Here is a 288,358-nt window from a genome sequence, read left to right on the forward strand (position 1 = left end):
CGAGGACTATGAGGTGGTTACTCCTACCAAGATTGTCTTGGAAAGATGCATCTGTGACAGGTAGATTGGTGAAGACGAGGTTTTTCCCTCTTGGCTCCCTCACCACCTGCCCAGCTCCAGTGTAGCAGCTCTGTCCTTTAGGACTTGGCCAGCTCGGTCAGTAGTGATGCTCCGATACCACTCTTGGTGATGGACATTGAAGTCCCCCATCCTGAGTACATTCTGAGCTCTAGCTACCCTCAGTGCTTCCTCCAAGTGATGTTCAACATGGAGGATACAGCTCCATCAGCTGACCTGGGTGGGGGGGGGGGGGGGCAGCGGGGGAAGGGCAGTAGGTGGTAATCAGCAGGAGGTTTTTTTGCCCATGTTTCACCTGATGACATCAGACTCCCAGAGTCAATGTTGAGGGCTCCCAGGGCAACTTCCTTTTGACTGTATACCACTGTGCCGCCACCTCTGCTGGGTCTGTCCTGTCATTGAGACAGGACATACACAGGGATGGTGCTGTTGGTTTCTGGGACATTATCTGTAAGGTATGATTTCATGAAAATGTCAGGTTGTTTCTTGACCAGTCTGTGAGACAGCTCTCCCAATTTTGGCACAAGCCCCCAGATGTTAGTAAGGAGGAGTTTGCAGGATCGACAGGACTGGATGCGCTATTGTCGTTTCAGGTGCCTAGTTCGATGCTGAGTGATCTGCCCAGTTTCATCCCTTTCTGTAGTCTTCGTAGTGGTTAGACACAACTGAATAGCTTGCTAGGCCAGAGGACTAGGATCTGGAGTCACATGCAGGCCAGACTAGGAGAGGACGGCAGATTTCCTTCCCTAAAGGACATTAATGAACCAGATGGATTTTTACAACAATTGACAATGGTTTCATGGTCACTATTACCGAGACTAGCCTTTTTAATTCCAGTGTTATTAACTGAATTGAAATTCCAGCAGCTGCCATGTTGAGATTTGAACCCATGTCCCCAGAGCATAAAGCTTGGGCCTCTGGATTACTAGTCCAATGGTATTGCCACTACACCCACATAGTCCCTCTCCCTCCAGGAAAACTGAGTGGAATTATCTTCAAACAAAAGTTTGTGTCCAATGATCAATGAAGAAGGTCATTGATATAGAGAATGTACAGAACTTAGTGAACACCCTCAACAGTCTGATGTGTGTCTTTTATATCCACCACCATCTAATTATTCATTGGGAATGGTTAGACTCACATTGAGTAATCGAACAATTAAAGGTTGTTTTTCAGTCACCATCTTGGCTCAAAGGTAGTGCTTTTATGTCTGAATCAGTAGGTTGTAAGTTTATGTCTTACTTTAGGATATGAGTATACAATCTAGGCTGATATTTGAGTGCCATACTACATGGGCGCACATGTTGCCTTTTGCATGAGCTATTAAACCAAGATCTTGCCTAGACATTTGGTGGAAATGTGGTATTATTTGAAGAGCAGATGAAACTTCCTGGTATTCTAGTCAATGATTATCCCTCAACCAATGTTACTGAAATGTAGTACCTTGTCATTCATCTTATTGCTATTTGTGTGAGCTTGCCACGTGCAAATCGATGGCCCCATCTACATATAAAACAATAATGACTAAAATTTAAAAATTTCAATTCATTGAAAATATGATAATGAAAGGTAATGGGACTGTTAAACAGTAAGTTCTGCTAATCCAGTATTCCTACATCTAAAATGCCCAAGGGCCACACATGAGTTTTACAGTATAAAGTTGACATTTGGGTGCAGTGCAAAGTGAGTTTTTCATTTGTAATGGTTTTATACTTTGGATGAAATGTTAAATAGAGAGACAACCTGGCTGTTCCAGTAGTTCAGATCGATATTAAAGGTCCAGTGGGTACTGTTTGAAGAAGGGAAGGAAATCCTCCCTTTATCTTTCCCAGCATTGTTTTCTCAGCCAATACTCACGACAAAAAATGATTGGTTTATTTTTCTGCACAATTACTTTGTTATTTTGCTTGGCCTGTCAGCAAATGCATTTCATTGTAGTTTCTTGTACATGAGGCATTTGGAGACCTTTCTATAAGTTGAAATGAAACAGTGTACAAATACAATCTTTCCACTATGAAGATATCTCTGCTAATACTTTTTCCAAATGTGATTTTAACCATTTTATGACCTCTAATCCTTTTATCCCATTTTATATGAAAGTAAAGTCAGGATTTTCTCTCGCCATTTATTGTTTTACAAACTTTAAGGAGATTTTCCTTTATCCTCATCTCTCTCTAGGTTGTAGACTGATATTTTAACCTTTTCTCTCCATTCATCCCTAATTCTTATTGGTCTTTTCTGTATACCTCTCAATAAGGACCAATGTCCTCTGTCTGCTGCATGACTTGAATATCGTGCCTTCCTCAAGATTTTGTGACCAACGTGGGACACAGTACTCGAGTAGGTGTCTTATCGAATCACTCTTCAGTTTCTGCAGGGCATATACCCTGAATTGTCCAGTAATAAAATTCAGCATTCCATTTTCAGCAGATTCACTTTCAACATTTATTACAATTAAAATAAATGATATGAAGTTTATCTGGGAATGTTTGATTCAATAAAAAAACTGAACAGGATCCACGCAGGGAAAGCAGATAACCCAGTGGATTTTCTCCGTAGAATAAAACCTGCAGAACCAAAGATCTGCTGGGAATAAGATTGCTAAACAATAAGCTTATTTTCTTCATAGGAGCATCCTGAATTCTGAAGGGGAAAGAAAAAAATCCCTTTAATTCTCCGGGGTGGGTACTGGATTTGCCTGTCCCCACACTCCCAGCCTGGCTCTTAATTATCGCTGGGTTGTAGCAGTAGTCTGTCCCTGGATGCTCAATGGGGTAGACAGGCTATTCTGCCCCTGGTCTCAAAGTACACACACACACAGACTGACTCCCCTCCAGCTTTCTCTCCTCAAGGATCTCCCTGTGGGCGTGGCGGGGTGAGGGTCTTTCAGGGCGAGACAAAGGCTGGGCAGCCGATTGGTCGGGCGGCTGCTCCAATCGCGGGGAGCAGAAGGGGAAGGGGGAGTTAAAGCTGGGGGATTTTGCATTGTACTGGATGAGAGGCAGTGTCTGCGCGAGGAGCAGGGAGGAGAAAGAGAGAGAGAGAGGGGGGGGGCGGGTTTGGAACGTTGGACCAGGAGCCGCGCGATACACGGCGTTCCATCGGGGCGGGTTTGGAACGTTGGACCAGGAGCCACGCGATACACGGCGTTCCATCGGGGCGGGTTTCGAACGTTGGACCAGGAGCAGCGCGATAACACAGCGTTCCATCGGCCGGGCTTCTCGAACGCGCTGTTGCGCTCTCTCGTCCGCTGCATCCATCCACACAATGGCTCACTTCAACAGAGGTCCCGCGTACGGGCTCACCGCCGAAGTGCGAAACAAGGTAAAAAGAAACCGATGCAACCATGCCGGTGGGTCAGTTCAAGATGTGTCCCCTTCCCCGTGCGAACGGCTGTCCTCGAACTTTTTGTTCGTGACGTAGGAAGAATAGTTTCATTCAAAAAAAAATCCCCCTGCTCGCAAAAGATAACGGTCACTTGAAGTAAAATTGGCGTTTTTTTTTCATTATTTAACGAAAATGCAGAACGCTCACCATGGTTTTTTTTGGTATTGTTGCATGTATTAAAGTCAGAACCCAGTGTTTGGTCAGGTTACAATGCCTGCGCATTGTTGGGGAGAAAGCGCTTCTCAGGGTCTCTTCCATTTCCAGTTCCATTGTCTGAAGGCGCCAGGGCCCTTTGATGTTTTCTTTTGCTGCAAATTCCTTGGGGAGTGGAGACCAAATTCGTCGACGTGACTTTTGTCCGTTTTTTTAAACCCCCCCCCCCCCCCCACCCCTTTTTTATTCAGCAAAACCAGAGGAAAGAGTTGGGAGGGAGAGAGAATCCGAGCTGTGGGAGCGTGTGAATAGTGTTGGTGAAGAATGGGGTTGTGTGATTTGAATGAGGAGTTTTGATTTAGTGCTGCTTGCGGGGGAGGGGGGGGGTGTGGGTGGGTGTTGGTGGGAGTGAGGGGTGCATTTGCTGTCGTGTTAATTGAGGGATTCTGCGACTAATTCAGCTTGAAGCCATCGCATGTCAGCATTTTGCTAAAGTTTGGTTTATACAGATTATTTTTAATCATGATCCAGACTTAAATGAGAATTCGATGCAGCAATCCCTGATCTTGAAAATTTAGTCTGCTGCTAGTCTGCAGTCATCTGCTGTTTTTGACATAACTGAGTTAAAATGGATCACAGATAAAAGCTCAGCTTATAAAGCCCAATCCGCATTAGTGGCTGTAATATACAACCACATTGTGCAGTATATTGGTTTTGCAAGTGGTCTATTGATCTTAAGCATTTTGCTTGCAAGCAGTTTTTTTTTTAGGAACAATGAGACAATGAATAGGTAAGTATTTCAGAATTAAAATACTGACACCCCCCCCCCGCTTTTGTTCTACCTTTTTTTATCTTTTTAGATAAATTCCAATTTTTGAAAGTCACGGCATCCTGCAGAACATCTTGGAACTAGTTCATGGCTCCCTGCAAGCGAATCACTCAGCCATGATCGAGGCTGGTCCATAGTGGCTGTTCCATTGGTCCCATTGCTCATTTTATTAACAAGAGCACTGTGATTAGACTTTCTGCTTTCTGTAATGCTGCTTGTTGTGTAAGGGACACTGGGTAATCCATATTTTCTTTAAAGGAAGCACGTGATTCTGAAGTGCCTTTTAACATCTCGAAGCACATCACACCAGAGCAAATTTACCATATAAGGACATCAGAGAAGAGTTTACCACTCCAGCATTTCAACTTGCTCAGATCTAGCAGGATGTTTCAAACCTGGTAGATCATTCCATGTGCTTACTATGCATTTTCCCAAAGATCTGTAATAAATTTACTATTTTCACTGATTTTAATGTCCTCCTAACCAAGTGACCTAACACACGTACACATGCATACTCTTCTGGGTTCTCTTTCTCTGTACCATGAAATACTTTCATATGGATGTGAGTTCCTCAGTTGACTAGACGTCTGTGATGCAGTAGTAATGCCAATGGTGCGGGGTTCAGTTCCCATGTCAGTTGAGGTCTTCCATGAAGGCCCTGCATTCTCAACCTCGCCCCTCACCTGAGGAGTGGTGACCCTCGGGTTAAACTCCGCACCAGCTGTGTCTCTCTGATGAGAGAGCAGCCTGTGGCCCTCTAGGACTACGATGACTTTCGCAGAGACCACTGTCCTGGTACGTGAATTGTATTGGTTCTGCTCGACAGAACTTTTTCTTAGATTTTTATTCCCCCACCCCAAATATTACAGTCTTTATTATGCTATCCTTCCAAAGTCAGGGAAGACTGCGTGAGGCATTAAAAAGAATACTTGGATCTGTGGAAAGTAATTGCACTCCAGTGCATAGCGAGAAAGGGGATACACGTGGGATTGATCACTGACTGTTCTGAATCCTAAGAAATGAGTAAGAATCCCATAAAATGTGCTGGTGATGTCTGATGAATGGTTTAGGAGTAAATTGTCCTTGACTGTTCCAGCCTCTGCTGGAATGGATGGCTCTCATTGAATACTTTTTCAGATGACACTGATAATGTAGGTCACTGAACAAATTGATCCACTTTTTCAATTTTAATCTGGGGAGATGGTGGCGTAGTGTTAAAGCCACTGGACTGGTAATCCATAGGCCCAAGCTCATGCTCTGTGGACATGGGTTCAAATCCCACCATGGAGCGGGTGGAATTTAAATTCAGTAAATAAATCTGGAATATAAAGATCGTCTCTGATGGTGACCATGACAGCTATCATCGATCGTTCCCTAATGTCCTTTAGGGAAGGAAATCTGCCATCCTTAACCTGGTCTGGCTGACATGTGACTCCAGACTCTCAACAATGTGCTTGACCCTTAACTGCCCTCTGAAATGGCCGAGCGAGCCACTCAGTTCAAGGACTTGGCAACATGTTGGGGATAGGCAACAAAACTTGGCCCATGTCCCATGAAAGAATGATGAAAAATGGAGTTGCACTTTTGTAGATTTATATATTAATGAAGGGCAAAATAATTGAGTCAAAGATCCATTACAATAGAATGAGCCCCTGCTTTCAGTCTCGAGTTTGGAAACTGAATAGGCCCCTTCTTTCCTTTTTGAAATGCAGAAAAGTACAAGAGCTCTTGGCTGCAAATGTGCAAGTTCTTAAACCCCTCTTCCTTGTCTCCTCTACCCTCACCTCGAACACCAAGTTTGAGGACCTCACGCACTTCTTCACTATGATTTAAGACCATCTGACCAGCTGCCTCTACCATTTCTGTTCCTTCCCCTAGCCCACCTGGTCAAACCTTCTCCAGGGCACCCCCCAACCCTCTCCCAGCCCTGAACTTGTATTTTTCTGTAGTTTCTCTCCCATCATACCCTCTGCAAGCTCATCCTCCCCATGAGACCCACCTCCTGGGCCGTTGACCAAATTTCAGCTAAACTGCTGACCATCCAACTTCCCTCCCTTGATCTTACATTAGCTGATTGTTGACAGTTCTCCCTCCTTCAGACCTGCTACAAAAAAAAATCTCCCCAAAGAGAATAACTGTTGACCCCTCCATACTTGCAAACTACTGCTCTATCTCCATCCTCTTTTTTTTCCCTCCACAGAAATTTTACATGTGTTATCTCTTCCCAAATCCATGCCTGTCTTTCCCAATTCCATATTTAAATCCTCCAATCAGATTTCCACATCGTTACAGTGCCAAAACGGCTCATGTCAAAATTGCAAATGGCATTCTGTGTGACTGACACAGGTAAGCTATTCCTCCTTAACCCATCTGCAGCCTTTGATTTGCTTGAGTACACAAGAGAATCACCTGCAATGGCTTCTGTTCCCAAATGATCTCTGCCCTTTCCTAATTCCCATCCGCATGTGCCCTTCGACAACATCACCCGAAAGTACAGTTTCTAGATCTATGCTGACAACATCCAGCACTGTTAGCTCCACCTCTCTGGACCTGTCCACTGTCTATGAATTGTTAGGCAGCTTGTCCAACATCCACTACTGGATGGCCAAAATTTCCTGCAACTAAGTAAGGGTACAACAAAGCCATTGTCTTCAGTCTCCATCATAGATTCTGTTCTCTAGCATCCAACTCTATCTCTCTCCCTGGTAACTTTCTGTAGTTGAACCAGCCTGTTTCTAACCTTGGTGTCATCTTTGATTCCAAGATAAAGTTTTGACCACATATCTGTTTTATCACTAAGACTGTCTATTTCCTACTCCATCTGCATCCTGCCTCAGCTCATCTGCTGAAACCCTCTTCCCTGCGTTTGCTACCCCTAGACCTGGCTATTCTCAATGTACTCCTGGTCGGTCTCCCACATTCTACCCTCTGTAAACTTGAGGTCACCCCAAATGAAGATCATGTCTTAACTTGCATTAAGCATGTTTGTGCTCACTGACCTATGTCAACTCCTGATTAAGCAACACCTCATTTGTTTTATTTTTGAAATCTCATTTTTGTTTTGATGTTCCTCTGTGCCCTCGCCCTTCTCTCTATCTTCTGCAACCCTACAACCCTCCTAAAATTCTGTCCTTCTCCAGTTGTGATCTCTTGCACGTGCCCAATTTTAATAGCTGCACCGTTGGTGACCGTGCCTCCAGTTGCCTGGCCCCCTAAGCTCTGGAATTCCCTCCCTAAACCTTTCCAGCTTGCTATCTCTTCTTCCTCTGAGATGCTCCTTAAAACCAAGCTTTTTTGTCATCTGCCCTGACATCTCTATGAGGCTCTGTAGCGCATTGTGTTTGATAACATTGCTGTGAAGCACTCTTTGCTATAAAGGTCTTATGTAAGTGTTGCAAGATGTGACATAACATGAGATCAGGGTGCTGCAGGTAGCTGCCATCTTCTGATCAAGATTTGAATGCTTCGTGTCAATCATTGTATGAAGACCCTTTTTTAAAAAAGGTACTTAATATATTAATCTGTTAACTGTTCTGTTGAAGAGTCATACGGACTCGAAACGTTAACTGTGTTCCTCTCCGCAGATGCTGTCAGCCCTGCTGAGTTTTTCCACTTATTTTTGTTTTTGTTTTGGATTTCCAGCATCTGCAGTTTTTTGATTTTTACTTAATATATTACCATTTTGAGACCAAAGTCTGAAGCAACATTGGTGAGATAAGAGATTGAAAGCTTAATACATTTGTGTGAATTTTAAAGCCCTGTTTTAATACGTGCGTGAAAGCCAGCAGTAGGGAAAGATAACATTGTCGATGCTATATTCCAAAATTAAGCTAGTGGTGTAACAAGAACCAAATATTTCTTTAAAAGTAGTATTCCGAATGATGGTTTTCAGATCAGCTTAGTTTTTTTGGTGGGGGATGGGGCTGGTGGGTTGTGGGGAAGAAGCAGCCCCTCCAAAATGGTTCCTAAACTCCTGCTGTTGCCACTAAATGTTCTCTTCAGGTCTATTAGCAGTAAAGCTAGAACGAAAACAAAAATACCTGGAAAAACTCAGCAGGTCTGACAGCATCTGCGGAGAGGGATACAGTTGACGTTTGGAGTCCGTATGACTCTTCATCAGAACTAAGAAATATAGAAATGAGGTGAAGTATAAGCTGGCAGAAGTGGGTGGGAGAGGTAGAGCTCGATAGAGGGCCAGTGATAGGTGGAGGCCAAGAAGAGACTGTCAAAGATGTCGTAGACAAAAGGACAAAGGGGTGTTGACGGTAGTAGTAAAGCTATACTGTGCAAGGACTTAGACGGTGCAGTAAGGTGACTGTTTCCCTCCCAACTTGTGCCTAGGCTCAGTTCTACTTTAGCACACTGTTTGGGTGTGTGCTCACTATTTTTACACCTCTGCTAAAAATAGATAAAAGTGGCAGACCTGTCTAGAGGTACCGGAGGTATAAAAGGGGGAGAGTGTACCACCCAGCCTCAAGTCTCTAAGTGGTGACTTATTTGGTTAGGCAAGCGGGAAGCTTATTTCATCCGGCTTCGCAAAATGCATTCCGCTACTACACTCCTCCCATGGTCATAAAAAGAACTGAAATCTGTTGATTGAAGCTTGTACAAAATCTCCAGGATTTTCTTTGTTTATACAGCCTGGCTTCCACTAATTAGAACTTGGTTGGGCTCACGTACTTTCAGCTCCGTCGTTGCTGCATGGAGTTTTTGCATTCCTTCTTGTTATGTATTTGTGATTTCAAAAATGTTAGATTCCCAGGGTTTAACCCACTGGGGCAAAGTGCAGCTCTAGTTTTGAAAGATTAGAATTTAAGAGGCTGTGTTGCCTTGCTAGACTCTCTCCATTATGTTGTCAAATGTTACTGATGTTATGGCAATATTTGTCTTGAGTTTATGCAGCTGCCATCTTCAGCCAGTTGAGAAATCCCATCCCACTTATCCAGCAATGTGGAAAGATCAATTGTGAAGCGTGGGTGTCAAATTCGCTTGTAGGCCTTTTTGTCACTTGTGATTCTTGAGTTGCGTTGCGTACAGAGTGCAAAGAAAGTAAGTTGGTTGTGTTATGCCAAAAATACAGTGAACTGCAAACATCTATCAAGAACTCACGCACCGATTTTAAGGATGTACTTGGCTGTTTACAGCTGCTTTTCCAAAATGTTTTTTGGGTCGTATTCCTGTGTACCTAAACTGTTCGAAGGGTTGTAATAGTTATGCTGATAAATAACTCAAAAAGACAATGCTTTCGTTTATTTGTAATCTCCCTGGGTGGAATGGAGGAGGTGGGACTTTGAAGGGTGCTCTCTTTACTTATCAAGCTACTGATTATCACCTAGTAAAACCTTTAGTAATTACTAAATTACACTGAACAATGGCCTCATTCATAATGACAGCAGATATCAGCAAATAAACTTGCATCCATTTCTGAAGACCAGAGGAGACTAAAGTCACTGAACTTTACAGCACATGATAAAAATGTACACTCTGTTTGAGCTGTGAACACTGTGTTACTTCTTCAGGGTGTAATGAAGAATGCAGAGTAGCACTGAGCTACTGAAAAACAGATTAAGCTTGCATCTGCTTTGGTTTTACTAATTATTAATTTAAAATGGCTGATGTACAATATTTATAGTTTGCCTTTCAAAGTATGAGCTTTGTACTAAAAATTGCTGCTTCTGCCCCCACACTTTTTTTTATATATACACATGTACTTCAGGGGGATGGAAGCATTGTGATAATTTTACTGGGCTAGTAATCCAGAGTTCCAGACTCTGGAGACATGAGTTCAACACCTACAGCAGCTGGGGGAATTCATATTTAATTAATAAATCTGAAATGAAATGCTGGTCTCATTAATGGTGATCATGGAGATACTGGATTGTTATATAAGCCCATCTGGTTCACTAATGTCCTCCGGGGGAGGAAAACTGGTCTACCCTGGTCTGGCTACATGTGGCTCCAAACCCTCAGTAACCTGGTTGACTCTTAACTGCCTTTAGTAAGCTACTCAGTTGTTTCAAATTGCCACAACAAAGCTGAATAAGAATAAAATTGGATGGACCGTGGCATCAACCTAGGCAGAACTCTCTCCTTAACAGCATTGTGGGTGTATCTACACTACATGGACTGCAGTCCAAGAAGGTGGCTCGCTATTACCACTTTGAGGGCAATTAAGGATGGGCAACGAATGTTGGCCTAGCCAGAAATGCTCCCATCCCAAGAACACATTTTTAAAAAAAAATTGACATGTTAGATTGCCAGAATTACACTGTACTTTGATGAAAAATATATCTTGAGTTGCAATCGTCAGTGTGCATAAAGTTGCTTGTTTTCAGCATTGTATTAACTTCAGTTTGAAATGCAAGCCTATTGTATATTAAAATTGGCGAGTAGGTCATAAAATTTCACTTCGCAAGGCATTGCAATGATTCGTCCTATCCCAGTAAGAACCTTTTGTTATAATCGGATCATTCTTTAGCAACAAAAGGCATAACAGGCAGGATAATTTTTTTAAAAATGTCATGTGACAATCATTATAACAGCAACTATTCATTTAAGAGGTAACTTCCATAAAACACGTCAAGTCTGCACGTCAGTTGTAAGCACTGGCTGCCAGGTGTTAGTGAAGCATCCAGTGTATGGTTCGGTGAGCAGCCTTGCTGGTGCTGATTAATCTACTAGTTAAATGTTAACATTTCTATCTAAGGCACAAGTCTGGCACCCTAGCTTGATCTGCAAGTTTATTTTTTTTTTGATTCTACTCACACATGGGAGCCACAAAACCCAGAAAATGGCTTTGAGGTGCTATAGTCCTTTGGCCAGTTGGGTGTGTTTCATTATAAACTGATCTCTGTTCCAGCCCTAACAGTTTGTTGTGGAGAACAGAAGAAATCCATCCAATATTTCAATGACCAATTATTTCAATTTTCAATTTCATTACCAGTCCCTTTTGTCTTGGGTCCATGACGTCTTTGTCAAATTTCTTTGAGCCCCCACATATCCCTGACCTTCTATTTTGCTCCACCACCCCTCTTCAACAGTATAAAGCCCCTCACATTTCTGAAGAGGGGTCAGACAGATTTGAAACGTTAACTCTGTTTCTCTCTCCACAGATGCTGCCAAATCTGTTAAGTATTTCCAGCATTTTCTGTTTTTATTTCAACTTGGGAGCCCAAAAAGTGGGTTTCATGTAAATTGGCATTTTAGAATTCGGGAATACAGTGGCAATTGGGTGTAGAATGGTGTATGTTTCAATTTTTTTTTCTCAATGGAATATTTGTAACTTCTCCCTGGATTACAGCATCAAGACTCAATTGGTTAATTTTGTTGATTTATAACTCTTTAACCATAATATTTATTTGTCAAAATGGTGCTGAGGTTAGTCCTCTGAATGTTCGGATGTTCTAAAAGTAGATCCATTTCAGCAAGCTGGATGACTTGAGGCTATTCATGCATTCATGGTTTTGGAATGGACAATGTACATGGTTGGCTGACCTAAGAGGCAAACAAAACAAATGACAGTGGGGTAAAGATGGTTGATTAAGTGTCACTTCTGAAGCCAGATGCCATAAAAAAGAATATGTCCTTGTGGGCAAATTTAAACTTTGATATATTTGTACTTCTGGTACACAACAGAACTATGGCATCACCTTTTTAATGCTTTGTATTGTCAGGTTATGCAATTAAGTTCTTATTTAACATAAGCTCCTTTTTTAAAAAATGAGTTTTGAGACAACAGAGAGCAGCTTTTATTGCAGTTGCCCTCCAGTTCATTTGGTGTGTATACTTCATTGATTCAGCTCTGAGTAGAGAACAAACAATGGTGACACTTGAACGTACATGATATGTGTTGCACATTATTATATAGTCCATCCACATAGATCATTAATGTCTAGGGAACCTTTTGCAGTTAGAATGCTAGCTATTTGTCATTTTTTCCCCCTTGCCCCCAATACACAAACACACAACTAGCTTTCTGCTGTGGATAAAATGTTTTTTGGATGTGTGAAGTTTAGTCAGTGAAGTGTTGAGGGGGGAAAAAACATTTTAGGACAAAGTGACCCGAGTAGGAAGTGCTTGAATGGCTTTTTTAAAAAAAAGATATAATTTTGTCTTCCTTGTCTCCTTTTATCATAAGGGTGTCTCCGTCATATTCATTTCAAGTATGTGCTGCCTGAAGGTGGGTCATAGGCTCTTTTTTGGCAGCCTTTGGTATTGGTGGTTTGTCACTGTCTTCCACTCTCTGGAACAGGGGAAAGAAGCAGCTCCCAGGTCTACCTCAGTCGGAATGGGAAGTGAATCCAAGTGTGTGTGTGCGCACATGCATGTCTGTCCTGTATTTAAGCTCTGCTATTAAATTTCCAAGCAACTTTCACGTCTTTTCCTACGGTCATGTCATGATGAACCACTTTAAGAGTAAAGAAAAGACTTTGCTAAAATAATCCAAATGCCAGATGATGGGAATGTATTTGACGTTAGTAAAGGTATTGAACTAAATCTGTATGGCACCATGGGGAGAACTGTGAAATTTCCAGAGGGTTCTGCCATCAGCAGACTGGAAGAATATCGTATTGCAGATGTTGCTAAGAGACACTCCATTCTCTCGACATTCTGCACCATGATATTGGCTGCGGAAGTCGGGAATGGTCCAATTAAAGGGAGGAAAAAAACAAAACTTGGAAATCCTTGAATGAGTAATTAAGTGTGCAATAGAAACAAGAAGTTCAGAAACTCACTGGTTTAAACAAAACCTGAAAATATTACTCCAATTAGCCGAGGGGAAAGTCACTGTTTTGACTCTTGTGAAATTTAAATCACCTGGGCAAAGGAGTGATCTTTTAAACTTTGACATTTTCCCCCACTAAATAGTGAATAGATGGTAACAGTATTAGAAGCAGGAGTTTCATTTCTAGTATTCTAGAATATTCCATTACTCTAATGTAAAATAGGTGGTGCCTATATTTTGTAGCGGGAGTGTCAGGCCTGTTTTTTTTCGTATTGTTTGAGGTAGCAGCCTAACTTGAATTTTCTGACCACCTTTTTACAGTTAATTTAACAAAAAGAACTTGAACTGAAACTCAAAAAGAACACTTATTATTGAAGTATGCAGTGTTTGACACAGTATGACTGCCTGGCATCGAAGGTAAGTTGAGAGATGAGAACCAGATGCCTCACTGAATTTCGTTCATCCAAGTCTGTAACTTGTGCTTTTCATAAAACATCCTGAGTTGAATTGGGCTAGAAAGCTAATTGGAGGAAAAAAAAAGTCAGTGAACTGCACTTGTGGTTCTAGTGCTTTTAGAATATCTGTGGTAATTATAAAATCAAGTCAGGATTTGCAAGCCCCTTGGTATTCAGCGCCTCAACCCTGCTCCGTCATTCAATAAGATCACGTCTGATCTGATTATAGCCTTAAACCCACTTTCCTGCTGGGTCCCCATAACCTTTGCCTGTGCTAGAATTGCTATGTACTCAAATAATGGGGATTAAAATTTTATAAACTGGATCCTCTCTCGGGCTTATGTGCTGCCAGAGACGCTGCTTGTTAGGATGTTGCCATTATTCCTCAAGGGATTATACTGCTACACTTGTTTACTTTTTTTGGTGTGTTCCAGGAAATGGGATAAAACTCTACAGGTGCACAATGTCACCTGTAGAACTTGCATACCATTAAAAAATACCAACCTAGTCCTTCATCTCTATATAGAGACATAGCATGCAGAAGTTAGGGAATACGGTGGAACTTGTTTAAGAGTTTTAAGTTGGGTTGCAGTTTGAGTACTGCCTCTTAGTCCCGCAGGATTGAGGATGACTTGCTTCCACTCTGGTTCGATGGCTTAGAACCATAGAAAAGTTATGGTGTAGAAACCATTCAACCCATTGTATCTGTGCTGGCTAAAAGAGAATTTTAAAAAAAACTAGCTGCCCATTCTAATCCCACCTTCTAGCACCCAGCCCGTAGCCTTGCAGGTTACAGCACTTCAGGTGCAGATCCTGTTGAAGATTTCTGCCTCCACCACCAAACCAGGCTGCAAATTCTAAACACCCACCACCCTCTGGGTGAAGTTTTTCCTCATGTCCCCTCTAATCCCTCTACCAATCACCTTAAATCTGTGCCCCCTGCTAATTGACATCTCCAGTAGGGGAAATGGGTCATCCCTGACTACTCTATCTAGGCCCCTCATCTTGTACACCTCAATCAGGTCACTCCTCTACCTCCTCAGTTCCAAGGAAAACAACCCCAGCCTATCCAATCTTATAGCTGCAGTTTTCAAGCTCGGGCAACATGCTTGTAAATTTCCTCTGTGCTCTCTACAGAAAGGACATAATTACTCTGGAATGTGGTGACCGGAACTGTGTACACAATTCCAGCTGTGGCCTGACCTAAGCAGTGTTTTATACAGTTCCAGCACTAAGCCCCTGCTTTTGTATTCTGTATCTCGCCCGATAAAGGAAAGTATTTGAGATGGTGTAGTACAATATGTGAGCTGCATACAGCTATATGTGGGCAGGTGGTGAGTGAAGAGTCGGGTAGGTGGGGTGTTTGGAGGTTTATGCACTCCCTTTGGCAGCTTGACTTAATCCCTGCACGTACTTGACTAAGTCTCTGTGTGCTTGGTGCCTTCCCAAATGTACCTTCCATTTTGGCCAGTGACAAGCCAGGGTCTCCCACAAACCAGCAGGGATGTTTGACCTCTTTATTGATGCTTTGTGGACGTCCCTAAAGTGTTTCTGATGTCCTCCTGGGAGTCTCCTGCTCTGACCGAGTTCCGAGTAGGGCAGTTACTTCAGGAGTCTGGTGTCAGACATACAAATGATATGTCCTGTCCAGTGGAGCTGTTTTAGAGTAACTAGCTTCTTTTGGCTGGGCTGGTTGGTTTGGGGGAGGGTGCTGCTGCTGTTGAACTGCCTTTTTAGCACTGGATTTGAGGGAATCTGGTGCCTGGTGCAGGCACCTCTGGTTGTACTACTTCAGTGCATGGAGGTACCTCCTGTAGGTTGTCAAGTCTGAAGCATATGGGATCGTGGGGTCACTGCTGCCGGGTAAACCATGATCTTCGTCTCCAATTTGAGATCCGGGACTTGGGGTACTCTTCTTCAGTTGACCGAAGGCTGGACTGGCACACTGGAAGCATTTCATCATCTCTGTCTGAATTCATTGAGAGGAGGCTCCCGAGATATGGAAAATGATCCACATTTTCAAGGACCTTGCCATTGATCCTTAATCTGCAGTGTGGGGTGAGGTGTTTTGCTGTGGGAGCTGATTGGAAGAGTACCTTAATTTTCTGGTGCTTAGTGAAAGGCTGATTTTTCTCATATGCTTTGGAGGAGTCGACATCAATGACCTGGAGCCCAGTTTGAGTGAGTGCAAATCTGCACACTGAAGCTCTATGAATGAGGTTGGAACAATTTTTGGTTTTGGATTGAATGTTGAATATTTTCCTGTCTGTTCTGTAGATTATCTCTGTCTGTTGGGAATTTGCTGGAGATGTGGTGCAGTATTGTGGTGAGGAAAGTGGAGAAAAGTGTTGGTGCAATGATGAGAGCTTGGGTTAGGCTGCAGTTTGAATACTGTGTATGGTTTTAAGGCAGCCTGTCATGAATATAAAAGTAATGGAAAAATAAATTCACCCAATATTTTCAGAGATGAGGGATTAGTTATGAAGACACTTGAAGATGGGACTTATTCACTTGTTCAGTCTCTGTAAGATCCCGGAACATTTCGTCACCTTTGAAAACTGCTGTGCATCTTTCTCAAAACTGCATGCTCCAATCCCTCCAGTCCAGCTCTGCCCAGCTCACACTGGTTATGAAAATGTCATTCTGTGACTATGGTGTTTTATTTTTCCTCATCCTCTCTGTAGAAAGCTGTATCATTTATTACGAGAACCTGTTCCACCAGCTTCCCTCCCCCTCCTTTGGTCCATTTTGTGAAACTGCAATGTCTGGATTCCATCCCATCATATCTGAGAACAGCTAGTACTTTGGCAACAATCATCCATCTTTCGTCACAGCATGGAAGTCTGAGCAGCTCTAAGGATTTATTCTCTTCCCATTCCTCTCTATGCATGGTGGCAGTTATTTGGAGGCTTGAGACCAGTTTTCACAGATGGTATGTGCTGCTGCCATCCAGCTCTAGCCCTCTGGAACAAGCTGGTTAGCATCATGTCGTGGATAAGTCACCAACCCAAAATGGCGAAGACAATGGCGAAGTAATTGTCTTCAGCCCCTGTCACAAGCTCTGACGTCTTGCTACTGTTGAGTAGGCAGATTGACAATGAATGAGAGGAGGTGGAAATTATTTTCAAGATGGCATGAGCTCCATGTTTTTTGAGCAGTAAAGTTAAAATACACCGGATGTAGTTTTACAAGAGAAGGTGGCAAATCAAAGCCTATATTAATGAATCTGAAAATATTTCAAGGGCTGGGAATCTTCTTTTAAATGGGGCTTGAAATTGATTGGGCAGCTTCTGGGCTAGAATTTTATTTGCATGAGTAGAAATACAACATATGAAATGCATAGAAGTACCTCATACAACTCTTTTGTTGTCTTCTGCAATTCCTTAGATAAGTTGTAAAGGAGAATTGAATTTAAAAGAAAAACACAGCCAGAATACAGAGGTTTAAATGAGAGTTAAATAAACCAGAGCAACATGAGATGTCAAACTTCAGAAAAGAGTAGCTGTATAGTTCGGAAATATGTATCAGAGTCCATTAAGTTTTCCCAGGGTCAGAATGGGGTGGTTACTGTAAAATGCATATTATGTAGCCTGTCTTGCTTCAGTAATGAGGCTGTAACCGTATATCACTATTTCATCCCCCCCCTCCCCCCCCCAAAAAAAAAACGCCAAGCAGTAGGATAGGCAAAAATTTCATCTAGATTTCAGGCTGTAATTCAAATAAACTTTGAAACAGGCACTTCCTCCTATATCTCCAGGTAGGGTTCTGTATTTTACATAACACTTGTCAGAGATCGATAACAGAAACATTGCTACCACATCAATAACCTGTTGGCCACTTGTTTGTATGCTGATCATCTTGGCCTTCTAAGATCTAAAATGGCACGCTGAGTATAGTTCAGTTACATACTGGTTTAAAAAATTCTTAATAATTTGATACATTTTGCTAACTTGTAAAAATGATTTCATTTGTATTTCCCTTAAGAGTTTAAGGAGGAAAAAATGCCAAGCTATTTTTTTATTAAAAAAAAAACCTGATCTAAACGTGTTAACCAAGATTTCGCTTTCGGCCCCCTCTCTTAATCTCTCCTTTCTGAGCCCAATGTTTTCTTCTAAGATGAAAGCAAAATCCTGTGGATGCTGGAAATCTGAAATAAAGACGAAAAGAAATGCTGGAAAACTCAGCAGCTCTGGCAGCATTGGTGGAGAGAGAAACAGTTAACGTTTCGAGACCGTATGACTCTCTCTTCCTGAAGAAGAGTCGTATGGACTCTAAACATTAACTCAGTTTCGCTCTCAGCGGATGTTTGCAGTGCTGCTGAGTTTTACCAGCATTTTTTTTTTGTTTTTACTCCAATATTTTCTTCCATAGGCTACTCTGAAATACTTTTTCCAATAAAAATATTGTATAAATGGAAACTCTTATATTTTCACTTCTGCATTTATGTAGAATAATGCAGAAAATGCATGATCTAGGAGCACTCTAATCTGTTGCAAGAAATATGAAGAAAAATGTGCATCTGTATGGTAGCACTTTCTCACTAATTCAGGATCCCAAAGCATTTCACAGCTAATTAATTACTTTTGAAGTGTGATCTTGTTAGGTAGCCAAATGTGAGTGCCAACATACACATAGCGAAGTCTCTCGGACAGCAAATTAAACAAACATGGAAGTTAATCTGCTGTGGTGGCTGAGGGATGAACGTTGGTTTGGACATTACCAAGAACATGTTGCTATGTTTTTTTTTGTTGAAAAATTTCCATGTGATCTTTAACATTCATTGAACAGGGTTAAAAAGCCTCTGGCATAAACGCATGCGAAGGATGGCACCTCCTTAGAATGCAGCATTTTCTCCCTGTGCTGCATTGTAGTGCCAGTATAGATTGTGCTCAAGCCCTTGGAACACAAGCCTTCTGACTCAAAGCGCCACTAACTAAATCAAACCCTCTAAGGCGAGGATTGAGAATTGTGATGCTTTTGCATAACCATTTCAATGACCGGGATGTGCTTAGAAGTTTTTGAAGTAATTTGAAACCTTTTATTAAATTTAATATATTAATGCAAAAGATCTGGTCTTTTGTTAGTTTTAGGCTCTTTGCTGCATCACATCATAGGAATTGAGAAATTTTAACAGCCTATTGAGAATACCCTGACTTGCTGCTCGCTTTAAATTTGGTTTCCAAAGTGAGTTCTAGCTCCAAATTAAAAGAGTGAAGTAAATAACCAAACAGTTTGTGGTTGTTTCTATTTCTACCATACAAGATGCACTTTGGGAGTGACTGTACGGATTTAGTTTAAATGGAGCTTTTGTCATTTTTAGTGTTGAATTCATAGTTCAGTTCTTTAGCTGCACAGAGAAAAGGCGTGGGCCGTTCTATGCATTATGTAAACAAAATGACTATATCTCACTTTTCACAAGCCATTGCATGTATTTTGCATTCAACTACGTATTATTATGTCGGGTTTCTTGTGCGGCTGTCATGTTTTGTATACGGGAGAAATGTGAGTGTCTGAATTTAACTGTTCCCATGATCAGGACTTTTGTGGTAGCACATGTTTAACATATCCACATTCTAACTTCAGGAGCGTGCTTGTATTTGTCTATGTTTCCCTGAGTTGCTATTCAATAGCTTCTTCTGTAATGCAGTTTAGTACTAAGATAGGTCAGTTACTATGGAGCACTTTTTTTAGGGATGGTTGTTAGCTCATAGCGTTCCTGCTTCTGAGGGTAAGAACAGCACGTGTACACCTTTTGTAATTTGTGATTCACGTTTCCGGGTATGGATTATTGAGATAACGTTAATAGACATGCAAGGACAAATGGAGTTCAGATTGATGGACTGCCTTTGGGGAGAGTTTCTCATATTTGCTATTTGAGTGATTCAACTTCAAATGGACTAAAGCAGCCTTTAACCTATCAAGTTAGCGGAAGCTCTGGACCATTCACTCCCAATTATTCTGTAATGACTAATGACTTCTCCATCTCAGCACAAACAAAAACAATTCTACGTTATCCCAATGCTAATCAAGACATCTGGTGGCAGGCTCTTTGCCTTGGACATACGCCAGACACTCTGCAAGAAACCATTCTAATAACATGTCTGAAGAACTATTTGAGAGAGAGTGGAAAAATTTACTTCAGCTGTCAGCGTGACCTACAAAGGTAACACTGTCTGGAGATTCAACCTTTCTATGTAGTATTTTAAACCCATGCCGTCAGTCTTTTGGCAACACTGGAAAGTAGGTACTTTGTTCTGTAGCACTTCAATGGAAGGCTTATGGCCATTTAGAAAGCTGCTGGAGATGTATTAAATTTCCAATGTTAAATTGCATTTGTTCTGTTTTTGTAATCTTATGGGGTATGTGTGTTTTTCTTTAAGCACCCTGCCTCTGTACTACAAAATGCTGTGCAATATTGTTAAGGCAGCTTTTTACATCAAATTCCAATAAACAATGTGAACTGTGCATTTTTTTTAAACTTAATTATCTCAACTAACTTATTCTCTCCTCTCCTAAAGATGCCAGCTTCTAGTGTCCAGCAATGTGCCCCATTCCCAGGTGGCCATCATTTACCTATGAGCCTTCATAGTGAGTCCCAGAGGACTGTTGGAAGTGCAACTATCATACCTGATCTGGTTCCATGTTCTCAAGTGTACAGTTCCAGCAGTGTCTTGAGTGCCGACATAATCTGCTCTTTTATTCTGGATTTTAAGGTTTTAATTTGATTGTGCTGTTCTGCAGCATCAGTTAGCATATTCTGGGAAGGAAATCTGCCACCCTAGCCTGGTCTGGTTTACATGGGAGTCCAAGCTCACAGCAGTGTGGTTGACTCTTAACTGCCCTCTGAAATGGCCTAGCAAGCCATTCAGTTCAAGGGCAATTAAGGATGGGCAGCAGATGCTGGCCTTGCCAGTGATGCCCACATCCCATGAAAGAATAAAGGAAAAATGTGGCATACATAAAATCAGAATGACTGGAGGTTCCTGTCCTGTCCGTCACTATCTACTCTGCTTGACTTTTCACTTGGAAATCTTCACGCTGGATTTCACTCCCACTTTGATTCTTTAATGGGGATCTTAATCTTGGCCCTAAGCAGGATGCAACCTCCTAAGTAGTCTGTGGAAAAAATGTGCGACATGTATTGGTTTATCCGTAGAATGCATGGAAAGAAACTTGATGAGACAAGACAGGTATGAATAGAAATGCTGGTGCATTCTCTATTTTAGCATGCTGGCTTTGCATGTTTGAAATTATATTTATGGAGGCATGGTCTTAACATGCAGGTACGCCTGCAAGATTTAAGGCTGGAAATACAACATTTGCTCCTGAAAGGACACCATTGCATCTTTTAGGGAACTCTAGATTAGATTAACTATTTAAAGCAGAGATACAGGGATAAAGGGTGAAAGACAGGCAGTGGAGTGCTTTCTAAATTGTTGTACTAGAGTTGGCACAGGCACAGTTGAGCCAAATTGCTGCCCTCTATACTGTAGAATTGTGTGGGTTATGTGATGGCTTGTTCATCATGCTTCGTATTTTTTTTTTTGTCTGTCCAGAACAGTCCACAACCATGTATTGCATGAAGCCTGCAGAAACCTGCAAAACATTTTGTGGTGAAATTAGCATCTGTATTGCAACAATACTTCTTTAAGTCCCCATCCAATACCGTTTCATCCATCTCATGCCATACCCAGCCCATTCCTTTTCATATACCCCCATCCTGCACCCCCAAACCACACTCCTTATGCCATCCCTCATTCTGTCCCTTCCATGCCAGTGCATCACCATCCCTATCTCCCATTACTGTATCTTCTGTGCTTTTTTTTTCCACCCACCCTAATCCCTCTAGCCCAAAGGTAACTGTTGTTGGGCTTTCCCTTGTCTCCCAACCAGCAAAACTATGATGAGATTTAATATCTGTTACTTGGGCCTGAATCTCCTGGTCGGCCTGCGGGGGCAGGCCCTGCTTGCTGATGTGTGAAATGATGCGTGGTGATGTTGGGCATGCGTCCCAAAGTCATCGCGCATCAATCAGGTCTTCAGTTCGGAGGGCACGCACCGGAGTCGGCTGCGTGCCTGCCGAACTATCAAAGGCCTGTTAAGGCCATTTAACAACTAATTAAACTAATTGTCTGGGCCGCCCGTCCAACCTTGAGGTTCTCCCCTTGCAGAAATGACATTAGTTACAATAAAGAGGAGTGTACAGGTCCAGGAATGGTCAGCTTTCCTGTTAACTGTATTTCTCTCCACTTTATACCTATGCCCCACTCCATTTTGAGGTACCACAGGATACTCTGCTACTTTGGAGGCACACATAATCATCTCCATGGGTGGTTCAGTAAAACTTGGCTTTTTCCAACATTTTCAATTTCTATTCATTCATGGGATGTGGGCTTCACTGGCTGGGCCAGTATTTATTGCCCATCCCTAGTTGTCCTTCTAGATGGTAGTGACCATGGGTTTGAAAGGTGCTGTTGAAGGAGCCTTAGTGAATTCTTGCAGTGCATCTTGTAGATGGGTACACACTGCTGCTACTGTGTGTTGGTGGTATAGGGAGTGAATGTTTGTGGATGTGGTGCCAATCAAGTGGGCTGCTTTGTCCTGGATGGTGTTGAGCTGCTTGTTTTGTGGGAGCTGCACTCATCCAGGCAAGGGGAGAGTATTCTATCACACTCCTGACTTGTGACTTGTAGGTGGACAGGCTTTGGGGAGTCAGGTCAGGAGGTGGGTTACTCATTGCACTATTCCTATCCTCTGAGCTGCTCTTGTAGCCACAATATTTATATGGCTAGTCCAGTTCAGTTTCTGGATGCCCCAGGATACTGATATTGGGAAATTAGGCGATGGTAATGCCATTGAACATTAAGGGGCAATGGTTGGATTCTCTCTTGTTGGAGATGGTCATTGCCTGGCACTTGTGTGATGCGAATGTTACTTGCCACATGTCAGCCCAAGCCTGGATAATGTCCAGGTCTTGCTGCATTTGGACATAGACTGCTTCAGTATCTGAGGAGTTGCGAGTGGTGCTGAACATTGTGCAGTCATCAGTGAACATGCTCACTTCTGACCACCTGATGGAAGGAAGGTCATTAATGAAGCAGCTGAAGATGGTTGGGCCTAGGACATCACCCTGAGGAATTTCTGCAGTGATGTCCTGGAGCTGAGATGACTGACCTCCAACAATCACAACCGTCTTCCTTTTGTGCTAGGTATGACTCCAATCAGTGGAGAGTTCCCCTCCCTGATTCCCATTGACTCCAGTTTTGCTAGGGTTCCTTGATGCCACACTCTGTCAAATGTGGCCTTGATGTCAAAGGCATTCACTCTCACCTCGCCTCTAGAAGTTCAGCTATTTTGTCCATGTTTGAACCAAGGATGTAATGAGGTCCAGAACTGAGTGGCCCTGGCAGAACCCAAACTGGGCATCAGTGAACCGGTTATTGCTAAGCAAATGCAGCTTGACAGAACTGTTGATGGCCCCTTCCATTACTTTACTGATGATGGAGAGTTGACTGATGGGGAGGTAATTGGCCAGGTTGGATTTGTCCTGCTTCTTGTGTGCAGGGCATACCTGGCAATTTCTACATAGCTGGGTAGATGCCAGTATTGGAACTGTACTGGAACAGCTTGGCTAGGGGCACGGCAAATTCTGGAGCATAAGTCTTCAGTGCTATTGCCGGAATATTGTTAATGTTGAATATTGTCAGGGCCGATAGTCTTGCCATGTCCAGTGCCTTCAGCCTAAGACTGCAATAAAATTTAAAGTTGGTTAGAAAAATAAACTTTGTTGAGGATCGTTGCAGGTCCTAGAATTAATTGATGGTACGACATACCATCTGGCTTTTTCAGAACTGTGTAGCGCAGGCAATGTGTCAGTAGCTTCAGTAAAAGAGCTTGGAGCAAAAATTCTTCCTCTTGCCATTTTCTGCCTGTGTAAAAATGCTCTCTGGTTATGTGCATTAACCATTATTAATGTGTATTATAAATATTTAAATATGACATGGAGCCTCAAGGAATCGTGGAAGACTTGCTCATTCCTGTGTAGACTTTTCCAAAGTTTTTCCCAAGATCAGGAAAACCGAACTATTTTCAGTTCGAGAGAGTCCAAGTGAAACAATCAGTTTAGGAAACTTAATCACCACCACCACCCCCCCACCCCAACTGATAGTTATGGTACACTGGATGAAATTATTGATATTTATAAATAGTGTTTTTTTACATGATTTGCCACTTCTCTGTAATAATTAAAGTGCTGGAATTGCACAAGTCTTATTTTCTGTTTTTACTTCTCCCTGTGGCTTCTTTCACATTCTTATTGTGAAGGCCACTTTTCACAAGCTCAGACGGCTGAAAGGGGAAGGAAGGGACAGAATAAAATGGGCTCATATCCAGGACTCCAGAGTAAATCGGACTAAATTTTTCCATTGTGAGCTCATGAGAAAAATCCCTTTTCACTCAATTTGTGCAATTTTTAATATTAACTTTTTTCACATGTCGTATTCCCAGCACCATTCTATCCTGCAGCCATTGTCAGAAAAGAAGAGAAGCTACTTTGTGAAAAATCACATATGGAAAATATAGTCTTGGAAAGATTCACGTTAATATTCCAGAGGCATTAGTCATCGAGATGCGAATACAAACGTTTATTACCCAAAAATCTGGCAAGCGTAAATTGCACATTCTTTACAAAGCTGCTTGAAACTTCCATTATACAACTCACAATGGTTTCAAGTATCGCTGACTTTAATTAAAGGTCATTTTGAACTTTAATTATACATGTGCCATTTTGAAAATGCGGTTCATACAAAATATGGCGACTTGAAACCTTTTATTTAAAAAAAAAATCCATTCCCTGAATTTCCACCATGAGTCCAAATTTAGGTCATGAGTCAATTGATCAGATTGCAAAGAAATGCTAAATCTCGAGAGAATGTGGTGACAGATTCAAGGGCTTTTCGCCTTCATTGAGTTTTTAATCAAAACAGAAAAATGTGGGTCAAGCAGCATCTGTATACAGATTGAATATTTCAAGTTGGTGACCTTTCATCAGACCTGAAACATTCACTCACTCTTGTTTCTCTATCCACAGATGCTGCCTGACCTGAGGTCAGACCCGAAGCCGCGTTTTCTGCTTTTATTTCCGGTTTCTGCAGTGTTTTGCATTTTTAATGTTCTGCATTTGGTGGTCCCGATTCTGACCATTTCAAAACGGGAGTTCTGGCCAGCCAGAAATAGAAAAGTACGGAGCATAATTTTTGCCTTGTGGACAGATGTCACTTCATTTATTGACACCTAACATCACATTTGTTGATGAAAATAATAACTCTGCACTGAGTCATATGAATTTTATTGAATATTATAACATACAATTCATGTCATTGCTCATGCATTAAATAACCTATTTTTGATTGTGTCCTCCTTGCACCCTAATTCTTTCTACCTGCTACTGCGTGCTCATGTTTGTCTTCCACTTCTTCTCCTCCTCCTTGACCCCTCTTCTGTAGTTTCTTCTCTTTCCCTGACTGCATTCTTTCTCCCTCTTTTTTTTTATATGTCTCCTTTTCGTCTGTTTCGTCTCTCATACAGCACGAATGCCCCACCTCTCAAATAACACTTGGCCGGTTTTATTAACTTAAAAGCCACATGTGGAAAATTATCACCTTTAGAAAGATACATTAACATTCCAGAGATGTTTGTAATGGAGACATAAACTGCTATGAATGAATCTGGGAAATGCCAGAGCATGCACAGATGAAAGAAGGTGGGCCAGAGGGAAAAGCACACAGTGGAAAGAGTGGGAGGCTTGGGCAGAGGTAGGGAGTACATGGGTCCTGAGGAGAAGGCTGAGTGACCACAAGCAGTGTTGATGTGTTGGGCTAGTGGGGCTGATCAAGAAAGCAGCAGCGCTATGGGTTTAAGCCTGGAAGGAGTAGGGTTACGTTTGGAGGCAGTGAAGATCCAATGCAAATGGAGACTGAGGTGGTTGCAGTGTGTGTAGGAAGGCGAGTCTGCACAGAGATTGTTGGCATTTGTGAATAACATAAATGAGATGGGCTGGAGGTACTTGTCCATTTTGTATATTACTACAGTGACCTCACTTCGAAAGTGCTTCATTGGCTATAAAGTGCTTTGAGACACCTGGTGGTTGTGAAAAGCTTTGTGTAACTGCAAGCTTATCTGCCTTTTCTTCCTTTCATATACAAAAATGCAATGAATTGTCATTTTAACATTTGGGTGCTGGGAAATGGTTTTAAAACTGCATTTGTTGTAGTCATGTCTGTGATACTTCAGGCTGAGCAACAAACACATTGCCAGCCAATCTGGTACCTCTAATTGAACAATACTAAGAGGATTGACAGATTGAAGCTAGTCCTGTACAGTACATTATTGGAATGGACATTGTAACCTCTCTGGTAGCAACCACGTGAAAGAACTTGATATCAACTTCTATGTGTGCTCTAATCCATTGTAAGGTAAAGGACCAAAGCTCACAGTGCAGGATATCACCAGTGTTCAAAAGAATAAAAACTGGATGTCAATTGCTGCACTTCCAAAGTGATTCATTGTGTAAAATGTTTTTGAGACTATGACTTAGGTAGCTAGAATATAATTACAAGTACTGGAGATGGAACACTAATTAGATGACCCCATATTTCAGTTCATACATCCAAACTCTTATAAATTATAGAATTTTTATAGTGACTACTATAATGGGGAAAATTCGAGGAACTTGTACAGCTGATTAATTTATGCACAGTATGTCCAGCCTGATGTATGACTTTGGATGCTGTTCTAGTAATTTTTTTTGTGTAAACCTTCTCCTGTTTTCCAACACTAACCTACTTGCACAACTGGTCAGAAGTATGTTACAACATGCACCTCTTCAAGATGCAATAAAACAGTATATCATTTTTTAAAAGAAATCATCCAGTGAAAAATCTTAATTTTTTTTTGGAGGGATAAGAAGGTTAAAGCAATGTTTTAGTTAAATTTGAATTTCCTAATTGTCAGATGAGGCTTAGTTTAAAAGGTGTGTATCCTAGGCATGAAAAAACAGATGCTGTAGGGATTGCTAGACAGTGTAAATCGGTGTATTGTATAAAGTGGAATGAACTCCAGCTGCTCAGATTCTCAGCTATTTCCTCTGGGTATTGACTTACCAAGGGCACATCCTGGTTATTTTATTTTAATGTCTGTTGCAGGATGCTTATGAAGGAAGGTTTGCATCATTTGTACTGGCAAGTGATGTAATTCACGTTGGAATTGGGCTGTTAAATGCCATTCCTTTTTTTACAATGGCTAAATACTTTGGTATCGGAAATGAAATTGTATATTTTGAAAAATGCATTACCCTTGGTAACTGAGTGCTGTTATGAAAATGTAATTTAAATCATTTGAGGTTCTTCCTGAGCAGGAAATCCAATCAAAAACCCACACATAGCCTGGTGCATAATCAGATTTTTAATGCTATTTAAATATTAAGTTCTTCTGGCAACAATATGTATTGCTACTGAGTGTTTCCATTTGCAAACTCCTAAGTAATCTGAAAATGCATAATAGGGAAAGATGATGTGACTAAAACAGTATTCTGGATCATTCACTTGTGTCTGAGTAATGTGAAGCCTAGTTATGAACTAATGTCAGAAATATGTACTGAACTGAGATCTGATTTGATGTCAGTAGTAGTTTGGATCAAAATGAGAACAATGCTTCCATTTTGGATATATAGTGTCATTAGTTATAGGAGGAAAAAGATGCTGAGGTGGGAAAGTAAGTTGCAATTAAGAAACTTACAAATGGATATGGACAAGTTAGGTGAATGGGCCAAAATTTGGCAGATGGAGTTTAACGTGGATAAGTGTGAGGTTATCCATGTTGGTCGGAAGAATAAAAAGGCAACTTATTATTTAAATGGAGAGAAACTTCAGAATGCTTCAATGCAGAGGGATCTGGATGTCCTTGTGCATGAATCGCTGAAAGCTAGTACACAGGTACAGCAGGTAATAAGGAAGGCAAGTGGAATTTTGTCATTTATTGCTAAAGGAATAGAGTATAAAAATAGGGAAGTGTTGTTGCAACTGTACAAGGCATTGGTGAGACCGCACCTGGAGTACTGTGCACAGTTTTGGCCCCCTTACTTTTGAGGAAGGATGTAGTTGCATTGGAGGCAGTTCAGAGGAGGTTCACTAGATTGATTCCAGAGATGCGGGGCTTGTCTTATGAGGAGAGATTGAGTAATTTAGAAGGGTGAGAGGAGATCTAATTAAGGTATATAAGATAACAAAGGGGATAGACAAAGTGAACGTGGAGTGGATGTTTCCCCTTGTGGGGCATTTGAGAACAAGAGGCCATAGTTTTAGGCTAAGGGGTGGTAGATTTAAATCAGAGATGAGGAGGAATTACTTTTCTCAGGGCAGTGAATCTGTGGAATTCACTACCTCAGTGCAGTGGATGCCAGGACACTGAATAAATTTAAGGAGATAGGCAGATTTTTAATTAGTAACGGGTTGAAAGGTTATGGGGAGAGGGCAGGAAATTGGTGTTGAGGCTGAACTGAGATCAACCATGATCGTATTGAATGGCGGGGCAGGCTCGAGGGGTTGAATTGCTTACTCCTGCTCCTAGCCCTTATGTTCTGATGTTCTTTTGGAAAAAGATTACCAAATTGCATTTTCTCTTGTCCCATTTAACCTGTAATTTTAGATTACTTCAATACATGATGACTCAAGAGCTTGAGTTTCTTCATTGGCCCTGAATCTGTCCACACATGTTCTATAGTTTGCCCGAAATATCAAAAGCCGTTTTAAAATTTCATTTTGGCTTCCGGATGCATCATGTGCTGCATAAACACTTTTTTTTTGGTCAGATTTCAGATTTTAGTTCTCAAGCTGTTTTTTTTTGAAGTATAGATGGACAAGTAAATAAATAGCAATAATATCTAATGGATATAGGACTATCATACTATCTTGAAAAGAAAAATTGTCTGACATCTTTTTGCTAAACCTCCCTTCCTTCCTTCCTTTCTTTCTTACAGCCTTTTTAACCAGCTTGGAATATCTTCCCTGAAATTCCTGAACCCAAATTTGAACAGGCCAGCTTAATTAAATACTTCTCAAACAGTTGCTGTTGATTTTAAATAATTCTTGCCTAATCCCTGTAGTAATTGCCAGTCATGCAAATATCTGAGTGAATCTCACAGTGCATTAGTTTGTAGGCATCTTGGCTCCATCCTTTTAAATTCTGCTTGGAATTCAAACACAGCAAAGCTTTGCAGCATTTGCTTTGAGTTAGGCTGGGGTCATAATTTCTTTGGTTGCAGCTTGTTTTGAAAGTATCTTTAATACACATACTTAATTAAAGGGACCATTACTAAACTAAAAGTAAAAATGCTTCATTTTTGACATATTCAAAATTAATTAGTCAAGAATTGGGATTATAAAATATGTTGCACTCCTCCATTGTTCCGGTTGGAAAATACCCTGAATCAATCACTATTGTATTCCGCCCCCCCACCCCCCCCCCCCCTCCTTTCTCCCCTGCTTTTTTGCTAGTCCTAACTCTTTTGGGGAAGAGTTCAATAGGCGCCACTATTTTGCCCAATAGACCACTCTTTGTGTGAGCTGAGGCATTTGATTGTTGACAGGCCATTCATCTGCAGCTGACACTGATCCTGCCTTGGCTCAATGCTGTGAAGTGAGCCCATACAGACAGAAATCATTTGCTGGTGATGAGGATTGAAGCGTGTGTCTGTACTACTCAGCAGACTTATACTGTATTAGAAAATGCACTTTCTCACCAGAGTTAAAATTAATTTATTAGTTTGCAGGATCTGTGGAGAGGAAAGAAAAACAGTTAACGTTTCTAGTCCATACAACTCTTCTTCAGAGCTCATACGGACTCAAAACATTAACTTTTTTTTCTCTCCACAGATGCTGTCAGACCTGCTGAGTTTTTCCAGCATTTTCTGTTTCTGTTTCAGATTTCCAGCATCCGTAGTATTTTGCTTTTACTAGTTTGCACTTGTTTTTATACTGCATTTCACCACTGAGGCATCAGTGTTTAGTCAGTTCACATGCTTTTTAGTAAAACTAATTTTGATAATAAGTTCACCTTTTCAAATTTCAGTTTTAAAAATCTCTTCCACATACAAATGCCTTTTCAGCTAAAAGCTGATCTTGCTTTTAGAACAGTAAACCTTTTATTAGCTTACGTGCAGAATCCTCACATCCACCCTTGAAATGAACTATTTCGCTTTAATTGAATACCTTGTGGAGCTGCCAGGAGCCTTTACTAAGACTCTTGTGGGTCAAAGGTTCAGTATTTTCAAAGACTGCAAAGAATAGTGTTCTTCTCTAGGCAAAGGAGAGCTGCTGGTAGGGGTGGGAGAATCTAAAGGGAGCTCTTCCCCTTTGAATCCATTAAGCTAAAGGGTTGGAGTTGCACATCAGGACATTAACGATTTATAATTGGTCTTGAGAAGTGGGAGAAGACGCAATATGGGATAGCCAGATGGCATTGATTCCAGCTATGAAGGCACGCTGTTGATTTAATGCAGCGTGGTCCTGATCCACTGCTGTTTTTTTTCAATTTGAAAGCTGCAGCTTTCATTGTGTCAGTGCCAAGGCAAAGTTGCAGCATTGCAGGGAGTAATGTTGCTGATCTGACAGTACACAAAATCCTGGTGGCTAGTGTGAGACTCCAGAGGAGGCAACGCCCACAGCTCAACTTCATACACACATTGGGGAGGTGGAGGGCATAGTGGTATTGTCACTGTACTAGTATTCCAGAGGCCCAGGGCCATACTCTGGGGACCTGGGTTTGAATCCCACAGCTGATGGTGAAATTTGAATCCAACAAAAATCTGAAATTTAAAAGTCCAATGATGACCATGAGCCCATTGCTGATTGTGGTCAAAAACCCATCTGGTTCACTGAAGTCCTTTTTTAGGGAAGGAAATTTGCTGTCCTTATCTGGTCTGGCCTAGTGTGACTCCAGACACACAGCAATGTGGTTGACTCTTAAATGCCCCCTGAACAAGGGCAATTAGGGATGGATAATAAATGCTGGCCTAGCCAGCAACGCCCACAACCCATGAACGAATTAAAAAAAAAAACACTTGGTTGCAGTGGAATATTTTAACATTCTGTCTGAATTTCTGTCCTGTCAGCCCTTTACTGGTGGAAGAGCAGCACACCAGTGAGTGAAGCCAGCATTATAACTGTCAATCAAGTGTCAGTCTCAAATGATTCCTGTGGTATATCAAGGCAATTGGATAATGGCTTTCAATTTTGAACCAGAGAATTATTTGTAATTCCCTTAGTGGGAATATTCTGATTTTTTTTTTTTAAAAGGTGTAAAAATTTCACATTAAGTGCATATTTGTGAGGTGATTCCATAAAAACAATGTTTCTAACATCTTTGTGGACTGATGTTACTGTGGTGAAAGCCCCCTTTCGCACCACTTGCTGCTGGAGGTGGGGATGGTTGGTGGTGATGGGATTTGGGGTGAATTTAGTGATCAAACAAGCCTCTCACTTTACTTCATCTAACAGTATCAGCATATCCTACTGTTCCTTTCACCTCCTGTAGTTTCCCCTTAAATGCATCTATGCAATTTGTTCCAACTGCTTCACAAGGTAGCAAGTTAATGCATTCTAACTGCTGTCAGTAAAAAAAAAAATTCCTCCTGAATCCTTTTATTGGCACACTATTTGTAATATTTACTTGTCATCTCCAATTTCACAAAAGATGAAAGCAAATGAGGGAAATCATTTGACTCCCCTGGCTAGCTCATCCTTGCACAGGAACACATAATTTACACTGTTGTTTTATTATCTCCCCCCCCCCCCCCCCCCCCCGCACCGCCCCAGAATTATATGGCAACATATAATTACTGCTTGAATAACTTTTTGTTCTGATTTTTTTTCAAAATGGTTCCTGGATAGATCATGCATTCCTTGTCTGAAGTGTTTCTTGAAATCACTCAAACTGGCTTTTCTTGTGTTTTATCTTGTACTGTAGGGATATTCTATCTTAAGATATTGTTTTTTTTAAAAAGTTCATTTAATGTGTTCTGATGAACATTCATTGACCTGAAGCATTAACTCTGTTCCCCTCTCCACAGGTGCTGCCAGGCCTGAGTATTTTCAGCACTTTGTGTTTATAAGCACAGACTTCCAATTAAGTTAATGTTGGTGACTTAATAAAGCCACTTACTATGTTGGGGCTTCTGTCAGAGTTGTGTACGATGGGAAATCAGCCAGGGTTCCTTTGACTGATGGTTATCACTTATGTCCTTTAGAGAAGGAAATCTGGTGACCCTACCTGGTCTGGCCTAACGTGACTGCAGACCCTCGGCAATGTGGTAGACTCTCTAAATACCCTCTGAAGGAGCCTAGCAAGCCACTCAGTTGTACCAAACTATGACAGAAAAGCCAAAGTAATAAAATCAGATGGACCACTTGGCATCGACTTAAGCACCAGAAACAGCAATGGCATGCCCAGCCTCTTGACCCTGCAAAATCCTCCTTACTTGTACCTGGAGGCTTGTGCCAAAATTGGGAGAGCTGTCCCACAGACCAGTCAAGCAAAAGCCTGCCATCTTCATACTCACCGAATCATACTTTACAGACAATGTTCCAGACATCACTGTCGCCACCCCTGATGTCTTATCCCACCGGCAGGACAGACCCAGCGGAGGCAGCAGCACAGTGGTATACTCTAGGGAGGACGTTGCTCTGTGAGTTTTGACAATTGACTCCGGACCCCATGAAGTCTCATGGTATTGGGTCAAACATGGACAAGGAAACCCCCTGCTGATTACCACCTACCATCCCTCTTCAGCTGATGAATCAGTGGTACTCCATGTTGAACACCACTTGAAAGCACTGAGGGTAGCAAGGGCACTCTGTGTGTACTCTGGGTGGGGGACTTCAGTATCTATCACCAAAGTGGTGCTCAATAGCACTGCTACTGACCTGAGCCCTGAAGGACATATCTGCCAGACTGGGTCTGCAGCAGGTGGTGAGGGGAAAACCTACTTTACCTTGTCGTCACCAGTCTACCTTTCGCAGATGTATCTGTCCTTGACAGTCTCGGTAGGAGTGATCACTGCACAGTCCTTGTGGAGATGAAGTCCCATCTTTACGTTGAGGATACCCTCCATGTGTGGAATTACCACTGAGCTAAATGGGATGGATTTAGAAAGATCTAGCAACTCAAAACTGTGCATCATGAAGTGCTATGGATCATCAGCAGTTAGCAGGATTGTATTTGATCACAATCTGTAATCTCCTGGCCCAGCTTTTTACCTCAGCTTGATGGTAATGGTAGAGTGGGGCATCAACCCTGGTTCAATGAAGAGTGTAGGAGGGCATGCCCGGAGCAGCACCAGGCATACCTAAAAATGAGGCCAATCTGGTGAAGCTACAACACAAGACTACTTGCATGCCGGACAAGGAACATGCGATAGAGCTAATGGATTCCGCAGCCAAAAGATCAGATTAAAGCTCTGCAGTCCTGCCACATCCATGGTGCTGGACGATTAAACTAACAGGAGGAGGCTCCACAAATATCCCCATCTGCCACTATGGGGGAGCCCAGCACATCAGTGCAAAAGATGAGGCTGAATCACTTGCAATCATCTTCAGCCAGAAGTGCTGGTGGATGATCCATCTTGACTAAAACAAAAATAAAAATACCTGGAAAAACTCAGCAGGTCTGACAGCATCTGTGGAGAGGAGCACAGTTAACGTTTCGAGTCCATGTGACTCTTCAATAGAACTAAGTAAAAATAGAAAAGAGGTGAAACATAAACTGGTTTAAGAGGGTGTGGGACAGGTGGAGCTGGATAGAGGGCTAGTGATAGGTGGAGATGGACAAAGAGGTGTTGAAGGTGATGATATTATCTAAGGAATGTGCTAATAGGTGACATTTAAGGGTAGAAAGCAGGACGAGCAAGGTACAGATAGCCCTAGTGGGGTTGGGCTTGGGGGGAAGGGATTGAAATAGGCTAAAAGGTAGAGATAAAACAATGGATTGAAATACATCTTAAAAATAATGGAAATAGGTGGGAAAAGAAAAATCTATATAAATTATTGGAAAAAAGGGGGATTGGAAAGGGGTAGGGATGGAGGAGAGAGTTCATGATCTAAAATTGTTGAACTCAATATTCAGTCCGGAAGGCTGTAGAGTGCCTAGTTGGAAGATGAGGTGCTGTTCCTCCAGTTTGCGTTGAGCTTCACTGGACCAATGCAGCAGGCCAAGGACTGACATGTGGGCATGAGAGCAGGGTGGAGTGTTGAAATATCCACCTTGACTCCCTGGCAACTGTAATGGTCTCCACCAGAACAGTTAGTAGCCTTCAGCTAATTCTAATCACTCCATGTGATAGCAAGAAACGCTGATGGCACTGGATATTGTAAAGACTATGGGCCGGACAATATTCTAGCAATATTATTGAAGACTTGTGCTCCAGAATTAGCAGCGCCCCTAGCCAAGTTGTTCCAGCACAGCTGCAACACTGGCATTTACCCTGCAATGTGGAAAATTGTCCAGGCATGTTCTGTCCACAAAAAGCAGGACACATTCAACCTGGCCAATCATGGCCCCATCAGTCTACTTTCAATCATCAGTAAAGAAATCGAACACGTCATCAACAGTGATCAAGTGGCACTTACTCAGCAATAACCTGCTTACTGATGCACAGTTTCGGTTTTGCCAGGGCCACTCAGCTCTTGACCTCGTTACAGCCTTGAACCAAACATGGACAAGCATTACCACTGCTGAATCTCTCTACCAACATCCTGGAGTTACCATGGACCAGAAACTGAACTGGACCAACCATATAAATATTGTGGCTACAAGAGCAAGTCAGACTGGGAACTCCAAGGTGAGTAACTGTCCTCACCTGACTCCCCAAAGTCTGTCCGCCATCGACAAGGCACAGGTCAGGAGCGTGATGGAATACTTCCCACTTGCCTGGATGAGTGCAGCTCCTACAACCCTCACAGCTTGACACCATCCAGGACAAAGCAGCCCACTTAATTGGCACCCTAACCACAAACATTCACTCCCTCCACCACCGACGCACAGTAGCAGCAGGGCATACCATCTACAAGATACACTGCAGGAACTCGGCAAGGCTCCTTAGACAGTATCTTCCAAACCCATGACCTCTACCACCTAAGACGAGGAAAGCAGATGAATGCGAATATTACCACCTGCAAGTTCCCCTCCAAGCTGCACAGCATCCTGACTTGGAACTATATCACCAATTCTTCACTGTCATGGGATCTGAATCGTGGAACTCCCTGCCTAGCAGCACTGTGGGCATACCAAAAGCAGAGAGACTAGCATTTCAAGAAGGTGGAATTACACCACTTTCTCAAGGGCAGTTAGGGATTAGCAACAAAACACCCACATCTCATGAAAGAACAGAAAAAAAATCTAGTAATCAGTGCGTAGTGTTCTCTGAAGGACTGAGTTGGGTCTGCTCTGATAGTTGATTTACATAGATTTCTAATTCTCACTGTCTGCATGAAGAAGTCACTTGGGCAATGTTCTAGGAGCTGTAGTTATTGTAGCAAGGGTCAGTGCCTTTGGGAAGGGAGAAAAATGAGGGAATAATTTACTGTCTGAACTAGACAAAAGTATTTTTGTAATTGAAGCCAGACTAGTGGAGGTAATGTAGTGTTGGTTTAAGTTTTATAAACATCAAACATTGTTTTGCAATTGTTATGGCTACATTTCAGGCATTGTTGGGGGTTAGTTCCTAATCTATTTATTGGTAGCTTGGGATGGCTAAATAAGCATTTCCTGAATAATATGGGAATAGTGAACAAACAATTCTGGTAAAGTGCTCTATGTTCAAAGATATTCTGAATGAAGGACACCAACCTGCATTGGGAGGCAGTGATGTAGTGGTTTGTCACTAGATTCATAATCCAGAGACCCAGATTAATGCTCTGGTGACCTGAATCCGAATCCCACCATGCAGACAGTGGAATTTGAATTCGATCAATAAAAACCAGGAATTAAAAATCTAATGATGACCATGAAACTAATCTTTAGATTGTTGTAAAATCCAGCCTGGTTCACTAATGCCCTTTAGGGAAGGAAATCTGCCCTTGCCTGGTCTGGCCTACATGTGACTCCAGACCCACAATAATGTGGTTGACTCTTAACTGCCCTCTGAAATAGTCTAGCAAGCCATTCAGTTGTATCAAACCACTAGAACGTCTATAAGGAATGAAACCAGATGGATCACCTGGTATCAACTTGGGCACTGGAAACGACAATGGCAAACTCGGCACTGTCAACCCTGCAAAGTCCTCCTTAATATCTGGGAGCTTGTGCCAAAATTGGGAGAGCTGTCCCACAGACTAGTCGAGCAACAGCATGACATTGTCTGTAAGGCATGATTCTGAGTGGATGACACTGTCCTAGACACACCCAGGGATGGAGATATCCTGTCCCATTGGCAGGACACACCAAGCAGAGGTGGCACCATAGTGCTATACAGTCAGGAGGGAGTTGTCCTGGGAGCCCTCAACATCAATTCCAGACCCTGTGAAATCACATTGCATCAGTTCACACGTGGGCAAGGAAAGCTCCTGCTGATTATCACCTACTGCCCCACACTCCCAACTGATGAATCAGTACTTCTCTGTTTTGAACGCCACCTGGAGGAAGCACTGAGGGTGGCAAGGGTGCTGAATATACTCTGGATTGGGGACTTCAGTGTCCATTACCAAGAGTAGCTCGGTAGCAGCACTACAGACTGAGCTGGTCGAGCCCTAAAGGACATAGCAGCTAGATTAGGTATGCGGCAGGTGGTATGGGAACCAACAAAGAGGAAAAAGCATACTTGACCTCACCAATCTGCCTGCTGCAGATGTATCTGCCTATGATAGAATCAGTAGGAGTGACCACTGCACAGTCCTTTTGGAGATGAAGCCCCCATCACACTGAGGACACCCTCCTTTGTGTTGTGTGGTACTACCATTATGTTAAATGGGATAGATTTAGAACCAGTCGAGCCACTCAAGACTGAGTATCCACAAGGCAATGTGGGCCATCAGCAGCAGCAGAATTGTACTCAACCACAATCTGTAACCTCGGCCTAGCATATCTCCCACTTTACTATCAAGCCTGGGGATCAACCCTGGTTCAATGAAGAATGCAGGAGGGCATGGCAGGGCCAGCACCAGGCATACCTAAAAAATGAGGTGTCAATCTGATGAACCTGCAACACAGGACTAGCATGCCAAACAGCATAAGCAACATGCGATAGGCAGTGCTAAGCCACCCCACAACCAGTGGATCAAATCTAAGCTCTGCAGTCCTGCCATAGCCAGTTTTGAATGGTGGTGGACAATTCAACAACTCTCACTTGCAAGAATCTTCAGCCAGTAAGTGTTGAGTGGATGATCCATCTCTGCCTCTTCTGGAGGTCTCCAGCATCACAGATGCCAGTCTTCAGCCAATTTGATTCACTCCACATGATATCAAGAAATGGCTGAAGGCTCTGGATATTGCAAAGGCTATGGGCCTTGACAATGTCCTGGCAATAATGCAGAAGTCTTGTGCTCCAGAACTTGCTGCGCCCATAGCCAAGCTGTTCCAGTACAGCTACAACACTGACATCCACCCAGTCGTGCGGAAAATTGCCCAGCTATGTCCTGTACACAAAGCAGGACAAATCCACTTGGAGAGTAGTCAGATGGTGTAGTAATTGGCCCATCAGTTAAGTGTTGGAAGGGGTCATCAGTATTGCTATCAAGCAGCACTTGCTGAGCAATAACCTGCTCACTGGCACTTAGTTTGGGTTCTGCCAGGATCATTCAGATCCTGAAATCATTACAGCTTTGTTTCAAGCATGAACGAAAGAGCTGAACTCCAGAAGTGAGGTGAGAGTGACTGCCCTTGACAACGACAGCATTTGACCGAGTGTGGCATCAAGAAGCCCTAGCAAAACTGGAGCCGATGGGAATTGGGGGTGGGGTGCTGGGGTGCAATGTCTCTGCTGGTTGGAGTCCTACCTAGCACAAGGGAAGATGGTTGTTGGAGGTCAATCACCCCAGTTCCAGGACATTACTGGAGGAGTTCCTCAGGGTAGTGTCCTAGGCCCAACCACCTTCCGCTGCTTATCTTTAACCTTCCATCATGAGGTCAGAAGTGGAGATGTGCAATCATTAGTGAATCATGTTCAGCACCATTCATGACTGTTCAGATACTGAAGCAGTCTGTGCCCAAATGCAGCAAGACCTGGACAATATCCAAGCTTGGGCTGACAAGTGGCAAGTAACATTCACGCCACACAAGTTTCAGGCAATGACCATCTCCAACAAGAGAGAATCCAACCATTGCCCTTGATGTTCAATGGCATTACCAACACCGAATTTCGCACTATCAACATACCATTGACCAGAAACTGAACTGGACTAACTGTATAAATACTGTGGCTACAAGAGCAGGTCAGAGGCTAGGAATCCTGTGACAAGTAACTCACCACTTGACTCCCCAAGCCTGTCCACCATCTACAAAGCACAAGTCAGGAGTGTGATGGAATACTCGCCTCTTTCCTGGATGAGTGCAGCTCCAACAGCACTCGGGAAGCTCAACACCATCCAGGACAAAGCAGCCCACTTCATTTGCACCCACCAAACGCCTTTAAACATGATTCCCTTCTCCACAGGATGCACAGTGGCAGCATGTGTACCATATAGAAGATGTACTGCAGCAACACACCCAAGGCTCCTTCGACAGTCCCAAGGCTCCTTTGACAATATGTTCCATACCTGCAACCTCTACCACCTAGAAAGGTGAGGGCAGCAGATACATGGAAACGTCACCCCCACCAAGCCACACACTATCTTAACTTGGGACTATAATCGCTGTTCCTTCACTGTCGCTGGGTCAGAATCTTGGAACTCCCTTCCTAACAGCACTGTGGATGTGCCTACACCGCACAGACTGCAGCAGTTCAGGAAGGCAGTTCACCCCACCATCTCGAGGGCAATTAGGAATGGGCAATAAATAATATCCAAATCAGTGATGCTCATGTCCTGTGAAAGAGTAAAAAAAATTTGCTCCTGAGTCGGGTCATGAGTTCCTGTTCCACTTCAGTGCTGGAATGCACAACTTAGCCTGCACTTCAGTTTACTATTAAGTAAGTGCCAATGTTAAAGTGAAGGAAATAGCTGATTATAATTTTCTTTTGGGATATGTTTTATTTTGGTTAGAGTTTTCCATAGAAACAACTGATATTGTTGTATTTCTTGTCCTCTGTAGTTGCAATTGGCTGCCTTACTTTGATTACAAGTTTCAAACTTTTTAAACAGGCAACAATCCGATTTAGTTTTTAGTTTTGATTTGTCAATATTGGGAATCATAACATTCTTGAGTTTGTTTCAATTTTTGGAAAGAGAATTGGTTTGAAATGGATACTTTGTATTATATATCCTATATTCTACTAGAAGTTACAGCTAAGGTTTAAGAAATGAAAAAAATGAATCATGAGCACTTGGAATCCATAACACTTGGCTTCTCTGGTTCACTGGGCATGGAGAATTGACATACAGGATGATGTAGATTTGATGAAGCAGTAAAGTGGCATCTGAAATGGAGCCTCTCTTTTGCCTGCAGCAGTGGGAAGAATCATTCTGGACTACTGTTGAGATTATTTTGCAAACACTGAACAATGTATCAAAATATTTCTATAAACCTTGTGGCGATTTCTCTCTTCTTCCCCCCCCCCCCCCACCCCTCCAATTTTTACGTTCTAAGGTGGGTGAGCTGTATAAAGGGATATTCACTGGTTGAAGTCCACAGTTGAATCCTGCTGTCTGCTGTAGGATAGCAGCCATGGAATCACAGATTTATAGTTTCCAAGGACCTTGGTTGATTTGTTGAAATGGAATGCACACAAGGATGCAGCCCATCAGTTGAGTTTGTTTTGGTTTATCCCAGTAGAAGGGCACCTGGCCTCCCCTTGATGTTCTTGACATTTGTCTTAAAAACATATCAAAGATCAGGAGCTTGCCCTTGAGAATTCTGAATATAAGGCTGCTTCATAATGCAGCCTGGAGTGATAAATATCCTTCCAATCGTTGAATGGAAAATTATGGAATAGGTAAAAGGAGCTTTTACTTGTTCGGCGAGTTGAGTGGACTTTTTTTTTGCTGCCAGCCTTGGCCTGTTGCTATCCTTTTAATTTCTTCAAAGTGGCAGCCTATCTAATTAATTTGCGCTAGATTCATCTTTAGAATTCATCTGCATTGTTCTGTGTTTGATTCCTGTTGAACTCTGTTCCGAAAGAATCGGGATCCTATTTTCGGCAATGGTTTGCAGGGTTCTTTACCCCAAATGACGATTTAATCAATTGTCCATATTATTTCAAACCTTGCATATTTTTATAAAAGCAAAAAACTGCGTACGCTGGAAATCCAAAACAAAAATACCTGGAAAAACTCAGCAGTTCTGACAGCATCTGAAGAGAGGAACACCAGTTAATGCTTCGAGTCCGTATGACTCTTCAACAGAACTAAGGAAATTATAGAAAAGAGGTGAAATATAAGCTGGTTTAAGGGTGGTGGGGTGGGACAGGTAGAGCTGGATAGAGGGTCAGTGATAGGTGGAGATAGCCAAAAGATGTCATAGACAAAAGGACAAAGAGGTGTTGAAGGTGGTGATATTATCTAAGGAATGTGATAATAGCCCTAGTGGGGGTGGGGGGAAGGGATTGAAATGGGCTAAAAGGCAGAGATAAAACAATGGATTGAAATACATTTAAAAATAATGGAAATAGGTGGGAAAAGAAAAATCTATATAAATTATTGGAAAAAAGGGGGGATCGGAAAGGGGCTGTGGATGGAGGAGAGAGTTCATGATCTAAAATTGTTGAACTCAATATTCAGCCCGGAAGGCTGTAAAGTGCCTAGTCGGAAGATGAGGTGCTGTTCCTCCAGTTTGCGTTGAGCTTCACTGGACCAATGCAGCAGGCCAAGGATGGACATGTAGGCACGAGAGCAGGGTGGAGTGTTGAAATGGCAAGCGACAGGGAGGTCTGGGTCATGCTTGCGGACAGACCGAAGGTGTTCCGCAAAGTGGTCACCCAGTCTGCGTTTGGTCTCTCCAATGTAGAGAAAACTGCATTGGGAGCAGCGAATGCAGTAGACTAAATTGAGGGAAGTGCAAGTGAAATGCTGTTTCACTTGAAAGGAGTGTTTGGGCCCTTGGACAGTGAGGAGAGGGGAAGTAAAGAGGCAGGTGTTGCGCCTTCTGCGGTTGCATGGGAAGGTGCTGTGGGAGGGGTTTGAGGTGTTGCATATTTTTCTTCTGGTACTTCATTTTACTGAACACCATCTATATATTGATGCCCTTTTTAAGGATGGAGACCAGAACTTGCATACACTATTGCAGCTGGTTCAAATACAGGTACTTTCAATCTTTTTAAAACTGCAAAAATTTTTTGTGAGCTCTGTTTCTCATAATCATCTTTTCTCTTGTAAACTGTAACAGTTTGCATGGTAAACTACTCTTGACTGACTTTCCATTGCTTAAAAACTTCAATCTCCCATGATGTTAGCATTTGTTCGAGATTTTAAAAAAAAATGCATGAAAGCAAGCCCCCAGTTTCTTTGGGATATTTAAAATAATTTGAGCTGTGATTGTTTCTTTTTTCTTGATAATTAGTTCTCCGTTTTGAACAAATGTTTGCTTTTTTTAAGTTGCTTCAAATATGATGAACTTCAATGGAAAGCGTAATTCGCTCCTTTTGAGTTTTTTTTTCTTTTAATGTCACAGGCTTCTTGAAGTTTCTTTGGAATGCAATGAGTCCTTTAGTGTCTTTACCAGGTGGCACAGATGCATAGTTTGATTATCATTCCAATTAATTTACGAAAGGCTTGAGGCCCTTGGTTTATGACAAGAAATGTTCAAAAAATTGAATCGAAGTGATTAGGTGGCATGGTATAGCCTCAAAGTAAGGTGAGATTATGCAAGGAAGGCAAGAAATTCTCAGTTTTGGAATGCTGATTTAAAAATGAGTAGAAGATGGCAGATTGCAACTCAGTATTGATATGATTTTGGGGAGCAGGAAGGGCACATTTTGAAGCTCCGATCCATAGCAGAAACAAAATAATGGGAAGTTGTAAGAGGAAAGTCTCTTGGGTGATGAGGTTTTCTTGCTTCCCACTCTAGTTCTTGGATGAGAAAGCTGGTGGAAGCACATTCCCACAAGGAGACATTCAGTGATACAATAGTTGAGCTTTCATTTGAAGAGTTATTTTGGGAGGGGAAAAGAAGTATTTGGTACACAGCCAAGTTTTTAAATTATTTCAGAAAGTTAGACAAATTTCGGACCAATTTGATTAGAAAAGATTATGGCCTGGCTTTTGCAATAAGTAGGCCAGCGGTAGAGTTTCATTGCTGACCTCCAAGCTGCCCACAAGGGTCGAGTGATCTCTCTGGTGTGGATTTCACCTTTTTCCAATGTTAATTTGAATCTGGTGCCAAATTTAAGGGGATCTTCAGGCATCCATCAGCAATGATGTCATCAAGCAGGGTAAATAGCCAATCGCATTGAAGAATTCTCGCAAATAGTAAAATGTGCTGAATATCCTTCACTTTTTGTATAAAGTAAAGTCTGGGATATGTGCATTAGAAACTGAAATATCATGAATAAGTTTTCTAAATAAATATTATTATATTGAAACTATGGAGCTTTTAGAATTTGACATTGCCGAAATATAAAATTAGTTTTCCAGGGCCAGAGTAACTATGACTTGGCATGCTGTTTTAAAAACCTTTAACAAGGTGTAACCTTTTCAGCATTTTTAATTTTTGCAGCGATATGACAGCATAAAGCGGAAGTTTTCATCACTTCAGTGATTTCTAAAGATTTGCAGTAGCCAGCCAGTGAGGGAACAAAGAGCGCCAGTCTTTACTTGGTATAGATTTATTCAGAGTGAAACATTTAAGGTATATACTTCCTAGCTTGACCACTGGCCCCACTGTCAGTAAGTGTTTTTTTATATGCACTCAAGTAACCATCCAGTCAATGCCCTTCACATGTGTGCGTGTGCGAGAGCAGGCACTTCATTAATACACCAAGTGGATGCGTTCTGCATTGTCCGATTCTAACTGTGCATGCACAGACTCCAGATGCTGCAGTCAGCGTCCACAGTGTACGAGCAGCGAATACTGAAAGTTTCACCGTCATTACAGGCCGGAAATTCGGGCCATCGAAGGCTAAAATGTTCAATGTAAAACCGACCAGGCATTAAAGGTGAGAGGTGGCTGAGTTTTCTTCACACATCTACCAAAGGATAACCAAGAAGTGCAAGGAGATCGTCATTGCACCCCTGAATCACATAACAGGCAATCGAGGAGTAGTTAGTTATTTGTGACACTACTGGACGACTGCAGATCATTTTGAATTAAGGTTTATTAATATGCTGAGGAACATTCAACAATGTTGCAGGATCATGAGTGGGTGTGGTGATTGATGAGAAAGAACCGAGTACAAGTGGAAAAATCCCTCAGACTGCTGATTAAAATGTTGGAAAAAATAAGCCCAAGGATGAGCCATCAACTGCAAGAACAATTTCAAAGGAAACCAGATCCGTTCAGCCTATATCTCCTTTTATAGATAGACTTGGCATCATACCCTGCCACAAACTTTGAAAATGCCCAAAGCATTGGACTGAGGTTTCACCAAATTGTTGCAAGACCAAAGCTTTAACATGTTAAACCAAACTTTTATAGCCTGTACAACAAGACCATCAGAAAACTGCAAGGCAATTGTGAGTTTAAGAATGATCCTATCAACTAAAAACTGCACATTTGCTCCTGATGTGTTCAACTTTGCTTAACTTCTGTGATGTAACTTGATTCTGGCCAGTGATCAGAGGAATGTTCAAGCATTCATTGTTAATGTACTTTTTCATTTTTTTTAAGAGGCTGATCCATGTTAAAATATTGAGATATACAAAAGTGTATAAATGTCTGTGCTTGGTGTGTAAGGATATACTGTCTCCGAACTTCCTTGAAAATGCTAACGTTGGCACATTTTTCTGTACCATGAAGCTCATGGGATCAATTTTTTCCTCTTCCAAAACAGCTCTGTCTGGTATGCAAGTCAGCTGTTTAATCTTTTTCAACACTCAACCTTTTGTCAAAAAGCAGTATTTTACTGACCGGTGTATATATATCTGTAGTGACGGCTTGTTAAGAATGTTGGAGAATGTACTGCCTGCTAGCGGCTAAATTTTCCTTTTGCCTAGCCAAGTGCAGGTTTTCATCCTTTCAACAAGTATGTAAAACACAAACTGTAGAATGTTCTACAAAGGCTAATTTAGGAAGCAAATGTTGTGTTTCCCAGATGCTTGGTATAAAACAGTGCATCATTTTCGTATTACTGTCGACCAGTTAGCAGCTGGAATCTGATCCATTTCGGCTGTGACCCCTCCAGTCCTGAAATCCAGAAACACCAGTTGTCCAAACTTTTTTTTGAATGGGCCCACCCAACTCTCAGACTCGCCACTTGTGTTGCCACAAAAAAAAATGCGAAATATTGAATATTTGATGGTGTTTGTAGTTTTTCTAATGGTCCTGCTTCTACTGAAGATGAGAGTAAAAGCCTTTTGGCTGATTCAGTGGGGAAAAATGCAGGGGAGAGAGAGATGGGTGATGGAAGGAAAAAAAGTAGGCTAATTAGTGTAGAAATTAAAACTAAAGCTCTAAGTCTTTTCACACTAGCACTACCTTGCCCATCTTTCTGGGAAGGAAATTGTTCTTTTTTTTTTAAATATATTGGATGTTTGGTAAATAATCCATATCCTACTTTCCCCAACCTGGGGCTGTTGGTCATGCTAACTCTGGATCGCCTAGGCGCACCTGTCACCTCACATTTTAGTACAGTACTTTGGAAGCGTGCAAGGTGTGGTATTTGGGTAAATAAAACCATTTTTATTAGTGCTTTATAATATTTTGTCACTGTGCATATTTTATATCCGGTCACACACCTTGCGGTTAGGTGTTCTAACGTTATAGCTTTATCATAGTATACATAATGGAGTGCACAGATCAATGTTGGCCTTGTGCCATCACCTTTTATGAGCAGGAACAAACTAACCAAAATTCCAAAGAGCAATGTGGTTGTGTTTTGAATAGCTCCTCAGACTAAGTTTTAAAAATGACTATAGTGACAGCTACTACCTATTCTTGTTCGACTCAAAAACAAATGGCCACACCACCTCCCTCTGAAGACACCTCTAAATTCTCAAAAGGATTGCAGTCTCCAACGTAGAAATATTTATTTTTAATTAGTTTAATCATCAGTGGTCTTTTGACAGGTAGTTTGTATCACTTTGCTCTCAACCAGTTTTCAGCATTTCTTTTTGCATTCTGTTTGAGCTAACTATGTTTCATTTGTGCGAACAAAATTTAATTGTGGAAAAGCCTTGTGGGATCATTTATCCAAACAAAATTTAGTCTCTCTAGAAGAAAAGCATTTAAAAAAAAAAGTCCGAGATGAACGTGCTAGTTTGTGTGTTAACTCGTGCCTTCCCTCTAATTCCCTCACTTACTCTTTTAAAAACTAACATTTATGGTTCTCTGTTTTAAAATGTTGCACCTTTTTGTTTTTGTTGTAGCTTACTGAACTTTTGGTTTTTCTCTCTTGCCATCTCCTTGTGTTCTCAAGTTTTTGGAAATAATCTGGCAGGCAGATGGAGGTCGCATGAAGGACACTGATCGACAGCAGGATTAAGCTTTGTACATGCCGCAGCCCTTTTCAAAGAATGGAAGAGGGCAGCAAAATGGTTTCCCCCTCCACTGAAGTTCCCCGGCCTGAATATTTCCAGGATTCTGTTGTATTCCAGCAAAAACAGTTGTTGAGTGAAGGTCCAGAACTGATGGGAGAAAACTTAGCTCTGGGTAAAAATTGCTCCTTCAGGTTTTGTACGTAAGGAATATGAAACTTCCAAAAAAAAAAGTTCAATCTTGATTCATGTGTCAGAGTGACAAATTCAGGAAGAGCTGTTAGTGAGGTTGAAATCCAGGCATTCTGTCTTTCTTTGTGAATTGTGAACAAATGAGATTGCCAAAGTAGAGCCAGTCATGAAACAGTTAACTTGGTGCAATATATTCCACAAACCTGCTCCACCTGTTTCTCTCAAAATCCCGAAGCATTGACTAATAGTTGGTGTCTCAAAGGAAATGAGCAACTGTCATTCGTTATGTCAATTAATTGCCAAGATTTTTCGTGCAAGATCTAATCTGGCCCTATAGAACTTTGGATTCCTCTTGGAGAGCTTCTCGAACCTTGACCAAGTATGTTGTATTAAAAGGCTTTATGAAAGAAAAGCTGCCAGAAATTTCTAATGGGTTTATTGAAATGTTCTTATTTTGAGGGTAGGTCTATCATTTTGTTTTCAGCCTGTGCAAATTAGCCATGATGTTCTCCTTTTCCATCAGTAAAGCAATTCCAACAATAAACATGATACAGTTCTCTACAGGAAACCTGATTAGGCATGCTGTACAAATTTCAGGGCACAGGATGACAAAATTTATTGTTTCAATGTGTAGATGTACACTCAATTATGTGGTAATGTGCATATCATATATTCTGGTTTCTTCTAGATTCTTCAGAAATATGACCCTCAGAAAGAGGAAGAGTTGCGTGTCTGGATTGAAGAAGTTACAGGCAGACGTTTGGGTGAGAACTTCCAGCTCAGTCTTAAGGATGGTGTCATTCTTTGCATGTAAGTAACTGACTGCTTTGCTAATTCTTGTTCCCACTATGCCAATGCTAATGTTGCATTTTAAAAACTGGGACTGTGCTGAGGTTTCCCTTGTGCTACTCTCGAAAGTGCTTAATGTTTCTAGATCTGGCCTCATTTAGTAAAACTGTTCCAGAAACAAGTCTTATTTTCTTGTGGAAAAGCAAAATTGTGCTGATGCTGGAAATCTGAGTTCTGATGAAAAGTTATCGACCTGAAACATTAATTCTCTTTTTCTCGCCGCAGATGCTGCCTGAACCTGCTGAGTACTTCCAGCATTTTCTGTTTCTGTTTATCACTTTTGCAGCTTAAGTAGAAAAATATGAAAGAACTTAAAAAGAATATTAGGAAAGCTAAGAGTGCATGAGGAAGCATTGGTGGGTAGAATACATGAAAACCCAAAGGAGTTTTTTAAATATATAAAGAGCAAGAGAATAACTAGGGGAACGAGTAGGGCCAATTAAGGACCATAGAGGTATTGTGTGTGTGGACCTGGAAGATGTGGCTGCAGCCCTCAATGAATACTTTGAATCGGTCCTCACTAAGGAAAAGGATGATGCAGATATAGACATCAGGGTGGAGGACTGTGAAATATTAGAGGAAATTAACAGAGAGAGAGGAGGTACTAGCAGGCTTAGCGGCCTTAAAAGTGGATAAATCTGCAGGCCCAGATGCGATGTATCCCAGGCTGTTGAGGGAGGCAAAGGAAGAGATATCATGGACCCTGGCAGTAATTTTCAAATCCTCTCTGGCCACCGGTGAGGTGCCAGAGGACTGGAGGACTGCTAACATTGTCCCATTATTTAAAGGGAGGAAGGGATAGACCAGGAAATTACAGGCCAGTCAGTCTAACCCCGGTGGTGGGGAAGTTAGTAGAAAGAATTTTGAGGGACAGAATATACCTGCGCTTGGAGAGACACAGATTAATCAAGGATAGTCAGCATGGATTTGTTAAGGGAAGATCGTGTTTGACAAATTTGATTGAATTTTTTCAGGAGGCAACCAGCAGTGTTGATGAAGGTAATACATTTGATGTGGTCTACATGGACTTTAGCACGGCTTTTGATACGGTCCCTCATGGCAGACTGGTCAAGGAAATTAAGAGTCCATGGGATCCCAGACAAAGTGGCACATTGGATCCAAAATTAGCAGAGAGGCAGGAAGCAGAGGGTGATGGTAGAGGGATGTTTCTGTGACTGGAAGTCTGTTTCCAGTGGGGTTCTGCAAGTGTGGGGGCCCTTGCTGTTTGTGGTGTACTTAAATGATTTGGGCTTAAATGTAAGGGGCGTGATCAAGAAGTTTGTAGATTACATGAAACTTTATAGGGTGGTGAGGAGGATAGCTGTAAATTGAAGAAGGATATCAATGGACTAGTCAGGTGGGCAGAGCAATGGCAAATGGAATTTGCAGAGAAGTGTGAGGTAATGCACTTGGGGAGAGCTAACGAGACAAGGGATTACACTATGAATGGTAGGATCCTGGAAAGTACCGAAGATCAGAGGGATCTTGGTGTGCATATCCACAGATCCCTGAAGGTAGCAGGGCGGGTAGATAAGTTGGTTAAGAAGGTATATGGGATACTTGCCTTTATTAGCCAAGGCATTGAATACAAGAGCAGGGAGGTTATGCTGGAACTGTATAACATGCTGGTTAGACCACAACTGGAGCACTGCATTTAGTTCTGGTCACCACATTATAGGAAGGATGTGATTGCACTGGAGAGTGGAGAGGAGATATACCAGGATGCTGCCTGGGCTGGAGGGTCTGAGCTATGAGGAAAGATTGGATAGGCTGGGGTTGTTTTCCTTGGAGCAGCAAAGATTGAGAAGGGACCTGATCGAGGTGTATAAGATTGAGGGGCATAGATAGGCACTTTTTCCATTAGTAGAGGGGTGAATAATCAGGGGGCATAAATTTTAAGGTATGAGGTAGAAGGCTAAAAGGAGTTGAGAAATTTTTTCACCCAAGAGGGTGCTGGGAGTCTGGAATTCACTGCCTGAAAGGTGGTTGAGTCAGAAGCTCTTGTAACATTTAAGATGTATTTAGATATTCACTTGCATGGCCATAGCTTCCAGGGCTGTGGCCAAGTGCTGGAAAACGCGATTAGTGTAGTCAGATCTTTGTTGACTGGCACAGCCAAACTGGGCCGAATGGCCTCCTTGAAACATCTCAGAACTTGTGTTGTAGCACCTTGCACATCCTCTGGGTACCCCAGAGCACTTTACAACCAATTAAGTATATTTTGTAATCATTGTTGTAAGAAATACAGCCCTCGTTTACACAATGATTTCCTCCTATTTACATTTCCGTTTGCTATATTCAACCACCCTTGTTTACCATTCTTTGATTTGTGATGAACTGGTTGTCTGTGCTGTTCTAATTTATATAATGGAGCACTTGTACAGTAAACCAGTAATTTGCATTCTGCATTATCACTACCGCAATATCACTGCCTGTTTTAACTAAGTTCAACTAAGTGCCCTTTGTTCTGCCATGGATTCTGCATACACTTGTGTACAAACAACATCAATTATGCTCCAGAAGTAAGCCATTGTGAAGCACTTGGGACACCCCTGAGGACACAGCCAGTGTACTTGAGTCTGTGACCCTGAGACCCTGTGGAACTGGGAACTATGATGGGGGAGGGCAAGCGGTTGAAGATCTGAACAAGGGTCCCATGGCAGAACAAAGGGCACTTAGTTGAACTAGTTAACATAGGTGGTGATATTGTGGTAGTGCGGATGACCAGAGGTGGTGAAATTTGGAATGTGCCTTGAGATTTTCATAGGAGTGGATAGTGTGACTGCATTTAGGCAGAGTCATTGTGGATGGTGAGGGAGAGGGGAAGATGATCCAAGCTGATTCGGCCAATAATTAACATCGAGCTAGTGATCGATATGACAACGAAGTTGATTGCACAGCCTTGGTTGAGGGATGATAAAGTTGAGTGATGACGAGCAAACTGGGAAGTCCTGAGGAAAGAACCAGGGGAATTTAGATAAAGGCTGAAAATCGCTTCATAGTGAAAAGTTTATTGGTACAAAGGCTATGGGAGGAGACCTTGGTGAAAATATCACTTGGGGCTTTGGAGGGTAACAGACAGACAGAACTTTAAAAGAAAGATAGGTCTGTGTGGGTGCAAATGAGGTACTCAAATCTGAAGTTAGTGTTTTTTTTTAAATCACTGAAATTCACATTTGACATGGGGATCTAAACAAAGGAATAAAAAATTACTAGAAATATGTAGGGGAGACTCAAAATAGAAAACTCCAGTTATAAGACATAGGAGCAGAAATTAGGCCATTTGGCCCATCGAGTCTGCTCCACCATTCAATCATAGCTGATAAGTTTCTCAACCCCATTCTCCCGCTTTCTCCCCATAACCTTCGATCCCCATACCAATCAAGAACCTATCTATCTCGGTCTTAAATACACTCAATGACCTGGCCTCCACAGCCTTCTGTGGCAATGAATTCCATAGATTCACCACTCTCTGGCTAAAGAAGTTTCTCATCATCTCTGTTCTAAAAGGTCTTCCCTTTACTCTGAGGCTGTGTGATCGGGTCTTAGTCTCTCCTACTAATGAAAACATCTTCCCCACGTACACTCTATCCAGGCCTTTCAGTATTCTGTAAGTTTCAATCAGATCCTCCCTTATCCTTTTAAACTCCATCGAGTATAGACCCAGAGTCCTCAAATGTTCCTCATGTGTTAAGCCTTTCATTCCTGGGGTCATTCTTGTGAACCTCCTCTGGACCCTCTCCAGGGCCAGCACATCCTTCCTGAGATACGGGGCCCAAAATTGCTCACAGTATTCTAAATGTGGTCTGACAAGAGCCTTATAAAGCCTCAGCAGCACATCCCTGCTTTTATATTCTAGTCCTCTTGAAATGAATGCCAACATTGCATTTGCCTTCCTAACTACCGACTCAACCTGCAAGTTAACCTTAAGAGAATCCTGGACTAGGACTCCCAAGTCCCTTTGCGCTCCAGATTTCTGAATTCTCTCCCCATTTAGAAAATAGTCTATGCCTCTATTCTTCCTACCAAAGTGCATGACCTCAAACTTCCCCATGTTGTATTCCATCTGCCACTTCTTTGCCCATTCTCCTAATCTGTCCAAATCCTTCTGCAGCTTCCCTGTCTCCTCAATACTACCTGTCCTTTCGCCTGTCTTTGTATCATCTGCAAACTTAGCCAGGATGCCATCAGTTCCTTCATCTAGATCATTAATGTATAAAGTGAAAGGTTGTGGTCCCAACACTGATTCCTGCGGAACTCCTCTAGTCACCGGCTGCTATCCTGAGAAGGACCCCCTTATCTCCACTCTCTGCCTCCTGCCAGATAGCCAATCTTCTATCCACGCTAGTACCTTGCCTCTAACACCATGGGCTCTTATCTTACTGAGCAGCCTCCTGTGCGGCACCTGGTCAAAGGCCTTCTGGAAGTCCAAGTAGATAACATCCATTGACTCTCCTTTGTCTAACCTCATTACCTCTTCAAAGAATTCTAACAGATTTGTCAGGCATGACCTCCCCTTGATGAAACCATGCTGACTTTGCCCGATTTTACCATGCACTTCCAAGTATTCTGAAATCTCATCCTTTAATAATGGACTCTAAAATCTTAACAACGACTGAGGTCAGGCTAATCAGCCTGTAATTTCCCATCTTTTGCCTCACTCCCTTCTTAAACGGGGCTTACATTAGCGATTTTCCAGTCCTCTGGGACCCTCCCTGACTCCAGTGGTTCCTGAAGGATCACCACTAACGCCTCCACTATCTCTTCAGCTATCTCCTTCAGAACTCTGGGGTGTAATCCATCTGGTCCAAGTGATTTATCCACCTTCAGACCTTTCAGTTTTCCTAGCACCTTCTCCTTGGTAATGGCCACCATACTCACCTCTGCCCCCCGACTCTCTTGAACTTTGGGGATGTCACTCGTGTCTTCCACCGTGAAGTACCTATTCAGTTCCTCCGCTATTTCTTTGTTCCCCCACTACTACTTCTCCAGCGTAATTTTCCAGCGGCCCAATGTCCACTTTTGCCTCTCTCTTACCCTTTATATATCTAAAAAATACTCTTGCAATCTTCTTTTATATTACTGGCTAGTTTACCCTCATATTTAATCTTCTCCCTCCTTATTTCTTTTTTAGATGTCCTCTGTTGGTCTTTGTAGGCTTCCCAATCCCCTGGTTTCCCACTGTTCTTCGCCGCATTGTATACTTTCTCTTTAGCTCTTATGCTGTCCTTGACTTTCCTTGTCAGCCATGGTTGCCTCGTCCTCCCTTTAGTATGCTTCTTCTTCCTAGGGATGAATTTTTGCTGTGTCTCCCAAATTACTCCCAGAAACTCCTGCCATTGCTGTTCCACTGTCTTTCCTGCTAGGCTCATCTCCCAGTCAATTCTGGCCAGCTCCTCCCTCATGCCTCTGTAGTTGCCTTTATTCAACTGTAATACAGTTACATGTGATTCCAGCTTTCTCCTCTCAAATTGCAGGGTAATTTCTATCATATTATGGTCACTTCCTCCTTCACCTTAAGCTCTCTCATCAAATCTGCCTCTTACACATCACTGAATCTAGAATTGCCTGTTCCCTAGTGGGCTCCACCACAAGCTGCTGCAAAAAGCCATCTCGTAGACATTCCACAAATTCCTTTTCTTGGGATCAACTACCAACCTGATTTTCCCAGTCTACCTGCATATTGAAATCCCCCATGATCACCGTAACCTTCCCTTTCTTACTCGCCTTTTCTATCTCCTGGTGTATATTGTGACATCCTGACTACTGTTCGGAGGCCTGTATATAACACCCATTATGGCTTTTTTACCTTTGTGATTCCTCAACTCTACCCACACAGATTCTACCTCATCTGACCCTACATCATTTCTAGCTATCAATTTAATTTCATTTCTTACTAACAAAGCAACCCCACCCCCTCTGCCAACCTGCCTATCTTTTCGATAGAATATTTAGCTCCCAGTCTTGATCCCCTTGCAGCCATGTCTCCGTGATGCCCACCAGTTCATACCTGCCAATTTCAATCTGCGCCACAAGCTCATTTACCTGATTTCGTATACTGTGTGCATTCAGATACAACACCTTCAGTCCTGTATTTCCTGTCCCCTTTCTCATTGTCGTCCTTTTATCTGATGTGCTTGAAGTTAGATTCCTGGATCTTTCCAAACACTCTGTCCTATTTTGTGTTCTGGAGCCTTTAATAGCCTCTCCTGGGCTCTCCTTTCTTTTCAGTTTTTTCATAATTTTCCATGAAGTTGAATCCACCACCCCCCCCCCCCCCCCACACTCTAACCTGCTGCTTTGTTTCCCATTAGTCATACTTCTTGGAGTTTTACCCTTCCCCGCCCCTCCCCACTTTCTAGTTTAAAGTCCTGTTGACCACCCTATTTACCCTTTTTCGCTAGAACATTGGTCCCAGATCGGTTCAGGTGGAGACTGTCCCAATGGTACAGATCCCTCCTGTTCCAATACTGGTGCCAGTGCCCCATGAAATGGAACCCCTCTTTCCCGCACCACTGCATTAGCCACGTGTTTACTTCCCTTATTCTCGCGTCCCTATGCCAATTGGCATATTTTCTCGGGCAGTAATCTGGAGATTATAACCTTTGAGGACCGGTTCTTTAATTTAGTTCCTAATTCCTGATAATCCCCAAACAGGTCCTCTTTCATAGTCTTACCTATGTTATTTGTCCCGACATGGACCACAACAACTGGATCTTCCCTCTCCCTCTCCAATATCCTTTCAAGCCGGTCAGAGATGTCCCTCACCCTGGCACCAGGCAGGCAACATACCATTCGGGACTCTTGATCCTTCTTACAAAGGAAGCTATCAATTCCCCTAATTATAGAATCCCCTACAACTACCACTTGTCTTTTTGCTCCCCCCTCTTGAATGGCCTCCGGTGCCATGGTCAGCTGGCTCATCCTCCCTACAGCCCTGTTCCTCATCCACACAGGGAGCAAGTACCTCATAACTGTTGGACAAGGTCAAGAGCTGAGGCTCCTCTGTTCCTGAACACAGGATCCCTCTACCTGCCTCACTTGCAGTCACACCTTGCTGACCCTGACCACTGACCGGAATTGAGGTACTTAATCTACTGGGTCTGACCGCCTCCTGATACAAAGCGTCCAGGTATCTCTCCCCCTCCCAGATGTGCCGCAGCGTCTGGAGCTTGGACTCCAGCTCGTCAGTTCTGAGCCGGAGTTCCTCCAGCAACCCAATATGCTGCAGATATGGTCACTGCGGCTCGCAATGGGATCTGCCAGCTCCCACGTCGTGCAGCTACAGCACATCACCTGCCCAGCCATCTCTACTTAGATAATTAATTTATTAATTAGCTTTGCAGTGTTTTTGTTTTTAAATTTGGTGCAGATTTCCTACCAACCAATCAGGTCACAGCTTTCCTGTGATGTCACTTTTTCAGTTTTGGCTTCAGTTACTCTGTGCCCCGAGGTCACCGCTCCGGTGCTCCTCCCTCCAAGTCTGCTCCCTAGAGACGAGGCCGTGAATCCCCGAGGTAAGCTAGATTTATACTCACCGCTCCGGTGCTACTCCCCCCGAGTCTGCTCCCTGGAGACAAGGCCGCGAATCCCTGAGGTAAGCTAGATTTATACTCACCGCTCCAGTGCTCCTCCCTCCGAGTCTGCTCCCAGGACTTACTCACCAATCAACTGCTTTTTCTTTAAAATCCACAGAAGAGTGTCCCTCGTAGGTCTGGTGCACTCCCGAAGGCATTGCCTCTTCCTCTCTCTTTCAGGTTTGAGGAGGAAGGAGGGATGGAAACACTACATCAATGTAATGTTTGGGGCTATTCTATTCTTTGACACTGGGTCCTCCTCGATTCCCACCTGAGTCGCAGTGGCTGTGATGACTTCTCCCAGAATGCTTCAGTCACTTCTCACCACTGCCCTCTGTTGGATTTGGGCCTGTTTTGCAACAGGGGAAGTTGCTGGGTTACCTGTCAAAGATATAGTGATGCCTCATTCTTTAAATACAGCACATTGCCACTAGGAGAAACCAACATCATGGGGAAAGTTGCATTCTTTGAACCTACCTAGAGCCAGCCTATTTTTCTTTTAGATGTTTACAAGTGCTTTGGTGTGGCTATATCCATAAATATTTTAACCAAATTGGACAAACAATGAAGAGAGAGAGACTTATTATGTATAGTGCCTCTCCCCATCCCAGGATGTCCCAAAGCACTTTGACAATCAAGCAAATACCTTAAAGTGTAGTCGCCATTATAATATAGAAAACATGGCAGCAATTTTACACACAGCAGGGTAAGATTGTTTTTTCCTTTGGTGTTGGTTGAAGGAATATCATAATAAATATTGGGCAGGATACTAGAAGGACTCCCATTCTCTTTGGATAGTGCCATGGAATCTTTTGCATTGACCTGAGGGGACAGATTTAAGCTCCATTTTAATGTTTTATCCAAAAAATAGCACCTTCCCAGCGCAATAGTGTGCTGGAGTGGCAGCTGACATTATGTGCTTGAGTCCGGGCTTGGACTTGTACCCAAAAATCCCTGACTCAAGGTGATACCTAATAAAATGCATATATGCCAGCTTGTCCAAGTAGCTTCCCAACTAAGCCAAGTCAAAGAGGGATGGGTTGGGTGTAATTTTGTACGTGGAGAATGAATAGCATTCAGAACACAAGGAAAACGGGACCTAAAGGAAGCAACCCAGTATTTTTAAAAATAAAAGGGGAAAACTGAAAATGCTGGAATTCTGAAATAAGAGCAGAGCAGCAGCATCTGTTTCTACAAGCTTGCTGAAATTCCTGTTTGTCAGGAATTTAAACTGCTGAGATAAAAGATACACAGGGTACACCTGTAACATTGTTACTTGTCTTCACTGTTGCTAACTGACTGAGTGCAGCAATAAGTGGGGTCAAGATTGTAGAAGCAACTCTTGAGAATGTGATTTTGTAGGTCAGCTCAGGATAACTTGAATGGAAGCAAAGGTGTCCAGTGACCATGCCTAGTGAAATATACGTTAATTTTGCAAAGTGGTTTCTAATGTTGAGATTATTAATATGGAGACGAGGAAACCAGTAATTGACTATCCATTTGAACATTGATAAGATGGTATCCGTTAATGGACTCTAATCCTAATGGTCTTTAATTTCACCTCTCTAAACTTGCCCGGATTTCATGAAGCCCCGCCCCACTTCCTGGTTTTCCTCAAACCTGCATCTGATTGAACTTGAAGCCACTTTCCATCTTGACAGTCTCCATCTCCTCTCTGGGACTTCTGGTGTAGGTTGTAGCGACACGTCACTAAGGTGACATAGCTGGAGGATTTGAACAAGAAGGTTTTTTTTATGGCATGCCTTGTCATGTTGGATGGTTTGATTTGATGTAACCTACTATGCTTATTTCCTTTTGTTAGACATGCTTTAAAATAGGCAGTGTCTCCTGTGCTGGGCCTGAATATCATGCTGTGCTGTTTATATTGGTGCAATGGGCACAGTGTTTATTACACACGGTCTGGGAATCCGGCGTGCTGTTAAAAATTGGTTTTGAGCTGCTCACAACAGCTTCCTCACAACAGCTTCCTCAGAACTTCAGATGGAAAACTTTAAACCCTTAAACTTTTTTTTCTCCCAAACAGGATTTCATGTCGATTAACGCCCTGTGCTGCTACCTCAAATGGCTTTTGATTTCTCCCAAAGAAACCAATCGGTGCTCAACATTATCATCGATAAATTTTATTCATCCTTCTTGATTTGAAGCATCTGGAGTGTTTCCTACCAGCATGTGAAAATCCAAAATTTACATTTTTAATATGGCAGAAAAATGCCTCTTTCAAGGGAATTGTCTAAACGCAATAATGGAGGATGGGACAGTTGCAGGCACATGTTTCTTGTGGGATTTCTTTCCAAAATTCATCTCCCTTTCCCTCTATTTTGTTAATCCAACCTAAATTGCAAAATAGGCCAGTTGCACAAATAGGAGACAGTACCTTGGAATGGTGAGTCCCCGACCCTGCTCCAAACTCTATAGTTTTGAGGTGATGCACTCTTGGGTTGGCTAATTTTGAACTCCCTGCGGTTCTTAATGAAAAGCTGCAACCACAGGAGTTGGGTAAGCAGTTTGGTTTAACCTGCCTGGTCTGGTATCCGTTTTGATTCTGGATGTTGATCTGGGGCTGTTAGTTTGTAAACAGATGGCTGCTAATTTCTGAAGTTGGGTGACCATTGTTTTGTAGCCCTACACTGGCTCATTGTTTGCTTTTCTCCTGGTTAGCTCCATTACTTGCTTGCAGGACAGTAAACTATTTTGGAATGCACTGTGTGAGCAGAGGAATGCCATCAATTGACAATGTAGCAAACTGCAGATTGTAGAGCCTAAAATGGGTTAGCAAGTCTTTATTTAATTAAAATTTTTGGCATCAGTGCAGAATTGTTTCATTCGCATGGTCAGAAACTGCACTAAATCCTCCTTAATCAATTTTTCAGGCTCATGAACAAGCTACAACCCAATTCAATCAAGAAAATAAATGAATCCAAATTAAACTGGCACCAGGTAAGAAATTATTTCTTCAAATTATTTTTAGCCGGTTCACCCTGACTTACGTTGGGTGTCTGATTTTGCAGGTGTTTTCAGTGTCTTGGTCTGTAAAACTGAGCAATGTGCAAATGATTTGGGCTTTGAGCTACCCAGTGCTGACCCTGGCACATGTTCTCATCCAATGTTCTCACATGATTTGGATTGGCTGGGATATTTTCTGGGATATGGTTGAATAACTTGCAGACACTTTGCGGTGAACAGCCAGTTGGACAGGGTACTGGGAAGGTGCCCAGTGAGCAGTGTATGAGTGTTGAGCTCTCTTAGTTGGTTCCCTTTCAACTCCTTTCCCTGACATTCCGATTGGAAGATTGCCAAACAGTTGCTGGGCTCATGTCAACCACAGGCTCGGGAAGCAGTGCTGTTTTAATTGGGCTGGTTCAGCATCCTGTTTGATTCTGGATGCCAGTCCAGAACTCTGTTTTATAAAAATATAGTTGCTAATTTCTAAGTGCCGTTCACTTGTAGTCTTACTAGGACAAAGTTTTTGAATTGGTAAATGCCTTTTCTATAAAGCTCTGTGTGGCAGTACAATTTACTGTCCTCCAGGAAGGTATTTTGAAAATGAAGTATGTGAACAAAGGAATATTAGGGTACTTTACGGCACAGAAGGACTCTATTCAGCTCATATGCCAGCTCTCTGTGGAACCGTCTGGCCATGCCTGCTACCCCCTGCTCTACCCCTGTAGCCCTGCAAGTTTATTTCCTTCAAGTGCCCATCCAATTTCCTTTTGAAATCATTGTCTTTGCTGCCACAGTGGGTTTCAGGTCATTACCATTCACTGCATTTTTAAAAAGAATTCTTTGCATTCCCCCCAGATCTCTTGCCCAAAATGTTAAATCTATGACCCCCCTCAGTCCTTGTACCAGCAGCTTTTTCCTTGTTGTCTACCTTTACCCAAACCAGTTGTCATCATCGTGTACACGTCCTGTTGAATCTCCCCTCAATTTTCTTTGCTCCAAGGAGAACAGACCCACCTTCTCCAACCCTGTGGTAGATTTCCTCTGTGCCTTCACAAGGATCCTTGTGTCCTCCCGAAAGCCTGGTGACCAGAACTGGACTTGATGTTCTCATGTGACTGGGTTTTCTGTGGTGCCCTTCATTGTTGAATAACCTCTTGATACTTGTGAAGAATCACCAGCTGGTGAAGCATGTCCCAGCAAACCTACAGTGCATTGAGAAGGGTGGGGATGGTAGAGAATTTGATGTATGAGTCAAACTATAGGTCTTTCAGAAATGGGCTCTATATTGTACATTGTTTAACAGATTGGTTTATTTTTCTTCAGCTGGAGAATATTGGTAACTTTATTAAAGCTATCCAGTCCTATGGGATGAAGCCACATGACATTTTTGAAGCAAATGATCTTTTTGAGAATGGGAACCTGACTCAAGTACAGACAACGCTTTTGGCGCTTGCAAGTCTGGTAAGTGCTGTCCAACCTGGGAGGTTAATCATGGATGCTTGTTGTGCAGCCCAGATCGCAAGGTTCAATCAGATGTTTATCGTTGCTTGACTTGGTGTTGGCACTCTTGCCTTTGAGTCAGAAGCTCATGGGTTCAAGTTTTACCCCACACTTCTCTGGATTGATTTGGTGGGCAGAGGCTGGTTCACAGTGGGACGTGTGGAAGACTTGAAGCAAGTATTGTATTAATTTGGTGGTGGTGGTGGGGGGCCCCACAGAGGACAGCTAAATTAGAACATCGTGAAACAGTTCCATCATTATATTTTTATTTGCTTTAAATAATTTTATTGGCTCTCCCTCTGGCTAGGTGAGCACTCTGCAGCCAACGCACTGGGCAGGCCTCAAACCTGGCCCCCCAACTACTAGCAAACCTGTGACCAGGAAAGGCCAGAGTCTGCCTACCTGATGTGACTCCCCATCTTTCCTGCTCCCTTAACTCCTCCACTCACCTCTGCCCCCAGCCCTGCAGATGGGAAACAGATGTGTATATGGAGAGTTCAGTGTGAGGAGCAGGGCTGGAACCTGTCTGTCCATGTGCTCTTTAAGGGGGTGGGGAAGAGGGGTTTAAAGGGCCTTACTTGCCTATGAGTTTGAGTAAGTGGTTGCTGCTTTGAGGTGTAACTATCTGAAGTGATGTTGACTGGAGCACTTGTAGCTGCCAGTGTTTGCTGGTGGCTGGGTGGGCGGAGGAAAAATGGAAGGTAAAGGAAGCCCAACAATAAAGCTGAAAGAATTGATGAGAGAGGTGGGGGATGGCAAGGGAGGTCTGGAATGGGTGATGGGATGAGTTGGGGATGGCATAGGAAGATAGGGCAGGAGATACTCTGAAAATGTGTTTTTCCTGTACCTGTGGCCAGTAATCCTTTCTTTGACTCTTTGGCACTGTCGAAACTCCTGTTATGCATCACTAACTTACAAAGTGAGCTCCAAATCAATGGAGGCTCCATCTATGAAAGCTGTTAAATTTGACCAAGCATGCTAAGTTTAAAACACAACTTTCACCATCATACATCAATCTGCATGCCCTAGATGAATCTTGAATTATTTTGGAATGCCCATTCCTTACATATGGATGAGTGTTCACTCTGGTCCACCTGGTTTTTGTTCTGCTGCTGATCTCTCTTTTTCTCTTTTCCTCCCCTTCCTTGCCTGTTTCATATTTTCCCAAATTCTTTTTCTGCACTGGTAATTCTTGAATATTCAACAGCAAAATCAAAATTGCTTATCTTCAGATAGATCAAAATCTGGAATGTTTTCCATTACCCTCTGTCTTCTACACACTTTCCTCCCCCGCCATCCCCTTCCAGTCTTCCCTGCTAAATGGCAGTGGTTTTGCTTTGCATTTATTTGGGTTTAATTTTCCCACCTCACTCTTTGCATTGCAATATTTTAAAGAGCCAGGCTGCTATAGGTTTTAAATCATTTAATCTTTTAGTCATTTTGCTCAACTTTGGCATTGATTATTGAAGGAAAAGAGTACCACAAACACTTGAATGAAGTTACAATTAGAATGAACATGAAAAGAATGGCTATTGGAAAGCATTGGATCAGATGTGGACAGTCGGTAGCTGCACTGAGGAAATGCTGAACTTTTGTATAGATCTGTTGTAGTTAGTCAACAGTAAGTGAGACCAAAATATGCTCGGTTGCTTAAAAGACTTAAACTAAGACGGATTGAAAATGTCTGAATTTAAAAATGCTTCAGGAAATGTTGATTAGACTGATAGAACATGAGAAGTGGTCGTTCTAAAGAGGTTTACGTGAGGACCACTGCTGTTCACCATTCACAATGATTTGGATTCAGGAATTGGAAATACAATTTCAAATTTTGCACATGACACCAAGTTCGGTTGTACAGTTACTTTGGACTGAATTCAAATACAAGATGACAACTTTCAGAATGGGTGTGTGAAAGGCAAATTAGTGAAATTTTAGTAGGAGCTTTCATAGTCCTTGGAACACAGGAGTCTAAGTGGTGTGGTTGAGCAAAATGCGGTCTAGGTTACACATCACAATTCATTAAAAGTAGCAGTGCAAATTAACAATACCATAAAATTATAAATAGCACTATGGTTCATTTCTAGAGGAATAGAATTAACTTCTCTGCATTTCATGTTAAACTTGTGTAGAATCTTGGGTAGACCATACCTAAGCACCGTTGTCAGCATTGGTTGTCCCTCGTTTCATTTCTTTGTATACTGCAAATGTGAGCAGAGCTGGTTCCTGTCTCAAGAAATCAGCGAACTGCGCATGTGTGGCTAGTTCCTGGCTGGTGCGTGCACAGAAAGCCCAAGGCCCACTGAACTGTTGTGTGTGCGTGTGCGTGCGTGAGCTGCAGGAGGCTTACGAGGACGCTAGCGTTTGTTGTCCACTTGGTCTACTCATCACATCCAGAGGATGCGAGCTGCCATACAGGAGTGTGCTGACATTAACTGCTTTGTACACTAGGACTTTTGATGACTTGCAGAAGGTCTTCATTGTCAAATACTCAATGCTATAGAAGACTGAGCTGATGCAGCTGGCCTGGTGTTGGACCTCCTCATTAATAGTCACTTTTTGAGAGAGGTGGCTGCCAAAGTATGGGCAGTGCTCAAAATGTTTCGCAGTTTCCCCTTCCAACTTATGGGAGCTGGAATATTTCACTGATCAGGTCAGGGTTGATATGAGCATTTGAATCTGGCAACATTCAAAGGCTGGCTGAGTCACTTGTATGCAGAACTGAAGAGATTTGAGAGTGGTTTTCAAATCTGGCGCAGAGTGGACAATGTCACTGCAGTCATCCGCAAACTGTACATCATGCATGTCTATGGTCGTCAGTTAGTTTTGGCACTGAGGTGATTGAGGCTAGAGTTTCCATCTAGGTGGTGTTTAATACTGATGCCAGAGGGCAATTGATTGTTGAGATGAATAGCCATTGTCAGGTAGATTGTAAATAGTATGGGAGTTATATCTCAGCCTTGCTTGACACCAGTCTGGATTTTGGAGGTGCCTGTTTCAGATCTCCTATGCAAGTTGATTGCAGTCCTATCATGAAGCATTTGCAGGTTTGTGATTACATTTCTTTGGACATTCAAATCTCTGGATCACAATCCAGAGCCTCATGCTTTACTGAGTCAGATGCTTTGCTCGGACCAGTGAATGTAATGAAGAGTTCATGGTGGTGTTCTCGACGACGTATTTTTCTTGGATTTGTCTGGTTACAAAGCCCATGTCAGAGGTTCCTCCGGAAGGTCGAAGACCACACACTATCCTTCTCTTAGAGGATCTCCTCAGCCACAGGAAGTTGGCAATTCAGGCGGAACAGTGTCAGGATTTTGCCTGCTACGGACAAGTAGGGAAATAGCTTGATAGTTTCCATGGCATGATTTCCCATTGAAGGTGGCTCACCCATGGATTCTACCACAGGGTGCTGGAGGATAGGGGCATAGCCTGGAGAGTATCAGCTGTCACTGTGGATTCTTGGTTGAGTTGCTGGAAATATTCTTTCTAGCATTGATGGATGGCATTGTTATATTTAAGAAGAGAGATACCCTTGCGAGAAGGGGAATTTGTTCATTTGACCTTGGTCTGCAGTTGGCCCTGGTTGTTTTTTTAAAAAAAATGTTCATGACAGTCAGTGTATCTTTTGATTTTTTTTTTTTTCTCTTCCTAGCATATGCCCTTTATCTTCCAGATTTGTCTTTGGGTGTCAGCCTTGAGCTGTTGGCATGCTACTTTCTTGACTTGGGATTGTTTTGCCAGGTGATGAAGGCTGCTTGTTTTCCTTCCAGGCAGTCACATGTTTCTGCATCATTTTTGTGGAACAGTCCTGATGATGAAGATGCTTGAACCTAATAGTCTGGACACGAGCCTAATACAGCTGACTTTATTTGATCCCACTTCTGAAATTGAGTTGGATGTGTGAAGATTTTCCAAATTGGCCGTCAGCTGCGCTTGGAGCTCCTCCCTTTTGATCAAGCAGCCTGACCGTCTTCCTCTTGGACTTTTAGTTCTTGATGTCTTGGTGCTAGGTGGGGGTTTAACACCTACTGAACAAGTTGATCTGTCTGCAGGTATCAGTCCCCTACATGGATCATGAGACACAGATATTGATTTGATCAAGTAATGACGTTTTTATTCTTTCACAGGATGTGGACATCGCTGGCTAGTCCATCCATAATTGCCCTTGAAGGTAGTGGTGAGCCGACTTCTTGAACTGCTGCAGTTCTTGTGGTGTAGGAACACCCACCGTGCTGTTAGAAAGTTCCAGGATTTTGACCCAGTGACAGGGCAGAAACAGCAATTGTAATTCCAATTCAGGATGGTGTGTGGTTTGGAGGGCGACTTGTAGGTGGTGATGTTCCCGTGCATCTGCAGCCCTTGTTATTTTAGGTGTTGAGGTCGTGGGTTTGGCAGGTGCTGTCGAAGTATCCCTGGTGAGTTGCAGAGGGTGCCACGCTTTGATCCAGGATGCCTCTGGTTTTGTATTTTTCCTTCTGGTGAAAGAGTGTGTTTGTTACACTGAGACCATGCTTAATACACACTTTGTCAGCAGGAAGGCACCATTTGCATTGGGGGAAAAGCAGCATGGGAAAATCCAATGGCTCCTCTCCATCAGAGTCACAGCCAATGCTGGCATTAAAGTCTCCCAGCTGCATGGTTTTACCTTTTGGGATGGCAGTGAGGACATCAAGGTCAGAATAGAACTTTTCCTTAACAGCATCATTGGAGCCGAGGGTCAGGGCAGAGACGCTGATGATGGTGGCGTATTGGTTAAAGCTGAGCTGTAGGTGAAGTGTCATGAGTCTCTGGTTTATAAAGTTGCGAAATTTTGGCAGTGCATCCAGGATCCTTTTCCAGATGGCAAAAATCAACCCTATAGGCATGAAGGTCACTGTCAGTGTTTCTTTTCCAGTAGAAAGTATATTCCCCTGCTTGTTTCGTTAGTTGCCCCCAGGAAGGCGGATCTCACTGAGGGCAGTGATGTCAATTTGCTAGTTCACGTGATATGATCACAGTTCTTTCCAGATGGTCACTCTTGAAATTGTCCACTTGTTCTAACATTCCAAGTTACAAAATTCAAAGCTTTCCTTCTTTGACCACAAAGTTGGTGATCCTGCAGGGTGTGGTTCCCCAGCCAGGAGAAGGTGGGACAGCATATTTTTAGGGTACTTTTTCTAGCCCCTCCCCCATTTGGGGTGAGCAGAAGGTATCCTGAAGAGGATTGCTCAGTCACAGATACCTCTGTCCCAACACAGGTGTCCAACCACCTTCATGCATCTGTCGCCTGTGTGTGGGATCTTGATCAGGGACTCCCAGGTTTAGACCCCTGCCTTGCCAGTTCTCCATCGCCACAGGCCTTGGCAAATGGACCCTGGTGTGACTTTGTTTAACATGGGCAACTTGGGGCGGGTCGCCATCATCCACATGATCTTGACAGGTTGTTGGTCAGACATGCCAAATCACGATGACTGGGACAACCACCTCTCAGGAGCTGCCTACTGCCTTCACAGCCGGTGAGATGCACAGTCTTCCTTCGCCTGTTTTGCCTTTTGAGGGCTTTTTGGACTGCACTTTGCATGGCACTACCCCAACCTTGCCTCCATGGATGGCCCTGTCAAGAGCAAGGAGCTCCCGATGGCATTGCTCAAGGGACTGTCAGAGCACAGGCCTCTCCACCATGCCAAGGTGGCAATCCGTGCAAGCACTGTGTACGCAGTTCAGGTCTTCATATTACAAAAAAGATGGAGGCACTGCAGAAGGAGCCAACCAGGTTTACAGGGATGATCCCAGAAGTGAGGTTATAATATTCAGAAAAACTTAGGTTGGGACTGTTGTTTCCAGAAAAGATGTCTGAGGAGTGACCTAGTAAAGGTGTCTCAAATTATGATGCTGTTCAATAGGGTGTATATAGTGAAGAAATTTTCTAGTGGGAGAAGAGTTCAAAACTCAAGGTTATAAATATGAGAGAGTCATTGATAAATCCAATATGAAATTCAGGAGAAATTTCTTTACCAGGGTGGTTAAAATGTGGCATTTGCTACCACGTGGAGTAGCTAAGGCAAATAGTATTTAGTCTTTAAGGGAAAGCTAGCTGAGTACATAATGCAGAAAGGAAAAGAAGACAGGTAGATAGAGTAAATGAATTAGGGTGAGAGGGAGGCTTGAATGGAACATTAAACTGCATAGATCAGGTGGGCAGATTGGCCTGTTTGTGCTGTAAATTCCATGTAAGATGAGGGAGGCAGCAAGTAAAAACAAAAGGAAAAACCCAACAGGTCTGACAGCATCTGTGACGAGAGAACAGTTAACATTTTGAGTCTGTATGACTCTTCAGAGCTAAAGAGAAGTAGAAATGTGGATGTTATACTGTTTTGGGGAGGGGGTGGAGCAGGTAAAGCAAGACAGAACATCAGTGATAGGTGGGGGCTAAGGAGAGATTGACAAAGATGTCATGAACACAAGACAAAGGGGGAGTGTTCATGTTAGTGGTAAGGGAAAAAGGATGTGCTGATAGTGGTATAAAGGTAAGAAAGAATGGTGAATAACAGAACAAGGGTTAACATTCTGAAAGAACAACATGAAACAAGTAACAGATAGTCCTTTTAGGGGGTAGGGTGAGGGGAGGGGGTGGTGGTTTGGGGAAAAAAGATAGAAAGGTGAATAAAACATTTAATAAAAAATAAACACTTATTTGCTTTTTTATTTTATTCATTTTTTATCTCCTTATCCTCCTTTTAACCCCTTTTTCCCCCAACCACCCCACCCCCAAAAGCAGCCATGGTTTTGTTCCATGTTGTTCATTTGAGTGCTGACCCTTGTTCTGCTACTCTCTCACAGTTTGCTTTCTTTATGCCACCATCAGCACCTACCTTAACCCTTACCACTACCATTTATACTCCCATTGTCTTGTGTCCATAACATCTTTATAATCCCTCCTTAGCCCCGCCTATCACTGACCTTCTGTCCTGCTATACCCCCCTTTAAACAGTATAAATTTAAGCACATTTTTCCTTCTCTTTAGCTCTGAAGAAGTCATACGGACTCGAAACGTTAACTATGTTTCTTCACAGATGCTGTAAGACCTGAGATTTTTCAGCATTTTCTGTTTTTATTTCTGATTTCCAATATCCACAGTATTTTGTTTTTAGCAAATGAATGCGAATGTTTAAAGTAAGTTTTTTTTTATGCCATGTAATTCTCACCTTCATGGTTTAAATGAAAAAGCTGGATTTGGTTTTCTTTTTTCTAAGAAAAATTAGCAAAGACAACAATATTGCTGCCTTAAGTGCTGAAAATTGAAGATGGAATGTGGTAAGGTGGTAGATAGCACCAGGGGTGGGTGGAGGGAGTGGGAGGATTCAAAAGACTGATTTTGATTGTACCAAGACATGTAAATTTTGATTTTATATACTAGAAATATTTCTGATTGCTGGAATTAACTTGCAGATTCCAAAGCAGTTCCTTGGCAACTACTTTTGCAGAATTGCATTTTGTCTCCACTCCTGCTTTTACTTAGTCTCTGTGTTCCATGTATAGTTTTGCTGTTAATCTTTGTAAGTTACTTTTCTATATTTGTTCCAGAGGAAACACTGCCTGAACTGTTGGTTTCCTTCTGTTACAGTGGTTTTCATTCACTGTTGCTATACTTGATTTCTTCTGGACAGGCAAAAACTAAAGGCTTTCACACAAGAATGGATATTGGCGTTAAGTATGCAGATAAACAGGAAAGGCACTTCAAGGAGGAAAAACTGAAGGCTGGACAAAGTGTAATTGGGCTTCAGGTAGCCATGACTTATTTTTCGAATTATTTTCAATTGGTGAGGTATTTCTCTCCTTCCCAACACTAATTATTAACTGGAGACTGAGGTCATTCTCAAAGTGAGATTTTGTTGATGAAACTAATTTGTACCTGCTGGATTTTATTTTTTAGTTTTTCATTATTATATCTTGATACAGGGAATAAAATCCTAATTTTCTTGAAAATGGAACAAGAATATTGTAAACAGAATGAGTGACAGCTGCATTTGATAATGGCATGAAATGGTGTAATTGTCAGATGGTTGTATTACTGGCTTCCTGATCAGATGGCTTCTGGCTTCCAGCCGCTACAACGCACAATATTTAGAATGTGTTTCCTCAGTTTTTCTAGGCAATCACTCTCTGCCTGATCAAGGAACCTGGCATCGAGCAGGGGGAGAACTGCTGAAAGCCGCTGCCATCCCCCCCCTTGCTAATTCTCTTGCTGCCCTCACTCACCTTTTGGTCTGTGACCAATGAAGACCTGGACCTCTGGTGAATGCACTGATACCAACAACCACTGCTTCCACTGGTGCCGGCCTCTGAAATTGGCTGGCAGCTCTCAGCGGGTGGGACATCTGCCACCAGAGACCTCGAGAAAGGCCTGCTGGTGGCCACTTAAAAGTGCCTGAAGGGTACTTGATTCCATCCATGAAACTGGTATGGGGTGTTCCCTGCTGGTTCTCTGATCAGTGAGCGAGACCTCTCCCCCCCCGCCCCCCGGCCTGATTAAATCCTGGTCGTGGTCTTCTGAAACGCTACTAGCCAGATTTAATGCTGTCTGAATTCAACTGAATTCAATTTTATTGGGTCACCTGTCCTTAGATGGCATTTGGATGTAGCTGTAAAGGAAATTCATTTAATTTCAGATGGGGACCAACAAGTGTGCCAGCCAAGCAGGTATGACTGCCTATGGGACTAGAAGACACCTTTATGATCCGAAGACTCACACCGAGAAACCTTACGATCAAACAACCATAAGTCTTCAGATGGGAACAAACAAAGGTGCCAGTCAGGTAAGCAATCCTGTGTGTGTGTGTGTGTGTGTGTGTGTGTGTGTGTGTGTGTCTTAACACATTGCAATTAGACTTAAATGTGATCTTTCCCAGCTGAAACCCATGCAAGGGTAACTAATTTTCACCTCCCTTTGTTACAAACTTTCTGTAATCTGCTCAGTTACTGCCCATGATCAACGGCTTATCAGTTCCACACTCTTTCCCCTGCTTCCCCCATGATAAAACTAATGGCTCTGATGAAGGATGATAACGTTGATCTTGGAGGCTGAGTAAGAATCTTTCACTGCTCTGAGTGCTGTAAGTAGTGTGTAATTTAAAAAAAAAAAAGCAAAGCAGCTGAGCTCCAAATCCTGATGGCTCCAGAGACTTCCCCACGCCACCCAACTGAGCAAACAGGAAGTTACATGCAAATATAGGAAATAGCTGGTTTTCCATGCTTTGCTCCACTTGCTGGCGCTTGAATTCATAGTCTAATTTTAAACTGTTCAGGTCAGTGGAGCAAAGCACATCTGGACAGTGAACTGTTGGTTTCTCCCTTCATGATCAATAGGGTTGCCCACAGCGCCTCACTTCACACATTGTCCTGGTTACAGCTAAACTGAGTGGTGAAAGTCTGCAGGAAAACTAGGACTTGAGCGATCGAGCAGCTAAAGGTGATGTAAACGCTGTTTGCTAAATCAAATTATTAGTTGGGAATGTGGAAATCGAAACACAAGATCATCAGCCATGATCTTATTGAAAGGTGGAGCAGGCTCGAGGGGCTGAATGGTTGTCCCCTGTTCCTATTTCTTATGTTCTTATATTTTGATATTCTGGGATCTTGATATGTTGGCGTTCTGTTATGCAGAAGAAAGTCAATCTAATTTTTAAAACAAAACTGTAAAACATTCCATGTGTAGTTCTCGCCTGATGTCTAGCCTCCCAAAAAATCCTGATTTCATCTATAATATGATGGTCAGAGTTGCAGTTTACATGAGTGCAACATGTGGAACTAATTAGATTTGTCATCTTAGCTGAGATATTTTGAGGTACAAGCCATGTGCTACAACAGTTACATTAGAAACTGAATGTCCCAGTGAATGGTATAGATTGGGCAATCTGTGGACATGGCTTTAATTTTTTTTCACTGGAAGGAGCCATCTGGATATTTACTAAATACTGATACTGAAGGGACTTGGCATCTACCTGTAAACATTTAGTTAGTCTTTATGGCCTAGTCGGCCTCCAGCTGGTAAGTGACTGTACAGGATGTGAACATTTATACCTGTGCAATGGCCAGTCTGTCTCAGGTGGCTGATAGTGCTGCTTAGGATGTTTGCAGTTAACTGGGGCCTCATGTTTTCCTGACCCACATCTTCTCCTCTCACCCCAGCTTCTTTGGTGCCTGCAAAGAAATGGGCTGCTGAGATTGGAACATGCATTTTTAACAAACTGCTCAGCTCCTTTTGAACAACAGTTTCGAATTTCCCACGCTCTGCTATCCTAAGAGTCATCACGGCTCCCCAGACTGCAAGACTCTTGAATTCTTGGATTTTAATGAATGTGTGACAGACTCCAGTGACTGTGGTGCTGTACTCAGTCTGTTTGTGTGGATTACTCACATATATACTATAGCTCCGTCCTGAACTCCAAACAGTGGCCTACATTCATCATCTTGCCCTGGTTATATTCAGTAGTCTTTGTACAATATTTTATTGAGCCATTTATGAAGAGCAGTGGGTGGTGGAAGACTCTGCCTTTAATGAACCTAACTCTGGGATTTAGATAAAATCTGGAGGTTGCGTTTCAGGTTTTGGCAATCACCTTTCTCATACTCTCTTTTTGCCAAAATGTTAGTCACTATTTCAGACAAATTATCACCCATTTCATACCTGTATTAAAACTCTGTTCACGTGCATATTCCTATCCCCTCCTGCTCTCTCTAGGCTGGTATGACAGCCCCAGGTACCAGAAGGCACATCTACGATCAGAAAGTGTCGACGGAGAAATGTGACACTTCGACAATATCGCTGCAGATGGGCACTAATAAAGGGGCGTCTCAAACAGGCATGACTGTATATGGTCTTGGACGGCAGGTGTACGACTCCAAATATTGTGCCACCCCAACTGAGCCTATAATCCACAATGGAAGCCAGGGAACAAATGGTTCAGAATACAGTGATGGAGATTACCAAGGTGAATATCCAGGTGAATACCCTGACGACTATCCCCTGGAATATCAGGATGAGTACCAAGGAGATTACCGTGGTGAATATTCCGATCACGGTGTTGATTATTAATGAGCAGTATTATGACCCAATACGCCTTTGTGAACTAGCTAGACAGCTTTGGTTTTGCTACACAGTCTTCCATGAATTTAAAGGTCCAAAAGATTGGATTGCTGCCTTTTCCGTGCACAGCTAATCCATAAAATCAGTATTTTGCTGTCTTGCTTTTCTATTCTTTATTGCCACTTGCTGGTAACAGTAATTACCATTTTTTATGTACTGGAGATAATTCAGTTTCACTTTGACTTGAAAGAAAAATAAACGAAAAACATTTTTAGAAGTCGTGCCTGGTGCCTTCCCACCGTTTAAAAGTTGTTGTTTTTGACTTTAATTGCCTCCTTCTTACACAGCATGTTTGATTGGATTTTGGGAAGCTGCCAGAAATATTGCTAAAATAGGACTTGGTAATTTTCCTTTAAACAAACACAAAGCATGTTTGCTGCACCAAGTTGCTGTCAGCTATGATGTAGTGACAAATGTTAAGAGCTGAAACCAGTATAAATGTGCATCTACAGCTAGCCAGTTGTCATATCCTTTAGTCTTATGATTTTTGTTCTAACTTTCATAACCATTTTGTATGGAACCAATGCCTTTTCAAATACACAACCTAAAGCGAACACAAAACTATGAAGAAACCTTATTCCTGGATAATGGCTCTTCTAAGGTTAGAAATGAAATGGCCCACGACAGCTACAAGTAAGAAAAGGGGCAGTTCCACATTACTGTGTTATGGGGCCCAAAGCGAAAGTACTGGGGCACAAATCTTAAATAGTCAACCATGCCTTAAACCTTTACATCCTGAACTGTTAAAACAATGAAACTAGTTATGCAATATGTAGGGTAATAAGTTTAAAACAATACATTTTGATGTAATGCATTGTTTAGAATTATTGGGATGTTGTATGTGCAAAGAGGCAAAAATTTGTGATTGAAAACTGAAATCATTCTTTTCATTACATTAACCAAATGAAGTGACTGAAACGATTGAATAAATATCTGTACTAAAAAGGGACTTTACAAAATGCAGTGCTTTTATCCATTTTTGCTCTAGATTAAATGTATTTTACTTATGTGCCATATTTTATCCATGTAGGAATTCTCTCCTCATTTTTGTATTTATTGCCATTTTCTTTGGCATAAATGTCTTTGTGTATGGTTCATTTTTGTGAATAAAAATTGCTATAGAGACATCATGTCCACATAGTGATGATTGTCCATTCCTTTTTTTTTGGCTTGTATCTTGTTGTTGTCCATGCCTCGGGTACATTTTTCCATGTTAAAATGCTTTATAACAAGTGTTTAGATTTGATTATCTCAAAAGTGAATGATCTGTTTCTGTGCAAATTTCAGTTTACTTATAACTGATCCACACAATGCTCTTATTATTTTTTTAAAAAAAAGGAATGTAAAGCAACCTTTCATTACAACGTAATCAAGATTGATTTTTGCAGTAATTGCTAAATCAGTTACTGATTTGATTGCTGAAGTGAATCTCTCAATTTGTCGCCGTGATCAAACCCTTAAAAACCAGAATATTGAATCAAAAATGTTTCCAATCTTATTTCTAAATAAAATTGGATTCACTTTCATGTTTTACCGTTTGGAACAGCAGTGGGTTGGGACTGTGTTCAAAGGTTAAGAAAATCGTGCTTTAAAATGTCAGTGTCTCAAGAGTTACTTCTGTACTACACAGTTCTTACTGAGCAGTGGTTACCCCACATAGAGGCATGTATGTTGGGCCTCAGGAGCAGGAGGAAGTTTGATGGAATTAAATGCAAATATAAATCATTACTACATATTTCAATCAGTTCCGCACTTTATACTGGTGAGTAGTTGTTGGCCAGTACAAGCCAGAATTACTAGTCTAAAATCACAACAGCACCCCATTTAGTGGAGAATTAAACTGTTTGGGTTCATTGGAAAATTTATCAGTGCAAAGCAATTTAACATTGGCACGAACATTGCACTGGTAAATGCCCTGTAAGAAAATGGGATCCAATCTGACTCCAGAGGAAAATACAAAGAGACACTCCCTAGAAGTGGGTAGGCTTTGACACAATATGGATGGTAAATCCAGTGCAGTGTCATATCTGATTTTTAAAATGTAGGAAAGTCTTGTCACAACTGTACTGGGCATTGATGAGACCACACCTGTATTGCATTCAGTTTTGATCTCCTTATTTAAGGAGGGATATATTTTCATTGCGCCTTCTCTGAACTGCCTCCAATGAGGAAAAGTTGAACATGTTCAGCCTATACTCATTGGAGGGAGGTGATCCCATTGAAGCATTAGATTCTGAGGAGGCTTGACAGGGTAGATGCTGAGTTTGTTTCCTTTTGAGGGAGAACCTAGAGCTAGGGGGCATAGTTTCAGATCAAGGGGCTGCCCATGAAAGACAGATGAGGAATTTCCTCTCCAGGACCTTACTCTCTACCCCAGGGACGACTGGGTCATATAGTAGAGGTCGAGTTAGAGTTTTGATCAACAAGGGAGTCTAGGGTTATGGGGGACTGGCAGGAAAGTGGAGTTGTGGTCATGAGCCGACCAGCCATGATCTTATTGAATGGCAGAGCACATTTGAGGAGCCATATAACCCAGGTATGTCCCTATTTCTTATGTTCTATTTGAACATTCAAGTAATCAGAACCTTCTTCCTATTTTCTAAACTTAATGGCCCAGATCTTCCAATTTGGATCGGAAGCCCCATTTCCGACCATGATCAGACAAAATATGCACCCTTCCAGCGATTATTTCAGGGTAGTCTTCTGATGGAGGATCCTTCACATTCGACTCAGTGCAGCAAACCTCGTAAGGAACAGTGCAGAGAATCTGTGAAGACATGCCTCCCTTTTTATTGCAGCACCAGCTGCCATGTTCTGATTAAACACAATTTAAATGTCCCAAAGCATCTTTGAAAACAGCTAGGGTGAGATTTTGTGGGTAAGGTGTGTAAGGGGGCAGGGTGGTGGGTGCATGAGTAGGTAGGGGGTGGTCGGGTCAAGTTGGGGCTGGGGACTAACCTGGTCACGGGACCCAGATGAGTTATTTGGTGGGGGTGGTGGCAGTTGTATAGTTATCTCTGTTAGACTAGTTTTTTTTTTCCTAGGTAAGTATGCTGGCAAGTTAAAATCATTAAGTCTCTGGGGGAAGCAGGGGAATTGCCCATTGGGCAATTGGCCATCACAATTTCTGGTCAATTCCCATGCATTTGGAATTCTGAGGGGTCAGTAGTGCATCTTCTGGGGTTTGTCCGGTGTCTGGCCAGAGATCGGAAGATCTGGGCCTATGTTTTCAACTTTTAGGAGAGAACTCTGTCCTGTCTACCCAGGCATGCACACAGCTTAACTTCTGGGTGAGACTTTTGCAGCCAGCCATGCTAAATGAAGCTGTGCCTAGCTGGAACTTGAATGCAGTCACTGGTCTCGAACTGCAATGTGGATACATCCTTATTGAGAAAACCCAAGTCTTTTTGTAAGCTAATTGACAATCTTTTGTGACAGACTATTTAAATATTAAGTACTGGTCAAGCACTCAGTTTTCACCATTACTAAAGCAACTATTGGTGCTCATTTTGTACTAAAATTATCAGAGCAAAGAATTTGAGTATAGCCTGTTTATCTACAAACATAGGCATAACAGGATATGGTACGTAACTAAAACACATTCACATTCATAGTGTCATCGAGTCTAACTGCGGTACCATCTTCCACCCATAACATTAACAGGTTAGAATATTATGTGCAGTATTGCACTGCACACTATAGGAAGGATATTGAGACTTTGGAGAGGATACAATGTAGATTCAATGGATTGCTGTCTGGGATGACGGAATACAAGTGTGAAGAAAAACTTGGCCCTTTTTTGTTGGAATAGTCCAGATTTTGGGGTGTTAAAAGCTTCTCTAAAAATGGATGGATCAATGTAGATTGAGCCAAACCTTTTCAGTAGTTGGGTTGGAACTGCTTTGCGAGGCTGTGAAATGCGCAGTTGGGAGTTGGTGATTGAAATAGAAACCATGTTGACACAAGTTGTGAGGTGACTGAAGGGAAATGGAAACAGCAGGCACAAGGGATTAGGGACTGCTGTTTAGGTTGACACAACACCATATTGCACAGGTTGGACTGAATGATCTGCTTCTGTATCATAATTTCTATGTAACACTTGAATAAAACAAATGAAAAACTAAATATATGGCCTGTTTTTGTTTTAATTCTTTCATGGGATGTATGTAGGTGTACTTGGCAAAGTCAGTATTTATTGCCCATCCCTAATTGATGGGTTGCTTTGTCCTGGATTATGTCGAGCTTCGGTGTTGTTGGAGCTGAATTCCTCTAGACGAGCGGAAAGTATTCCACCACACTCCCAGCTTGTGGATGGTGAACGAGCTTGGGAGTGAGGAGTGACTTGCCACAATATCCAGCCTCTGATCTGCTATTATAGCTGTAGTCTTTATGGCTGCTCCAGTTACTTTTCTGGTCAGTGGTGACTCTAAGATGTTGATGGAGAGTTTGACCATAGTAATGCTGTTGAATCTAAAGGTTAAGCTAGATTCGCTTGTGGGAGCCTTTCACTAATTATCAGCCCAGTCTTGAAAGTTGCTCCGTGCAGGCATAGATTGCTTCATTATCTGAGGAGTTGCAGATGGAACTGAATACTATGAACTATACTCATTTGTTTCCCAATTTAATCGTACTGTTGTCTACTACAAAAATAGTGCACTTACAATGGGTAAAGAAGGAACAACATGCTTAAATTTCTATTCCAGCCAGGGAATAATAGATAATTCTCCCCAACTAATGCAGTGTTTTAATGCAAATCTCTTTTTATCTAAACACAGCAAGTATGGTGATAATTTGGTGATGAAAGCAGCTGTTGGAATCATACACTGGATTTTTAGCTTGCATAATGAAAACCTCATTTTTGAAAGATATTTTTCAAAACTTTGTCACTTTGTTTTATTGGTTGTCATTTAAAACTGCATGCAGGAATTTTAAATGGTCAGGACCAACAATCTTTCCAAAATCAAGTATTGGCATTTTAATTAAGACCCTGCATTCTGTTGCTGGTTATTTTCGTAGTTGTATTTGTGCTTCAAGTTCTGTAGCACAGTAAGGCATTGTTACAGCTCAGTAGTTGGGAGCCAGCCAACTCCATTATATAGCTTACAGAAGTGGTAAAATTAAGAGTTCCATTTTCTTTCCGATCTAGAAGTAATGAAGCTAAACAATGCATCAATTGTTAAATTGTCCCAAGCTGTGGTAAACACTTAACAGCTGAACTTCAAGCCATTGCTGTTTCTAACTGGAACAAAGTCCTATTTTTAAATGCATACGGATTCCTACGTTAGTGACTTCACTTCATTGGCTGTGAAGAAGTACTTTAGGATGTCCTAAGGTTGTGAAAGACTATATAAAGGCATGTTATTTTCTTTACTCTTGCACTGCTCTGTTCCTCTTCCTCTGCTGTCAGCTAGCATTTTTTCTCTGCCATGTCACTCTTTTGGGCAAAACCAGGACAACTGCCTTGTGTTGTACGTGCTAGAGGTTATCAAGAATAGAAAAGGTCATGTAAATAAGTGTTAGAGTACAGAACCAGCACTGCTGCAATAATCTTGATAGCACAGGTGATGACTAACAGTAGTGAGAGGAAGGATGTCTTCTAGCTAGTTCCTTGTTTTCAAACGAATACTAACTTTTTACACACCATGTTTTTCAAGGAAATATAAGTTGGAAATCATGTACATGTCAGAGGTTGTGGTTCCACTAGAGAATCATAGTGATGAAATCTATCTAATTTTTCATGGATAGTATTAAATTCAGATTACAAGTAATTCTTGGTGTGGTTAAGATCAACCTGTTTTAAGAGCAGTGCCCAGATATTCCAGTGAAAAGTTCACTCAATATGTCATATACAGGATAATTACCACATGCAGTCTTCACAATTGCTAACAGATCAATTTTGGTGCTGCTGGCATAGATGTGTTAGTGTACATAAATTCTAGAAGGTTCCAATTCACTCAGTTAAATGATGACAATTTTTAATGTCCAAATTTTTAATTTTACAATGAGATTTAACATAGTAAAAACATCAGTAAGTGTGCCCTTTTCTGTGACAGGATACCAAAAATTGATTCACCCTGTCACGTAACTTTTAGAGTTGATATTATTTTACATTTTTTAAATGAACTCAACTCCCTTGTAAAAGACAGGATTTGTCCTAATGTGCTTCGAAGGAGAGGCTTACCCCATGGCTTCACCTCTTAAAATGCAAAATCTTAATTACAATCTATACAAAATAGTTCAAACTTAACCCTTGTTTTCTCAAACCAAAAACAAAACTTAGATTGAGTGAAGTGACCCCCACCAAAGTAAACTCTTGGTGCTTGGTAAGTGAAATATTTGTAATGTCGACTATCAAAAAGGAGCAATTTTAAAAATAAAACTGCAGTATCTTAAGTATTAGAACTAATAGCAGTGGATGCACCTTTCTTACCAGGGACACCTTTTAACATTGTCATTCTACAGCTACAGCAAATGTAATATTCATTTTGTTTACTTTAGGCCCAGTAAGGAGATTTTTCATCAGGTTTGAGCTTGTGCTGCATAGAATTTACAATACAGAAACATGCCATTTTGCCCAGCAGGTCTAGGCTGTTGCTTGGGCTCCACATGAGTTTCCTCCCACCTTGACCTATCTTCCTACTAAGGCAGTCTTAATAATGGGAAGAATGGTAGAGAGCAAAGTGGGTTAAGAATAGGATCATTTCACAAATGGATGTTGCTGTGTGGCACATTCCAAATATTCAAGCCTGCAATGCTGGCTCGCATGAAACTAGGTAAGGTGTGCCTGCATGTCTGATGATTGCTGCCAGCAAATGAGGCCGGCCAGCAGCAGAAGACTCAAAGTTAACCGTTTATTTGAAGGTAATGCCTACAGAATTCTCTGACATGTTAGCCTACTTTATCTAGATCCACAGGGTTCTATTCCATTCCCTGGCTGTGGGCATCACTAGTGAGTTTGGGATTTATTGCCAGTCCCTGCTTGCCCTTAGGTGGGAGTGTGCCTGCTCCTTTAGAACTGTTGCGTTTTCCTCTGTAACAGCTACATAGAATTGAATGACTTCAGAGGGCAGTTAAGGATCAAACCAAGTGGTGTGGGTCTGGAATCGCATATGGTCCAGAATAGGAAAGGATGGCAGGTTTCCTTCCTTTTAAAGGCCATTAATGAACCACATTGATTCTTATGACAATCTGACAACTTCACAGCCACTTTTACGGTGCCTGCTTTTTATTTTTTTTAGAAAAGGGTGAAAAGCACAGCAGGGGACAACATGCTTCTAGCAATAAAGCAGAGCTGGGGTGGGCTTCAGTAGAAGGGATCAGTAAGTAAAGAGGGTTCACTGCAGTACATCATAATATTAGAGATTTAATAAATAAAACTGTTAAATGATTATTTTTAAAGAGCTTAGAAGCTCCAATCTCAAAAAATGTAAAATGAATAGTGATTAGCATTGGTGTTTATGTATTTAATTTAATAGGACTATTCAAGTTCTGGTAGTATTTACAATAGAGAATTAGTTAACATTTTACAACCCTCCAGTAAGATAATCAGAACTCAATTAATGGCACATTTTAAATATATTGTGAAAAATTCACCTGCCCTGAAACATGGATGGCAGCATTTAAACTCTCTACAATCATTAGCAAGGGAGCTAGCAGCCATTTGGGGAAATTTTCAGATCCAACCTAGAGCTAATATCATCTTGTAAAACTGAATATTCGTGTTAAATGTGTGGGCAGAAGTAACATAAGGCCCCTCCATTACTGACAAATCCGCTTCTGAATGGATATTGGTATCACTGTAACGAGATCACAGAATCACAGTGCAGAAGAGGCCCTTCGGCCCATCGAGTCTGCACCGACACGTGAGAAACACCTGACCTACCTACCTAATCCCATTTACCAGCACTTGGCCCATAGCCTTGAATGTTATGATGTGCCAAGTGCTCATCCTGATGGGATTACTCAAAGTGGATCTGTGTGGAACAGACAACTCAGGCTAAATTGATAGTAGGGCTCAGCTCTCCACTTGGCTTGCAGTAATCAAATGCGAAGGGATTGTTGGAACGTTGATACTTAGTTCATTGGAGCCCCCATCATGCTGTATTTGTGCCCTGCGGAAAGAATTACATTGCAATTTTAATTCTGTAGGTGTGCTGTATTGATCTATGTTTTGACAAAACTACAGTATAAAATATTTATGTCAAATAAACATGTTAAAATGTTTGGGATATGATCTGACAAGTTACTGTCACCAACTATGATTTCCTCCCACAACTCTTTCTCTGGTACATCGATGACTGCTTTGGTGCTGCTTCATGCTCTCGTCTGGACCTGGAAAAATTAATTAATTTTGCTTCCAATTTCCACCTCTCCATCATTTTCACATGGTCATCTCTGACACTTCCCTTCCCTCTGTCTCAATTTCTGGTGATAGACTGTCCACCAATATTCATTACAAGCCCACCAACTCCCACAGCTACCTCGACTACAGCTCCTCACATCCTGCTTCCTGTAAGGACTCCATCCCATTCTCTCAGTTTCTTCGCCTCCGTCGCATCTGTTGTGATGATGCCATTTTCCAAAACAGTTCCTCTGACATGTCCTCCTTCTTCCTTAACTGAGGTTTTCCACCCACGGTAGTTGACAGGGCCCTGAGCCGTGGCCAGCCCATCTCCCGCGCATCCGCCCTCACACCTTCGTCTCCCTCCCAGAACCATGATAGGGTCCCCCCTTGTCCTCACTTATCACCCCACCAGCCTCCGCATTCAAAGATCATCCTCCGCCATTTCCGCCAACTCCAGCATGATGCCACCACCAAACATCTTCCCTTCACCATCCCCCCCAACCTCTGGGACACCCTGGTCCACTCCTCCATCACCCCCCCCATACCTCAACCCCCTCCCACGGCACCTACCCATGCAACCGCAGAAGGTGCTACACCTGCCCCTTTACTTTCCCACTCCTCACCATCCAAGGGACCAAACACTCCTTTCAATTGCATTTCCCTCAATTTAGTCTGTTGCATTCGCTGCTCCCAATGCAGTTTCCTCTACATTGGAGAAACCAAACGCAGACTGGGTGACTGCTTTGCGGAACACCTTCAGTCTGTCCGCAAGCATAACCCAGACCTCCCTGTCGCTTGCCATTTCAACACCCCACCCTGTTCTCATGCCCACATGTCCATCCTTAGCCTGCTGCAATGTTCCAGTGAAGCTCAACGCAAACAGCACCTCATCTTCCGACTAGACACTTTACAGCCTTCCGGCCCGAACATTGAGAGTAACAACTTCAGATTGTGAACTCTCTCCTCCATCCCCAGCCCCTTTTCCGATTCACCTTTTTCCAATAATTTATAATTTTTAAAATATATTTTTCTTTTCCCACCCATTTCCATTATTTTTAAATTTATTTCCATCTATCGTTTTATCTCCATCTTTTAGCCTATTTTGATCCCTCCCCCCCACCCCACTAAGGCTGTCACTTGCTCGTCCTGCTTTCTACCCTTAATGTCACCACTAGCACATTCCTTAGCTAATATCACCACCGTCAACACCTCTTTGTCCTTTTGTCTATGATATCTTTGGCAATCTCTTCTTTGCCTCCACCTATCACTGGCCCTCTATCCAGCTCTACCTGTCCCACCCCCCTCAACCAGCTTATATTTCACCTCTTTTCTATTTTTCCTTAGTTCTGATGAAGAGTCATACAGACTCGAAACGTTAACTGTGCTCCTCTCCGCAGATGCTGTCAGACCTGCTGAGTTTTTCCAGCTATTTTTGTTTTTGTTATGATTTCCTCCCATTCATTTTAATGGACAGGAAAATTGCAGACCAGTGACCAGAAAATGTTGGCTGTGCTACAGAGCATTTTTGCTGCATAACTATTGTTTAATGCTTTTCAACTGTTTAACAGTACCCCTGCTTCTGTCTTCAATATCTTTTATCCACTGATGGTTAAGCCCCCCATTCCACATGGAACTTTTCTCACCTTGAAGTCCAAGGGCTGCAGACTTGAGCACACCTGGAACTTTATTAGCCTGGTAGCTCAAAATCAGATTTGGCTTTACCTTTCTCTAACAATAATATGAATCTCACTACTGAGAGTCAGCCTGGAGATCAAGAACAATCCCAGAATCCTAAACAACAAATCTTTTCCACCTGACCTCCTCCATCTTCACCAGCAACAGAAAGAGTGAGGGGCTTATGTATTTTTTCCCCAGACACTCCTTTCCTTACTCCTAATCCCCTCTGACATTTTTAAACTCTAACTCCTTGCATGTGTACTTCGTGCTCCTGTCAGGATCTTCTTCACTGAAACCCAAATCCAGATTCTTTGTGCCCTAATGCTTGCTAACGTTGAAATTGGTTCCCCTTGGATAGCCACCATTTCCATTGTCCTCAAAGACCACTCTCGGCTTTTCCAGCCCATGTCTAACCTCCCTGTTCTCTCAGGTCTTTGTGCCACTGCCACCCAGATCAATGCCACATCATCATGATTGACTGTTTAAGTCCCTTCAGACTGCTGTTGCTGAAGTCACCAGCTACACATCTTAGGACTGTAACTGTGGTTCATTGTACCTTCTTGACCTCTGTTTAACATAGTTGAATAGTACATCCATCTCCAAGAGGAAAGGTGCTATATAAATGCACATTGTTGAACTTGGTTTACTTTTAGAGGATATTGCTAACAAAAATGGAAAGTTTCATCCTTTGTAGATTGAATGAGTTGTGCTGCTCCCTTCAAATCATCCATTTAAATACTGCATTTTCTATTGCAAACTTACCCAGGCTTTACATATTATGGAGTATCTATAAACTTAACCAAGAACTCAGGAAATGCATCTGCTGCTTGGTAACAGAAAATGATATCCACCTGTTATGCAATATTTTAAATAGACAGAATCCACCATGTAAGAGACGGATATGGAAGGGAAATGCCAGTGCAGCAATTTGACATACTCTTACTGCTGATACAGTTTGACACACTCACCATTGGCAGTAGTTCTGTGTTTGGGTTATTTTCCAGGTTTGGTTTGTCACTTTGACTGGTCCTCTTAAGCTTTTGATTGCTTTTGCCCATAAATTTCTAGAAAACAGCAACAACATTTAAAAAAAAATGTGCTGAGTTCTTTTGATAATTCATACATAAGCATCATTCTATGCTTCTATTATAGAATTATAAATTCTATAATTTTATTATAAAATTAAAAATAGGACCTGTAATTGTAATGACAGCACATGATCCATGTGCGTACACACTCTTTCACACACACATACGTACATGCCAATGCAGCTATTGTCAATTACTAAGTAGGTCTCCAGCCCCAATACCTCTTCCCCCTTGGAGCAGACTAATTTTGAGGCCCTGAGGACTATCCTTGTGGAGCACAGATCAAGTATTTAATAAAGAGCAAGTGAGGTTGCCTTGCCTCAGAGTATTTCTCAAAGTGATGGGCGTGAGCTACAGATAAATGCTGGTAATTAATAGCAGTTCAAGGCACAGTTACTATGTCTGCTTCTTAAAGCTATTGAAGTAATAAGTCAGTATTTACGCACACAGATGGTCCAATGTATCATTGGTTCTTAATATACTCATCTGGAAGGAACTCCAAGGAGAGAAAGAGGTAACTTATTTGTTGCATTTATTAAAAATCCATGAGATTTCAAGTTGTTGAGGTGAAGCATCATACCATGAAGTTACACTTGGGCATTCCTGAACACTCAAGGATTAGGAAAGTGCCTAGTGTACAAAGTACAATATCTATTATGTTAAATTTGCTAATACATACTGAATAGCAAGTTAATGTTTGTATACAGAAGGTGCCTCAACCCCCCACCAACCCCACTTTCACTTATTAGAGAATGAGGTAGTAGAAATTAATGAGTCTTTAATACTCACCATTAACTCCTTGTCCATGAAGTAGGGTTTTTCTGCTGACCCATCATTAGTTGCCAGGTCAACAGCATAACACATAAACAAGACATCCAGCACCATTTCAAACACTGACAAGAAGCAATGTGCCACCAAATAGGCAAAAAAGGACACCAATATAAGTGGGATAACCCAAACATTCAGATCATGATTGTAGTTAAATGCCACGAGGCCTCCAAAGACTGTGAAACACACTACAAACACCTGAAAAGAACAAAACATATTGATGTGTATTACTTACACAAACATCATGCAAAGTCCTGCTGCTCATTCAAAATGATTTCATCAATGATGATATGCAAAACGAGGTTTTCTTGGCCAATTTCTTTCCTCCATTCCTGAAGACTCAAACTCCTTGCTGAGATATAGGGATCTGCTAGCCTCCTGGTACCTCAACTAAATAGTCATATTCACATGGGAACCTTTACGGCGAGCGCCTGGGAACTGTTCATTAGAAGCATCACGTCATTAGGATTGATGGCTCAGTGGAGTCATTCCAACCAGGAAGGCTTCCTGATTTGACCCCCCGTTCTTGCCGAGGCAGCACTTGGGATATTACATTTGACCCATGTTAACAAGGGGAAGCTCAGCCTTTACTGATGCCTCTTGGTCGAACTGACGTGGAAATGCATTCAAGGAGGTTGGATGGGAACAGTATCACAGCTGAATCAGTATTCAGATCAAAATAAAAGCCAGGACAATTGACAAACTCCCTTGCCTTCCTTAAATTGTGTTGTGGTAACTAAAAATTCACCTGAATGACTGCTGCAGACAGATGGGGGCTCTGTTTTAAAGCCTCATCTGAATGTTGACACCTCTGACTAGGTGGCATTCCCTCAGCTCCGCAATGGATTCAGCCTGGACATCAGATTCCAGATCGCAGTGGTGATAATATACCGCACTAACAGGCTCCTATAAAGGTGTCTTTCTCTGAATGCTGAGTGGTGCAGCTTTAAAAATGTTCCAAAATAACCTGATTATGAAGATTAACCAAATTACCTTTCTTAACACGTCCTCTGATTTAACCATTGGTTATTGGTATGCTGCAAAGCCTTGCTGCACTACCAAAATAAGGGTGCAATTTACCTTCGTTATAGTCCCATCTTGGTTACAATCTGGGCCAAGGACTACAACATCAACATGCATATATAAGGGCTTTAATGAAATGTAATCCTGAAGCACTTCAAAGGAGTATTTGACAAAGGTTCAATTATATTACATTAATTATATTGTTTAGCATTCACTGGGGTATTAGACTACCCATAATAACTAAAATGTTCAGTTTCAAAGGTTTATGTAATAATGAGATGGCCTGGAGCTAAGACTTCACAATGCTTTTATAAAATATCTATACATCATCCTGGCTAATTTATAAAATTATATTTAAAAACTGGACAAAGGCTTTAAAATGACTGAAGCATGACTGGCTATAACTCCAACAAAAGGAACTTCCTAGCATTCAGAACTGCAGCCACCTTGCTTTCTCTAGAGAGGTGCTAATTAACCCCTGTGGCTGCACAGGTTAAATCCCAGGGAATTGTATAAAGGCTATTTACATTTCTAATGCCAGACCCCTGGCCAATGGAGATGATCAATCTGTGAGGACAAAGTACCCTGAAACCTCTGTTGAAATCATTAATGATTGAAACAATAACTATCTCAAGAATCCAGACAAAGGAATATTCATCCTTTGTCCAAAGCAAGGTGGAGAAGTGGGAGTCATATCACATAATACGCACCCCCCACCTGCAAGCTGCTGGAACCTGTAATATTGCCTTATGGAGCTGCAGAGCTCAGACTGCCACTTTCCATCAACCAAGCAGCAGCTCAGAACAAAGGCTTGGTCCGGGTGAATGTCTGGCCCCCATCTACACTGTTTCTACTGGAACTTCTGTACCACTGCCTACAAGACTAATTCATCTCTATATGCCCTTCTCATCGTGGAAGTCATCTTTACTGGAAAAGTGAATTATCCAGCATCAGTCTTCAACCTGCTGACTCTGAAAGAATATACCATTGGACATTTGATTCTGGACTCTGGACTCACATGAAACAATAAGTCTAATCTTCTCTGTGCTCTTTGTCCTATACCACTTTCTTTTCCTTATCCCTCTTTTATTGTATGAATGTACCAGGGGTTATGTAGCAACACCCACCTCCGGTGCTTTGAGTGTAAAATAAACTAATCCTCTGATTTTACCCTATCTTGAGTTTGCTGTGGAATTGTTAATGAAAATTGGATCAGACCAGAATGGAGGGGTTGGGAAACACGCCACCACTTATAAAGGAGGAAATCAAAAACAAAACACCTTTCTGTTTACAACAGGCGGTGAGAGGAGAAATCAGGGCTGTTTAAATTAAAGCCCCCCCTGTCCGTAACAGGAGTGTGGAATGTGTTAATGATTCCAGTAAGAATTATAGGAAACACCTTCTTAATTGTGAAAATAGCAAAGCTAATGCTGCTAAAATTCATATTAAACATCAATATTTAGGAAAATCCTTCATCAGTAGAACAAGGAAGTGGCAGTTTCTTAATGGGTATTAAAGTACTCACCTTTCCAAGAAACAGTAGAAAGTCTCCAAAGCAGTTGATTGTTGTCACATTCAGTGCATTGTTTACAATTAGAAAGAAAGCTTCTTTGGCTGAGGTGCAAAAACTTGTCCCATTGATTGCAGTTGCAATGTATGCGTTCTGAAACAGAAATGGAGGATGGGTGTTGGGGAAGTTTACTCTGTATAACTGGGCTACTTGCTAAACACTAGTCCAGCAGGTAGCACATTTTGCAATACTTTCAAAGCAACGCCCTACAGTGTGAATTTCAAGTCATTTTGTCCTCTCTTTCTGAATTTCCTACAAAAATGCATATTTAGGAAGTGCCCTCGCTGCTTTGCCTATGTAACAAGCCACACCACCCTCCCCCTCTAATATTCTCTTGTTTCTTTGCTCCTCAGTTCACACCAGGTTACCACACAAAGGTCCATTTTACATTTTACAAAGGCCGTAAGCATCAACAGATCATTCAAACTGTGTAGGATATTAACCCTCGCATCCCCTCGCTGGATGCATTCGCTTTTTTGGAAGGGGTCACTGCATAACAGTCTGCAATTGGAAATTGGGCTGACTATAGCAGCTTCACACAATGAGGTCAGGTCAAGCCTGCAGTTCTCTAAGTTTGGAATATATTTTCCTCAGTATATTGTCAGCAAAAAAAAATTTAGCCTGAGTATAAAACAGATTTTCCTGATTATACCCTTACTGAATTTCTCACTAACATTAGCCCCAATAGTATTACAAATTATTTCAGCATCCAAAATAACTGGATCCTAATAATTGTCTCTCACTGGGCGGAACCGTCCCAGATTTTCACTAAGTGCGGAAGCGGGTGCGAAGAAGGGCATTTTACCCGCTGGCCGCAACGGCGGCTTTTCATGCCATATCGTCCCAATCCTGCCTCGATTAACCGTGCATTCCCAGGAAACACACCGTTTCGCTGGCTGGCGGCCTCCGATTTGCCTGCATTGCCGTCACCTCGCAGCTTCCTCATGCTGGCCGCCATATTTAAAGTGCAGTTGTGCACGCACACCTCTCAGTGCTTCCAGCCCAGATCTTCTGCACAGAAGGCATGGACCCGAAAGACAAAAGAGTGTAGCCCCCTGATTCAGTGACGCGTCCCTGGCACGCCTTTTGGACGCCGTGGAGGCCCACCGCGATGTCCTCTACCCCCGCACTGTCTGCAGGAGGGGCAGCAACAACACCTATTCAGCTTGGGAGGTGGTGGCAGTGGTGGTCAGTGCCAACGCTGCCAAGAGGTCAGCCATCCCTTACAGAAAGTGGATGAATGATCTCATCTGTGCCGGCCAGGGTAAGTCAATCATCTCATCACTCTAAACTCACACTTACAAGCTCATCTCACATCCACAGGGATCTCATGCCTCTAACCCTCACACACACCCTCACATCTCCATCAGCCTCACAGCCCCTAGAGCTCACGTCCTCATTCTGTCCATGGCACCGCTCAACACACAAACGTTTTATTCAGTGCCATGTGTCCTGCGCACACTCGCTCCATCTGTTTTCACGCAGGAGAAGCTGGCTCACATCAGCAGGGAGAGATCCCAGACTGGGGGTGGAGTGGCCCCATTCAGCCCCTCACTCACTTTGAGGAGTGAGCCATTGCATTGATTGGTGAGAACATGGACCCTGCCTGAGGGGACGGTGAGTTCGGCAGCGAACACCCACATCATCCCTCTCTCAATGCAACTGAGTGCTCTCTCTTCTGCTTTTGACTCTGCTGCCACGCACTAATCATCTCTACTTTGGGTCACAGGGAGCTCTGCCAAGCAACCGACACCCTCAGCCAGCCAGTCCATCAGCTCCATCCACGTCCTCACCTCCAGCCAAGAGGGCACCTCCTCCATTGAAGAGCTAGAAATAAGCAGCCTGGAAGACCCGTCACAGCGCTTACCCACACCCTCCACCAGCGCAGAGACACACACCTCGGTGGGACCTAGGTCTAGAGCAGGTTTGGGTTCAGAATCTGGTGGTCACCACACAGACACATGTCCACAGCAGGAGGAGTCAGGTTCAGCTGAGTCCCTTAGCACTTGGAGGGCTGCTGGGGAAGAGGCATCTGTGAGGTCCGAGTCAGATGACAAGCCTCTGGATTCGGCCTTCCAACCCTATGTGGAGAGTCAGCAGAACAGGTGGTGGAACATCATGCAGAGCTGCTGGAAGCCCTCAATGGAGGGGCCGGTGAGTCCGCCTACTCTCTGATGAAATGGTGCCCATATGTGCTTGTATGGAGGCCTCCATGGGAAGATTGGTGGATGCCCTGGAGACACTGGTCCAGCAGAATGCAGAGATACACATATAGACCTGCACTCCATTGCGGTAGCCATGGGTGAGTTCCTGCAGTGGCAACGAGAGAGGGAAAAGGGACACCTCGATGTCCCTCCAGATGCTCCTTTCCCTCAAGGAGTCAGGCCGGGGCCCTTGGGCACCCAAAGGGAGGAGGAGCAGCAGATGGACACTCCTGGGTAATTCACAGGAATCTCAGAGGCTGTCCTCTCCCTTCGAGTCCCCTTTGCCTGTCACCCCCTCAACCTCGTCCTCTGTCACCACAGATGGAGCAGCTGACAGCCAAAGCAAGTCAGGGCCCCCAAGGCCTTGGCTCTCTAGAGGACCCATGCCAAAGACTTCAGAGGCAACAGGGCCAACCACTGCACAGGCTGTCTCCACCCCTGCTGCGGGTGTCAGGGCAGCATCTAGAAGAAATGGTAGGCCTGGAAAAGCGAAGAATCTCTGATCACAACTCGTTGTACAGGTGAACACATTTTGTCACTTTATAATCTGAAAATATATTCACTTTCACTGAATAATGTGTAATGCTGTCTTTCAGCTTCATTTACAGGCTTTGCGAGACTTCCCCTGCATCCACCCCCACCTCTCACTGCACACAGCCAGCCCACGAATGGTTCTGGAGGGCGAAGTGTGTGTGTGTGGCAAGGCCTTTCGGAGCCTTGTGCCAGCACTCTCTCATGCACACGGAGTCTTCCTCCTTCACACTCATCATAATGTCCTGAGCTTTTTCAATGCTGCCTGTTGGGGTTCACTTTCAGTTGTCCATCTGAGCTGACCTGCATCTCCACCCACCCAATGATCGCACTCCCATGCTGCACCTATGCCCATCCATGAGGCTCCGTCACTTTTGATTTTGCAAGATGGTTGTAGTGAAGAACTTCTTCAGCTCCCCTGTCCCTTCCCATCCCCCAGTCACCCATATCCTTTCCCCCATCACTGTTGACTCCCCCCCAGCATCACCTTCCACCTCCCCCTATCAGCCAGAACCCTTTTTTTTCCAGCACGTCCAGGTGAACATGCACGTTCCCTATCTTCCCAAGAATCCCATCCCCATCCACAATGACCTCCTCCTTCCCTCCCTCAGGATCAGTGTCTGCCTCTAAGTGCCCACCAATCACCATCGCCGTCCCTTCTACCGACACCATTGCACCCTTACCCTCCCACCCCTCTGGCTCACTCTCCCCTCTCTCATTCTCACCATTCCCTCCTATCACGCCCACCCTCATTTCATGCCCCAGGAGGCAGTCATTGACTTTACAGAGCCCTCCCTTGCTCTGCTTACTTTTGATTTTGCAAGACGGTTGTAGTCAAGTACTTCTTTAGCTCCCCTGTCCTTTCCCATCCCCCAGTCACCCATATCCTTTCCCCCATCACTGTTGCCCTCCCCCAACATTACCTTCCTTCTCTCCCTAACCCCCCCCCGCCCTCACCAACCTGGACTCCATCCTACCCCATTCCTCCCCCGCCCAGGGACTCCTTCCCCCCCCAACCCTTCGGACTCCTTCCTCTCCCCTCCCCTCCCCACCCCCCCCAGACACCTTCCTCCTCAACCCCCTTAGACATCTTCCTCCTCAACCCCCCCTACTACCCGGACACCTTCCTCCTCAACACCCCCCCCGGTCATCTTCCTCCTCAACCCTCCCCACCCCCCGGACACCCTCCTCATCTCCCCCGGGCACCTTCCCTCCCCCCAACTCCCCAGACATCACCTTCCTCATCATGCCCCAGACACCTTCCCCCCCAATGCCCTGGACTTCTTTCCCCCAAACCTCCCCCAGATTCCTTCCCCCTCCCCCTGGACTCTTGCCCCCCCTCACCAGACTCCTTCCCTTACACTTACCTCCCCAGTTGCCGCATTTCCCCAATACACCTTCCTGCCCCGATATTCCTTCCACCCACCGCCCAACCTCACCCTGTGACACCATCGTTTCCCCCCCCACCATCCCCAACCTCACCCCTTCCGGTACAGCTTCCTCTCCCACACACAGCTGGACCTTCCTCTCCACCCCCTTGACGATCATCGGTAGCAGCCCATGGCCAACAGTGAAGTTCCGAAGGAGACCCTCAACGGTGACCTTCCAGCTTCTGTGAGCTGCTTTGTGGTGAAGCCACGTCCACCTGTTTGCAACATCTTGCTGAAGATTCTGTGCCCTGGCCACCATCTGGTTTTAGGAAAGTGAAAAGCGTGTGCCGCAGTTAAGGAGCCGGCACCTTGTTTTAATAGCTGGCAGGTGGTGTGTGTGACAACACGCGCGCGCGCACACGCACGCCTCCTGTCTGCACTTTGCTTCAAGACAGTCTAAATCAGTGGAGTTCTTTCTTTTCTCTCCTGCCACTTTCTCTGGCTGCTTGGTGCAAACTGTCCACAGGCATAACTCTCAAAGTATGAAGAAAAGATTGATGTGACTTGCAGTGAAGTTATCTACGAAGTGAGTGAGGCAAACACTGCACCTTCCAATCTAAGATTGCTCCCCCATCTCTTGCTAAAACATGTAGGTCGAACTGTCCTTTGAAAGGCTGTACCTCAGTTGCCAACCTTGGCAGCTAATTATACCTGCTTTACGCATGCTTTATGGCAAAAGCGATCCCAAGGGCCACGTAAGCAAGTTGCCTCAGGAAACTGTCATGCAATTGTCCATCTGCACCAGCAACAGGTATAAATCTTTACTCACCGACAGAACTCACTGCCTGGAGATCAGCAGCTATATTTTTACCTGTTCTCTAAGTATGTTTCCTAACTACAAACAGAAATGTCTGTTATGGGGGGTTGATGGGTATGGTTGCTACAGTAAGAATAACAAGATATTGGCTGCCTTTTTTGAAAAATCATTCCAAGATCTCTGCCAGGAAAGAATCTGCCCTGAGCACTTCAAATTGGAAGACATTTGTGCCAACGAACTCAGCTGTTGTGATCTGTGAAAAGTTTAATGCTTGGGACTAAAAGGACGCCTCTTGCTAACAGCCCCAAGGCTCCAAGATAATCTCTGGTCCGTGAAAAGCCTTGTTGAACCTCAGTACATTTTTCCCTGACTGGCTTCCAGAAGTTCAAAACCTGCTGCCTCTGAAATGAACTAAGTGAAAGCCTCAGTGATCCTCGACAGTTATTCAGTCTTTCTCATGTTTAGCTATGAAAAGTGCTGTTGTTCCAGCTATGCTGGACCTGCTCAGATCAAAGTGCTGGGCCTCTTTCTCTCTGACCTACTTTGCAAGTGTTGACAGAAACTCCATGTTGCAAAGTCATTGTCAGGAAGATGAAAGGCTGAACAAGAGACACTGATCGTAATGACTAGTGACTAGAAAGTTATTGTTGCTGTGCGTTTTGACACTAGGAATTTAAATCAAGCATTTTCCATTAGTATTACAAAGTAAATTCTAATAGAAGCATAGTGTACAAAAGCACTAACCCATAGATCACTGGCTAGCCCTCACCTAGAGTACTGTGTTCGATTCTAGGCACCATCCTATAGGAAGGATCTCACCTTGGAGAGGCAGCTCAGGAGATTTACTGTATGGTACCAGGGTGATTGACTTCAGGATACAGAGAGGCTGGAGAAGCTGGAATTATGCTTCCCACAGCAGGGACGGCTACAGGAAGATTTAAAAATTTAATGAGAGGTTTTGATTGATTAAATAAGGAAAAGCTGTTTCCACTAGCCGAAGTAACTAGAGGGCACAGAGTAACAGTAATTGGCAGGACCAGTAGGGTGATAAAAATAATTCACACAATGAATGGTTGTTATTTGAAATGGACTGACTGAAAGCACGCATGGAAGCAAAGTCAAGGAGCAGGGTTTTTACTTGTGGGGCGGGTGCGGTGGGCAGGCCTGGGACCAATTGTGAAGCCGACTGCGATCGGGCCCCGACATTGATTTCACGCTGGCTGGCCAACAAATGGCGAGACATTACTGCCTCAGGGAGCTGGAGGTTTAAAAACACAAAAACAATTTCCACTGTTAAGCACTGTCACATGGGCAGTGGCATTATGAGTCTTAAACTTTATTACATTTTTAATTGCTGTTGGAAACCTCATCCCGCCTTGTGGATGAGGTTTCCTAAATAATCCAAAGGCCGCTTGGCCTTTTCGCCTGCCCGTCAGCCGTAAGGTTGGATGGGCAGCAAAAGACCTCATTCAATTGGAGCTCTAATGGCCTTAATGGGGCCTGTTAATTGTCAGCGGGCGCGCTGCCCACTCCCATGCTCACCCACCGACCGAAACATCGCGCAAGTGCATGGTGACATCGGAATGCTCGCCCGATGTCATCGTGTGTCATTTTGCGCTCAAGCGGGTTGGGTGTGTGCCTGCCCGCCGAGCACAAATTTCTGCCCGATAGTAACTTTCAAAAGGGAACTGGATATCTACTGGAAAAGGGAAAGATGCAGGGCTGTGGGGAAAGAACAGGGGATGGGGACTAATTGTTTCAAGGTGCCAGCAAAGGCACGATGGGTCGAATGGCCCCTTCTGTGCCATGAAATTCTATGATAAAATTGAGACTGTAATGGAAATAATTTTCTAATCTACAAAGTTTATTAAAACTTTTTCAAAACAGTTAATTGTGAAGATAGTTCTGTTTTTCTACCTCCAACATCTTGGATATTACTGATTATCCCCTTTCCATACAAACTATGATTTGGGTAAATTAATATTTAACAGGCTTTTAAACAAATTTATCTAAACAAAGACTTCCATTATACGACTGATATTGGCTTCAACTCTGTAGAATGTGATGCTCAATCAGCAGCCTTAAGGTGCACTGCTAACTTTTTTAATTAATTCATGGTATGTGGTCTTCGCTGGCTGGGCTGGCATTTATTGCCCATTCCTAATTGCCCTTGAGAAGGCAGTGGTGAGCTGCCTTCTTGAACAGCTGCAGGGTAAACCCACAGCGCTGTTAGGAAGGGAGTTCCAGGATTTTGACACAGCGACAGTGAAGGAATGGTGATATATTTCCAAGTCAGGGTGGTGAGTAACTTGGAGGGTAACTTCCAGGCGGCAATGTTCCCATCTATCTGCTGTCCTTGTCCTTCTAGATGGCAGTGGTCGTGGGTTTGGAAGGTGCCGTCTAAGGAGCTTTGGCGAATTCCTGCAGTGCATCTTGTAGATGGTACACACTGCTGCTACTGTGCGTCGGTGGTGGAGGGAGTGAATGTTTGTGAATGAGGTGCCAATCAAGTGGACTGCTTTGTCCTGGAGCGCGTCCAGCTTCTTCAGTGTTGTAGGAGCTGTACTCATTCAGGCAAGTGGGGAGTATTCCATCACACTCCTGACTTGTGCCTTGTAGATGGTGGACAGGCTTTGGGGAATCAGGAGGTCTTGTAGCCAGTATTTATATGGCTAGTCCAGTTCAGTTTCTGGTCAATGGTAACCCCCAGGATGTTGATAGCGGGGGGTTCAGTGATGGTAATGCCATTGAACATCAAGGGGCAATGGCTGGATTCTCTTTTGTTGGAGATGGTCATTACCTGACGCTCGTGTGGTGCGAATGTTACTTGCCACTTGTCAGCCCAAGCCTGGATATTGTCCAGGTCCTGCTGCTTTTGGACATGGACTGCTTCAGTATCTGAGGAGTCGCAAATGGTGCTGAACATTGTGTAATCATCAGCAAACATCCCCACTTCTGACCTTATGATGGAAGGAAGGTCATTGATGAAGCAGCTGGAGATGGTTGGGCCTGGGACACTACCCTGAGGAACTCCTGCAGTGATGTCCTGGAGCTGAGATGATTGACCTCCAACAACCACAACCATCTTCCTTTGTGCTTGTTATGACTCCAACCAGTGGAGAGTTTTCCCCCTGATTGTCTGACTAGGCATCACTCTGAGCTTTACTCCTTGGGTGACTAAGGCCTTAATGTTTCGGATGATGGGGTCTCCCTTCCTGCCGTCCGAAGAGAATATTAAATGAGTGTTAAGTGGCTGCAGTGGGACTTCCGTTCCTCACTCGGAAGGAAGCCCCGTATTAGAGAGCTGCTGCGGACAGAAGAAGAAATGCTGGAGGATGTCGAAGCCTAAGTCTGGGCACCGGAGGCCCAGGTAAGGTCAAAGGGTGCCAGGGCAGAGAGGCTAGGGAAGGCCCGAGGGGGCATGATCGGGGTCTCAGGGTAAGGCGGTTGGGGGGGTTGGGGAAGAGAGGGAGGTCCAGAGGCCATCGGACCAACTTCAGGAGGGGGCTTCTGATGGAGGTGCTCCCCCACATCCCGCCTGGGATCTAACTCTGTTCTTCTTCCCTCACAGGTGTTCAATCCTCCTGCCAGCCTAAAAGTTGAGGCTGGACAGGAAACGGCCCTTAAGTGGCCAATAATTGGCCTTAAGGGCCTCAACTGGGGTAAGGATGGGCTCTCCGTCCGAGGCCTTGCCCACCCCAGTGTAAAATCGCTGGGTGGTCGGGGCGGGCAGGAACCCAGAGGGAACCCCGTTCCCTCAATTTAACCCTCCCTCCCACCACTTAAAACCCGCCTGTGAGGAAGTGTAAAATTCTGGCCTAAGTTTTATACACCCTGTTGGAATGCCCACCTTCCCCTGACAGTAAAATAAGTTCATAAGGTTCCCCGGAGGTCCAATGGACGCCATGGGGACACTCAAACCAAATCATCTAGGCAAAAAGGGTCACGTTTCTCCTCTTCAGCTGAAGGAGCAACGTGACTGTGACTGATACCAACGCGACTGATACCAACGCGACTGATACCAACGCAACGCCAAACGAACTGAAGCCTTTTGAGAAAAATGAAATACGACATTGAGAGAGGGGCACAGAGGGAAAGGGTGAGAGTCCTGCAGCTGCAGTCTGAAACATCTCCTTCTGATTTCCTATGGCAGGTACAGGGATGAAGAACTGCCTGACCTGTAGGAGCAGATGTACAATGAAGTGCACCACATAAAGCTGACCCTTAGCAACATGCTAAAATAGAGTGGGTGGGCTCTGTCCTCAACACTTCCGTTGTAAAGAAAACAGCTTGCTCAATTATTAGACCAAGCTGTCCGCTACAAAGTAAGAGACATATGATGATTTTTTTTTAAATGGCTCAATCGTTTTCCTCCCACTTCACTTCCAAAGGAACAGCTTTGTTTACAATCTAAATCATTCTAAAGGAGACAGCAGCACCATCAGAAACTGCCGCAGAAGAGCTAACACCATAATAATTGTGCAAAGTTTGAGGGATTATTTAATTATAAATTTCCTCAGCAAAAGTATGGATGTTTATCGAAACACAGATTTCTGGCCAGCCTCCAGTAATGACAATGGCATCAGATCAGCCAGTCAGAGTCATGAGAACAGCATTGTGGGCACTTGTCCAGTTTCTTTTTTTTTCCATGGACTGCTTGCTGTGAATAATCATTGCTTTGTGAAGCAGCTGAACCGAGCGGTAGAATGCGAGATGCACTACAACGCACTGAGGCAGTGGATAGATGGTTGTCATGGCAACAGCTGATCTCGCCTTCACAAACTTAAGTGTTTGTGCCAGAAAGGATACCTTGCAATAACCAACACTGAAACAGAGGGGTGAAGCAGAGCTTCACCCCAGCATTGTGAAAGGCCTGAGATACAAGCTCCTCCACAGAAACTGTGGCCCTACAAGGGTTTAAGTCTGAGTAGAAAATTCTCGCGGCCGTCTTAATACTTTCAGGGCCATTGCGCTTAAGAAGTTTCACTACAGTTTTTGGCTTCAGTAGTCCAACAACATATAGCTGGACAATCTTGCAGCTATTACCATGTCGTTCGATGCATTCATTCCTCTGTCCCTTTTTTGAGAACAAGAAATGCCATCACAGTAATGTAAATCTCACTATTCAACTAACCTGGAAAATAACACATGGATAGGTGATTACAAAAAATAGATCAGCAAAGAGAAGCATTAAAAGTTGGCTGTATAATTGATGTGTTTTATTTTAAAAAATAGTAAGAGCAAATTAAGACAATGAAGCTAATCTTAATTACTTTAAAATACAGATTAACTAAAACAAGGAAAATATGGAAAGGCATATAAAGGTTGGGGTTAAAATTAAAAGGTAAAAGGACATTCTTAAAAGCATCAAAATGTTTAAATAAATTTTTACTATCTAGATTTTTAAAAAATTGCTTTAAGTACAATGGAAAAAAATCAGATTAAACATTAAAAGTGAAATACCTGATTTTGTTCTTGAAATTTAAAGTAGCTTCGCATCTTTTGTTGTTCAAATGATTCCTCTTTCCCCTGATCTTTCTGACTCCAAGAGAAACCTCTGACCTTCTACCATTCAGGCTGGTTTCTCACAACCATGAATAGCAGAGCTGGATAAATAGATTGGCTTTATACACCATGCAAACAGGAGATAAAAGCATCTGGCCTTGAAGTTTAAGCAACGGCACACATTTCAATCAAAATGCACACAGTATCACAAGGTGAGCACATGTTCTCTGGACAATGATGGGGACCAAGACTGACTCATGGGCAGGCTTCTTTACTGCCATTTAAATGGATAAGGTCTTGCTCATTGGAGCCATTTATAAGGTATGCCTCAGACTGGTGTAAACAATGTTGGAAGACACTGCAGATAGCTTCCCCGCTGCCTTCTTTAGATGACCCTTGAGAGCTGTGAAACCTGCCCTCCAAGTTCCCTAGATTGTGAAAAATCAACTGTACACATGCCGCAATTTCAATGCCTACGGAACTTTATAAATACGTTAAACAAAAACAAAGAGCAGCTAAAGAAACTAATGTACTTTTTAAACCAAGTACAACAGATGAACACATGGGACTTTGTGAAGAACGTTTGATGTAGCAATTAAGTTAAAGTTGGCCAAGATGGCAGTTGGACAACATTTGCTAAATAATGCTCAATGTGCTAAGAATGACGTTGACAACCAATTGAAGATTGCCAGTTGGGCTGGCAGTTTGGTGCATTTGCGTGTACTGGGAACTACATATATTAATACAAAGAGCTCTATTCTTTGCAGACAGAAAGATCATGTACACATATTGCACCTGTTTCAGTTAAGCAAAATAAATGTCATCCATTCGCTGGTTCATTCTCCAGGGCAATGGCTTGGCCAATCAGCCTCAAGTTGTCTGGTTTAAATGTCAAACAATGCTTGGCAGTTAAAGGTCAGTCACAATCAACTGGTGCATTCTCCAGGGCAACACCTTTACCAATCAGGGTCCACTTGCCAGCCAATCAGCACTTTCTTCTCATACAGTATAAATATGTTGTTTCCCCCGACATTGGTATTTTCTTGCGAATTGTCCTGATGAGCGCAAGACGAAAAGCTTCAACAAAAAATATTTTTCAGCAATACTTGGTTAAAGTTATTGCATTTATTAAAACACAACTTGCATCGAATGATGTTAAAGCAAGAGGAAAACGTAAAGGCTATTTATTCCACTGCTTGGTTACTCGCAACTCACTAGGAGGATCGTAGTTCTGTTTCTATAACCACCTTGTACTCCTAGAATGTTATGTTGAAAATTTTACTGGACAACGCAGTGTGACTAATTGCTTATTTGTTACAGTCAATGCATGTCCTTCACATTAGAACAGGAGCCCATTTCAATAATTAGGCTCCAAGGAGATTCGGACTGCAGAAAACTGAGAATTGCTAAAAAAAGGGACGTGTCAAAGCTTTTCGTCCTATCCTCACCAGGACACTTTGCAAGAACACCAATACAAGGGGAAAACAACAATTTATACTGTATGTGCAGAGAGTACTGAGTGGTTGGCAAATGGACTCTGACTCCCTACTTTTGAGAAGACAGATGATGGGATCACTGATGTTTCAGATTTACTGCCATCTTTTGAATCTTTTTGAATTTGTATTCCTCGTTAAAATTGCATTACTAATCTCAGAATCACATTCAGACTTTTCAAAAGTTTCTTTCTCAGGTCTACATATTAATATTCTCAGATCTAGTAGTTTCACACATTGACTGCTGCTGTACCCAAGTGCAAAGCCTTTTCAATTCCTCTCCAATAAAGCTCGTTGCACAATCCCCATTAGTAGCTCTTAAAGGAGTGAAGTACCTGGTTTAAAAATCGCAGCCACTTTTCCAGACAGCAGAGACAGCACGTACAGCATTTAACCAGACATCTGGCACAAGCACTTTCCTAAAAGAGAGCAAAACAGTCCATCAAATCCAAACATTCTGTCAACTCCAGTACACTTGCAGCCCAAATGTTACCCCTGCTCATTATTCTTTGAACCCTTTCTTTTATGTTTGGGGTGGCAACTCATTCAGACTCCTTTTTTTAAAATTGAAAAACTAAGATGCAGAGCCAAGGCCATAATTCAGGAAACCAGCAAGCTTAAAAAGAGAAAATGAGTTATCACCTGAACAGAGTTCCAGAAGTGCAAAGCATAGACAACAATCTCACAGGTAAAAGGGTTAAACAAAAAGTCATGCTGGTAAAAATGGATTAGGCCGGAATTTGCAAGGTGATAGACAATTTCTTGGCAGCTGCTTTCCACAAGTTTTAAAAGTACCAATTAAGGGCAATTGAATCATAACAGCTACAAGGAAGTAGCAGACTAGTCACAACAGATTGCCAAGATAGCACAGGAGAAAGGTTAGTTTGGAGGCAGGCACCTTGAGGACAACGGGAAGGGTACCATCAAAAAAAGGAAGCCAGACTTGCATTTCTAAATAACCTTTCATGACCACAGAACATCTCAAAGTGCTTTATTGCCACTGGAGTACATTTGGACTGTAGTCACTGTTGTAATGTAGGATACGCGGCAGCCAACATGTGCACAGCAAGCTCCCACAAACAGCAATGTGATAATGACCAGATAAACTGTGCTTTTTGTGATGTTGATTGCAGGATACATATTGGATACATGCAGGTCACTGGTGGTAAGTCCTTAGCTCTTCTTTGAAATAGTGCCATGGTGTCTTTTACATCCACCTGAGGGCAGACAAACCCTGAGTTTAACGTTGCTTCCACCTCTGACAGTGCAGCTCTCCGTCAGTACTACAACGGAGTGTCAGTCTTGATTTTGTGCTCAAGCCCTGGAGTGGGTCTCGAACCCAAAACCTTGTGACTGCGAAAGTGTTGCCTACTGAGCCACGGCTGGCACACAACAGGAAGTACTTTACAAATCCAGAAAGTAGAGGATCTAGTAGAGATGCTGGATATTAATATCAATCTTAATGGTAAAAAAAAGAATGGAGCAACGGAGGTAGGTTATTCACTACAAAGAAAAAAAAAGACTTTAATTTATATGGCGCCTTTCACATCCAACAGGTGTTTCAAAGTGTTTCACAGCCAATGAAGTACTTTTGGAGTGTAGTAGCTAGAGTCATTAAGCTTAAGAGTTGGATGAGAAAAGACAGCTAAAAAGTTCAGTTATTCTTTTACGGAGGCTAAAAGCTGCAACATTGGAAAGGGGAGGTTTACAGGAAGATGCACAAAAGAGCATAAAAACATAGTCAACATTCTGATGGGGCATCAACTGGAGGGGCAGGAAGACAGCAGTGGCCACCTCTTTTCAATAGAATTACTTTTAGTTGCTCTAATTGTGCATTAACAGAAATGATGCACAGAGATGCTTCAAGGTGTCAGCTCGAGTTGCTTATGAGGCAGGTATGGTTGAACTGAGATGTGCAGCAAATCAGAGGTGCGGAATCTCCTGTGGCAGTTAGAAAACCACCAGTTACTTTAATAGCACAGCTAGGTGGTCAGAAGAGTGCGAGCAGCATTTGGATCAAGGGAAAATAGCAGTGAATTCCTAAGGACCATCACAGTTGGCTGATTTGTAAAACGACCGATTCCAGGAAACCAGTTAGATAGCCCCTGGGACCACCGTGTGAGGCTCAGAGTACCACAACCCTTGTGATGAGCCGGTCTCGGTGACTGCTGCAATGTCAATTCATGAATACTGTGTTCATATGCTCCCCCCATAGCCTGATCCTTGCGTATGGAGTGAGACAAAGGAGACCCTACAGAATATCACGCTGAAATGAAAGGGAACTGACATGGGGATAAAAAAAATATTGAAGCCATTTTTATAAATCTAAGAAAAACATTTCTGCCAAATTTTTGGCCTTCATTGTTTAAGGAAGGAAGAAGCCACAGTCAGGAACGAAAGGACTGAAAAGTCAAAATGGAGGCATGTATATGGCTGAGCATTGCAGCCCTAACTCAGAGTTTGGTGTCTATCAAAACGGATATACATCTGGGTGCGAGGAGAGAAGTGTTTGACACTACTTTGGCGGATAGCAGTGCCCTGACCCTGGCAGGAGATGAAAGCCCAGTTCAGTGCTATCTACAGGACACAGACGTGGGCATATTTGCAAGAGAAGATGGCATGCTAAGTAATCTGGCATCCTACCCAACACCACGAGGTAGATGGTCTAACGTTTCCAACTGACAACACCACTGTATCAGTCCCGAAGGGCCCAAAAAAAAAAAAGCAGTTTTACAGTATTCTGTAACAAACAAACCTGTCAGCAGAGTTGGCGTTGAGAAGGCAGTTATGTAAAAATTAGGATGGGGGAGGCGAGGGAAAAAAAAGGCAGAAATAATGAGAGTTTGTCAGCAAGATACGGCAATAATCATGTGGTATTTTAATCTTCATATAGAATGGGAAAATCAGGGCAAAGGTAGCCTAGATGAGGAGTTCATAGTATCATAAAAGATGAGGAACTCATTGAATGTTTTTTGGATAGTTTCTTAGAACAGCATATTCTGGCACCAAGCAGAGAGCAGACTTGGTATTTTGCAACGAGATAGGATTAATTAATTACCTCATAATGAAGGCACCCCCAGGTAGCAGTGATCATAATATGATTGATTTTTACATCCAGTTTGAGGGAGAGAAGAGTGGGTCCAAGACTAGAATTTTAAAGTTAAATAAGAGCAATTCTGAGGCATGAAAGCAGAGCTAGCTAAAGCGAGCTGGCAAATTACTTTAAGCGATAGGTCAATAGAGATGCAGTAGTGGGCATTTCAGAATACACAGAATAAATACATTCCAACTCGAAAGAAGAATTCCATCCACTAAAAAAGTTAAAGATAGTGTTAAACTTAAAGAAAAAGCATATATTTACACAAAGATGAGTGGCAGGTCAGAAGATTGGACAAAATATAAAAAACAGCAAAGAATGGCCAAAAGATTGATAAGGAAGGAAAAATTAGAGAATGAGAGAAAGCTAGCTAAAAATATAAAGACAGATAGTAAGAGTTTCTACAGAAATTTTTAAAAGTGTTAACAAAGTGAGCATTGGTCCTATAGAAAGTGAGTCTGCGGAGTTAATAATGGAAAATAGGGAGATGACAAATGAATTGAACTGATATTTTGCATCGGTTTTCACTACAGAAGATACATGTAACATCCCAGAAATAGCTGTAAATCAGGGAATGGAAGGGAGGGAGGAACTCAGGAAAATTACAATCACCGGGGAAGTGGTACTGAGCAAATTGGTGGAGCTGCGGGCTGACAGATCCCCGTATCCTGATGCACTTCATCCTAAGGCCTTAAAAGTGGTCAGTGAGATAGTTGATGCATTGGTTTTAATTTTCCAAAATTCCCTAGGCCAGGATTTCCCGGTCAGCGAGTTGGGTGGTGGGGGGGGGGGGGGGGGGGGGAGGGGAGTCACTCGCCGATGTGTAAAATGATGCGGGAATACGTCGGGTGGAACTCCCGATGTCACCCCACCCCCATTTAAATTTTCAGTTAGGTGGGGGCTCAGCAGAATCAGCTGCGCACCTGCCAACCTGTCAATGGCCAATTGAGGCCATTGGCAAAGTCATTGAAGTAATCAGTGGACCTGCCCGTCCAACCTTAAGGTTAGCGGGCAGGCCGAGAGCCCTGGCGGGCATTAGAAAAAGCATGAAACCTCATCCACGGGCGGGATGAGGTTTCATGAGGGTTTTAAAAACTATAATAGAAGTGTATTTGAAAGTGATGTACATGTCCCAACTCACGTGATGGTGTCACATGAGGGGACATGTCAGGGAAATTTTTCTTTTCTATTTTTAACATTTTTTTTAAAGGTGGAGCTGATCTCCCTGAGGCAGCACTTAGCCTCAGGGAGATGAATGCACTCTTCCATGTGCATGCGCAAAAGAGCGCACTCTCGGCTCAGGGAATCCCCCCCCCCCCCACCCAGGGAGCGCATAGCGTTTCTTGGTGGACGTCAAGCTGGGTGGGCCTTAATTGTCCTGCCCACGTAAAATGGTGGAACGCCCCCAATTGGGGGCGCTGATCGGAGGTGCACCTCCACGCGCCCGCTCCTAAACTTTCCCCCAGATGGGGGGGAAAATTCTGGCACTAGATTTGGGGAAGGTTCCATTAGATTGGAAAATAGCGAATGTAACTCCATTAATCAAAACAGGATGGAGGCAGAGCGCAGGAATCTACAGGCCAGTTAACTTAACATCTGTTACAAGGAAAATGTTAGAAACTATTATTAAAGATGTTGTAGCAAGGAACTTGGAAAAATTTAGGATAATCAGGTAGAGTCAACATGGTTTTGTGAAATGGAAATTATGTTTAACCAATTTATTGGCGGTCTTTGAAGGAGTAACATATGCTATAGATAAAGGGAAACCCATGGATCTACTTTATTTAGATTTCCTGAAGGCATTTGATAAGGTGCCACACCCAAAGTTATTGTGAAAAATGAAACCTCATGGTGTAGGGGGTAACACATTGGTATGGATAGAAGATTGGCTAGCTAACAGATAGTAGGCATAAATGGGTCTTTTTCTGGCTAGCAAGATGTAACAAGTGGTGTGCCACAGGGATTAGTGCTGGGGCCTCAATTTTTAACAATTTATATAAATGACTTGGATGCAGGTATAGTTGCTAAATTTGCTGATGACACAAAGATAGGTGGGATAGTAGAATGTGAAGAGGGACAAGGAGGCTGAAAAGGGATATAAATAGGCTAAGTGAGTGGGCAAAGATCTGGAAAATGGAGTATAATGTGGGAAAATATGAAATTGTCCATTTTGGCAGGAAGAATTAAAAAGAAGCAAATTATCCAAATGGTGAGAGATTGCAGAGCTCTGAAATGCAGAAGGATCTAGATGTCTTAATGCATGAATTACAAAAGGCTAGTATGCAGGTACAGCAAGTAGTTAGGAAAGTTAATAGAATACTATCATTTATTGTGAGGGAATTGAATACAGAAGTAGGGAGGTTACGCTTCGGTTATACAGGGTGTTGGTGAGGCCACATCTGGATTACTGTGTACAGTATTGGTCTACTTATTTAAGGATGTAAATGTGTTGAAAGCAGTTCAGAGAAGGTTTACTACATTAATACCTGGATTTGGCAAATTGTCTTATGAGGAAAGGTTGGACAAACTCAGTTTGTATCCACTGGAGTTTAGACGAGTGAGATGCGACATGATTGAAACATACAAGATCCTGAGGGGTCTTGATAGGGTCAGTGTGGAGAGAATGTTTCCACTTGTGGGAGAATCTAGAACTAAGGGCCACTGTATTAAAATAAGGGGTCACCCATTTGGAAGATGAGAATTATTTTTTTCTCAAGTCTTTGGAACTCTCTTTCTCAAAAGGCAGTGGAAGCAGAGTCTTTGAATATTTTTAAAGCAGAGGTGGATAGATCCCTGATAAGCGAGGGGGTGCAAGGTTATCAGGGGTAGTTGGGAATGTGGGGTTGAGGTTACAATCAGATCTTATCAAATGGTGGAGCAGGCTTGAAGTGCTGACTGGCCTACTCCTGCTCCTAATCCGTATGATTGTATGTTTGTTAAAAAAAACCTAGTTGATTAACTGAATCACTGGGATCAGAGAGGCTGCTTGCTAATTCAAGGCCTTTCAAGGTTAGCAAAGTAGCCTCAGAAATACAGTCAGTCCTTATGTTGAACATCAAAGTCAGCAAGGAAGTGGGAAAGGGAGAGATACCAGGTTTGCTTTTTATTAACGGTTAAAAATTCTAGAGGTTATTTATTGAAGTGATATGAGAAAAATCCTTTGAGGCAAGGGAGAGATATTTATACTCACAAGAGATCAAAGTTAGGAGACTTAAAGAAGCTGGAATACCAGGTACAATCATAAATATACAAAACTTTCTTTTGGATCAGAGGCTCTGATAAAGAATGTAAGTGAGAAACAATAGATGAGAGCACAAGAACTGGACAGGAAAAGTAGTTAAGGAAATGACACAATGTCACACTGAGAAAAGGGAGCCGGGGTTGGGGGTGTGAGAGTGTGGGGCGGGTACAGCTTATTTTAACCTCATCCTTCCCAGTATTCAAAAATGACTCAGCAGCTTCAATCACATAGAACTCTCAAGTGATTGGTTAACATCTTCTTAACCTAGCAGTCCATGCCCAAATGCGGCAAGATCTAGACAATATCCAGGATTGGGCTGATGAGTGACAAGTAACATTCGCAACACACAAGTGCCAAACAATGATCATCCCCAATAAGAGAGAATCTAACCATTGCCCCTTGATGTTCAATGGCATTACCATCACTGAATCCCCCACTATCAACATCCTGGGGGTTACTATTGACCAGAAACTGAACTTGACTAGCCATATAAACACTGTGGCTTGAAGAGCAGGTCAGAGGCTAGGAATCCTGCAACAAGTAACTCACCTCCTGACTCCTCAAAGCCTGTCCACCATCTACAGAACATAAGTCAGGAGTGTGATGGAAAACTCCCCACTTGACTGGATGAGTGCAGCTCCCATAACACTCAAGAAGTTTGACACCATCCAGGACAAAGCATCCCGCTTGATTGGCGCCACATCTACAAACATTCACTCCCTCCACCACCAACGCACAGTAGCAGCAGTGTGTACCATACAAGATGCACTGCAGGAATTCACCAAGGCTCCTTACACAGCACTTTCCAAACCCACGACCACTACCAACTAGAAAGACAAGAGCAGCAGATCCCCTCCAAGTTCCCAAGTTCTCGAAGTTCCCCTCCAAGTCACTCACTATCCTGACTTAGATACATATTGGCATTCCTTCACTGTCGCCGGGTCAAAATCCTGGAAATCCCTCTCTAACATCACTGTGGGTGTACCTACACAACATGGATTGCAGCTGTTTAAGAAGGCAGCTTACCAAGGGCAACTCGGGATGGGCAATAAATGCTGGCCCAGCCAGTGAAGCCCACATCCCGTGAATAAATGAATAAGGAAAAGCCTATCACCATCTCACGTGCCATGACTATTACACTTTTCCATTTTAAAATTTCAAATGAAGGGAAAGTGGGAAAATTGCAAACATTAAGTGTACCTGGTAAATCTCTGCTGTCCACAGGAATGAACCCTGTGAGTGTGGTTGGTAGAGAATTAAACATTGCAACAGAGTCCTAACTAATCACTTTCTGTGTTGTTGCTGCAAGTCTGATGAGCTCATTTTTGAAATTGCGAAGCTTCAGAAAAAAGGCCATCAGAAAATGATACAAACCAAGGATAACAGCCCTGACTGACCAACTGCATCCATGGACTGCTTGTTACATGTGATTGTGCCTACTTTAAATTAGAACACACTCGGACAAGGGGCGGAATCGTCCCCCATCCCACCAGCGATGAGCGTCATGATGGGGTTGGGGGAGGTGGGGGGGGTGCGGATGGGGGACAATCCTGCGGGAACGTGAGAATCGGTTTCACAGCTTGTTAAATATGGCGTCGGGATATGATGCGTGACTTCCTGCCTGCCCCGCTGCTAACACGGGCAGGAAACCCCCAGCTGCATAATTAGTGAGACCAGCATCGCGCGATTCCCGCTGGGCTCTGCGGAGGGAAATATTCCTGCTTCCCGCCCCCATCACAGGACTTAGACCCGCAGCGGAAAATCCCGGCCACGGTCTTGCGCTGACAGAAAATATCTTGCCACCCCGCCCCCCAGGGATCTCGTGCATGCTCAATCTTCTGCTGCTTGCCACCAGGACCGGTCCCATCCAGTCCAAGATTCATTTTCAAGCGCTTTGTTCAAGCATGTCTCACTTTGTGAACGTTCGCTCCTTGTTTCAAAATGAGGGAGAAGGCATTCTGCCGAAACCATTTCAACGTCGAAGTTATTCTGATGCTAGAAGCAGATCACAAGATGATCAAGCAGCCCTCAGTCCCTCAGCACTAATAGTTTACAATCAATAAGTGATCTCACAGGCAGATATTGGACTTTGAAGCCCATACAATTACTGGAACAGGAATGGACTGGATAGAAAGGCATTCAGAATCAAAGACAAAATAACTTATTACTAAGCAGCTGAATCTAATTGGATCCAACTTTCTTTTATACGTAGTTCAGAAAAATCTTATAAATTGCACTTCAATAAAATACACTGCTGTTTATCACGGGACGTAAAGCTATTACTATAAATGGTAAGGCTCCCTTTAAACAGAAGGAATATCTTGAAAAACATCAAAAGGTCTCGAAATGAATCCCAGCCCTGGCCCTTATCTTACCTTTCCTTTTAGACAGCTGTGAACGTACACGAGAACAATCCGTGGAATTCTGACCAGCGTGATTATAAATGAACCTTTAACAACCGTTCCCAGATGGTAATTAAAGAGCCTCGAAACAGAAGTGAGGATTGGGTGGCCGGGCGGATTATTTTTGTCCCTGAGGAAAAAAGAGTTTGGTGATCACGTTATTAGACTGAGCTCTCCAGCAACACGACGACATAGCTGGCGCTTAACACATACAACGTGAGCAATGCTGCTGCATCAGGGGGTTCAGTGTGGTGCTGAGCCAAAAATATCCAACAGGTTCAACTGCTGATGCACTTGGTGAGGAGTTGCTGTAGAGTGCTTGCTGGAGTTAGGGGAGGGGGAACAGAGGGAGAAATGCTAGTTTGGTTCAAGTCCCAGTGAGGAGTGGAAGCAAGCAATAAAATGACCAGGCTTCTGAGGCAGAGCAATCATGTGGTTGAGAGGGGACTCAGTTGTTACAAGCCTCTTCCCACAGTCGTTGAAAGCTTGGCCTCTTGTGAGAGATCAGCCCAGTGTCGGGGTGCGCCTAAGATCAAAAATACCAAGAACTAAATCCCAGCCTGTCGGCAGCCATGTATCAAGATCCCGTTAAGCCAGTGTACAAGCAAGATGAGAGAGATGGAAGGACCAACAATGTCAGGGGGATCAATGGGAGAACACCAAACTCCCTCATAGCCCACCCCAGCTCCCCCATCAACTCCCCCAATGGGAAATTTATGATAGACAAAGTCCATCATGTATCAGGTTGCAGGTCATCATCACACCCGTCAACCAAGAACTTACACTCGATTACACTTTCAGACAATTTATACTCTAGTTTATTTAATGGTGATTTCTTCTGTTCTCTAATCTACATTGGATTGTTAAAGGAAAAGATGGCCAACAACTTCTTGTTCAAATTATGATTATGCATTGAACTTGTCCCATTAAAAGCCCCCAATACACGATGTAAAGATTAACTGAGCTCTAATGAATCCAGCAACTATTGATAGCTGGCTGCAGAGAATCCTAATCTTTCTCAGTGAAGATCTTTGGGTGAACATCTGTCAGTGCAAAGCTGTCCACCTCCTGGTCCTTAAATGCTACTTTTAGGAATTCACACTACTACAGACAAGCCATGCTCACTGGCAGCCCTGGCCAGAAATTCAGGACCATAACTGTCTGACTATTAAAATTGGCCCTTAGCTTCCAAAAAGTGATAAAGCAATACATTCAGACAACATGAAGGTCTTTCGGCTCAGGTGGAGCATGGGTAAAATAGAGAACAAGGTGCCCACTGCTTTGTCCCAGAGTGCGCCTTAGCTCCAGAGAACCACTTTGCACCAGCAGATGTCTCAAAGGACTTTACAACTAATACTTTGAAAGTGTAGTCACTGCTGTAATGCAGGAAGAACCATTAATCCTAGTCCCCATAGTGAACTCACAGTCTGATTTCCAGGTAACTGAACAGATGAGATGTCAAAACCATGCCATGTATCACCATGATAGGCTGATTCCTGGGATGAAAGCGTTGCCTTAAGAAGGAACGTTGAGTAGGTTGGGCCTATACTTATTGGAGTTTTAGAAGAATGAGAGGAGGTCTTATGGAAACATATAACATTCCGAGGGGGCTTGATGGGGCAGAGGATGGACAACTGAGAGGATTTTCTCGAGAGGCAGGATCTAGAGCTAGGGGGCAGTTTAAAAATAAGTGATTGCCCCTTTTAAAATGGCGATGGTGAGGGACTTCTTCCCTCAAAGGGTACAGAGTCTTTGGAATTCTCTACCCCAGAGAGCAGTGGCGGCTGGGCCACTGAATATATTCATGGCCGAGTTAGACAGATTTGTGATTGACAAGAAAGTGAAGCGTTATGGGGACAGGTAGGAAAGTGGACTAAAGGGCACAATTAGATCAGCAGGCTCGATGGGCTAAATGGCCTACTCCTGCTCCTATTTCTAACGAGCCTTTCTAACCAACTCCTACCTGTTGAAGTAACAGCGCATCACAGCCCCAGCAATTGTCATCTGCTGACAAGCAACAAGAAATTCACTGGTCCAGATCAGTCCAATTACATGGTACCACCACATGTACCGTATTCCAGACAGTAGTCTGTACTCAACCAGGTTATCTGCGGTTACATAAGCATTACCTGGAGGAGATTAAAACAAAAGCAAAATGAGAAACGCAGGAAGACCAAAATCAGAAAAACACAGAGCACAGGCCATAACTTTTATTCCCTCCCAATGAAAATTCCAGGCAACGAAATCTCATCTTCCCTTTAACCCAAAAGTGGTCAACATTTGAAAATGAACAAAAGCTAGCAAAGTCGTCAAACTTAAACACAAAAATTAAAATTAAAGTTAAAAAGTAAAATCACAACTGAATTGTAAAAATGGTTCATACAGCCCCTGAAGCATCTATTCCAAACCAACAGGACAATACACCACTGAAGTTATTGGGCAGTTCATTAAGTGAGTTAAATGTCTATTGTGGTGGGATCTCAGAAGGACCATCTCACACCTCCGTCCATAGCCTGAAGGGCCCAGGGTGTGTCGATGGGTTGCAAACAGAAAATCCAGATGAAATATGTTCATCATCCACACTAACGTCCAGATGATAATGGATTCATTTTTGGGAGGGGGGTTTAGGTGAGGGGAAGGTAATGTCTGCAGGAAATGCTGACTGTCCCTAATATTATTTGGTCCAATTTCCAACGCTCTGCAGCTGAGATTTTCTACAGATATAAATATTGCACGATGGGTTGTTGGTGATTGGACAGGTCAATCTCTGCTGAGTTAAGGCTTGGTTGACAGCTGTTCACAAATAATTCACTGGGTCTGAAGCACTTTGGGATGTCCAGAGGCAGTGATTATGTGCTAAACATATATGCAAGCTTTTTCTTGCTGAAAGCTGGAGTGAATGTTGTTGCTATTGAAATATTTTGGAATTGGCAAAGCTCCTTTACAGACAGAAAACCGTTCTAGCAGAGTAGAAAGCCCCCCTCAGCACGGAGCCACCCGTTGGCTGATTTAGCAGGATTGGATTCTCTGCATTAGCATGCAAAAATGACAAAAGCAGGATTGGCACGCAGAGAGAGTAAAGGAAAAGCAGTAAAACTGGGGAATAAAAACAGAAATGACTGGAAAAACTCAGCAGGTCTGGCAGCATCTGTGTCGAGAAAAGATAACTAGCGTTTTGAGGCCAGTGTGGCTCTTCTTCAGAACACAACTTGGGAAATGACTGGGACTGGTCTGAACCGGTCTTGCAGGCCTAAAAACGGAACTCCCATTCGGGTCAGTACCTGTCATTTCCCAAGTTTTACTGTCTCCCTTCTGGGGGTTAAAGAAAGGCGGGGGGGGGGGGGGGGGGGGGGGGGGGGGGGGGTGGGGGGAGGAGACAGGGAGTGAGGAGGGGGCAGGAGCTGGGGGGGGGAGGGGACAGGCAGCGAGGGGGGGGGCAGGGGTGAGGGAGAGTGGCAGGAGCGAGGGAGGGAAGTGGAAGCGAGGCAGTAGCGAGGGAGGGAGGCAGTAGCGAGGGAGGGAGGCAGTAGCGAGGGAGGGAGCGGGAGCGAGGGGACAAGCAGACGAGGCTGGTGGGGGTGACGGCGGGGGGGGCGGAGTGTGCAGGGTGAGTGGATGTTGGAGAGAGGAGACAGCGGGGAGAGGAGAGAGAGAGAGAGTGTGCGTGAGAGACAGAGATAAACAGGCAGTAGAAAGGCAGCAGGAAACAAAAAAAGTTAGAAATTGGGAATCCATTTGGGAGAGTGACAGAGGGAAACACAAATGCTACTTTATTCAAGTTGTGGCCATTTTTCTGATCTGCTGAAACTTCAGTGACTATGTCTGTAAATAATCAACAATGATTGCCTCTGACAGGCAGTACACAGACGCCATCTTGTGACCTATGTGAGCTAAGGCAGGCAAAGTGTAATCTCAGAACAATTCTTCCAAATTCTCCACCAAATGCTTAAGTAAAGCAAGCTTGAAAGAAAGGAAAGCCACCTCACATGAGCTAGTACATAAAATAAAACTGATCCAACATTTATTTTAAAACTAGAAAAGCTGTACGCCAGTGGGCTGTGTTTACCTTCAAGGTTGGCACATAAACGGGATTACAATATCAACACTGTTTAGATGAAAACATCGAGTTTAATGCAGCCACAAAATCAAACAGTGCAATAAGCAATGCAAAATGGCCACACCCCCATGGGAATGGGCTCCCAGCCACTGGGGGCAATAACATATAATGGCATAACCTCCTTCTTCTCCTCTTCTATGTACATCAGTTCCCTTGTATTAACTAACAATGCCAAAAAGTAACCAGAATGAACATATGTAAGCTGCCTCCTCACATCCAAACGAACTCTCAAGCGAAAATAGGTGCCCAAATAAGGCAATATCATAATGCAAGAAACAAAAATGTCTTTGCAAAATGCTACTCAAATACAAGCATAGCAACTGAAACAAGCAGTATGCATACTGGGCAAACAAACACTTTTCTCGGGGGTGGGCCACCTCCAGCCGCTGGTCCCCAAATATTAGCTTTAATCCTGAAGTATAAAATCGGCTATTTCGGGAGACGTCTCTGACAAATTGATAATCTCAAAACAGCCAGGAACAGGGCTGGTGGTACAGACAGACGGCTGGCTAGGTGTGCTATTGGGTCAGGGGCCTGGGCTGGGGACTGCAAGACGGGATCAGCTGGCTGCATCAGAACAGGGACATGCTTTGAGCACTGTAAGACTGGACTAGTTGATAAAGACCATACCCAGAAGGAAAAAACAGTCCAGACCCATACTCTTTATTTCCCAGTTTTACTGGTGTTCCATTTTAAGGTGTACAAGACCGGTTTGGATCAGTGTTCTTATTTCCCAGTTTTTACTGTTTTTCCTTCTAGTTGGCTCTGGATCAGGTATAGGCATCTCCACATCACCAGGGTGGGGCGGGGGGCAGAAGGGCAGGGCAGCTCAGGGGTCTCTCCCAAAGTCAGCGATTAGGACAGGACTGGGTGATCCACTGTAGGCGGTGGAGTTTGCATGGTTGACCCTATAGTTGACAACAGCAGAGCTGTGGAAGACATAAAGATAGCTCAGTTGCTTTGTTAGGATTTGCAGGAACAGGATGGGTTGGCGGGGGAGTGGTCATCATGGCTGGTAGAACCATTACCAGAAGTGGAGCAGATCGCAGAGCCTGTGCAGAAGGAAGGGACTTGGTAGCATTCTGACCACTTGACTCAATGAGTTGAACCACGGAGCTGGGAATTGATGAACTTGTGAATGTTGCACCAGCTGTTAGCAACAGAGGTAATAAAATAGCGTTGGAGGGCCTACTTGTTGCAATCAGCGTAACAATTTGATTGTGATGTGGCGAAACTCCCAGCAGCTTTCTTCTGTTACCATTATCCAGCAGCATCCCTCAGGAATCCAAAATGAGAATCCTGGCTGGCAAATGGCTCATGGACCCAAAGAATATGATAAAAAGGGTATAGAGGTGGAGGAGGAGTAGAGTGGAAATTTACAAGGATGATACCAGAAATGTGTGGGTATACAGAACAGGAAAGGAGTTACAGGCTGGATCTCTCTTGAAAAAAAGGCAGCTGAGAGGTGACCTAATAGAGGTCTTTAAAATTCTGAAAGGTTTTGATAGAGTGGATAGACAGGGAATGTTTCCTCTTGTGGGGAAGAGCATAATGAGAGAAGATCAATATAAGACAGTCACCAAGAAATCCAGTAGGAAATTCAGAAGAAACTTTTTTGTCTAGAGAGTGATGGGGATGTGGAACTCACTATCACAGTGTGGTTGAAGTGAATAGTATAGATGCATTTAAGGGGAAACTAGACAATCATATGAGGGGGAAGGGAATAGAGGATTACAATGGTAGATTTAAATGAGGAAAGATGGGAGGAGGCTCGAGTGGAGCATAAACACTGGAATGGACTGGCTGGGCCAAATGGCCTGTTTCTGTGCCATGTACCCTTTGTCATCCTACATAAGAATGACTAATTCTAAAGCTTCTCCTCAAAGATACTACTTTGCAACGTTAGCTCTCCCCAGCTATTAGTCTGCATAATGCTAACATTCCCCAGTATCTTTTATTTCAGTTAGTGATCACAGCCGGTGAAAGGAAGTTTTGCTCTGAATTTGATTAAGCTACAACCCACTGGAAGTTCTTTAGAATGATAATGTGTTATAAAAGTGGGACGAAAAATTGATCCACTGCCCAGTGCTAACATTCTTCAACTTGATGAGCACCAAGTGCATCTGAATGGTTTTCTTTGAAATGAAGCTAATTCATGGGTCTAGGTCCGACTTGTTCTGAGGGGGTGAGTAATATGAAGGTTTAATCTATTCTAAACCCTAACTACTTTGAGACAGGAGGTAAGTTATTGATAATGCAATGGTAGTAAAGTAAGGATACAATTGTAGGTTGAAGCTTTAAGGACCACATCCTTAAAGAATAATTGCTTCTCACCTTGGTGCTGTTGACCTGTAAAATCGATTGCCTTGAGGTGCAATAAGTATTGATTCAAACTAGAATGATTCCTAATCCAGTAAAGAATAGACAGGAATAATCATTTTGGAATAGGATACACAATTAAAAATGAACAAATTAGGTGCTGCACAATGGCTGGACAGGCTCAAAAGTCTTTTTTCTAACTTTTTCCAACACCGCTATTCCATGACTTGGTCAATCCCATTCTCTATCAGCCATAGGGAATGATTGGAATTCAGCCTGGAAAAGTGTGAGGTAATGCACTTGGGGAGAGCTAACAAGGCAAGGGATTACACCATGAATGGTAGAACCCTGGAAAGTACCGAAGATCAGAGGGACCTTGGTGTGCATATCCACAGATCCCTGAAAGTAGCAGGGCAGGTAGTTAAGTTGGTTAAGAAGGTATATGGGATACTTGCTTTTATTAGCTGAGGCATAGAATTCAAGAGCAGGGAGGCTTTGCTGGACCTATATAAAATACTGGTTAGGCCACAACTGGAGTACTGCATGCAGTTCTCGTCACCAGATTATAGGAAGGATGTGATTGCACTGGAGAGGGTGCAGAGGAGATTTATCAGGATGCTGCCTGGGCTGGAGGGTCTGAGCTATGACAAGAGATTGGATAGGCTGGGGTTGTTTTCCTTGGAGCAGCAAAGGTTGAGAAGGGACCTGATGGAGCTGTGTAAGATTATGAGGGTCATAGTTAGGGAGGACAGGAAGACACTGTTTCCATTAGTGGAGGGATCAATAACCAGGAGGCATAGATTTAAGGTAAGAGGTAGAAGGCTAAGAAGGGAGCTGAAGAGAAATATTTTCACCCAGAGGGTGGTGGGAGTCTGGAACTCACTGCCTGAAAGGGTGGTCGAGTCACAAACTCTTGTAACATGTAAGATGTATTTAGATATTCACTTGCGTTGCCATAGCCTCCAGGGCTAAGGGCCAGGCGCTGGAAAATGGGATTAGTGTAGTCAGACCTTTGTTGACCGGTGCAGACACGATGGGCTGAATGGCCTCCTGTGCTGTAAACATCTATGAGTCTATGAATCAATGAGATTGGGAGCTTCCCGGAATTTAGGGTTCCTTTCCTGAGCTCCGTTTCCAGATGCCGAGGACTTTAGTGATTTACTCCATGCCTCGGTGGATAGTATGCTCGATCAGCTACCAGACTGTATATTTAGTCAGAAAGCACGAGAGTCAGCAGATTTCTCCTCTCTTCCACCTTCCCACCTCATGACTTGAACTCATGTCCAGTCATCACCTCTACTAAGATAACAGGAAGCTGAGGTATTCACTTTAATGGCTATTAAGGTGTCATGGTAACCTAGCTGAACTGGATAACCTGTCAGAAATCAATTTAATATATTGATTCAATAACACACCAGGTCCAAAAGAAAAATGTGCATTTATATAACACTCCTCATGACCTCAGGATATCCCAAAGCTCACCGCCACCTTCTCAAGGGTAATTAGGGGTGGGTGACAAATGCTGGCCTTACCAACGATGCTCTCATCCCAAGAACAAATAAAAATAAGGCTCTTTACAGCCAATGAGAGTGCACACACTTTTGGGACTGCTTTGCTCATTGTGAGTATTATGATCAGAAATTATAGAGTCTTAAATCATTTTCTAAGTCAGCTCCTCTGCCCCATCGTGAAAGTTCAGCTCCCACTGCAGCAGTGTAGCATTATATTATCTCCCTCTGACCAGGTTGCCAACTTCAAGTCAAGTCAGGAACATGTTTTGTACGGGACCACGTCCATTTGGAATGATTCTGGACCTGCTCAAATTCATTGGACTTTTTGCAGAAATCATGCAGAGGGGTCTGGTCTAGATTCAAACCAGTTTCACAAGTACCGTCCAATGCTCCCACAATAGCATTATATTTTTGCTCCAAATTGGATTAATTCTAAACACACGTGCAATTTCAATTTTGTCTATGGGATGCCAGCATTGACTGCCCATCTCTAATCGCCTGTCAGAAGGTGGCGGGTGAACCAGTCTACGTGGTGTGGGTACACACACGCAGGGCAGGATTTTCGGGTCGTTGGGCGGGCGCAGTAGGCGGGCCTGGGAGCTGCCAGAAAACAGTCCGCTGCCCGTGATTGGCCCCCGACTGTGATTTCACGCTGACTGGCCAATTAACGGGCAGCCAGCGTGAAAGGCATGCTGCAAGGCTCAGCGCTGCTGGGGCGGGGGCAGGAGGAGGGCAAGCGCTGAAGTCTGCGCATGTGCAGGGGAGCGCGCACTGGAACCTCCCTGAAGGCACAGAGCTGCCTCAGGGAGCTGAAGAATTTTAAAATTAAAAATAAGGGCTGTTAAATTCTGAAAAAAAATGTCCCCACAATGGACTCACTCACAGGCACATATACATAATAAAAATTATGTTACAATATTTTAATTTTCTTTTTTTACAAATTCATGTCGGAAACCTCATCCCGCCCGTGGATGAGGTTTCCTCAAAAATGCAAAGGCCGCCTGGCCGATTCTCCAGCCCGCCAACCAAAATGCTGGACGGGCAGCGGAAAATGGCACTTAATTAGCAAATTGATGGTCTTAGTGGGCCTCTTCGTTGTTGGAGGGGGCGCGCTGCCGACTCCCATGCACGCCCGCCGACCGGATATCGGGCCAGCACACAATGGCATCAGGACGCTCGCCCGACATCATCGCGGGCTCTTTCAGGTGCAAGTATGTCGGGCACTTACCCACACGCCGAGCGGAACATTCTGCCCACAGTTTCTGGAGCAGTTGGATACAACTGAGTGGCTTTGCTTGACCATTTCAGCGGGCTGTTAAGGGTCGCCCATGTGGCTATGGGTCTGGAGTCACGTGTAGGCCAGGCTGAGTAAGGCTGGCAGGTTTTCTCCCCTGAAGGGCCTAGGTGATTCAAGGGCGGGGGGGGCGGATTTGGTGACAATCCTGTAGTCTCACGATCATTATTACTGAGACCAGCATTTTATTCCCAATTTATTAATTACTTGATTTTAAATTCCCATAGCTGCCAGGGTGAGAGTTAAACATATGTTTCTGGAACACACTGGACCAGGCCTCTGGGTTACTAGTCCAGTTACAATACCATGGTGCCCCCAGGTATGTAAAACAATTTGTCTGAACCGTCAAAGAAGTCGGGCCGCTCTTTCACATGTTCTGGAGAATGTTTCTTTGAGCTCGCCTGGATATTCTGGGTTGAGTTGCCACATTCAAGTGGCTTTAGAACCAACTCACAGGAATCAACGCTACAGCCGCTCACCTGCAGTGCCCAGACTTAGAAGCACGGCTACCCAGTACATCCAGAACAGAGCGAGGATGATGAGGGTCCACACTGGTTGGAAAAGTAAGAGAGGAACACTCCCAAGTAGGTTACTGGCAATCCGAAACAGCTGAACCATCAGGCTGATCCTTTTCCACATCACCAAAGTCAACACCATAAGGATTACCTGCGGAGACAATAAATCTATGAGCCAAATAACTTGAAAGAACCCTGCAAAAGCAAAATGCTGAGGATGCTTGAAATCTGAAATAAAGAGAGAGGGAGGGGTGTGTCACCTTGACATCGCAAAGGGGTGGGCAGCCTGTTGAGAGCTACCCCCCACTGTCTTTGCTGCCGATCCCCCCCCACAACACCCCTTTCCCCATGACCGCACCCCCTCCCCTACATTACTTACCTGTTGCCTGGGTCATTCCGTAATCCTGGGACTCCGGTGCCTGTCCTTCCTGCAACAGCCGCTGCCTCGCCTGTGGTGCTGCTGAGCACAAGAGCTGCTGGCCTCTGATTGGCTGGCAGCTTACAGTAGCCGAGACTTCCGCTCACGGGGTCCTGATTCCAAAGGAAAGCCTGCTGGTGGCCTCGCCACTGCCTGATTGTCTTCTGGTTTGGCAGGCCTTCCCGAAGAGAGGCAGCACGGGTCTCTTGCTGGCTCTCTAGCCAGCAGGCGTGACTCCCCATGCCTAAACAAGATTCCATACCTGCAAGGCTGTAACGTGCCGAATCAAAAGATGCGGTGCTGTTCCTCGAACATGTGTTGAGCTCCATTAGAACATTCTTGCAGTCCCAGGGCCGAAAGGTCAGAACGAGAGCGAGGTAGAGAATTAAAATGACAGGAAACTCAAGAGTCAGGCTTGCGGACTGAACGGGGAAAGAAACTTGTATTTATATAGCCCCTTTCAGGATATCCTAAAGTACTTCACAGCCAACTACTTATCTTGCAGTTCAGTCACTTGTTATGTACCAAAGTATGGCAAGATCCCATAAACAGCGCAGGGTCAAATGATCAGTTGAGGGAAGATTCACCTGGAAAGCTCCCCACTTCCTCCTCGAGTTGTGCCATGGGATTTTACTTATATACCTCACCAGGCAGATGAAGGTTTGATTAACATCTTTTCCAAAGGATCAAACCTCCACTTATGCCAAACTCCTTCAGTATCAACCTAGATAAGAGAGTGATTTATTTCTTAGTGGGGCTTTAATCAAAGACCATTTGCCTCGGTGGTGAGAATACTGTAATAGCACCTTCTTGTGGTCATTTGTGTATGTATACAAGTCAAACCAGATTAAACTAGTTCAGTTGTATATTAGAGCTCAGCCTGTCTCTTCCAATTTTTTTTCTGTCCTGTGTATCACAAACATTACCACTGAGCCAAGCATGAAATTACTTTAAAGGCAAAGTGAACAGAGCCATCCATTTTGCCTATTTATTAAAATAAATCATAGTGCAGCCATTTTAATAGGACTGCAATAGCACTTTAATAGCAACAGACTGACATTATCTGTAAGGTATGTTTCCGTGAGCATGACCACGTCCCGGAGACCGCCATCCCTGGGTATGTCCTGTCCTAAAGGTAGATCAGGCCCAGCAGAGGTGGCGGCACAGTGGTATACAATTTGGAGGGAGTTGCCCTGGGTGTCCTCAACATTGACTCTGGACCCCATGAAGTCTCATGGCATCAAGTCAAACATGAACAAGGAAGCCTACTGCTGATTACCACGTACAGCCACACCGCCCCACACCCTACCTCAGCTGATGAATCAGTGCTCTTCCATGTTGAACACCACTTAGAGGAAGCACTGAGGGTGGCAAGGGCACAGAGGGTACTCTAGGTAGGGGACTTCAATGTCCATCACCAAGAGTGGCTCGGTAGCACCACTACTGACCGAGTTGGCTGAGTCCTAAAGGACACAGCTGCTACACTGGGCCTGCAGTAGGTGGTGAGGGAACCAACAAGAGGGAAAACATACTTGACCTCACCTTCACCAACTTGCCTGCCGCAGATGTATCTGTCCATGACAGTATCAGTAGGAATGACCACCATGCAGTTCTTGTGGAGACAAAGTCCCATCTTTGCATTGAGGGTACCCTCCATCATGTTGTGTGGCACCAGCATCGTGCTAAATGGGATAGATTTCAAACAGATTTATTTGCTCAAGACTGGGCAGCCATGAGGTGCTGTGGACCATCAGCAGCAGCAGAATTGTACTCAACCACAGTTTGTAATCTCATGGCCTGGCATATGCCCCACTTTACCATTACCATCAAGCCAGGGGATCAACCCTGGTTCAATGAAGAGTGCAGGAACATATTCTATGAGCAGCACCAGGCATATCTAAAAATGAGGTTCCATCCTAGTAGTGCTACAACACAGGACTACTTGCATGCCAAAAAATGATGGGGGAGCCCAGCATATCAGTGCAAAAGATAACGCTGAAGCATTCGCAACAAGCTTCAGCCAGAAGTGCTGAGTGGATGATCCACCTCAACCTCCTCCGGAGGTCTTCAGCAACACAGATGTCAGTCTCCAGCCAATCCGATTCACTCCACTTTATATCAAGAAACAGCTGAAGGCACTGGATACTGCAAAGGCTATAGGCCCAGACAATATTCCAGCAATAGTACTGAAGACGTGCTCCAGAACTTGCCATGCTCCTAGCCAAGCTGCTCCAGTACAGCTACAACACTGGCATCTATCCAGCTATGTGAAGATTGCCCAGGTATGTTCTGTACACATAAAAAAAGGACAAATCCAACCAGGCCAATTACTGCCCCATCAAACTACTCTCATTCATCAGTAAAGTGATGGAAGGGATCATCAACAGTTATCAAGTGGCATTTGATTAGCAATAACCTGCTCACTGATGCCCGGTTTGGGTTCCGCCAGGGCTACTCAGCTCCTGATCTCAGTACAGCCTTGGTTCAAACCTGAACAAAAGAGCTGAGTTCCCTAGGTGACGTGAGAGTTACTGCCCTTGACATCAAGGCAGCATTTGACCAAGTGTGGCATCAAGGAGCCCTAGCACAAAAGAAGATGGTTGTGGTTGTTGAAGGTCAATAATCTCAGTTCCAGGACATCACTGCAGGAGTTCCTCAGGCTAGGGTCCTAGGCTCAACCATCTTCAGCTGTTTCATCAATGTCTTCCTTCCATCATCATAAGTGAGGATGTTCGCTGATGATTGCACAATGTTCAGCACCATTAGCGACTCCTCAGATACTCAAGCAGTCCATGTCCAAATGCAGCAAGACCTAGACAATAGCCAGGCTTGGGATGACAAGTGGCAGGTAACATTTGCACCACACAAATGCCAGGCAATGACCATCTCCAACAAGAGAGAATCAAACCATCGCCCCTTGACGTTCAGTGGCATTACTATCACTGAATCTCCCACTATCAAAATCCTGGGGGTTATCATTGACCAGAAACTGAACTGGACTAGCCATATAAATACTATGGCTACAAGAGCAGGTCAGAGGCTAAGAATCCTGCAGCAAGTACCTCACCTCACTCCCCAAAGCCTCTCCACAATCTACAAGGCACAAGTCAGGGGTATGATGGAAAACTCTCCACTTGCCTGGATGAGTGCAGTTCCAACACACTCAAGAAGATTGACACCATCCGGGACAAAGCAGCCCGCTTGATTGGCACCCCATTCACAAACATTCACTCCCTCCACCACCGACGCACAGTGGCAGCAGTGTGTACATCTACAAGATGCACTGCAGCAACTCACCAAGACTCCTTCGACAGCACCTTCCAAACCTACGACCATTACCATCTAGAAGGGCAAGGGCAGCACGCACATGGCAACACCACCAACTGGAAGTTCCCTTTCTGACTTGGAAATATATCGCTGTTGCTTCACTGTTGCTGGGTCAAAATCCTGAAACTCCCTTCATAACAGAACAGTGGGTGTACCTACACCACATGGACTGCAGTGATTTAAGAAGGCAGCTCACCACCACCTTCTGAAGGGCAATTAGGGATGGGCAATAAATGCTGAACTACCCAACCCATGAATTAATAAAAAAAATGTTAGCCAGAAGCAGTGTCTTTATTTTAACAGGCTCAGTTTACATTGACAAACAGTAGTTCCTGAAAGAAAATTACAGGTAAACAGGGTATTATTCAATATTCTGACATTGTTTTTACTGAACCATATACATTTGGATGAGGAATTCTCCTTCATGTTCATTGACTTAGTATTCTATTTTTCATTACAAAAACAAATTAAAAGATTGAATTTCTAATTGTAATCACAGGATTTTAACATTAATCCGAGGTTGTATTCGGGGGAATGCTGGGGGTGGGGTGGGGCGGGGGGGGGGGGGGGGACACGACACTTGAGATTGATGTTCATAAAAATCAGATAGAGAATCTGTGTTTGTTTAATCCTGACTGTTCCAAATTTGTTCATGACCTGAGCAAAAATGGTAACATCTGTACATGGGAGAATCCCAGTCCAGATTTCAACCTGAGCTGTACGTGTACCCCAGCACACGTTATAATGCAGTATAAGTGCAGATGCGAAACACTGCAACTAAAGTAAAATGAACAACTGCGGACCCGAGGTTGGCACTGAAATGATCTGAAGCCTCTGCTACAGATGTGACTTTTCTAATACTCTTCACCTTCAAGTTGCTGAATGCGCCCCTTCAACTGATAAATAAATAATCCAGAAGGGTTTCTATTTTAAACAACTTACCGATATGATGGTTGCAGTAATAGCAAATCCCAGAAGCGCTTTTGTGTTTTCCTTCTCTGTTTCCAAGACTATGTTGGGGTCATTCACATTGTCATAGTACAGCCACCACAGAACACCTGACACAACTAAACAAACAAAATTCATCAGAGGAAAATGAAAAGAACTTTAGAAAGGACAGAATATCTTCATTCCAACATTGTGTGAGGATCTATATGAAGAACTCTCACTTACTCAATATATGCTAGTGAGTTCCAGATGTGTCTGTGTATGTGCAGAAGGTTAGGTCACAGCTATATCAAGGTAGCCTAGGTGCAGATCTTCTGCATCCCATAGTACACATACTGACACCGCTGGCAGCTATACAAGTGGCAAACAATGTGACTAGAACAAGCTAGCCTTGGCCAGCAGCTAGCAAGAATCTGATCGACCTACTGTTTAAAGCCAACATCTTGCCTGGCATAGCTTAGGTAGTGCATGTGTTAGAATTAGGAGGTTTATAAGGATATTATGTTTTGGGACTGTATTTTTAAAATTACCATAAGTTGAAGGGGTTCATGTGACCTGGTTTGAAGTCTGCCTGACATTAAGCCTGGGTGGTTTCATTGTTAGCGATTAAAGGAAGGCTTAGATTGTTTTACTGGGAGGAAGGCACAAGGTATTTACACTTGGAGACAATGGCAGCAGCCTGTGTGTTAAGAATGGGGACTTCAAGGTTTCCAACATCCCAGAAAGGTGTTGAAAGTATTAGTTTATAAATAGTTGTGCCTTAAACTATCCATTTACTTCTAAGATGAAAGAGAGTTTGGGATCAAAAATAACCGATCAGCATTTCAATTTGGATGAAAGACTAATGCGTTTCACTTTGTACTTTTTCAGATCAGGTTACAAGCTTCCCTACAAATCAATGAATATGACAGACAGACAGCAGTTTTTTGCAGAGAAGAGAGGCTGCTTGGCTTTGCAAACTATCACAGCCAGATATGGGAAGGAGATGGTCTCTAGTCAAAGCACACAACCATCTAGGGAGATTCATCCTGGTGTGACCAGAAGGGAAGAATCATTGGGACTGGCTTTACTGCTGGTAGCAGTTTTTGGAGAATTTCATTAATCCAAGGGAATTTCCTGGAGACGGTCACTCAAAGTTGTTACTTGGCGAAAGGTATACCCAGAAGATTGTATTTCCTTGAAGAGAATAATATCAGAGAAATATAAAAGGGGAACATTCCTTTCTGAAGTATACGTTGCCTACAAGAAGAAAATAGGCTTTGGTCAATAGTGTTTTCTTAGTCATTTGTTAGAGGAAGAGTTTGAGAATGTGAGATCTTGTTGTGCGATTCTTTCAGCTGTCAACTGGAAGTTTGAATCTTTCTTTTAAAGTTATAGGTCTCTATGGAGTTTGTAACACATGCCATATTATGCAGCTTAGATCTACTGAGACATGAAAGGTACTCAAAGAGATGATGGGAATGTTAAAAGATAGAGTCCGTGGAGAGAGACAAGGGGGGGGAAGGGGGTCTCATGGGCGTACCTTGGTTTACATACAGGAAATGTGCTTTCTATGGCAGCAGTTAGCTCTAGCCTAATGAGGGGTGGCAACTTTCTAGATTTCACATTTTCTCGAAAACCATTTTGAGTAAATGCAGATCCATGGCCGAATGGGTGAAATATTTGGTAATTAAAAGCGTGGGAATATGCAATGGGTTCATCAGTAATCCAGGATAATGATGTGAGGGGAAGAGCATGCTGTTTTCAGACTGTAAAATTTGTATTGCTGTAGGTTTACTAACCTCAAGATATAATTAAAATGTTGCAAGGTTATGATACACATTAAGGACAGAACTTGCTGGAAAGACACAGCTAGCCAGAAATTATGTTTTTTCTCTTTATTCTTTCATGGGATGTGGGCATTGCTGGCAAGGCCAGCATTTGTTGCCCATTCCGAATTGCTCTTGAACTGAGTGGCTTGCTAGGCCATTTCAGAGGGCAGTTAAGAGACAACCACATTGGTGTGGGTCTGGGGTCATATGTAGGCCAGACCGGGTAAGGATGACAGATTTCCTTCCCTAAAGGACATTAGTGAACCAGATGGATTTTTACAATCACTTTCAATTCCAGATTTATTAATTGAATTTAAATTCCACCAGCTGCTGTGGTGGGATTCGAACCCATGTCCCCACGGCATTAGCCAGGGCCTCCGGTTACTAATTCAGTGACATTACCACGACATCATCATCACCCCTATGTGTTGCAACTAATTTTTCCAATGCAAAATATACCAATTTACAGTGGAATGACCTACACCCAGTCTGCACAGACGTCGATCCTACCGTCAAATTGGTGGGGTCTTATTTTCTAACCAACCCGCCCAGAGGCTGCTCCAATCCCTCTCCTGGGGCGTGACTCAGGGGGCTGCTGCCAACAAAGCAGGGCGCTTGAAAGCGACTTATCCCTTTGCCCACCGGTGCCATCAGCTCACCCGAAGGACATAAACGAGGCCCAGGAACCAATTTACACTCAGGCCGCAGCACTCTTGCTCCACAGCGCTGAGTTTCAGAACAGGCCCAGGCTATGCTTATACCACAGCAGGCCTGTCACCACCTGAAAAACAAATGGCCACTGAAGGAAGTGGGTGTGGACCCTTTGTCGGAATAGCTGGTTCTGGTCTGGAGTCACAAGTAAGGCGTAAAGGGGTAAACTGAAAGTTCTTTCCTATAAAGGAACATTTTGTATCTTATCCCCTCACCTCAAGATTCAAAGCATCCAGGAAGGTTGCATATTCCCTTCTATTTGGAAACTTTGGGTTTGGCTATCCATTCAGACGGCTTCTAGTGGGACACACACTCCTGTCACTACTGTGTGAATGATGAAACTGGTTTAAAATAGATGCACTTACACAGCAATCCAAAAATTACCAGAGCGATGAAGATATGAATCAATAGTGTGGCGATGAATCTGAAGACAACCACCATGATGAAAGAGAGGACTGTGGAACAGACAGCAAGAGTCACTACGATTTACGTTCAAACTATCTGAAGCTCTGATTTCTATTGTTCATTGCTTTCAGTAAAAATTAAACATGAATGTAAAACATGTTTTCCAATTTTTACACCACGTCCACATTTTTATTCCCTAAAGTTGATGATTGATCTCCCTTTCTTTCTAAATCTTAATATCGCATCTATCCTGGGTTTAACTGCTCACAGCCATCAATCTTATGACCTCTGAAGAATATCAGTTTTGTGCTTGTTTGTGAATTGGGGATAATATCATGATGTAGGCATATGTCCATTGGAAAGCGGGTACAAAATCAATGGGGGTAGTTTTAACCATGATCACCAGACGAATTAGGATGAACGGAAAAGGAAATCATGAGTAAAATGGGTGGTCAGTTTGCTATTGCCCATCTTGCACCTGGCCATAAAGGTTAAGATGATTCCAATGGTATGAAACTATTTGAAAATATTAAGCTGCTCTGGCTCCTTATCAGGGGTGTTCAAACCATGGTCCAAAGCCCAGGTGCCTCAGCTCCATTTGCGTTTATATTTCTTACAGGGTGGCTTGTCCTAGTTTGAATTATGTTAGGGGTCGGAGCAGGGCATGCAGGGAATGGCTGATGCAAGAGGTTTGGAAAGGACACTTCTTAGCATTGCTGGCCAAATCAACAACAGCCACTTGTATTTGTGTAGCACCTTTGACTTAGTAAAACATACCAATGTGCTTCACAGGGGTTTAATCAGACGATCATAACTGACACTGAGCCAAAGGCAACCATAAACTTGGCTAAAGTGGTAGGTTTTATGAAGCATTGCAAAACGAGGAGCGAGAGGGGGCAAGGAATAATCCTACTAAGGACGCCTAGGTCAGTCATTGTGAAAATTATGAAATCAATAGGAACATTGATGTTAACTTTATACCTGATCTGTGAAGCTCCAGAAGGAAAAGCAAGGCCATCCTGACCTAGCTAGACCATCCCGACTGTTTAAATGTCAATTTACAACCGTATTTCAGTAACAATCTTTGCTGCCAGCAGATGGTGCAGGTTCGCATCTAATCAATCTGGGCTGGAGAGAGTCAGCTCCCAGAGGAGTAAAGGCAATGCTAGAGCCCGCCGTGCCACCCACCGGCGCTGCCTGCCGTGCCACCCACCGGTGCTGCCCGCCGCGCCACCCACTGGGAGACACAGGGGAGTTTAAAGGAGTGAGAGAGAGCTCAAGAGACTTTGGAGATACAGTGGGGCTTTGCAGACATGGTGCGGTGGGCAGGGCCGTATGTGGCCAGTCTGGGGATTAAAGTCAGTGTTTGGAAAGAAGAATCAAGGTGTGACATCGCAGGGAAACAGGTAGGTCATTGGCTGGTGAGTATTTCCTATTTATCTTGTCTAAACTAGGAAATAAACAGGTGAGTCTTACTTTACTTCTTTTAAAAGTAAGGTATATTACTACTGTATCAGTGTTCTTGAGAAAGTTTACTAATAGTATTGTTTGAATTTAAATTCCACCAAGTGCTGTGGTTACCAGTACCACTATGCCACCATCTCTCCCCCCATCCTCCACCACCCTGGTAAATAAGAGAAGCAAGGAGGGAGCATGAAAAGAGACTGGCAGCTTTTTAAAATTAATTTATGGATGTGGGCATCGCTGGCTGGGCCAGCATTTATTGCCCATCACCACTTGCCCTTGAGAAGGTGGTGGTGGTCTGCCCTCTTGAACTGCTGCAGTCCATGTGGTGTCGGGCCACCCCACAGTGCTGTTAGGGAAGGAATTCCAGGTTTTTGACCCAGTGACAGTGAAGGGACGGCGATATATTTCCAAGTCAGGATGGTGAGTGGCTTGGAGGGGAACTTTCAGGTGGTGGTGTCCCTATTTGTCTGCTGCCCTTGTCCTTCTAGGTGGTAGCAGTCATGGGTTTAGAAGGTGCTGTCTAAGGAGGCTTGGTGAGTTTCTGCAATGAGTTTCCCAAAGTCTTCTGCAGGCATATAAATAGTAAAAGGGTGGTAAATGGAGCAGCAGGGCTGGTGAGGACAGAAAGGGGACTTATGCATGGACACCGAGGGCATAACTGTGGTATTAAATGAATACTTTGCCTCTGCCTTTACCAAGGAAGATGATGTTACCCAGGTCACGGTGAAAGTGGAGGTAATTCAGGTATTACGAGGTGTAAAATTGGTAAGGAGGTACTACTGGAGAGGCTATCTAATCTTAAAGTTGATAAGGCACCAAGACCAGATGAGATGCATCCATGGATACTGAGAGAAGTGGGAATGGAAATTGCAGAGGCAATGGCCATAATTTTTCAGTCTTCCTTAAGACTCAGGGGGTGGTCCGAGAGGACTGGAGAATTGCAAACGCTACACCCTTGTTCAAAAAAGGGTGTAAAGATAAGACCAGCAACTGCAGGCCAGTCAGTTTAACTTTGGCGGTGGGGAAACTTCTAGTAAAAATAATTCAGGACATAACTAATAATCATTTGGACAAATGCAGATTGATTAAGGAAAGCCAGCATCAATTTCTAAAGGGAAAATCATGTTTAACTAACTGGAGGTTTTGAAGAGGTAACAGAGGGTCGCTGGGGGTAACGCTGTTGACGTGGTGTATGTGGACTTCCAAGAGGCATTTGATACTGTGCCGCATAACAGACTCATGAGCAAAGTTACAGTTCATGGAATAAAAGGGAAATAGCAACATGGATACGAAATTGGCTGAGTGACAGGAAACAGAGAATGGTGGTTAGTGGATGCTTTTCGGGCTGCAGGAAGGTTTTTAGTGGAGTTCCCCAGGGATTAGTGTTGTGACCCTTGCTTTTCCTGATATACATTAATGACCTAGACCTTTGGTGCACGGAGCACGACTTCAAAATTTGCAGATGATATGAAATTGGAAGCATTGTAAACTGTGAGGAGGATAGTGTAGAAAGGACATAAACAAGTTGGTGGAATGGGCAGATAGGAGGCAGATGAAGCTCAACCTGGAGAAACGTGAAGTGGTTCATTTTGGGAGGAAGAATATGGAGAGACAATATTAAATAACAGGAGCAACTCTAATGGGGGAGCAGAAGCAGGGGTCAATGGTATACATATGCATACATCACTGAATGTGGCAGGACAGGTTGAGAGAAAGGTTAATAAAGCATACAGTATCCTAGGCTTTAATAACAGGGGCATAGAGTAAAAGAGCGAGGAGATAATGTTGAACTTGTGTAAGGCACTGGTTTGTCCTCAGCTGAAGTATTGCGTCCAGTTCTGGGCTACCAGGCAGAGTGGAGAAAAGATTCATGATAATGGTTCCAGGAATGAGAACATCAGTTATGAAGATAGATTAGAGAAGTTAGGACCATTTCCCTTGGAGAAAAGGCAGTTGAGAGGAGATTTGATAGTGGTATTCAAAAATCATGAGAGGTCTGGATGGGGAAGATAGGGAGAAACTGTTCCCACTTGTGAAAGGATCGAGAATGGGGGGGCGGGGGCACAGATTTGAAGGAATCAGTAAAAAAACAGTGACACGAGAAAAAAAAACTTCATGCAGCGAGTGGTTAGGGTCCAGAATGCAGTGCCTGAGTGTGTGGTGGAGGAGGGTTTAATTGAAGCATTCAATTATGTTACCTGAAAAGAAAGAATGTGTAGGGTTACAAGGAGAACATGGGGGAATAACATTCAGTGAATTGTTCATTTGGAGAGCTGGTGCAGACATGACATGCTGAATGGCCTCCTACTGTGCTATAACAATTTTGTGGTCCAGTGCTGTGGCCCACTGGACCGCCCAGTGCCAACACCCCACTGCACCACCCAGTGCCAACACCCCACTGCACCACCCCACTGCACCGCCCACTGCACCACCCAGTGCCAACACCCCACTGCACCACCCCACTGCACCGCCCAGTGCCACATCCCACTGCACCACCCCACTGCACCGCCCAGTGCCAATGCCCCACTGCACCACCCCACTGCACCGCCCAGTGCCACAGCCCACTGCACCGCCCAGTGCCAATGCCCCACTGCACCACCCAGTGCCAACGCCCCACTGCACCACCCAGTGCCAACGCCCCACTGCACTGCCCAGTGCCAATGCCCCACTGCACTGCCCAGTGCCAATGCCCCACTGCACTGCCCAGTGCCAATGCCCCACTGCACCACCCAGTGCCAATGCCCCACTGCGCCACCCAGTGCCAACACCCACTGCACCGCCCAGTGCCAACACCCCACTGCACCACCCCACTGCACCGCCCAGTGCCACATCCCACTGCACCGCCCAGTGCCAATGCCCCACTGCACCACCCCACTGCACCGCCCAGTGCCACAGCCCACTGCACTGCCCAGTGCCAATGCCCCACTGTGCCACCCAGTGCCAATGCCCCACTGCACCACCCAGTGCCAACACCCCACTGCGCTGCCCAGTGCCAATGCCCCATTGCGCTGCCCAGTGCCAACGCCCCACTCAGTGCCAACACCCCACTGTGCCACCCACTGCAGCACGGCGCACTGCACCGCCCAGTGCCAACACCCCACTGCACCGTGCCCCACTGCACCGCCCAATGCCGACGCCCCACTGCAGCATGGCGCACTGCACCGCCCAGTGCCAACACCCCATTGCACCGCGCCCCACTGCACCACCCAGTGCCAACGCCCCACTGCACCGCGCCCCACTGCACCACCCAGTGCCAACGCCCCACTGCACCCAGTGCCAATGCTCCACTGCATCGCCCAGTGCCAATGCCCCACTGCACCGCCCAGTGCCAATGCCCCACTGCACCGCCCAGTGCCAATGCCCCACTGCACCGCGCCCCACTGCTCCACCCAGTGCCAATGCCCCACTGCACCACCCAGTGCCAACACCCCACTGCACCGCGCCCCACTGCAACGCCCAGTGCCACACCCATCCTGCTACCCAGTGTAGCAGCCTTTCGCGGATAATCTTTTAATGAACTGTATCACATTTTTAACATAAAAATAATGTATCAAAATGTTTCCCAATAATTGTTGCTGTTTCTAAGCTTTTTGCCTCAATATTGGACAATTCATTAGAATGCAATACATGACAACTGAATCTGCAGGGTCCCAATAATTGCTACATCACTGTCACTATGCACAGGATATATTTAACACAGCTTCCCCCGCTGACTACAAGTTTACATCCCTGAAGGCACTAAAGTTACAGCAGTTACACATCAATCCAGTCCCTAGCAGAGAACAATCTTTACCTACTGCAAAAAAGCTGAGTCCTATAATGTACTCTTTGTTTGCCATGATGCCGCCTATGATGCGCTGGAAGAAGTCGCTCTCCTTGACCACATTGATGAGGATGGTGAGAAAGTGGGCATAGCAGGCAGGGCTCTGAGGGACACAGCGATTGAAGAGTGGGAATGACTTGCTAAAAGAGGAAAACGTTTCAAATGTAAATAACAAACACGGCATTGTGCAAAGAAAGGACAAACTTACACTAATGTGGTGCCTTTCATAATGTCTCGAAGTGTGGTCACTGTTGGAATGTGGGAAATGCCACAGACAAATTGAGCACAGCAAGCTCCCCAAAACATTAGTGAGGTAAGTGTCCAGAGAATCAGGCGGTGTTTGTCGAGGGGTAAATATCGGCCAGGGCGATAGTGCTATAAGCATCCTTTGCATTCACCCGAGAGGGTCGGCAGGGCCTCAGCTTAACCAAGCTGAAAGATGGCACCTCTGACAGTGCATGACTCCCTCAGTGCTGGGCTGAGTTGTCAGCCTGGATTAAGTGTTTAAGCCTCTTGAGCGGGACTTGAACGGCAACCCTTATGACTCAGATGTGAGAGTGTTACCCACTGAGCCATGGCTGACACCGAAGGACAACGATGCTTGTTTTTGTAGAAAGGTATTAAACTTTTGTTTTAAAAATAAGTTCAAGAGATACGTGTAAGTCGATTGGGTAACAATAAACCGCAGACGTGCGTGCATATCTGCAAACCCCTGCCTGGGAAAACATTATTCTCATGAACACACACACACACACACATCATTTTTTGTCAAATAATAGTTCAACATATTCAATGTAAACTCAACTTTCTCAATGTTTATTTAACAAATGGAGTGACACAAAGACAGTGATTACATTGTGCAAATGATCAATGAGAACATACTACAGGAGACCATTGACTCCTAATCGCTCTTTATTACAGGCATATAATTTGGCATAAAGTAAATTCAAAAAGTCTAATCATACAGGAATGTACCAAGGGTACAACTAACTATATGGTTTCAGCTTGTCTACGCAGGAAGTGCTTCTCCGAACAGTAAACAAACCTTCATTTAGAACCATAAGCAAATGAATAATCTCACCTTGGCGGGATTGGTAATTTGGGGCAGAGACGAGCTGCTTTTGAAGGCTCTGTGTAGTCGGAAACGTTTAAACTATACACACATAAATAGGAACCTAAACAGCAACACAAATATTGGTTTAATCGCAGCTGAGCTCAAAGGTTGAAACCAGAAATTTAAAGAATTTAAGAAGCAGCCTTTAGATGTTTGATTGGTAAAACACAACTTGTGTTGTTACTTTTGTTGCCTCAACATGCCATTGGCAGAGCTTTGCTGTTCAATTCTACTCATGCTTTTGTACAATGAATCACAAATAACATTGACAAATTGACGGACCTTCAGAAATCAAAAAGACATGCATATATATATATATATATATATATATATCATGCATATATCAGCTTACAAGCCCTCTCAGCCTATTTTGTGTGATGGTGAAGGAACTCACTTTGAAGTGATAGGACAAATAAAAGTGATTAGATTATATATTAAACACTGCAGAAGAGTGGAGCACATTAAAAATAGAATACAGAGACTGGTATCAGGTCATTTTTGGTGCGGGTATGGGAGGATACTGGTTGTCACAGAGTCAAAAGCACAAAAGGAGGCCATTCGGCCCACTGAGTTGTTGCTGGCTTTTGTCTGACATGTAGCCATAACTGCACAGATGTGCACCCCTATGAATTCTTTCCAAGGACTCTCTCTAAATCAGATTTTGGAGATATTGAAACAGATTTTGTGTATCGAGCACAAATGACTGGATCTGGTCAAAATCTATTTGAAACCTGACTTTCTCTTTTACCCACTGAAATTTTAATGCTCTTTCTTTTGGTTTCCTACTGTTGATTTGAAAAACAAAATCCATCTTTCTTTTGACTCTTTCAACAACAGAAAAATGTTGTAAACACAATTACTATTGAAGCAGCAATTACTGCAGTTCCCAAATGCTCGCCAGAGTGTGGTGCTGTACTGTCACATTCTGATTTGCAGTCACCAGTTGGTGAAACAGAGAGTATGTTCTTATGTGTCATCGTGCTACCAGCTGGTTGAACAAGACAAAACAATCTGTATCCAGGTTAAAGGCCACTAGTGATTTGGCATGGCCAATAGAACAACAAGCTTTACTGGGTAAAATAGTATCTATATAGTGAAAACAAAGTGTAAATTCCTCACTTTTAAATAGCAGTTGGATCACTTGGCAAAGATATCACAATTCACCACTTCATTTTCTTCAGAGTGTTTCAGCTCTGTACCTTCCTACTTCTTTACCACTGACTGTGCCACACCTCCTAAATATTCCCTTATTTCAGCCCACACCATGGCTCAACTGCCATCTTCTTAAGAGAAATAAGGGGTGGGCAATAAAAGCTGACCTTACCAGCAGCGCCCATATTCACAGAGTGAATAATAAAAAAAACTACATTGATGATAAAGCAGCCACTGTACACCGAGATGCTTAGTGCCGAGGTGTCAGGCTGTGAAATCCTGCTGGAAAATAGTTCAGTGAATGATGTTTTGGATTTCCAGCATCCGCAGTTTTTTTGTTTTTATCTCAGTGAATGATGTGGCTTCACAAAACAATCCAAATAAAGTGGAGACACAGTCATCTTTTATTTTGCTGGGTTGCATTTCTCTGCTGTAGGCTGCACAGCGAGATTCAGGGTTGGTTTACATTTCACCTATCACAATTTTACAAACCAATCACATCATATTAGAACTGAAACAGCTACTTCACACATCATGTTCTATTTTACATTGTGAAGTATATGATACACACTAGACGAAGCTTTCATAAAGAAAATGTTGTTAGATTGCCAGATGAAAGCAAACAACCTCCCAATGAGCTATCTTTAATAACAAATGTATTTTGAAAACATTTTCTGTTGAATTTTGATAGCTCCATTTCCTAAGTTTCACACAATCATAGCATGAAAAGTTTTTAAAAAATTTGTTCATGGGATGTGGGTGTCGCTAGCCAAAGGGCATTTTAAGAGTCAACCACATTGCTGTGGGTCCCTTCCCTAAAGGAGATTAGTGAACCAGATGGGTGTTTACAACAATCGACAATGGTTTCACGGTCACCATTAGACTTTTAATTCCAGATTTTTATTGAATTCAAATTCCAACATCTGCTGTGGTGGGATTCGAGCCTGGGTCCCTGGATTATAGTTCTGTTGAAGGGTCATGAGGACTCGAAATGTCAACTCTTTTCTTCTCCGCCGATGCTGCCAGACCTGCTGAGTTTTTCCAGGTAATTCTGTTTTTGTCCCTGGATTATTAGTCCAGTGACAATACCACTATGCCACCACCTCCCCCAAACTTAGGAGGTGGTTGAGGCAAATAGCATTGATGCATTTGAAGGTAAGCCAGTTAAGTACGAGGGAGAAAGGATAGATGGGCATGTCGATATGCAGACATGGAGTAAAAAGGGTGGAAGGAGATTCATTTGAATCAATGACACTGGCATAGACCAGTTAGACTGAGCAGCCTGTTCACATGCTGTAACTTCTATGTAACTGTACTTACCATTGTACTGAGCAAAATGTTTCAGCTCTTCTAGTCCATTCAGCTGCTCTTGAGGACAGCCAGATACACAAATAGACAATGAATTTATTTGATGGTTCTTAATGTCCACATTGCAGGTGTTCAGAAAGAATACGTGTCTGTTTGGAAACAAAATACCTTGTTAATGTCTGAAAATATCATTTTTTTAATCCAGGTCAGGCCCAGAACTAGTTTACTGTCAATGAGTGAGCATGTTGGCACACCGTTTGTGGAGTCCAACAATTGGTTTGACTGACACAAATACACACTTGTCGTCAGTCGCAATGATTATATCACAACAAGTCAAAGACTATCCCGATGCTGGCACAGGCTAGGCAGGAACAGTTTCTTTCAACAGCCTTGGACAATGTGGTATCTAGAGAATTTCTGTGGGCACAGCTTGGAGGAATTGCAGAGCAACCACGAGTTGTTCCCGGAAGCCTCAGCTCTCAGCTGCTCTGCACGCAGAAGCTGGCCCCCTCACAGCTACAGGAGATTCCGTTCCAACAGAAACCTTTCACTTTTCACATATTCAGCCATCGAGGGTCACCCAAATTAAAGATCTTCAGTCAGTTCTTTTGTTCCACATGGCGGTACCTGTGCAATGTAGCGGAAGGCAGAAGAGAGTAGGTCGCTGGGGGCACAGTGCAAGGCTGCATTAACACTAAGCAACAATAAGTGGCATAGTGTATCCCACCCGGGGGAGGGGGGTGGCCATTGGGGTAAGGGGAAAGGGGGGGGACAAGGTGTCAAATCAGAGCCAGGTGCAGCTCCACTGGAAGCGAAACAGGCTGGCTGGTTATCCAGCACTGCTTCACATTTAAACCCCATCCCTCTTATGGCCAGCTGAAGAGCAGGCCTGGTTGATGATGGGGGTGGAGCGGGAGCCTTGTGAACTGGGAGGGGGAAGGGCCCAAAATTAAATACATATTTTAAAAAATGATCACATTACTGTAAAAATTTTTTTTTTTTCCACCTTCAACACCAGTGTTTCCCATTAAATTTTTTCTCTTCGCCCTTTGCACTCAGAAGGCTTTAGGTGCTGGCTGGGGTTACACTTTTATAGACCCTGATCATCTCTGGCGCCTCACTTTCTCTGCGTGCAATCAGAACATTGGAAATTGTTGAAAGTATCAACAATCCTGATCCTGATCCCAATCCCTGGCGGGGGGCTGTTCACAGGCATCAGTGGAGACAGGACGGTGGCGGTGTTATAAATCACTCACGGAGGTCAAGTTGCTGTGGCAACGTGCACTTTTACATGCGTGTTGTAGTCTGGAGCTATTGTGTTTCTCACGTGTCGGTGCAGACTCTATGGACCGAAAGGCCTGGTCTGCACTGTGATTCTGTGATAATGGATAGTGATGGTAGAGTGTCCAACCTTCTTTCCATCACATGGCCAACCTAGAATCTCTCCCGTTCTTACCACCTGCTACTGCTGTGCGTTGGAAGGATTTTAAGACGATATCAACCTGTTTTGGGCAGGACAGTAACGGTCCTTTTAACATCTTGGCTGGGCCCAGCTAGCTCACTGCACACTAGTCTAAATTGGTCTAAGTATCTTAGTCATCATGGTGGGGGAGGGGGAGACTTGAGTCATAGAAAATTCAACAACATATGATGTCAACTCTCTTCACAGATGCTGCCTGACCTGCTGAGTGTTTTACAGTATTTTGTTTTTATTTTAGACAACATCTGCAATATTTTCCTTTTTGGGTTTGAGGTCTCTCTCACTTTAACACAAAAACTCACTGCGGAAGAAAGAAATGGATTCTTAGTGGCTCAAGGGATTCACGTTTATTATCTCCATTATTTCATTATGGGATCAGCCAATTCCAGTCACAAACATCATTTTGTGAGAAAGTCATACAACTTGATATTTGTTCCCCTTCCCCGCTCTGTCTATATTCTCTCCTGCTCAGCCTCACCCCTAAAATACTTTGGGGCATCTTTTTGTTAGCGAGGAGGACTGCAGAAATGCCAGTAACTCCATCAATGGACATTGAATTTAAATCTCTTCATCCCTGCTCCTCCAGTCTCCTGTTCATCCCAAGCTGTTGGTGGTGTTTATTCCTCACAGAAACAAAGCTGTCATTATTCAATGGGCACATCAGTAACACTTCAAATATCAGCGATCTCTGGGCTGAACATATTAAAAAATGATTCTGCAGGCTGTCCGGAAAGGTTTTGTTTGAAGGAATGATCAGAAAGACAAACTACATCAGCTTCAACTGTGGTGCAAGTTTGGCTCAACAGCACATTCTCACTGTGGAGTGAAAAGTTTGTAGGTTCAAGCTTTGCTGTAGAACTTGACACATGATGTGCAAGAACTATAGGTTGGTGCTACTGGGAGATTACCCAAATATCAATGGGGATAATGTTAGAGTAAAGGGTCAGGAGGTGGAAGAATTTCTGAACTATGATCACTATGTTCTCAGCCCAACCACAAAGGAGGCATTGCTAGAGCTAGTATTGCAAATGAGGTGCGCCAAGTGTAGCAAGGGTCTGTGGGGGAACATTTGGGTAAGAGTGATCATCGTATAACATAAGGTTTAGATTAGTAATTGAGAAGAGCAAGGAACAATCTAATATAGAACTTCCAAATTAGAAGGGCTAATTTCAATGTGATGAAAAGGGATCTAGTGAGGATAAAATGGAACCAGAGATTGATAGGAAAAACTGTTGAAGAACAATGGGTAATCTTTAAGGAAGAAATGATTCAGGTACAGGCTAGGCACACGATTTGGACGTGAACGTGGGGGGCAAGATTGGGAAATTTGCAGATGACACAAAGATTGGCCGAGTAGTGGATATAGTGTAGAGGACAGTCATAATCTCCAAAACGATATAGATGGGTTGGTGGAGTGGGCGGTAAAGTGGCAGATGGATTTTAACATAGAGAAGTGTGAGGTCATACATTTAGGGAGGTCAAAAAGTTACAGAGTTAAAAAATAAGTGGGAATATATTAAGACGGGTAGATGAAGTGAGAGATCTTGGCATGCAAGTACACAGGTCCCTGAAGGCAGCAGTTCAAGTAGACAAGATTGTAAAGAAGGCATATGGAATGCCTTCATTGGCAGAGGTATAGAATATAAAAGTAAGGATATAATGTTGGAATTGTATAAAACACTGGTGAGGCCACAATTGGAATATTGTGTGCAGTTCTGGTCACCACATTACAGGAAAGACGTAATAGCTCTGGAGAGAGTGCAGAGGAGATTTACAAGAATGTTGCCAGGGTTAGAAAAGTGTAGCTACGAGGAGAGATTGGATAGGTTGGGGTTATTTTCCTTAGAACAAAGAAGGCTGAGAGGTGACTTGATTGAGGTGTACAAAATTATGAGGGGAATAGATAGAGTGGACAGGATAAAATTGTTTCCCTTGATGGAGAATTCTAGAACAAGGGATTCAAGAGAAGTGCAGGGGCAACATGAGGAAGAACTTTTTTACACTGAGGGTAGTGGGTGTCTGGAATTCGCTGCCCAAGTTGGTGGTAGTGGCAGAAACTCTAACCTCTTTTGAAAAGTACCTGGATCTGCATCTTAAGTGCTGTAAGCTGCAGGGCTATGGGCCGGGTGCAGGAAGGTGGGATTAGAAAGGGCACCTGAGTGTCCTCGGGCTGGCATGGACAAGATGGGCCGAATGGCCTCCTTCTGTGCTGTAACTTTTCTATGGTTCTATGGAGGGGATGGGGGGGTTGGGGGGGGGGGGGGGGGGGGGGGGGGTGGTGGTGGTGGAAGAGAGGAGCGCGGGGAGTGAGGAGATGTACCAGAGAATTGGAGAGTGGAAAATGTGACATCCTATTCAAGAAAGGGTGTAAGGACAATCCTACCAACTACAGGCCAGTTACTTTAACATCAGTGGTGGGTAAGGTTTTGGAATCCTGAATCAGGGGAAAAAACAAATCAGCAGATACTTAGGAGAGGTTTGAGTTAATTAAGGAGGGCCAACATGGATTTGTAAAAGGCAGATCAGGTTTAACTAATCTAATTGAATTTTTTGATGAAGTAACAGAGAAGATTGTTGAAGGGAATGCAGTGGATGTTTATGTATTTTAAGAAAGTGTTTGACAAGGTACCATGTAAAAGAGTGATTTAAAGAAATTGTGGTTTGTAACTTAAGATGACCAGTGTGCTATTCAATAAAAATTGGCTTAAGGAAAGTAGTGAATCATGGTAGATGGTTGTTTATCAGACTGGAGGGTGGCAGACAGTGGTGTTCCATAAGGATCAGTGCTAGGATAACTGCTTTTTTTGCTATGTATAAATGATTTGGATCTTGGAATATGAAATAAAATTTCAAACTTTGCCGATGATACCAAACTTAGAGTAGTGGCAAGTAGTGAAGATGAAATTAATTTTCTGCAACAGGACATAGGTAGGCTAGCAGAATGGGCAGACAAACAGCAGATAGAACTTAATAGAGAAGTGCAAGGTGATGCATTTTGGCAGAAGGGATGGGGACAGGCAATATAGACTTAATGCACAATTCTAAAGAGTTTACAGGGACAGAAGGATCTGGGGGTGCATGTCTATTGATCTTTGTAGGTGGCAGGACATATTAAGAGTGTGGTTAGCAAAGCAGATGGGATCTTGGGCTTCATTAATAGAGGCATTGGGTACAAAAATGGGGAAGTTATGCTGAACCTATATAAAACTCTGGTTAGGCCCCAACTACAATATTGTGTTCAGTTCTGGTCACCACACTTTAGGAAAGATCCTTCAGAGGGTACAAATTTACCAGAATAGACCCAGGGATAGGGGGGTTATAGTTCCAAGGTTAGGTTGGAAGTGATCTTCAGGGTCACTTTGATGTTTCTTTGATGTTTCAAAGAAGAATTTTGATTTGGAAATTCTGCAGTCACTTTTTCTGCCTCTGTATTGTCCATTACTGGGGCGAACTCATCAATATTTTTACTTAAATCAGTTCCTTGCTCAACTGAATCACAAACAGGCGAAGAGCTTTTACTCACAGGAACCATTTCTGGACTGTGGCCTGAGTCCCAGATTGTAGAAAAACGACACTACTCGCTATATCATTCCCCAATATAAATTCTACATGATTAATGGGTAATTTAGAAATGATGCTGACGATCACAGATCTCTTTACCAAAGCACAATTTCAATTCACTCTACACAATGGATGGGCACACTCTTACCATCAATACCCTTCACCAATAGATTTTTATTCCACAAATTTTCTGAAGGTTTAAATCTTCTGCTGACCATAAGCTTTGGACTGAACCCTTAGCATAACAACCTTTCTGGGTTCCTCCTTAGACAAAAAAATGGATTGACTTCCCCTTCAAATCCCTCACATCTCTATTTACAGCCAGGGTAAAAACATTGGAAGTGATCAGTTTCTCATAAACTGCACTCTTCAGCGCAGCTTTCTTTGGATAAATGCAAGTCACGTGTACCAATGCCACAGGTTTACTTTTTAATTTCCAACAATTTGCTTTAAAATGTCTGACTTCATAACAATGAAAACTTGCCAGTCTTACTGACTCACCCCTATCTTCCACAATATCTTTTTCACCACCTTGGGAAGAATCTGCTCTTTATTTCTGGTATCCTCTTCATTATAATTTGAATTCTGTTCATGAGCATCTGATCTACCTCTCCAGCTCCTGTGTGGGTTTATTAATGGAGATCTACTGCCACCTAGTTGTCTATATGTTAATTGGTGGATACTTTCCCTCCTCTGATCTTTTTTCCCCCATGAGTAAACAGTGAAGAGCTGCTTGATTGGTTAGCTAACCTTTTGTCAACCAAATTTTTTGCTTGTTTGGAGAATGCAATGTGTGGTCAAGGTAATTTGACAGAATATATACACAGTACATACACACTGGTAAATCTTTCAAAAAGTACTCACTTTCTGTTGGTCATGTCTTGTCCTGACAGCGAGGCCCCCTTAATTGGAGAGTTTTTCTTTCCACAAGTGTTTCCAAAGCTGTCGTACCCAAAGATGAGTCTTTCTGCAGAACCCACTGTCACAGCATAGCCAGCTATAAACACCTGGGTGGGGAGACCACACAACCAGTAAGTCCACAGTAAGTAGAGGAAAAACAATTGCTAGATAGACACTTGGCGCTCCAAATAACGTTCTAAAGTTAAATGTATTATAATCACCCCATATGATTTATTTTATCCCTTTCTTTACAGGTCCTTTTAGAGTCCCGCAATTGAACTCCCCACCCCCGCCAACCCCTAGCCCTAAAGAGGATTGGGGTTCAAGGGAAGTGATGTCACCCTTTCTGACAAAGCAGGAGGATTTTTCTGTGGTTCCAGAGGCAAGAACAATTGATCAGATTTTTGTCTCAACGTGCTATGAAATATTTACCTGCACTGTAATCAGAACTCCAACATTAGTTTTCACTTTCCAAAGCAAACATTGTCAAATGGCTTTCGATCTCTGCAACATTCAGGCTTGGTTTGATAGGTAGCAAGTAATATTCACACCACACAAGTGCCAGGCCATGACCATCAACAAGAAAAAGAGTCTAACCACCTCCCACCGACATGCAATGGCATTACCATCACTGAATCCCTCAACGTCAACATCCTGGGGGTCACGATGAACCAGAAACTTAACTGAACCAGCCACAGAAATATTGTGTCTACAAGAGCAGGTCAAAGGTTGGGAATTCTGCACTGAGTAGCTTGCCTCCTGATTCCCCTGTCCAGCATTGACAATTAAGTCAGGGGTGTGTTTGAATACACTCCACTTGCCTGGATGAGTGTAGAACAACAATCTGGAAGTACTTTGACATCATCCAAGATGAAGCTGCCCACTTGACTGGCCATCATTTAAACATTCACCATGAACGCATCATGGCTGCAGTGTGTACCGATCTCCAAGATGAACTGCAACAACTTGCCAAGGCTTTTACTATAGCACCTTCCAATTAACCTGTGACTTCTAACACCTGGAAGAACAAGTGTAGCAGGCACAAATGAACACCACAGCCTGCATGTTTCCCTCTAAGTCACAAGACTGAAGAAGGGTCATACGGACTGAAATGTTAACTCTGTTTTTCTCTCCACAGATGCTGTTAGACCTGCTGAGTTTTTCCAGCATTTTCTGTTTTTGTCCCTCTAAGTCACTTTATCTTACAGCACTGTGAGACTACCTACACTACACAAACTGCAGCTTTTCATGATGGCAGCACACCACCAACTTCTCAAGGGCAATTACTGATGGCTGATAAATTTTGGCCTTGCTAGTGACAACAACATGAATGGATAAAAAAGCCAAATGAGTTAGTTTTGAAGTGTAGCCACTGTTATGTAGGCAAATACAAGAGCCAAACTGTACACAGCAATATTGCACACACCATCCTGACTTGGAACTACTTCGCCATTCCTTCACTGTCACTGGGTAAAAATCCTGGAACTCCCTCCGTAACTGCACTGTGGGTGTACATACACCACACGGACTGCAGCGGTTCAAGAAGGCAGCTTACCACCACCACCACCATCGCAAGGGCAATTAGGAATGGGCAATAAATGCTGGCCTAGCCAGCGATACCCACATCCCGTGACAGAATAAAAAAAAAACCCAGCAATTCAGATAAATGAACAGGTACTCTGTTTTTGGTGGTGTTAGTTACGGGAGGAAATTTGCCTGGGACAGGGAGAACTCAATGCTCTTGAAATGTCAGAATTTGTGCATGTGAAACTAACTTCTGTTATTCTGTGGTGCACCAAGAATTGGCAACTTTTGCAAATGAATGAGTTCTGCAATTTGTTGAAGTATTAAGTGCTCCTAGCTTTATGCATCAAATTCCTCAAGCTATGTTTAAAATTCCTCAAAGAAGCTCGAGACTCAAGTAAATTACGACTGCTGGTTGAACAGCACAAAACGCGACAAACTGTGCTTGGAACCATTGCAGACATGATTTTAAGAAAACAGTTTAACAAGTGGTAACAGATGCCATACAGCTATCAACTAAATGTGATCAAACCAACCCAGAAATTCCAGTGGCAAACTTTTGGTGGGGGTGGAGAGAGGTATTTGCTTACACCGCCTCAGGTATGGGTGTGTGGTGGAAATTTACTGTGGTGTTTTGACATGTGCCCAGAGACAAGAGGGAGTCAAAACACAAAAATGCTGCCACACATTCACTGGAGTTTTGTGATGGATTGATTTTAGGAGACCAGACTTTAAATTTTAAATGCATACCCCTCCTGGAACACTCTTTGCAATGCTGAATTCCAGGAACATTCAGCCCTTTCTTGCACCCTGCGAAACAAATTGAGAGAAATACGTGGCATGATGTACTTTCCCCATTTTTACGAGATTGTAACTGACCCGCCCATTTTTAAGTAGGTGAAAAATGAAAATATGGAATCAGTGTTGTAATGCCATTAGTGGTCTGAAGGGAGTTAAGGAAACAATAACAGGAATGTTTCCAAAAGTTGGAATTTTAGACCACCTGGAATGGAAGTGTCAAATGGTTCAGGTCCACTACGGGTGAACTGTTCCATTTGGCCACTAGTGTGCACTTGAGTTCTGCACTTCCTGAGGACAAAGAATGAACATAAAATCACAACTTACTTATATTCTATTCATTTGTTAGATTCAAAGCTGCATTTTTCTAAAAATCCAGAGCCTAAAAATAAAAGATTTCCTGGGTAGCCGACTGGAATGCAAAACCAATTAGTTTAAGGATCATTGTGAATTCAACCTTATGTCTTCGAATAGTAACTGCAATCTGTGCCCCCTCATTATGCTTGCTCCTTATTCTGCATATGAGGACAGTTGACCTGATTATAAACAGAGCATGAAGTAGTTATTCAAGGCCACAGTTTTATGATGTATGTAGGATAGTCAGCTGCTTTTTGGGAGATGGAAATAGCCTGATGATTTCTGAGAAAACAAAACTCTGTTTCCGGTACCAGGTCAGTCACAAATGTTAAACCATCCCGTTATTCATTTGTTATTCATTATGGATGTGATGAAGCGTTGATTAAATAATTTATTAATTTAAATTAAATGTACGGGCAGGGAAAAATGGCATTCATTTGGACTCTTAAGGGCCTAAGTGGCCACTTAATTAATTGGCGTCCACCACCCATTGTGACAATTAAGACATAAACTACTACCTTATACAATTTGGAGATCTTGTATTGGCAATTACTTTGAGAAGTGGCACTGAAAGAGGGAACATTTCCATTGGGTCAGTCTGGATTACAATACTCATGAAGCACCTCACAATTAACGATTATATTAGCCTCGCATATTGTAAACAATTAGTTAGCTTACACATCTTATCCTTTGCCTGTGAACATGTCAAACAATTGCCTTCAGGAACTAAAGGGCTATAAAATTACTAGCTGTGCTAAGAGTTCAAATGGGCAAGTTATTGACCCAAGGGCAGAAATATACATCCCCAGGTGGGGGCGCGCCCAACCTGATTGGGAGTAAAATAGTGCGCGGTGGCATTGGGCGTGCGCCCAGACGTACTCGCGCACTTGCGCAATATTTTGCGTGGCGGGTGTGCGTGGATGCCAACGCGGCACCCGCTATCAATTAAGTGGCCACTTAGGCCCTTAAGAGTCCAACTGAAAGCCATTTTTCCCTGTCCGTACAATTTCCAGCTTGTTGCATGGGCAAAATGGGCAGGCGGCCAGCCAACTTTTTCACAAACCCCATCCAAGGGCGGGATAAAAAAGGGTCAGCAGCATTGCCAGTTTGCTGCTGGTTGCTTATTGGTACTTGGCAGCCTCATCTCTGTTCGGGGCTTCATTCTTAGCATTTCCAGGCTTCAGTTCAGGACTTATTGCTATCTGCAAGGCCCTCGGAGGATTCAGACTGTGTGGACCCTTCCAGGTATCAGACAGCCTTCCCTTACCCTGGTAATGGGGATTGTGGTCTCCGCTGGAGGCACCTCCTCTGAGGAGGAAGAGAGGGGCAGAAGGGAGAGGAGGCCAGGTGTCCCTATGCAGCTTCCAGGGGAGCGACCTGTGGGAGGAGAGGTGCAGGCACAAGAGGTGCAGGGCCAGCAGATAGTCCAAGGTGGAAAGGGGCCACAGATGACGCCACTATCCTGCTGCCAGGGTTTACAGGCGGTGATGCAACTACCTCAATATGCCTGAGGTGCAGTGCCGAAGGTGGCTCCGCCTCTCAAGGGAGAGCGTGACCTCCATTTGACAGATGATCGGGCCTGAGATCAGCTCCGAATGTGTGGGTGGACACCCCATGTCAGTGGCTCTGAAGGTCACAGTGGCCCTCAACTTCTATGCCTCCGGCTCTTTCCAGGGCTCAGTGGGGGATCTGTGTGGAGTCTCCCAATCAGCTGTCCACAGTTATGTCGAGCTGGTAACAGAAGTCCTGTTCAGGTGGGTACTGACCTTCATTCTTTATCGTACAGACAAGGCCAGACAGACTGAGTGAGCCAGAGGCTTCGAGGCCATTGCTGGCTTCCCCCGTGTCCAGGGTGCTATAGACTGTACACATGTGGCCATCAGGGCACCAGCAGGTGAGCCCAGTGCCTTCGTCAACAGGAAGGGCTTCCACTCCATGAACGTGCAGATAGTGTGTGATCACAGGATGCAGATTCTGCAAGTCTGTGCAAGGTACCCAGGCAGCTCCCATGACGCCTACATCCTGAGACACTCCCAGGTGCCAAGGGTCTTCAGTGCTCCAGCCTGACTAGATGGATGGCTGCTGGGTAAGAGGGTCTATCCCTTGAAAAGGTGGCTCATGATGCCTCTCTGCCACCCAAGGATTGAGGCAGAGCAGCATTACAATATGAGTCATGCTTCCATAAGGGTGGTGGTAGAGAGGACCATAGGTCTTCTAAGATGTGCTTCCAATGCCTGCACCATTCAGGGGGAGCACTACAATATCCCCCAGAGTGGGTGCCACTGATCATGGTTGCATGCTGCACTTTCCACAATCTGGCACAGGCAAGGAGGGACCCAATGGAGGAAGAGGATCTTGAGGCAGCTCCACAGGCCACAGAGGTTAAGTCCAGTAGTAAGTCAGAAGAGCAGCATGGTGAGGGTGTGGGGGCAGACGTCGGTAACCTCCTGGGAGGCAGGGACACCTTGATCCAATGCTCCTTCGGCTAGGTTATCAAAGATCAGCTTTAACTACATGCCAGTGCTGCCGCCTCCACCCTGGATGTCTGAAAGGACTCTTTGATTTGAACACAAAGAACACTCAGTGTCTGTGCAATAAAGTTCAGAGGCACCTACATCCAGCATTACATACTGGCGTTCCCCGCACCGATGAAATAAAAAGGCGAAGCAGGCAATGACAACAAAAACACAATATATGTTATTCTGACAGTTCAAAAAGCTTGACAGAAATGTTTCTGGCATTCAACACCAGGCCCATATGCATAAAGTAAACAAAAATGAACATAAAGTCACCAGTGACTTGTCCTTCTTGTGCTCATGGTGCTGCCTAATGGATGACTCCAGAGGGCATGTTGTGATGAGGACAAAAGGAATCTGCAAGGGGATATAGACAGGTTGAGTGAGTGGGCAAAAACCTGGCAGATGGAGTTTAATGTAGGAAAGTGTGAGGTCATGCACTTTGGTAGGAAAAATCAAAAGGCAGACTATTATTTAAATGGAGAGAGACTCCAAAAAAGTGCAGCACAGAGGGATCTGGGTGTTCTTGTGCATGAAACACAAAATTAGCATGCAGATGCAGCAAGTAATTAAGAAGGCAAATGGAATTTTGGCCTGTATTGCTAGGGGGTTGTAGTTTAAAAATAGGGAAATCTTGTTACAACTGTACAGGGTGTTGGTGAAGCCATACTTGGAGTACTGTGTACAGTTTTGGTCCCTGTGTTTAAGAAAGGATATACTGGCATTGGAGGCACTTCAAAAGAGATTCACTTGGCTGATTCCTGGGATGAAGGGGGTTGATTTATCAAGAACAGCTAAACAGGTTAGGCCGTTATTCATTAGAGTTCAGGAGAATGAGGAGTGATTTTATTGAAACGTACAAGATTCTGAGGGGGCTTGACAGGGTAGATATTTCCACTCGAACTAGGGGACATAGCTACAGAATAAGGGAACACTCATTTAAAACTGAGATGCGAAGGAATTTCTTCTCTCAGAAGGTAGTGAATATCTGGAATTCTCTACCCCAGGGAGTTGTGGAGGCTAGATCTCTGGAAGTATTTAAAGAGGAGATAGATAGATTTTTGAAATATCGGGGAGTTGAGGATTATGAAGAGTTGGCACAAAAGAGGAGTGGAGGCCTGGGTTAGATCAGCCATGATCTTATTGAATGATGGGGCAGGCTTGAGGGGTCAATTGGCCTACTCCTGCCCTGCTTCTTATGTTTAACTTACATTTGCGAGTGCAACATCTAGGTGCTCCCCCATCACTGGCACCGGCATTGGAGCCAGCCTGCTGACTCTGCTGTCTTGTTGGCCTTGATGACTTTGGCAGTCGTCCTCTGGCCTGTGGAGCCTGTGCTGGCCCCGCCTGGAAGGATGTGGCCAGTGCCACGACTGGCATCTCCCCAGTCTCTGCAGCCTCATCAGATGCCATGGTCAGTGGCAGAGGGGCAGAGGGGCTGCTGCTATCATCCTGAGTACCCTGAGGGAAGCCTGCAGAGACGACATGCAGCTTGTGCACCAACATGAGGTCACTCCGAAACTCCCTGCTCACCATTGATGAATAGGCACCTAGCTGGGATACTGGGTGCCTTATCCATCTCCCAAATGGCACTGACCACCTAAGCTCAGTGCCTGTGTGAGGACTTGCAGGTCAGAGCGCAATCCCAGGAACCCCTGATTCTGTCTCTGGAGCTGCCTCTCCATGAGAGTTGCCACTCTGTCAAAGGAGGAGGAGTGTGCTCAGCCATGAGGGTCAATGCAGTGCTTCATCTCCGCATGGACTTATCCACAACAGAGACCATGGCATGCAGGCCCTCATGGATCTCCCCCAGATCCTCCTGCACATCTCACTGGACATCCAGCGTCTGCCACCTAATGAGTGACCTCGGAGGCTCATCGTCAACCTTCGACTGAGCATCATCCTGGTCTCCAACAGCCCTCCGACTACTTGTGCCCTGGGCACTCTCTGCTTCCGCCTGCACCTCAAGCAAGTATGAAGTGCCCTCATCAATGTGCACTGAGATAACAGCCACTGCTCTAATGTCCACCGATGTGCTGGTATCTCCGCTAGTGCCTGCTTCAGAAAGCGAGTGTGATGCAGGTGCAAATGGTGCCCGGTGGTCCGGAGAGTGAATGCCAGCTAGCGAACCTAAAAGGAAGAACAGGGACATGTCATTAGTCATCACACTGTCACTGTGCACGCCAGGCACCCTGGTGAGACGATGGAGATCTGCATCATGATGCCATTATCTTCCAATGATCAGTGGGGAATCCAGGCTCGACACTCACATTGATGAAGAGACTACACTAGAATGGTTGCGCAAGCCGAAATTCTCACCTCTGTGCACTGCACTCTTACCTTCGTCTGGCATTCCTGCCTCTGCACGCCCGGTTGTACATGGGGCATGCTGGTTCTCAAGCTCCATGGCTCCAGCCATTTAGCCATCAGACTCTAGCACCCGAGGTCCATGGTGGTGGTGGGGGGGGGCGGCGCACAGCCAGATCTCAGCACAAGGTCTGCGCACTGACCCACACCAATACGGTACCCACCCTTCCTGAGTGCAGCAGGTCATTGAAGCGTCTCCAGCACTGCACCCATGTGTACCGCACCACGTCACAGCTGCTCACCAGTGCTGCCTCCTCCTCCGATCCCTGGGGACAAGGGTGTCCCTCCTGGCAACCACCTCCTCCAGGAGGACCGCAAGGCACTCATCTGCAAAGCGGGTGGTGCCGAGTGCCCACCCGACCTGCCGTGCCCAGCTGCACTCAGGTCTATCGCGAAGGTTCAGGGGACATCCTCTGTGGCAGACAGGGCCACTTTTAAACCAGCCACTGGGTCTCCATTTGGGACCGGTGGCCTACAGGCAATCGCCCACCCCCTCGCAGCCCTTCCCGGCCAGTGCGGAGCCGCGTTTCATGCTGGGTGGGCCTTAACTGGCCGGCAGCCTGAAATCGCAGTCGGAACACGGTCGTGGGTAGCGATCCGTTTCACAGCCATTCCTGGGCCGATGAAGGGAAAATCCTGCCCCAAGAGTTGCATCTTCCAAAGTTGAACTAACAACTTACCTTATAGATACATTTTTAGTATATCCTTGGGCTAACTTGAATTTCTCACAGGTTAAGGTTTCAGTTAATTAAGTATGATGTTAAATGCCAAAAGTCTAATAATCAAATGATCTTAGCATATTAATGCAGTAACTTAGTGGTAAATTATTGCTTGTGAAGCATTTAAGACATCTTGTGGATATAACCAGGCACTATATAATTACAAGTTTTCTTTTCTTTGCCAGGATATTTGAAGAAATCAGTCATTACAGTTCAAATGCTGGGCTGTGATGTTCAGCAAGTTATAATAAACTAAACCTATAAATTAAACCTTTAAACTATAAATACACGTATGGCCTTGAAATTTTTCTGATGTGTCCTTGACATATTCCCACAAATTTCTGGTAGTAGTTTATGGTCTTAATTGTCACAATGGATGGTGCATACCAACGGAACATATTTAATCAATACTTTATCACATCCTTAATGAATAACTAACAACCGTGATGGTTTAACATTTGTGACTGATTGGGTACCAGAAACAGAGATTCGCTTTATCAGAAATCATTAGACTATTTTCATCTCCCAAGAATTTCTGTCAATAAACGTCCTCAGTAATCTAAACCCAAAAAATTCAGACACATTTAACTGGATTTATTATTTTTTTCTTCCATTTATATAGCTTGAAATTAAGAAATTTAATGGTACTGGACTGGATGTGGTTACATGCCCTTGATTATGAGACAAAACAGACTACACTAAGTCAATAGCTTGAGAGAATATTCATCAGGGGCACCAACTAATTCCTTAACCCTTGACTTTAACTCCTCATCATGGAACTGGTGTCCACCACCCTCCTATTTGACAATATTGCCCCCAGTCTCGTGAGTGAATCAACACTGTTTTAACAGTTAAAGCCACATTCCTCTGTTCCCCAACCTTGATAATATTTCATAAAGAACATTGACAAAATCCACTTACAAAACTTGGCTAAATTGAGTGAACTATTCCAATTGAGCTTACAACAAAGGCAAGGTTGACTGTAATGTGAGCAGTCAATGTGCAAGATGCAGTCCCTCCCCTTGGGTGAAAGATTGGTGTAGCGTCATGAAGGTTTGGAATTTATAGGAATTGAGGGAGTAATTGTCTACTGCTGAAGTTACAAAGTGTTAAAAAGTATTTACAGGACAGAAACAGGCCATTCGGTCCAACATGTCTACTCCAGTCAAGCCTCCAACACACCTCTTTTCATCTAAGCCCATCAACATGACCTTCTATTCCTTTTTCCCCTCATTCCCCTCATGTGCTCACTAGCTTCTTCCTCTTGAATGCACCTATGCCACTTGTCTCATCTACTCCCCATGATAGCATGTTCCACTCTCTAGGCAAAGAAGTTTCTCTTGACTTTCCAATTGGATTTATTAGTTATAAGAACAGAAAGTGCTGGCAACACTCAGCAGGTCCAGTAGCTTCAGTGGAGAGAGAAACAGAGTTAACGTTTTGAGTCAAATATGACACTTCTTAAATTACTATCTTGTATTTATAGCTCCTAATTTGCTCTTGCCTGCAAGTGGAAACAACAACTCTATATTTATCCTGTCAAACCCTTTCATAATCCTGAAGACCTCAATCAGATCAACCCTCAGTTGTCTCTTTTTTTGGAAAACAAGCCACATTCTCTTCCCCGATAGGTACAACCTCTCAGTTTAGGTATCATTCTAATAAATCTTCTTTGCGTCAGCACCTCTGTTTCCTTTTTATAACATGGAGACCCAGGGCCGGAAGTGTATTTGCTGCCCTAGGTGAACCTTCAGCCAAGCGCAGCCACCATTCCCCTACTCCCTTCACCATTCGTCCACAATTAACTTCCAAAAGAGACTACAGTAAAATGATCCCACTCTCACTCACCTGCTAAAAGATGTCAAACTCAAAAGGGTAGTTGTTACCCATGGTTTGCCCTCAGCTCTCGGTCTGGTCTCAGCCTCCTGAGTCCCATCCCACTGTTCTGCTTCTGCAGCACCATTGCTCCCTCGGGGCCGCACAGATTTGCGTGCTCCGCTCACGCATCTGTCGCGAGACCTCAACCCGCATCGCAAGGTCGTGGCCCTGGAGCTTGCCTTTCTGAACAGTTGAATTTGAAGTCCCCCCGCGAGCACTCGGTCAAGTTGCTCATGCTCATAATGATGTCATTCTAAAGTTTCAGAATTCAGACTTCAGTTTTTTTGCAATGGCTGCTGCCCCCCCCCCCCCCACCCCCATCCAAGTGTGATCTAGCAAGGCTCTATAAGAGTTCTCAAGGGTAATTAGGGATGGGCAACATTTAACTGGCCTTGCTAGCAACACTCTCATCCTGTGCATGAATTAAAAAAATTTAACATAACTTATCTGCTTTTCAGTTCTATTCCTCTAGAAATGAACCCATGCTTTGCTTACATTTCTTGCGGCCTTATTAACAGGTGTTACATCTCTTCTTGATAAATATGCACAAGTTCCATAAAATAAACAGTGTGACATGTCGGTTTCATATGACAATTAAATTAGTTTCACTCCATCCAAAGCATTGTTCCAATGCTGATTAACAAATTTACACAGAAAGCAGATAAATGTGTCTTGTTCTGTTTGTGGTTATGCAGCATATGCCATTCATGGGTTCAAGTTATCGTCTAAGACCCAATAAATGCCAGCAAACATACAGTCAGCGCTGTCACTATAACACCATACCATATCTCTAAATCGCTCCCACACTTAAAGCACTTTACAGGGCGATGGGGCACCAAGTGTGAATGATCCCACTGCACTATTTTGAAGAAAAGCAGGGGAGTTACCCTGGTAACCTCGACCAATGCCACTTTAAAAAAATCTGGTCATTATTGCAATGCTGTTTGTGGGATCTTGCTGCACACACATCCGCATCCAAGTTTCCTGCATTACACTAGTGGCTGCATTTCAAAAAGTGCTTTACTGGCTGTAATGTCTGAAGCTTGTGAAAGGTGCTATATAAATGCTAGTCTTTGAGTGGGAGTAAGGCAAGAGAGGGGTTGAGGGGGAAAAGCACAATGGAAGAGAATGGTTTCTCATATGTCATTGAAGTCACTAAAAAAACTAAATTAAAGCCAATTATCCCACTTTTATTAGAAAAACATGTGCATTGAAATGTCAGTCCATTCAATAATCAAGAATGTTCCGAAAGAACAAAAGACATATCAACTTCCAGAGAAGAAGGGATACGCGGGCTTAAAATGTGTAATTGTAACTAATGGAGGTGACTTTACATGAATGCAAATATTGTTCTGCACTGTTTTATGGACTAAATGCATTTGTGAAAAGTATTTCCAAAGCACTTTGTGCTTAGAAATATTTGGCAATGCATACATTTTGGCAGAATGCACAGAGATAAATGCGGTGGTCGCACATCAGCAAACATGAAATTAATACTAATTTATACACCCCACCCACCCCCTTGAGGGCAGGAGCTGGTGTTTATGCATCACACTTGTGAGTTCCACCCATATCTTTCGGCCAGTTTCACTCCTGTACACCAGCCGGGAGGGGTAACCAAAAGCAAAGCCCTGTAGCTGACCAGAATTTTCTGTCAAAAACTCCTCATGGTAAGTAGGCTCCAAAATCCATTAAAGAATGGGGGTGAATGGTGCAGGACAGGGAGAGGAGGGAGAGAGCTGATCTTAATGGGAAAAGTCAATATATGGCATTTCACCCTAAGCAGCCATTTTCATCATGTATGAACCGAGGTGATGTGTCAATTGACTATTCAATCACTGAATGCTAATCCAATTGGCCCTCACTGCACTTCCTGAGACATCTATTTTTCAGCAGAGATAACTGATTAGTAATCCTTGCTGTTTTACGTTTTAGCTCAGCTACGATGAAGTCAACTCAAGAGCCTCAACTAAGATGATAAGCTAAGTGATGAAGAAACTAGGGGTGGGGAGATGTGGAAAATTTCTTATTTTTCCAGGATTTTGACCCAGCGATAGTGAAGGAATGGCGATATATTTCCAAGTGAGGATGGTGAGTGACTTGGAGGGGAACTTCCAGGTAGTGGTGTTCCCATCTATCTGCTGCCCTTGGACTTCTAGATGGTAGTGTCATGGGTTTGGAAGATGCTGTCTAAGGAGCCTTGATGAGTTCCTGCAGTGCATCTTGTAAATGGTACACACTGCTGCTACTGTGTGTCAGAGGTGGAGGAAGTGAATGTTTGTGAATGTGGTGCCAATCAAGCTTTGTCCTGGACGACGTCAAACTTCTTGAGTGTTGCGGGAGTTGCACTCATTCAGGCAAGTGGAGGATATTCCATCACACTCCTGACTTGTGCCTTGTAGATGGTGGACAGGCTTTGGGGAGTCAGGAGGTGAGTTACTTGTCATATGATTCATAGCCTCTGACCTGCTCATGTAGCCACAGTATTTATATGGCTAGTCCAGTTCAGTTTCGGGTCAATGGTAACCCCCAGGATATTGATAGTGGGGGATTCAGTGATGGTAATGCCATTGAACATTGAGGAGCGATGGTTGGATTCTGTCTTGTTGGAGACGGTCATTGCCTGACACTTATGTGGCACGAATGTCACTTACCACTTGTCAGCCCAAGCCAGGATATTGTCCAGGTCTTGCTGCATTTGGACATGGACTGCTTCAGACTGCTTTTATGAATGCTATGTGTAAAATGATCACACTTCAATTAACAGCAGTTGCTGCTTAGATGTTTTCAGACAGACCAAGTTGCTGAAACTTCCAGAACAAACTACCACTGTCATCATCTCCTGCAGTGCTACATTTGAAACAATGGTCTCTTTCCTGATTTCACTTGTCACTATTCTTGCAGATGTAACATTGTATACATTGTTATTAATCCAGCAGCAGAACCAAAGAGAGTGCAAGTTCAAACTCCCTAAAGAACTGAAAAAGCCTACAGCTAAAGGGGAGCACTTGGCCGGCCACGTCTGTGGTGATGCAAATCTGAAACTCTCTCCCTCAAAGGTCAGGCCTTGGTCCATTAAAAATTTCAGAACTAGATAGATTTTAGTTGAGCAAGTGATATAGAACTAATTAGGGTGGGTAAATGAATCTGAAGTGCACATACGCCATAATCTAGTTCAACGATTAACAGGCCTCAGGGGCTGAATGGCCTACTCCTGTTCACTTATTCCTTGGCAGTTTGTAGAACAAGGCAAGCTAATCCACTGCTCTGCTTCCTGCCCATAGCCCTGTATGTTCCTCTGCTTCAGAAATGGATTCAATCTTTCTTTCTTAAAAAATAGTACCAGCATGAGCTACTCCCAAGGGCAAAGATTTCATACTCCTACAACTCTCGTGTTGTAAACTTGTAAATGGTTCAATATCGCCTTGCCACACCACTTGGGAAGGCACAGAAATTGCCCTGTCTTATACAATAAGCATGTCTGCACCATGTAAGTATCATGCACAATGAGTGAGCTGTCTGTCAGGGAGCTGCATCATCAGAGTGGGAGGAGTGGCTGAAGAAGTATTGGAAAGGGGAGAAGATCCAAAGCAGTTAGGTTCCAACTCAAATTCCTTCCCCATGGTCAACTTGCACTACTAGAAAAAAAAACTGAGGATTTCGGGACTTGTCTCTTCCTGTTCATAGATTGGTGAGTGCAGGGGTATTATTGGAGACCTTCAGAATATTTGTACCATGTTTTTAAGATGTTAAGTAACATTTGCAGTCATCTTCAGCCAGAAGTGCGAAACAACTTAAAATGGGGCATACACCTCGGTCTCGTCCCAAGGATCCAGCATTACAGATGCCAGGTTTCAGCCAATTCGATTCACTCCGTGTGATATCAAGACACGGCTGAAGGCCCTGGATACTGCAAAAGCTTTGGGCCCTGACAATATTCCAGCAATAGTGCTGAGGACTTGTGCTCGAAAGCTTGCCGCGCCTCTACCCAGCAATGTGGAAAATTGCCCAGGTATGTCCTGTCCCCAAAAAGCAGGACAAATCCAACCCAGACAATTACAGCCCCATCAGTCTACTCTCAATCATCAGTAAAACAATGGACAGTGTCATCAACTGTCCATGTCGTCAAGCGGCATTTGCTTATCAATAATCTGCTCATTGATGCTCAGTTTGGATTCTGCCAAGGCCACTCAACTCCTGATCTCGTTACAGCTTTGGTTCAAACAAGGACAAAATAGCTTAATTTCAGAGGTGAAGTGAGAGTGACTGCCCTTGACATCACTGTCCAAAGCCTGTCTACTACCTACAAGGCACAAGTCAGGAGTGTGATGCAATGCTCTCCACGTGGCTGGATGAGTGCAACTCCAACAACACTCAAGAAGCTCGACACCCTCCAGGACAAAGCAGCCCACTTGATTAGTCCCCTATCCACCACCTTCAACATTCACTTCCTCCTCCTCCACTGCAGTGGCAGCAGTGCGTAACATCTACAAGATGCACTGAAGTGACTCTAGGTTCCTTTGGCAGCACCTTCCAAGCTTTTACCACCTAGAAGGACAAGGGCAGATGCATGGGAACACCACCACCTGCAAGTTCCCTTCCAAGCTACTCACCATCCTGACTTGGAAATAGATCGGTGTTCCTTCACTGTTGCTGGATCAAAATCCCTAAACTCCCTCCCTAACAGCACTGTATGGGCACCTACACCACATGGATTGCAGTAGTTCAAGGGCACAGCTCACCACCACCTTCTCAAGGGCAATTAGGGATGGGCAATAAATGCTGGCCATACAGTGACACCCACATCCCGTGAAAGAATAATGAAAAAATGTTCACCACTAACTTATATTCATTGCTGTTAACAAATGCTTCTTACTATAGTTTATGGTACATTATAAAATAAATGTAACCAGAGAAAATCCATGGTCATCCCCTAGCAGTCAGTTATACACATTTTGAAATGTTTGACTGTGCTGTTGAAAAGAGCCTGTTAAAGCTATTGTCCATCTATGGTTTACCACAAGAATGCGCTCAGCATTGAAGAGTTACAAACCATACAGAATGCTACAAGATAATAATGAACAACATTTTCAAGGGTGACTAACACAACATAATCACTGACTGCTACGCAAAAAAATTCTACTTAGGCTGTTTCACTCAGACAAAACTTAAAAGGCAGGGATCAGTGGGGCATGGCACCAATGCTGATGAACAATTTAAGGTCTGCAGGAATTTAAACCATCCACAATGCTAAACATAAATACCAGCCCCATTAAAAACAGCATCAAATCGAAACAACGTAAAACAGGGAAACTTAAAGTGAGGACTTAACTGTATCTTCAAAAATGATTTAGCTAGCAGTCACAAGCACAGTGGCTAAAATTTGCAGATATTACAAAGCCACCAAAAATGGTAGACTGCAAATCTGAAGAGGGTAAACTTGGGAAACAGCAGACAGGTGGCAGATGAAATTCAATGAGGACAACAAATACAGGAAAGGGCTATTGCATAAGTAGAAAGAAAATAATGCATATGGATAATGAAAGTGATCTGAAAGTCTTGACTGAATTCTATTTCTTTATTCTTCCATGGGGCGTGGGCATCTCTGGCAACACCAGCATTTGTTGCCCATCTCTAATTGCCCTTGAAATGAGTGGCTTGCTAGGCCATTTCAGTTAGGAGTCAACCACATTGCAGTGGGTCTGGGAGTCACACATAGGCCAGACCAGGCCAGGTAAGGATGGCAGACTGTTTTCCCTAAAGGACCTAGGTGAAGTAGACAATTGACAATGGTTGCCATGGTAAGTGTTGACAGTGGTGGCCGATTTGGTACTATTGATAGAGTTGATCATCAGACCCTTCTTAGATGGAAACATTTACTTTATTTACAAAGGTACTCAGCAGCAACTACACGTGTGCTTTCAATTCAAACCTTATCTCTACATTACTGCTAGCCCGTGCTACTTTCCTATTGGTTGCTACTTGCCTGTTGGTTACTACAGATCATGTGATCTTCCTTACAAGTATTATTCTTAAAAGGTAATTACACACTAAACAAAACCATAATTATTACATTCCTCCTCCTTTACTCAGCTATACTATACCATATTTACAAATACAAATTTTTCAAGACAGCAGAATATTTACACTGGGTAAGGACTTTACAAATTCAGTCTTTCAGGTGGTTTCCTGGTATGTGTGGAATGTCACAGCTCCACAACTTCAGACCCTTTGTCAGGAACCTCCTTTTCCAGAGTTGCCTGAACATCAGGTGCTTCGGTGGGCACTTGCATTTCTGTATCTTCAACTCTTACAGGAACATCAGACATGTCTGTACTGGGTTGAGTATCCTCAACAGGAAATACAAACACTAGTGGAATCAATTCCTGGTGGTTTGTTTCTGTGCGCTTTGGCCTTCCACCTCCACATGGTAACATAGAGGTCTGATCACTGCACTTATTTCACTAGGTAACCACTTTGGCCCTTCTCCAAAGTTCTTCACATATACTGTCTCTCCCAAGGTAAATTTCCTCTCGCGACTATGCCAGTCGTGTCTAGTTTTCTGGCTTCCTTGACTACTTTCCACCTTCCCCTCTAAATTCGGCATTATTAAGCTCAATCTCGTCTTGAAACGGTGTTTCATCAATAACTCCACGGGTGTGATGCCTGTCGTTGTATGAGGGGTGGTCCTATAATGGAAAAGAAAGCGTGCTAGCTTGGTTGCTAAGGAATCTCCAGTTAGCTTCTTCATGCCTGCTTTGAATATTTGAACCACCTTTTCAGCCAGTCCATTTGAGGAAGGTAGGTATGGTGAAGTTTTTACGAGTGATGCCGTTGACGCTGATAAACCGTTGAAGGTCAGCACTTGTAAATGCCGTGCCGTTATCAGAAATGACTACTTCTGGTAGTCCATTATTGGCAAAACTCTGACAAAGCTTCTCAATTGCAGCAGAAGACGTTGATGACTTTGCCTCATATATGTCCTTCCATTTTGGGTGGGCATCGACAATAAGCAGAAACATTGTTCCCATGAAAGGTCCCACATAGTCAATGTGTAATTGCACCCAAAGTCTTCCTGGCCACTCCCAAGGGTGTAATGGATCTGTTGAAGGTAACTTTTGCAGTTGCTGACATTGCGCACAATTCTTCACTAAATTCTCTATTTCCATCCCAGGCCACCATAGAAAGCTGCTTACTATGGTCTTCATTCGGGAAATTCCCAGATGGGCACTGTGTAGTTCAATTAAAAGTGGCTCCCTTCCTTTTGGAGGAACTATCACTCGTGCTCCCCACAATAAGATGACATCCTGGCTGGTTATTTATGTCTTTTGTACAGTTTAATTTTGTCAGAAACGGGATCTTGTGAGCACCCATGAAAAACTTGATCTCGTACTTGAGCTAGGACTGGGTCTCAACTTGTCCAGTCTCTGATCTGCTGACCACATGCTGGCGAGGGATTGAAGAAATTTAACAGTAAAACAAGTTCCTGTGGGACTAGGACATGCTCATAATTTTCTTGGCAAACGACTAAAGCCATCAGTGTTTGCGATTTGATTGCCAGGCTTATGTACTGTAGTGTATTCATATGCTGCCAGAATTAAAACCTTATTAGTATTTCTGTATCTTCTTTCTACGTGCCTTCTTCTTTCTAGCACAGACTTTAATCTTGGCTTTCTTTTTGACTTGACTATTGGCCAGACTTCTCTCAGATGCCAGATCAACCTGTCTTGGTCCAGTAGTTGAGCTACCCATGACTTCATTCTCTGTTCGCGTCGTGGAAGGTTCTATGACTTTTCCTTTCAAAGCCTCTTCAGCTTCATTCAGTTGATTCTTCAGCTCTTTGCTAGACAGCTAGCTTCACTGAGCTGGCACTGCCTTGGAGTTTCTCCAAACTCCTATCCTGGTTGTTTCCAGCAGTATACGACACCCAGGGCTGCCCCCGAGCCCTCTCCAGCCACCAGGGCTTCCCCCGGGCCCTCTCCAGCCACCAGGGCTTCCCCCGGGCCCTCTCCAGCCACCAGGGCTTCCCCCGGGCCCTCTCCCAGTTTCTTCTGCTGTGCTTCCCTTCAACTATTTAAGACAGTCTTCATTTTTTCATGTTGCTGAATGGTGTCATATTCCTTTTGTATTTGATCTTGAAGGGCAGTCAACTGTTCTTTCAACTGTTTAATTTATTGTTGCCCTCCCTCTGCGGTCTCTTGTTGCCCTAAGCAGAGTTGCCCTCTCTCTGGGGTTTCTTGTTGCATCCTGCACAGTTGCCCTCTTTCTAGGGTCTCTTGTTCCCTTCCACAGAGCTGCCCTCTCTCTGGGGGTCTCTTCTAATTTTCTGTCCGTAGCCATTTTTCTTGTACTTACCACTTTAAATGTATTTCCACTTTAAGAGCAGTGACAGTTTCTTTTTCTTGGGCTGTCTCTGCAGCTGTTGGCTTTTCCGTGCTGTGTTTCTGCACGTTTTGAGTTTTGGCAGGATCCCCCTCCACTTGTGGCCCTTCTTCTCTTTTAATATTGTAAAACTCCGCTCCTATTCGGAAAAAAAACACAGCAGCGATTTCTTCTCCCATTTCTGTGCAATCCTGCAGGGTTTTCTCTTTTTTTTTAATATATAAAGCCAGTTTGAATCTTTCCTTGCAATGCCTCATTATATGTTCACTTCTGTGACAATAATAACATTCAATTTTTTTAAACTGCCAATCGTTAAGAGACTGCTTGTTTCCACCTCTATTGAACTTATTCTTTGTTTTCACTACTAAGTCATTTTTCTTCATTTCCCTGCTTCTTGGTGGAGTCTTGCATTTTCATGCCCTTTTTGGCTGGGGTTTCCTGCTCGTTGTGGGGGACGGCGCCATTTTGCGCTCCATGTATGGCTTTTGCACCTCTTACTGCACTTTCCATGGCCAGCGCTATCTCTAACGCCTTCTTGAAATCCAAATTCGCTTCGGACAATAACCTTTTCTGAATCGTGTCCTCATTCCTCATTCACACTGCACAAGAGACGATCTCTACGCATGTCATTTAGGGATGTACCAAACTCACAATATTCCGTTAACGGCTTCAAATTTTCCACATAGCATGCAACTGTCTCCCCCAGGGTTCTATTTCTCAAGTGAAACTTGAACCTTTGAATCGTTACTGATGGCTTCAGTTGATAATGACCCTTCACGAGGTCCACCAATCTGGGGCACCAGGTGCCATCAAACTTCGAATCAAGCCATAGGTTTTATTCCCACATGTACTTCAGAGGATCACTCGCCTTTTTTCTGCCTCTGTAATCTCGATCGCTTGGAAAAAGAACGTGAGGCGCTCAATGTAATGAAACCAATCGTCCGTGGCTGGATTGAAAGGATCAATTCTTCAGAATTGCGGCAGTCTGAGAGGGAAATACATCTTTGATTCGAATGGAGCTTCTACTTACAATTATTGTGTGAGGTACAGTGCCGATTTCTCTTGACTTGATTTCTTCTGTTAAACCTGTTTTATCCTCATCACCAGTTTGTTGTGAGTGGTGGCTGAGTTGGTAGGTATACAGTTGATCAGCATAAACTAAAAGTTTCCACCTAAGAAGTGTATTTACATAGGTACTCAGCAGCAACTACACATGTGCCTTCACTTCAAACTCTATCTCTACACTACTGCTAGAGGTAGCCCGCACTACTCTCCTAGGTTGCTACAGTATTATCTCACAGCCGATGGTAAAGGCTGAGTTGTTCAAATCCCAGAGGGAAACTTAAAACTGTCATAACCAATTTTTTGCAATTTGTATGTTTCGAGATGCAAGTTTTGAATTCAATTATAATAAGACCACTGAGTCTGCAGAGGTTTTTATAAAACTAAATTAAACATTTATTAATTAAAAGATTGTAAGCGCATACATATGTCTATGAATTACTATGATAACAAATTGTAAAAAATATCCCATAATTAATCTGACTCTCAGTTACACCTCGGTTAAGACAACAGTAAAACACAGATTTAAACAGACCCCTGGCAAAGCACATTCTGGACAGTCATATTCAAAATGAGTTTCTTTCAGTTCTGTGTCCTTGCAGACAGCGGCTTGAGGCTTCCAGGCTGGAGGATTTAGATCTTGGAATCCCTCTTCTTTTACTGACAGCCTTCTCTTCCTTTAAACATTTTTTCCTCTTTGAATGCAAATTCTCATTGTACCACTAAGTTTTTTGAACTTTAGCTCTTCTAACAATAAAACCCTTTCATAGCACCAATTTTATTTGTAAGCTTTGGCAAAAATAAACATATTGTTTAGCTTTTCCGGTTAGGTGTAGTATTTCACCCATTCTTTTGAATGGTTTATTCAAAAATGCAAATTGCCCCCCCATTCACCTCACCTTGTAACTTCCCTATGTTTACCTAATTACCATTCCAACCCACTTCTCTTCTATACATCAAAACCTCTAGATCAGCTGGCTTTAATCCAATTAAGACACACACACATACACAGGTATAGACACAGAAAGCACCAGAACTCTATTTTAGAACAATTTCCAATATTATAGACATCATTATATCTTCTTGACAACAGGTCATGTGATCTTCCTTATAAGTATTATTCTTAAAGGCACATTACATACTAAACAAAACCATTACTGAGACAGGCTTTATATTCCAGATTTATTAAATGAATTTAAATTCTACCAGCTGTAATGAGATCTGAACACATATCACCAGAACATTACACTGGGTTACTGGCCCAGTGATATTACCATTACCCCACCGTCTTCCCCAGGGAGACAATTAGGGTAATTTATTTTCAATAAAGACATGTATTCTCCCCAAATATCTTCACCAGTAAATGTAACACTGGAGACAGGTAGTTTTTCAGACCTTCCCTGGTGAGCAAACCTCATCTGACTTCCCTCCAAAACCCCTCCTCCTTGTAGTGAATTGACTCGCATCCACTAGAGCTCTAAGGCAAGATAGAGAACTCAATGGATAATTGTGAAGAAACGTGATCCACCACAAAATTTTAGTCCATTATAAGGCCAGACATTTAACCTGCTGGAAGGAGGCAGTTATTGTAGGTTAGTATTGTCTTTAACACTATAATTTTTTCAACGTTATATATTTAAGGCTCATATTTGATAATGTTACTTGGTCTTGTTCTAAACTCAGCAGGTTAAAACATTTGTTGTCAGACCATGAATCCAAAGATAAGATCAACATTAAGTCATTCTGCTTCTTTTGGCTGAGTAATACATTTTTCCTGCTTGCTCCAATTACAACACACTCACCATTCCACCCCAGAAAAGACAGAAGATAACAAGCCACACAACGTCTGTGGACCTCCTGTAAATCTGTGGCCGCCATTCCCTGGGAGATACGTCTCTACCAGATACCTGAAGTAAAAAGTCAATTTAAAAATGATATGAGAAAACGTCTTTGTTTGATTCAATCTAATTTCTTCTACAATGTTTAGGCTTACTCTGAGCTTTCATGTATTCTGAAGACATAGCATCAGTAACTAAGACATCCTGCAAGGCGGGTATCGTACCCATAGATTCAGCTTTTCACAATATTTTTACAACAAACTGATGGTCGATAATGTTGGAATGTTATAAATGATAGTTGAAGGAATAATTTATCCACAAGGTAGCAGTTACCAGATAAAGCAAGACAAAGTCAAAACCAAAGTGCAGTAACCAATACAAAGGATCAAATATTCTAAACTTCACAGAGAAGTTAAAGGGTTTTATTTTTAGATCTTTCTTTTTCATTCCTTCATGGGATTTTTAAAAAATTCATTCACGGGATGTGGGCTTCGCTGGCTGGGCCAGCATTTATAGCCCAACCCTAGTTGTCTTTGAGAAGGTGGTGGTGAGCTGCCTTCTTGAACCGCTGCAGTCCATGTGGTGTAGGTACACCCACAGTGCTGTTAAAAAGGGAGTTCCAGGATTTTGACCCAGTGACAGTGAAGGAACGGTGATATATTTCCAAGTAAGGATGGTGAGTAACTTGGAGGGGAACGTCCAGGTGATAGTGTTCCCATCTATCAGCTGCCCTTGTCCTTCTAGGTGGCAGTAGTCATTGGTTTGGAAGGTGCTGTCTAAGGAGCCTTGGTGAATTCCTGCAGTGCATCTTGTAGATGGTACACACTGCTGCTACTATGCGTCGGTGGTGGAGGGAGTGAATGTTTGTGGATGTGGTGCCAATCAAGTGGACCACTTTGTCCTTGACAGTGTCCAGCTTCTTCAGTGTTGTGGGAGATTCACTTATCCAGACAAGTGGGGAGTATTCCATCACACTCCTGAAATGTGCCTATAGATGGTGGACAGGCTTTGGGGAGTCAAGAGGTGAGTTACTCATCGCACTATTCCTAGTCTCTGACCTGCTCTTGTAGCCACAGTAGTTATATGGCTAGTCCAGTTCAGTTTCTAGTCGATGGTAACCCCCAGGATTTTGATAGTGGGGGATTAAGTGATGGTAATGCCATTGCATATCAAGGGGTGATTCTCTCTTGTTGGAGACGGTCATTGCCTGACACTTGTGTGGCTTGAATGTTACTTGCCACTTGTCAGCCCAAGGTTAGATATTGTCCAAGTCTTGCTGCATTTGGTTATGAGCTGCTTCAGTATCTGAGGAGTCACAAATGGTGCTGAGCATTGTGCAATCATCAGCGAGCATCTTCACTTCTGACCACCTGATGGAAGGAAGGTCATTAATGAAGCAGCTGAAGATGTTTGGGCATAGGACACTACCCTGAGGAACTCCTGCAGTGATATGCTGGAGCTGAGATGACTGACCTCCAACAATCACAACCATCTTCCTTTGTGCTAGGTATGACTCCAACCAACAGAGAATTTTCCCCCCGATTCCCATTGACTCCAGTTTTGCTAGGGCTCCTTGATGCCACACTCTGTCAAATGCTGCCTTGATGTCAAACGCCGTCACTCTCACCTCACCTCGGGAGTTCAGCTCTTTTGTCCATGTTTGAACCAAGGCTGTAATGAGGTCAGGAGCTGAGTGGCCCTGGCGGAACCCAAATTGGGAATCAGTGAGCAGGTTATTGCTAAGCAAGTACCTCTTGATAGCAGTGTTGATGACCCCTTCCATTACTTTCCTGACGATTGAGAGTAGAATGATGGGGTGGTAATTGGCTGGGTTGGATTTGTCCTGCTTTTTATGTGCAGGACATACCTGGGCAATTTTCCACAGCTGGATAGATACCAGTGTTGTGGCTATGCTGGAACAGCTTGGCTAGGGGGTGCAGCAAGTTCTGGAGCACAAGTCTTCGGTAATACTGCTGGAATATTGTCTAGGCCCAAAGCCTTTGCCATATCCAGTGTCTTCAGCAGTGTCTTGATATCACATGGAGTGAATCAAATTGGCTGAAAACTGGCATCTGTGATGCTGGAGATCTCCGGAGGAAGCCAAGATGGATAATCCACTCGGCACTTCTGGCTAAAGATTGTTGCGAATGCTTCAGCCTTATCTTTTGCACTGCTGTGCTGGGCTCCTCCATCATTGAGGATGGGGATATTTGTGGAACCTCCTCCTCCAGTGTCAATGGTAACCCCCAGGATGCATCACTGGCAAGGCCAGCATTTGTTGCCCATTGCTAATTGCCTTTAAACTGAGTGGCTTGCTAGACCATTTCAAGAGGCAGTCAAAGAGTCAGCCACATTACTGTGGGTCTGGAGTCACATGTAGGCCAGGCCAGATAAAGATGGCTGATTTCCTTTCCTAAATAACATTAGTGAACCAGATGGGTTTTTACAATTGATGATAGTTCACAGTCACTGTTGCTGAGATTAGCTTTCAATTTCAGATTTATGAATTGAACTTAAATTCCACCAGATACTGTTGGGCATTAGCCTAGTGTCACGATGCTATTAATGTATACAACATTTTGAAAAATGTTTTTCTTTTAAAACAGGAGGTTTAGTCTGCGCGTACGTCTTAATTGGATTAAAACCAGCCAGTCTGGGTGCTTTGATATGTAAGAGAGATAGTGTGCATTTGCATTTTTTGATTAGAGCATTCAAGAAGTGGGGTGAAAACTTGACGCCTTTCTAGCAGCTACTAAGCAACATGTTTATATTAGTAATAAAATTGGTACAATGACTGTGGTTTCATTGTTAAAAGGTAAAGTTCAAAGAGACTGGTGAGACAATGAGAATTTGAATTCAATCAGTGGCGGTAGGTATAACTTGAGCAGTTTTTGGGTATGCAGAGCAGAGGCAATGTGAGATCAAAAGGCAGCTGCAAGCCTCCAATTGGCTCCACAGTGAAAAGAACCTCATTCTGAATCCGTAAGGTGAAAATGCTTTGCCTGGTTTCTGGTTAAGTCTATGGGTTGCTGTTGCCTTAATAGAGATTAGTTTAGGAATTTGTTAAAAGTTATGACAGTAGTAATTTGTAGCCATGTGTATATATATTTTAACCTATGTAAATTAATAGAATGTTTCATTTAGTTTAATTTAAAACCTCGAGAATCAGTGGCCTGAATCCTGAGTTTAGAGTCGCATCTCAAACATAACACTTAAAATTATTGGTTATGACAGTTGTTTAAAGTTTCCCTCTGGGATTTAAAAAAAAACTCCGCTTTACCAACTACATCGGTCACAACAATTGGGGGCTGTGCTGGGATAAATTATATTTCTAATTCCTTGATTGGTTAGGAATTGGTGAATCTTAAGCTTATGAGTATGATAGGCACTTTGAATTCAAGAGTTGGTGAGGTATTTTAGAAGTGGTGAGACCGCAGGATGGCTTTGGCAATTGCCAAATCTTGTCTGGGAGTAGAAGAGAGTAGGTTGGAGAAAATAACCAAAAGCAAGTTAAGAGATTTGGAAGATAAGTTACAGTTGGGGTTACCTGCAAAAGCTAGGAAACCTGATATAGTTAAAAGTGTAGCACAGTATCTACAGTTGGAAGTGAAACCTGACACTAGGTGAGTCACGGCTGGAGGTAGTGAGACTTTTGCTGGAAATGAAAATGCTTGAATTAGAAGCAAAGGACAGAGAAATGGCTTTTAAAAAGGAATTAGAAATTGCGATGGTAGAGAAGAAGAACGAGAGAGAGAAAGAATTTCAACTGAAAATGTTGGCAGTTAGAAAAGAGATGTCAGTAAGTGAGGAAGGATTTATTTCTAGAGTAGAACTCAGTGGGGAGATGTTTAAATTTGTACAAGCTCTTCCAAAGTTTGAGGAAAAAGATAATGAAGCATTCTTTATTTCATTTGAGAAACTAGCTAAACAGATGAAATGGCCAAAGGAAAACTGGACACTATTATCACAACCTAAGTTATTAGGTAGGGTGCTTGAGCTATGTGCTTCGCTTTTAGAAGAAATGTCGGTGAACTATGATGTTGTGAAGGAAGCTATTTTGAGCGCATATGAGTTGGTTCCTGAAGCATACAGGCAGAAATTTAGGAATTTGAGAAAACAGCCTGGGCAAACTTATATTGAGTTTGAAAGAGTAAAACAAAGTAATTTTGACCAGTGGATACGGGTGTTAAAAATAGAAACAACCTATGCAGCTCTTAGGGAAGTCATTCTTTTGGAAGAATTTAAAGAGTCAATCCCTTCAGAAGTGAGAACTCATGTGGAGGAACAGAGGGTTGATTCTGTAAGACAAGCAGCAGAGATAGCTGATGATTATGAGTTAGTTCATAGAGCTAAACCTTTTTTCCATCCCCCTTTCAAATTGGAAAAGGATAAAAAATGGGAAGGTGAAAGGAAGGCAGGTATTCAGGTAAGAGGAGCAGCTGGAAGTTCCCGGGAAGTTTTTTTCTCAGAATAAGAAAGGAAGGTGCTGAAAGTAGAAACAACATTCGAAAATTGAGGCGTTTTCATTGCAATAAAGTGGGGAACACAAAGTCAGTGTGTTGGAGATTGCAGGAAAAATCTGTAGGAATTATTGGACTACAGAAAAGCTCCGGAAGTAAAAGTACTGTGGGCTCTGAGGTTCAGGCACAGGAGAAACCAGTGGTTTGTGTACTGGTGAAACAGGGAGAATCAGTGAAAGGTAAAGAAGTGAGAATGTGTTCAGTTTACTCAAGAGAATTCTGAGGAGCAGGTTCCAGGAATGTTTAAAGACTTTGCATGTGAAGGGAAAGTCTTTCCATGTGTACAGGCTGGAGTAGGTAAAGATGTTAAAATGTTAAGAGACACAGGGGCTAGTCAATCCTTAATGTTGTGGGATAGTGATATTTGTTGTTCAGAGGGAGTGCTGCAGCAGGAGAAGGTAATAAGAAGTGAGGTTCACGGAGCTGCTAAATCTATTACGTTATGAAAGGTAAATTTAAAGAGCAAATGGAAGAATGGGGAAGTTACAGTTGGGGTGGTGGAAAAATTGCCCATTGCAGGGTTTCAATTTATTCTGGGTAATGATATAGCTGGATTGCAAATGTGGGTGATGCCTATGGTAGTTGAGCAGCCTGTAGAAATATTTTCAACAGAAGTGCTACAGATGGAACATCCTGAATTATTTCCGGATTGTGTTATAATGAGATCAAAGGCCCAGCGAGATGAACAAAATAAACAAGAAAAGCAGGCAGTTCAAAGGCAAGAAGGTGTTTAAATCCAATTAGCTAGCACTATATTTGACATTGTTCAGGAGGAAGGAATGCAGGACAGTTCAGTTGAAGTGTTTAACTCAAAGAGGTTAGTGGAGTTACAGAAAAATGATTTGAAATGAAAACAGTTATGTCAGAAAGTTTATTCAGAAACCAAAGCAAAATGTATTCCAGTATGTTATTATTTTCAAGGGAATGTGTTAATGGGAAAAATGGCAGTCAGATTACACCTCGGCAAATGAAAGTTGGAGGGAGGTGCATCAGATTGTTATCCCATTAGGTTATAGAAGTGAGATTGAGGATTGCTCATGAAATTCCAATAGGGGACATTTAGGAATTAGGAAAATGCAGGAAAAGATTCAGAGGTTTTTTTTTGGCCAGGATTGCATAGTGATTTAGTCACATTCTGTAGAGCCTGTCATATATGTTAAGTAACAGGAAAACCACAAGCAGTGATTAAGCTGGCGCCTTTAATCCCAATACCAGCATTTGAAGAACCTTTTACCAGGGTCATGATTAATGTGGAGTTTCGCTCCCTAAGACTAAAAGCGGAAATCAGTATCTATTAACAATAACGGGTGTGTCTACTAAGCTTCCTGAAGTGATACCTTCAGAACTATTACAACCAAGAAGGTTGTGGAGGAGTTAATTACATTTTTCACAAGATATGGTTTACCTAAAGAAATACCATCAGGTCAGGGGTCAAATTTCATATCACAACTGTTTTAAGGAAATAATGAACAGTTTGGAGATTAAACAGTTTAAATCAACAACTTATCATCCAGAGTCACAAGGAGCTTTGGAAAGATGGCATCAAACTTTAAAAACTATGATAAGCGCATACTGTCAGAATTCTGCACAGGATTGGGACACGGGACTTCTATTTTCGTTATTCGCTATTAGAGATGCTCCTAATGTATCAACTGGTTTTAACCATTTTGAACTCGTTTATGGCCATGATGTAAGGGGACCACTGAAATTGATTCATGAGAAATGAGTGGGTCTAAATTCAGAAACTACTCTCCTGGTACGTTTCAAATTTCAGGGAAAGATTGAACAGAGCATGTGAGTTGGCTAGGGAACACTTAAACATATCACAGTAAATGATGAAAGTGAAAGCAGATAAGAAGGCTAAAATTTGCAGCTTTGTTTCTGGAGAGAAAGTCTTAGTTTTATTACTAGTACTAGGGGATTCATTAAATGCAAGATTTAGTGGGCCTCACAGGATTAAAAAGAAATTGAGTGAAGTAAATTATTTAATATATACTCCAGGTAGAAGAAAGAAGCAGAGGGTGTGTCATGTAAATATGCTGAAAAAGTACTTTGACAGGGAAGAGGAACAAAAAGAGGTGTTGGTGATGGTGGATGATGAGCAGGACTCAAACTGATTTTCCTCTAATCAAATTGGATAATGAGGGGGTGCTTGAAAATTTAAATGAAATATTGAGTTACCTTCCAACCAAGTGTCAAAGTGAGTTGGTAAAGCTATTGCAGTTACACAAACCTATTTGTGGAAATAAGTTGGGAAAGACACATTTAGCTTTACATGATGTATGTATAGAAATATCGTCTTCAGTGAAGCAACAACTTTATAGATTAAATCTGGCAAAGTAATCACAAGTACAAAATGAAATTGATTTCATGCTTCAAAATGATATCGAGTCTTGTTGCAGTAACTGGAGTTCACCTATTGTACTGGTACCGAAACCAGATGGAAGACTATATGTGGACTATCGAAAGGTGAATGCAGTGACAAAAGTGGTTTCATATCCCATACCACGGTTGGAGGATTGCATTGAGAAAGTGGGACAATCAAAATTTATCACAAAGATGGACTTGCTAAAAGGATATTGGCAGGTATGATTGTCAGATAGGGCAAAGGAGATCTCAGCTTTTGTAACGCCAAGTGGACTATATCAGTTTAAAGTCATGCCACTTGGTATGAAGAATGCACCTGCGACATTTCAAATACTGACAAAGTAATTGCAGGTCTAAGCAATTGTGTGGTTTATACTGACAATCCAATGGTTTTCAGTCAGATGTGGGAGGAGCATTTACAGCATCTGGAAGAATTATTTACTCGGCTACAGGAAGTTAATTTGGTGATCAACTTGGCTAAAAGTGAATATGCAAAAGCGCAAGTTACGTATCCGGGCCATACCATTGGACATGGTAAGGTGTCTCCGAGAGATGTGAAAGTCAAGGCTTTTGTGGATTTCCCAGTGTCTACAACAAAACAAGAAGTTGAGATTTGTCTGCATGAGTGGGTTTCACTGGAAATTTGTACCAAACTTTAGCCAAGTGATTGCTCCATTGACTGAACTATTAAAAAAAGAAGTTTCAGTGGAGACTCGAGTGTCAGAAGTCATTTGATAGTCTGAAAACTGTACTAACTATGACACCAGCGTCGGCAGTACCCAATTATGCCAAGCAATTCAAGTTGGCCGTTGATGCAAGCGATATAAGCAAAGAAAAAAGAAAAATAACTTAGCAGCGAAATCAAAGAATAGTTTTAATAGTGGTGGAAACGAGCAGCCTTTTAGTGATTGGCAGTTTAAAAAAATCGAATGCTTCCATTGTCACAGAAATGGACATATATTGAGGCAGTGCAAAGAATGATTCAAACAGGCTTGTAATCAAAAGAAGAAGCCCAATGAAATCTACAATATAGGAGAGCCTGAATCAACAAATTCAGATGTTTACTCATTGTTTGATCAGCAAGTTGGAAAGACAGAACCTACATTTATCACGATGAAAATAAATGGTAAACCTGTTGGACTGGAAGTGGACACAGGAGCTTCCACCACAGTAATTGGGGAACATAGCTTCGGATATGTGAATAATGGTGAACATCAATTAAGTTTAGAAGAAACAGTTGCCAAGCTCAAAACACATACAGGTGAAGACATTCAAGTAAAAGGCATAAACAGACTAACGGACTTATGGAAGCCAATCGGCAAAGCTAAAGGGGTTGGTATTGCGAGGTAGAGGACCAAGGCTTCTCAGATGAAATTGGCTAAGGGAAATCAACTTTGATTGTCCACTGAGGTCCTAAAAGGAAGCTGGAAGCATCCTGTTTTGAAAAAGGGAGTGTGTATGAACTCAGCAACCTGATGAAATGCAGGCCGTCTTAAGTCAAAACCTAGAAGAGCAGCAGAAGAAATTCGAAGAGACCTTGCTAGCTTGAGACGAGCTGAGCAACCTATGCAGGGAAAAAGAAAACCTGTTAAAAGACCTTGGCACACTACAAGATTCCCTCGGGTCAAAGTTTGTATCTCTGGAAAAGTATGAAGTGAATAAAAAAAGAATTCAGCACTTCTCTGAATAAACTGAAGAACGGGTTGGCAGAGAAGACAGCTAGAAAGAAGATACAGAAATACTAATAGGGCTTTAAGTCTGGCAGCATACGAAGACACTTTCGTACATAGGCCTGGTAATCAAATGCCGATGCCCTTAGTGACAGGTCCATTGCACCCATGAGAGTGGCCAGGTAGACTCTGGGTGCAGTTACACATTGGCTACGTTGGACCTTTCCTGGGAAATGTTTCTGCTCATTGTCAATTACCCATTCAAAATGGTTGAACATATATGAGATGAAGTCACCAACGTCGGCTGCTTCAATTGAATAACTACTTCAAAGCTGTGCCATTCATGGACTACCAGAAGTAGTTGTTTCCAATAACGGCATTGCATTTACGAGTGCTGAGTTTCAACGGTTTATCAGCTTCAACAGTATCACTCATGTAAAAACTGCACCGTACCACCCTTCCTCAAATGGACTGGCTGACAGGGTGGTTCAAACGTTCTAGGCAGGCATGAAGAAGCTAACTGGCGACTCCTTGGCAACCAAGCTAGCACGCTTTCTTTTTCATTACAGGACACCCCTCACACAACAGGTGCCACACCTGTGGAGTTACTGTTGAAAAGCTATCTCAGGACGAGATTGAGTTTAATAATGCTGAATTTAAAGCAGAAAGTGGTCAGAGAAGCCAGAAAACTAGACACAACTGGCATAGTCACAGGAGGAAATTTACCGTGGGAGAGTCGGTATAAGTGAAGAATGTCGGAGAAGGACCAAAGTGGTTACTGGGTGAAATAAGTATGGTGGCTGGACATCTATCTTACTACTTAATGTTTCCACCCAAGAAGCGTCTGCAGGTCAATTCTATCAGCAAAATAGCAACTTAACCACCCTTACAGCACTACTCCAATCTATGTGACTGAAGTTCCTCATCCCTGGAACCATTCTTGTGATTCCTTTCTGCATCCTCTCTCTAATGCCTTCATTTCCTTCCTAAAGGATGGTGCCAAGAAATGGACGCAAAAAAATCCCAGTTGAGGCTGAAGCAGTATTTTATACAGACTCACCATACTTTCCTTGCTTTTGGATCTTATGCCTTCATTCAGAAAGCCCAGAATCTCATAAGCTTTATTAACTGCTCTCTGAACCTGCCCTGCCAGTTTTAATGATTGTGCACATATCCCCAGGTTCCCCTACATTCCCTTTAGAATTGCACCCTTTATGTTATATTGTCTCTCCTCATTCTTCCTTTTAAAATGATTCAATTTACACATCTACTGAATCGAACCACTCACAGTCTTTGTCGAATTAACCCAGACATTACAGCAAACTACAAATTACTGATCCAGCCACCAAACGCTCATGGTTGTAGTTTTTAATATGTGACACACCATCCGAAAGCAATTAAAACAGAAAATGCTAAAATTTCATCAACTCTGGAATGTTTCATTAACTGTTGCTCTCTTACCACAGGTACTGCCTGACCTGCTGAATATTCCCAGCATTTTCTGTTTTTATTTTATATGTACAGAATTATTTTTGTTTTTATTTCATATTTCTAGCATTTGCAAGTAATTTTCTGGTTAAATTAAACAGCATCACATGATAAGAGTTTAATAATTCTGGGATAAATGGATGTGTGTTAAAGAGGCATTATTGTTTGTGTGAGGAATTAAATAATCCTGAAGCTCATCCATTGCTCATCCAAAATCTCTGTCTTTGTTTATTTAACAGCTTTGTTCTTGCTGATCTTCTACACGCAGCCAGGAAAGTACCAAATTGAATTAAAGCATGACATTCAAGTCCAGGCTCTCTGCTGCTTGTGTAGGTATAGCCTTAATAGCTCTGGATTTTCTGCACTGGAGCATCTTGCACCATGTTCCATTAGTTAGTTCAACCTTTTCCCTCACCATTCAGTTCAAAACACTTTTGACATGTTAAGGTGCTGGAAGTGTGACCTGATAACATACAGTGAGGGTAAATGGGCCCCTGAGACCTTCATGAATAACGGGCTCAACACTGTATCTCCTTAAACAATGTGTTTTAAGGTGAGTGGAACAACAGAGAAGGAAACAGGCTGCATTAGTCAAATTAGAAAGAGAAATAAAGAAAGGAAATGACAGAATGGATTGAGAGAGAAAAGGAAATGAAAAGAAAAAAAAGGAAAAATGAGAGGTTCACTTTTTAAAAAAATGTATGAACAATTTACTATGGAGTTCCCACAGTTTCAATTGCTTCATTTTTGAGCCAGGGAGATTGAGTAGCATTGCAGGAATTTAAATCTCATTATTAAAAGGGTTCTTACATCATTAAGTAAACTTGCCCTTATGGGATGCTAATATGCTTTAACAGCACAAGTGCAGCAATTTATTGCATTTTCACAAGGCTAACGGCAGGTCATCGCAAATCATCCAGCAAGTTGTGGCGAAAATCACTCCTCACATTGTATCTCCCCTTTGCCTCAAACTGCTGAGTTATCTGCACACTAATAGTGGGGTGTGCATTAAACTCACCATTAGTTTCCAAGAAAATTCTGGGCCCATATGTTAGTCTTTTGAAAGCAGAGTTTTGTTTTTAGCAAGGGGAGGAGTGGGGGCTGGAGGTTCAAGAGAAACACATTGGCTTTGGTCTTCATGAAGTTTAATGGGAGGAAGTTGTAACTCAGGACAGACATCAGACAGCAAGTGGAACGACTGAGTCAGTTAGAGCTGGGTGTCATTACCTTAACAACGCCCTGTATCAACAGATGCTGCAGCCAGAGGTAGCATCTAGATGAAGACAAGACAGGTCCAAGAATCAATCCTTGAAGTGCCATAACCTAAGTACTTCTTAAATGTTCTGAGGGTTTCTACCTCTACCACCCTTTCAGGCAGTGAGCTCCAGATCCCCATCACTCTGAGCAAAAACATTTTTCCCCGTATCCCCTCTAAATCTCCCACCTCTTATCTTAAATCTATGCCTCTTAGTTATGGATCCCTCAACCAAGGAGAATAGGGTCTTCCTATCCATTTTATCAACTTCAGGAATCTGGGGACATGAACTCCAAGGTCCCCACTGTTCCTCTACCCTTTGCAGTATCCTTGCTTTGTTTCCCCAAATGCATTCCAGACTGAACTCCATTAGCCACTATTCTTCCCAACTGACTAGCCCATTGATACTGTCCTGCAGTCACAGCTTTCTTTTCTATTTTCAACATGGCAAAATGTTGTATCATCAATCTGCAAACTTGTAATCATACCTCCTACAGTAAAGCTCAAATCATTGATACATACCAGAAAAACAAGGAGGCTTACAGAATCCTGCAGCCCCGAAGAACCAAGTGGGAGTAATCCCTCACAGCAGTGCACTGGAAGGTTGCTGTTGGAGAAGGATGGTGTAGTCAACAGTGGTGACCTTGTCCCGCCAAGAGATGCTGAGGATCTGGCTGCAAAAGGTGGAAACTTTTCCAAACTAGTAAATGCTGCCCAGGTCTCACTGCTGTGGAGGAGTGCACCGAGCATATGTGAAGTTATCACCAACCTCCAGCATCATATCGTTAGTACTGATAGATAGCAGCATCCTGGATCATGATTTGTCTGCCTGATGTTCAAACCAAACTCAGAGCATGTAGATAGAGCTACATGATATTTCTGTGAAATAGTGCAATGGGATCTTTAATATACATCTGAGTAGGCAGATGGGACTCGGTTTGTGGTTTCATCTGAAAGACAGTAACTCGGCATTGCACTGGAGTATTACCCTTGATTTTTTTTTGTGCTCAAGCCCTGGGTTGGGACTTGAACCTTGAACCTACTGACTCAGAGGCAAGAGTGCTACTCAACTGTGCCACAGCCAACAGCGTTCAACAGTTTAGTAGGAACGCGGTCAAGAGAGCATGAGGTAGGTCTCACAGCAAAGATGAATTCAGACAGACCATGAGGAGAAATAGGAGAAACTAGAAAAACATGCAGGTTTGGGGCTAGAGCAGGGATAGCTTTGGATTCTACTTCTCTTCAGCTCTGAAGACTCATGCGGAAATGAAACGTTAACTTTCTCTCTCCAGAGATGCTGCCAGACCTACTGAGTTTTACCAGCATTGTGTGTTTTTATTTATGACAGCTTTGGCTTGGTGGGCAAGGAGCTAGATAAATAGACAGTCTCAATAATAACGACAAAGGAATCCTCATACTTGCAGGTGAAGCAGCAGGAGTGATGAGTTTAAGGAAAAGATTAGTCAAGTAAAAACACATGGATTATTTTGATTATGTTTTAAAGTGACGAGCCTTAGCTCTCCTGAATCAATAAAAAGCTGACCCCCCCATAAACCCTGTGCATTAGGGACCCTGATTAGAATTAAAAATAAACTTTATCAGGGCTTGTTTTCGTTTCAATGTCTTGTCTCTAATGAAACTTCTTGCAGTCAGTTCCAAAAACGATTCACGTTAAAAAGAGATTCTACAAATAAACTGAAAGATTAATTAAAAATTAACTGGGTCATGGAGCCAAAGAGGCTGCGCTTGCACAAGTCGATACGTAGTTAAAATAAAAGTCTGCAGAACTCCCTCTTAACCACAGTTGGGTTCAGCAGCACAGTGCCCAGTGTAATGTGCAATTACTAATGGTTAAAGTATGCATTCACCAGTTTATCAGGGGAATGAAGGTTTCAATCAGGTACTTGTCTTCAAGGGCGGATGTGAGTTAATTAAAGATTGAGTAACAAACGAGTGAGATGATGACCCTGTGACCTTTAGAAATCCAGCGCGTTCACTACACCGTGACATTTTAAATCTCAGTTTGGAACAATCTCTTTATTTGAAGGTAAACAGCAATTATACTTTAAGTACTTGCCGTGACTTCGACTGAACTATCACCTTTATCTCGGCCAGTGCCTTACCAAGGCCCAAACATCATAGTTGAGGCGAAAGGAACCTTCCGTCTTTCCCTGCAGTGTTATCAGTACAGCTAGAGTCAGACAGAGGGGCAGCTCCTGTTCCACAGCCCCGTCTCTGACAGCGCCGACTCACCTCGTATTGGCCGCAGCAAGACATCCCGGGGCCCGCTTCAGCGCCACTGGTAACTTCAGCCCTGCAATCCAAAGCAAGCGGCACAAAGAGTGAAGTTTCGCAAAACTGCGGCTGCACTAACTCACCTGCCTGGGGGAGACCGCAAGATAGGGGGCGATGGCGAGCTCGCTAACCTTTACCTGGGCTCTTATCAGCTTTTACCATCGGTAAAGCGAAGAGAAAGTTCTCTGGCAATGGCTATTTAAACTTATTTGCACAGTGTCCCCCACAGGGGACGATAGCATAGTGGACCAGTAATCCAGAGGCTAATGTTCTATAGATAGGAGTTCAAATAGCAGCTGGAGGAATTTAAATTCATAGATCTGAAATAAAATGCTACTCTCATAACTAATAATCATTTAACTACTGGGTCGTTGTAAATGTCCATCTAGTTCACTAATGCCCCTCGGGAGTAAATCTGCCTTCCTTATCCAGCCTACATGTGACTCCAGACCCACAGCAATCTTATTAGGCCTATTTCAGAGGGCAATTAAGTCTCACAGTTCAAGGAGGTGGCTCAAGGGTAATTAAAACTGGCCTGGCCAGCGATGTCCAAACCCCAGGAAAGAAGCAAAGCACCACAGCGAACAAAAATACATTCCTGTTTACTTTGCAAATCCAGCTCTTTGAATGCTCATTTGCTTCTTAATTAGGACAGCATTGGCACAGTGGGTTAGAATGCTGGTCTGTTCACCTTTGTGGTTTGAGTTTAATGAGCTCAGTCTGATGAGAATACTCTCTCTCTCTCTCTCTAATGAATGTATGTGTAACAACTTTGTGCAACTGCAGGCCTGTCTTTTAATTGGCCTTAGAAACTTGTGGTATTCAGCCCTAGAGTTACACCGCACAAAAGACACTTTGTTCCTGGCTCCTGAACCTTTGTGCATTCCGCCATCCTTTCAAGCTGCTAAGCTCACAAATTCTGAAATTCCAACCACCTCTCCAAGTTTTTCCACCTCCATGATCCCTTTTAAATACTTTCCTTAAAACGCCAAAACAAAAACAGAATTACCTGGAAAAACTCAGCAGGTCTGGCAGCATCAGCTGAGAAGAAAAGAGTTGACGTTTCGAGTCCTCATGATCCTTCAACAGAACTAGGTGAATCCCAGGAAGGGTTGAAATATAAGCTGGTTTAAGGTGGGGGGGGTGGGGGGTAGAAGTGGAGGGGGGTGGTGTGGCTGTAGGCAAAAACAGTGATAGAAGCAGATCATCAAAAGATGTCACAGACAGCAGAACAAAAGAACACATAGGTGTCGAAGTTGGTGATATTACCTAAATGAATGTGCTAATTAAGAATGGATGGTAGGGCACTCAAGGTATAGCTCTAGTGGGGGTGGGGGAAGCATAAAAGATTGAAAAATATTTAAAAATAATGGAAATAGGAGGGAAAAAGAAAAATCTATATAATTTATTGGAAAAAAAACAAAAGGAAGGGGGAAGAAACAGAAGGGGGGTGGGGATGGAGGAGGGAGGTCAAGACCTAAAGTTGTTGAATTCAATATTCAGTCCAGAAGGCTGTAAAGCGCCTAGTCGGAAGATGAGGTGTTGTTCCTCCAGTTTGCGTTGGGCTTCACTGGAACAATGCAGCAAGCCAAGGACAGACATGTGGGCAAGAGAGCAGGGTGGAGTGATGAAATGGCAAGCGACAGGGAGGTTTGGGTCATTCTTGCGGACAGACCGCAGGTGTTCTGCAAAGCGGTCGCCCAGTTTACGTTTGGTCTCTCCAATGTAGAGGAGACCGCATTGGGAGCAACGAATGCAGTAGACAAAGTTGGGGGAAATGCAAGTGAAATGTTGCTTCACTTGAAAGGAGTGTTTGGGCCCTTGGACGGTGAGGAGAGAGGAAGTGAAGGGGCAGGTGTTACATCTTTTGCGTGGGCATGGGGTGGTGCCATAGGTGGGGGTTGGGGAGTAGGGGGTGATGGAGGAGTGGACCAGTGTGTCCCTGAGGGAACGATCCCTGTGGAATGCCGACAGTGGGGGTGAAGGGAAGATGTGTTTGGTGGTGGCATCATGCTGGAGTTGGCGGAAATGACGGAGGATGATCCTTTGAATGCGGAGGCTGGTGGGGTGATAAGTGAGGACAAGGGGGACCCTATCATGTTTCTGGGAGGGAGAAGGCGTGAGGGCGGATGCGCGGGAGATGGGCCGGACACGGTTGAGGGCCCTGTCAACGACCGTGGGTGGAAAACCTCGGTTAAGGAAGAAGGAGGACATGTCAGAGGAACTGTTTTTGAAGGTAGCATCATCGGAATAGATGCGACAGAGGCGAAGTAACTGAAAGAATGGGATGGAATCCTTACAGGAAGTGGGGTGTGAGGAGCTGTAGTCGAGGTAGCTGTGGGAGTCGGTAGGCTTGTAATGGATATTGGTGGAAAGTCTATCACCAGAGATTGAGACAGTGAGGTCAAGGAAGGGAAGGGAAGTGTCAGAGATGGACCACATGAAAACGATGGAGGGGTGGAGATTGGAAGCAAAATTAATAAATTTTTCCAAGTCCCGACGAGAGCACGAAGCAGCACCGAAGTAATCATCGATGTACCGGAGAAAAAGTTGTGGAAGGGGGCCGTAGTAGGACTGGAACAAACAATGTTCCACATACCCCATAAAGAGACAGGCATAGCTGGGGCCCATGCGGGTACCCATAGCCACACCTTTTATTTGGAGGAAGTGAGAGGAGTTGAAGGAGAAATTGTTCAGTGTGAGAACAAGTTCAGCCAGACAGAGGAGAGTAGTGGTGGATGGGGATTGTTCGGGCCTCTGTTCGAGGAAGAAACTAAGGGCCCTCAGACCATCCTGGTGGGGGATGGAGGTGTAGAGGGATTGGATGTCCATGGTGAAGAGGAAGCAGTTGGGGCCAGGGAACTGGAAATTGTTGATGTGACGTAAGGTGTCAGAGGAATCATAGATGTAGGTGGGAAGGGACTGGACAAGGGGAGAGAGAAGGGAGTCAAGATAACGAGAGATGAGTTCTGTGGGGCAGGAGCAAGCTGACATGATCGGTCTACCAGGGCAGTTCTATTTGTGGATTTTGGGTAGGAGGTAGAAGCGGGCCGTCCGAGGTTGGGCGACTATCAGGTTGGAAGCTGTGGGAGGAAGATCCCCAGAGGAGATGAGGTCAGTGACAGTCCTGGAAACAATGGCTTGATGTTCAGTGGTGGGGTCATGGTCCAGGGAGAGGTAGGAGGAAGTGTCTGTGAGTTGACGCTCAGCCTCCGTGAGGTAGAGGTCAGTGCGCCAGACTTTTGTTTGAATTTTGTTTTTTTTCCAATAAATTATATAGATTTTTCTTTTTCCCTCCTATTTCCATTATTTTTAAATATTTTTCAATCTTTTATGCTTCCCCCACCCCCACTAGAGCTATACCTTGAGTGCCCTACCATCCATTCTTAATTAGCACATTCGTTTAGATAATATCACCAACTTCAACACCTATGTGTTCTTTTGTTCTGCTGTCTGTGACATCTTTTGATGATCTGCTTCTATCACTGCTTTTGCCTACAACCACACCAACCCCCCCCACTTCTCTCTCCATCCCCCCCCCCACCCCCCCCACCTTAAACCAGCTTATATTTCAACCCTTCCTGGGATTCACCTAGTTCTGTCGAAGGGTCATGAGGACTCGAAACGTCAACTCTCTTCTTCTCCGCCGATGCTGCCAGACCTGCTGAGTTTTTCCAGGTAAATCTGTTTTTGTTTTGAATTTCCAGCATCCGCAGTTTTTTGTTTTTATTCATTAAAACGCCACCTCTTTTATGAAAGGAGTACAGTAACATATTGTTGCGTTATTAGACTAGTAACACTAAAGCCTGGGGTAAATATCTAAGATGTATGTTTAAATCCCACCATGGTAACTGGGAAATTTCAATTCAGTAAGTTAAAAATATGGGCTAAAAAGCTAGCATCAGTGATGGAGACCATAAAATTACCAGATTGTTGTAAAAAAATCTGGTTCACGAATGTGCTTTAGGGAAGTCTATCTGCCATCCTTACCCAGTCTGAGTTTTTTGTGATACCAGACAGTGACGTGGTTGACTCTTAACTGCCCTCTGAAATGGTCTAGCACATGAAAGTTAATTAGACCATAAGACATAGGAGCAGAAATTAGGCCATTTGGTCCGTCCGTCTGTCCCTTAAATACACTCAATGACCTGACCTCCACAGCCTCCTGTGGCAATGAATTCCATAGATTCTTGCATTTATATATCGCCTTTCATAATATCAGGATGTCCTAAAGCACTTTACAGCCAATGAAGTACTTTTGAAGTATGGTCACTCTTGTAATGCAGGAAGCATGGGTGCCAAATTGTGCACAGCAAGCTCCCACAAACAGCAATGTGATAAAGACCAGATAATCTGTTTTTAACAATGTTGAATGGGGGATAACTATTGACGACACCAGGGAAACTCATCCGCTCTTCATCGTTATTCAGAAATTCCTCACTTAATGTTGTAGTTGCATTCCTGAAAAGTACAACTTTAAATGAAAGAACGTAAAGCAAATCCAGTTTTCCCATTATAATCAAGTTAGGTTCTCAAAAAAAATTCACGCATTATACCCTAAGTTTGAATACTGTACATTGCTAAATTACAATATTCATAAACATTTTAAGATGAAATAAAATTTAAAATATAAAAGAAACATGATGACTCTTTCTACTTAGGTCGTGCCCACTGGCTTTCTCACTTGCTGACATTCCCACTCCCCAACCCTCTGGCCACCAATCATGTTCCCTGACCCTCCTGCTGGCCGACCTTCCTGCTTGCTGACCCTTCCACTGGCCACCTTTTCTCTCACTTGCTGATACTCCCACTGGCTGACCCTTGCACTGGCCTCTTCCCTCTCCTGAACCTTCGATGCGAGCAAGTGTTCGGGAAACGAACAACGAGAGGCAGGAAGCAACCTACGAAGAGAGCAGCTGTGAGTTGCAGGATTGCTGAGGTGAGCCTCAAGCTGGAAGGGCAGCAACTGGGAGGGTTGGTCAACAGGAGGGGCAGGGATCAAGAGAAGTCACTCCAAAATGTCAGCCATCAGATCACACTATCTTATATCACACACAGCTCTAAACAACATTGATATGAAGCCACAACGCTAAATGCAAATACCAACTCCATTAAAAACCGTTAAATTGAAATAACAACATGGGGCAACTTAAAGCAAGGACTTATTTTAGTACCAGGGGATCTTTTGCATCCTGATCAGGAAGAAAGGGCCTCAGTTTTAATGCCTCATCCAAAAGCCAACACCTCCGACAATGCAGCACTCCCTCAAAACTGCACTGGAATGTCAGTCTAGTTTCTTTTTCAAACTAGAGTGGGACTTGAACCCACAACCTTCTGACTGAGAAGTAAAAGTGTTACCAGCTGAACCAAAGTTGACAATGCCTGTGAGCAATCTTGAAATAATTAAAAACAAAAAAACTGCGGATGCTGGAAATCCAAAACAAAAACAGAATTACCTGGAAAAACTCAGCAGGTCTGGCAGCATCGGCGGAGAAGAAAAGAGTTGACGTTTCGAGTCCTTATGACCCTTCGACAGAACTTGAGTTCGAGTCCAAGAAAGAGTTGAAATATAAGCTGGTTTAAGGTGTGTGTGTGGGGGGCGGAGAGATAGAGAGAGACAGAGAGGTGGGGGGGGGGGTGTGGATGTAAGGACAAACAAGCAGTGATAGAAGCAGATCATCAAAAGATGTCAACGACAATAGTACAATAGAACACATAGGTGTTAGAGTTAAAGTTGGTGATATTATCTAAACGAATGTGCTAATTAAGAATGGATGGTAGGGCACTCAAGGTATAGCTCTAGTGGGGCTTTTTTTATTATATAATGGAAATAGGTGGGAAAAGGAAAATCTTTATAATTTATTGGAAAAAAAAAGGAAGGGGGAAACAGAAAGGGGGTGGGGATGGGGGAGGAGCTCATGACCTAAAGTTGTTGAATTCAATATTCAGTCCGGAAGGCTGCAAAGTCCCTAGTCGGAAGATGAGGTGTTGTTCCTCCAGTTTGCGTTGGGCTTCACTGGAACAATGCAGCAAGCCAAGGACAGACATGTGGGCAAGAGAGCAGGGTGGAGTGTTAAAATGGCAAGCGACAGGGAGGTTTGGGTCATTCTTGCGGACTGACCGCAGGTGTTCTGCAAAGCGGTCGCCCAGTTTACGTTTGGTCTCTCCAATGTAGAGGAGACCACATTGGGAGCAACGAATGCAGTAGACTAAGTTGGGGGAAATGCAAGTGAAATGCTGCTTCACTTGAAAGGAGTGTTTGGGTCCTTGGACGGTGAGGAGAGAGGAAGTGAAGGGGCAGGTGTTGCATCTTTTGCGTGGGCATGGGGTGGTGCCATAGGAGGGGGTTGAGGAGTAGGGGGTGATGGAGGAGTGGACCAGGGTGTCCCCACCCTGGTTTTCCACCCACGGTCGTTGACAGGGCCCTCAACCGTGTCCGGCCCATCTCCCGCGCATCCGCCCTCACGCCTTCTCCTCCCTCCCAGAAACATGATAGGGTCCCCCTTGTCCTCACTTATCACCCCACCAGCCTCCGCATTCAAAGGATCATCCTCCGTCATTTCCGCCAACTCCAGCATGATGCCACCACCAAACACATCTTCCCTTCACCCCCACTGTCGGCATTCCATAGGGATCGTTCCCTCAGGGACACACTGGTCCATTCCTCCATCACCCCCTACTCCCCAACCCCCACCTATGGCACCACCCCATGCCCACGCAAAAGATGTAACACCTGCCCCTTCACTTCCTCTCTCCTCACCGTCCAAGGGCCCAAACACTCCTTTCAAGTGAAGCAACATTTCACTTGCATTTCCCCCAACTTTGTCTACTGCATTCGTTGCTCCCAATGCGGTCTCCTCTACATTGGAGAGACCAAACGTAAACTGGGCGACCGCTTTGCAGAACACCTGCGGTCTGTCCGCAAGAATGACCCAAACCTCCCTGTCGCTTGCCATTTCAACACTCCACCCTGCTCTCTTGCCCACATGTCTGTCCTTGGCTTGCTGCATTGTTCCAGTGAAGCCCAACGCAAACTGGAGGAACAACACCTCATCTTCCGACTAGGGACTTTACAGCCTTCCGGACTGAATATTGAATTCAACAACTTTAGGTCGTGAGCTCCCTCCCCCATCCCCACCCCCTTTCTGTTTCCCCCTTCCTTTTTTCCTTTTTTTTTTCCAATAAATTATAAAGATTTTCCTTTTCCCTCCTATTTCCATTATATAATAAAAAAAACCCCACTAGAGCTATACCTTGAGTGCCCTACCATCCATTCTTAATTAGCACATTCGTTTAGATAATATCACCAACTTTAACTCTAACACCTATGTGTTCTATTGTACTATTGTCGTTGACATCTTTTGATGATCTGCTTCTATCACTGCTTGTTTGTCCTTACATCCACACCCCCCCCCTCCACCTCTCTGTCTCTCTATCTCTCCGCCCCCCACACACACACCTTAAACCAGCTTATATTTCAACTCTTTCTTGGACTCGAACTCAAGTTCTGTCGAAGGGTCATGAGGACTCGAAATGTCAACTCTTTTCTTCTCCGCCGATGCTGCCAGACCTGCTGAGTTTTTCCAGGTAATTATGTTTTTGTTTTGAAATAATTAAGGTCAAAGTTGGAAGAGATGGATTAGGTAAACTGGTCCATGCCTGTGGTGTGAAATGAGCTAGTAATGAACTGGCAGACTATTTTTCACCACTCCCCATTTTCTTTCCACACAAATACTTCAAACTCTTTGGTGTCTAATTTCTTAGTCTTACTACAACAAAAAATTGCTGAAAAAACTCAGCGGGTCTAACAACATCTGTGGAGAGAAAGGCAGAGCTAACATTTTGGGTCTCTATGACTCTTCCTCAGAGCTAAAGAGAAGTAAAAATTTGGTGAAATTTATACTGTTTAAGGTGGGCAGAGCAGGATGAAGCTAGATAGAAGGCCAGCAACAGGTGGAAGCAAAAGAGATTGCCAAAGATGTCATAAACAAAAGGCCAAAGGGATGTTAATGGTAGTGGTACTGGCTAAAGGAGGTGCTGATGGTGGCATTAAGGATAGAAAGCAGAATGTGATGATAGCAGGGCAACAGTAAGCACTCTGGAAAGAACAACATGAACAAGTGACAGATGGCCCTTGTGTGGGTGGGTTGGAGGAGGGGACGGTGGTGGGGGAAAAGAAGATTGAAAATAGGATAAAAGGTGGGGATAAAACAATGAATATAAATGAAAATAAATAATAAAATTAAGTGGATAAACTAAAATTAAAAATAAAAATAAATATTGAAAAAAAAAAGGATAAAAAAGGGTGAGGATGGAGGAGAGAGTTCATGGTCTGAAGTTGTTGAACTCGATATTCACTCTGGAAGGCTGTAAAGTGCCTGGTCGGAAGATGAGGTGCTGTTCCTCCAGTTTGCGTTGAGCTTCACTGGAACATTGCATCAGGCCAAGGATGGACATGTGGGCATGAGAGCAGGGTGGTGGGTTGAAATGGCAAGTGACAGGGAGGTCTGGGTCATGCTTGTGGACAGACCGAAGGTGTTCCACAAAGTGGTTACCCAGTCTGCATTTGGTCTCTCCAATGTAGAGGAGACCACATTGGGAGCAGTGAATGCAGTAGACAAAATTGAAGGAGGTGCAAGCGAAGCACTGCTTCACCTGAAAGGAGTATTTGGGCCCTTGGACAGTGAGGAGGGAGGCGGTAAAGGAGGTGTTGCACCTTCTGCAATTGCATGGGAAGATGCCATGGGAGGGGGATGAGGTTTTGTAGAAGTGGATAAGGATGTCCCAGAGGGAATGGTCCCCATGGAATGCTGGCAGTGGGGGGGGGGGGTTGGTGGTGAAGGGAAGATGTGTTTGGTGGTGGCATCCTGCTGGAGTTGACAGAAATGGCAGAGGATGATCCTTTGAATGCAGAGGCTGGTGGGGTGAAAAGTGAGGACAAGGGGCATCCTATCATGGTTCTGGGAGGGAGAGGAAGGTGCAAGGGCAGAGGCACAGGAGATGGGTCAGACATGGTTGAGGGCACCGTCAACACAGGGCGTAGGAAACCTTGGTTAAGGAAGACATGTCAGAAGCGCTGGTTTGGAAAGTGGCATCATCAGAACAAATGCGACGGAGGTGAAGGAACTGAGAGAATGGGATGGAGTCCTTACAGGAAACAGGATGTAAGGAGCTGTATTCGAGGTAGCTGTGGGAGTCAGTGGGCTCGCAATAAATATTGGTGGGCAGTCTATCACCAGAAATTGAGACAGAGGTCACAGAAGGGAAGGGAAGTATTGGAGATGGTCCATATGAAGGTGATAGAGGGGTGGAAATTGGAAGCAAAATTAATAAATTTTTCCAGGTCCAGACGAGAACATGAAGCGGCACTGAAACAATCATCGACGTACTGAAAAAAAAAGTTGTGGGAGAGGGCCGGAGTAGGACTGGAACAAGGAATGTTCCATATACCCCATAAAGAGACAGGCATAACTGGGGCCCATGTGGGTGCCCATAGCCACACCTTTTATTTGGAGGAAGTGAGACAAGCTTAAGGAGAAATTGTTCAGTGAGAGAACAAGTTCAGTCAGATGGAGGAGGGTGGTGGTGGATGGGGATTGTTTGGGCCTCTGTTCAAGGAAGAAATGGAGAGCACTCTGACCATCCTGTTTGGGGATGGAGGTGTTGAGGGATTGGACATCCATGATGAAGAGGAAGTGGTTAGGGCCAGGGAACTGGAAATCGTTGATATGATGTAGGGCATCAGAAGAATTATGGATGTAGGTGGGAAGAGACTGGACAAGGGGAGAGAGAACAGAGTCAAGATAGGAAGACATTAGTTCAGTGGAGCAGGAACAGGCTGACACGATCGGCCTACTGGGACAATCCTGTTTGTGGATTTTGGGGAGGAGGTAGAAGAGGGCGATTTGGGAGACTGTCAGGTTGGAAACTGTGGAGGGAAGATCTCCTGGGGAGGTGAGGTCAGTGACAATCCTGGAAACAATAGCTTGATGTTCGGTGGTGGGGTCATGGTCCAGGGGGTGGTAGGAAGAAGTGTCTGAGAGTTGGCAGTCAGCCTCTGCAAGGTAGAGGTCAGTACGCCAGATGCACCACCCTTGTCAGCAGGTTTGATAAAGTCAGGGTTGGACCTGAGAGAACGGAGTGCAGCAAATTCAGAAGGACACAGGTTGGAGTGGGTGAGAGAAGCAGAGAAATTGAGGCGGATGATGTCACACTAATAGCTCTCAATGAAAAGATCAAGAGCAGGTAAGAATTCAGAGGGAGGGGTCCGGGTGGAGGGAGAGTGCTGGACGTGGAGAAAGAATCCATTGGACCGGGGGAAACTTCTACTCAAAGAAGTGAGCACTTAGACGAAGGTGGTGGAAGAAGAGTTCAGCATCGTGCTGAGCCTGGAATTCATTGAGGAGAGGACGTAAGTGTATGAAACTAAATCCTTTGAGTACTGAACGTTCAGAATCAGAGAGGGGAATGTCATAGGGTATGCTGAATACACGGCAAGGGCTGGGATTAGCAAATGGGATGGGGTCAGAGGGACGGGAAGAAGTGGAGGGGTCAGGACTTACCCTGTCTCTTGTGGACAGGCCAGAATTGAATGACCCAAACCTTCCTATTGCTTGCCATTTCAGCACACCATCCTACTCTATGCAGTCCTTGGCCTGCTGCAACGTTCCAGTGAAGCTCAGTGCAAACTGGAGGAACAACACCTCATCTTCTGATTAGGCACTTTACAGCCTTCTGGACTTAACATTTTGTTCAACAACTTAAGATCATGAAATCTCTCTTCCATTCTCACCCCTTTTTATAATATTCATTTTTTTTTTCATTTTTATTTTTTATTCACTTAGTTTATTTTCAATTTTATTCTGTTTTATCCCCACCTTTTATCCTATTTTTGATCTTTTCTTCCCACCACCCCACTCTCACTAGTGTCTCCTGTAACTAGTTCATTCCAGACTGCTTACTGCTTACTAAATGCCACCATCTGTACCCATTTTAGCCAGTACCACTGCCATTAGTACCCCTTCGACCTTTTGTTTATAACATCTTTGGCAATCTCTCTTTTGTGTCCACCTATCGCTGATCTTCTATCCAGCTTCACCTGTACCACCCCCTCTTAAAAAGTATAAATTTCACCACATTTTTACTTCTCTTTAGCTCAGAGCTATACAGACTCGAAATGTTAACTGTCTTTCTCTCCACAGATGCTGTTAGGCCTGCTGAGGTTTTCCAGCATTTCTGTATTTGTTTCAGATTTCCAGCATCCAAAGTACTTTGCCTTTCTTAGTCTTATTATTGCTTTTTCCTATTTTGAAATTTAAAATCTTAGCAATATTTTCCAAGGCAAAGAAAACCTAAAATTGGCATGTTGAAAAATTGGCTACTGAATCACTATGCTGCTGGCATAGACCAACTTTATCCCATTATGTCAGCCACGGGTCAGTTGGTGGTACACTCACCCCAGAGTCACAAGGTTCAGGGCTTGAGCACAAAAATCCAGGCCGAGCTTCCAATGCAGTACTGGCAAGTGCTGTACTGTCAGATGTGCCGAGGTCCACCTGCCTGCTCTGATGGTGCCAAAGGTCCCATGGCACTATTTTGAAGAGGAGGGGAGTTATCCCAGGTGTCCTAGTGAATATCTATCCTTCAGCCAACATCACAAAAACAGATTATCTGGCCATTATCACGTTGCTGGTTGTGGGAGCTTGCTATACACAAATTGATTGCTGGGTGACTACACTTCAAAAGTACTTCATTAATTGTAAAGCACTTTGAGATGTCTGTTGCTCATGCAAAGTGCTATATAAATGCAAATCTTTCTTTCCTTAGAGTTGAAAGGTTTTGCATTAAAAGGCAAGAGCAGCAATAAGGAAGTAGAATGTTGTATTATATAGTCAAAATACTAAAGTAAATGTGACCAGAAAGCATGTTTAAACTGCACAGTGCTCTAATTAGACCACACCTTGATTACTGTGTTTAGTTCTGGTCACCCTGACACACAGGAAACAGTCAAACCCTGGAAGTGATTGAGGGGACAGCTGTCACTGATCCTTAAAAGGAAAAGCTATAGAAACTTGCATTTTTGGCCTTGGAAGGAAGTGACTGAGAGGTGACCTTATAGGGTAAATAAAATAGAAAAAAAAACTAGATCCAGATCACTACTCCAAGCCAAACAGAGCAAGACTTAAAACTAATGAAAAACAAACATTAGATGGCAGTCAAGAAGTTCTGATTCATGCACCTTAGTAATGCACACATATGGATTTTCACATTGATGGAGAGCCATCACAAAAATGGTGGATGAAGCGGAGATCTGAAAGCCCCACCCCTGAGCGGGGCACCTACCATTTTTGCTGGGGGGGCAGATCAGGATTTGCGATAGCCTGTTTCAGGGAGGCAACTGCCCATATAAAACAGCCGCTGCCTCCAGTCATGTCTGAGTTTTGTTAGCCTAGAATGAAAGACATGACATGGTAGGATCAGGTCTAAACTTTGCAGAGTCCTTTGGAGAGATGGGGTATCCTTTGAGAGGTAGGGTATCCCATTGAATATGGTATCAGGACACCTTTGGGGGAGGTCAGTTGCTGTTTGGGATAGGTAGAGAATCCTTTGAGATTCCTAAAATTTGACATAAATGTGCATAAACTCATTGGAACTGTCAAGAGAGCTGTCAAAAGAAATTATCAAGCTGTCAAGCCAGTTAAAACTTCTGCCCTTTAAATATTTGAAAAACTATCTGCAATGTGTAAAAAAAAATCAGTGCTTGCTATTTCACTCTGTCTGTTGATATAAGCCTGAGGGCTATCATTACTGGATTAGAATTGCCTGACTGATTTACTTATCATAGTGAGGGCCCTTCAGTTCAGTTTAACTGATAGCTCCAAATGATTATAGACTTTGAAGTGGGACTATGAATTCCAAATGATTGTTTTTATAAGGGATTAAAGGAAGTTAAATGCTGTGAATGGGTCTTTAAATCAATGTGTGTTTTTTTCTGAAAGTGAATTCTTCAACAGTCACTTAACTTTATTCTATCTCATCTTAATATGGGCCCTGAAGCCTGCCCGTGGTGGCTACTGGGTGAGTTGGCATGGTAGATGCAAGGAAAAAGGATGGTGATGGGGTGGGTTGGCATGAATTGGCACTAAGATGGCTCAGGGGAATAAAAAGGGCCATGGGTGGTGGGTAGAGAGACATGGGTTGGCACGGAGGGCATGAGGGACAATGGAAGGGTGGGTGGGGTCATAAGGTGACATGGATGGGCATGGAGAATGTATGGGGGGGTTGAGGGAGTATGAGGAGTGAGGGCTGTTTTATGTTTTATTGCTTTTTTTAAAAAAAAAACTTCCACAGCGCCAGCACACTGAGGCAGGCCTTCCACCCAGTCCGTCTCTGCACATGGCAGCCTCTGCACTCATTCCGGGGTAGCCCACCATGATTCCCATTTTCACCCATCCCAAAGACTGAAAATCCAACCTTGCAGGGCACTTTCTCCTGGGTCAGGTTTGTGGAAGTGGGAGTAGTCCCGACTCTGCATCCCTGACCTGGGAGTGAAAATTCAGGCCATGGAATGAGTTTGTGGATAGATTAGTGGAAGCAACCTTCAATACCCCATTTCCCCCACACAGCCAACTTAGTTTAATTAATGAAGAGATACGTGCATTGATATTGTGCTGTTCACATACTGAGAATGTCCCAAAGCACTCAGCAGCCAATGAAATATTTCTGAGGCATGGCCATTGTTGGTTTGGCAGAGAATCCTGTCAGATTTGTGCACAGGAGGATCCCACAAGTGTCAATGGGATAGGCGATCAATTCATCCATTTTAGTGACGTTTGAGGAGTTAAGTATTTTCTGACTGAGTCTCCATGAAGCGCCTTAGGGGGTTTTTCTATGTTAAAGGTGCTACATAAATGCTTCTTGAATATTGACCAGGACACTGGGCGACAGTAACCAACTCTCATGGAAAAAAATTATGGGACTCTGACATGGTGAACCATATGACCAGGGGTGGGGTGGGTGGGCCAGATGTTGGTGCAGCTCACCTGTGAGAGCAGAAGATGGGGTGCCACCAGGAGATGAAATGTGTAAGTGCGTACTGCACATGCACGGAAGTCTTGGGTCAAAAACAATGCCCCAACAGAAACCAATCTGGGACAGGGGACAAAGTCCTCAAATTACGGGATGGTTCAGTTAAAATGCGGGATGGTTGGCTACTCCGCTGGGAGAGCTCCTTGCTCATCTTTGACGAGAGCTATGAGTACTTTACACCTCAACAGGCAGACTGAGCATTGGATTATTACCTCACCTGATGGGCAACATCTCCAATCACAACACTCCCTTAAACAACATCAAAGCTGCAGCTCTTCAGGTTGGATCGGAGCCATTGCCCTCCTGTTTTAAAGAGGGGCAGGCAATTCTCCTAGTCTCCTGGAGAATGTTCATCTCTCAGTTAGGGATAAGCTATAATGATAAAAGAATGCATTTCTACAAAACATTGTTTTGGCCACTAAGATAAAAGCAAAATATTGCAGATGCTGGAAATCTGAAATAAAAACAGAAAATGCTGGAAAAACTCAGGTCTGACAGCATCTGTGGAGAGAGAAACAGAGTTAATGCTTTGAGTACATATTGGCCACGATCAGAGCATTGTGTGCAGTTTTGAATGCCCATTATAGAGAGGACATTCAAGCCCGAGAGTTGTTCTTTCCTTTGGCCTCAGGATTGAGGCTGACTCGCTTCCACTCTGGTTCAATGGGTTCTGAGATGGCTAATAAATCCAATGCATACAATCTTCAGACTCTGCCAGGTGTGCTTGAAGGTTTGCGTAAATGGTTTGGAGGCTTGTACGCTCACTCCAATGCCTCAACAAGTTTCTGAAGAAATCTCTCAATGTGTTCGGTGTCTTCCCTTATGAGCCTTCTCTATTTTGGTCAGTTACAAGCCAGGGTCTCAGGAGTCAGTGGATATGTTTTACCTCTTCCAGGATGCCTTGAGGAGTGCTTCCATGGTCCTCCTGGGAGGTGCCTGCTGATACTGAGTTCCGTGTTGAGTAATTGTTTTGGGATTCGGGTGTCAAGTGTACAAACTACATGTCCTGTCCAGCAGAGTTGGTTTTGATTAGCGCCTCATTGTTGCCAAGTTGGCTTGGGAGAGAATGCAGCCCTAGAGTGCAAAGCATAGATTCATCAGGATGGTTTCACTTATGGGAAATCAGTTCTGAGGAGAAACAAGAATTCTTTCCAGTAGAAGAAAGAAACTAAGAGGAGATCGAATAGAGGTTATGACAGATTTTAATTGATTGGACAGTGAAAGCCTATTTCATCTGGTTGGGCAGATAGCAGGGTCAATTAATTTAAAATTATGAGTGAGGATAAAGGTTAGGGGACACTTCACGCTGAGAGTTGTCAGGATTTAGAAAGCCTTGACACATGCTGTGGGTATGGCAGACGACATTGCGTCTTAAGGGATAATTGGATAAACCTTTGATGCAGTGGACGACACAGGGCCATGGAGGGAGTGGGGTTTCGTTTTGGATTGCTCCAGTAAAGATCCAACACAGACCAAATGGGACAAAAAGGCTTCCATCTATACTGAACATTTCTGTGCCCTCCTTGTCCCTCATATTAGATCTAGGATGCTGGATGGCTAATTGAAACCACCATCCACAAAACAGTAAACATCTGTTCTCAATAACTTCCCTGACAGGCCCTTTGCTTCCCTTTGTTTAGATTTGTTTTGCAGAGTTCTGTATCCAGCAAATGTTTACTTTGAAGGAATGTTGTTCCATTAAGAACCATTCCAAACAGATGTCTTCCGCTGTGAACTTTGGATGCAGGCTTTATTCTATAATACCACTGACATTTTGTGTGGGTCTGTCATTTGGTGGAAAAAATCACTAAAGAGCCTTAAAGTCCGAATATTTGACTGCCTAATGCCACTGATACATTAGGCAAAACTAATGCAAAACTAACAGGACAGGTTGATACGTTGGTTAAGAAGGCATGGAATATAAGAGCAGAGAGGTTATGCTGGAACTATAGAAAACATTAGTTAGGCCACAAGTGGAGTAGTGTGTGCAGTTCTGCCCACATCATTTCAGGAAGAATGCAATTGCATTTGGGGTGGGGGAAGAGGGGGGCAGGGTACAGAGGAGATATATGAGGACATTGCTAGGTCTGGAAAATTGTAGCTATGAGGAAAGATTGGATAGGCTGGGATTGTTCTCCTTGGAACAGGGGAGGCTGAGGGAGGTTTGACTGAGACGTGCAAAATTGAGAGGGGCCTGGAAAGAATGGATGGGAAGGGCCTATTTACTACGGCAGAGGGGTCAATGACTAGGGGGCATAGATTTAAAGTGACTGGAAGAAAGATCAGAGGAGAGATGAGGAAAAGATTTTTCACCCAGCTGTGTGGGCATCTGGAACTCACTTCTTGAAAGGGTAGTAGAGGCAGAAATCCTCAACTCATTTAAAAAAGGTGTATTAGATACAAGTACTGTAACCTGCAGGGCAATGGACCAAATGCTGGAAAGTGGATTGGGCTGGGTGGCTCATTTTCAGATGCAATGGGCCAAGTGACCCATTTCCGTGCTGTAAACATTCTACGCTTCTATGATACAGCACACCTGATTTTTTTGTGGGAGGCAGGGTTATGGTGGAAGATGATGCTGCTACACATACAAAAATCAAAGTTCCTGCCGGTTATAGGATTTGTATTTTTATATACATACAAATGGCTTCAGCATGCACTTCATATGCTATCCCCAGTTGTGACAGGTAGTGAGTGATCTAACTAGAGATCCGTAAAGGGAATGATAATGGTCACGTGAGAAGTGGCCCGGGATTTTTTGAGTGGGATTGAATTTGATACACCTCTGCTCTTCTCAGCTTCACTAGAAGTTGGGACTCGACACATTACTATACTGTGTGCACCCTCCTGTGTCAGTTCCTCCAGAACCTCTTCAGATAGAGCCCACCTGTTTCCCATCCTCAACCAGTGATCCACATTGAGCCTTTGGCATTGGCTTCAGGTGAATGGCAAGGCAGCTTTAGAGACTCCCAACAGATCAAGCAGAAGGCAAACTCCCACTACCCATCCCCATGATCCTCCCATTTCGTCACACTTGCTAAACAAACATTACTTGCAGTGTCATAGCTTTTGATTTAGGTGTTCCTATAATCTCTTGAAGATTACGTAATTCAAACTCAGTTATAGAGCCATGCCTATGGAATGCTGCAGTATTGGGTTTCTAGGTGAAAAGTCAGTCAATTAGCTGGAAACTTGTAGCATGGCATTCATAGGTAACGGATGTAAGAAACATCAAGGATAAACCTAATCCACAAAGCAGAAAAAAGACAGAATGTACAACCTGTTTAAAATTACAATTTGTGGCATTGAGGATTTCCGTTCTCTGATCGAGCAGGACAAACCTGTGTTGCATAAATGCCCTGTTATCTTGGAACCCATCTATAGTTTGGAGAATTATTTTATATCACTAACAATGTCCCAACCATAATGTAGAGACAATTGAATACACCCATGAGGTTTATAGGGATCCAGTTACATTGTGTGTAATTATGCCAACAGAAGCTAAGTGGATATTTAATAAAGAATTAGCTCTGAAGTAAATACATTTCCTGCTACAGGAGACCACATGATCTTAAGGCACAAAAACAATATGGATTAGATTTTAACTGACTCAAAATCCACCCCCTTGCACAAAATGTCTTTACAGGTTCTAAGAGAACATTCATTGTGTTTTGCTATAAAAGCGATGGTTTAAACAAAACCAATTTGCATAAAGTACACACATATACCATTCTGGAATGAGTCAAAATACACGTGCAAGGCACTTGCATTAATGTAGGGAACTCAAGTGGGAGCGTCCCATTGCTTGCTAATCCATTTCATAGTGTGGATTGTATTATAAGCCCTGGAGCTGTTATAAAAACTGGATCAGAATGCATGGTTGCCAGACAATCAGTAAGCTCAATGTGAAAACAATGTAGGAAAATGCAGAGATGCAATTATGTAGAGAACGATGGCAACACCAATCAACAGATTTGTAACATCCACTAATCAGGAAATTAAAGCTCACAATTTCCAGTGATGAAAAATATTGGGCTTAAAACAGAGAAAAACAGCCATGAAAATTAACAGGTAAAGCAAATAAAAAGTCCTCTCATATTTCTCTAAAATAAGCCACTGAGGAAAGCAAGTCATGTGCTAGCAAATATCTAATGACATTTAACAGGGATTCAATTGTATTCAACACTGGGACATGGTCAAACAATTGAAATCGACACTGCAGCTTAATAGAAAAAGAATTGAGACCTCAGGCAAAGGCAAGATAGAGAAAATATAAAAAAGCTTTTAGCAAATTACAAGCATGTAAAAGCTGTAACAAGGGGCAGAATTTTACAGCCCCATTGCAGCAGGGCAGGATCGTAAAATGCAGCCAAAAAAGGTCAATTGACTTCAGCGGGACTAGAAAATCCTGTTGGTGGGAGGGACTATAAAATTCTGCCCCTCAAGGGCTTGGGTTGAGACATCACAAGGCATTTCACAAATCTTGTAAGGAACTGCAGAAAATTGGACCAAAAGGAGAAATACCAAGCCCTCCAGGCCACAAAAACTACATGCTAGTGGGTGGGAACATGTTGCCCCATTTCGTTTACAGCAACTCACTGTTCATTATTCTGCTTTGACACTAATAAATAAATTTCCTGCTACTGGTGACCATATGGTCTCAAGACAATCAAAAATAAATTGGTGAGATTTGAGCTCACACGCTTGCACAAAACTAAAAGGGGGTCCACGGTCTTTACAGGTTCTAAGAAAATTCATTGTATGTTGCTACGTGTGTTGATTTGTGCAGAACCAAGTAGCATAAAGCACATACATATACTATTCTGAAACCATGAGCCAAATGTGTGTGCTGGAAGTATTGCAACCTTTTCAATTTCATGATACAGAGATCGATCCCCTGATAGTGAGAACAGTAGTGCTCAATATTTCAAAAGCTTTTGCAATGAAACAATGAACAATGAAACCCTGACCTTATTGTAAGGCTGGCTTCCTGCTGAATCTGGTGAGCTGTTGACCCCTATGATCTACATTTAATGCACTTACATGCCAATTTACTGTCTGCACTATTTTAACGATTTAATCTACCCATTTATAAATAACATTGTTAAGAATAAGACTTTGGAATTTGATACAAGCATGCTAAAACAAAGCACACTGAAGAATTTTAGTTAAAAGCAAAATACTGCAGATGTTGGAAATCTGAAACAAAAACAAAAATAGCTGGAAAAACTCAACAGGTCCGACAGTATCTGTGGAGTGGAAGACAGAGTTAATGGTTCAAGCCCATATGACTCTTCATCAGAATTTTGGTTTCAATTCTATAATGTCATGTCTCCTGACATGAGATCATAAACTGTTTAAATCTTATTTGTTTGCTGAACTAAAAGATGGCTGCTACAGGCCATATGATTCACAATTTGGCTAATCTCTGGAAATTTCCAGCAACAGTTACAGGTCAAAAGCTCAAGCATTATCCTTGTGGAACCTCATACTTCTCATTGAGGACACATTGCAATCAATGAAACCAGGGGTCAGCAGATGATCTATCACAGTGATTTCTTAATGCACAAACAATATCGGGTTTTTATGGTACAGTGAAGGGTTTCAAGGTTCTTTGAATCAATACTGAATGTTTTATCAGCGACTCTTTAAATTTATCCTAAGTTCTATATCAGATAGTAAATTCAGCCTTTTCTCATTGTGTTTTATTTTGTAAATTACAAATCCAACATTTTCAGACTTCTTTTGTAAAGAAAGATATTTTGAATACTTAGTTATTGACCTGAGTTTGCACTTTGAGATTCTAGGAGTTTGGCATCCTTTCCTGGATTGGACTTTATGACTGATGCTTCTCAAGCCGTTGGGCTCTGGACCATATACACTCTGCATCTAGAAATAGACAAGCTAAATACGTTGACTTGTGAGCATTGAGAAGCTCAGACACAGATTGGCGGAATTGTTGATCAAATGAACAGAACTTGGACCTAATTAAAAAGGTCTGTTTTGGTCAGTGGGGTTGGGCCTGAATTCTGTCAGTTGACGGGAACCTGATGTTGGGACTATTTTTGTGTCCTGACCCTGCACCATGCCAGCACCAGCCATGAAATGGGATTTTCAATGAAATGTACCCAAATTGGCCTGAAGCCTGGTTCAGTGCCCAGCTAGGGGTGTTGGGCACAGGCAGGAGCTAGCTCTGGAAGGCCATTTTAAGAAGCAGATGACAGCCATTACTGGGCTTGCCATTGCTTAGAGGAATGGAGCAGGCAGGTGAGCAGAGGGCCAACAACCTCAGTTCACTACAGTGCCCAAACACATGCTGCACAGGTACTCAAGCTGTTGAAGCAATGGCAACTTTGTGCCACTGCATGAGTATTCCTTTTTAAACCATTCTTTTTCAAGATTTTAAAATCAGCAGTCACAATCAATAATGGTCAGCTGCTGTGCTCCCAGCAGCTGTGCACTAACATGTCCAGACCATTTGCTCTTCCCATTATTAACTTTGAAAATTGCATTCTGTCCATCTCTAGCCAGTTAACAAGCTCTTCAACAAGCTTGACAGCAAATTAACTAGAATTGTGTAGGATTCTGGCTCCCCCAACTCATCCTCCCTTTACAAATTCCAGCTCCTCAGAGGCATCAGATGACTGACATATCCAAGAGTGCTGTTTTCAGAGCATACCCACACCTGACCATGCCCCAAGTGCCCATGACACCTGGAAAAACACCACCATTTTTAAATGCCTCCAAAACATGTTACTAAGAAACTGACACAGGTAGAGTTGCAGTTTGCCTGATATGGAATGCACACTGTAACCCTGTAAAAAAAACACCCACTTTCCTTAAGGTGGAGAATTTGGATGCAAGTTGGCAGAACACAAAGTTTGCCCCCCCCTCCCCCTCTGCAAAGTGTATTGCTGGAGTTCAGCTAAACTGTACAATGGCCATTTCAGTCAGATCTTTCCCACACACCAGGAGCCCCCCCACCCCCCCACCCCCTCCTCCGCACACTGCCCTCAAGGTGGCTGTGGTGGGCAAGGGACCATTTTTCACCTCCTTGTGGAATGTGCCTTTGCAAAGAAGGTCTGGAGAGAGAAACCATGGCTTTTGTCACGGTTCATCCCAAGCAGCTCTGTGACACAGCACTCTGCTGTACAGGCTGTTCCCTGGAACACACACCAAGACAAACATTAACTGCAACTGGAGGATCATCAACTCTGTGAAAGATGCTCTTTGGCCTGCCTGAAACTTGTTGGTCTTCCAGTGCAGAGTTGTCCCCGACTGGAATTGCAGACTGGCACATTCCAAAGTTCAGGACTATGTGCTGAGGGACGCACTAAAGCTTGGGGCAGCCGCCACAAAGGTGCAACGGGGAAAGGTCGCTGTCTAAGACCTTTCTGCCACAGTGCATCAAAGGCTGGGAATTGGATAGAACCCTTGGGCTTTTTGACTCATATTGAATGTATGCAGTGAATACTACATGTATCACAATTGCATTGAAACACAACAGAGTGCAACACGATCTATGTCGATAACTTGAATACCATTGCACTGTGGCTGTCTGTAATGACCATGTTGGAATCTTTGTAATGTCTATTGATTGTACTGAAGCATCTCATGACCTACGTGGAAAACTGGAATATGATTGTATTTTGTGATGGCCAATTTGAAATGTTTTGTAATGTTCTTTCAGATATTTATGACAAAAGTATATTTTCCAAAAAAAAAAACAGCCAGCACAGAACACTGCTAAACATCCCAATTCTTGTCCAACTAGGACCATCCTATCATTTAGGGTATTGGCTGTTATAATTCACTGCTCATTCACTCAGTAAAGGAAAAATCTGGAGCCTCAAAAGAGATAAAAACAAAAAAACTGCAGATCCTGGAAATTCAAAACAAAAACAGAATTACCTGGAAAAATCTGGAGCCTTTCTTTCTGAACATAGGTTTATTCACAAAACCTAGGGAACAAGACACGGAATCCTTTTTCCTTCCCCTACCCAGGTGGGGACCGGTTCTTATATACACTTAAGAATAATGCCCTACCTTTCTTCAATTAGTAACTGCTGTTTCACTTACAAGTAGAGCATGCACTTCATTGTGACCTTTTTGGTACCACACGTGCCAGGCAATGGCCATCTCGAACAAGGGAGAATCTAACCATCACTCCTTGATATTCATTGGCATTACCCCCGCTGAATCCCCCACTATCAGCATCCTGGGGGTTGCCATTGACCAGAAACTGAACTGGACTATCCATATAAATACTGTGGCTATGAGGACAGGCCAGAGCCTTGGAATCCTGTGGTGATTAACTCACCTCTTGACTCCCCAAAGCCTGTCCACCATCTACAAGACACAAGTCAGGGGAGTGATGGAATACTTTCCATTTACCTGGATAAGTGCAGCACCAACACTCAAGAAGCTTGACACCATCCAGGACAAAGCAGCCCATTTTATTGGCATCCACAAACATTCACTCCCTCCACCACTGATGCAAAGTGGCAGCAGTGTGTATCTTCTACAAGATGCACTGCAGGAATTCACCAAGGGTCCTTACACAACACCTTCCATACCCATGACCACTACCATCTAGAAAAAAAAGGGCATCAAACCACATGGGAACACCACCACAAGTTCCCCTCCAAGCCACTCATCATCCTGAGTTGGAAATTTATCGCCGCGTCAAAATCCTGGAACTCCCTAACAGCACTGTGGGTCTACTTACACCACATGGACTGCAGAGGTTCTAGGTGGCAGCTCACCACCATTTTCTCAAGGGCAATTAGCGATGGGCAATAAATGCTGGCCTAGCCAGCAATGCCCACATCTATGAATGAATTAAAAAATTGTAACATTAACAAATTCCCTTCTTTCTTTACAGGAAATTTTTTTTTAAAAATCTGAAGAGAAATTAATCTTATACCTTCAAGGCTCAAATCATGAGTCAAACTTCTAAGACTCCCGATAAGAACATACAAAATAGGAGCAGGAGAAGACCACATGGCCCATTGAGCCTGCTCCACCATTCATCAAAACCATGACTGATCTTGGTCTTCAACTCCATGTTCCCACCCGCTCCATATATCCCTAGCTTTCCTGAGCCAAAAATCAATCTATCTCTGTCTCAAAAATATATTCAACTATGGAGCATCCACAACCCTCTGGGGTAGAGAATTCCAAAGGTTCACAACTCTTTGAGTGAAGAAATCTCTGTTCATCTCAGTCCTAAATGGCTGAACCTCTTACCCTGCCTGCATGTCCTAGATTCCCTAGCCAGGGGAAAATACATTCCTAATTGAATTAAATTCTCCAGTCACTGGTGAAATTTGAACTTGTGTCTCCAGTGCAGGGCCCTGGATTACTAACCCAGTAATGTAATCACTCACTACACTACCATATGTATCCAAATCCTAAACATGACAAAAGTAAGAGAAAGTGCACTTGAAGGTATTAGCTAAAGCAAGGCAGGAGGAAACACCAACATGGACCAGTTGGGCCGAATGGCTGTTTTCATGCTGTAAACTAACCTTGACTAGTTATGTCCAGAGCGACACAATTGAGTGGGACAGAAGCTTCCCACAATTTGCAGCCATCCCATGAAAGAGACACAGGACCGGGCATGGACTATGAGGAATTGAGCATAGAGTAGGCACAAAGACAAGCGCGCGCATGCACACACACACACACACACACACACACACACAGGCCTTACAAAACATGATAGCATGCTGTTTGATTGCCAAACAAAATTTGATGGATATTCACACAGGTAGAGAGGCATAAAGGTTTATAGACCATTGTTAAGGCCCAGCTGCCAATGATGGAGCAATTAAAATCAGAGAGACACAAGAAAATTTTAAATTACTATTGGGATCAGAAGGTCAGCTCAAAGTCAAAGCAGGTCCAAGATCGTGAATGGTTTGGTTCAGGAACCCTGCCCTCCCCGCCAACCACTACCCCTCCAACAACAGACACACACTTCTTGCTGGAAGCATTCCTTTTTGTAAAAGGATCAGAAAATTGATGGTTTGTATCTACCCATTTAAGTTTGGAGATTTCCTTTTTCTAACATTTGTTGGAGAATCACGATATTAATTCCTAATCTTTTCATTTGCACACTTTGTGGAGTGCACATTATTCCAAAGGGAATGATTGTCTATATAACATTATATTGGTACAGTTTCTTTAGCATCTCTGATATAGAAGTTCCTCTAATATCTTTGATAAAAAGAATGCCAAGTCAACTGTCTTGACAAGTGCAAGAGTTTCTGCAGCCAGGATACTTGTTACTATTCTCCTTATTTTCTTGGCTTCTATAGTATAGCTGCGCTTGGAAACCTAACAACAGTTTGCATGAGACACATCATAAAAAACAATTTTCAATCCTTAAGGACACCCAAAGTTGAAAGTTTCAGCACCTGTTTCTCTATCTTTAATTTTCTTCATGATTCGTTAGCTTGTAAAATGTCCTCTACCTTTAGATATCTCATTACAGTACTCAGTTCTAAGACATCAAAACTTGCATCTGGCCTTGTCTGTGTGCCCAGCCAATTCAATTGCCCAATTCAACTTCACAGCTGTTCAGCCTCAGCTTTGGAAGCAACTGCATCTTTTTGCGAGGACCTGGCACGGTTAACAGAGATAGGATTAACACTTTATAAAAGTAAGCTTGTTGATGTAAAGTAACATTAGAATCATTTTGCCTGGTTTCCAACCCAATGTATTTAAAGGCCCCAGAAACCTGACTCCCACCCTGAAATTCTGTTCTAATCCTGTCAATATCATCGTTTTGGAACTTGCTAGTACCACTCCATAGGAAGTCATCAACATGCATCACTAAGATGCCAGGGAGTTTCCTTCCATGGTACCAATACAACATGGTATTATCTGTCTTCATTTGGAATCAAAGAAATTTTAAGAAAACTGATCTAACTGAAAAGTATCATACTCTGGAAGCATCATTCAAACCATAGACATCTTATTTAAACTTCCAAAATCTTCCTTCTACATTTGGCTCTTCCTTGGGAGGTTGGAGGAACAGTACCCTCTGGAGGTGATCACCCTGGGCCACTAACCTAGCCTTGGCCTTATAATTTCCATCCAGTAGAATCTTTTCTGTGCAGATCTATCTTTGCAATTATGGTTGACCCCTGTCTAGATCCTCCGAATACATGTTAAACTCTCTCCAATTGTCTAACTCTCTGGTTTAGCTTCCCATCTGGTTTTATCCCCTAATGTGTTGGAGGCTACAAAAAATCCTGGTCATAGGGACGACTTCTTCCCCTATTTTGTTGGGATGGTTCTGCATTCTCCATTCTGTGTGGCCTAGTTAGACTGTGACCTCCACCCACCTGTTGAATTATTTCTGGGCTACTATTATTAAATCCCCTGTAAATCCTGAGGCCCTTTCCACTGTACATGAACGTTTCCTCAACCAGGAGCTATTGCCCAACCCATTACTGTAATTTGAGCTACATTTCCTTATTTTCCATTCACCCAGTCCATGGTCTTCACTGCTTGCCCACCAACATGGACATTCAACCAATTCTTATACTTTCCAGCAGGTTTCCCTGCTTGCCCCACTATTGTAGTATCTCTCCGGTTATTCATTCCTTCTGGACAGTATGATACCCAGAAACCCACTTTGGGCAGTTGGCCCTAGATAAAATAGCCCTTTCCTGTTCATCACAAACAGTTTCTCTACCATCTAAACTGATCTTTCATATCTTGTCCCTCTGGCTTTACCCTGCAAAACATATGAGCACGTGATGCTTAGTCATCCTCTATCACATTGTTAGTATCCAAAAGCATATAATTCATTTCACTGATCTGTGAGGAATGGTCTTTTATTGTTTGATTCCCTGTTCGATAATCACCATTTTCCCCTCATCCTACAACTTTCCCTGGGCCTTTCCACTCTCTATGCCCCTCTCTCGTAATAAACCAGATCACTGGAAAGTCTACCATGGACAATCTTATGTGATGTCACAATGCTTTCAGAATTCTTTCCAAGACTTCAGCCTTGATAAATCTTTCCTGCTTGCATGAAATACATTCAAGTGGGCAGAGAAAATAGAACTAATGTTTGTTCCTTCTAGTGTAGGGGGAGCATCAGAAGCCAACTTAGATTTTTTCTATATACCAACCGGTATGGGCTATACCCCTCAATCATTTGCAAAAAAAAAAAATTAGCATGTACCACCCATCCCAGCACTGTTTGCACCTTACAAGCTGGTTGGTCAGCCAGTGTCTTACACAACATTGTCAATTACTGCAAGATTCCTCTTATGTAAACCACAGGCCCTCAGCCACAATATTCAGGACAATAATATTCAAATTCTTGCATGTCCCAAAATTCTTCATTTGAGAATTCTCCTCCATTATGTCAAAAAATTTGGTTGGCATTCCTAGTCCAGTAGGAACCAATTTTCCACAACCTTGTCTATGATGGTCTGTTTGTCCTTGCCAATTATCACCATAGATAGGCTGAATCTGGTTGCCATATCCAAAAAGGATAACAAAACACTTTGACCCTTGTCCCATAGCTTTTGGTCATTAAATTCCCTGGCCAATGGAAGACTCACAACAGGACATCTTGGTGTCCTCTGGAATTTCACACAAATGTCATATCGGGCAGAATCATCCCAGATTTTCACTAAGTGAGATAGCAGGTGGGAAAAATGTTCTTTTTCCTGCCAGCTGCAATGGCAATTTTCCCCCCTCTTATCATCCCAATCCCACCTCATTAATCATGCATTCCCAGGAAAAATGGCAGGTGGGATCATTCACCCACCACACCATCACCTTGCCACTTTTATTTAAAAAAAGCATTCACGGGATGTGGACTTCGCTGGCTGGGCCAACGTTTATTGCCTATCCCTAGCTGCCGTCGAGGTGGTGGTGGTGAGCTGCCTTCTTGAACAGCTTCAGGGTATACCCAGTGCTGTTAGGAAGGGAGTTCCAGGATTTGACTTATCCGTGTCCTCGCCTGATTGTGTGGCGCCTCAACCTTGAAGTTCAACAGATGACCCTAGCAAGCGCTGCGCAACATTACTGTTCACTCACTTCAAGAGTTCCCCTTGAAGTGCAGCCGGCCAAGTGCATGCCTTATATGATGTGGTGAACCAGATTTTTGGTGTTCTTGCTATACTGTCTGCTCACTCCATCAAAAACACCAGTTTCATATTCCCTACTGAGTGCTTTAGCATCCCACAGCAGAGTTTTTCATTTCTGTGATGAAGGATGTACAAATTGTCTGTATAATTTCAAAATAATTTTCCTGTCAGCAAAACCCTTAACCCTGAGTTCAACAATACTGCCTGAACTTCAACAAGAAACATCTGCTTTCCTCAATGTTGTGCAATAATGCCCTGATCAAGTGAAATGTAAATCCATGACTTTCCGGAATACAAGTGCCTTGTCATTTTTCCAGTTTCATTTGTACTTTTTTCACTGAGGACATGGAAATATAATCATTATTCCTTCACTGTCACTGAGTCAAAATTCTGGAACTCCGTCCTAATAGCACTGTGGGTGTACTTACACCATAGGGACATAACGGTTCAAGAAGGCTCTAGAAGGCAGCTCACCACCACCTTCTCAAGGGCAATTAGGGATGGGCAATACATGCTGGCCTTGAAAGTGACACCCACGTCCCATGGATGATTTTTTAAAAAGCTTGCTCAGCAAAAAAGGTCTAATTGAGACATCAGAACTGAGACTTATCCCAGGTATCTTTGTATGAGATGACCACCTTTTTGAGATACTCTAGCATATTGTTGTCCCCACACCTAAAACAGATGGAGCTTTCATACTCTAACCTTATGTTGATCTTCCTTGGCAAGAGATTCCAAGTAGCAAGCGAGCCAGTTTACCCCACATATTGTAAAGGCGTAACTACTATCCAACACCACAGAGCTGAACAAATCAGCGATCAAAATGCTCATCACCAAACTCAAGCTTCCAATAACCAATACAATTCCTTCAGGCCCATCATCCGCAGCATTAGTTGTCCATTTCACACATCACTTCAAAGGCTTGATTTTTGCACTATGAAGCAATTCATTGCTTAGATGATATTTGGAATCAGACCAAAAACACACGGTAATCATTCCCTGTGCATTTCTGGGGTTCAAGTGCATACAGTCCCCATCTCAGACCCATGTTTTGTCTTGATGCCCAAAGTGGCTTAAGATGCAACCCTCTTCAGACCACCTATCAGCAATTCCATCTTTGTACTGATGCCTGCATCTAGTATTCAGGCAACCTCAGAATTCAGCAGCCATGGAGTCCTCCATTCTTTACATCACTGCAGAGTTGGCTATATTTGATCTGAAAAGTAGCTGGAAGTGACAGCTTTCACAGATTTTTAGGACAGCAGCCATTTGGTCTAAGGGAGTCTGTTCCATTAAATTGAAGGCCCATCAGTAGCAGAAGTCTACCTATATGCAAAACTTGTGCACAGTCCAGTAACTAGAACACAAGCATAGGCTCATGGATCTCTAGGTCAAACTTTATCCATCTCTTATGCTACATAAGAGAATACATAATATACTCTTCCACAGACTGATTTTACCAAAAGTTGACCACACTTCGTAGGCTTCTAACAGATCATCTTTCTTATAAGCCCCATCCATAAACTGCAATAGAAGAAATAATGCCTCTGCAGTATCCAAGTCACTCATATCCAGCTCTGAAAGTACTTCTAATCTTACTTTTCCCTGGCAGTGCCATACCATGCTTCCTCATTGATAAGGAGATAACATGAGTCCACACTTCCACCTTATTCTTCCACTGCTGATACAGGTCAGACTCCAAAAAGAAACAGTGGATAATAAAAACTTGAGAATTTGCATTATTGGGCCTCAGCCATTTTGCACCAGAGGTTGCCAGGAGCCATACTTTAGTCAGAAGATTGAGACAAAAATTCCTCATTCAGCTTCCAGCCATCATAGCTCAACATTCATTCTCTGCTATCATGCCATAATTTGCTGCTCACTCACTATGTAAAGGAGGAATCTGAGGCCAGTCTTTCCTTAACGTAGGTTTATTCACAAAACCCTTTTTCCCTTCCCCCTACACAGTTCTTATACATACTTAAGAATAATGTCCTAACCTTTCCGCAGCTAGTGACAGCTGCTCTCACTTAAAATAAGGGCATGCACTTCATTGTGACAGGATTGCAACATTAACACTGGCCTGCAATGCTGTCTAGAGCCAAGGAAGAGACAACCCAGTCTCCAATGACATTTCATTTGAGAGGCAGGCGGGTCAATTAATTGTCATCATTGCCTGTTGTGCGAGTACTGAGTCTACTGAAAAATTAACCTGGTTCCAAAACCCAATCATCAGCAATTGCAACCTCAATCCTTTTCATTTCTCTCCCTTCCTCTGCTCCCCTCCCTTCCTCCTTTCCTCTCCCATTTGTTTACCTTCCTCCCATTAAGCAAGACAGTCACGCGTTGGTTACTAGACTACTGATATGTGTGATTTTAACCTGCAAGTATTTAGATAAAGTTTTAGTAAAGGTATTTCAACCCTGTACTTGTACACTTTGAAGGAGCAAGATTCACAGTGTGTAAAATCACAGTCTATTTACAAGTTTAGACCAGGCAAGAATTTTTCCTGATCAGCCATACTGCAGAAGGTAATGGGAAACCACAGCAGCACTTTGCCAAGCATAATCATGGACCAATCCAATGGAAGTCCATGGTCGCCAACACCCTCTTAGGACATGGGTCTTGGAAGAGGAAACTGAGCAAGGCTTAAGAACCTGGGCCAGATTTTGAAGTGGCTGTGTGGTGGTACTGGAGGTGGCTGGGCAGAAAGATCAGCATGGGAGTGCGGCATGCCAATTTGCCAGCACCTTCCTAACTCTGGGCCATTTTTAAGGAAGCCAGGTTGGAAGAGCAACAGCTACCTGCCCCCAAGTGGCAAGTAGCCAACTGCAGTAATTAATAAGCCTATTAAGGCTTCTGTGTTAGCTGTGGCTCAGTTGGTAGCACTCTCGCTCAACTCACAAGGATTCCAGGTTCAACTGCCACTCCAGGACCTGAGCACAAAAATCAAGGCTGACACTCCTATATGGTACTGAGGGAGTGCTGTACTGGCAGAGGTGCCATCTTTCAGATGTAATGTTCAAAACCAAGGCCCCATCTACCAGCTCTGGTGGATGTTAAAGATCCTGTGGACTATTTCACAGAGGAGCAAGGGAGTTATCCTGGACAATATTTCTCTCTCAATCAACATTACAAAAACAGATTACTGCCTGGTCATTATCACATTACAGTTTATGGGAGCTTATAGCAAATTGGCTGTCACTTTTCCTGTGTTCCAACAGTGACTACACTTCAAAACACTTCATTGGTTGTAAAATGCTTTGGGCATCCGGTAGTCATGAAAAACACTATATAAATGGAAGATTTTCTTTCTGGAATTTTCCAGTTGGTAGGTGGGCCCCCTGCTGTGGCTGAAATAGGGCCTGTGAAAGAAGGCAGCCTCCAGGAGGCAGACAGGAGAGTCAGCACTCCAGAAAGCATGACCACCCACCCCCCCCTCCCCCCACCACGCCTTCCACCACTGCAGAAAGATGGCTATGGTTGCAGCCACAGGGCACCCCCTCCACAATAGCGGTCTGACAGCTGTGGCCATTTTTACTTTCAAAATTTTTAACAGTGCTGAGAAGGCAGCTCCAGCTTGAGGTGACCTCTCTCTCCCTTGCCTTCATCAGGAGGCTTCTGTTCTCTCAGTGCTGGAGGGTATTTTGTTGGCCCTGTGGCAATGGGAACCCGCCCATTGTTGACTGGTGAGTGTGCCCTCTGGATAATGATGCGATTCCTTGGAAAATCTTGTTGGGTGACTACTTTCAACACAGTGCAGAGTCAGGACCCACATTTGTCCCAACCCCAAAAACAAAATCCTGCCTCCTGTGTTTATGTATTTTTAACATTGCCTTTTTTAGTATTTATACTTCAGGTAGGAATGCATGAGGTTTAATTGTAAAATATTGGGGTTGATTATGTAGCAGCAATCTTTCTGCTAATGGGGCTGCAGCAGGTTTTTGAATAACTCACAAGTATCTCAGATAAGGATGACTAATGGAGGGTTAGTTTAGAACTAACAGAGTACTTTGACCTCATAGCAACTTGAAAGTACAGCTTGTATGTTCTATAGCAACCCCTGACAGAACTTTAAAAGCATTGTGAACTGACAAATATATCTTAATAAAGTAACAGCTGCTGAGCATCCTGAAGGGGGAGGGTGATAAGGCAGAGGTCATGGTACATGTTGGTACCAATGACATAGGTAGAAAGAGGGATGAGGTCTTGCATCAAGAATTCAGGGAGTTAGGCAGTAGACTAAAAAGCAAGACCTCTCGGCTTGTAATCTCTGGATTACTTCCAATGCCACGTGCTAGCGAACTCAGAAATAGGAGAATAGCACAGGTGAATACGTGGCTTAAGAGTTGGATCAGGAGGGAAGGTTTTAGATTCCTGGATCACTAAGACCATTTCTGGGGAAGGTCGGACCTGTATAAGCGGGACAGTCTACATCTGAACCAGAGCAGGACTAACATCCTTGCGGGCGGGTTTGCTAGTGCTGTTGGGAGGAGTTAAAGCTAATTTGGCAGGGAGAGGGGACACAGAATGTTAGCAGAATAGGGGCACATCATAATACATTACAACAATCAAGTCAGAGGGTGTACAGCTGCATTAAGTTTCAAGGGAGTAAGGCAAGGCTGGATGGCCTCTACTTTAAGGCCTGGAGTATTACAGGTAAAATGGATGAGTTAAGGTTGAGGATTGACACGTGGAATTGTGATATAGTAGCCTTCATTGAGATGTTGTAGAGGGAGGGGCAGGATTGGCAGCTCAACATTCCGGGATATAGAATCTTCAAGCGAGACAAGGGAGGGGGTAAAAGAGGAGGAGGTGTTGCGTTATTAGTTAAGGAGTCAGTTACTGCAGTAAGGAGAGGTGATATCTTGGAGGGGGCATCGAATGAAGCTTTGTGGGTAGAGTTTAGGAATAAAAAAGAAGTAGCCACATTGTTAGGTGTTTATTATAGACCCCCGGACAGTCAGCAGGAAACTGAGGAACAAATATGTGCACAATTTGCACAGGTATGTAAGAACAATAACAATAGGGTAATTATATTAGGTGATTTCAACTTTCCCAACGTTAATTAGGATAGACATAGTGTTAAGGGCTTGGATGAAGTGGATTTCTTGAAATGTGTACAGGAGAACTTTTTAGGTCAATATGTAGAGAGTCCAACAAGGGACGGCGCCTTGCTGGACCTAATTCTGGGGAATGAAGCCGGACAGGTGGCTGAGGTGGTGGTGGTGGAGTATTTTAGCGATAGTGACCACAACATGGTACAGTTTAAGTTTGTTATTGGCAAAGAAATAGACAAGTTTCAAAAAATTGTTTTGGACTGGGGGAGAGTGGATTTTAGTAAAATAAGGCAGGATCTGGCCAAGGTAAACTGGGAACAGCTACTTGTGGGGAAATCTACCGAGGAGCAGTAGGGGGTGTTCAGAAAGGAAATGGGGAGGGTACAGGTTCAACTTGTTCCCTATAGGGTGATAGGAAAGAGTAACAAGCCCAGAGAACTATGGATGACCAGAGATATTCGGGTTACGATGAGAAGGAAAAGAGAAGCTTTTAGCAGGTACAAGGGAAGCAAATCAGCAGAGGCATTAGTGGAGTACAGAAAGTGCAGGGTGGAGCTTAAGAAAGCAATTAGGAGAGCAAAGAGGGGATATTAGAAAGCTCTGGCTGGTAAAAGTAGGGAAAATCCCAAGATATTCTATAAATATATCAATGGGAAGAGGATAACCAGGGAAAGAGTACGGCCCATAAGGGACCAAGGGGGCAATCTATGGATGGAGCCAGAGGACATCACTAGAGTTTTAAATGAATACTTCACATCCGTCTTCAACCAAGAGAATGAGGATGAAGGTATCGAACTCAGGGAGAGAGACTGTAAGGTTCTTAAGCAAATTGATATAGGGAGTGACAAGGTATTGGAGGCATTGGAAGGCTTAAAAGTGGACAAATCTCCAGGTCCAGATGATTTGTGTCTCAAACTGCTGAGGGAGGCAAGGGAGGAGATCGCAGGGCCCTGACCCACATTTTTAATTCCTCTCTTGCCACGGGGGAGGTGCCAGAGGACTGGAGAACAGCTAATGTGGTTCCGCTATTTAAGAAGGGTTGTAGAGATAAACCAGGGAACTATAGGCCAGTGAGTCTCATGTCAGTGGTAGGGAAACTATTGGAGAAAATTCTGAAGGAGAGAATCTATCTCCACTTGGAGAGGCAAGGTTTGATCAGGGATAGTCAGCATGGATTTGTCAGAGGGAGGTCATATCTAACAAATTTGATTGAATTTTTTGAGGAGTTGACTAGGTGTGTAGATGAGGGTAGTGTAGTTGATGTAGTTTATATGGATTTCAGCAAAGCCTTTGACAAGGTCCCACATGGGAGACTTATAAAGAAGGCAAACGCACATGGGATACAGGGTAATTTGATAAGGTGGATTCAAAATTGGCTTAGTTGTAGGAGACAGAGGGTGATGACAGAAAGGTGCTTTAGTGACTGGAAGCCAGTGTTCAATTGGGGGCATGCCGCCATTTTTTGTGATGTCTGGCAGAAAGTGCTACACGCTCCCTGTGCCTGACGGAGGGGGGATTCCCTAAGTCGACAGTGTGCTCTTTCGCGCATGCACGTGAGAGAGTGCTGTCATCTCTCTGAGGCTAAGTGCTGCCTCAGGGAGATCGGCGCCAAATTTAAAAATGTTAAACATAGAAAAATAAAATTTCCCTGACATGTCCTCTCATGTGACACCATCACATGAATTGGGACATGTCCATCACTTTTAATTGAACTTTTACGAAATTTTAAAAACCCTCATGAAGCTTCATCCCGCCTGTGGATGAGGTTTCATGCCTCTTCTGAAGCCTGCCAGGGCTCCCAGCCTACTCGCCAACCTTAAGGTTGGACGGCAGGTCCTTTAACTAGTTCAATTAGTTTTTAACTGGCCTCAATTGGCCGTTGATAGGTCAGCAGGCACACAGCTGATTCGGCTGTGCCCCCGCCAACCTGAAAATTGAAATGAGGTTGGGTGACGTCAGGAGTTCCGCCCAATGTCATCCCGCATCATTATACACATGGGTGAGCGGACCCCGTCCCCACCCCGCTCACCAACCTCAATATCCTGCCCTTGGGTATGCTCTTACAAGGAACACAGAAAGTTCATATGAAGGTACAGCAAGTAATTAGGAAGGCAAATGGCCTTTATTTCAAAGGGATCAGAATACAAGAATAAAGAAGTCTCACTACAAATGTGCAAGGCTTTGGCGAGGCCACACCTGCGATGATGTGTGCAGTTTTGGTCTCCATATTTAGGGAAGGATATACTTGCATTGGAGGCAGTACAGTTAAGGTCCACTAGATTAGTCCTTGGGATGAGGGAATTATCCTGTGATGAGAGGCGGAGTAAATTGGGTTATATTATCTGCAGTTTAGAAGAATGAGAGGTCATCTCATTGATTTAAAAAAAGATTTTGAAGTGGTTTGATAAACTTGTAGACTCATAGACTTGTGGATGTCTACAGCACAGAAGGAGGCCATTCGGCCCATCGTGTCCATGCCAGTCAACAAAGATCTGACTACATTAATCCCATTTTCCAGCACTTGGCCCATAACCCTGGAGGCTATGGCAACACAAGTGAACATCTAAATACTTCTCAAATGTTACGAGAGTTTCTGATTCAACCACCCTTTCAGGCAGTGAGTTCCAGAATCCCGCCACCCTCTGGGTGGAAACGATTTCTCCTCAGCTCCTCTCTTAGCCTTCTACCTCTCACCTAAATCTATGCCCCTTGGTTATTGACCCCTCTACTAATGGAAAAACTGCCTTCTTATCCACCCTCTCTATGCCCCTCATAATCTCATACACCCCTATCAGGTCCGTTCTCAACCTTCACTGCTCCACAGAAAACAACCCCAGCCTATCCAATCTTTCCGCATAGCTCAGACCCTCCAGCCCAGGCAGCATCCTGGTAAATCTCCACTGCACTCTCTCCAGTGCAATCACATCCTTCCATAATTTGGTGACAGGTCGCACAGCTGATTCGGCTGCACCCCTGCCAACCTTAGGCTCCTTGCATTAAAATATGTTCCATTTAGCTAAACTCACTTTTATCTTATCTAGTCTATGTTTCCTCTGTCTTCCAGACTCACTTACAAGCATTTTAACTTCTAATTCCATCTAGCTTCTCTCCTCTCTGAACTACTTTTCAGGATCTCATTCCACTGCCAATTTCACTTAAATTCGTCTCAACACCATTAGCAAACCTCCCCGCGAGGATGTTGGTCCCGCTCCTATTCAGAAGTAACCCGTCCAACTTGTACAGGTCCCATCTCCCCCGGAAACAGTCCTAATGCCCCAGGAAGCTAAAGCCTTCCCTCCTGCACCATCTCTCCAGCCACACGTTCATGTGCTCTATCCTTCTGTTACTATACTCGTTATTGCGTGGCACCAGGAGTAATCTGGAGATTACTACCTTTGAAGTCCTGCTTTTCAATTTCCTGCCCAACTCCCTAAAGTCTGCAGGACCTCATTTCTCTTTCTTCCTACGTCATTGGTCCCAACATGGACCACAACCTCTGACTGCTCACAGTCCCCCTTCAGAATGTCCTGTAGCCGCTCTATAACATCTTTGACTCTGGCACCCAGAAGGCAACATACCATCCTGGAGTCACATCTTTGGCTGTAGAAGCGCCTGTCTACTCCCATCACTAACGTATCCTCTACCGCTATTGCTGTTCCACACTTCTTCCTCCCCCCTGAGCAGCTGGACCACCGACAATGCCATGGCCTTGGCTCTAGTTGGCCTCCACAGAGGAACTGTCACTCTCACCATTTTTCAAGGCCAAAAAACAGTTTGCGAGCGAGATGCACTCGGGGGATTCCCTCACTACCTGCCTGGTCCCCTTCTTCTGTTTGGCGGTCACCCATTCCCTCTCTGCTTGCACTTCCTTAAGCTGCGGGGTGACCATGTCCTGAAATGAGCTATCGACGAACCTCTCAGCCTCGTGAATGCACCATAGCGCCCCCCAGCTGCTGCTCAAGCTCCAAAACCCAGAGCTCCAGTTGCTCCAGTTGGAGGCACCTCCTACACACATGGTCATCCAGACTGCCAGGGGCACCTAGGGTTTCCCACATAGTGCAGGATGTGCAAATCATGGGACTGAGCTCCCCAGACATATCTTACTAAATAGAATATGGACCCTTGCTTTTATTGTACCCTTACTCCTATTTGAGTATGGACCAGCTGCTAGATCCTCTAGATAAACTATATCCTCTAGATGCTGCTGACTGCCTTTCCCAGGGTCCTCCTCTTGCACTCTCCTCTAGGTGCTGCTGACTGCCTGTCCCAGGGTCCTCCTCTCTTTCCTCTAAGTGCTGCTGACTGCCTGTCCCAGGGTCCTTCTCTCACACTCTCCTCTAGGCATAGATAGGGTAGACACTGAGGCCTGAATCATCATAAAGATGGAGAGGGTCTCTTTCGTAGTCAAAATAGCACTGGACACCCTATTCTGGAAGTCCCACTCCTGATCCCGGTGTCCACCATTTTCCCTGTGGGGGTGGGGGAATGAGGTGGGGGAGATGGCGGATAGTAGTTTGTGCATCCATGGTTCACAGGGTCAGTTACACATGTCAAAGTGCAGCTGCCTTCAAACTGATCCAATTTTCACCAGTGGGATGACCAAAACACAGCTTGTGGGCTTCATACTTTTCAGGAGAAGATCTGAAGCTGCCAGAGTTATTTGGAGAGGTAGGGTACCCTTTTGGATAGGTCCAGGGATACCTTTGGGAGGGGACAAGTGCCCTTTGGGAGGGGACAAGTGCCCTTTGGGATCATTAAAAATAGACCTAGTGTGCATAAAAAAATGGATAAACTCACTGGAACTTTCAAGCTCAATTGCTAGGATCTTGGCCTCCTCCTGAGGCCCCCAGCATTACAGATGCCAGTCTTCAATCAATTCCATTACTCCATGTGATATCAAGGAATGGTCTGAGGAAATGGATACTACAAAGGCTATGGGTCCTGATATCATTCTGGCAATAGCACTGTAGACTTGTGCTCCAGAACTAGCCATGCACCTAGCCAAGCTGTTCCAGTACAGCTATAACACTGGCAGCTAGCCAGCAAAGTGGAAAATTGCCCAGGTATTTCCTGTATATTAAAAGCAGGACAAATCCAACTCCTTAGGCACTGAAGCAGTCCGTGTGCATTTGCAGCAATACATGGACAATATTTAGGCTTAGGCTGATAAGTGGCAAGTAAAACTCACGCCACATCAGTGCGAAGCAATGACCCTCTCCAACAAGAGATAATCTAACCATCTCCTGTTAACATTCAATATTATTATTATCGCTGAATCCCTTAGTATCAACATTCTGGACGGGTTACGATTGAGCAGAAACTGAACTGGACCAGCCATATAAATATTGTGGCTACAAGTACAGGTCAGAGTCCAGGAATTCTGCAGAGCATAACCCACCTCCTGACTCCCCAAAGCCTGTTCACCATTTATAAGGCACAGGTCAGGAGTATGATGGAATGCTCTTCACTTGCCTGGATGAGTGCAGCACCCACAACACTCAAGCAACTTGATACCTACCAGGACACCCCATCTACCACCTTCAAGATCCATTCCCCCCACCACCGGCGCACAGTAGCAGCAGTGTGTGCCATCTACAGGATGCACTGCAGGAACTCACTAAGGACCCTTCGACTGCACCTCCCAAAACCACAACCTCTACCATCTAGACTGGTACAGAAGGTAAAGTCGCACAGGATCAGAGGTGAGATGGCAAGATGGATATAGAATTGGCTTGGTCATTGAAGACAGAAGGTAGCAGTGAAAGGGTGCTTTTCTGAATGGAGAACTGTGACTAGTGGACTTCCGCAGGGATCAGTGCTGGGACCTTTGCTGTTTGTAGTATACATAAATGATTTGGAGAAAAATGTAACTGGGCTAATTAGTAAGTTTGCAGGCGACACTAAGGTTGGAGGAGTTGCAGAGAGTGAAGAGGATTTTCAAAGGATACAATGGGATATAGATCGGTTAGAGACTTGGGCGGAGAAATTGCAGATGGCATTTAATCCAGACAAATGCGAGGTAATGTATTTTGGAAGGTCTAATACAGGCAGGAATTATACAGTAAATGGCAGCACCCTTAAGTGCATTGACGGGCAGAGGGATCTGGGTGTACAGGTCCACAGGTCACTGAAAGTGGCAACGCAGGTGGATAAGGTAGTCAGGAAGGCATATGGCATGCTTGCCTTCATTGGCAGGGGTATTGAATATAAAAGCTGGGAAGTCATGCTGCAGCTGTATAGAACCTTGGTTAGGCCACACTTGGAATATTGCGTGCAATTCTGGTCGCCACATTACTAGAAGGATATGGAGGCATTGGAGAGGGTGCAGAGGAGGTTTACCAGGATGCTGCCTGGTCTGGAGGCTATTAGATATGAGGAGAGGTTGGAGAAACTCGGAGAAACTGGAGCGACGGAGATTGAGGGGCGACTTGATAGAAGTTTACAAAATTATGAGTGGCATGGACAGAGTAGATAGTCAGAAGCTTTTTCCCAGGGTGGAAAAGTCAATTACTAGGGGACATAGATTTAAGGTGAGAGGAGAAAACAATAGAGGAGTTGTACGGGGCAAGTTTTTTACTCAGAGGGTAGTGAGTGTCTGGAATTTGCTGCCAGAAGAGGTGGTGGAAGCAGGTACGATAGTGGTGTTTAAGAGGCAGCTTGACAAGTACATGAACAGGATGGGAATAGAGGGATACGGACGCCGGAAATGCAAAATGTTTTAGTTGATGGGCAATATGATTGGCGCAGGCTTGGAGGGCCGAAGGACCTGTTCCTGTGCTGTACTTTTCTTTGTTCTTTGTTCTTTGTAGAAGGACAAGTACAGCAGACACAGAGGAATACGACCACCTGCAAGTCCCCCTCCAATCCACTCACTGTCCTGACTTGGAACAATATCACTGTTCCTTCATTGTCACTGGGTCAAAATCCTGAAACTCCCTTCCTAACAGCACTGTGGGCATATCTACACCATAGGAACTGCAATGGTTCAAGAAGGCAGCTCACCACCACCTTCTCAAGGCAATTAGGCAAGGGCAATAAACGCTGGCCTAGCCAGTGATGCCCACATCCCATAAATGAATAAACAAAAACTGTCAATCTGTCAAGTTAACTACCAAGCTGTTAATGCATTTAAATCTCCAGGCCTTTACATTTTTGGGAAAAAAAACTCTGCAGTTTCAAAAAAAAAATCAGTGCTTACTATTTCATTCCATCTGTTGACCTATGCCTGAAGGTTTGCATTATAGGATCTGTGCTGAATAACTGATTTCACAATCTAGCATTATCACATTGGAGTGCCTGTCAGTTCACTGTTTGACTGACAGCTTCAAGTGGTTATAAATTCTTTGGTGTGGGGCTATGAATATAAATGCTTGTTTTTATAAATGATTAAGCACTTGTGTGAAATGTCTGCTTTTATGAGGGATTAAGATGTTGAATTCAATATTTGTCTTTATGAGGGATTATGTACTTGAATGAATGTAAATTAGGGCATGTGTTTTTATGAATGAGAGTTTTTAAAATAAAAATAAAGTCTGCAATAGAATTGGACCTTTATTTTAATTCCTCTCAGAAATGGTCCTGAGATCTGCCCATGATGGATACTGGGTGAGTTGGCATGAAGGGTATAAGGGCAAAGGGTGGTGAATGGGATGGCATGGGTTGGCATAGAGGCTATAAGGGGTCATGTGGGGTGTGTAGAGGGGCATTAGTTGGTATGGAGAGTTTGGGGGATCTTTGAGGTGGGTGGGGAGCATAAGATGTCAGGTGTTGGCATGGATGGGGCATGGGAAGTGTGTGTGGTGGGTGTGAGGGCTGAAGGATTGTCCAGGATCACTGAGGGGGGGCCTATCACAAAGCCCATCCCCACATTCAGCAGTCCCTGTGTTTGCGTTTGAACACTTTATGGGGGCAGTGGGCCCAACACCCATTAACACACAGCCACCACCCCGCCCCCAGAGAGAAAATACGACTGTCCGGGGCACTGTCTCCCAGGTTGAATTTGCGGAGCCGGGAATTTTCCCAACTCTGTGCTCCCAACTCGGGAGTGAAAATTCATGCCTGAGAGGTTGCTTCCCCTCGCTGTGGAACCTAAAACAGGAGACCAACTCTCAGGATAAAGGGCCAATCATTTAGGACTGAGATGAGGAGAAAAGTCTTCACTCACAGAGTTGTGAATCTTTGAAATTCTCTACCTCAGAGGGCTGTTGATGCTCCATTTTTGAATATATTTAAGGCTGCGATACAGAGATGTTTGGTCTTTCAGGGAATCAAGGGACATGTCCCCCCACCCCTCTCCCCCCAGCTTATATTTCACCTCTCTTCTATTTTTACTTAGTTGTGTTGAAGGGTCATTCGGACTCGAAACGTTAACTGTGCTCCTCTCCGCAGATGCTGCCAGACCTGCTGAGTTTTTCCAGGTATTTTTGTTTTTGTGTTGTGTAAGGGATATGGGGAGTAGTTGGGAAAGTAGAGTTGAAGCTGAAGATAGCCACGGTCGTATTAAATGGTGAAGCAGCGTCGATGGGTCGTGTGGTCCTCTCCTGCTCCTATTTCTTGTGCTCTTGTATGAGGAGGAATTTCTTCTTTTAGTGGGTCATGAATCTTTGGAATTCTCTACCTCAGAGAGTTGTGGAGGCTGAGTCACTGAATATATTCGAGGCTGAGATCAACTGATTCTTGAACTGTAAGGGAGTCAAGGATTAGGGGGACCAGGTAGGAAAGTGGAATTTAGGCCAAGATAATGTCAGCCACAATCTTATTGAATGGAGGAGCAGGCTTAAGGGGCCGTATGGACTCCTGCTGTTTCTATTTCTTACATTTGTATGTTTTTACATTTGTCATGTCTGGACCTGTTGTAGACTGATTGATATAGAATCTTTGTCCCGTATGACAGCAGCCTCATTCTCATGAAGCTACTTGGATGGTGGAAGGTGAATTAGATAGTTGTCAATCTTTCTTTGTGTAATATAGTACATATTATATACCGACTACCTTCTCTTATCTCCAGTCATACTTTTTAATTCTCCATTAGCTTTCCTCTACCAGAATATCTTATGGAATAATATACTGTTTTGTATTTATGCACTGCCTATTCTCAGGGTGTGGCCGATACTAGCAAGATGGCATTTATTGCCCATTTCTAGTTGCCCTGAGAAGGTGAGGGACCTTCTCCTTGAACTGTCGCAGGCCATGCCATGATGGTGCTTTCCATGAAAGTGTAAAGTAGGGAATTGGAGAAAATTGACTTAGCAGCGATAAAGGGAGAGTAGTTTCGCTGAAAAAAGATTCATGCTAAGCTTTTCGTCTTGCACTCATCAGGGCACTCGCAAGAGCACCATATATAAAGAGGAACATTTGCATGTACTGGAAGCTACATACATGAATACACAAGACCTTCTTCTTTGCAGACAGAAAGAACATGTACACACATTGCTCCTGTTTCAGCTAAACGCAATAAGTGACAGCCATTCACTGACTCATTCCTCAGGGAAATGCCTTGACCCCATCAGGGTCAAGTTGCCTGGTTTAAATTTCAAACAATGCTTGGCAGTTAACTGTCAATCACCATCAGTGCTGCATTCTCCATGGCAACATCATTTGCCAACCAATCAGCACTCTCTTCACATACAGTATAAATTTTTGTTTTCCCGCTTCCATCAGTATTCTTGCGAGTGTCCTGATGAGTGCAAGATGAAAAGCTTGGACTTGTTTCTTTTTCAGCAATATTCAAGTTCTGTACTACCAAACAACTAAGAGTAGTTTTATATGTCCAGGATGATACACAGGTTGGAGGTGATGGTGTTCCAAGAAGATTGTCACTCTTGTCTTTGATTGTAGTGGTCACAGGGTGGAAAAGTCCTGTCAAAGTGACATTAATGAATTGCTGAACTACATTCTGTACACTGTAAACATTGTGGTCACAGAGCACTGGCGATGGAGGTGGTAGATATTGAAACAAGTAGTGGGGGCATTGATTAAATAAGCTGCTCTGTCCTGGATGTGGTCAAGCTTCCTGAGCATTGTTGCAGCTTCAGGAGAGTGGTGAATATACCATCACACTCCTGACTTGAACATTGTAGATGGTGGAGAGGCTTTGAGGAATTAGAAACTAGACAAACTAGGGGAAATAGTTCCTCCCCATCTGCCTTGCAGGTCTCGTTAATTTCTTCAAAACTTTGATCAAATCACCCCTTAACCCTCTAAATACCAGAGAATGCAACCCAAGCTTGTATAATGTCTCCTCGTAATTTAACACATTTTGGTAAGCATAAAGCACACTCCCTCCAAGGCCAATATATCCTTGCTAACCTCTCTCCATGAACCTCTCAATTTTTAAGATCTTCCTGAAAATCCACTTCTGTGACTATCTGCCCTTTCTTTGGCTTGCTGTCCATTTATGGCCAGTGGCTGTGGTGTGCCTTTGGATATTTTTCTACTTTAACGGCGAAAACTTGTGCTTTTAAATTATGTAAAACATATTCTAACCACTAGACGGAAGTAATGGGCCAAGATGGTTTCAGAACCTGCAATTAAAAGGTTTAGCTGAAACTCTGGACTAACAGTGTACAATTTATCCACTACAACTTCATTTTATATTTAGCTTGCTTACATGGAACTGTTTTGCTTGGATCACTCTGACCTAAAGGACAACTGCAAAGCAACACTTCTATTGTCAGCTGTACCTGCCTGGCTTACCTCATGAAGCTGCTATAGTTCAATCAATGAATTGGAGGATTAAATTAACAGTTATAAAGACAAGATCTGCAAGAAGTAGAAGGACATTAGTACGCGGAAAGGAAAAGATGTCGGATATTCTGAAGTTTGAAAATTGCTGAAAAAGAGACATTTTGTTGAAGCTTTTCGTCTTGCACTCATCAAGACAATTCGAAAGTATACAAGGTAAGGGAAGACAACACATTTATATTGTATGAAAAGAGACTGGTGATTGGTTAACAAATGGCCTCTGATTGGTAGAGGCTTTGCCATGGAGAATACACTAGTTGATGGTGACTGTCAGTTAAGTGCCAAACATTGCTTGAAATTTAAACCAGGCAGCTTGACTCTGATTGGTCAAGGCATTGCGCTAAAGAATGAATGAATGAATGGCTGTCACTTACTTAGTTTAGCTGAATCAGGCGCAATGTGTGTACACATTCTTTCTGTCTGAAAAGAACAGGGCCCTGTGTATTAACATGCGTAGCTTCCAGTACACGCTTTTGTGCCACATTGTAATCCTGACTGACAATCTTAAATTGGTTGTCAGCATAATTTTTAGCACACTGAGAATTATTTAGCAAATGTTGTCCAATTACGGAATCACATCTAATGTTGGGCACTTTGTCTTGAGTTGTGCAAGTACGGGCTGGTTGGGTATGGTCTGAACTCTGCCCGTTGTTAACAAAGGAAGGGGCATGCTTTTTGATACGATCCGCCAGTTTTTGGGTGTACAGCCTACATACCTAGCATCACACTGACACTTTAATTCATATACCACATTACTCATCCCCAAAGTACATCCCAATGCCTGGTGGATCATATCAAACAGCATGTTGCTTCTGTTTATTGCAATGGTCAAGATACAGACAGTACCTAACCTTGTGCTTGCAAAACTCAAAACACAGTGTTTTTCCCTTACATTGTATTCTTGTGAATTGTCCTGATGACTGTAAGGTGAAAAGCTTCAACAAAATGTCTCTTTTTTCAGCAATACTCAAGGTTGAAAATGTTATGCTAACCTAAGGGAGTCTCTGGGGGTACACAGTTATCATATAGTCACAAAGTTAGGTATAGATTGATGAGTCCATTGGCTCATCCAGCTGAGTGAATGAAAGGGGAAACATAAAACAGATGACAATATATTGGCACCCTTTTTGCTCTCCACCCAAAATGGAAGAGAAATGTGTGAGGCACGCTAAACAGGCAGCCAATATGCTAGCACCCATTTATCACTCCTGCCCAAGATGAATTTTGTCCCTCTTTATCTAATCTTTCCTTTGCTATTAAGGGTGAGCACCAGAGCTCTTCTCTGCAACACCTCCTGGTCTCAGATTATCCGTCTGTGTATTATGAACTAGTCAAGATGAGGCCTGACCATAAAATTTTACAACATCAACATGATAGTCTCAGACTTACATTCCTCTGATTTGCCAATATAGCTCAGCACCCTGTTTGCTTTGTTGATTGCAGTGAATAGATGTCTTCAGTCTTGAGTCTATAAGCAGGCCCAGATCTCTTTCATCCCATCCCCTAACAATGCATTTCAACATCATTGATTAAATACGTTATTCATTTTTCTTCCAATGTGCTAGACCTTACACTTGTTTGTATTTCAGTTCCATAGTTCTGGACATTTGTAAATTTTACTGAAATTCCTACCGTAGCTCTTCGGTTGTTTCATCAGCTTCTACAGCTCCCTAGAGTGCTTGTGTGACAGCCATGGCTCAGTGGGTAGCACTTTTGCCTCTAAGGTTCAAGCCTCACTCCAGGACTTGAGCACAAAAATCAAGACTGACATTGCAGATAAGACTTTAAAACCAAGGGTCTGTCTGTCCTCTCAGGTGGATGTAAAAGACCCCATGGCACTATTTCAGGGGAGTTAATATTTATCCCTACAAAAGCAGATTATTGGATCATTATCATATTTTTGCCTGTATTATGTCTGCGATAAATAAACATTAGAACAGTTAAAACTTCAGTATTGGTGAATTGTCCCTCTGATGTGTAATCCATATATTTGATGTTGAGGTTTGCGGGAGCGTGAGAATTGGTAAGTTACAGCTGGGTACCTGTGAGATCTGTCTAGATCTGTGTGACAGGGAGTACCCTTATCCTGTTAATGCCGGATTGAGTAGCCATTATATTGGATCTGGGACAATGGGCTTAGTAACTTCAGGACCTCTGCAACTGGAGATAGAAACATGACAAGAATGCGCCCAGTGGATAATGATGGTCATATTCCCTGACTTCAATCCTCTCCATCCTGTTGGGGTAATCGTGCTGCACAATAAACTGATTTACCAGAACAGAGGTGAAAAAAATTACAATTCTAAAATACAGTGTGTAATATGATTCACTTTAAACCACGCATTATACTTGTTATTTTGCAATATATTTGCAATTAGATATGTTACAAAAATTAATGCTCACCACAAAAATTTCAATACCCCAAATAAAATGCAACATTGCTCAGTACCTAAAGACTTAAAGGCCATATATATGTTGAGAGGAGAACCCCCAGAGTAATGATTAAGATGATAGTTGACGCTTGTGTTTGTTAATTTAACTAACCACTGATTTAAACTGGCTCTGAAGACTGACAGGTAAAGGACAGTTAGTTAGCATTGATTCCCTGATAGGTAAAGGACAGCTAGTTAGTAAGCATTGTTACTCTGCTATTATCAAAAAGGAAGACGTCATGTTATGTCCTTCTAAGTCTTTTGTTGTTCAGAAAGACCCCATTACCAGTTTAATATGTGCTCGATAAGCTTCCACATACAGTATTTTAGAGTGTTTCCTTGTCCACATGTTACAAACGACTTTCCAATTAACCTGTTTCAAGAAGACCAGGCATTTCAACCTTCAAGGTTGGCGGGGAAGATGGGAGGTCTACTTTGCACACTCCTGGGTTATAGAGCAGCATTTACTGGTGGCCTGTTTGCAGGTAACATAGCTGCCCTCTTGGCCTGGGAGCAGTGCAGAGAGGCCGAAAGGGGGAAAACAATAAAATGGCTACCGAAAACACAAAAGGTGATGCCAAGTCTATCAACTGGGTATTTGTGATTTGGAAATGGTAATGTAGCAGTAAGGATACTCAGTGAGCAACTTAGATGTCCAAATTTCACATTCAAATTATGAAATTGAATACAATAAATCTGGTCGACTAGTTCACTAATCTCTATCACAGAAGAGAACCTATCACCCTTAAACAGCCTGGTCTACAGGCCTACACTTTCACAGTAGTATGACTTTTTTAATGCCTTCTAAATTAGCCTGGTATGCCTGCCAATTAAACAATCCATATAAAACACATTGTTCAAGAAGGTGGCCCATTATGAACTAGGGATACGAACATACGAATGAGGAGCAGGAGTAGGCCAGTCAGCCCCTCGAGCCTGCGCCGCCATTTAATAAGATCATGGCTGATCTGCAATAAATATGGTCCTACCTGTGTTGCACACATCCTAAGAACAGATGCATTCATGGTACATGGATCTACAAGAAGTGTAATTCATTAGAATCTTCCAAAGACCTGACAGCCAGGGATAAAACTGCCAGGCACAGCATAGCTTCCTCCCAGTGTTCCCTGAACTGAAATTTATATACACTTAACCCAGAAAGAGTTAAACAGAAAAGAGGGGCAGTGGAATAAGTGCAGACTGTCAACAATATTTATGGACTTCAAGCAAAACCATGAAGGAAGTGAGATACAGGAACTTTAAAACAAAATAGTTTAACTTTATGTCATGATAATGATTTTAAATTTGTTTCTCTATAACGGTTGGCGGGCAGGTGAAAAGGTCAAGCGGCCTTTACATTTTTTAGGAAACCTCATTCACGAGCAGGATGAGGTTTCCTAAAGTTCAAACAAATTAAATAAAGACATTGTTTTGAAATTAAGAACATGTCACATCTCATGTGACACAATCACATGAGGGGACATGTTGCATTATATTTTATTAGAGTCATTTATTTTTTCAAAAGCCCTTCAATCTCCCTGAGGCAGCTCCGTGCCTCAGAGAGACTGAAGCGCTCTTTCACGCGTGACCCACTCTCCCTCCTCCCCTGCAGCGCTGAGGGCTACCGCTCGCAGATTATTGGTCTGCCCGTGTAAAATGGAGGTGCAGAGCTGATCGCGGCCGGTGTTTGGCTCCGCCCCCCGCCCCCACCTGTTCCCTCCAAGCTCCTACCGGTACGGGAAAAATTCATAATGTAAGATGCTTATTTTTTGATCTGTAAGCTCCAATCCTATTGACTCTGTCTGTACCTCTTCCTTAGCTATATCAGCACCCTCCAAGGGCAAATATTCATTCCTAAACCACTTTCTTGACTTCTCTATCTGTCTTAAATATATCATATCAAAATTTGTTTATTCTCCATTCTTGTTCAGTTTGCAATCAAGGGCTGGATTTTACCCCTATCCACCACCGCCCCCTACCCCCACACCACTTCCCCCCCGCCCCCACCACCAACCCCCACCCCTCAAACCCCCAACCCCACCGCACCACTACCCAGCCACCAACACTCCCCACTGCCTCCACCACCACCACCTTCATACCTGCCGGAGAGGGAACATAGAATCCAGTCCAGTGGCTAACAGCATCTTCCAATTCCACCAGCCAGAACAATATGAGGTAGAACTTCAAATGAAAAATATACTTCATGCCTTTGCACAATGCTTTGTGTTTACACTGGATTTTGTTAGAAAATGGTTGCTATGCTCTATTGACAATTCAAAAAAAATATTGGTTAATACATGGGGCAGAATTTTCTGGATGGCGGTGGGGGGGCGGAATGGGAGCGGGCACAGGCGGGCGCATACCCAATCGCCACTCGCGATCGGGTCTGCGCCGCCATTTTACATGGGCGGGCCAATTAAGGCCCACCCAGCGTACTTCACAAATCCCGTGCATAGCGGGAGTGGGCGGGTGGTGGCGGGCGCGCTCAGCCCGCCGGGTCCAATGGCGACCCGGTGGCCTGGATAAAGGAAGGCCTGGCAGCCTTGGAAAGGCTGTTTGCAATGGCTGGGGGAAGGGCTCTGCAGAGGGACAGTGGAGGTTACGCAAGTTCGGGGGATAGGCAATCGGGCCAGGCCAGTCCAGAGGCTAAGCCATCGGGGCAGGCCAGGCCGGAGGGTAGGGCAGCGGGACAGGCCAGGCCAGAGGGTAGGGCAGCGGGACAGGCCAGGCAGGGGGGTAAGGCAGGGAGGCCAGTGTGCCCCTCATTTTTCGGATGACTACCTTGCTGCCCTCCTCAAGGAGGTGGCAGAAGGGTGGGAGGTGTTGGTACTTCAGGATGGGAGGGGGAGGCACCCCCACCCCCCCACCCCACCCACCCCCCACATGATGAAACGTGCCCGGGAAGAGGTGACGAAGGTGGTGAGCTCCTGGGATGTGGTGCGGCGCACCTGGATCCAGTTTCAAAAGCGCTTCAATGACCTTTTGTGCTCAGGAAGGGTGAGAACCATCTTGGCATTGGTCACTTAACCCAGCAAGTAAGCTTTCACCCCTGGTGCCCCCTGCACTCCAAGTCTGAGTGTAGTGACTGCATTGAATCATTGACAGCATGTGTCCTTCGCTGGGTGGACCAGCAGATATTGTCCATGCTGAGGTCACCCTGAAAGGGTGATGAAGAGATGGGTTCTGCCCCGCAGCATGTGGTACACTGTGATCCACATGACTGTTTTGGGGAAAACCTTGAGGAGCTACACCTAGGCGCAGTGCTGGAACTCCAGGACATGTCCAAGTCAGGGTGATGACATACTGGAAGGGGAGCCAAAAGGTGGCGTTGGCACCGATCGATCTACTGCCCTTTGCGCTCCATGTGCTTGTGCCTTCTTGCTATGGAAGGGTAGACCGTGTGGTGCCTCATGTGATGTTGGCAGCATTTGGCCAAGGTCGGGGTGGGGAACAGGCTTAATATCTTTGTGTGAGTGTTGGGCAGCAGTGGGGTGAGGAGGCACTGGAGCCCTGCAATGTCCCACTCTGGCTGGGGTGGGCTGTCCACAAAGAGAGTCCAGGTATAAGTAGCACAAATCAATGCTCTTCTCTCTTTTTCAGGAAAGGAATGTTCATACTGCAGCAGAGCGGGTGAGGATTGGTGGTGCCAGGCGCAGTTAGCCATTCTCAGCCGGTTTGAGCAGGAAGCCCTGGGTTTGGAGAAGCGCCATGCATCCAGGTCCACTGGTGTCGGTGAGGTCGGGACGCCACGGCCAGGTATGTTTGCCCAGCAGTGAGGTCACCATTGTTCTTCCAACAGCCATGGTAGTGCTGAATGTTAAGTGATTTAATTTTGTAACATGTCTTGACCATTGCTTATGGAAGGATGAGTGCATAATGATCCGGGGGATAGGGATGCACATTGACATCGCCATGTTAACTGATCCAATGTCCTTGTTCTTCCTTTCAGCATCAGCAGAACAGGGCTAGGAGGAGGAGCAGCAGAGGCCCCCTCTCACACCTGAGGACCCTGAAGTCTCACCAGCGTCACACCATCTATGCCAGGCAGGCACCAGTGTAGATACTATCTCCTCGGTGGGAGTTAGAACATCTGCTAGTGTCCCGGGGCACAGCGGTGAGGGCACTTCACGGTCGCTGGAGGAGCTGGCAGAGACAGAGAATGCCCATGGTGGCATCAGCCGGAGGACTGCAGGGAACCAGGAACATGCTCAGTCGGTGCCTGATGATGTGCCTCTGGAGTCATCTGTGATGCAGCAGGGGCAGGAAATGCGGCTGGGTGTGCGGGAGCATCTGGGGGAGATACATGAGGCTGTGCCTGGCTTGGTCTCCGTGGTGAAGGAGTCTACGCGGACAATCGCCGAAGCAAAGAGCCTCATGTCCAAGCGCCATGTGTCCTCCATGGAGAGTGGCGACTCTCGAGAAGAGGCTCCTCCAGGAGGACAATCAGGGCTTCCTGGGAATGCGCTCTGATCAGCAAGCCCTCACATCGGCATTGACCTCAGCTGGTCAGTGCCAGTGTGGGAGATGGTGTGGGCACCAAGTTTCCCAGCTCGGTGCCCCATCCATCCATGATGAGCAGGGAGATCTGAAGCAACCTCACGTCAGTGCAGCAGCTGCCTGTCGTCTCTGCGGCCACCTCTCACGGCATTCCGGATGAGGGCACCAGCTCCTCCGCCCCTCTCCCAGTGACCGTATCATCTGGTGAGGCTGCGACGACTGGGGAGATGCCAGCTGTGGAACTGGCAGCTCCCTCCCAGGCGGGGCCAGCACAGGCTTCACGGGCCAGAGGACAACCACCAAGGTCATCAAGGCCAACAGGACAGCAGAGTCAGCAGGCTGGCTCAGATGCCACTCCGAGTGACGGGGCTGCACCAAGATGTAGCACCTGGAAACATAAACATAAGGTACCTTAGGCACACCACGGGTTTATCACTGGTGCTTTTATGTTGGCTCAAGATGAGGTCTTTGTGATTTGCTTTGAATTGGAAAACCCTTATAATTTTGTCTCATTAAGTTTCTTTGCCATTGATATCAAATTCAGACATGTCACCATGGCTGAGGTTGCCTCTTCTTCTGCATGTGTGTGGTTTCCAAAAATGTTAGGAGTGCTTTGTGGGACATTCAGCTTTATTAACAAGGCCCTTAGTTACTGTTCCTAACCTGGAAGATTTGGCATTGAGTATGGAGCCTACAGCCCAGGCTTGTCCTGGAGGTCCATATATGGTGTGCTGGCTGTAGGTTCTTTGGATTAAAGCCTCCCGTGTGTCCCTGCCTCCCTGTGGTATGCCCAGGTCAGCGTCTACCCCCTCAGCATTTCCCTGTGTATGTTCATCTTCAGACTCACTGCTGGACTCATCGTATGCAGCCGCAGCCACTGCATTGATGTCTTCATCATCCACTGCATCCCCCCTTTCCAGGGCCAGATTGTGGAGAGTGCAGCATGCAACCACTATCACCGATACACGATCTGGGGGGGTACTGGAGTGCACTCCCTGAACGGTCCAGACGTTGGATGTGCATCTTGAGAAGACCGATGGTTCTCTCCACCACAGCCCTTGTGGTGTCCTGGCTACTATTGTGGCGCTCCTCAGCTTCTGTTCTTGGATGGCGGAGAGGCGTCATGAGCCACCTTCTGAGGGGATAGCCCTTGTCACCCAGCAGCCAACCATCCAGCCGGGCTGGAGCACTGAAGAGCCCCAGCACCTGGGAGTGTCTGCGGATGTAGGTGTCGTAGGAGCTGTCTGGGTACCTTGCACAGAATTGTAGAATCAGCATCCTGGGATCACACACTATCTGCACCTTCATGGAGTGGAAGCCCTTCCTGTTGACGAAGGCACCGGGCTCACCTGCAGATGCCTTGATGGCCACATGTGTACAGTCTATAGCACCCTGGACACGGGGGAAGCCAGCAATGGCCATGAAGCCTCTGGCTCACTGTATCTGGCTTGCCTGGTCCCAATGGTAGTGGATGAAGGTCAATGCCTGCCTGAACAGAGCATCTTGAGAAGACCGATGGTCTTCACCTGCTTGACACAAGTGTGTACAGCTGATTGGGAGACACCGCAAAGGTCACCCACCGACCCCTGGAAGGAGCCAGAGGCACAGAAGTTGAGGGAAGCTGTGAACTGTAGAGCCACTGGCATGGGGTGTCCACCCATATAGTTAGCGGGGATCTCAGGCCGAATCATCTGACAGATATAGTTGATTGTCTCCCTTTAGGGACGGAACCTTCTTTGGCACTGCAGCTCAGACATTTTGAGGTAGCTGCTTCGCCACATGTATACCCTGGCAGCACGATAGTGACATCTTCTGCGGCCCCTTCCATTTTGGACTACCTCTTGGCCCTGTGCCCCTTGTGCCTGCGCCTGTCCTCCCAAAAGCGGCTCCAATGGAGGCTGAATGAGCACTCCTGGCCTCCTCCCACTTCTAGCCCTCCTTTCCTCCCCAGTGGAACTGCCTCCTGTGGAGAGTTCAGCTCCCATTCCCAGCCTATGGGAAGGCTTCCAGAAACATGCAGGCCCAAAAAAGATTCCTCACTGCAGAGTGCTGACCTGAGGGTTAAGAGTCCAGACAAAGCAGCTGGTACGTGTTTTGAAGTATTGCAGATCACACAGACAAGTTTCAAAAACTTTGAAAAATCAATGTTTGACAGAGCACACTCGTGACCCCACTGAGCCCTCTTATCCCGCCTGTGGATGAGGTTAATACAAATGTGTCCGACCCCCCTGCCCGTTGCGCCCATGCACCGACTCGAAGATTGCACGGGCGCCGAAAAATCGGCGTCGATTGGTGAGTCAAGGGCCTTAAGTGGCCGGTTAAATAATGGCGGGTACACAGCGGATATCATCACGAGCCCACCCAATGAAATATCACGATGACGCGCGGTGACATCGGGACGCTTGCCCAACGTCACCGCGTGTCATTTTACGCATGGACATGCTGGGGCCCACCCCCACATGCCAACTGGAAAATTCTGCCCAGAATCTAATTTACATGTTTGCGCTTCAAAGCCCTGGGGTATGTTCCTCTGCCATTACATATCCAGTGGAAAGAGTGAATGCAAATCCTTTTGGGACAATCTTAATCTCCAAGGATGGACAGAGGTCTAAGGCACCCATTTCTGGTTTAAACAGAGGCGGCTTGCTTGGGTTAGCGACTAATTTGCCCTCCAGAAGTGGGCCCATCTTTAAAATGTTTCATGAGAGCGTGTGCCTCAAATTTAACCTCACTTTACATTTCACATTTAACTACTGGGGGTGTCAGGTTTCCTGGGCCTCAGCAAACCCAGTAGCTGAAGGGAGGTGAGACGGGCTGGATCAATGAGGTAAAAGCCTTTCCAACACTGCCTGTGGGTCAGGAAGAAAAATGAGTGCTTGTCCGGCCCCTCAGGCTTACCTGTAAACCGCTCCTGCGATTGGATCCTGCTGATCGGAGGCCCTGTCCCATCATGCCATTGAGTCTCCACAGTCAAATTGCCAGGCACTTGTTGACCACAGGTTAATTTCAGAGGAAGGCTCCCAGGAGCAAGGTGAATCTGAGAGAGGTTGAGCCCGCTCCTCCAGGAATGACTTTTATATATCAAAAATAATTTCTTTTTTTTACTTACTTCAGCGGGTCTTGGGAATCTTCCTGCTGAGTTCACCTGGAAGGGTGGCCACAGTGGACGCCTGGCTTGGCAACAGGTTAAGATGCTGTTGGGGTCTCATGTATGCCTTGGGGCCCCAAATTGTCTTCATTAATGAGGCCTCTGCAGATTTTGGCAAGGGAGGCAGCCCCTCCTCCAAAACCAGGGTAGTTAAAATGGCAGATTGACAGGAAGAGACCAGGAAATGGAGCATCTCCCCCTCGCCCGATCCTCCCCTGTTTCCTTCTTCTGTTCCCATTTAATTGGGGATAATTGAAATTGCGCCTTTTAACATAAAATCATTTTTGTCTCCTTGGGCTCCTTTATAGTCTGAAGTGAAGAGTTTTTCATAGAAACATCTTAGAAAGAAAATCGGACAGTGTGGCTGCAGCCTTGCACACGGGCCTTTGTTCCATCTGGAAGTAAAGCTGGTGCGACATGAGGTTACTGTAAACCTGTGCCTCAGACCTGACCAATTTTACAGCTGCAGCATCATTTGAATGATATTGGCATTATATGTATATGGAGCGTGTGTGAATGCTGGCGGCAACATGTTCCTGAGTTCTTTTACAGTATAACTCTCAAAAAGAGAAGTAAATGGCACTGAAAGCTCTGAAATTGTTAACTTTGCAATCAATTTTACAGCGTGTCTGGGTATTTACATTTTGAGAGACCCTTCGGCACCCAGAACTGTGCCAGGGGTCAGGGGTGACCTGGTGTCTCTTGAGTCCAGAAATGCTCGGGTAGACTATATCTTTGGATATGTTTTACACTCCAAATGACCTCTCTCCCCCAAAATCCCCCCACCCACTGAATTTCTGATAAGAATCCTAGCAGTGATGGGAACAAGCTGTTAGATCTGCAACTTGTAATGAAATTTGCATTTCATTCCAGTAGGATGACACCAATTTGTCGGCATAACTCCAACGGAAGTTCATGGGTGTAACTTTAAAGGGGCAGTGTTGAGGTATCTTTGATGAACGGACCACAGGAGGCTCAGGTACAGGTTACGATCGTTTATTTGAGCAATTGCATGGAGGGCATCATCTCAATGCAGCTTGAGACAGTACTCTGCTAAACTACAAGTGTTTACCACATCCATACATTATTGGTCACGTACCAGAACATCCTCCAGATTCTGATCTTGTCAACATATAGGTTTACATTAAACAGACAAGTCTCTGGTACAAAGGTACATGCATCATCTGACCCTACTTTCACCCAGGCAGAGACCTGCCTTCCTATCTAAGTTGGGACCATCTGTCCTTCCCCCATCTGTTGAAAAGCACACTTAATCTATGTTATTGCCATGCTCTGACTCCAGTTTAACTCCCAGGACCTTGCTGGTGATTGCAAACCCCGAGGGTGTACAAAGTTTGAGAGTGTATAAAGTTCATCTGGTTTAACTGTTTAATTGTTGATTTACTGATTTGCGCTGGCCTGCCTCTAGATTCTAATTTAAGTAATTCATTCCCTTATAATGAATTCTCCCTTACCATAAATTCTCAGTTACTTTCTTCCCCCTAACAGTCCCCCTTTTTGGCCATTGGCCTAGCCCAAGGTAGCCAGCTATAGTGGTACTGTCCATCCCTTTACGCATCACTGCCCATTGATGCTGGCCAGTCATCCAGCTTTGGGTTGTAAATGGTACCGTCAGACCATCTGTATCATCTGGCCATTCAATTTAGGCCTCCGGCTTACTAAATTCCTTCTCCACCTGGTAAAACTCCCCCTGTGCCACCTTTTTTGTGATTTCTGGGTGCGATGAATCAAGTATGTTTGATATATAGTCAATATCAATTGAAGTATAACTAGGGAATGGGAGATAATCCGAATCCAGGGGTTTTTCTGTACATTTGAGCCCCAGTTCCACAGGTCCTTCCACCATGTGGAAGAATCTATTTGTTCAATATCTATCTTTAAGGCTCTAACCTGTTGCCGCAGTGTATAGTAAGTTCTGTATATCTGCTGAGCCTGTCTCCAAATCGCGGTGAGATGCTCTGGTAATAGGGGAATTTCATAGGAGAACTGGTTCAAATACTGTGTCAGGTTATCCTTAAGGCTTTCCTTGACCTGAAGAGTAGTCATTCCTCTCTTGTATATTTCGACCAGTTCCACTTTCCCTACCCTTGCTAGCGCCTGTGGGTGTAGGCACACTGAATGATTATGGATGGGGCATATCTGGTTACCCCCATACTGGATTCTTTCCTGCCACGTGGTGATACAATATCTCCCATTCCCTGCATATGCAACATGGGTCGGTTCTTTTGCAGCCCATATCGTTTCCATTGTACAGTTTGCGGCTGCTTTAAATCCACACTTTGCTTCCTCCGTCTCAAATATCAGATGTGCACTACTACTGCGGTGGCTTCTATGCTACACCCTTCGAATGTGGTGCTAACTATATTTCCTTCTATGTCTACTGCATATGGCGGAATATTGTGATACTTAATATAGTAATCCCCCCGTATAATCCCAGTATTTTCTACTCTATATAATGTCCTGCCAGGTGTTGGCATAGGTATGACAGGTATTATTAATACAATGCTCATTAGTATATTACTATTCACTATGCATTTAACATCCATTCTATATACGTGTGTTAAATCTCTGAGCTGGCCACCGGTCAAGTCATGATCCTTGTGTCATGAAAGATTAAATAAATGCTCATTAGTTACCCATAAAGGAATTACCCCTTCATTAATCTGTCTTTAATTCTCTCGGGCTTGTTTCAACGCCCAAACATCATTTCTGCCTGCTTCATCTGAAATATTTTTCCCTATTTTGTTACGGATTCCCTGTCCCCACTCTAGAATCTCATTAAGCATAAAGCTCAGGGTACAGACCTTCTGGTCAACAGTTACCAGGTTCTGAATTAACCAATGATGTCCTTGTATTGAATATCATAGCAGCATCATTTATCAGGCTGCGTTTAACGTGGTTCCCTCCAAAGCCTGGTCACATCTTGCCATTGAACTGAGATGCTTCAGTCATCAGCTGGCCCATTAGATCCATATATAGTGCTCAAATATGGGTTGAGCACCACTGGGGCGGGGCAATTCCGGTTATGTTCAAGACTACAGGTACCAGCTCGTGGTGTACATTATCATACAAAACTTCTGATTAACCAGTTGGTCCTGAATGCATAGTCAGACAAGGTGGGTCAGTCGGTGTGGTTTGAGGGGCTTCAATTATCTCTACTCAGACTGTGGAAGTAGATGTGGAAGGTGGCTGGATAATGGCACACCTCCCACGCCCGATCTGAAGCAAACCCTTACTACAATTCGAAAGCATTTGTTTTCCTACTGTTACATTTATCATTCCTCATTACGTGTTGCATTCGGCACTGTCTGTGCTGTACCAAAGTTCCTCCTGCGGTGTGGGATGAGCAGTGATGATCCCCGACCTTGTTGCCAGTACTGATACGCCCACGATCAGGATTGTAGATCTGTGGCGACATTAACATCGGCTCCCGTTCTCTGGGTTACCGCTTGGTCAATTGTCATGTATCTTTAACTGTGTGTAATGCCTCCATTTAATTCCCGTCCTCATATCTACAAGTGTGCATGTATCACCTGTCATAATGACCTCGTATGGTCCATGCCTGTTCGCTTCAGGCTCACCTTGACCACCATCATCTTATTCCCCACTTGGTCCATTGTTGCTCTTTGTATTTGCCTGTTTCCATATCCTTAATCAACTGTTGGTCTCTGACTTCCTTCCTTAACTCATGCAATTGCTTACTTATTTCCCTCACATAGTCTCACATCCTTCCTTTTAGTAGTCTTACATCTCCCACTCCTACTATGATTCTCTCGGGTAACTGCATTGCTCTCCTTGTCATTATTTCAAATGGGGTGAACCTGGTGGTCCTGCTTGGGGTAGCCCTAAGGCGCATTAGAATATTGGGCTGTTCCCTGTCTCTTGAATTGCTTTTGTGATTGATGTTTTTTTTTAAAGTTCAATTCATCCTTTCCACCATCCCTGAGCTCTGTGGCTGGTAGGGAATGTGGAATTTCTGTTTAAATTTAGAGTTATACATTTCTTTAATGACTCTTCCTATGAAATGAGTTCCCTGATCTGAATCCATCTGGATAGGCCCCCTCCACTTCTTCCAGTCCACTGTCTCCTGCTGCTGTCCCACATTGGACCTCAATTCCTTATACTGTCGACACAACTCTACAGTGCACCTTCTTATCCTATCTTTCAATGGCTCAGTATCTTCATTTCCAGTGACAGTTCTCTCTGCGAGCCACTTAACTCTGTCTGTCATCATAGTGTTAATCCTGTGGCCTTACTTTTTGTACCTCACAGGCACGTTAATACAATCAGCAATAAATCTATTTAGCCTTTTTCCAGCTTTCCCTTTACCTGTATCCATCTTGTGGCAAATTGTTGTTAAGTATTATTTCTCCTTACCTTTCAATTGCCTGAACTATAGATTCCACATAGTATCACCTCTAAGTTTTTTTTTGACCGTAATCATCCTAAGATTCTCTTGAGTTCAGTTTCTCTATTGTCAACGAGGATCTCTGTCTCTAGATCTTTGCTTATCTCCCCCTGTGCATTTCCAATGTCTCAGTTGATGGTCAGATTATCAAATTCACTTCCTTTAAAAAGTTTGTATATTGTGTCCTCTTTCCCTAATTCTTTCTCCTACTTGTCTCATAACATTTTACACATGCAACAGCTACCATCTTATCTTGTTCAGGTTGCCTGGAGAGACTTTAAAATAAATAAAATATTCTCATAGCAGTTTTAAAAACAGAAATCAGGCATTGACATGTTTTGCTTCATTATCTTCCCAAACATTTTATTGTCTCAAAAGTAACCCACTAAATTGTGTCTGACCCATTTCTTTTAGAATTATCCCAGATTCAGTAACTCGGCCAAAAATTGGATTTCTGCCAAACTTTGTCAAGGTCTTGAGCTTAGCTTCACATTTTGGGAACAGACTTACAAATACAAAAGCTTGCAGCATTTGAATTAGTGCCAATTGTTGTCAAACCTTTTAAAATGAAAATTCCCTTTTGAGAAATTATCAGGAACCAAACCACAAATTTTAAACTTTGTAAGAAATGTAATATATGCTATCAAAATTAAAACTACCTCTTTCTTACGTGTATTGATTTGTACCCAAGTTACAATTCCCATATGTTTATCGATACATTCTTTATCTTAGATAGCATCCTAGTGATTCAAAAGTAATCTTCAAAACTACACTGCACTTTACATCTCAAGCCTTGTCCCAACTTCAAGTAAGAGTGCTGTTGGGATGCAGATTTCCTTTCATATTTAATTCATCTCTTCAAAAGAAACCCCCTTTTATCCATTGGAACCACTTGGACCATGTGTTTATGCCTTTTGGTTTTCCTAGAATTCCTTGAACTTCAGGTAATCTTTTTTTCCTTCAGAATTTTAGAATACTAACTCAAATTAGTTAATGCAACTTTTATTGTATGTATCAATCCCTTGCGACCCTTTTTGCCAGAAATCTCAACTCAAACCTCATTCTCAAAAATTTGCAATGTTTTAGTGTACTTTTCCTTTAATCTAACATGGGGCTTTCAAACCTAAAGCGCTGAACTACATATACAAATGACAATTTACGGAAGAAAACACATTAAAGCTTACATACAAATGCTTCTTTGCACTCAAACAAACATACATTTAGAAGTATGTACTTATATTCCTGTATCCTTAACTTAACAACTTAAAACTCTCACATTCTAAATGAAACTTCAAATAGCAATGGGGGAAATAAAGGGATCTTGAAGGCTCCACCTATAGGGACAATCAAACTGATGAAAGCTCACATTTCCCCTCCCTGTCAGTGCTTATTAACGCCCCTAGGGGAACCCCCCTTTTCTCTCTTTCTCTCCCTCTCTCTTCAGCACAAGCAGCTCTTGTAGTGGACCTTTCGGGTCCCAATCATCCTTCTACATTTTCAGGAAAATCTGGTCATCCTGCATGGGATGCGGTTGTCCTGAAAACTGTACATAAGTCTCCCACTTTCGCTCTGCATAGTCCATTACGGACTCACCCTTCTTCTGTACTACGGACGTTATACACCCCCAATTCACCTCTTGCACACCCAGGGCTTCCTTACCTGCCTCCTCGAAGTCCCTGAGCAGGGCTGTCCCCTTCTCCTGATCTGGGATATCCCCAGGTCTTGTCCAGTCATCACTCCTAAACTGTAGGGGTAACCTTCCCCAAATATCCCCTGGGCACTTCACCTTCACCAATACGTGAGTATCGAGGGGGTGCATTGCATGGAATTCTTGCATTTCCCGCAATTTGGCCCAAAGATCTGGATTGTTATGCCAAGGTTTAAGTCTTGGCCTCTCCCCCGGGCTGAATGGTACGTGCTTAACCTTCTCTATAACCCTCTCAAATTCCACATCCCCTCCCAACCCCTGGGCCCCCTTACTCTCTTCACTTTTTAATTCGCTTTTCCTGACTTTACTTTTCCTAACAGTTATTGCCATAGGGGCCATGGGATTCACTAGGCACAGTGGGGCAGTTGGTTCATACGAGGGCGGAACTGCCTCAGCTCCTTAATAGGTTTCTCCTTCAGAGCTTTCCCCCTCCTGATCTGTGTCACTGCAGACTGCTGCTGCTGCCATTGTTCTGATCTGTCCTGGATCTGACTTTGTTTCTCTCTCTCTAATCGACTGGAATTTAGCATTAACCCTTCTGTACCATTGTAGGTACAGTGTGATAATAACCATCATCCCTTTCTTTTCCTTATCCTTTTTTTTGCTCTAACCACCACTGTTTTTGTTCTCCGGGGGTTCCCTGTGGGTCCCACCCCTCCTTCTGCATTTTAGTGATTATTTTTGACTGATGTTCCCCTATGAACCTCGTAATGGAGTCCGTGATTCCCCAGTTGAGTTCCATAGCGCTATTTTGTTTCCGTGACAGCATTCTATTCCTATTTTCTGTATATCTCTGCATGGTATGTTCACACGGTCCTAACTTAGTTATCTGAGGTATGTATGTACTGTTTAACTAGGGTTTGGCCTCCCTGCGCAGCTTCGGTTAAGGTTATATTTCAAACCGTAACCACGCCAGCACAGCTCTGCCTCCTCTTACTGGGTTCCGGCCTTCCTGCGCGGCTTTGGCCCCTCTAGCCCGCCTGCACAGTTCCGCCTATTACCCCTGGTGCCTCCTATCTCCTGTCCTGAGTCCTCCTCTTGATTCTTTGATACTTGACCAGACCATTCTCGGGTAGGCCTACTGCACTAAATACGGGTGGTAAATGAATATACTCACCCACTTTGCAGAGCCGTCCTGAGGATCCAATCCAAGTATCGTGCTGACTATGCCAAATTGTTGTGGTATCTTTGATGAACAGACCACAGGAGACTCAGGTACAAGTTACAATCGTTTATTTGAGCAATTGCATGCACCATCTCAATACAGCTTGAGACAGTACTCTGCTAAACTACAAGTGTTCATCATATTTATTCATTACTGGTCATGTACAAGAACATCCTCCAGATTCTGATCTTGTCAACATATAGGTTTACATTAAACAGACAAGCTTCTGGTACAAAGGTACATGCATCATCTGACCCTACTCTCACCCAGGCAGAGACCTGCCTTCCTATCTAAGCTGGGACCATCTGTCCTTCCCCTATCTGTTGAAGAGCACACTTAATCTATGTTATTGCTATCCTCTGACTCCAGTCTAACTCCCAGGACCTTGCTGGTGATTGCAAACCCTAAGGGTGTACAAAGTTTGAGAGTGTATAAGGTTCATCAGGTTTAACTGTTTAATTGTTGATTTACTGATTTGCGCTGGCCTGCCTCTAGATTCTAATTTAAGTAATTCATTCCCTTATAATGAATTCTCCCTTACCATAAATTCTCATTTACTTTATTCCCCATAACAGGCAGTATCAACATGTTGAAGCACCCTAATTATTTGCTATGCACAAAAAGCCGATGAACTGGTCTTGAAAGGCCAATCCAAAGTACATTGTAACAACATGGGACACGTGGCTCTTTAAGACATTTCTCCCTCCACAGAGACAGAGAGTTTCCATTTAAAAATAAATATGTCAAACCAACTGGGAGGTACGAGAGCTGCCCCTTTCCATATATTGGGCTCGGTCTGATTGACCGTCTTAACTATTTTTTTGTCCCTGTATATCTCCAATGGGTGAATGCCCAATTTTTCATAGCTCTCTGGATCTGCAATAGGATTCTCCTTCCTCTGTTCATTGTTACAGCACATCCATTGGTAAATGTTGAGCTGCTCAAATCCCAAAGGGAAACTTGAAACAACTGCCACATCTTGTTTTGCAGTTTGTATAAATTTGCCTTTATGCGTGCCTTGAATTCAGTAGTAGTAAGACAACCAAGTCTTATAGGTATATTAATGACTTAGATGAGGGAAGCGAATGTACTATCACCAAGTTTGCAGAGACACAAAAATAGGTAGGAAGGCAAGTAGTGAGGATGACACAGAGTCTACAGAGGGATATTATAGACAGGTTAAGGGAGCGGGCAAAAACTTGGCAGATGGAATATAATGTGGGAAAATGCGAGGTTCTGCATTTTGGCAGGAAGAATAGAGGAGCTGAATATTATTTAACTGGAGAACGACTGCAGAAAGCTGCAGCACTGAGGGATTCAGGAGCCTTTGTGCATGAATCCCAAAAAGCTAACATACAATTTCAGCAGGTAATAGAGAAGGCAAATGGAATGTTGGCCTTTATTTCAAAGGGAATGGAGTATAAAAATAGGGAAGTCTTGCTAAAACTATACAAGGCACAAGTTAGATCACAGCTTGAATTTTGAATATTGTGAACAGTTTTGGTCCCCTTATATAAGGAAAGACATACTTGCATTGGAGGCTGTCCAGGGAAGGTTCACTAGGTTGATCCTGGGTATGGGGGGATTTTCTTATGAGAAGAGGTTGAGTAGGTTGGGCCTGTACTCACTGGAGTTTAGAAGAATGAGATTATTAAAACATATAAGATTCTTAGGGGGCTTGACAGGGCAGATGCTGAGAGGTTGTTTCCCCTTATGGGAGAGTATAGGATCAGAGGGCATAATCTCGGAGTAAGGAATTGCCCATTTAAGACAGAGATGAGAAGGAATTTCTTCTCTCAGAGGGTAGTGAATCTGTGGAATTCTTTGCCACAGAGGGCTGTGGAGGCTGGGTCATTAAATATATTCAAGACTGAGATAGATAGATTTACAATCAGTAAGGGAATCGAGGGTTATGGGGAAAAGACAGGAAAGTGGAGTTCAGGATTATCAGATCAGCCATGATCTCATTGAATGGCAGAGCAGACTCAATGGGCTGAATGGCCTACTTCTGCTCCTACATCTTTTGGTCTTATAGGGTTTCTCACCAAACTAAATTAAACCTTTATTAACAGAAGAAATGATTTTAAATACATACATAGATCTAAAAATTACTACTATGATAACTCCTTAATCCCCTAATTAATATAACTCTCAGTTACACTTTCGTTGAGGCAACAGTAAGACTCATAGATTTTAAAAGACGCAAGCAAAGAAACAAGATAGCTTGAGCAATCCAATTCAAGGTGAATTTTCTTAACCTCAGTTTGTTGCAGATAGTAGCTAGAGGCATAGATGCTGAAGGCTTTTCACACTTGTTAGATGTTAAAATGCCTACCCTTACACACAGCCTTCACTCCTTTATACATATTTTCCCCTTTGAATGCAAATTCCCATTGTTTCACCATGGGTGGAATTTTGTCAGAATTGCACTAAGTGTGGTAGCCGGCAGGAAAAATGGAATCCTACTCACCGATGAAAATAGCAGGTTTTCACGCCATTTCGTTCTGAGCCCACCTCATTATTTATTTACTCCCGCGAAACACGCCATTTCCATGGCGGGCAGGCTCTCATTCGCCCACCCACCATCACCCCGCTGTTGCATCATGCTGGCTGTCATCTTTAAAAGGCAGCCGCCAGCAAGAGCCACCAGCTCACCACTGCTGCCCGGGAGACATGGCTGGCAAAAGCAAAAAGACTGCAGCCCCCCGCTTCAACGACGGGTCCCTCGAGTGACTGCTGGACTCCCTGGAGGCCTGCTGGGACGTGATCAACCCCGCTCTGGCCGTAGGATGGGCAGCAAATTCACCACCCTGGATTGGGAGGCGGTGGCAGCGGTGGTTAGCGCGAACGCCCTGCAGACGTGGACAGCCACCCAGTGCTGCAAAAGTATGAATGATCTCCTCCATTCCGCTAGGGTAAGTCACTCTTTTCATCGCTCCCAACTCACACACTCACAAACCCATCACACATCCACAGGGCCCTCACTCACTGCCAGTGCAAGGGGCATCACTGTTCACTCTTTCACACACATCGTCATTGTCCTCATCCCGTCCATGGGAACACTCACCACCCACGCAGGCCAGGCATACTTATCATCTGGCCCAGCAGGTATCCTGATACACTCTCCCCATCTCTATCCATGCAGGACAAACGGATACACAACAGGAGGGAAAGGTCGCAAACATGTGGAGGGATACTGGAGATAAAAAATCTGACAGATTTTGAAAACAGAGCCATGGAGCTGGCTGGCAATGATCGGGACCAATTCTGTGCTGACTGTGAGGCTGGCGCTGCTCTACCAAGTGAGGATCCAGCAGTGCCTTATCCGTTAGGCAACCATGCTGTGAGTGATGTAGCCTCTTTCACAGGCCACTGCCATGCACTAATTATCTCCCCTTGCTTTCGCAGGCACATCTGCCAAACAGCTGACAGAGTCCTTTACCCAGGGCCTCCAATCAAGCTCTGAAGAAAGTTCTGAAGAGGAATCTGAAAGCACCCTCCCTGAAGTCCCATCACAGCACCCACCCACACCCTTCACCAGCACAGAGACACACACCTCGATGGGACCTAGCTTTAGAATAGCCCCAGGATCATAATCTGGTGAGCACAACGCACTTTCTGATCCACAGCAGGCAGTGGCAGGGACTTCCCAGGTCCCCAGCACTCAGAGGACTGCTGGAGGCTAGAATGTTGCTGAGTCCGAGTCAGATAACGAGCCTCTGGACTCCATCATGTCACAGTTGCTGTGGCAAGCTAGGGAACATTAGGAAGGGATGTCTGCTGCACTCCTCAGATTGCAAGGCACGATGGACGAGTCATCCAACTTCAGGCTGAGGTGGTAGTGCCGGCATTGCCCCATGGTGAGGTCAACACTGGCATAATGGCAGCCGCCATTAGAGACCTTGGTCCAGGATGTCGCTCCTGCACTGCTGCTTGGGCTTAACTCCATTGCTGATGCCATGGTTGGCCTCCAAATGTGTGTACACAAGAATGGTGCTGGGCAGCTGGATCTCACTCCAGTTATCCCTTGCACTCACGGAGTCAGCCAGGGGCCTTTGGGTACCCATAGGGAGGAGGATCAGCAGGTGTACCTTCAGGGGCCATCCACCTAGGTGACTCTGGGAGTGACCGGCCCATCTGACTCCCCTCTTTTTGTGACCTCTGCATATCCAGCTTCACAGGCCGAGGAGGGTGCCACTGCCACACAGCAGGACCCCAAAGCAGGCTGTGGCCCTCCAAGGTTTAGGAAAGTTAGGTAAAATTAGTTGTGCAGCCTGGCCATGGGTGTTGATCATTTGTACATACTGTTTACTGTTGTCAATAAACTCCCAAGAATGTCTCCCTGCCTGTGGCTCCTTGTTCTGATGAGCAGTGTTCCTGTCACTCAGATGTGAAACCTTTCTGCACAAGATAAAAGGCAGGTGTCTCAGTCCAGGGTCTCTTCTCTGTGCTCTGCGCAGCCTTCAGACCAAAGTGATGGTCCGGCCTCACACACACTGGAAACATTATTGATATCTGCACCTTGGTGGTGCTGGTCATTGCTGCCAGAATGTAGTGGGCAGGCACCACAGAGTTCTCTCATACTCTCTGTGTGCTTTCGGTATCTTTAAAGTGGAGCTGGCCCCCAACTCACCAGCTTCTGCAACCAGTGATGCTGTGCATCAGCTCCTGAAGGGCTGAGGTGCTGGAGGTGGACACATCGGATGCGGCCAATGTTTCATGGCTGTGTCTCTGAGATGGCCCTGATCATGGAGTGCAAGCGAACTGCCCTCGGACAGACAGGATTCAGACATTCTCAGAGGCTATGTGAAGATCTATGAAATGTCCTCACTGCATGTTGTCATTAACCTCCACAAATCTGACAGCTATGAGGGCCTCCCAAGCGTGCCTGCCTCATCTAGCCAATGCGAGAGCCTCATCCCCCTCAACATCACTGCTGAGGACCCCCTTACCCTCATTCCCATTAGTGTCCTCCTCATCGGAGGAGACATGCAGCTCCTCTTCATCCAACTCCTCTCCCCATTGCAGCGCCAGGTTGTAAAGGGAGCAGCAGATGATGACGATGCGTGACACCCTCTGCAGTCAGTATTGCAGGGCTCCACCAGACCTGTCCAAGCACCTGAACCACATCTTCAGCATCCCAACGGTCTGCTCCACCAAGTTGCGAGCTGCTGCATGAGCCTCATAGTGTCGCTCTGCTGCAGTCCGAGGCTGCTGCACCTGTGTTATCAGCCACGGCCCCTGCAGGGAGCCCTTGTCCCCATGGAGCCAAACCTGCAACCTCTGTGGACCCTGGAAAACTGCAGGGACCTGCAAGCACCTCAGGGTGTAGGTGTTGTGCACACTCCCTGGAAACCGTGTGCACACCTGCAGGATGTGTTTCTGGTGGTTGCATACCAGCTACAAGTTCAGTGAGTGGAAGCCCTTGCAGTTGATGAAGTCCACCGAGTATAGCGATGGAGACCTGGCGCCACATGAGTGCAGTCAATTGCACCCTACACCTGTGTGAATCCCGAGATCAGGGTGAATCCAATGGCCTTTACATCCTGGCTGTCCCGGTCCCGGGCGAAATGCACAAAGTTGTGTCCCATGGAGAAGATGGCATCTGTGACCTCATGGATGCATTTGTGGATGGCAGATTGTGAAATCCCATAGAGGTGACATGTGCAGCCCTGAAAGGAGCAACTGGCATAGAAATTGAGCACCATGGTCACTTTCACAGCCACTGGCAGTGGATGCCCACCATGTCCCCTTGGCGCCAAGTCCTGCAGTAAGTGGCAGATGTGAGCCACCAGGTTCCTAAACATGCGCAGCTGTTGGCCACACTGGTTCTCAATCATCTACAGGAATGGCAGGCAGCGTCTATAGCCCCTGGGTGTCACTGGGCCCCGACCAGCCACGGCTCACTGTCACTCCTGGCCCCTGCTGCCCCTTCTTCATGAGGTTGCTGCTCCTGTCTTTGCACAGCCAGGGGCCTCAGTCACTCTCTCCTCCATCTTCTACAACCTCTGTAGGCCATCAGGCATACAGCTAGGTCACCAGGATCCAGGATCCTGATGTGGTCCTCCTGCAGCATGAAAGAGAGAGAGAGACGTGGTTATCATGGCTGTACTTAGCACCTTTCCTGGTCCTGTGTGACCAGCCTTAATGCTTCCTGGAGAGCGCTGGTCACCCCTCGGATGGCCATAGATGAGTGCACAGCATGTCTGCCCTGTCAACATGTGACATGGGGGATACTGGTCCAAACCAGGATGCTGAGATTGTAAGGGGCTGTGAGTGCCTCCAGCAGTGACTGCTATATAGCCAGCATTGGCGAAGAGATTGTACAACATGTGCAGTCCAACCGCTCCGCGGCCCAATAAAGTGGTGGCGGACTCGAAGTCTGACACGGGGGTGGGGTGGAGGGGTGGGGTGGGTAAGGTAAGGAGCACTTGGTGGCCCTTTGGTGCCTCTGCAATGCTTGCGTGGGTGGGCAGGTTGGGAGCCTGACCTCAATCATATCACTGTGGCTGTGCCTGATCTGTCTCAGTTGCAGAGGCATGGTCAGTTTATACAGGTGTCCCTAATGCGTGGTCACTTCCCTCGCTTACCCTGCCCCCCCACCTCGATGGTGTGCGCGCGGCTGCAGCGCCAGGGCAGCACTTGAACGCCCCCTCAGCAATCACCTCTGAGGCTGGCCAGCACTTGCCCCTGGACGACTCCCCTGCCACCTCAGCAGTCACCTCCGGGGCCAGGCATCAGTTGCCCCCACCCCCTTGGCGCCCCCGAGGCCTGTAAACAATGGGCGAGCTGTGGAGAACGCTGCTGCTCACTCACCTCAGTTCCCCCAAAGTGCACGTCGCCTGCATGCTGTTGTGAAACATGCCAGCCTGCTTTCCCGCCGATGTGTACAGACGATATGGTGGGGTTTCAAGAGCCTGGCAGGATGGCCCTTTAATTACACGCTGATGTATTACAATTCGCTTCCTGCCGACCAAAGGCGGGAAACACAGCCCGCTGTTGGCAGGCTGAGGAGACAATCGCAACCTGTTTTCACAGCGTCGTAAAGCCATACTTTCCATGTACACCACCTGGCAGTGAGCTTGGAAAATCCTGCCCTATATCCTTGGACTTGCTAATAATAAAAACCTCTCAGAGTAATCTTTTGGAAAAATAAACACACTGTTTGTGAACTTCACCTGGCTAGGTGACACATTTCACCCCTCTGAAAACAATCTAGTCTGGTTTATTTAAAAATGCGAATGCTTACACTCTAAACTTCTCCAATGTTTACAATGTTTACATTAAAGCCTTCAGACCAGCTGCCTTTAATCCAATTAAGTCACACACACACACACACACACATACACACGCATGCACACACACACACATGCACACACACACATGCACACCCACGCGCACACACACACACACACACACACACACACGCACACACACACATGCACACATACATGCACGCACACACATGCACACATGCACACACACACACACACACACACACATACATACACACGCGCACACACACACACACACACACATGCATGCACACACACGCACACACACACACACACATGCACGCATGCACACACACGCACACACACACACACATACACACACACACGCACACAGACGCGCACACACATACACACACATACACGCACACACGCACACACATACACGCACACACAAGCACACACACAGATGCAGATACCACTATTTTATAATAAGTTCCAATAACTTACCATATCTTCCTGACATCATTCAGTTGGATACCATCGGTTTGTGAGAGACCAGCAATAATCTTAATTGTAAAACTGACAGCACACATTGCCCCAAGAAATGAACTGCACTGGGCCACAGTATAAAACTGCCTTAGATGAACTGCCTGATCCATCATAAGTTAAGGTAAGGCTGAATATTTTCTTTTACTTTTGTTGTGTTTATGTGCTGATTACCAATTGCTTCCTAAATACTACAGCGAGCTGGGGAGTAAATTCAGATTCTTTGACCTGACCTTGTACATTCAGCTGTAATAAAAACAGCAAATGCTGGAAATACTTACCAGGTCAGCCAGCAGCTGTGGAGAGAGAGACCGAGTTAACATTTAAGGTCTGAGACCTGCGTTTTGATTATTAAGGCCTGAAACGTTAACTTGTGGCCGGGATATTCCGGTCCCACCCGTGGTGAGAATTGTCGCTAGCGGGACAGAAAATTGGACGTGTCAGATAAAGGTTGGGCAGGAATCGAAAACCCCAGCTCCGTTTCTCTCTCCACAGATGCTACCTGACCTCCTGAGTACTTCCGGCACTTTCTGCTTATATTTAAGATTTCCAGCATCTGCAGTATTCTGCTTTAATATGCAAGTCTTTTAGCTGTAAATTCTAGTCACCAACTAACCGCAGGATGTTTTGCTTATGTGAATTAAGATGAAGGGTGTTAAAAAGTTAACTTCATGATATTTTCAAGAAACAGTTGATATCAAGAAACTTTCAAGCCAACTCCTGCCAGTAACGACAAGCCTAACTTTCACACTGCAACCTGAAAGAAACCTTTAAAACTAGGACAATTTTCTGAATGTCTTTGTTTGCCGGATGTGAGCAAGACTGGTAATTGTTATTTCCTATCTTTAATTGCCCCAAAAAGAAAGACTTGCATTTATATCACCCCTTTCACAACCTCAGGACATCACAAGTTGCTTAGAGCCAGTGGAATACTTTTGAAGAATCGTAACTGTTATAATGTAGGACACACGGCAGCTACTTTGTACACAGCAAGCTCCCACAAACACAGATGTTAACATGACCAGATCGTCATCGTGTGACCAGATAATCCACTTTTTATTACCATTAGTTGAGGGATAAATATAGGCCTGGGCACCAGGTAGAACCCTCCACCCCGCACACCCCAACCCCCACCCACCCACCTCACCCCCACCAACCCCGCTCTTTGGGTAGTGCCATGGGAGCTTTTACGCCCACTTAAGAGGACAGATGCGGCCTTGGTTTAAATCTCATCTGAATGATGGGCACCTGTAACAATGCAGCAGTCCCTCAGTGCTGCATTGGAGGCTCAGCAGGTGTTTGGTGGTCAGGTGGGAGCTTGACTCCACAACCTCCTGAGACCAAGGTGAGAGAGCTTCCAAGTGAGCCATGGCTAACATGAGGAGTTGGTGGTGGGCCATATGTGGTCTTTGTGGTGGTGCCGCTCCTACAATGGTATTGGGTAGGGGCCTGACTGACCTGGCGACAATGAAAGGAAGGTCACCTTGGCTCGGATGGAAACCTGGGGTTGATGGTTCCCCCACAACACGCTGTTAGACTAGATTGCTTTGAACAAAAGTCAACCTCAGCAAAAGTCCTTCTAAGATGCTTTAATCATTCAATTTTGAAAAATATTTTTCTTTTTAAGTACTCATGACCTCACTGTGGAGGAAGGTTGGAGCAGTCACTGTTCCTGATAGTACAGGGAGTTGGACTAATATCACAGAAAAGGCCATTAATCAGCAGTACCCCAGAGATACTGTAAATTCAACACGCTCGGTGTCAGGATCTTTAATTCCTCCCAGCCATTGCTTCATAATATGTCATCACCACTTAGCTTTGTTTAAACAGCACGCAAAAAAAGTGATGAGGTAAATGGTAATTATTTTTAATTATTTGATTTTTTAAAAATGAGATTCTGATGATCACACTCCATCATTAATTGTTATCCCACAAAAACAATAATACACTACAACACTGGAGGCCTTGCGGTACAGGAGATTGAAATACCAAGAATATAGCAAAATCCTAAGAGCTTTGGAGACTGATTTTCATCTCCAAGGAATTGGACTCAATTTCCAGCACAACAGCAAGGAATAAAAGGCAGTGACCAGTGCATCTTCCCTTGCCCTTATTTCCAGGGCTTTCGATGTCTATAACAGTTGCAAGAAAAACACACCCGCAGGAGCTGGGCTTCAGGATTGCATCCAGCTCCTCTCCAGTTGGTGAAAGGCAGATATCAACGTTCAGAGGCACCAATTGGGTGGAGGTGAGAAGGTGGTGGAGTCCCCACCCCAGCACCCTCCCACCAGATTAAATGCCTCGTGCCACCAAACACGCCATGGGTGAGGGCATTAAATATCATCCTTTGTGTGGGAACATGTGGTTCTCCAATCGCCTGAAAGGGACCCAACAGGACACATTCATTCACTCAATTGTCGACATCTTGTTCATCTACAATGAGAGCTTGCGTTTGGTTCCATCAAAGACTTTTTTAAACCAAGTTTGGTGATAATTACAGGTTTATATTCTCCAGCAGATTCACTAATGTATTTGTTTTAGTGCAATGGCAGGGATTTTCTCAGAAAGGATTGAGGCCCAGTGTCAGGAACAAATCCGGGTCCCAAGCCTGCGCAGGCAGGGAGCAGGACTGTGGGGTCAATCTTCCCGGAGGCAGCCTCTTAATTGGTCACCCTCCTCACAGCTGGCCCTATCAGAGGGCCAGCAGCTCTGCAGCCTGAACAGCGCCATCTAGGGAGTGTTGGCCGCTGCTGAGACTGCAAGGAGAATGGGAGGGTGCCTCCATTTTGAGGTGCCCTTGCACGGGAGTTACAACAAATCTGTCTCTGCCAGAGCCAGGTAGGCAGGTCCTGGTGATCAGAGGGGAAACTCCTACAATGTTAGCATTGGGGTAGCAGGGGCAGCCTTAGCCATGGCAGGGGGGCCCTCCTTGGGCCATGGAGTCTCCGAACAGGTTAAACAAGATGACAGCATGGTTAACGTCTCAGGGAAAACTCAAAATCCTATCAGTTTACAGCAAGGTGATCTTATGGCATTGCAAAAATGACAGGACCAATGGGAGATGGCATTCAGTGCCAAAAGCTGGTATGTCATGTGCATGATTAACAAAAAGGATCCCAACAGATAGCTTTAAACTCTAATAAAATTCTCCAACAAGTAGATATACAACTTTTGATAGAAGGTTGGCTGTTTCTAATTAAGCTGACATAACTGTTTTAATTGTAAATCATTTTTCTGTAACTCCACCAACTTCCTTGAGTTAAACACTTCAGTTGAATCATCCTGTAGCCTTTCTTCCTGAACAATATAATCAAACACAGTGCCAGCTAATTGGATTTTGACACCTTCTTCTTGCCTCTGGACTGCCTGCCCTTCTTGTTTTTCTTGTTTTAACCTTTGTGCCTATGATCTCATTATCATACAATCTGGAAACAATCCAGGATGCTCCCTCTGTAACACCTCTGTTGAAACCACTTTGACAGGCTGCTCAACTACCCTAGGCATAACCAAAATCTGTAACGCAGCTATATAATTACTCAAAATAAATTGAACCCCTGCAACGGGCAATTTTTCCACTACTCCAACAATAACTTCACCTGTCTTCCAGTTGCTCTTTAAATTTATGTTCCACAACTGAATAGTTTTAGCATCTTCATGAACCCCACTTATTATCACTTGCTCTGCAATAGTCCCTCTGAACAATAAATGCCACTATCCACAACATTAAGGATTGACTAGCCCCTGTGTCTCTTAAAAGTTTAACATCTTTATCTACCCCACCCTGTACACATGGAAAGACTTCCCTTCACAAACAAAGTTTTAAACGTTTCTGCAAATTGCCCCTCAGAATTCACTTGGATAAATTGTGAACACATTCCCACTTCTTTACCTATCACTGATTCTGCCTGCTCTAACTATACAAAAACCGTTGGCTTTCCCTGTGCCTGAACATCAGAACCCACAGTACTTTTATTTCCAGAATCTTTCTGCACCCCAATAATTCCAACAGATATTCCTAGTAATTTCCAATGCACTGACTTTAGTACAATAAAAATACCTCAATTTTTGAATGTCACGCCTACCCTTAGCACCTTCCTTTTTATACTGAGGCCAAGATTTTCCTGACGGCAATTGGAGGGGGCGGGGCCCACTTGCCGACACATAAAATGACGCGTGGTGATGTTGGGCGGAACTCCCGACGTCACTGCGCCCCATTTAAATTTTCAGGTAGGTGGGGGCTCAGCAAAATCAGCTGTCCAATTGAGGCCATTGACAGAGTCATTTAAGTATTTAATGGACCTGCCCGTCCAACCTTAAGGTTGGTGGGCAGACCAGAAACCCTGGCGGGCGTTAGAAAAAGCATGAAACCTCATCCACGGGTGGGATGAAGTTTCATGTAGGTTTTTAAAAATTTAATTGAAGTGTTTTTAAAAGTTATAGATATGTCCCAACTCATGTGGCAGTGTCACATGAGGGGACATGTCAGGGAATTTAAAGCAAATATTAGTAGAGTAGAGTCAGCACTTAGCATCAAGGAGATGAGTGCGCTCTTTTGTGCGCATGTGTGAAAGAGTACACTCTCGGGTTTAGGGATACCACCACCCCCCCCCACCCGCACAGGGATTGCACAGTGCTTCTGTGTGGATGTCACACTGGGCGGGCCTTAATTGGCCCGCCCATGTAAAATGGTGGCGCACCCCTGATTGGGCGCACCGATCAGAGGTACTCCTCAGTGCGCCCGCTCTTCAACTTCCCCCCCGATGGGGGAAAAATCCTGACCTGACAAAAAACTTCCTGGGAATTTCCACCAACTCCTTCTCTTCCCTGATTACCTACCTTCCTTTCACCTTCTTATTTTCGATCCTTTTCGGATTTATTTGGGTGAAAAAAAGGTTTAGCTCTAAGCGCTAACTCATAATCTTCAGCTATCTCTGTGCTTATTTTACCATTTGAACTTTCTGTTCCTCCACATGAGTTCTCACTACCGAAGGAATTGAATCTTTAAATTCCTCCAAATGAATGAATTCTCTAAGAGCTGCATATGTTGTTGCTATTTTTAGTGCCTATATCTACTGGTCAAAATTCTCTCAAACTCAGTATAAGTTTGCCCAGGCTGTTTTCTCATATTCCTAAATTTCTGCCTGTATGCTTCAGGAACCAACTCACATGGACTCAAAATAGCCTTTTTTACCACATCATAATTCACCAATACCTCTTCAGATAGTGAAGCATATGCCTCATGAGCTCTACCCACCAACCTGGATTACGACAACAATATCCAGTACACCTGGATAAAAGCAAAAAACTGCGGATGCTGGAAATCCAAAACAAAAACAAAAATACCTGGAAAAACTCAGCAGGTCTGGCAGCATCTGAGCAGAGGAACACAGTTAACGTTTTGAGTCCGAATGACCCTTCAACAGCACTAAGTAAAAATAGAAGAGAGGTGAAATATAAACTGGTTTAAGGCGGGTGGGGGTGGGGTGGGGGGGGTGGGGTGGGGGTGGTGTGGTGGGACAAGTAGAGCTGGATAAAGGGCCAGTGATAGGTGGAGATAACCAAAAGATGTCACAGACAAAAGGACAAAGAGGTGTTGAAGGAATGTGCTAATTAAGGGTAGAAAGCAGGACAAGCAAGGTACAGATAGCCTTAGTGGGGGTGGGGTGAAGGAATTGAAAAAGGCTAAAAGGTAGAGATAAAACAATGGATGGAAATACATTTAAAAATAATGGAAATAGGTGGGAAAAGAAAAATCTATATAAATTATTGGAAAAAAGGGGAATCGGAAAGGGGGTGGGGATGGAGGAGAGAGTTCATGATCTAAAATTGTTGAACTCAATATTCAGACCGGAAGGCTGTAAAGTGCCTAGTCGGAAGATGAGGTGTTGTTCCTCCAATGTGCGTTGAGCTTCACTGGAACAATGCAGCAGGCCAAGGACAGGCATGTGGGCAAGATAGCAGGGTGGAGTGTTGAAATGGCAAGCGACAGGGAAGTCTGGGTCATGCTAGTGGACAGACCGCAGATGTTCTGCAAAGCGGCCACCCAGTCTGAGTTTGGTCTCTCCAATGTAGAGGAAACCGCATTGGGAGCAACGAATGCAGTAGACTAAATTGAGGGAAGTGCAAGTGAAATGCTGCTTCACTTGAAAGGAGTGTTTGGACCCTTGGACGGTGAGGAGAGGGGAAGTAAAGGGGCCAGTGTTACACCTTCTGCGGTTGCATAGGAAGGTGCCGTGGAGGGGGTTGAGGTATAGGGGGTGATGGAGGAGTGGACCAGGATGTCCCGGAGGGAACGATCCCTGTGGAATGCCACCGGGGGGGGTGAAGGGAAGATGTGTTTGGTAGTGGCATCATGCTGGCGTTGGCGAAAATGGCGGAGAATGATCCTTTGAATGCGGAGGCTGGTGGGGTGATGAGTGAGGACAAGGGGGACCCTATCATGTTTCTGGGAGGGAGAGGAAGGTGTGAGGGCAGATGCGCGGGAGATGGGCCAGACACGGTTGAGGGCCCTGTCAACTACCGTGGGTGGAAAACCTCGGTTAAGGAAGAAGGAAGACATGTCAGAGGAACTGTTTTTGAAAGTGGCATTATCAGAACAGATGTGACGGAGGCAAAGAAACTGAGAGAATGGGATGGAGTCCTTACAGGAAGCGGGGTGTGAGAAGCTGTAGTCAAGGTAGCTATGGGAGTTGGTAGGCTTGTAATGGATATTGGTGGACAGTCTATCACCAGGAATTGAGACAGAGAGGTCAAAGAAGGGAAAGGAGGTGTCAGAGATGGACCATGTGAAAATGATGGATGGGTAGAAATTGGAAGCAAAATTAATAAATTTTTCCAGGTCCAGACGAGAGCATGAAGCAGCACCAAAGTAATCATCGATGTACCGGAGAAAGAGTTGTGGGAGGGGGCCTCCTTGACCTCTCTGTCTCGATTTCTAGTGATAGACCGTCCACCACTGTACCAGAAAAAAAGAGTTTGGGAGGAGGTGGCAGCTGAGGTCAGCAGCCACAGCGTTGTGCAGCGCATATGGGTGCAGTGGTGCAAAAGGTTCAATAACCTGCTGCATTCGGCAAGGGTCAGTACTGTGTTGGCATGGATCAGTGTGGTGAAGTGTGAAAGGCTGGCTGTCCCCCCCTTGGAGCTCAGAGGTGTTAGAGTCAGAGTGCCAACTGCCAGTGACGCCGGAGCTGACCAAGGGGCGGAGCTCTGGCTGCTGGGCCGAGTGCCTTGCAGCTTGAGGGCCGCGACTCAGATGCGCCCTGCAAGGTGTTCCCCAGGTGGGGTTGGCCAGGCTGTAATGGTGCTGCACGTAAAGAGTGGACTAATCAATGCTCCTTTGTCCTTTCAAGAGAAGACGACCCTCAACAACGTAGAGAAGTCATGGACAGACGGAGGCCCCCAAAATCTCCTAATCCTGATCAGATCTAAGCAGGAGGCCTTGGAGCTGGAGAGCTGCCATGCACCTCGTTCAGCCGGTCGCTGAGAGGCTGGGGTGTCAGATGAAGGTAAGAGCGCAGTGCACTGAGGTGAGAGAGTTCGGATGGTGCAAACGTTCTTGTGTAGACTCATCATTGATGGGAGCCTCAAAACTGGAGTCCCCATTGATCATTGAAAGACGATGGTACCATGATGCAGATCTCCGTTGTCTCACCAGGGTCCCTGGCATGCACAAGGATTGTGTGATGACTTAAATTAATGACATCATTGTTCTCCCTTAGATTCACCAGCACGTGCTCATTCTCAGGAGCCCGAAGAGCCACCCCTGCTGGATGTCCAGCAGGATGTGTGGGAAGATCTGGCAGATTTCCATGAGGTTATGCGTGCCATAGTTTCTGTTGTGGAGGAGTCCATGTGGAGCATAAGCACTGCGCTGACCCTCATGGCCAAGCGCACTTCTTCCTCCATTGACAGATGGAGAGGCAGCTCCAGGGACAGAATCAGGGGTTCCTGGGGTTGCACTCGGATCTGCAAGCCCTCACACAGACAATACCTCAGGTGGTCAGTGCCAGTGTGGGAGAAGGATGAGTCACCCAGTATCCTAGCTAGGTGCCTGTCCATCAATGACGATCAGGGAGGTCCAGAGCGACCTCACATTGGCGCATGAGCTGCCTGTTGTCTCTGCAGGCTCCTCTCAGGGCACTCTGGATAATGGCAGCATCTCCTCCGCCCCTCTGCCAGTGACCGTGCCATCTGATGAGGCAGTGATGACTGGGGAGAAGCCAGCCGTGGCACTGGCTGCTCCCTCCCAGCTGGGGCCTGCACAGGCTCCACTGGCCAGAGGACAACCACCAAAGTCATCAAGGCCAACAGGACAGCACAGTCAGAAGGCTCTCTCCAATGCTGCTGCCAGCGAGGCAGGGCACCAAAACATAACACCCGCAAACGTAAGTTAAAGGCACCTTGAGCACAAGAGAGATTGGTCACGGGTGATCTCCTGCTCCATAATGTTTTGTTTATATGTTTACTGGTGTGGAAATGAACGCCAGAGAGGGCAATGTTAATTTGTTTTGAGTGTGAAAATTACATAAATTTTGTTTTTGTCGTAATGGACTGAATATGCTTCACCGTTTTTTTGGCGCAGGGTATGCCAGTGTGCAATGCTGGATGTGAGTGGCTCTAAACTTTCTTGCAAAGTTACTCAGTGGACTTTGGGTTCAAAGGAAAAGGTCATTTCAGATATCCCAGGATAAAGGTGGCAGCCCTGGTATGAGGTGGAAGCAAATCTTCGGTAGCCTAGCTGAAGGAGCATTGGATCAAGGCATCCCTGATGCCCCTGCTTCCCTGAAACTTACAGGGTCTGCCTCCAAACCCTTAGCATTCTCCTCACTGTGCTCCTCTTCTGACTCACTACTGGATTCATCCACTGTGGCCTGTGGCCTGTGGAGCTGCCTCAAAATCCTCTCCCTCCAGTGGGTCCCCCCTTGCCAGTGCCAGATTTGTGAAGAGAGCAGCATGAAAGCACCATCAGTGACACCCGCTCTGGGGGGTATTGTAGTGCTCTCCCTGAATGGTCCAGGCATCGGAAGCACATCTCTATCACTGTGCTTGTGGAAGCACTACTACTATTATAACACTGCTCTGCCTCTGTTCTTGGGTGGCAGAGAGGCGTCATAAGCCACATTTTCAAAGAATAGCTCTTGTCACCCAGCAGCCATCCATCCAGTCGGGCTGGAGCACTGAAGAGCCTCGGCACCTGGGAGTGCCTGAGGTTATAAGCATCATGGGAGCTGCCTGGGTACATTGCACAGACTTGCAGAATCTGCATCCTGTGGTCACACACTATCTGGATGTTCATCAAATGGAATCTCTTCCTGTTGACGAGGGCACCCGGCTAAACCGCTGGTGCCCTGATGGCCACATGTGTGCAGTCGATGGCACCCTGGATGCGGGAAATCAGCAATCACTGCAAAGCCTCTGGCTCGCTCAGCCTGGCTGGCCTCGTCCGTACTGAAATGAATAAATGTCATTATTGCCTGAACAGAGCTTCTGTCACCAGCTCGATGTAACTGTGGACAGCTGATTGGGACATTCCACAAAGGTCACCCACTGACCCCTGGAAAGAACCGGAGGCATAGAAGTTGAGGGCCACTGTGACCTTCAGAGCCACTGGCATGGGGAGTCCACCCACACAATTGGAGCTGATCTCAGATCCAATCATCTCACGAATGGAGGTTACAGTCTCCATGGAGAGGCAGAGCCTCCTTCGGCACTGCACCTCAGACATATTGTGGTAGCTGTATCGCTACCTGTAAACCCTGGCATCAGGATAGTGGCATCTTCTGCAGCCCCTTCCACCTTCAATTATCGGCTGGCCCTGTGCCCCTTGTGCCTGCGCCTCTCCTCCCACAGGTCGCTCCCCTGGAAGCTGCACTAGGACACCCGACCACCTCTCCTCCTGCCCCACTCTTCCCCCTCAGAGGAGGTGTCATCAGTGGAGACCACAATCCCCATTACCTGGGTAATGGAAGATTGGCTGATACCTTGAAGGGTCCATACTGTCAAAATCCTCCTGGGGGCATGGAGACACCAATAAGTCCTGAAACGAAGCCGAGAAATGCTGAGAATGAAGCTCAGAACTGAGGTGAAGCTGTCAAGTTCAAATAAGCTACCAGCAGCAAACTCTCTCCTAAACTCCTCACTACTCACACTGGCAATGCTGCTGACCCTTTTTATACCACCCTTGGATGAGGTTTTGCAAAATGTGGGCTGCCTGTGTTTCGAGCACGAAATCGCACGGGCAATGTAAAATCTGGATCAATTGGGTTTTTAATGGCCTTAAGTGGCCTTTTAATTGATGGCGGTCGTGGCTCCAACAGCCTCGAGCGCCCATCGACCTGAAGGTTGCCCACGTGTGGGATGACATCAGGGCGCTTGCCCGACGTCTTCTCGCGCGATCTTATGCCCAATTGGGTCGGGTGTGCGCCCGCCCATGAGGCGTAGAATTCTGCCCACGAAGTGTGGATCATCTTCCTTATCACTCTCACTTGTCAGGTAAGTTACTAGGGCGGTTTTGTTACTTTGACTTGTAGATTCATCAATAAGAATCGAAATTTTACCCTCCATTACTCTGATATGCTGGCAAATTTTCTTCCTCATCTGGAAAGCTGTGTGGTCAATAATTTCTGCAGCGCTGCAGTAGGAATGCAACCCAATCCCCATGTCAACACCATTTGCAAGCTGAAGTTCCAGCAAGCCAAAGTGGTCAGAGTAAGGCCTATTGTTTTGAGCAGGGTTGGACCTGAGAGAATGGAATGTAGTAAGTTCAGAGAGAGAGAGATTAGAATGGGTGAGAGGAGCAGAGAAATTGAGACGACTAATGTCGCGCCGACAGTTCTCAATGAAAAGATCAAGAGAAGGTAAGAATCCAGAGGGAGGGGTCAAGGTGGAGGGAGAATATTGGAGGTGGGTGAAAGGATCCGTTGAACGGGGAGAGGACTCCTGCCCAAAGAAGTGAGCCCGGAGACGAAGACGGCGGAAGAAGAGTTCAGTATCATGCCGAGCGCGAAATTCATTGAAGTGAGGGCATAAGGGTATGAAACTATGTCCTTTGCTGAGCACTGAACATTCAGCATCGGAGAGGGGAAGGTTAGGGGGTATAGTGAATACATGGCTGGGGCTGGGATTGGAAGATGGTGTGGGGACGGAGGGACAGGCAGGGGTGGAGGGTCCTAGATGGGTGATGGTGTCGATGAGTTGTTGGAGCTTGCATTCCTTAGCACTTGAGAGAAAGAGAAAAAGTTTCTTGTTGAGGCGTCGGATGAGCCGAAGGATAAAATGAAACTGGGGGCACGCGCAGCTTTGAAAAAGGGTACGGCGGTGCTGCTGGAGGGAGAGGTCGAGTGTGTTCATATGGCGATGCATGACACTGAGTGTGGATCTCAGAATGTGACGGGAACAGCAGTCCGAGAAACATTTTATGTCCCGGAGATACATGTAATCCTGGGTGGGTTCGAAACATGAGTGGTGGAATTTCAGTTGAAATCCACGTGGGGTAAGTCGGAGACGGAGGCAGTCACTGAGAAAGGAGATATGGCTGTGAAAGCAGGTTTTAGTAAACACTTTGTCAAACACCAGGAGAGAAATGGAAAGCAATGAAGGTGAGCAAGGCAAAAGAGAGATACGGAAATCTTGTCGCAGAGAGGAACAGAACTTCTTCAAGGAGGTAGGCATTTCTTGAAGAGCAGTGGCAGTCAATTAAACACAGAGATAAAAACAAAAAAACTGCGGATGCTGGAAATCCAAAACAAAAACAGAATTACCTGGAAAAACTCAGCAGGTCTGGCAGCATCGGCAGAGAAGAAAAGAGTTGACGTTTCGAGTCCTCATGACCCTTCGACCGAATTGAGTGAATCCAAGAAAGGGGTGAAATATAAGCTGGTTTAAGGTGTGTGGGCGGGTTGTGGTTTGTGTGGGGGGAGAGAAGTGGAGGGGTTTGGTGTGGTTGTAGGGGCAAACAAGCAGTGATAGAAGCAGATCATCAAAAGATGTCACAGACAACAGAACAAAAGAACACATAGGTGTTAAAGTTGGGGATATTATCTAAACAAATGTGCTAATTAAGAATGGATGGTAGGGCACTCAAGATATAGCACCAGTGGGGGTGGGGCGAGAATAAAAGATTTTAAAATATTTAAAAATAATGGAAATAGGTGGGAAAAGAAAAATCTATGTAATTTATTGGAAAAAACAAAAGAAAGGGGGAAGAAACAGAAAGGGGGTGGGGATGGGTGGGGAACAGAGGCCCGAAACAATCCCCATCCACCACTACTCTCCTCCGTCTGGCTGAACTTGTTCTCACACTGAACAATTTCTCCTTCAACTCCTCTCACTTCCTCCAAATAAAAGGTGTGGCTATGGGTACCCACATGGGCCCCAGCTATGCCTGTCTCTTTATGGGGTATGTGGAACATTCCTTGTTCCACTCCTACTACAGCCCCCTTCCACAACTCTTTCTCCGGTACATCGATGATTACTTCGGTGCTGCTACATGCTCTCATCGAGACTTGGAAAAATTTATTAATTTTGCTTCCAATCTCTACCCCTCCTTCATTTTCACATGGTCCATCTCTGACACTTCCCTTCCCTTCCTTGACCTCTCTGCCTCAATCTCTGGTGATAGACTGTCCACCAATATCCATTACAAACCTACCGACTCCCACAGCTACCTCGACTACAGCTCCTCACACCCCGTTTCCTGTAAGGACTCCATCCCATTCTCTCAGTTCCTTCGCCTCCGTCGCATCTGTTCCGATGATGCTACCTTCAAAAAGTTCCTCTGACATGTCCTCCTTCTTCCTTAACCGAGGTTTTCCACCCATGGTCGTTGACAGGGCCCTCAACCGTGTCCGGCCCATCTCCCGCACATCCGCCCTCACGCCTTCTCCTCCCTCCCAGAAACATGATAGGGTCCCCCTTGTCCTCACTTATCATCCCACCAGCCTCCGCATTCAAAGGATCATCCTCCGCCATTTCCGCCAACTCCAGCATGATGCCACCACCAAACACATCTTCCCTTCACCCCCCCTATCGGCATTCCGTAGGGATCGTTCCCTCTGGGACACCCTGGTCCACTCCTCCATCACCCCCTACTCCTCAACCCCCTCCTATGGCACCACCCCATGCCCACGCATAAGATGTAACACCTGCCCCTTCACTTCCTCTCTCCTCACCGTCCAAGGGCCCAAACACTCCTTTCAAGTGAAGCAGCATTTCACTTGCATTTCCCCCAACTTAGTCTACTGCATTCGTTGCTCCCAAAGTGGTCTCCTCTACATTGGAGAGACCAAACGTAAACTGGGTGACCGCTTTGCAGAGCACCTGCGATCTGTCCGCAAGAATGACCCAAACCTCCCTGTCACTTGCCATTTTAACACTCCACCCTGCTCTCTTGCCCACATGTCTGTCTTTAGCTTGCTGCATTGTTCCAGTGAAGCCCAACGCAAACTGGAGGAACAACACCTCATCTTCCGACTAGGCACTTTACAGCCTTCCGGACTGAATATTGAATTCAACATCTTTAGGTCTTGAGCTCCCTCCTCCATCCCCACCCCCTTTCTGTTTCTTCCCCCTTCCTTTTGTTTTTTCCAATAAATTATATAGATTTTTCTTTTCCCACCTATTTCCATTATTTTTAAATATTTTAAAATCTTGTATGCTCTCCCCACCCCCACTAGAGCTATACCTTGAGTGCCCTACCATCCATTCTTAATTAGCACATTTGTTTAGATAATATCCCCAACTTTAACACCTATGTGTTCTTTTGTTCTGTTGTCTGTGACATCTTTTGATGATCTGCTTCTATCACTGCTTGTTTGTCCCTGCAACCACACCAAACCCCTCCACTTCTCTCCCCCCACCCAACCTCTCTCTCTCTCCACCCCCCCCCCCCTCCCCCAACCACACACACACCTTAAACCAGCTTATATTTCACCCCTTTCTTGGATTCACTCAATTCGGTCGAAGGGTCATGAGGACTCGAAACGTCAACTCTTTTCTTCTCCGCCAATGCTGCCAGACCTGCTGAGTTTTTCCAGGTAATTCTGTTTTTGTTTTGGATTTCCAGCATCCACAGTTTTTTTGTTTTTATCTCTGTGTTTAATTGACTGCCACTGCTCTTCAAGAAATGCCTACCTCCTTGAACAAGTTCTGTTCCTCTCTGCGACAAGATTTCTGTATCTCTCTTTTGTCTTGCTCACCTTCATTGCTTTCCATTTCTCTCCTGGTGTTTGACAAGGTGTTTACTAAAATCTGCTTTCACAGCCATATCTCCTTTCTCAATGACTGTCTCCGTCTCCGACTTACCCCACGTGGATTTCAACTGAAATTCCACCCCTCATGTTTCGAACCCACCCAGGATTACATGTATCTCTGGGACATAAAATGTTTCTCGGACTGCTGTTCCCGTCACATTCTGAGATCCACACTCAGTGTCATGCACTGCCATATGAACACACTCGACCTCTCCCTCCAGCAGCACCGCCGTATCCTTTTTCAAAGTTGCGCGTGCCCCCAGTTTCATTTTATTCTTCGTCTCATCCGACGCCTCAACAAGAAACTTTTTCTCTTTCTCTCAAGTGCTAAGGAACGCAAGCTCCAACAACTCATCGACACCAACACCCATCTAGGACCCTCCACCCCTGCCTGTCCCTCCGTCCCCACACCATTTTCCAATCCCAGCCCCAGCCGTGTACTCAGTATACCCCCTGACCTTCCCCTCTCTGATGCTGAACGTTCAGTGCTCAGCAAAGGACTTAGTTTCATACCCTTATGCCCTCACCTCAATGAATTTCGCGCTCGGCATGATGCTGAACTCTTCTTCCGCCGTCTTTGTCTCCGGGCTCACTTCTTTGGGCAGGAGTCCTCTCCCTTTTCAACGGATCCTTTCACGCACCTCCAATATTCTCCCTCCACCTGGACCCCTCCCTCTGGATTCTTACCTTCTCTTGATCTTTTCATTGAGAACTAGTGCGACATTAGTCGTCTCAATTTCTCTGCTCCTCTCACCCATTCTAATCTCTCTCTCTCTGAACTTACTGCACTCCATTCTCTCAGGTCCAACCCTGACATTGTCATCAAACCCGCTGACAAGGGTGGTGCTGTTGTTGTCTGGCGCACTGACTTCTACCTCGCGGAGGCTGAGCGTCAACTCACAGACACTTCCTCCTACCTCTCCCTGGACCATGACTCCACCACTGAACATCAAGCCATTGTTTCCAGGACTGTCACTGACCTCATCTCCTCTGGGGATCTTCCTCCCACAGCTTCTAACCTGATAGTCACCCAACCTCTTTTCTTCTCCACCGATGCTGCCAGACCTACTGAGTTTTTCCAGGTAATTCTGTTTTTGTTTTGGATTTCCAGCATCCGCAGTTTTTTTGTTTTTACCAGGATGCTGCCTGGTCTGGAAGTTATTAGCTATGAGGAGAGGTTGGAGAAACTCAAATTGTTCTCACTAGAGCAACGGAGATTGAGGGGTGACTTGACAGAAGTTTACAAAATTATGAGTGGCGTGGACAGAGTAGATAGTCAGAAGCTTTTTCCCAGGATGGAAGAGTCAATTACTAGGGGAGATAGATTTTAGGTGAGAGGAGAAAACTATAGAGGAGATGTGCGGGGCAAGTTTTTTACGCAGAGGGTAGTGAGTGTCTGGAATTCGCTGCCAGAGGAGGTGGTGGAAGTAGGTACGATAGTGGTTTTAAGAGGCAGCTTGACAAATACATGAATAGGATGGGAATAGAGTGATACAGACCCCGGAAGTGCAAAATGTTTTAGTTGACGGGCAATATGATCGATGCAGGCTTGGAGGGCCAAAGGGCCTCTTCCTGTGCTGTACTTTTCCTTGTTCTTTTTGTGAAAAGATTTTGCCTCATCTCCGTTTTAAATGAGCGACCCCTTACATTTAAATAGTGACCCCTAGTTCTAGATTTTCCCACAAGCGGAAACATTCTCTCCACATCCACCCTGTCAAGACCCCTCAGGATCTTATATGTTTCAATCAAGTCATCTCTTACTCTTCTAAACTCCAGTGGATACAAACCTAGTCCGTCCAACCTTGCCTCATAGGGCAACTGAGCCATGCCAGGTATTAGTCTGGTAAACATTCTCTAAACTGCTTCCAATGCATTTACATCCTTCCTTAAATAAGGTGACCAGTACTGTACACAGTACTCCAGGTGTGATCTCAGTAGTGCCCTGTACAACTGAAGCATAACCTGTATTTTTGTAACCAATTCTCATCCGTGCAGCCAGGGTGAAGCAACCATCTCCTCACTCTAAACTCACACACTCAAGCCCATTGCACATTCACTGGCATCCCACTCACTGCCAGTTCAAGAGACATCACCACTCATTCTCTCACACACACCCTTACATGTTCATCTGGCTTCATCTCCTCTGCAGACTGCCTCCTCAGCCCTCACCATTTTGAGGCTACTTGCACAGATCAACATGTGCCCCCAAACACACCCTGGGATACCCCCCTTCCCCAGTTCAGCCCTTGTCCTGCAGCCTCTGCCTTTGCCTGAGGCCACTTCACCCCCTTCCCCAAGCAAGCCCTAGCCCTGCAGCCGTTGAAAAGCCACCCACGTGTGGCTGATCTGGTAGGTAGAGATCTACCCGTGAACCCCGCTAAAAGTGATATGGTGCTGTGAAGCCTGGCCCTGATGACTGTGAGTGCTGACCGAATCCAGGTAGGCAATTAAACCTCAAAGTCCCGAGCGAAGTGCAGCTCGCCAGGTACATATCGCTTATGTGCTGTTGAGACGGACGATCCAGCGGTTGGGGGATGAATGAGTCTGGTGGGATGGCCTTATAATGACACACTGATGTATTACAATGAGGCTGTTGTGAAACCGATCACGCCATGTTGTCCACTCATGCCAGTGAATACATCAAACGCTGGTGGGCATGGAAAATCCCAGCTTTCATTTGCTTTCTCAGTGACATGTTGTGCAATGGTGTGAGCTTTTGGCAGTTTGTGTTGTACAGTTTTTTTTTCTGAGATTTTAAACATGCATTCTGGCTGGATCCATTGAATGTCACATGTTACAAATCTTATTCATTAAAAAGTCTCAATCCCTAAAATATGAAAAGTGATAAGCTACTAATGTTTGCACACACTTTACACCCAAGTTTTCCAACCTTATAGTCTAACCAAGGATATATCTCTTTTTCCTATTCCACATTTCCCCTGTCCACACGTCCACACAGGGATACAGACCTGCCACTGTATCAAGCTCCGTTTCAGATTCACCCTGTGTGCTCAGTTTTGACTCTGATTGTGAGGTAGCTGCAGCACCTGGAGATCTCCCCCTCCCTCCATTGTCACTCAGTGTGCACAACTCTGGAGATCTCCCTTTCCCCTCCATCGTCACTCAGTGTGCACAACTCTGGAGATCTCCCTCCATTGTCACTCAGTGAGTACAACTCTGGAACTCTCCCTCCATCATCACTTAGTGTGACAGCATTGGAGCTCTCCCTCTTCCCCCCATTGTCGTTCAGTGTGTACAACTCTGGAGCTCTCCCCTCCACCGTTACTCATTGTGTGCAACACTGGGGCTCTCCCTCTTCCTTCGATCGTCACTCAGTGTGACAGCACTGGAGCTTTCCCCTCCATCATCACTCAGTGCATACAATAGTGGAATTCTCCCATCCATCGTCACTCAGTGTGACCGCACTGGAGCTCTCCCTCTCCCCCCACATCGTTACTTAGTGTAGCAGGACTTGAATGTTCTTTACTTTATTCACCTTCTCAATGAAAGGGGGAGGTTATGCTTTTTTGTTTTGTGCTCATTGAGTTGCTATCAGGCTGTTTTGAAGGTTTGATTGTATTTTCCCCCAATCATGCATATAACAGGCTCTTGAGCTCAGGAATTTTAGAAGTTGTCCTCTTTGCTGTGGCCAGCTGTTAGCAATTCTGACTGAGGCCTTTCTCCTTTCAGGCTGGCAGTGAATATTGAGTAGGCCAGCGGATTTTAGGCTGTTTTATTTTAGAAGCTGTTAACCTGCCACTTGGAGGCACCAAGATCAGGATGTCAGGGAAAAAAGACAAAATACGTTGATGCTAAACAGGCAACAACTGGCCTTTCCACCAGAAGGTGCAGGCCAAGAATCTCCCTTCAGGCTGTCCTCGTGAGTGGAGGCTGAAGCTCTGGCTCTGAATGCTGGGGTAACACCTCATGCAATGCTCTTATCTGGTAAGATTTCAAAATAACCAGTGCTAGCCACTCTGTTGGCTGCTATAAAGATGGCTTTTGGCCATGGAAGGACAGTTCATGTTACAGCCTGTTAGATTGTTAATAGGCCTGCAAATACTTCCACCGCTTTACACTTTTCTTCAAAGGAAGAGATACAGAAACCATAATAAGGGCCGCACTTTTGCAAACACATAGTTACTTCTACAATTTTACTCTTTGGATTTTGTTTAACAATCACATTATTATAATTCTCCATGCTCAATTAAATTATAATACGTCTGTATTTACATTTTACTTCAATCCAAGTTTGCTATTAAGGTCATAGTGCAATAAAATTGTTAGCATGAACTCTGTTGTGGTTTGAACTCTGAATTCAATATTCTGGAGACTTTGCAGCAGAGTGAGATTTTTGTAAAATGGAGTACCACTCTTCAATGTAACTACTTAGGCTGGCTTCTCACTGGATATAAGATACAGCCAACTCAGAGAAAGACATTTGAATGATCAAACATGCCCTGTCCAGCCATCCATGTTATAGATTCTTTCCCTGATGTTTTAACCACAGGAACAACTTTCAAATAGAAACAAAATCAGCCTAAGTGCATGTACAGGGACTCATTCTGGCACAATGGTTAAGAGTACACTTAAAGCAAAACCATATTATCAGAATGCTCATTTTACCATTTGGGATTAGTTCCAGGGAAGTAACAATGAGGCACTGGAGGCAGAGACCATGCTCCTGGTTTCACCTCTAAAATCAAATGAATCTGATCCATTACATTGTAAAGCTTCTTCCAAGAGCAACTGTACCAGCTCTGAACTCAAGTGCTCAGAATAAAACTACACACTGCCAATAAATTCACCTTTCTGCCTAGCCAGAGAAAGTTTATTTAGCTCTTCCTGACTGACTAATGTCCAGAGCATGTGAGCACATTGAAAATGTGACTTTAAAAAAGAAGCAATTATTCTGGAGGCAAGTAACGAGAATGTTTGATCACCTTAAACTGCAAATTCTTGTCTCTTGAGTAGTGAAGCTGAATACAACTTTAAGATCTTTGACACACATGCATGTGAATCTTACTAAAACCATGACTAATTTTCCACATTACAATGATTGCCCCATCTATGCTTATCCAGCTACAAGTGTAAATAACTGAACCACATTGATAGCCACATAATCATGGAGAGACTACTTGCGCCTTACATGACTGTCTGCACCATTACAATATTGGTTGACCAGTTAGTCTTTCCCTCCCTGTCATTTTCATGCGTTTCTAACATTAGTAGGGAATAAAATACGCAATTCAGAACCCATTTTCTGATCCCAATTACATGTCTATTAATGAAGTTTAATTGCACCATCAGTCCTATTATAAATATATTTTGGCTATTGTGACTCCCAAACAGATGTTGCTGAATAAAAACTGGAATGGACTTATTTACCTACACTAAACATATCCGAGAGACATATGTTGGCATTAGCTGTCTAATGTCTGGAGAATGAGTCAAACTTTCTCTATGAACATTATACTGTAAGTATTTTTAAAAAACAAACGCAAAGCATATTGGCTTGATAAACAACGCAAATTGCCACTTAGACTGGTGTACAAGATGTTTTGGACTGAAAATATTACTGCCTGATAACATACTTCCTCATATAATTAACACCACTCAGAGATAAGAAACCTGAAGTGAAAAGTTTAAATCTCATTTTAAAAACATTACTGTTCTTAATCAATATTCTCACTGACAGCTGTCTAACTTAAGAGAATAGTTAAATATCTCATTTCCTATTGCAGATTAACAGTAATACTGGCCACTGTACAATAGATACAGAGTAAGTGGAACATGCTCTGAAAGAAGATAATTCATTCAAGGTGTATTGATAGCTTTCAAAAGGAGCCTGATCTATATCTGCTGAGAAGTGGGATTAAAGGTTATTTAATATTTGGTCTCTTTTTCAGGTGACATGGGTAAATAATCTCCGCCCTATAATTACACAATTATGAGAACATTTGGCACATAAATCTGAAATCCCTTTCTGTACTATTTCAACATCAAGTTACATTTATATAGCAGCTTGATTGTAGAAAGAAAGACCCCAAGGCTGTTCACAGGACGTAATTAGACAAAAATTGACACCGAGCTAAAGGAGGAAGAGGAGGTGGTTTCTTTTAGGAGGAGCTTGAAAGAAGCAGAGGGATTTTTGTGAATTCCAGAGGATGACAGCTGGGTGGCTCTGAGCACAGCCGCCATTGGTGGGGTGGGGGCACACAAGAGATTTAAGTGGGATAGACTAATTACCAGTTAATAGGAACTTAGACATCAAGATAGGATAAAAAGAATTAGGACTCTACACTTTAGAGAAGACCATAACTGCTTTGATTGTGCAAATAGATTGTGCTCATACAGGCTGTTTGTTCCAACTAAATAGGTTAGGGAGGACTGGTGGGATGGTCATAATTTTAAATTGTATGAAGCCAATTTCAGGTTAGGGGCGAGTGGGTGGGGACTCCCTAGGTTGGGTGTTGCTGACCTTGGCCCTCAAATTGAATGTGGTGTACAAGTGGTGCTAGTGAGCCATAAAAACCATGGGAGGCCCACTCATGGCCAGGGTCATGGCCACACTGATATTCTGGACCAATATGCAGGGCAGTGATTAGAGCTATCTAGTGGCCAGTGATGAGATATGTCCTGAAATGGGAGCCGACATTTTGAAATAAAACTTACAACATGCTGGTGACAGGTTCCTGAATGTAAGACAGACAGTAAACCATCCCAATATTTTTCTGTAAGGTGATTAACAGTATTGGCATACAACCATTGCTGTACAGTGGTAAAATATGAAATCTTTGATGAGAAAGTAGAATTTATTTTGAAAATTGACAATATGAGAAGTGATTGATGGCTGAGAGTGACTCTACTAGTACCTCAGGATTCTGAAATTGATGTGAACTACCACAGAATTATTAATGACCTCAGGTAAAGGTATCCCGAAGTAGCAGTGACCACAACATGACTGAATTTTACATCCAGTACAAAAGGGAGAAGAGTGGGTCTAAGACTAGTATTTTAAACTTAAATAAGGGCAACTATGTGGGCATGAAAGCTGAGCTAGCTGAAGTGTTCAGGGATACTAGGCTATGGGATGGATTAATAGAGAAGCAGTGGCAGACATTTAAGGGGATTTTTCAGAATACTTAGAATAAATATATTCCTACTATACAGAAAAATTCTGAAGGGAGAACCCACCATCCATGATTAGCTAAAGAAGCTAGGGAAAGCATCAAACTTAAGGAAAAAGTATATAACTACGCAAAGATGAGTGACAGGTCAGATGATTGGTCAGAATATAAAGAACGGCAGATAATGGCTAAAAGATTAATTAGTAGCAAAAAATTAGAGCATGAGAGGAAGGTAGCTAGAAATGTAAAAACAGATAGCAAGAGTTTTTACAGATATTTAAACAGGAAAAGAGTAAGTAAAGTGAATGCTGGTCTTCTAGAGAGTGACAATGGGGAGTTAATAGTAGATAATGAGGAAATGGCGGATGAAATGAACAAATATTTTGCTTCTGTCTTCACTATAGAGGCTCTAAAAAACATTCCAGTGATAGCTGTAAATCAGGTGGTGAAAGGGAGAGAGGAACTTGGTGAAATTACGGTCACTAGGGAAGCGGCACTAAGCAAACTGATGGAACTGTGGGTGGACAAGTCTCTGAGTCCAGATGGACTTTCATCCTAGGGTCTTACTGAGGTGGCTAATGAAGTAGTAGATGTGTTGGTGTTCATTTTTCAAAATTCCCTAGATTCTGGAAAGGCTCCATCAGACTGGAAAGTAGCAAATATTCAAGAAGGGAGGGATGCAGCAAACAAAAAACTATAGGCCAGTTAACTTGAAGTCTGTTGTGGGGAAGGCGTTAGAGTTGATCATTAAAGAGGCTATAGTTGGGTATTTAGAGAAACTCAAGGTAATCACGAAGAGTCAGCGTGGTTTTGTGAGAAGGAAATCATATTTAACCAATTTATTGGAGTTCTTTGAAGGAGTAACATGTGTTGTGGATAAAGGGGAGCCTGTAGACATACTGTACTTGAATTTCCAGAAGGCATTTGAAAAGGTGCCACATCAAAGTTTATTGAGGAAAATAAAAGCTCATGGTGTAGGAGGTAAAATATCAGCTTGGATAGTGGGTTGGCTGGCTGGCAGACAACAGAGAGCATGCATAAAAGGGTCTTTGTCTGAATGGCAGGTTGTGAATAATGGGGAGCTGTGGGGGTCTGTGCTGGGGCCTCAACCTTTTACAACTTACATCAATGATTTAGATGAGAGGAGTGAAGGCATGATAGTCAAATTTTCAGATGACACAAAGATGGGTTTGAAAGTATGTTGTGAAGAAGATATAGGTGAGTTGAGTGAGTGGGCAAAAATCTGGCAGATGGAGTAAAACGTGGGAAAATGTGAAGTTGTTCACTTTGGCAGAAAGAATAAAGCAGCAGAGCATTACTTAAATGGAGAATGACTGCAGAATTCAGAGGTGCAGAGGGATTTATGTGCTCTAGTGCATGAGTCACAAAATGTTAGTATGCAGATACACCAATAATTAAGAAGGCCAATGGAATGCTATACTTTATTACAAGAGGAATTGAACATAAAAGTAAGGATGTTACGCTTCAGTTAAACAGGGCATTGATGAGAGTGCATTTTGAATACTGTGTGCAGCTTTTTTCTCCTTATTAAAGAAAGGATGTAAATGCATTGGAGGTGGTTCAGAGGAGGTTTGCTAAATTGATACCTTACAGCTGAGTTGTCTTATGTGGAAAGGTTGGACAGACTGGGCTTGTTTCCACTGGAGTTTAGAAGACTGAGGGGTGACTTGCTCGAAGTAACTAAGATGCTGAAGCATCTTGACAAGGTGGATGTGGAAAGGATGTTTCCTCTTGTGGGTGAGTCCACATAGAATTAGGGGGCACAGTTTCAAAATTAGGGGTCACCCTTTTAGGACAGAAATGAGGAGAAACTTTTCCTCTGAGTGGGCTGTGCGACTTTGGAACTCTCTGCCTCAGAAGATGGTGGAGGTAGGGTCACTAAATAATTTTAAGGCCGAGGTAGATAGATTCTTGTTAGGCAAGGGAATCAAAGGTTATCGGGGGAAAATGGGAATGTGGAAATCGAAACCCAAATAGATCAGCCATGATCTTATTGAATGGGGGAGCAGGCTTGAGGGGCTGAATGGCCTACTTCTGCTCCTATTTCATGTGTTTGTATAAACTTTATTTAGGAACAGGAGTAGGCCATTCATTGTTTGCATCCTCCACCCCCCCAAGCCATTCAAAGACATCATACTGACATGTATTTTAACTCCATCACCTTCACTTGACTTCTTGTCCTCTAATACCCTTGTCTAGCAAATATTTATTGCCTCAAATTTGACATGATTAATTCAGCTAACAGCTGCTGCTATTTTGTGGGAAAGAGTTCCGCATTTCCGCCAGCATTTGGGTGAAGAACTGTTCCCTAACTTCTCTCCTAAATGGTCCGGTTCTGATTTTAAGATTATATCCCTTTATCCTGGTCAGCTCCGCCAGTGGAGAACTGTCATTTCTTAATTCCTTTCAAAACCCTAAAATCCTTCCTTTCAAATTTTTAGAAATTCATTGCCTGGCCAGCTCTGAGTCTTCAACTCTGACACACTGTTCAGAACATCCACTTCTTTGTACAACAACAAGCTACTCTCCTTGTTGAGTCACCTTGAAGAAGAATTTGTTTCCTAGCCAACTCTAACAAATATCAGCGTTGGCGAGAAACCAGGCCAAGCCGGTTCTCAGGCACGTAAACCAAAATCTGCAAAACAAACTCATCTCACCAAGAATTCCACAAATAAGTGCCATTGCTAATACAATAACTTATATGATATGGTCAATAACATAATAAAATTTCTCTAGACATTTTACAGGCGAATTATAAATCAAAATATGTTACCGAGCCACCTAGGTATTAGGTCAGATGGCCAAAAAATTGTTGAAAGGGAGAGTTTGTTAAGGAGAGTCTTAAAGGAGCAAAGTGAGGTAGAGAGGCAGAGAGATGTAGGGAGGCACTTCCAGATTTTAGGCCTAGTCAACTGAAGGTACAGCCAGTAATGGTGGAGCAATTAAAATCATGGATACTCAAGAGACCATAATTAGAGGAATACGGATATGGGTTGGTAGAGATTACAAAGTTAGGGAGGGGCGAGACCATGGAGGGATTTGAAAACAAGGATGAGAATTTTAAAGCCAAGATGTTGCTTGACCAGCAACCTGTATAGATCAGTGAGCAAAGAGGGTGACAGTTGAACGGGACTCCGTGTGAGTTAAGACATGGGCAGCAGTGTATTGGATGTCCTCAAGTTTATGCAGGGTAGAATGTGGGAGGCAGTGAAAGCCAGAGGTAACAAAGGGTTTCGCGTGCAGATGCGTTGAGACACTGGTGCAGTTGGGCAATGTTGCAGATATGGAAATAGGCAGTATTAGTGATGGCGCAAATATGTGGTCGGAAGCTCATCTTGGGGTCAAATATGACACCGAGGTTGTAAACAGATAGGTTTAGTCTCAGACTGTTATCACCGAGAGGGAAGGAGTCAGTAGCTAGTTTGGAGCGGGGACAGAAACAATTGCTTTAGTCGTCCTTATATTTAATTGGAGGAATTTTCTGCTTATTCAGTACTGGATGTTGGGTAAGCAGTCTGATCATTTAGTAACAATGGAGGAGACGGGAGAGATGATGGTGAGGTAGAGCTGAGTGTTGTCAGTGAGCAACTGAAAAGTAGCGCTGTGCCTCTGGATGTTGTTGTCAAGGGGCAGCATGTAGATGAGGAATAGAAGGGAGTGGGTTCACAAGGATAGATCCTTGGAGGACAGCAGAGATAACAGTGTGGGAGTAGGAAGGGAAGCCATTGTAAGTGATACTCTGCCTATGACTAGGTAGATAAGAATAGAGCCACGTTGGATCAGTCCCTGCTGGACAACAGTGGAAGAGGTTCGTGTCCTCCTATCACCTATCACCTGCAGACTGTTTGAGAATGACAAGGGGGAATAGTTTTAGGGTTGCGAGTTTGGGTCAGGGGGCAGGGTTAGAGGTTGAGGCTTGGTGTTAGAATTAGGACTTAAGTTTTAAGGTTGGGGTTTGGGTTAGGATTGTAGAGGGTGATTAAACATTTAGGGGGAGAATTTTCTCCCCTTTGGGGGGGGTTGTGCGGGAGCTGGCGTGGGCGTGCGTACAGCTGATCACTGCCCGTGATCATCTGGGCGCTGCCATTTTACATGGGCGGGCCTTAGTTGGCACGTCCAGCATGACACTCGCCCAGAAGCGCTGAGCACTCCCTGTGCGGGTGGTGAGGGAGGGGGTGTTGCCTGAGTTTGGGCCTGCCTCAGGGAGATTAATTTAAGCTCAAAAAAATTTAATAAAGGAAAAAAAAACATTTTTAGACATGTCCCTTCATGTGAAACTGTTGCATGAGCTGGGACAAGTCTAGTCATTTTATTAAAATTTTTTACAACACTTTAAAAGCCTTCATGAAGCCTCATCCTGCCTGTGGATGAGGTTCCATGAAAAATGTGAAGGCCGCCTGGTCTGTTCGCCTGCATGCCAACCTTAAGGTTGGACGGGCTGCTCAGTTTATTGCTTTAATTGATAGTTAACTGGCTTTATTTGGCCTTTGACAGTTCGGCGGGGGCAGAGTGACTCGGGTGTGCGCCCGCCAAACTGAAAATCTGAATGACGCGTGGTGACTTCGGGACACACCCCTGATGTCACCCCGTGTCCTTTTATACCTCGGTGAGCGGGCCCAGCCCCCACTCGCCGAGCCGAAGATTCTGCCCTCGGGGTTTTGTAAAATGGACAGAAGCACATTCAGGGATTAATGAATACCCTGTTGCACAGCATTAGAGCTTGTCTCAAGTGATCTCCAACCTAATCCAGTGCTTCTAGTGTTGTTCCAGCACGGCTAGCGCAAAATAAGGTGAGGACACTTCAGATGTGATCACTTGGTGACTCAGGTGGTGAGTGAACTGGTGAAGGATTTGGAGCTGAGAAGGGCCAGCTACAGATTACAGCATCTCAGCTGTATTTAACCAGCTGTCATCCTGGGCTATTGGACAGGCAATGGTTGAGGGGATGGTGGGGAAATGCTCTCGTTTCTGAGTGAGGACAGCATTGTGCCTCTTCCATGTGCCACAGCCTCTCTTGTGGGACGCCCCCTCAGTCCTCACACTGATGCATTTCATTGTGTGAGGACAGAAACATTTTTGAGCAGTTACCCAGTTGGACCAGTTGGTAGCCTGATTGCCACTAAGACAATAACTGAATGTCCACATAAAGAAACACCAAAGCACAGTAACAGCAGTGTGCACCATCTGTTTATACATCTTTTTCTAAGACCAACAATTTAGAGGCACTTCAGATGCTGGTCATGAGAAGATCTTGTACATTAGTCTGTTGTGGTACTGTGCCTTCATGCAAAGTATTTGTGAAATAAAATCTACAAGATGCACTGCAGGAACTCACCAAGCCTTCTTCAACAGCACCTTCCAAACCCACGACCACTATCATCTAGAAGGAAGAGGGCAGCAGATGCATGGGAACACCACCACCTGAAAGTTCCCCTCCAAGCTGCACACCATCCTGACTTGGAAATATATCGCCGTTCCTTCACTGTCACTGGGTCAAAATCCTGGAACTCCCTCCCTAACAGCACTGTGGGTGTACCTACACCACATGGGCTGCAGCGGTTCAAGAAGGCAGCTGACCACCACCTTCTCAAGGGCAATTAGGGATGGGCAATAAATGCTGGGCTAGCCAGTGACACCCACATGTCAAGAATGAATAAAAAAATTCGGTGCAATTTTCAGGCTAGAGGCAGAAATCGGGAGGTAGGTTCCGGGTTGAGACCCTGCCTCCATCTGCAGCATGCTGTGAACCATGATTTTCATGGAGTCAGGGTCTTAATGACCCCAGAGATAACCCACCACCAGCAAAATGGTGGTTATGTTTATCATAAATCACTGCATTTCAAACTAATTTCCTGTATATAAAGCAATTTTAGGTAGTTGATACTAATTGGTGGCAAGCTGGTGATGTTTAAATATATTTCTTTTTAAAGAATGTAGTTTAACAATGTGATTATCCTTATAGTCAGTTAATATAGGGCAGGATTTTTAGGTCAGCGTCTGGGCGCAATCAACAGGCCCGGGACCGACGGGGGAACAGATTGCTGACTGAGATCAGCCCCCGACCACGATTTCACACTGGGAGCCGAAGGGGGTGGGAGGAGGGTGGGTGCTGACATAAGCCGTGGGCGCGGGAGAGCGCTGAGAGAAAGACTGAAGACAGAGAGCTGCCTCAGGGAGCTGAAGAATTTGTAACCAATAAATATTTTAAAATACGGAAAAAAAATGTCCACACATCAGAATTAGTCACACGAACATATTCATGATGAAAACTACGTCCATATATTTTTATTTATTTTTTGTTTAATAACAGAAACCTCACCCCCACCCCTTGGATGAGATTTCATCAAAGATGCAAAGTCCACCAACTCTAAGATTGGACGACCATGAGAAATCGGGGACAATTGGAACTTTAATGGGATTAATAGCCCTCTTAATTGTTGGTGGGTGCACTTCCAACTTCCATGTACGCCCACCGACTGAAATATCATGCGTTACTTTAAGCTTGAGCGGGTTGGGCGTGTGCCAGAACATCGAGCTAAATATTTGGCCCATAATATTTACGTTGAAATGGAAATTTTCAAATATACAGTGTGAGTTTTTAAAAATAAGAATATGCCATTCTGTTGGAAGACAGATAAATAGAGGACTATTCTCAAAATGGTATATTTTTGAATTATTTGATATTTATTGATCTTTGGTAAACATCACAAACAGGAAAAATAAATCTTCAGCTTTCCAGACCAGTCTAAGTAACGCAATATTTTCTTGGACTCTCTCTAACTCCTCATAGAAAACAGCACAAAAATTTCAACAACTGAGTTACCTTCTACGATTTCTCCCCAGAATTGCTTCAGTCTCTGTGGCTGTTCAAAGTCCAAAGTTAAGTTGAGTAAAGTAAATCACAAAATCACAGTATCTTTACGTTGCAGAAGGAGGCCATTTGGCCCATCAAATCTGCACTGGCTCTCTGAAAGAGCATTCCATCTAGTCCCGCTCCTGTGCCTTATCCATGTAACAAACAAATCCAGGGAACCCTGGATGTTGAGGGATATACAGGATTGGATAAAGAGAAAAAGGGAGGCTTATGGGAGATACCGAGGCCTCAAAACAATGGAAGCCCTAGAGGAGTAGAGAATGTGTAAGGGGGGAACTTAAAAAGGAAATTAGGAGAGCAAAAAGGAGCATAAAAAAACATTGGCAAGTAAAATAAGGGAAGATTCAAAGTTATTTTACAAGTACATTAAGAGTAAGAGGATAACTAAGGAAAGAGTAGTGCCCATTAAGGACCATAGGGGTAATTTGTGTGTGGAGCGGGAAGACATAAGAAGGGTTCTAAATGAATACTTGTGTCAGTGTTCACAAGTGAGATAGATGATGTGGGTATGGAAATCAGGCAGAAGGACCATGATATAATTAAAAAAAATAGCCTAGAAAGGGAGGAGGTTCTGAGTGGTCTGGCAGGCTTAAAAGTAGATAAATCTCCAGGCCCAGATGACATGTATCCCAGGCTGTTGAGTGAGGCAAGGGAGGAGATAGCAGGGGCACTGGCAATAATTTTCAAAACTTCTCTGGCCACAGGAGAGGTGCCAGAGGACTGGAGGACAGCCAGTGTGGTAGCGTTATTTAAGAAGGGAGGAAGGATAAACTAGGGAACTACAGGCCAGTCAGTCTAACCTCAGTGGTGGGGAAACTATTGGAAGCAATTCTGAGCGAGAGAATTAATCTACACTTGGAGAGGCAGGGATTAATCAAGGACAGTCAGCATAGTTTAGTTAAGGGGAGGTCATGTCTGACCAATTTGATTGAATTTTTTGTAGAGGTGACCAGGTGTGTAGATGAGGTCAATGCATTTGACGTAGTCTACTTGGACTTCCACAAAGCTGTTGATAAGGTCTCGCATGGGAGACTGATAATGAAGGTAAGAGCCCATGGGATCCAAGGTATTTGGCAAATTGGATCCAGAATTGGCTGAGTGGCAGGAAGCAGAGGGTGATGGTCGAGGGGTGTTTTTGTGATTGGATGCCTGTGTCTAGTGGGGTTCCACAGCGATTGGTGTTGGGTCCCTTGCTGTTTGTGGTGTATATAAATGATTTAGACTTGAATGTAGGAGGGTTGTTCAGTAAGTTTGCGGATGACACGACAATTGGTGGGGTGATAAATTGTGAGGAGGATAGCCTTAGATTACAGGAGGATATAGGCGGGCTGGTCAGATGGGCTGATCAGTGGCAAATGGAATTCAATCCGGATAAGTTTGAGGTGATGCACTTGGGCAGGACAAACAAGGCATGGGAATATACGATGAATGGTAGGACCCTGGGATGTACTGAGGATCAGACGGACCTTGGTGTGCATGTCCACCAGTCCCTTAAGGTAGCAGGATAAGTTGGTTAAGAAGGCATATGGGATACTTGCCTTTATTAGCCGAGGCATAGAATATAAGAGCAGGGAGGTTATGCTGGAACTGTATAAAAAGTAGGTTAGGCCACAGCTAGAGTATTACGTGTAGGTCTGGAATTTGCGTTATAGGAAGGATGTGATTGCACTAGAGAGAATGGAGAGGAGATTTACCAGGGTGTTTGCCTAGGCTGGAGGGTTTTAGTTATGAGGAGAGATTGGGTAGACTGGGGTTATTTTCCCTGGAGCAGAGGAGATTGAGGGGGGACATGATTGAGGTGTATAGAGGGGCATAGATAGGGTGGACAGGAAGGAACGTTTCCCCTTGGTGGAGGGATCAATAACCATGGGGCATAGATTTAAGGTAAGGGGCAGGAGGTTTAGAGGGGATGTGAGGAAGAATTTTTTCACCCAGAGGGTGGTGGGAATCTGGAACTCACTGCCTGAAAGGGTGGTAGAGGCAGAAACCCTCATAACATTTAAGAAGTATTTGGATGCGCACTTGTGATGCCTTGGCATACAAGGCTATGGGCCTCGTGCTGGGAAAATGGGATTAGAATAGTTAGGTACTTGTTTGACCTGCGCAGACTTGATGGGCTGAAGGGCCTTTTTCTGTGCCGTAGGCCTCTATGACTCTATGAATCTATAACCTTGCACATTCTCTTTTTTCAGACAGCAATCCAATTCCCTTTTGACTACCTTGATCGAACCTGCCTCCACCACTCTTTCAGGAAGTTTATTCCAGACTCCAAACACCTTCTGGTGAAAAAACTTTTCCTCTCATCACATTTACTTCTTTTGCCAATTATTTTGAATCTGTGCCCTCTGGTTCTTGATGTTGTCCCGAGCAAGAACAGTTTCTCACTATTTACCCTATCCATACCCCTCAGGATCTCTTCTCAACCTCCTTTTCTCCAAGGAAAACAGTCCCAACTTCTCTAATCTATCCTCATTGCTACAGTTCTTCATCCTGGGAATCATTCCTGTGAATCTCCTCTGTACTCTCTCCAATGTCTTCACACCCTTCCTCAAATATGGCACCCAGAATTGGACACAGTGCCCCAGATGATGCCTAACTAGTGTTGTATACAAGTTCAACATGACCTCCTTATGCATGTACTCAATGCCACTATTAATAAAGCCTAACATACTGTATGCTTTATTAACTGCTTTCTCAACATGCCCTGTTGTCTTCAATGATTCATGTAAGCATATACCAAGGTCCCTCTGTTCCTTTAGAGGCTCTCCCTTTAGTTTGTACTGTCTCACCATATCTTTCCTGCCAAAATGAATCACCTCACACTTCTCTGCATTGAACTTCATCTGCCACTTTTCTGCCCAATCCACCAACATGTCTATGTCCTTTCGAAGTTCAAGACTATCCCCATCACAGTTGACATTTCCAATCTTCATATCATCTGCAAATTTTGAAAACATGCCTGTCTAGGTCATTAATATATATGAGGAAGAGCAAGGGTCCCAACACTGACGCCTGAGGAACTCCACTACAAACCTTCCTCCAATCTGAAAAACAGCCATTTGTCACTGCTCTCTGTTTCCTGTCACTCAATCAATTTCTCCTCCAAGTGTCTACTCTCCCTTTTATTCCATGATCTAGAATTTTGCTCACAAGTCTGTTGTGTGGCACTGTATCAAATACCTTTTGAAAATCCATATACATAGCATCAACAGCCATTTCCTTTATCAAACTGTTCTGTTACCTCCTCAAAAAACTCCAGCAATTTAGCTAAACATGATTTTCCCTTGATGAATCCATGCTGGCTTTCTTTAATTAGCCTGTACTTGTCTAAGCGATTATTAATTTTATCCCGTACCATAGTTTCCAGAAATTTCTCTACCACTGAGGTCAAACTGACTAGTCTGTATTTGCCAGCTTTATCCTTGCACCCCTTTTTTGAACAAGGGTGTAACATTCACAGTTCTCTAGTCGTCTGGCACCTCCCCTGTGTCTAAGGAAGACTGGAATATTATCATTAGTGTCTCTGCAATTTCCACTCTCACTGCCCTCAATACCCTTCGATGCGCCTCATCCGGTCCTGGCATCTATTTTAATTAAAGATAGCCTTTCCAACACCTCCTTCCCCTTGATTGTAAGTTCTTCTAGTGTACCAGTTACCTCCTCTCTCACCTCGGCCTAGGTAGCAAGTTCTTCCTTTGTAAAGACAGGTGCAAAATACTCATCAACACCTCCACTATTTCTCCAGCCACCACATGCAAGTCCCCTTTTTTTCCCATTCGACCCTACTCTTTCTTTTACCACCCTTTTATTATTTGCATGCTTAGAGAAGACCTTGGGTTTCCCTTTTATGTTTGCACCAGCATCTTTTAATGCTCTCTCCTTGCTTTTCTTATTAGTTTCTTCACTTCCCCTCTGATCCTTCTATATTCAGCCTGATTCTCCATTGTATTTTCTACTTGACATCTGCTGCACAAGCATTTCTTCTTTTTCATCTTTACCTCTACTTCTCTTGTCATCCAGGGCACTCAGGATTTATTTGTTCTACCTTTCCCCTTCAAGGGAATATATCTTGACATTGCCTGCAATACCTTTTCTCTGAAGGTGGCCCATTGTTCAGCCACCGTCCTTTCTGCCGACATTTGATGCCAACTCACTTGACTCATGCATTTTCATCCCATCAAAGTTGGCTTCCCCCCAATTAATTATCCCTGTTTTCTGTCCTTTCCCATGATTAACCTAAACCTTCCAGGAACTCTCATCTCTCTTCTCCTTTTGTGCTTTTCCTAGCCCAATCTATATTTGGATAATTGAAGCCCCCATTATGATTACTCTATAACTCTTGCACCTCTGCATAATTTCTTTGCAAATTTGTTTCTCCACATCCCTTCCACTAGTTGGTGGTCTATATACTATGCTGATCAATGTTATTGTACCTCTCCCATTCCTTACCTCTAGCCAGAGAGATTCTGTCCTTGACTCCTCTGGAACATCTGCTCTCTCCAGTACTATAATGCCATCTTTAACCAATATTGTCACTTTCCCCACTTTTCTTCCTTTCTTGACTCTCCTAAACACCTTGTACCCAGGAATATTTAATGCCCAGTCCTACCCTTCTTTGAGCCAGGTCTCTGTTATAGCAATAATATCATAATTCCATTTGTCACCCTGTGCCTGCAGTTCACCAATCTTATTAGTCACACTCCGTGCATTCACATACGTGGACATTAGCCCTGATTTAGGCTTTTTCACTTTCCCACTTATTCTGACCCCATCTAATGACTTATTGTTGCCTATTCCAATTCTATCAAACTCTCCATGTATTCTATTTACCTTGAGGCAACTCTCTGATATATCCTCGCTATCAGTTGATACTTCACTAATTCCCATTGTCAGTTTTTCTCCTCGGCACTCTGAATTTCCCCACAGTTTCCCACCCGCCCCTGCCAATCTAGATTAAACCCTCCCCAACACCACTCGCAAACCTCCCCCCGAGGACATTAGTCCCAGTCCTGTTAAGGTGTAACCCATCCTTCTTGTACAGGTCCCATTTGCCCCATAAGTGGTCCCAATGCCTCAGAAATCTAAAGCCCTCACTCCTCCTCCATTTTTCCAGCCACATGTTGAACTGTTCAATCTTCCTATTCTTATGCTCACTAGCATGTGGCACTGGGACTAATCCTGAGATTACTCCTCTTGAGCTCTTGCTTTTTAATTCTCTTCCTAACTCCCTAAAAATCTGCTTTCAGGACCTCATCCCTTTTCCTACCTGTGTCATTGGTCCCAGTGCGGACCACGAACTCTGTCTGCTCACCCTCCCCCAAAAGAATATTGGATAAGAGTAGTCAACCGATTTCAAAGATACAATTGTTGGTAAAATGGTACAGAATGAGTAACACTGTGAACATTCCTTGCTAAATGGTCCTCGTAGTCAGGGCTGCCACACATCATGGAAAAATCTAACTTCTCTCCGGTTGGTGACGTGTTTCACATACTTTGAGGTAGTAGTTAAAACAGCGCACGATAACACAAAGTTTGGGAGTTTCAGCCTTAGTAACTGGCACCAGTTTAACCCAGGAATTATCCAGTCTGCAACAAAGCCAAAGAAACTGAAATGGTTTATTTGTGTCAATTGAATAGAATAGCAAATAGAAAATGCTAGAAAAATGCAGCAGCTAAGCCTGTGTCTGAGAGATGTTAGATTTCCAGGTGGAACCCTTCATCAGGCACATTGATTTACTGCTTCACACAACCATCAGATATCGTGTGTAACTGCTTAATTCTTTGCTCATTATCTCCTAGGAACATTGCTTACTGTAGCGAGTAAAGGCTCAGTTTCTTTTTGCAGGTTGTGGCCTATCTCAAATCAATGTACCTTTGCAATAAGTCAATGATTTAAGTAATAGGGCGGTTCTTGTTAGACAACCAGCAAAAATCTTACCAGCACTGGTAAATTGTGTAGATTTATCTGGTTAAACTTCAGCAGCAGCCATTAGGTGGTCCCTTGACTGTTGCAAATGGTAACGATGTGCTAGGGCTTGTGTGCTGACAGAGAGAGGGTGCATACTCCACATCAGACAAACGGTGAGCCTACATCAATAAAAATAGAAAATGCTGCAAATACTCAGCATGGTCTGGCAGCATCGGCGGATAGAGGCCATGGCTTGTCGGGCTGGGCTTTTGCTGACCAGTCAGAGAGCCGCTGTGGAACCCCACCCCCACCCCTACCGTCCATGTCAGTTCCGTGGTGGAGGCCTGACGGAATCAAGTGCCATTCAGGCATTTAATCGGCTGCCTTTGGGTTTTCCCATGATTGTGTTCCCTGGCAGTGGAAGTCCGGCGCACTGAGAGCTGCCAGCCAATCAGAGGCCAGAAGCTTGTCATTTTTTTATTCATTCAAGGGATGTGGGCTTCACCGGCTAGGTCAGCATTTATTGCCCATCCCTAATTACCCTTGAGAAAGTGGTGGTGAGCTGCCTTCCTGAACCGCTCCAGCCCCAGTCCTGCTAGGGAGGGAGTTCCAGGATTTTGACCCAGTGACAATGAAGGAACAGTGATGTATTTCCAAATCAGGATAGCCGAGTGACTTGGAGGGGAACTTCCAGGTGGTGGTGCTCCCATTCATCTGCTGCCCTTGTCCTTCTAGATGGTAGTGGTCGTGGGTTTGGAAGGTGCTGTCGAAGGAGCCTTGGTGAATTCCTGCAGTCCATCTTGTAGATGGTACACACTGCTGCTACTGTGCACTGGTGGTGGAGGGAGTGAATGTTTGTGGATCGGGTGCCAATCAAGCAGGCTACTTTGTCCTGAATGGTGTCAAGCATTGAGATAGAGTGTTGTGGGAGCGGCACTCATCCAAGCAAGGGGAGAGTATTCCGTCACACTCCTGATCTGTGCCTTGTAGATGGTGACCAGGCTTTGGGGAGTCAGGAGGTGAGTTACTTGTCACACGATTCCTAGCCTCTGACCTTCTCTTGTAGCCACAGTATTTATATGGCTGGTCCTGTCAACTTCTGGTCATTGGTAACCCCAGGATGTTGATAATGGAGGATTCAGTGTTGGTAATGTCACTTAATATCAAGAGGCAATGGATAGATTCTCTCTCATTGGAGATGGTCACTACCTGACACTTGTGTGGTGCAAGTGTTACTTGCGACTTGTCAGCCCAGGCCTGGATATTGTCCAGGTCTTGCTGCAGTTGGACATGGACTGCTTCAATATGTGAGGAGTTGTGAATGGTGCGGAACATTATGCAATCATCAGTGAACATCCCCACTTCTGACCCTATGATGGAAGGAAGGTCATTGATGTAGCAGCTGAAGATGGTTGGGCCTAGGACACTATCCTGAGGTTCTGATGAAGAGTCATATGGACTCAAAACTTTAACTGTGTTCCTCTCCACAGATGCTGTCAGATCTGCTGAGTTTTTCCAGCTATTTTTGTTTTTGATCCTGAGGTCAGTGATGTCCTGCAGCTTAGATGATTGACCTCTGACAATCACAACCATCTTCCTTTGTGCTAGGTATGACTCTAACAAGTGGAGAATTTTCCTCTTGGTACCCATGGACTCCAGTTTTGCTAGGGCTCCTCGGTCAAATGCAGCTTTGATGTCAAGGACAGTCACTCTCGCCTCACCTCTGGAGTTCAGCTCTTTTGTCCATGTTGGGATCAAGGCTGTAATGAGGTCAAGAACTGAGTGGTCCTGGTGGATCTCAAACTGGGCATCAGTGAGCAGGTTATTGCTAAGCAAGTGCCACTCAATAACATTGTCGATGAACCCTTCCATTACTTTACTGATGATCGAGAGTAGACTGATGGGGCGATAATTGGCCAGGTTGGATTTGTCCTGCTTTTGCGTACATGACATACCTGGGCAATTTTCCACATTGCTGCGTAGGTGCCAATGTTGTAGCTGTAATGGAACAGCTTGGCTAGGGGCGCGGCAGGTTCTGGAGTATACGTCTTGGATGGTGGGAAGGGAAACCCCGTCATGCAAAAAATTTGGGCCATGAGAATGGAAACAGCAGAAAAAGAGGCTATTCAACTCATGTTACTTATGCTGACTCTTTGAAAGAGCTATCACTTTTTCCCCACAATGATGCAATTTTCTTTCCTTTTCACATATATCTTCAATTCAACTTTACTGTTATGGTTAAATAAGCTTCCACCTACCTTTCAAGCAGTGCATTCCAGGTTCGAATGCTTAATATCAATAGCTGAATTTGTAGTGAACTTTTCCAGATTATATTTTTTAGATCTGTGCAATGCCCCTCTACTGCGCTGGTGTGAATTTTTCCATTTTCACATTTCTTCCCAATGGCCCCACTGATTGCAAATGGCAAGTTAACAGCCACACTGCCTAATTATAACATATTGCTGTCAAATATCACTCAGTAGAAATCAGATTGAGACTTCCCTAATCTATTTAACAGGAGGCTTTTACTAGTGGCAGAGGATAAAGAATCTCATCCTATCAGCCAGAATGGGATTTAAAGCCAGATCAAAGAGATGAAGAATTTCACTTGACAGGAGTGCTGACAGGTTAGAGATCTGAGGTCAATGTATTCAATTCCTAGATAATCAAAATATGTTAGAGCACAGAAACAGATCACTCAGCCCATCGAATCTGCACCAGTGTTTTTGAAAATTGGAATTAAAAGTTATGAATCTTTGAATAAAACCAATAAACTAAAACTAGTTTTGATGGTTGGACAGTCAGAGACAAGGGGACATCAATTTAAAGTTGTCAGATGGATGAGACCATTGCAGGGCTATGGCTGAGGCAAACATGACAGGGAGGATTAGTTTGGGATTGCTCTAGGACGCAGCTGGCAGAGGGAGGATGGGCTGAATGGGCTTTGTCTGGTGTTGCAAACCTCCATGATTATTTGAAAATCTATGAAGATTAATAAATATATACTGGATGTCAACTAACAACTATTAAAAGAACTAAAACAAAGGAACACGTATTTTGATGCAAGTGCAGAATTATGAAAATGGATCAGAAAAAAGAATCGACTGGCCGATGAAGTCTCTCCCATCCTGATATGCTGTAATCCATGCACCTCATCAGCCTCCATCTCCACCTAGCCTCCCAAATGTGCCATTTACTTACTGAGATAATATTCTCTTGGAGATTGACTCACCACTGCCTGAGTGCTTTTATCACACAATATAACTAGGTTGAAATTAACTTATAGTGATTGCAATGTGCGTGACTGGATAACCAGCTAAGGTCTGCATGATTTGAATTACCACCAGCTAGATAATCCTGTCTTTGTTCATTACAAGACCAGATCCATTGTGAAATAAGTAAGAATCCACTGAGGGGCAACCTTCTGAAAATGAAGGAATGCACTATTTCTATTTGTGCTGCCTATGAAAGTCTTTTCAGGAAAAGACAGGGAAGGAAATTTATATCTTTAAGGAAATAATACTTGCTGTGCCCAAATCAGCTTCCTACATTACGACAGTTATTACACATCAAAAGTACTTGTGAAGTATTTTGGGATGTCCTGAGACCCTGAAAGGCATTGTATATAGACAAATTCATTCAGTTTTTTCTCTGGGATTCACAGTTACTTCAAAGCTGTGTGCGCCAGTCATGTAGTGCCATGAACTCTTGGGTTGCATTGATACTGTGTGTTTAGTATAATGCCATCAATATTGAAGTAGTTTGCACCAGTAACAAGGCTAACTGGCATGCAACCTGCTTTTCAATTTAACATTGGCTGTCCTTTCACTTCTAACAATTGAAGAGTCTCCAGCTATCCGTTCAGCTCTTGCCAAACTTTAGAAACCTCATCCGGCGCAGGCGCGATGGGCTGAATGGCCTCTTTCTGCACCATAACTTTTCTATGGTTCTATCACTGCCCAGAAGCCAGAAATCATCAGTCCCAGCACACATCTGATCCCACATACGGAGAGTTCTGCTATCCCTATTCAATGGTAAGAGTGGGCCATTACAAATACAGCTGCCCACTTATACACCACTGTTTAAAAATATGGATGGGGATGAAGGTTTGATGCATTATAACTCGGGCTTTAGTGAAGGAGGTAGCTTTGGGGTGGGATCACCCTTTGTGGGGCTGCGATTTGGGGTAAAAAGAGGGTCAGCCAGCTTTCTGCCCCATTTTCACCCCCTCCCCAGTTACAGGAGGGGTGATGGGCAACAAGGCACATGCCCCTCTTAAATCTTAGAGGTTTATCTGGGGAGAGTTGCTTGGCTACCATAGAAATTCTGCCGATTACAATCCCGTTTGGATCAATGGAACTCTCACTGACTGAGAGTTGATGTGAATTCTACTGGGGACCAAAGGCCGCATGAAAGTCTGCTGCAATTGACAAATGGATTTGATCCTAGAAAGGTGACAGAGCTGAAACGTTAACTCTGTTTCTTTCCTCAGTGCCAGGCCCCATGCTACCAGACCTGCTGAGTATTTCCAGCTCCTACTGTTTTTAATTTCAGATTTCCAGCATCTGCAGTATTTGCTTTAATCCTAGAAGGGAGTGATTGTCTTACTTAGCTCGGCCGTTGGCACCTGTAAGAGCATTTTACAAAGTTATTGCCTCTATTTTCTTTCCCTGCTCCTGTTCTATCAGAAACCAGTAGGGTTCAGCACTCTTTTCCTTTCAGAAAGCAAGAGTGAACACCTCTATTGTGCTTTTACAGACGCAGCTCTAATTATGGAAATGACCCTGTCACCAGCATTCAAGATCCAGTCCATGAATTTCTCTGATGGCGTGTGGATGATAGCCCTGCTCCACTATTTCTATAGGAGAAGCGAGATGCCCGGATTTCTATATTTTACCTTTTGTCTAACATTAAGGTAGAAAGTTTTTACTAAGGTGTCATTGTAAATTTCCCCAGTTCTGCAAAACAAAACCTTTAAACTTCATAGACATGGCAAAATATACTTTTCTGAATTTCTACACAGTTGTTGGTGCAGGGGCCCTTGCTCTGATTGACTGAACGTGGCTTGTGCCTTGCATCTTTGAAAGGGCCGTTATTATGTGACTTGCCACAAGGCCTTTGACAGAAGGCACTAAACGATCAAAGAAGAGGTACTGTAACTAACTGTAACTAACAGTAACTAACTGGAGTCGGGCCCGCCATCCTCAGAAGCAGTTCGGGGGCAGCCACAAGGGTGCCAGGCAAGGCGGGTGTGCCGAGTGCTGAGGTGGGATGCTTAAAAGGCCTACCTTGATGGGCTAAGACATCATCCCAGTTATAATAAAAATAATAAGGCCCTCTAGCCCTCAGCCCTCATCAACCCCTCCCCACACTGCCCATGCCCCAAGCATGCCAACTTATGCCAATTCATGTCCCATGTCCCTTCATGCCCTTCATGCTACCTCATGCTCCTCTACCAATCCCCATGGCCCTCATACCCTCCATGTCATCTCATGCCCCTCCACCCACACTCATAGCCTCTCAGCCTTCATGCCAATTTAGCGAGACTAATGGCCAACTCATGGCTCCCCACTCATCTCCATAGCCCTTAATTGCCCCTATGCCCACTTAGTGTCAGCTCACGCCAACCTGTGAACACCCTTGTCCACCCACAATCTTTTGCCCTTACACCCACCATGCCAATTCATTCAGTATCCACACTGGGCACACTTTGGGACCCATTTTGAAATGAGATAAAACAATGTTCTAACTATCTATTACAGACTTCACTATATTAAAAAACACTCTCATTGATAAAAACCCATGCAGTAGATTTAAAACCCTTCAAATACGTAATCCCTTATAAAAACAAATATTTGTATTCATAACTCCACATCAAAGACAGCTAATCCCTTTATAACCACTTGGAGCTGTTAATGAAACTGTGAATTTACAGGCCCCCCACTGTGATAATAATGGGTTATAGAAGCAGTCAAGCTGTACTATTACTATAATGCTAACACTCAGGCTTATATAAACAAACATCTATTGAAATTGCAAGCATTGAGATTTTTTTTCAACTGAAAGTCACAGACTTTTTTTTCAAAAATTAAAAGGCAGGGAATTTAAATAACTTGACAACTTGACAGTTCCACAGACCTTATCCATCTTTTTCCCACATTCATGCCTACTGTTAACAATCCTAAGGAGTATCAGAAACTCTCCAAAAGGGTACTTGACCTCTCAAAACTCTCGTAGGTTTAGGCCTTTTTCTCAAATTTGTAAAGCCCATGAGTCATGTTTCTAAAACCTGGGTAACAAAAATAGTTTGAGTGAAATCAACTACATTTTTAAATGTGCTGCTGCCCCCGTGAACTGCAGATATGTGGAAATATGTCCTACACGTCGCTTCTTGGAGGAAAATGGTGGGAGGGGGAGGGCGGGACATTCCGGCGCCCTTTTGGCTAAGGTGCAGAGTCCTTCTGTCTCTGTGAAAATTTGGGCCTTAGTGTCAGTCAATTGGAAGAAAATGTATGAATTGGCTGTACACTATTGTTTTGCAATCTTCTATAAAACACATCATATAAACATCTACTTTTTATTCTACAAAGCCATGAACAACCCAATCAAAGGAAGCATTAATTTATAAATGGCAAAGAAATAGTTAAAGAGTGCTACCAGCAATCAATTTTCAAATAGCATGCATTGTAAAGTCTGCAAACCTGAAAACGAGTGCCAGAAGAATTGACATGCAAGAAGGGATTTGTGGAAGATTGATTCGTAACTCAAAAGAGTTGTGACAGCTTTTTGGCACTTACTAAAAGGTTCCATTGTTACAGGATTTATTAACAAAAGAATTCAGAGAACTAGATTTTTACTTCTATTACCATAACCAGGGTTAAAAGAAAAGTGTGGAATGGATTTCCGTAGAGCCCACAGAAATAAACCTTCTGTAACATTACAGTGTAATACTGGAAGATACAATGATACTAGTAACTGTAAATGATATTAGATTTGTTCTGTGATACTCAGAGACTAGATGAAGTCTTGCTCCAAAGTATATTTGTGTATTAGAGTTATAAAATAAATTACAATAGTAAAGAGGTTAAAATATAAAGGTTGCAATGCCAAGACGATAAAATGCAACCTGTTATCATTGGCTGGGTTCAAAGGTGATCAGACATGAATTGTCCTGCCTTCGCTTGAACATTTCTGGTCCAAGAACCCACTAACGCTGCAGACATTCCACCTTCCTTATGTACAATTAAAAAGGCACCCTTATTCTTAATTATCCTAGGTCTCCTGGGATCCTCCCATTAATCGGTCTTTGTATTGGCCTTACAGCTTTCTGTTCTCTTCCTTCATCTGAGATAATGCACAAAGTACCTGATTCTCCAGGAATCCCTAAAACCATCCTAAAAAAACATAAGATACCAAGAATGAAGGGAAGCTTCTTTATTTGGAATGGCCCAAGGACAGGCTTGACTAGAAAAGGTTTCGCTCTTTAGTTGCTTCCTTAAACTACAATGTTTAAGCAGAAACCTTCATTCTAAAATGGAAGCTTTCAAAAACACTTTGCTTACATATTGAACATGGTGTCTGGAATTTCTCACCTGCTCACATGTCCACTCTAAACACAGACCACAGGGTGCTGACGTACGTTGCAAACAAATTCCAACCATGCTTGATTTCCTTATATAGATAGCTTCCTGTTTTCATAATGAATCATGCCACTGTTTCATATGCACTGTCAGCTTTTCAATACGAGTGTTTTTAAACTACGGATGTAATCCAAGAAAATAGCTTCATTTATTACTTCTCAGTCTTAACCTGTTACAGCCTCTAGTTACCCTCCATCTCAGATCCTCACCTTGTTAGCATCACACACCTTTTCCAAGCCATTTGCTCTTTTTGTCTGTTTCACTTGACCAGTACTACACAACAAGATACAAAGGCAATAACAATAGATTACATGGGTCATATTAACAAGAAATCACGGAGTTAAAAATTCTCCACATCTGTTTTTATTCTTATCCATATGTGGATAACTCTTGCGATATATTTTTTCACCCTGGACTTCAGTTATCCCAGTTTCATTGTTAACTCAAAGGAACATAAGTCTAATTTCTGAAACCCAAATTCTACATCCCCGTTTATTTTAATTTAATTCTCCTGCTAAATACCAGGGTGTTTAATTCTAGCCTACAACTACTGACCCCCGGACCCCTCCAACATACTTCCCTCAACCCCCTGAGCTTCCACTGGACCCCACAATTACACTCCCATCTCGACCCTCAAGAGAACCCCCCCGAGTACCAACCCCACACACTTGACTAACCTCCCACCCAACCGACTGACCGACTGTCCACACCACCACCCGACTACATCCCCCCCCCAACTGCCTCCATCCCCAACTGCCCACCCCACCACCGACTATACCCAAAAACCCGACACCCCATGGGACCCCCCCCGACTGCCCTCTCCACCCTCCCAATTACAACTCCACACCCCAGACAGCCCTCCCCACACCTGACTATACACCCTTCCTCAACTACACTCCAAACCCCCCTGACTGCCCTACCCAACCCCGGCTACCCCCGACACCCCCAACTGCCCCCATCCCCTGACTGCTGTCCCCCTCCCTGACTACCTCACCTACGACTGAACTCCCCAACCCCCCGACCACACCACCACCTTCCAAATGCCCGCCCCAACACATAACTACCGACTACCAAGTCCCCCAACTACACCTCATCCCTGACTCCCCACAGGATCCCCTTACTGCCCCTCCAAACCCCTGACTACCCTCCTCAACCCTAACCGCACACACACCCCCACACCCGACTTCCCGCCCCACCCCCTAACTACACCCTCACCCCCCCCAAATGCCCTCCCCAACCCCCAACTAAGCACCCAGCCCCCGACTACACCTCTCCCCCGACCACCCAGCTCTTGACATGAGGCATCGGAAACCCGCTTCGCTACTCTGTTCTCACCCAGCCTGAGTTGGAAGGTTGGGAGAGAAAGCAGCAGCTTAGTTTTAAGGTAAGTAACTGGGAGCAGAGCAGCGATCCAACTTGGACTGCCACTCCACAGAAATTACGGCCCTCCATATTGTTTAGTCAGTTTATTGATGGAGCATGTGTCAGATCCTTGATTAGAACAACATCTCACAGTCCTCAGCTACATTAACCATTGCGTGTCAAGTTGTTGTCAATTGAGAGAAATAGAGAGACAAAGATTTAGGGGGGGTATTTCCGAGTTTAGGGCCTTGGCAGCTGAAAGCATGGTCACCAATGGAGGCAGTATTAGAGGACTGCAAATGTCATATTTGTCATGCATTTGTGCTTGTTAGTTGCCCCACAGTTAATATTTGCACACATATGCATCCCAAGATCATGTCACATGTGACATCTGATAGAAGCCATTTTTGGGCTTTGAGGTTTGTTTTAAGCAAATGTTCGAGGGATATCTGTATGTATTTGCTTGTCTCCTGCATAATTCCAATGTGTCACATAGTGGCCTGGCTATGAAATGCAGTTTTCTTATTGTTCCATAAAGGCAAGGACACAAACACAGAGAAAGTTATCGATGAACTATTCTCATGACTTCGCTGACTTTAGTTAGAATGTACATTGGTACCAGGGTGATATCTTCTGCTGAACTCTGTCCAGGTGATTTATGTTACTCATAAGTGTCCACCACATCAACCAACCAACTCATGGCTGTGTGCAAGTATCTCTTGTCATATTAACCAGCTAAACTAGCGAGTCATTGCGTTCATCTCTCGCCACATTAAAGCGGTAGTTTGCACAGGGATCTCAGAAAGAGTACAGAGGTGGTTTACCAGGATGGTACCAGAATGAGGGGCTTCGTCAGAGAGAGGCTAGAAAAGTGAGGACTGTTCTCTCTGGAACAGAAACTGTTAAGAAGACCTAACAGAGGTTTTGGAAGATGATGAGAGTTTTTGACAGAGTAGGTAGAGAGAAATTAATTCCTCTGGTGAATATGTCATAGATTTAAAATAATTGTCAAAATATTAAGAGGGAAGAGAAAAAAAATCACTCAGGAAGTTATCAGGATTTGGAACACTCTAGAAGAAAACATATTGAGAAATGATTCCATAAATAATTTTAAAATGGAGCTGGACAGCTATTTGTGGCTGAGGGGTTTACAGGTTATGGATAAAAAGCAGGAGTGCCGGATTAAGCACAACTGCTCTTTCAAAGAGCCAGCATAAGCACAACAGGCTAAATGATTTCATTTTGCGCCGTAAGCTTCTATGAATCTTTGTAAAGCACTAAGCAACTGAAAACACAGGGATAAAGTCATTGCTGGGGGCTGGAGGGAAGTACATTAAAATAATTCTCTCTTTATGATTCAGCAAATTGCATCTGCAAATCGTTTCCTTGAATTTGCTTTATATCTTATAATGGGAGACTCCCCTGAAATTTCATGAAAACAGATGTACTAAAATGGGAAAAGCAAGATACTGCCGGATGCTGGAAATCTGAAACAAAAACAAAAATGGCTGGAAAAGCTCAGCAGGTCTGACAGCATCTGTGGAGAGGAAGACAGAGTTAATGATTCGAGTCTGTATGACTCTCCTTTAGTACTAAAATGGTGTCTGCTGTGGGTCTTGTCAGCATGTTTGTTCAATAAATGGAAATAGAGGGGTTTTCTTCTTGGATGCTGCTTGGTAATTTTGATGCTGTGGTGGACCTTGTGAACTTTGCTGTTGAGGATGTGATTTTGCAAGTAGACCCTGGTAAACCTCACTAGGAGCTGTTTCTCGACGTCAAGAGAAACACCATACATTAGGGACAGATAGAGTCAGTGGTAGTTCACAAAGTGACGTTTTGTTCTGAATACAACTGCCCCTTGTGATCACTAGGTTGGTTTTAATCGCATTTATATTCTGCATAATTTAATGGATTATTTCTGCAGATGCCTTGAAGCTTTGCTTAACTGATCTATGTACCTAATTGAGATTTGGGTGGTGCACAGGAGTCATTACTGAATCAGACAGTACAAACACTTTACAGTATCATCTGAAGATAGAGTCAGAATTTACTGGTAATTCTGGGCCTGTCATTCTACTTTGTACACTCATTTTGGTACACTCACTGTGAGATTTAGAAAAGGATCCCAATAAATACTGTGATGATGTCTACATCACTCACATTTCATTGACTAATGCAATCTAACCCATGGCTAACTACAATGAACAACAAGGAAATGCTTACTGTTCGGGCAGTTGTAACAATTTATAAATACTGACGGTCTCCATTCTCTCTAAGGAGACCAGACTGAACACTGGATATTTGTCAAAAAGGCGGGTTTAATGTACCAGACATCATAAATATCTTGTGAACAAGATAAGTTTCTGAGCCTGGCTAAAATACACAGCAAATTATAAGGTGACTGTTTTTACTAGGTATGTTATTTAGGACTTCAGTAACTCTTCTACATGTAGCCATATGAGTTAGCATGTTACAATCAACATGTCAATGTAAAATGTGTTTAACTTGAAATAACTCTCCCTCCAACTTGTTGTTTTCATTTTTATCCACATCTTCAATTAAGAGTTCTCATCCTGAAAGAAATCTTATTGCCCATATTTTGACGATAATTTGGCTTTGTGGAATGTGCAGTTTTTAAATTTAGCAGGGGAGGAATTGTATCAGAAGGGGATTCTGAAGGATTAGAATATCAGGAATGGATGCCACAGTAACAAAGAAAATTTTGAATTGAAAAATTAGAACTCTTTTCACTGGAGCAGAAGGCTGTCTAATGGAGGTTTGCCAAGGTACCATTGAGAGATTATTTCCACTGATTGGAAAATCGGTAAGCAGGGAATTTAAAGCTAAGGATTTATCACTAGGATTTTCACACAAGTTATTAGAACATGCGAGGCTTTACCTCAAGTGGTTATTGAGGCAGAGACTGTAAAGAAGATTAATGTTTAAAGGATTGGTATTTGAAAAGAAGGAATGAGAAAAAGCATAGGGTGAAAGGGCAAGGAGTGGAATGAATGCAAACAGCAGTAGCTGAAGAACTAGTATTGTCACAACTTCAGTGAACTAAATGGCCTCCTTCAATGCTGCAAATTCTAAGGGGTTGTTTTAACTGACAGCAGATTTTCAGCAGAGAACCGCTGATTCATAAGGACATAAGAAATAGGAAGAGTAGACCATTCAGCCCCTTGAACCTGCCCCACCATTCAATACAAACATGGCTGAATCTTCTGCCTCAACTCCACTTTTCTGCTAGTTAGTTACCCAGCTGCCCGATGGGCCTTATTAACATTAACATGCCATTGACCCACTTTCTCAACTAGAATGAGTGGGAAACAGTTGTCAGCCTCCTCAAAATCACTGGTACAAATGTAAGGGAAGATATTGAGTGGGGCAGTGGGGTAACATGGAGGAGCAGGAAAGCAGGAGGAGTAGGGAAGGAGAATGCTAGAACGTTCCTTGTGGAACGAGAAATGTAAATAAACTTATACTGGGGGGCCTTAGCCTCCCCAGCCTCACTCTGACCTTCACCTCACTGGAAGGCCAAAGTTAGAATTGCTGTCATGACTTAATGTTATAGGATGCTAATTAGCATATAGCGATTAGGATCCTGCTGGCTTTGGATGACCAGCTTAGATGCCTGTCCAGAAGCACCCACTTAAAATGACAATATATAGGTGGCAAGTTGATGGTTAAGTAACCCAGGACATTTTAATTCTCCATCCACCTGATTTCTGCTGGGCAGGTAGGGCAATATATAATTCATCCCACCACCCCTACTAAATGCCTCGGATTTTATGGAGTGGCAGTGGCCCCAACCACCAGCCGGAAAGCCAGGGACAACTCCACCTCCACCAGCCATGCAAGCCACCACAGTATCTTACGGTCCTCAAACAGTTAATTGCTTGGAATTGTGACTTCTGGCTCTCTAGAAGAGGAAGTCCCACCTCCAAGAGTTGCCACCCAATTAGAGAACAGGGTCAATGGAGTGGAACATGAAGGTGGGGGAATGGAGTCAATCAAAAGGATAAAGTGTGGTCTTCCAGTAGAGAAGGGGGCTCTTGCCACTGGGGATCCCCCCAGGGTGCCCGATCAGGAGGGCCCCGAAACAGCTGTCCACAAGGCCCGCCGGGAGGCTGACTGGTTTTCTTAAGAGCCTCAATCGGCCTAAGCACGGGCTGTCCGCAGCCTACCCCACCACTGTTAAAATCCCAGCATGGCATCTCCTTCCCTCTGCTGCCACCCACTCAATTTTAGCCCACCTGCCTCCCAGTCCTCTCTCGGGTGGGATGTTGTGTAAGATCTTAGCCAATGAATCCATGAGAGGAAATTGTGGATCCATTGACTAAATGGGAGTCAGGAAGTGAGTCATGAGTTGGTGATTTGATTGAAGGTATTATACTCTGTGTTGACTATGGCTTTCTCTAGTTAGCTGAGGGAAGGTCTCCTGCATCCCCGGCTCCTCCACAAGAGACTCCTTCAGAGGAGTCTTCTTTCCTCAGCTCTGTCTGATAAGCTTATGTTGCTTCACTTGCAGTTTCACATGAGCAAAACTTCGCAAGTTGGACCTTTCGAATGTAGTAAATGATGAGCAGCTCTCCTTACACAGCTTATCGTGGTGCTCTAGGAAAGGTGTAAGAGGAGCTGTCATGATGGCACTGACAGAAATAGAGACACCAAACATCATTCTATAAAATTTGTATTTTTGTTTATGGTAGGGACAGTTTTCCTTAGCAGATTGCACTTTGTTCCTGGAAATTTCTGGTGCTGCTCGTTTGTATGTTATTTTCATGGCTATTAATGTTCCTTTCTAACAATGTGGAAGTAAATATGAAACTAATTATCCAAACATCAGAAATACAAATTCTAGGTTTTAAAAATTGCTAAGATGACCATAAAATCTATAATATACAAAAGTCTTGAATCTTGTCACACTTACATCCCATTTCACAATTTTCTCATGTTAATGTCTGCATATTACTTGTCACTGCAAGGTTCTGTATT

At 44.0% G+C, this 288,358-nt stretch overlaps 2 protein-coding genes across 6 annotated transcripts; one reads left to right on the top strand and one right to left on the bottom strand.

Moving 5' to 3' along the window:
- Positions 1-3,081: 3,081 nt before the first annotated feature.
- cnn3a (calponin 3, acidic a) lies at positions 3,082-73,725 on the top strand. The gene is made up of 7 exons (XM_041208136.1): positions 3,082-3,402; positions 46,274-46,395; positions 56,903-56,969; positions 58,299-58,436; positions 66,122-66,238; positions 67,124-67,270; positions 69,196-73,725. Exons 1-7 carry the CDS (start codon positions 3,346-3,348, stop codon positions 69,547-69,549), a joined length of 1,002 nt encoding a protein of 333 aa, XP_041064070.1. The 5' UTR covers positions 3,082-3,345; the 3' UTR covers positions 69,550-73,725.
- A 1,847-nt stretch (positions 73,726-75,572) lies between these two features.
- Positions 75,573-172,099, bottom strand: LOC121289206 (choline transporter-like protein 3). Of its 5 annotated transcripts, XM_041208407.1 has the most exons (17): positions 171,966-172,080; positions 169,685-169,730; positions 158,377-158,481; positions 136,936-137,068; positions 131,043-131,179; positions 128,538-128,631; positions 127,427-127,596; positions 122,127-122,216; positions 119,234-119,358; positions 114,511-114,697; positions 106,754-106,919; positions 104,764-104,920; positions 96,386-96,469; positions 84,086-84,223; positions 81,499-81,735; positions 80,590-80,685; positions 75,573-77,711 (listed from the first exon to the last, which is right to left on the bottom strand). In XM_041208407.1, the coding sequence occupies exons 3-17, from the start codon at positions 158,450-158,452 to the stop codon at positions 77,694-77,696; spliced, it is 1,908 nt and encodes a 635-aa protein (XP_041064341.1). In that variant the 5' UTR covers positions 158,453-158,481; positions 169,685-169,730; positions 171,966-172,080; the 3' UTR covers positions 75,573-77,693. The 5 variants fall into 5 exon arrangements, with proteins under 5 accessions (XP_041064341.1, XP_041064339.1, XP_041064340.1 ...); XM_041208405.1 differs by lacking the exon at positions 169,685-169,730 and having other exon boundaries at positions 136,936-137,078; positions 171,966-172,099; XM_041208406.1 differs by lacking the exon at positions 169,685-169,730 and having other exon boundaries at positions 171,966-172,095.
- Between the last annotated feature and the right edge of the window lie 116,259 nt (positions 172,100-288,358).

The sequence above is a fragment of the Carcharodon carcharias genome, chromosome 16, assembly GCF_017639515.1.
Source record: "Carcharodon carcharias isolate sCarCar2 chromosome 16, sCarCar2.pri, whole genome shotgun sequence".
Lineage (NCBI taxonomy): Eukaryota > Metazoa > Chordata > Chondrichthyes > Lamniformes > Lamnidae > Carcharodon > Carcharodon carcharias.

Coding starts and splice junctions, on each gene's coding strand:
- cnn3a (XM_041208136.1), top strand. CDS start 3,346: ATGGCTCACTTCAACAGAGGTCCCGCGTACGGGCTCACCGCCGAAGTG. Junction 3,403..46,273: donor CCGCCGAAGTGCGAAACAAG/GTAAAAAGAAAC, acceptor GGTTTCTTCTAG/ATTCTTCAGAAATATGACCC. Junction 56,970..58,298: donor CCAAATTAAACTGGCACCAG/GTAAGAAATTAT, acceptor ATTTTTCTTCAG/CTGGAGAATATTGGTAACTT.
- LOC121289206 (XM_041208405.1), bottom strand. CDS start 171,989: ATGTCTTGCTGCGGCCAATACGAG. Junction 137,079..158,376: donor GTCTTTTCTGGGGTGGAATG/GTGAGTGTGTTG, acceptor CTCCCCACCCAG/GTGTTTATAGCTGGCTATGC. Junction 128,632..131,042: donor ACATTTTGCTCAGTACAATG/GTAAGTACAGTT, acceptor GTTGCTGTTTAG/GTTCCTATTTATGTGTGTAT.